Source organism: Anguilla anguilla, chromosome 6, assembly GCF_013347855.1.
Source record: "Anguilla anguilla isolate fAngAng1 chromosome 6, fAngAng1.pri, whole genome shotgun sequence".
NCBI lineage: Eukaryota > Metazoa > Chordata > Actinopteri > Anguilliformes > Anguillidae > Anguilla > Anguilla anguilla.
In genome coordinates, this window is record NC_049206.1 from 26,498,110 (window position 1) to 26,777,773 (window position 279,664).

General features: G+C 39.7%; 7 protein-coding genes, 2 long non-coding RNA genes and 2 pseudogenes across 20 annotated transcripts; 6 read left to right on the plus strand and 5 right to left on the minus strand.

The window, feature by feature from the left end:
* The first annotated feature begins 2,233 nt into the window (after positions 1-2,233).
* On the plus strand, positions 2,234-22,121 carry LOC118229930 (mitofusin-1-like). 5 transcript variants are annotated; one of them, XM_035422472.1, is made up of 19 exons: positions 2,234-2,402; positions 3,390-3,547; positions 4,157-4,280; positions 5,318-5,453; positions 5,985-6,147; positions 6,824-6,948; positions 7,566-7,674; positions 8,984-9,091; positions 9,723-9,876; positions 10,199-10,266; positions 11,720-11,841; positions 12,562-12,688; positions 12,947-13,051; positions 14,374-14,476; positions 14,614-14,840; positions 15,643-15,798; positions 16,557-16,753; positions 18,002-18,136; positions 20,100-22,121. In XM_035422472.1, the coding sequence occupies exons 2-19, from the start codon at positions 3,536-3,538 to the stop codon at positions 20,167-20,169; spliced, it is 2,241 nt and encodes a 746-aa protein (XP_035278363.1). In that variant the 5' UTR covers positions 2,234-2,402; positions 3,390-3,535; the 3' UTR covers positions 20,170-22,121. The 5 variants fall into 5 exon arrangements, with proteins under 5 accessions (XP_035278363.1, XP_035278364.1, XP_035278362.1 ...); XM_035422473.1 differs by having other exon boundaries at positions 3,429-3,547; XM_035422471.1 differs by having other exon boundaries at positions 3,443-3,547.
* A 2,069-nt stretch (positions 22,122-24,190) lies between these two features.
* LOC118229279 (ubiquitin carboxyl-terminal hydrolase 13-like) lies at positions 24,191-63,650 on the plus strand. 2 transcript variants are annotated; one of them, XM_035421125.1, is made up of 21 exons: positions 24,191-24,351; positions 30,118-30,243; positions 35,556-35,616; positions 39,355-39,470; positions 41,046-41,188; positions 41,579-41,763; positions 42,126-42,220; positions 43,696-43,883; positions 44,705-44,776; positions 45,262-45,367; positions 47,693-47,818; positions 51,177-51,330; positions 52,529-52,703; positions 53,149-53,237; positions 54,440-54,562; positions 56,139-56,165; positions 56,367-56,510; positions 58,671-58,831; positions 60,286-60,478; positions 60,600-60,684; positions 63,258-63,650. In XM_035421125.1, the coding sequence occupies exons 1-21, from the start codon at positions 24,232-24,234 to the stop codon at positions 63,352-63,354; spliced, it is 2,586 nt and encodes an 861-aa protein (XP_035277016.1). In that variant the 5' UTR covers positions 24,191-24,231; the 3' UTR covers positions 63,355-63,650. The 2 variants fall into 2 exon arrangements, with proteins under 2 accessions (XP_035277016.1, XP_035277017.1); XM_035421126.1 differs by lacking the exon at positions 56,139-56,165.
* A 9,089-nt stretch (positions 63,651-72,739) lies between these two features.
* LOC118229223 (PEX5-related protein-like) lies at positions 72,740-123,827 on the minus strand. 4 transcript variants are annotated; one of them, XM_035421014.1, is made up of 14 exons: positions 123,315-123,827; positions 107,691-107,795; positions 101,392-101,503; positions 97,844-98,038; positions 96,932-97,055; positions 95,866-95,953; positions 92,796-92,891; positions 83,433-83,552; positions 83,027-83,170; positions 80,450-80,520; positions 78,162-78,371; positions 77,193-77,358; positions 75,719-75,876; positions 72,740-74,769 (listed from the first exon to the last, which is right to left on the minus strand). In XM_035421014.1, the coding sequence occupies exons 1-14, from the start codon at positions 123,333-123,335 to the stop codon at positions 74,580-74,582; spliced, it is 1,800 nt and encodes a 599-aa protein (XP_035276905.1). In that variant the 5' UTR covers positions 123,336-123,827; the 3' UTR covers positions 72,740-74,579. The 4 variants fall into 4 exon arrangements, with proteins under 4 accessions (XP_035276905.1, XP_035276904.1, XP_035276907.1 ...); XM_035421013.1 differs by having other exon boundaries at positions 97,844-98,050; XM_035421016.1 differs by lacking the exon at positions 107,691-107,795.
* A 2,164-nt stretch (positions 123,828-125,991) lies between these two features.
* Positions 125,992-127,901, plus strand: LOC118229658 (annotated as a pseudogene).
* A 4,276-nt stretch (positions 127,902-132,177) lies between these two features.
* Positions 132,178-135,391, plus strand: LOC118229345 (potassium voltage-gated channel subfamily F member 1-like). Its single transcript, XM_035421240.1, has one exon. The coding sequence runs from the start codon at positions 132,789-132,791 to the stop codon at positions 134,250-134,252; it is 1,464 nt and encodes a 487-aa protein (XP_035277131.1). The 5' UTR covers positions 132,178-132,788; the 3' UTR covers positions 134,253-135,391.
* Positions 135,392-156,332: 20,941 nt separating this feature from the next.
* On the minus strand, positions 156,333-190,868 carry LOC118229659 (annotated as a pseudogene).
* On the minus strand, positions 157,621-158,641 carry LOC118228778. The gene is made up of 3 exons (XR_004765534.1): positions 158,528-158,641; positions 157,742-157,821; positions 157,621-157,631 (listed from the first exon to the last, which is right to left on the minus strand). It is a non-coding gene; the product is annotated as an uncharacterized LOC118228778 (long non-coding RNA).
* Positions 190,869-200,238: 9,370 nt separating the features above from the next.
* Positions 200,239-203,272, plus strand: LOC118228981. The gene is made up of 2 exons (XR_004765590.1): positions 200,239-201,725; positions 202,752-203,272. It is a non-coding gene; the product is annotated as an uncharacterized LOC118228981 (long non-coding RNA).
* A 1,905-nt stretch (positions 203,273-205,177) lies between these two features.
* Positions 205,178-207,893, minus strand: LOC118228980 (leucine-rich alpha-2-glycoprotein-like). Of its 2 annotated transcripts, none has more exons than XM_035420577.1 (2): positions 207,737-207,893; positions 205,178-206,904 (listed from the first exon to the last, which is right to left on the minus strand). In XM_035420577.1, the coding sequence occupies exon 2, from the start codon at positions 206,884-206,886 to the stop codon at positions 205,867-205,869; it is 1,020 nt and encodes a 339-aa protein (XP_035276468.1). In that variant the 5' UTR covers positions 206,887-206,904; positions 207,737-207,893; the 3' UTR covers positions 205,178-205,866. The 2 variants fall into 2 exon arrangements, with proteins under 2 accessions (XP_035276468.1, XP_035276469.1); XM_035420578.1 differs by having other exon boundaries at positions 205,178-206,888; positions 207,737-207,883.
* A 1,587-nt stretch (positions 207,894-209,480) lies between these two features.
* Positions 209,481-221,031, plus strand: LOC118229470 (solute carrier family 66 member 3-like). The gene is made up of 7 exons (XM_035421439.1): positions 209,481-209,804; positions 212,275-212,357; positions 214,624-214,693; positions 215,664-215,721; positions 217,351-217,471; positions 217,841-217,882; positions 219,560-221,031. The coding sequence occupies exons 1-7, from the start codon at positions 209,662-209,664 to the stop codon at positions 219,649-219,651; spliced, it is 609 nt and encodes a 202-aa protein (XP_035277330.1). The 5' UTR covers positions 209,481-209,661; the 3' UTR covers positions 219,652-221,031.
* A 348-nt stretch (positions 221,032-221,379) lies between these two features.
* On the minus strand, positions 221,380-256,573 carry LOC118230628 (rho-associated protein kinase 2-like). Of its 3 annotated transcripts, XM_035423796.1 has the most exons (35): positions 255,997-256,573; positions 255,645-255,777; positions 250,921-251,002; positions 250,456-250,556; positions 250,222-250,359; positions 249,176-249,436; positions 248,150-248,294; positions 245,417-245,555; positions 244,655-244,746; positions 242,372-242,531; positions 241,051-241,114; positions 240,840-240,916; positions 240,691-240,739; positions 239,601-239,736; positions 238,600-238,691; positions 237,917-238,163; positions 237,370-237,476; positions 236,998-237,142; positions 236,458-236,618; positions 235,438-235,622; positions 235,040-235,109; positions 234,070-234,173; positions 233,596-233,782; positions 233,242-233,335; positions 231,836-231,921; positions 230,345-230,536; positions 229,717-229,885; positions 227,527-227,703; positions 226,863-226,936; positions 225,774-225,862; positions 225,526-225,604; positions 224,609-224,876; positions 224,132-224,417; positions 223,718-223,805; positions 221,380-222,550 (listed from the first exon to the last, which is right to left on the minus strand). In XM_035423796.1, the coding sequence occupies exons 2-34, from the start codon at positions 255,741-255,743 to the stop codon at positions 223,730-223,732; spliced, it is 4,431 nt and encodes a 1,476-aa protein (XP_035279687.1). In that variant the 5' UTR covers positions 255,744-255,777; positions 255,997-256,573; the 3' UTR covers positions 221,380-222,550; positions 223,718-223,729. The 3 variants fall into 3 exon arrangements, with proteins under 3 accessions (XP_035279687.1, XP_035279690.1, XP_035279689.1); XM_035423799.1 differs by lacking the exon at positions 227,527-227,703 and having other exon boundaries at positions 255,997-256,572; XM_035423798.1 differs by lacking the exon at positions 223,718-223,805 and having other exon boundaries at positions 255,997-256,572.
* Positions 256,574-279,664: the final 23,091 nt, after the last annotated feature.

Genomic DNA, 279,664 nt, shown 5'->3' on the forward strand with positions numbered 1-279,664 from the left:
TGAAGCTAACATGGCATACACATTCTTACTAAAAGCTAATTAAAAATGAGCAAACCTGTCCAATCTATGTACAATCATTCATTCTCATGGCTGTGAACAAATGCCGTCATCTGATCTACAAATGGAAGTTAACATTAATATCAACATATTATTTCAACATTTCAAAAAAAAAAACAAACAAAAAAAAAACTGCTAGCTTCAAAACTGTATGTTCATTTCAATTACCCTTAAATGGAATACAAATACATGGTAAAGTGAATAAAGCCAGCTTTAATAAAGATCACGATTGCACCATTACCACAATCAAAAGGCACAAGCTGGATGGCCTTGAGCTGTATGCAAAATAAGCTTTTATATGTTTGTTTCCTGCTGACAATTTGCAAATCAAAATAATTACTACTAAGCTTTCAGACAAACCGTGTGATCAAAATCACATGATTTCATTGATGTGATGTCATTGTGGGGGCTGGGGGAAGCTTTTTTTGAGTCCTCTTTAATTTTTTTTTTTTTTACTTGAGAATGAAATAAAAGATAAAGCTATATGTATTTAAACTATGATACACGTTGGGTATAGAGAGGGTAGATTGCAATAGTGATTGTTGATATATACATATTTTGATTCATTAGACAAAAACAAATGAAAAAATGAATTATGATTTGCAACTACCTTATTAAAAAGAAATACGCAGTGAATGGTACTAAAGTGACAGGCAGAGAGATGAGAAAGCATGCTAGAGGAAGACAACTCAACCAGAAGAGTGATGGGAGCGACACACGAGTATAGAGAGCAAGCTGAGGCAGGCCAGGTTCTTCAGCAGAAGTTGTTGCCAAGGTCATGGAATGTGTCAAAGTCCACACTACAAAGATGGGTCAAGGGCATAATAAAGGAATATACATACACGCATATTAAGCCTCTCATTTCACAACATGATGAGACTATTTTAATGGAATAAATTAAAAGTCTTTCAAACTGGCAGCTTCTGATAAGGAAGTCGGGGATTCATTACTGACTGTTCAATTTGCAAAAGCCAATGGCATCAATGGCTTTTCCAAAGCAACATACAAAGCTGGCCACTATTGGTTTTAAGGATTCTTGACTTTGAATCTGTGTCTGCATGTGAAAACCTGAGGCCCTTTCTGCAGCAAGAGGAGACAGCCTTAATCTGGCTGTGGTTAAAAGGTGATTGTCTCCTATGAGGAGACTGTGCACATTGTGGGAATTAAGGGTGTTCTACCACGCATAAATCTCCTTTATTGTGGTCACTGAGACAAGGTCTCTGTGCTATGAGATCACAGCAAGAGCAAGAAGAGAAACCACCACTCTTCTTGCAAGCTTTAACCCCTCAGTATGGCCCAGTACAGCAGAGTGGCTGTTTGTGGCTCTGACAAAGACCATGGTTTCAGTTAATGGATGAGCGCACTCTGACCTCTTCCTTGCGTGGAGAAAACGGTTTGTCTCCAATCTCTCCATGTTACCTAAAGATAATCCACATGTATGTGCAATTTATGGATGACCACAACAAAATGGAATCTGGATAATCTGGAAGTCCTCACCACCAGACCCATATTGTGCATGTGATGTGTTTCCTCCCTGCACCACACGTTGTTCAGATGGCAGACGGGTCTACATTTCAAAAGTGTAAAACACCATTGCAACCTTGAGGGTTGAGCTGTAACCAGACAGAATGGTGGAAAGAAGCTACAGACCGTTTTTTTTTTTTTTTTTTTCCCTATGTGCAATAAAGCATGGACAAACACAGAGTATGGATAGTCTAAGCAAGGTTTAAAAACAGGCTTCTGGTGATACACATTTTTTTTCTGGTGCTTAAATGCCACCACTCCAGCCAGCACCGGTAATACTTGCATATTAGGCAATACAAATTCTGCTCCTAGAAAATTATTCATTACAAATGAGATGGAATTGATACATCTGTATGTTGTCTGTAGCACTGAAGTTAATTCACTCCAGCTGAAAACATTTGTTTTTAAATCTCAAGTTTTTAGGCTACATACAATGTGCTTTACAGAACCTACTAGCATTTAATTAAACAAACTGAATTATGAATAAGAATGAATCTTGTAAAATAATTCAGCAATATGTAGTGTATTTAAGTGAGGGTATTCATTTTGGCAAGCCCATAACATAGTTGGCGTCTGTAGGATGTGCAAATCTCGTTTTATATTTCTCAACTTTGTTTCCCAGTGTCTCATGACCTACAGTAACCCCTCTCTTTTCACGTGTATCGGCATTGAGCAGTCTGGCACATCCAATGTGTCGGACCTTCAAGAACACTAAGCTAACTACAATATAAAACTGGGTAATTCCAGTAAAACTATCGGTAATGTAACTGCACATAGCATTTGGTATGAAAATCCGCAAATAAACAAGGCAGTGCATCGAGGTAAGAATGAATTAAACTAGTCTAACGACAACTGGACGTAAACTAGCTGGCTAGTAGGCAGTGGTAGTAGGAGTACAGCTGTGAGCTCTCTGCGATGCCATGGATACGCACAGAAGATGAGCCCTGCGAGTTAATGTGTTGTTAGCTGTTGGGTTAGTAAGCAATCCCGCTACTAAACTAACACTGCTAAGCTTGGATGTTTATCTTTAAATACGAACCGCAAAATACCAAAGTTAGCTGTTGATACTAGCTAATTAAAATCGGCATCATAACAAACACTGCATTCAAACGGAAACAACGAGCATTCAAAAATGAAATTATTGACTAGTCTAGATTGATAGCAGCAAGCTAGCTGGACACTATTACTTGACGTCCAGTGCATAACGTTACACAAATAAAAATCAACCATCTAGCGATAGCTGGTTTGCCTTTGCTGTGTTTCGTCCATATCGTTGGTCACATTCGATTATTAAACCTAAATATTAGCTAGCTAACATGTTTGGATTATCTGCAAGTCTAAACCAGAAATTTAGTTGACTTCGTTGATATTAACGTATTTAGCTAGCTAACGTCAACGTACATTGCAGTACGAATCTAGACTACTGGTGGCTTCTTGCTAGCTGGAAGAATCTCAGTTATCTAACTGTAGACTAGCTAGGCTATCTCTGTGTGTCAAGAGATAATACATTTATGTTACTTAGCGTTTTAATTATTTTGATGTGTAGTACTAGCTGTATAGGTCTAGCTTTCTGTAAGTGCATGCCTTGGAATGCAATGTTTTGAATAGCCATTTTCCCACACTGCATAGAATTCAGTGCCTCCTGTCTTGCTAGAAAGCTAACGCTAATTTGCTATCTCAATACAGATAAACATTCGAGATTTTCTGCTGTTGGTATCCATGCTAACATTACGTCCTAACTTGGGTGAACGCTTTCTTATTGTGTTGTGATAACTAGCTAACCAGCCTAACCGTGTGTTCGCCCGCAGCTTTGAACATTATGGCAAACATTGCTAGCAAGATCACAGTGTTCTACTCTTAGGTTGGCCTGATTCCAGTGACCATTATCCAAAAGTTTTTGCTAAAGACGGAACAACAAACGCAACGAACGATAACTGTCAAGGCCAATGCAGAAATGAATAGCAAGGTATGTTTCATAGGCAGATGCTTATTAACAGCAAGTTTGATATTAGCTGGAGATAGTCGTAACCTTGTCAAAAGATGTACCAGCGCAATTGGCATTGCTTAATGAAGTAGGCTACAACACTGCTCGTCCGAAATAAAGCCCCAAAAAATGTTGCAACGTTACGGAAACACAGTTAGCTGAAGTCCGCAGGCGGTTGAGTATGGGCAATGAAATGTACAACTGACAAGGTTTGCAGTTTCAGCGTGTTGGTCTCAGCCATGGACTGTGACTATTAACCAGAGAAGACCCTCTGCATATGTACACCATGTTAGTTTTAGTGACTTCAGAATTCACCAAACTGTTTGTGTAGAAACGTGCTTCTAATTGTTAGCCCAAGCGAAGGACAAGTGCTGATTAAGTCCCTGCCACTGTCTGTGAAACTCCTTAATCTGCCCTTTTCACCTAGAAGGCAAGACATGTAATGTTTTAACTGAGTTTAATGCACCATTCATGTTCTCTTAAACAGTTAGAACAGGTGGGGTGCAATATTATCATCATTATAAAGGTAAGAAATGAGCCTTGAATCCGGAGTGTAATGCATGAAATCACTGGCATTTCCTCTCTTTTTAGACGTTTGTCATGGATCACAGGGACTCGTCACCACTCAAACACTTTGTGCTGGCAAAGAAGAAGATCAGCGCAGTATTTGAGCAGTTGCTGGAGTATGTCCAGGAAGGCTCTGAATTTGTAGAAGGTGAGCGCTGAGGTCATCCTGTACATCAGTGGTGTCAAACTCGTTGCCATGGAGGGCCGTGTGTATGCAGGTTTTCATTCCAGCCTCAGATCTTGATTATATAATTAGTTAAATTATTTGCTGAATTAGGGATGCAGGTTTGTGCACAATGGTGACCCGACATCTATGGTCACCCGCATTGTCTAAATAAAAATTTTCTTATATTCTGTGCTTCAATGCAGTTAAACGCATATGGCTGAATGAGTAATTGGACTCAATTAAGGCAGCATTAATTGGTTGGAATGAAAACCTGCATACACACGGCCCTCCATGGCAAAGAGTTTGACACCACTGCTGTACATCATAGACTACCTCTCCAACAGAAGTGCCAATAACAGAGGGTAAAGGGCACCAGACTTTTTACTGTAATTTAGTTGCTTCATGGCACACATCCTTGTCTGGATTGACCTGCCTAGGTCACAGTTTGCTTTCTATTGATTTCAGAATCTGTGTATGTCCTGTATATTGAAGCTGTTTAGTATAATTTTCTATATGCTTATCTTATTTTATCTTATTTTATCTTACTTTATCCTATCTTATTTTATGTTCACTGTTACGCACCACCTGACCAAAACAAATTCCTTGTATGTGTAAACCTACTTGGCAATAAACCCGATTCTTATTCTTATTATTATTATTCTTATTATTATAGCTGTAGCCTATCTAGGGATGCAGATTGCCCCCACATGTCTGCCATAGAACTGTTACAATGGCTCCATTGCTGTGTCTTTATTAAAGGTAGTTGACTTTGTTGATTGGTAACATAATATATGAAAATATATGAAAACTAATTTGCCCTGGATTAAAGTATTTGCTTCACCATAGTGAATACGGTTTGTAACCACGATTTTAAGCGTAATAGTAATATTTCAACCAGGTCACAGTTGTTCATTTTTACAAGTCCCTCTGTTGGTCTGCACCTTGTTACTAAAGCAGTGACATTGCTGATTCACGGTGCTGGATTTCTTGTGGCCTTTGCATTTGGCATTTATTGTCAGAAACATGCCAAAACGAGGACCTGGAATGCATTGCTGAGAAGGAGCAGCAGGCCCAGATACAGGCCTATGCCAGGAAGCTGTCTGTGATCAGAGAGGTGCTGGCCCGCAGACACATGAAGGTGGCCTTTTTTGGCAGGTGAGGAAAGTAAGAAAATCTTTTCCCATGAGGGCTTCCTTGAATGATTGCCTTAACATTGAAGTAATGCCAACTGGAGTTCTGCTGGAATCAGCGCCACCTTTGCCCTGCTTATAATGACACGCATGATTAGTCATACAATTTATATCCATACATTTGCCTGTTGGGCAAGAGACAGCCCCTTTATAACCTGTATGATAAGAATGTTAATACAGTTGTAAATAGAGTTGAATTATTTGAATGTAGCGCTCTGTTGCCAATAACATGGTACTTGTAAAAAGAGTTTTAGGAATTGTGTGTGTGTGTGCATTTTGTTTTGTTTTTTAACATATTTGTATGTGAGTAACTTGGCTTTTTTGTTGAAAGAATTTTTATTGAGATCTAATATAAATGTAAAAAAGTACACAACAGTATATATTTTCAGTACACACACACACAAGATGAGCAATATTGCAGAAATGCGGTAAGCTGGCTACATGCTATACGCAGAACTTTGGCCCAGGTTTTATTTTTGCTTCCTGCCCCTTGCAGGACGAGCAACGGTAAGAGCACAGTGATCAACGCCATGCTACGGGACCGGGTTCTGCCCAGCGGCATCGGCCACACCACCAACTGCTTCCTGAGCGTGGAGGGCACCGACCAGGAGAAGGCCTACCTCATGACCCAGGGCTCGGAGGAGGAAAAGAGCATCAAGGTACAGCGTTCCCATCTACGAGCTTTCCCCTCCGGAGCCTGGTGCACAGAAGGCATGGGCTGATTTCTGGTTTCAAGGTCTACTCTAGTTTCTTCAAACCATTTTGATGCTATGAGGTGTTTTATAAAATGAAACCGATACTCATAAGTAGCTGGCCTGTAGTTATCCACTAGTACTGTTTACTTGTACAGTTCCTTATTTAACACACATGGGAGCTGGTGCCCATATCTTTTTACAGGAACACATTTCTGCAACATGTCAGTAGTAAATAGATAGGGTAGAGAGGGTGCAGGTAGAGATGTGATCGCAGCACAGAACATGCCATAGCTGGGAATCAAACCCTAAATCACTTAGGGGATTTCTACTTGGGTTGATATTCGGCTGTCCTACAGACTGACCCTCACGGTCTCGGCCTGTTTTACATTTTTACAAGCTCAGGATAACGACACACCATGTTATTTATTATTTTTGAACACTTTCCCCCTTGTTCTCCCCAGTTTGCAATGGCTAATCATTTATTTATACATCAGCGCTCGTTGCTGCAACTTCCGTTATCAATTAGTGAGAAAGCAGCTGCTTGGCTTTGGTCTTCAGGGGCATTCTGGGCCAGTGGGGTAAGGAGGTCACGGTCAGGCTGCGGTAGACCGCCCTGACCCTCCCCTGCTCTTTTTTGCAGACGGTCAACCAGCTGGCCCACGCGCTGCATATGGACGAGAGCCTGGACGCAGGCTGTCTAGTCAAGGTGTTCTGGCCAAAGAGCAAGTGCGCCCTGCTGAGGGATGACCTGGTTCTCATGGACAGGTAGAGAACAGCCGCTACAGACGAACTCTCCCCATCTCTTCCCAGCCTATGATGCAGAAATAGCAACTGTATCGGTACTGTTGATAATGTTATTGCTGTTTTGCTTTTCTTATTTACTCTCTTGATAGTGACATCTCTGCTCATTTAGCACCTTCACAGCGTATGACCATAACCCATTACAAATACATTATGTCTAATTGTATTTAAGGTCCTAGGGCTAATTCTTCAGTAAGCGCTGACTCGCGGTGCATTTTGTACCATCCGATTTGGTATCTCTGAGAAAGTCATTTTAGGCTGTAAATTTACTGGGAGTTCCGGGGTTATCTGACACCTGCGGCTGAGTATAGCAGCATAGCAGTGGAAAGAAATGGTATGATTGCGAATAAGATGCCCAGTGCGAGCTAATGGAGATCATTGCCCCTAAAATGGTAGATGTAGCAGCAGAGGACACGTATTCACCAAAGGACAATGTATGTTGTCATAAATACTGACAGTAGGCTGGCGATACTCATTTAAAGCTCTCCCACCTCTTAGCACTTGTTTGAGTGAATGGTAATGAGATACAGGGCAGAATTGAATTAAAGGCTTATGCTATAACACTGATCTTCTTCCTTGAGCCCGGGGACTGATGTCACCTCAGAGCTGGACACTTGGATTGACAAGTTCTGCCTGGACGCGGATGTCTTTGTGCTGGTAGCCAACTCAGAGTCCACACTGATGAACACGGTAAGCCCAGTAAATCGTCAGTAAGCCGTTCTGTATCTTTAAAAAAATAATCAAAATATTTAAACTTGGGAAGAAACCATGTTTGACAATGTGTAGTTGACTCAACTGACCAAGATATGAACTAATAGTCTTCTTTGGATCCCGTTTAAGTCTTCTGGATTGTTTTTCCTGTATCTTGGAGTGCCAGTCATGTCCAGATATACTGCATTGTAGTATTCTTGAGTGGAGTACTTGACATACTGCAGCATGAAACGCACTGTACTTTTGTGTCATTTAATCTGGAATTAGATCTGTGCTGACATTGCGTCTTTTGAATGTATATTGTATTTCAGAATTGGCTGAATATGCAAAAACTGGAAACTATTTAAGGATTGAGGCCTTGTCTATAAAGAAGCAGAAGGGTTTTCAAAGCAGATTTCAACTCATGACCCAGATAACACAAGCCTACTGGGGCTGCATTGAATGTGCCAACATTGTATGGCATGCCCAGGGCTTGCAGCCAATCACAGAACTGCTCATTCACACTAGACTTCTGAAAGTGACGGGCAGTTTGAGGTTCGGCTGGTTAGGTCTGTTGCTTACGCTAGTTTGTGTTATTTATAGCATAGTGTCTTGTGCACTGTGTTCTATAAATATGTGCAACTGCTGCTTTGGACTGTAGAGTATTAGCCAGGGGTAAACAGCAGTGTGAAGACAGGTTTTTTTAACATTTTCTCACAGAGGCCTGACCTATCTGTTCAATTAATTCAATTAATACAGAATGGATATGGAAATGTAGATTCCTGGTTATGATGTCACCAGGTGGTGACAACTCGTATTCTTTTGTAATTCTATGTGTTGATAATGGAGGGAGATTTTACGCTTGGACTGGGTGATACGCCATTATGATAATATTTCTTGTGTGCAATAACAGTCCTCAGTGCCACGTGGCCTCTGGGCTGTCTTTCATTTTTATTTCCTTAATCATACCCGCCCAGTCTTAAGCTACATCTACGAGAAAATAAAAGTAAGAAGAGGCTATTAAAATAAACAGAAACACAGTGTTGATGCAATGGTTAGTTTTACGTATGATTGATTTAACAATTGAACATTTTTCAGGCTACTTATTGACCTTAACTTACCTGTCACCTACATTGATCATACATGTTTGCACGCATCTCTTATGTAATGAGCTATGCATCGGTCACCAAGCATTTGAGTTCAGTTATACATTGTTCATCGACCTAAAGAGGCCCACAGCATGAACAGCATCTGCAATATAATCCGTTGCTACATCATTAATTTGTATGCCTTTGTATTTGGTTGAAAGGAGAAACATTTTTTCCACAAAGTGAACGAGCGTCTTTCGAAGCCAAATATTTTCATCCTGAACAACCGGTGGGATGCGTCTGCCTCGGAGCCAGAGTATATGGAGGACGTAAGTTCAGAAGATTAAAAATAGCAAATATGGCACATCTCTAAGGTGATATGTATATGGTTAATCCAACAATTTTTGTCCGAAAATACATATAAATTGAATTTGGTAGGAATTGCGGCGTTGATGGGTAGGTGGAATGAGTGTTTGTGTGTGTGTGCGTGTGTGAGAGAGTGAGAGTGTGAGAGAGAGTGTGTGACAGAGTGCGTGTGCATGAGTGTGTGTGTGCTCATATCCTCACTTGTTAGGTTCTGGATGCATTCAAACCTGTGTGACCTTTCAAAGCTTGTTGTCTGTTCCACCCTTAGAACACGAGTAATCACAGTCAAGCACCTCCAACTTTATTCTTGCAATATCCAAAAAATAGCTGATCAAAAATCATACGGTTGCTCTTTAAAGAAGGAATTTTTGGCATTACTCTTCAGAAAGCAGAGATAAAGAAAAGCTACCCATTGACAGGGTCAAGCCTCTGAAACTCCAGAGCTGTATGCCAAGTAATTGAGCCAATTATGTTGACCGGGGTTTAGACTAAAGGCTTTAGCCTGCGGTGTTGCACTGTCCCAACTGTTGCTGAGTGCTTCTCTGAGACTTTAATAACTAAAAGCCTGGTGTTAGAATCATGCTGTTTTTACAGGTGCGCAGACAGCACACAGACCGCTGTGTCAGCTTCCTTGTGGAGGAGCTCAAGGTGATTGACAGGGAGAAGGCGCCCAATCGCATTTTCTTTGTGTCTGCCAAAGAGGTGCTGAACTCCAGAATGCAGCGTGCCCAGGGCATGCCCGAGGCGGGTAAGGGATCAACGTTAATGACCAATGGGCATGCCAATCATGGGCGTGCAGGATTGGCACGTTTAAAGACAAGTACTGCTACATTTTCGGTTGAAATTAAAGCCATTTCTACCAGTAGTCAGATGTGTCATCTCTAGAATTTTCTGTCACATAACTTATTCAGACAAGTGTAACTATACTTCATACCAGCTGCCACCAACAGGTCTGTTGTCATTTTTGTGTTTATTTGGCTTAGAATCCTGATTTTTGCTTCTGAAAGGGCCAATGAGTGCTAGATGACGTGTTGCTAGTTCATGAATTTAAGTGAGTTTAATAATTGCAGGTGGTGCTTTAGCTGAAGGGTTCCTGGACCGATTGCAGGAGTTCCAGAGATTTGAGAGAACCTTTGAGGCAAGTGCAGAGAGCACGAGATGCCTGTGATGTCATTTTCCTGCTTTCACACATTTTACTCCCTTTAAAAGACTAACAACTTCAGCCATAAACACATATCGCTTTCCAACGTAATATTTATAGAATGAGAAAATTGTCATGTGATAATTGAACAACAAGCTTTTAGGACAAACTCAGTTAGTCCAGTAGCAATGTCTTGTTAATATATACTCACCCAATGACTTTTTAGAGGAGGAGACTTTATAGGAATAAAACATCTTTATTGGAAAAAACGTCTTTAAAACTGGTGGCTTCTGATGCGGAAGTCAGCCAGGGATTCAAACACTGGCTGTAAAATTCACAAATATCTTATTTAGTGTATGGTGTGTAATTCAAGAATTCCCCATCAGTCCCTGCCTCCCTCTCTCTCTTCCTCTAACTGGGTGTCAGTCTATGTGTTTCTCGGTGTCAGCACTGCAGTGGGGTCTGAAAGCTTTGCGATGTGATTCGGTGACGTGTGCATCTCCCCTGGAGACAGTCTAATGTTGCTGTTGTCTCCCAGTCTCTCGTGGCTTTTCAAGCCAGCCGTGTCACTAACTGCAGGCCCAATCAGTGCACACTTTCTATCAACCTATGTCTTCATTGCTGAAGTCTAGATTTACTTTGGCGAAGGCACACCCCCCCCCCCCCCCCCCCATTCATATTATCTTTCTTTCTTCTCTTTTGTTGTGTATCTTCTGTTTTTCTCCTTTTTTTTTGTTCTGTTCGGTTCTGTTGATATTTTCAACTGGTTGAATGTCAATTGAGAAAAACATTTCACTTTTTGAAGCTGAATTCATCCAGAATTTATTGTCTTTGTTCAGATTGACTATTTCAAATAGTAATGGGTTTATAATTACTTTCTTCCATACCAAAACTGTGCGGCTCACCTATTTCTCTTATCAGTTTTTTGTTCTTTCGAAGAAATTGTTTTGTGGGCCAAAAATACAGATTGGGGACTATAAGAAGACCTATAATGAGAAAAATGAGAAAATAATTAATCATATGTTATTGTAAAATGAGTACTGTTCAAAATATTATCAAAGACATTGCCGTTGACACTCTTATGTTCAATTTTTGGTTGCATATTTTTTCAGTTAACTGCATGCCCGGTTTATGTGAATTGGAGTATGGAAGTTAACTTTCAGATTTGTGCATGAGACCTTATACTGTAACATGAAGGTTATATGTTCAAAAATTGATTATTTTTGGTTTGCATTAATTTATCCTTTTCTGTTATTTTCCTTACTCCTGAATGAGCACACAACTCTGAGATAAACATGGGCCCTCGGATACAAGGTGCAGACCTGCTGCTTCCGTCGGCGCTTCTGTTGTTCGTTTTGCGTTTTCGTCCTGATTTCGCGGCAGCAGGTCGGCACCTCGTCCGCGGTTTGGCGGGGCAGACGTGTCACAGTAATGTGTTGCGGCCTCGCAGGAGTGTATCTCGCAGTCAGCAGTGAAAACAAAGTTTGAGCAGCACACGATCAGGGCTAAGCAGATCATTGAGACTGTCAGAGCCATCATGGACTCCATCAATATCGCTTCTGCTGAAAAGAGGTGAGTCCTGCTCTCTTTTTCTTTTCTTTTTTTTCTCTCTGGGTATTCCTGCGTTAAATATATATATATTTTTTTTTCTTATTGACCTGCCTTTCGGACAAGGCAACCTTCACTGCATCGTCAGACACACGTTAAACGTAGGTCATGTATGAAGAAAGAATGCTGCTCTCATTGTGTTGGATCTTTGGCAGGAATTAAACCTAGAGGGCAAAGGTTTATTGTGTTGTATTAATATACCCAGGTAAAATCACTGCTTTCAGAGCATACGCTAGAATATCACAGCCAGGTTCTTATGACTAGCACCACAGTGCTCTGACAGCTAAACCCTAGGAGCAGCTGCCTGCAGGTTTTCTGACCTGGCCCATAACCGCCTCATTAAACTAATTGTTTGGAATTAACTTTATGCTTGCCTCCTGTTCAGCGGTTATGCTGCTGAAAAAACCTGTTGGTTTTGGGCCCTCCTCAAAGGTAGCTGAACAGTGCTGGCTTACATTCAATGACATTGGATAGCCCAAGTTGTTTTTTGTAAAATAGGGTGTGCATGGAGGACTTTAAGCGAGGATGTCCGTTTGAATAGGCTTTAACTACGTCACGGTCCTGCTATAATGTCCCGGCCATCGTATGGTCTCGTTTGTTAGAGCCCTGATGTTGCAAATTAGCAAGAAGCAGGGCGAGACCACTGTGTGTCATCGAAGGTCTGACCGGATTTGACCACTGCAGGGTCTTTTCACTGGAAGAGAGGGAGTCCCAGATGGACCTTCTGGACTTTATTCGCAACCAGCTTAACCTCCTGACTGAGGACATCAAGAGAAGGATAAAGGCGGTCACTGAAGAAGTCGCAGCCAAGGTAGCACCACCTCAGCAAAACGCCTCAGCAGCATCATAATTCTAATCATCGGGCGCTTGGAAACTGAACGACAAATGCACGTTACTATCACTTTAATGCTGGAAAGCGGTCAGGTGGTTGAGGCGGAAACCACAGTGGTAATCCCTTGCAAGGCCTTGGGATGCTTATTTTTTCTCCTAAAACCATCTTATGTCCATGTTGGTAACATTAGTTTTGTTATTTTTTTCTGTCACTGGTCTTTGGCGTTTGGGTGTGCAGGTGTCCGTGGCCATGTCCGAGGAGATCTGCCGTCTCTCGACGCTAATCGACGAGTTTCACTCGGATTTCCATCCTTCCCCTCACATGCTGAAACTTTACAAGACCGTGAGTGCTCCGGAACTTTCCGTCAGCCCGTCCTGCTCAAGCTGCTTTCTCACAGATATTCATGGCCGCTGTCATGTTTTATTCTGGAGATACAGTCAGATGTCTGGGTCACTGAGCTCCAAGGTCATTAGTAATGGAAAAAGAGGGGCCAAAACATAGAATTCTGTCATTGATGTGAGGGTGCCTGAATTGAATTGAACAGAGAAAATTCATTTCCACAGGACCTAGCTTGCTAGGTAGTTAACCTCGTAGAATGCTTGATATCTCCAGTTGTTGACATATAATATAAAAACAATCCAATGTTTGGGCTCATTTGGTGGTAAGGCTGTAACTTTGTTAATGGGTGTCGAGCAAGCCTAAATAATGTCTTGTTTTGCCACTGTAACATGACAATGACTCTTTTGAATAACATTCTAGGAAAGTTTATTTGTAGCATTGGCTCCCATCCAAGGAAAGTTAATGTTGTGTACTATCTACCATCCTCTGATGATTCATGTGAATTACTGTCTACCTCAGAGCTGGGACCTCTATTCATTATTCAGTTTTGCTTTGATTGGTAGCTCTATATTATTGGAAACATGCATTTGAAATAAAGGTTTCCTGAGAAGGAACTGCCGAAATTTAGATGTAGTTGGATATTGAATATTCTGTAGCAAATGCTTCAGTTAGTGGCCAAGTCACAACACATTATTTTTTAGTTTTTTTTTTCCAATTGAGATTGAGGTTTTTCAGGTTGTCCACTCTTCTTCATCTCATGGTAATCTATGAGCAAAAGCCTTTGCTTTTTTATCATAATGGGTTTGTTTGTGGCTGCTGATTTGGTAATCCCACCAAGACAATCACCCTGTGCATGCTTCCTATAGCTATAAGGCCTCTAGGGCAGCGAGTGATTAGCTGTAGCTTCAGTAGCGAGGAAGGCGTCGTCCTCGTTTCATCGAACAGCGTTGATTGGTTGATCAGGTGCCTCAGTCTCAGTCTGCCTGCACCAGCAGCAGCATGTGCTCCTCTTGGTGAGGAGGTGAGAGGTGGTAGGTGAAGAGGACTGGCTTGGGAGGGGAGCGCGTGCTTGTCTGTGTCTCCCCCTGAAATAGATGGAGGATGTTACTATAATGGGGTGGGGAACTACGTATATAACTGGATAAATATTAAAAGCTGGGAACCCACAAAAATGTATGTATAATATATATTAGCCCATGCCAATAACTGAATAAACCTTAAAGGAGCATGAATTAACACCATGTCTTGATCAAATGCATGTCATGTATGTTTCCATCCATTAGCTGACTGTCTCTGTGCACTTCCTGTCATATTGTGTCACTTAGGAGCTGCTCACGCATGTAGAGGAGGGACTGGGGAAGAACCTGGCTTTCCAGTGCTCCAGTACAGTCGACACCATCGTACAGTCATCTCAGAAAGACATGATAGGTACGCTGAGACCACTGCAATATGAACAGCCCTGAGAAAGTTGGTACAGCCTTGTTATGCCAGTGCTTAATACATTTTGCACTAAAAGGACTTTTTTGTGCTGTCATGCAAATGTTTATTTGGTGTTGCTCTGCCAGACAGAATCCGGCCGTTGCTGCCCTCTAGTGTCCAGAGCCAGCTCTACATGCACGTCCCTTGCAGGAAGTTTGATCTCAGCTATGATCTCAACTGTGCGACCCTCTGCTCCGACTTCCAGGAGAACATTGAATTCCAGTTCTCCCTGGGCTGGACCGCCCTGGTCAACCGCTTCCTGGGTCCTGCCAATGCAAAGCGGGCTCTCAGGATAGTGGATCAGAACTTTCAGGTGACCTCACGTTTCAGTGCATGTCAATCAAGATAACCCAAGCGCTTTTTTCAAGAACGTAGCTGACAGACCGACGTTCAGTTGTTGAGGTTTCATTTTAAACGTAAACATTTCCTGTGCATTTTGCACATTTCTTGTTTTGTCTATGAACGGAACTTGTTCTGCTTTCTCAAGAGAGCCGTTTATGTATCAAATCTCCCAGAACATAGGCTCTCAAACCTTGGTCTCAGGTGGAGCCGTTCTCCCCCGTATTTTAACCTGTTATTCAAATAAGCGACATTGTGTGTCCGATTAAATCGCATACAAAGGAAGCAATAGCAGACCAGAGGTGCAATTTACATTTTGTCAAGTTAAATGGCTCACAAATGGGGGGGAAACTGAATGGTAGACCAAGCTAATTTATGTGCCCTGGCACAGACTTACAGGTGTGGTCCCTACCATGCCATCTTAACCTGCTAGATACCAAACAGTTCTTTTTCTATTTTCTATTTTGTTAACCAGATTTATATCGTGGTGCGAATGTCGTGTGCTTACACGCCTTTAATTTATTATGAATCTCTAGCATATTATGAATCTCTAGCATGGTTTCATTTTAGCATCTCCTCTCACATTCTTTGAATCCCTAAGCCAGGAGGGATTAGGGATTCTACCTCCTGGTGCAGTTTTCAAAGCACTACTTCAAAATGTTGACTTGAGGCTACAAGCTAATGGCTCTCCACTGGAGCCGGTGCTTTGTTTGTGTGCATGAATTTTATACAGTGGATTAAAGTGATAAATCTCTCATAACCCATGACCTCTGCAGATTCCCCGGCCTGTAGACAGCACTGCATCGACCCACGCCGGGCCCCTGGCTCAGGAGGCCAGAGCTTCCCCCGAGCAGCTCATGATGTCCGTGGCATCTGGCATGGCCTCGCTGATGTCACGAGCCTCCATGGGCGTGATCATCGTTGGGGGCGTGGTAAGATCCAGCCCCGAGCCCCACCCTTTCTCATTCAGGCTGATGAGCACGTCAGTGTTTTCCAAAAGCACAATTCTGGATAGCTGGGATTATGGGCAGGGAGACAATACTGTAATACAATATGTTTTCATTCCATTAGCACGATAAGGTTGAAGGGATGGACATGTGTAAAGACATACGGTGAATCCTGGAGTACATGCTTGGAAGTACCACACAATTATTTAGCGCTTTCATGTTTGTGACCTGACTAGGTTACATACAAGTTAAGTAGTTTTGTAGTCTGCATAACAGGGTTCTTCAACAAATTAGATGCCTTCTTAAAATATGCATAGCTATTACTATTCTGTGAACAGCCAGCAGGGTTCAGGTCTATTCAGTTTAGCCAGTTCAGGAAATGATTTGAAAATCAATACAGCGAAATTGACTCCTGAAACAAAATTTTTTTTTCTCATGCTGACACTGCTAAGGTGCAGAACTGGACATAGCCAGAACATTTGATGCATCTGAATGATATGTATTTTTAATAAGTATATTTTTCCTTCAGTAATCAAAGGCCCAAGTGTCTATGGACTGCATTTGGCTGCAAATTCCCGTATAGATATCTCAACATCTGATTATTTTTCATGGAAATAGTTGACTGTTTTTACTCTTAAGTACTACATTCCAAGTGTTATTTTAGAAAAGTGTTCAAGTGAAACTTGAATACAGGTAGGTTTTTTGCTTGGACGTTCTTCTGAATAGCTGTGTCCCTGCGACAGGTGTGGCGTTCAATGGGGTGGAGGATCATTGGGCTGTCCTTCGGGATGTACGGGTTACTCTACCTTTACGAGAGAATGATGTGGACCACCAAAGCCATGGAGAGGGCCTTAAAGCGGCAGTTTGTGGACTATTCCAGCGAGAAGCTGCGAATGATCGTCAGCCTCACCAGCAGCAACTGCAGCCAGCAGGTCCAGCAGTAAGTGGCTCCATCCAGGTGAACTCAGTGAACCTGGTTAGGAGGGCGTAATGTGTGCATGTGTGCATGTGTGGATTCACGTGTGTTCATGCTAATCGCTGTGACCCCGTTTTGGAGCATTGAGCAATAACTCCACAGACTGGTAGTGACCCTGCAAATACCACACAGCTGGTTTTCAGAGTTTGAGTAGTTTTATTTGTTCTACCGTGGGGTTCCTGTGACTGCTGACCCACACTATCCCATCATTGTATTGTTTACCATATTCCTGGAAAGGGTGGTTGACCGGTGTTTTCTGTTGTTTTGAAGTTCTGCCCATGTCAACAGTTCCTGTATTGACCATGTTACCTTCGCCTGTGTGTGATTTGAAAATTCTGTGTCATCACCAGTACAGTTTCATCCATGATGTGCGTTTTCATGCAGTGGTGATTTCCTTTGACATTTCTGAAAAGCTAGGATTTCTAACTATCTATCTAACACACCAGTGTTGTTGCTTTGTTGTCAATGTATTGAAGTAGAACCGTAGTAAAACCACATACAGTAGTATTTTTTCAGTGTTATATTGTTTTGTCTCTGATGGCTACTGTCTGCTAGTAATTAGTGAGTCACCTAAATGCACTGAAAATAATTGATAAATGTATATAATGTAAACATGCATGGAACATTGCCTTCTAAATCACATGCCCCAATATTTCCTGATTATAAAGAAGTGCATTAATGTTACTTAGAGACCCTGGCCGTCTTCAAACGTAGACTGAAGACTCACCTCTTCAAGCTACATCTCACCTCATCACCCCCCACTACCCTCTAACATTTTTTTCTAAAAAAAAAAAAAAAAAAAAAATAGGGTGTACAATTCACACTTATACCTAAGCAAAGTTATACCTATTGTAGCTCTCTTGCAGGAATGTTGTAAAGCGCTTGTCTCTGAGTTTTGTAATGCACTTGTTGTAAGTCGCTCTGGATAAGAGCGTCTGCTAAGAACCTATAATGTAATGTAATGTAATGTAGGATAAGGGCTCCTCAATACATTTTGAGAAGGTCAAAACAAAACTTGCTAAAAACATTGTTCATTAATCATGTTATCATTGCCCGTTAATCTAGAAAAACAATATGATTTTTGGGGATGTCGCTCATACAGTACGTTTCTGCAGACTGCTTTTTTAGCTGAGCATGTACGTGTGGTTCTGCTTTGAGCTGATTTGGATGCAGAGGTGTGTGCGTGGATGATGATGGGGCTGTTCCATGCAGGGAGATGGCCACTAGCTTCGCTCGGCTATGCCGGCAGGTTGACCTGAGCCAGAAGGAGCTGGAAGGAGAGATCCAGAGGCTGACTGCCCGGATCCAGCAGCTGGAGACCGTACAGAGCCGCTCAAAGGCTCTCAGGTAGGGCCTGCTTGTGTTTCACAGGGGCTAATATGCACCCCCAGGTATTCCATGGGGTAAACATTACACCCCTGGTAGTAGGGATGTAACAGTACACACAGCTAACGATACGATTCATATCACGATAAAGAGTTCACGGTACAGTACGTACTGGGTAGGGTTTTTTTAAACAGCATGCTGTTTATTTACAATGAAATAAGACTTTTTATTAACGAGACATATCTCAAAGTATTTCTATTTTTTATTTATATTCTTTACTCTTTTTTTATGGACTATTTTCTCCACTAAATGTATTGGGAGAAAACAGTGCATCCATCCATCCTTTATCAGAAGTATCTATCCTCAGATCCCTTCCAGGTGGCTGTTAGAACCAGTCACGGTAAAGCGTGTTCTAAACAAATCAGCATGTCGAATGAATGAGCTTGTGAATATTTTGGTCACATGGCACTCAGGAGTTTTCTTCTGTCAATGCCAGGTGCTTTGGGGTTCTCCTGCAGGTTTTTAAAATTGTTTGTTAGAAAATTATCTGTCTACACCTTTTAAATTCACTTAAAATAAATAATGGTCACGTTAACACAGGATTCTGTTTTTTTTACGCTGAAAAAAGCCGAAACACAGGAAGAACATACACTGTGTTCTGTGATATTCTGAGGTCTTTTAAAAAGATTTTTTAAAGAACCCAATGGACGATGACCCATACTTGAACCACAGAAAAATAATTACTCCTGTTTCTTTGAGCCTATTGTCTTTCGTTGTCTGACATTTGTGCTGTTTATTGATCATAATGCTTGCACAGCTGTAGCATTATGAGAATCAAAGAGAAAGCACTCAATTTGAATGAAAAGTCGAAAATGAGATGTCACGCTATCTTAATTACTCAACATGATTAAATTAAAACTGACATAGCTCCTAGGGTTTTTCATTATTATTAGCCTGTGTGGCAATAATTTGTTTTGATCAGAACTCCAAAGCCTTAATTGTAAGTGTCGTAATAAAATTCTGAACGACATAATGCGAGTTGGCATCAGAACACAAATGAATTGGTGTAAAACACCGATTTTGAAATGCCTGCCAAAGTGATTTTTAGTGTCAATTGATTTTCATCTATATATACAGGATTTTTTTTCTCCTACCCCTACCAAGTAGGGATGTGTATGAATTCAGAATTGTAATCATCAGACCTGATATAGCTTATACCTGTTGTGAGGTATGGATGGATGGCTTAGTTTGACTTTAAGAGGGTAAATCGTCCTTCACTAGACTATAATGGTGCCTAATTCAGAACTATTAGCAGCTCATTACAATACAGAGCTTGTTATTATGGTTGGAACAAAAACCAGCACGCACAGTGGTTCCCAGGAATCCTAGGAATTTAGGTCAGTCGGAACTACTTATGCTTCCATTTACTGTGCTGTGTGTGCTATTTATCGGATATTTCCAATTGAAAGATATTCAATTTTTAATTGTTTTAATTGCGAACTGACAGGTGAAATCAGTTATATCCTATTTGCTGAGAGTATGAAAATTTAAAACCATCTGTGCGAAATGAATGGAGTTTACTCGGCAGCAGGATTTGGAATAAGTAAGCCTGATCCTGGATGTCCTGTTAGGATCGAAATTGTCCTTTTGTACAAGTGCAGTGCTATTTCCACTTACCCAGCAGCTATGTGATGGACCCTGCTCTAGATGTCTCACATTTCCTTGTAATTAAATAAATCAATAAGATATCGCGAGAAGAAGATACTGTTTCAAATCCTGGCCAGGGCCTTTCTGTGTGGAGTTTGCACGCAGCGTTCCTGAGTGAATGGTGTGTGTGCCCTGCAATGGATTTGTGATTTTATGAGCATGTTTATGTGGAGGCTCCCTCCTTTGTCTGTTTATTGTAACGTGTCAGTCAAAGTTTGATCAGTCAAAGTTGGATGGGTGCAGAAATAACGAATGCCTTTTTTTTTTGTTTTTACAGACACAAAGCAACTGATCTGGAGTCTCAGCTGGACAGTTTCACAGCAGAGTATCTGCACCCTCATCAGTGAGCTTTGGGAAATCCACTTTGTTTGGTGCTCAGTGTCAGACGATCTTTTTGTCTGGACTCTTTCGTTTTACTGCCTCGTTACACAGAGTTAAATGGACACTGCTGTTCTCCTCTGGTTTACCTCCTACACTAGACTCTTGTGCCCTCCAGCGGACGTGAGAATACAGTTGTAACTTACCCAGGAAAAAAACTACTCCTTCACTCCAAGCCAAGCACTTTTTAACCCTACCAAGCCCTATATATTCGGAACAAGCAACCTTAACATTAATGACACGACTAATAAATTACATTGCACTCACCAATAATATAAATACCTAGGTATAGCACATGTATATACTACAGTATAATAGCATAGACATTTGTTAGCATTATATTAGTGATCTAATTAACGTTAAAACAGAACCAATTATTTAAAAAATATTAGTGTGATTAACAAAATTAATTGAAATGATCACTATTGGCAGTGTTGGCAGATGCGACTGCAAAGACAATTTGGAGAGGAAGGTAACACTGGTGGCAGTATTACTTGAATGCAAAGTAAGTATTCTGTGAGGATGCTGCTAATGAAGTAAACTCTTGAAGGATGGCTCTGTATGTGAGACCAATTTGTAAAAATGGAAGAAGCAGCAGATCAAATGTTTTACGTGAATGCGTTTTCTGTTGATAAATGATAGATATCACAGGTTGCATGGGTTATGGATAGCTTTGATGGCGTGATTTATTACATGATACAAGTAATTGTGTACTTGCATACCCCATGATACGAGTTATCTTTTAATCTGTTCAGTTGTAGTAGCATAATAACTGGCTGATTCAGTGGTCACTGTCAAATAAATGTAATGGACAGGAGCACACTGTAAACTGTCTGAATGCCAAGTGAACGGATAAGTCAAGCGGAAGGACTGCACACTAAAAGGGGTGGTTTGAGAAATGATCTAATATGGACGCAAATTAGCATGCTGACATTAGGCAATTACAGAGTTATTATTCCTTATCCCTGATTTTACATGAAAGCTTTCTACTGTCCTCAGCAGAGCCTAATGGCTTGAAATGTACTTAACATATTTTTAAGGGATATGTACCTAAAATGTGTAGGCTATGTAATACCGAAATTGTAAATTGAATGTCCTGTAAATGTTATGACTTCAAATTCATGCTGTAAATCCAGACAATACGAACTTGACGCACTGTACTATATTTAAATGAAATGCTTTACAACTGTGAATATGCTTTCAGCAGGGATCTCAAACTCGAACCCTGGATGGCCACAGTGTCTGCTGAGGTTTGGTGCCTTGCTGCACTGTTTCAGTGCCAAGTCCCTGATTGGCTGAAGGGTCCAGTCACCATGCTTTTTAATAAGGCCTTAATTGGCTGCTGATTGGAAGGAAACCACAAAAACATGGAGACATCACAGCCCCCCAAGACTGGAGTTTGAGATCCTTTACAGTGTCTGTAGATGAACTATGAAGTTTTTTTTCCTAAGTGAACAACTTTATTGTCACTAGTGAATATTATTGTAAATTACGTGGTCAGATCAGTTTAAGATCTCTGTCAGTATTTTGACTGTTACCTCAAATTAAGTATTTTGAGAACACTATTTTCTGCATTTGCAAATAATACCCATGAAACAAAGCTATGTTTTTGGTGACAGGCTAGTTGCAACATTGTTGCATTGCCCAGGATAATAAATTCTTGTGGATAGCCTTTTCTGTATCCATTTTGTACTTTTCATCAGTTTTAAGTTTCTACAAATATGACCTGGAAGGTTGAAAAATTGAACTTTGTCTATTTTACCAGGTAGAGGTTGCATTTTATTGTGTGTCTTGTTTATGTGTGTGCAAGAGGAAATCACACTGATAACTGAATTATTTCTTATCTGGGTTTTATTAAGTCCAAGTTCTGAAAAGTGAAGAAACAATATAGACAATAAACTACACCCTTGGTTTAAACTAAGCTGCTTTTTATTGGTCGCAATATTCAGTGATGTGTGATGTAATATCATAATCACAGAACCACAGTAAGAATACCTATCTGGTGTGAAAAAATACAATAAAATATTACAAAATGTTAACTTGACTAGTGCAACATCACTGTAAATAGCTCATGCCACTCAGTTTTGACTGAATAAAAAATGCATTATTATTATGAATAATAATAAATATACAAAATAAGACTGCTGGAATACATATGAGGCAAAAGGTGGTGTGCCATTACAAAACTAATTTTTGCAGGTATAGCAGTACATAAATTGTCACAAAGCTTAATACTGCATGGCTGTACACTTGAATGGTTGTTTACTGCATCAGATTTTTAATTCAATTTTTTCCCCCTCTCTCTCTCTTTTCTCTCTCTAAGCTCATGAGTATTGACAAAATTCAGTTGCTCATGAACAGAAAAATGGCTCTGACCTGGTTTAAATCAATCCCTGTCCTCAACCTTGACCAGAAAACAAGTGGCACTTGGCAAGTCTGGGATCTCCAAAATTAACACTTGAAACTTCTCTAAATAAAAATCAAGGGCAAAATAGAGTTATCTCCATTTACATTCACAGAGGAAAGAATTACATAAATAAATAAATAAATAAAAGCAGTCACCTTTTGTCTTCCTTCTGTTGATGCTGGTTGTAGGTTTGTAGGTAGTTACTTTAGGTTTGGAATGCACAAGGTCATTACATAACATTATAGGCATTTAGCAGATGCTCTTATCCAGAGCAACTTGCACTGCTTTTTACATAGAATTTACATTGTATCCAATTTATTTATTTATTTGTTTTTTTTTGGTTAATGAAGCCTTGATCTATTATCCTCATGATGTCATGGTTCTGTCTTTTTGTTTCTATTTTTCCTTTTTGGGCCGCCAGCTGGCGGCACTTCTCAGTTTTTGTATTTCTGTTCATTCCCTCATTGGTTTCCCGTGTTAATTGTATTATTGTTTTCCATTATTTGTCTCGTTATTTAATCATCGTCCCCACCTGCCTCTCGTTATCCCTTCCCTCTCGTTTGATTATGTATTGAGTTCACCTGTGTCTTGTCTATTTAAGTTCTTTGTCCGGCTTGACTCGGGTGCTGGTTCCTTGTGTTTGTATCCGTTTATATGTACCTGCTTGCTTTTGTCCTGCTTGCGTTTCATGTGTTTCGCTTGTATGCATCTGCTTGCTTGTGCTTGTGTTTGTGTTTGTGACTGTTTCTGCTTGTGAGTTTCTGCCTGTTTGTGTGTGTTCCGCCTGCCCGTATTTCTGACCTGCCTGTGTTCCGCCCGCCTGTGTTCTGTTCTGTTTTTGTTTTTTTTTGGTTGTGGTTTTGCCCCTCGTAGCCCCTTTGTTTGTTCCTGAGTATTAAATTCTTTGTGTATATTTACCCTTTTAGTTTAGTTTAATCCATTCATTCCCCAACTTGCATGCCTTGATTGCTGCTGGAGGAAAGAGTGACCTCTTCTGGCACTCCAACGAATTAAAGTTGGTGCACTGTCGAGACGCACGGGGATGACAATCAGATGCGCATTTCTGTTATGTCGAATGGGTCAAATTTGCACTGATTAAAATAGGAACGAGGACATTAAGGGAACGCCCGCTGGTGAAATCTTTATACAATGAAAAGCATCAAATCTGAACGTGGGCCTAATATAAACGATTAACTTATGCTGTTTCATAGATGTTTTTGTTTCTGCTAGTTTGTTTGTTTAAAGCGAATAGCCCATAAGTTAGTTTGCATCGATAAAGGAGTTCGTTTAAGGCTTTTGGGCAACGAAATGTTGGGAAGTAAGCTCCCACGTTTTAAAAACAACAGCTGCACTTTTTTTTTTTTTAACCAACAGTTAGACGGGAAACGGCAAAATAAGATTCCTCTGCTCATCTAATATGGTATTCTAGCAATAATACCAACGGGTACTTCATGAAACATAATGTAAATTGCCCTTCTCAGTCTTGTTTTCAAGGCCCTCTTTCCTGGGGTCCAGTTGGAATGTCTGGGCAGTATGATTTATAAATAGCATCATATGCTTTACTTTCCGCTCCAACAGTCCCTGTTGCGCACTGTGGCTGTAGCAGTGTGGGGCTGGAAGTAGGATGGCGAAGATGGCTGCAGACCTAGGAGAGCTGCTGGTCCCTTACATGCCCACCATCAGAGTTCCCAGATCGGGAGACAGGGTTTTCAAGAGTGAATGTGCCTTTTCCTACGATTCTCCTGTAAGTCCTTTGCCGCGCGAGTCTCATGCCCATCAGTGACCTAACACGCATGATATAACAACCTTGAATAAATTTGAACTGAGGTATAAAACCGTTTTTATTGAATAATTTTAGGTTAATGGGCTGACTCAACTTTAATGTGTAAGCGCATGCTTATATCAACTTCTGAACTTCGGAAACGGACGTCGTCGTGGAATCTTACTTTGAAGTTGTCTTGCTTTTACTTCATGATCTATTTTTTTCAAAAAACATACAGTAGGGTGCCTAGTGTTAATGGCAATATTTAACACGACGTGCTTGCAGAGGGATAGCTGTGTAATTCCATGAATAAAAAAGCAAACGATGCACATGTAGCTCGGTCTATTTACACCTGCACTCAGTGTCAGTCGTAGGTGAAGTGTGCTATTCATTCGTGCTATTTGAATTTAAATTCGTACTAACAGTGCAGACTTATCTTTCAATTAATAGGGTAGGTCCTTTCATCATTCACTTCAATTGTAAAACGGACCGAAATGTATCTTTAATCAATTTGAAACAAATATAAAAGTGACTCAGCTATGTTAAACTCGTGTCAGACTGAGGACTGGCTATTTTTATCCCCTTGCTGGTAGGCTACAGCTCGTGTGTCGAACTAGCCTACTTGTTGGTTCCCAGATTTGATGACGGCTGCACCAAATCATGTTGAGGTGTTATTTTCTTTTCGTAATTGTGTTGTTTGAATATGACGCAAAAGCATGTTATAGTCATGTTATGGTCATTATCTATGAATGACTGCATCTGGGCATATGTGGATGGCCTTTAGGCTACTACACTTTATGTCGGCATATCTGCTACGTTGATACTGTTTCGTTGTTATGGGGTGTATTTTGTTCAGACACTAAAGAAACTAGGCTGTATGCTAACTCTTAAAAGTACACCTATTGGCATATTCATAACATAACATAATGACGAGAACAGGCCATTCAGCCCAACAATGCTCCCCATTTTCCTGACTGAATTGGTGCTGTGATTAGGCTACCTACAGACTACATTCGTCCAAAGACGTTTTCCAGATGAACTAATTTGAAACTTATTTTGGATAGCTATCCCTCTGTCTAGGGCAATTTTAAAATGAGTAGGCTACATTAAAATACTTAAAATACAATTATCTGTTCAAAAGGATCCTTTTGAGGCACAGCGAGTTCAAATTAAAATCTCGAGCAAAATAATGCATATGCATGCTTGATTAATGTCAAAGATTAAGTAGGTCTACGCGTTGAAAAGGTACCTTAGCATAGTTATAAAACGCAATTAAAATTTGTTTTATTTGTATTCTATTTTACAAAACGTTCATTTATGCAGAATAATTACATCGTTATTCAAGTTATAGCGACGTAATTTTACCCGTGTTAACCCTCATCTGCAGCAAAGGTGTAGCAGCCACGTGCTAACGATACTAGAGTGGTTTGGCCAAACAGGGTTTGGGTAAAATAATGGAAACTCGATGTGGAAAAGGACTTTCAATTTGAAGTAAACAGGCTAGTTGCAACAGTTTACTAAATCACAATTACAAAGGGAGCTTCACATGTGAGTAGCTGTCCATTAACTGTTTGTGTCAGCTTTAAAACAGGCCTGAAAATCGGCACTTCCAAAACAAAATGAGGGAACTGAATGAATTACAACGAGGCTAAATAGTCTATGTCCAAACTGAATGTGTATCAGTCGCAATAAATAAATACAATAAACATTTAAACAATCACTGTGACAAGGGGAACAGTGTTGAAAATTCAGTTGCAATGCAGCGGATGGAACATACTTTAATAAAACTTCTGCCTAAAAATGATCCCAGAATTGAATCAAGACCTGTGTGTCCCAGTCTCAGCAAACAGTGCACATTATGAGCTTCATAAAGGTGGCATTTAAGCTCAGGCCACCATTTGGAAACCACTTGTAGCTAATGCTCAAAGGTACAATCTGGTGTTATCAGCACAAAACCTGGAGTCATGGGCAATGGATAAAAGTGATATGATTTTCTCAGATTGTGAGGACAGCAACTCCCAAGAACATTCTTGTGGTAAAAAAAATGGTATTTGGATTATCATTTTTTTTTGCAAGCACTCCTATCCCAAGGAAAGCCAGATTGTTTGTGTCAGCATATCACTAATAAAGAAGTAATATGGGTTACATGACTTGATGAACTTTCACTATTTTTCCTACATTAGAATGAGTTTATGTTTGGAGAAAGCCGTAGGAAGCTTTGTCTTGAAAACTGTTAAACGTGGTGGACCTGTAATGGTATGGGTAGCTATCTCCTGGGAGTACTTTGATCATTATTCAACCATGCATGGGTATTCTGCATGGTCAAATAATGGCCAAGAAATACAAAGTCAATTTAAAGTACCAGGTGACTTCTCAGGTGCAAACACTGTTCTCTCATGATGTCCCCATATTCCAAGATTATAACGCCCCATTGACATTGCTAAACAATTTTATGACTATCTTCATGAACACCAGGATAACATCAAACTACCATGGCCTCCACAATCAGCATATCTAAACATTATTGAACCTTTATGGGAAGATCTGGTAGAAGAATAGCCCCCCCCAACACCCCATTACATGCAGCTTATAACTTGTATGATAGAATTCCAAGAAGAATTGAAGCTGTTCTGAAGGTGAAGCGTAGCCTTACTCCTTATTAGTTACTTTATATTATAATATTGTTAAGTGTTTTTTGTCCATCTCCTATATATTTAAATTTTGGTGCCAGGATGTGATTGGCAGGAGCATTTCTCTCTCCTCCTGATATCTGGTGTCTGTCCATTCAGTGCCTCAGGTGTTTCAGTGGCCTGGGAGAGGTGTAGGAACCTGGCCAGCATCAGCCCCACTCACAGACAAGGTAGCAGCTTTGCCTCTTTGCTAATAAGATCAGCTGATACCAGTTGCCTAATTGTTGGTTTCTATAAAAGGCCTAGAGCTCAGGTCTGGAGAGAGACCTTTTCCCGACACAATGACAAGCCTTCTGGAATTTTTTATATCTGCTTCCTGATGCTGGTACCTTTTTTGTTTCGATCTTATTTTAGTAATTTATTTATTTTATTTAAAATAAATAGTGAATTGAAAGCAGTCACCCAGCTGTTTCTCTGCTTCTATCACTGTGACACAGTGACTACCCCCAGCAGTGTTCTACATGTAGTGGAGAATGCAGACATAATGTCCCCTGGAAAACAGAAAATATTTTTTATCTTACACTTTTTTGAGTATTTTCTATGTGTATTTTATTTTCTGTGAGAAGGACCATGTGTAAGCATTGTAACAAGTTAAAGGAAGGAGGAGGGCCATGACCCCAGCCATGGGTCTTCAGAGATTAACAAGCCTAGATTGAGTTAAAGTCCTTCTTATGGAGTGAGGAATATAGCCACCCCTGGCGCAGTGCCATACCCCTCAGCATTGCCCTGCACCAGTTCCTGCTGAGGATGACTGAGGATGGAAGGCAAGTGCGTGGACCAGGCTGTGTATCATTACCCACAAAGGCTCCCCACCCACAGCCATCTCATCTAGGCCCCTAGCATTCTCCAGCCCAAGTTCTCCAGGTCCTCAGCTCCTTACTGCCCAAAACCATGGGTTTTCCAGAGGGCCCACCACTGTGGGCCTGCCAGAGAGCCCTTTGTCTCGGATTACTGCAGGCTTCCCAGATGGTCCTCCTCTACCCACCCATTAGACCTTTCACAGGGTCCCATGCTGCCTGCTGCTGTGAATTTTCCAAATGGTCTCCTGCTGCCTTATTCCATTAGGCCAGCCCCAATGTCACAATTCCAACTGCCACTATGGGGCTTACTGAGGCTGGTGCCACCATATGCCCTCCAGAGGTGGCACTGCCCTATCCTGAGGGATGGCTAGTCGCTGCCATTCCACCACCCCCTCCCGAGGACCTGACAGAGGCTGCCACTCTTCCACCCATTCCTGGGGCCTTGCTGGAGGTCATCTCTCCAATCCCCTGCCCCTGGGCCCTAACAGAGGGTTCCTTGCTGCTGCAGACCTTCTGGAGGCTCCCTTGTTGCCTTCCATGGCAGACGTTCCGGAGGGCCCCTTGCTGTTTACCTCCATGGACCTTCTAGCAGTGGGCCCCTTCCCCTGCCACTACAGGGCTCCTTCGGGTTGGTTTTCTTGCCTCCCATGAGGGTTTCTACTTGCCTGGCCTGGAGGGCCCTCCAAAGGGAACTGCTGTGCACTAAAAGGATGATCCTTTAACACTGTGCCCAGGGGGTCTTACCAAGTCCACATCTGTACCTGCAACAGGGGTTAAACCCCTCAACGTCACACCCTCATGTGTTTCTAAAAGGGAGATCTGGCCTACCCACAATTTCCACCTAGCCCCGGGTTACAAGGGCTATTGGCGGTGTTTGATTCTGTGAGCTGTGGACTCCCTGGCTCTCCTCTTCATCACTTCCTCCCCTGGCTTGAAGCTAAGGGGCAGCTGTGTGGCACTAGGAAGGGTGTGGCAGGATTAGCTCTCTGCTTCCTGTGTATGGTGCGCTGGCCCTTCAGCACTTCAGGTGTTTTGGAGAGCTGTAGGACTCCTGGCAATATCAGCCACACTCACATGATAGCAGCCTTGGCTCATTGTTAAGCAGAGCAGCTGACACCAATTTCCAACTTGTTGGGCTCCATAAAAAGTCTAGCTTGAGACACCTTTTTCCCTATGTGGCAGCTGCAAGAGTTTTCTTCTTTGTTCATCTGGACCCTTTCCATTCTACTTTGTGATACTGGTGCCTTTTTGTTGTTTCTGATATTATTTTTGCCTTTGTTTATTTGTATTTTATTTTAAATAGTGAGTAAATACCACTCTGCTAACTGATCCTGGTCAAAATCTGAATCCATCATTTTTATATCCACAATTATTGACACCCCTGTTTTTAATACTTTATGCACCCTCCGTTTATCAAGATAACAGCTCCGAGTGTTTGAGGTGGGGGAACACACACACAGCAAGGTAGCTGAGAACGTTTCTCCATGCAGAATCTCCAGATTTTTCGAAGTCCTTGGACTTGGTGTTTAAACTCTCCTCTTCAGCCCACCCCGCACGTTTTCAGTGGGGTTCAGGCAAGGTGCCCAGGATGGCCATTGCAAAAGTTTGATTCTGTGGTCAGTTAGCTTTTTATTTATTTACTTACTTTTTGTGGATTTGGAGGAATGCTTTGGATCATTGCCCTTCTGGAACATCCAGCCATGACCCAGTTTAGCCTTCTGTCAGAAGCAGGTAGATTTTGGTTTTGGTCTAACATTTAGTACCTGTTACGTGACTGAATACAATCTTAACAGGGTTCCCAGGGCCTTTGAAAATAAAATGCATATGCTTAAAAAATGCATAAAATACATTAGTAAATTTATATATATATATATATATATATTTGGGCTTTTTCAGCTTTATTGGACAGTACAGTGTAGAGAGACAGGAAGAACAGGGGAAGAGAGAGGGAGAGACGTGCGACAAAGGTCGCGCGGTCGGACTCGAGAAGCTGACATCACGGCTCGTAATGAGCATGTTGACAGTGTTCTACAGGCTACGCCACGAGACACCCCAATAATAAATCTTAAAAGCAAGAATTTAATATACAAAAAAAAATGTATATCTTCAAATACTTATATGAAAAACACATAATTCTGGACCCTACTCTGTATTTGATTTATATGTTCCATCAGATTTCATCTTTCCTTCAGAGGCTTCCAAAACACAAATCACTATGCATGCTTGTGTGATCATTTCCATTTTCTTTCTTTTCCCAGGAGTCTGAGGGTGGCCTGTATGTGTGTATGAGCACGTTCCTTGGCTTTGGAAGGGAACATGTGGAGAGACATTTCCGCAAAACTGGACAGAGTGTGTACATGCACTTGAAACGTACAGTTAAAGAGGTAGGGGCCCCACATTTTATTTTTCATTTTCTCTCTATTCTGGGCTTCTCAACTTTGAAAAACTTATAAAACTTGTTTTATGAACAGCTGACCAGCATGACCTTTCAAGTAATTGATTGCTGTGCTCAGTCTTGTCTATTGTCTTGGAAAAAATATAACCAGCATCTTCAAACTGGTATGTCTTGTTAAGGCAGTTGTTCATTCTTTGGCAATGTGCCCTAGGAAAGTCTCACAGAGTGACACATAATTGACCTAAGCATATCCTGAGGAGGGGTGATTTCACTTGGTGGGGTATTTTTAGAAGAGACCAGGATTATGTCTATAGTGAACAATTTTCAAGAATAGTAACCATTTTATTTTGGGTATGTCATTTTCAGGCTTGTGTTAAAAAGGGGCAATACAGAAGGGTTTAAAACGTTACTTTTTAAATGTTTTTCGCAATAAATTTTATGTAGGCTAGTAATGAATAAGAAATTCAGATATTTCAGGTGGGAATTTCAGATTGATATTTCTGAGTAAAAGCTTTATTTGCTAGATATACAGCAAACATATTGGGACAATGGCACAATTTCTGTTTTGGCTCTATACTCTAGAACATTTAGATTTGAAATAAAACAATGAATATGAGGTTAAAGTACAGACTGCCAGCTTTAATCTGTGGGTATTTACATCCATATGAGATGATCTGTGTATGAATTATAACCCTTTTAAATGTAGTCACCCCATTTTAGGTGAAAAATCATGGGACAATTGACTGCTTAGTTGTTTTCTGGCCAACTGCACGTCATTGCCTTTTCATCGTTAGCTCATGCCAAGAAAACTAACAAAAGGTATTCATTCTAAGTGTGTAATTTGCATTTCAAGTCTGTTGCTGCTGTCTCTCAAAATGAGGACCAAAAAGTGTCAATGCCAGTAAAGCAGGCATTGACCTGAAAAAGTAGCATTGGCTAATTTGGCACTCATTGTTTAAGTAAATTCATGGAGCCTATGAATCTCTAGTGAGAATATTGGTTGAGACAATGAACCTACGTTCCTATTAAAGTTTATGTCTGTGTGCAATAGGCCTAATAGTAAGTTAGCTAACATGTATTGAACAAGTTTCCAATTAGTTATATTCTATTTTAGCTGTTTCATTCGGAAGTATAATCCGTTTTGTCAGTCAGATGTTATCGATCGGGAGACGGGCAGGGGGCGGGGGGGGTTTGGGGGGGCGGGTGGGGGCAAGATGGTGACAAGGCAAAAGTACTAGTTTTCTGAAATACTGTAATGTTGCTCTGGTGGGTTCACAGAGACAGTACAGGAGGATGTTGTCAGAGAAGAAGGAACAAGTGAGGAAGGAAGGAAGGAGGATGGAATAGTCATGTAAAATTTCATGATTATTTCTTACCATGAAAGACCAAAAGAAACTGAAATGTGTGCTATAGACAGTAAAAACGGTAAACAAATTTGCCCTGCTTCTTGCAACAAATGCTATCCTTGAATTGCATGGTCAAACAATCTAAATTGGGTATAACATCATTTCACTGAGTCTGATTTTAAAAGGCAACACAGCCAAGGGAGTTACAGAGTCCCTTAGTTATTTTGACAAGTCACAATGATTTTTAATCAGTTTTTCTTTAAATGCTGTATAATGTACTGACATTTAATTAAATTAATAATTGAACCATTGGACTCAATATCTAGACTAGCCTTCATAATAAAATACATAGATTTCTCAGGTTAATATGGTTGGGATGTTCCTTTATTGCAGGATAGATAGTACAGAGCGGGCCCATAATTACCAGTAGGCTACCTATATTCTTGTTAATTCTATACTTAGTGTACTATTATTGAACCACTAATTGCTAAGGCTACCATCATATAGTTAACAGCTGAATGTTTTTAAATCTGAAAAAAAGCTTGGCAATAAGTATATATACAAATTAGTAGAAGTCCTGAAATAAGTATTTTTATAGAATTACTGTGGACATAAAATCAAATTAAGTAGCAGCAAAAGTTCGGTCATTTGACCTTCCACCAGCTGCATAAGATAAGGGCTGATATTCTCAATGTTATAAACAGTAGTTAGACTGCCTGACACAGGAGTAGTTCTTAAGTAGCAATTTATGTGTCAACCTGAAAAAAATTCAGGATCAATGAGTAACATGTTTTGTATTTCTAAACTTAAGTAGATAATAACATAATTGACAAATGACAGTTATTGTTTAAATCTCTGACATCTGCAACAATAGAAAAGGAAAAAGTAAAATAGATCCAGATGAATTATCTAGAATCTTCCAAAATGACATGAAACTTAATTGAACCAATTACATAATTATTAGCTCCATTCTTTCATCTTTCATCAAAATAGCAACTAAAATCATTATCCTCATTGAGACCATTATGGCCTTAACAAATTTAATGCATGTATTCAAAACATCTCCCCCAATAAGAGCGAAGTTTGTCGGTCACCACCCCTTGCTGAGCTGTGAACTTCTTCAGTTACCATAAATCTCAATATGGCAACAGTATGATTAGCTTGAAGAAAATGTTTGGCTATTGGTTATGTAATATCTGTCCATCTTATAGGACTCTTATGTTCTGAGATTTGTGTTTTGATTTGTCTAGTGGTTTCTCAAATATGAATTAAGCTGCAGGGGCACTTGATTGAATAGACAACAAAGTCAGAATTACAGGTAACAAAACCTTTCACTTAATAAAATGTTACCTGAAAATGGATGTGTAAAAGTGTCAGTGTCAATCATTTTATCCTGTTATTACAGTGTAGCCTACAAATTTTCCACAAATCCTCTTATCCCCAATTAATCTTGTCAGTTAATCAAGTAATTTTGCTTTCACGTTTAGTTCAGAAGGAGGAAGTATATCACCAAGATTTTTACTTTGCATTGACGCTGCAGTTCAAGAGTAACCTTTTTACAATTTTCATTCACGATTTTACAATTTGCAAATTGTACCCTGTCTATATTATTTAAAAGTCTGTTCACAATTGATGGGGCAAATATACAGTAAGTTTCTAGCTATGGGTAGTAAATATGACATGTGGAAGTTGTAATCTATATAATTTAACTTCTGTGTCTAACAAGGTGTAGAAAATTGTTAGGTGGTATAAGTCCAGTAGATCCCAGTGTTTTTAGAAGTTAGCATATTTCTATTACTGTGGCAAGTCTAATGGATTGTACCCCACTCTTGACCACCGTAAGAAATGACTGATACAAAGAAATGGGATAATTACAACAATATTCAGTCAACCTGCTGCAATAAGCAAAAGCAAGGTTGAAGTCAATTCAATTTATATTCATTGGATAATTCCAGTTCAAATCTTGAGAATCATGGAATTCATCAATTTGAATGAGAATGAGTCTTGTAATTCCACTTGTTCAATTGAAATACATTTTGTCTGGTGCCCACATACTGTACTTTTGGCCTTGTAGTGTATCTCAGAATTGAGGATAATAAATTCTGAAAATAAGGAAGTGTGGATTAGGGCCATTTAATTCTGTCAAATTAGGTAATAAACTGAAATACAATTAAGAAATTTAAAAATGACCATCACGTTCTAATATTATTATTATTTTTTTTATTAATTCAACTTCATTTCCTGAATTTACTGTATTTAAATGGAATTAACACCACCTCTGAAGTTAATTAAGGCAATATGAGTTGATTTAAGAAAATAATTGAATTGAAGGAATTTGTGTAGGAAGAATATTGAATTTTGAATTGATCTGAGATTAATTGAATTGAGAATGAATTCAGTGAATTGTTTTGGGAAATGAATTGATATCATTTGAAGGGATAAGTGTTTGAACTAGAATTGAATTACTAGAATTCACCCTAATAAATACTGTGTTGCAATGAATATATCCACTGCTCAGTTTTGAGAACTAGCTTGTGCTGTAAATGCACAAGCAGAATCTGAGAAAAATACTGCTGTATGTGAAATGGAGGACCACCTGGGAAGAGCTACCATGGAGAGATGCGTCAATCAAGAGCCGTGTAGAGCAGCTAAATAAGAAGTATCCCCAGAAGGAGCTCTCGAGCCTTGCACTGCTTTGATGGAATGATGCAGTACAGTTTTGATTTTGCTCAGCAACTGAATTTTCCCTCTGATCCCCTAAGGTCTGGTCCCATTTATTTTAAATGTTCTCAGAAATGTACACTCTTGTGGATAGCATGTGAGACTTTCCCAAAACAGATACATTTTCTTACTGATGAGATCTGTCAAACAGAGAAAGAAGCAAATGTGTTTTTGTTTTGTGTTATCCAAGCTTCACCTTTTTTTCACCGTAGCATTTGTATTTACATTAACACTTATGAGAACATTGCTTGATGTGGCTCTTCATAAGTTGAATTGGGATTGAATGGGACATGCATCACAATGTTCATATGCCTGACTCATTATACTAAGCTCAGCTGTGATTGGTGCCTTGGCCTGGTAAAAAGACTATTTTGAAAAACTAGGATAAACTGTAGGCCTATCATTCATTAACATTGCTGATTTAGTTGTCTTATGTTATTGTAGATCAAATGCAAAGAGAGAGAGAAAATGGAGAGTTTGTTGTTCCAACTTTTGTCTGGTTGAATTTCCTCAGCGCCAAATGGGGAACCTGATGGAAAATTGCCATTTTGAATTGAAGAAGGGAGTAAAGGGAAAACCTAAAGGATTTGAAGGAATTTGAATAATTCTGTATGGAGGAATGTTCAAAGACCCGCCAATATGTCCTCCAATCTTAAATCCAAATCCTAAAAAGCTTAAATAAACTTCAATAGTGTTATCCTTGTGGATATCCATGTGAATGTAGGGTGCACATAGTACTGAAGATGAGTGTTTGAGTATTTGTGATAGACATTTATTTTGGAAATAAATGCAGAGTTTTAGTGTCATTTTTGGTTTCAGTTGACTCATAAAATCAATTAAAGAATAGCTTAGTACTATTATTTGTACTATTAGCACTATGTGTGCTATTTTTTGTCTTTCATTTATCTTTGGGGTGAATAGCTTTGGTGGGCTCTCTTATGTTTCATATGGCTGGGTTATATTTTTTTGCAGAATTTTGATGACTGAAAATGAAGGATGTTTGAAACAGGTGTGCTATTTGTTAGGAAGCAGGATATATAATCTGCAGGCATCTATGTTGCAATCACTGAAAGGACAAATGTATTTTTGTCCTCCAGCAAGGCTCTAGTCTTACAGTGAAATATCCCCCATTGTATATACAATGAAACTCCAGAAACTTTGTGCTGTGTATTGCACTGTTGTTCTCAACTTCTCATCATCTCCTCTCGTGTTCGCTGTTTGTGTTTTATCACAGAAAGCAACGGGAGCTGCAGGGGGTGCTGTGGCCAGGAGAAGAAATGGGAAGGTTTTCTTAGGTAAGATCATATCAATAATTATGCCTTCGAGTTTTCCTTTTTCTGTGATTACAGGGGACAGTAAAAAGGTATGCTGGGATGCATTTGTGCAGTTTCTGATAATAATCATTTCATCGGAACGGTCCTTGGTGCCTGTTATGTTTCTTTATAGCCCAAACAAGGTCTCTATCTAACACAACCCCTATCAGCTTACACAGCATTATAAGTTCAGTGGTAACAAAATTTTGTGAAAATTGCAAAAGACACAAAATGCTGATGTATATATTCCACGTTTTCTTTTCTTTTTTACATTTTATGGGATCATGGAAGGGAGATTTAGAGGCGTGTTGTCCACCCCCTTTAATACTTTGATTGTAAATCTTAATTTGAATAAAAAAAGAACATTTGCTTTTATTTCAAGTAGTTTAGTACAGAAGCAATTCTAGTTCTATTTAAGAGACCAAGGGCCTCATTTATAGAATGGTCTTACGATCAAATTGTGTCTTAAATAGTGGCTTACGCAGATAACCATGACAAAATAGTTATTTATAAAATCCTACTTTGACATGGATATGATCGTAACTCTACGTGAAGTTTATATTTGACATATTTTAAGCACCTGCTGGTTTTGTGGACGTACTGCACGTTTGATGGCTGCTTGCAAATCCCTGTGGTGGGCAGTGTTCGTGCTCGTGAACAGTGCAAGAAATGTTGAAATGTAACCTTTAGAGGAAAATGGCTGTTATCGTCTGCATTCACAAGATGGAGTAATTGAGTTCAAATTGTTCAAGTTCATTTTAGATTTATAAATCACAGGTGCGTAAGACTCTTTAAACCAACGTAAGCAACTTATTTTCGGTCTGAGTTATTTTTATAAATCCAGCTTAAGCACAACTTTGCAAAATGATCTTAAGATAACATTAAAGTTTAAACCCCAGAACATTTTTATATTTGAAGTCCCAGAAGTTCAGCATGTTGCACCCATTGTTTATTCCTCTTTCTGTGGGATCTGTTGGCTCATTGCCATCCACTCTCACCTGGAAATAGGCTGATGTTCTTAGACAACAGCAATCTTGGTGTCACAGCACTGTTTGTACACAACAGGTGGACACTGGTCACATGGTAACCGCACTCTGTGGCCTGGCTCCCTGTTGCCATAGCGGTTTCCCAGGCCGAGTGGTCACCGTCCTGCCCCTGCCCTGCTAAATTTAGCCCATTTATTTGTATATTGAGTTCTAAATCCAAAGTACCACATGCTCCAGCCATGCTTTCTCCTCTACCGCCCCGGGTTAGCTTACAGTTGGTTAGCCTGTCGCCTCACTTCTGTCAGCTGCCCTGTTCAATCAACAGCCCCACCCCTCCCCCCTCCCCCAGACTGACACACATCTGCTGCTGGTGGGATGACATGTGAGGGCAGACCAGATGGAATTCACCTTTGCTGATGGCGGCTTGCTTGCTATCCCACCCCAGTAAACTAGGAGAAGTGGGGCTTCAGTATCAAGGCAGCTTGCCCCCCCCCCCCACCTCAGTCCTATGCATGCCACTCCATCACACACGTCTGGCCAATGACTTTGCCAGCCCAATGGAGACGGTAACGCAGCACTAAGCCATCAGGACTTGTTGATCCTAGAGGGTCTCTCATGATGGCAGCACCCTCTGCACACAATTCCATGGCTCAGTTCCCACCCGTTTATGATGTTGATGGCGTCCAAGGCTGAATGCTTCTGACAACTTAACATTTTGGCCAGGGTATAACGTTCCTTTGGTGTCATGGAAATGTTGAGCTTCATTTTATTTTACTAAACAAATATGTGCACCATTAGGGTAAAAGCATTAAAAAATGTGATCAGATTATTTGCCTGAATTCCTGCTTTTTTGAGGTCCTTGAAGCTCATTAAAATAGTCTTGCAATTGACAGGTTTTCTTCTACTGTTATTTAATACTTGTTTTGAGTGTCACTCCTGGCACATTACTGGTCAGTAATGTAATTGTGATGTGACTTCTGTTTGTAAGTGGTTTTATTTATATCTTTAAATAGTGTGAAATTCAAAGAACAAATTGACTAATTAATAACAGGTATGACTAGAAGTGAAAAATTAATTAAAATCATGTTATCCCTGCTCGTGTTGTCTTTTTGGCAGTTAAAATTGTAGAGAGAGAGAGAGAGAGAGAGAGCATATATAGGAAGATGGTGACAGGGCAAAAGGAGCAGGTATCAGGGAGTGTGTGTGTGTGTGTGTGTTTGTGTGTAGAAAGGTAATATGAAAAAAAATATATGACAGTAAACTAGGGCTGTCAAAAAATATTCGAGGTTCGAAAACTATTCTAAAATCTTTTTTTTTTTTTTAAGTTCGAACCTAAATTTGAGCATTCGAATATTAGTTTCTGATTCCGCGTTTTGTAATTAACATAAATATACAGGCTTTAATTTCATGCTGCGAATCATGTTCATGCAGGCAAAGTTCATTTCCTGTGCTAAGGTTACTGGCCAGCTAACAATTTAGGCTAAATAATGTTCCCATGGCAGGCTGTTGTCTTTCTGTTCTGAAGATTTTGATAAAATTGGATGATAAAAGAAGCTAAACAAACTAAACCGAGTAAGTAACTTAGGCTATGTTGTTTTAGGCTACATGTATTACCCGTTTGAATAGTTTTTGTGTTAAGAAATAAACAGGGATTTCCTATAAACAATCATTTCCCTATTATTGTGCCGAGTTGTGGCAAATTACATCCACGAGAAAGTGCTTCATTTGCACATTCATTTGCGCATTAGGCTATAGAAACTGCAGGGGGCTCATTTATAAAATGAACTTGCGTGCATACGTCAAGTGAAGTCCTGACGTAGAGTCACATCCATTTCCACGGTCAAATCGAGTCATGTTGAAATTTTATAAATCACTACTTTGACGTGATTTGCTACGTACGCGCCACACAGTTGATCTAAAATACGTTTTGTAAATGAGGCCCCAGATGTAGTAACCTAGTTTGAAAGTTCAACGATATCCTCTATTCTACTGCCCGCTTGTGGAAAATAACGCGCAGGCCAGTTTAGAGAGAGCGTCACGTGCATATTGCACCCGACTATAAGCAGCTTATTTTTTGTTAATTATAGGTAAATGATATTCGAATATATTCGAACGCTAACTAATTACAAAAGCTAATATTCGAACTCAATTTCATGGCACTTTTGACAGCCTTACAGTAAACTTGCAAATGTTGATATCATGAACCAGACCTGGGTCAAATACATATTTGTTTTGGATTCAAATACTTTTCTACGCTTTACTGATCTTGTCTGATGTATTGGAACCAATTGAATACTCTCAAAAAGTGCCAACCCTGCCTTCTGGTCATATTGGCAGGCTCAGTTACACCAGGAAAGATCAATAGAACACAGAAAAGTATTTGAATCCAAAACAAATACGTATTTGACCCAGGTCTGTTATGGACATATTGCTTTCTTACATTCGCAATTTTCTTTTCAAATTGTTCTGCACATACGGTTTATATTTACAAGTTTGATTTACCTGTACACATTGTTACTTGTGCATAAATTCTGAATTTGCTCTGTATGCATCATATACAGTGCATTTAGAGGTTCAGCACCAGGGACTGACTCCCTCAGAAGGTTTGAAATACACCCATGATCAAGTAATTGGTACTGAACCATATTTCCCAAGCCCCTGTTTGATTTCTGTATTGGAGCCTGTAACAGTGTTTTAGTAATGAAATGTCTGCCTTCTTCTTTTGAATATGTAGAGCTTAACCGTGATTTTAACGGAGATGATTATGAATGTGAAGATGAGGCCAAACTTGTCATATTCCCAGAGCACCATGAGATCCCCTTACCAAATATTGAGGAGTTGCCTGCACTGGTCAGTGAGTGTGCTGATGTTTCACGTTCATCATGCATGCTGCTCATTTGTTTGTGGGAATGTCTGTCTTGTGCAGTGCAGCATAGAAGCAGTAGTTACTTAAAAAATAATTTTTCTGTGATTGTTGCAGTGATTGATTTTTACATTTGCTGATACAGTGACACCTGTTTATAAGAGTAGCATCCATTCTGGAACACTAGTATATTCATAGAGGTGGACTGAATTCAGATGGATGGAAAGAGACTGAGCCAGCGCCAACTGCAAGAGCCAGCAGCTGCAAGTTGGAAAATATTTGGCTATAATATTACCTGGGGAGGGGTCTCTGTCAGCAGGATGTCCACGTCTCATTACAGAGTGATCACCGGAGTACTCATCACATACTCTGTGGAGCCCACTGTGTGCCTGCACAGGTCTCACATGAAGTGTCCTCCAGCTCTCTGTTATGTTTCTCTTAAGTGTGAGGGCTTAACTCAGTGGTGTCAAACTCGTTGCCACGGAGGGCCGTGTGTATGCAGGTTTTCATTCCAACCAATTAATGCTGCCTTAATTGAGTCCAATTACTCATTCAGCCATGTGCGTTTAACTGCATTGAAGCACAGAATATAATAAAATTTTTATTTAGACAATGCGGGTCACCATAGACGTCGGGTCACCATTGTGCACAAACCTGCATCCCTAATTCAGCAAATAATTTAACTAATTATATAATCAAGGCTGGAATGAAAACCTGCATACACACGGCCCTCCATGGCAACGAGTTTGACACCACTGGCTTAACTGGTCGGCTGCATGTGTAAAAAAGCAGTGGCTTGACATCATGTGTTTTGGACGTGATCTGTCTGAATTCTGTCAAATTGACCGAGGAGGTTGGAGTGATGAGCAAATTCGACATTCCATATTAGGGGTAATAGGGATAAAAATGTGCATATAAAGCATAGATAGCATTGACCATTTGAAAGTACTTCTATTTGTTTACATTGTAGCATAAAATTACAACATTCAAACTACAGCTTATATCAAATATGATGCATAAAAAGAATGTACCGGATTTGTAACCCTACTTCACAGAATTTACACACTTGTTACATAGAAACTAACAAACTAAAACTGTTCCAGTTATCTTACAAAAGCATTGTAGGTAGTGTTTGTGTTGTGTGTTGTGAGGAAATAAATATTTTCAGTTTTATTTTTATAGTATCCAGTATCCCAGTTTTAGTGTCTCATTTAGTAGACCCACTGACATTGATATGAACGTACCGAAAAGGCCATAGCAGTGAAAATTTAAATTATTGTAACTGCGCCAACTGCATAAAGGACTCATTGAGTTCACTGAAGCTGAAGCTGCACAGACTGTGGTACTCGCTAACTTTGATTAACTAGAAGTGGGCTTGCCAGTTGGCAGAAAGAGCTTGTTTTCCAACCATCACGAGTGCCCTGTTCATGCCCTGTTTGGCCTCTGTATGTGTTATCAGCAGTACTGCACTTGGTCTGTCAGACAACCAAGTGTGCTAGAAACAGGGTAGGTGACAGAAAGACCGTTCTAACATGTTTCTTGTCACCCCCTGCCCCCCTCAGGTGACAATAGCATGTGATGCCGTGCTCAATGCAGCATCTCCGTACAAAAAACAGGAGACCCTTGCCTGGGAAGACGAGATTCAGGTGTCACGACATGCCAGGAGTCTCCGACAGGAGGGTAATGGGGTGCAGATCCCTCCCAGGTAAAACAAATTGGTGCAGCTCACTCATAGTGCATATTTGTAGATCTGGAAATATAGATCCCTTCTATGTAATGCCAAATAGATGTAATGTAACCCAACATTTGCTCATCATTGCAATGGAAATTTATACCCTACTAAGCTATAGATCTAGTTTTAGAAATATTTAATATAAATGAAACATAAAATTCTAGTGTTTTAATCCGAAAGGGTACCAAAAGCGTGGAAATAATTGACATCACAGCAGCGCCTGTGTCCAGGGAAGCACTGGGCATGACGGTTGTTTCACTGAAGAGTAAACTCGAAAGCTCATCCTGTCATAATGTAGAATGTTGATTGGCTGTTCTATAGTGTTGCAAAGTAAGATTTTGTTTCGATGCTCACACTGCTCAGTGGCTGGAAGTGTTCCAAATGTGAGATGAGAGAGAACCTGTGGTTGAACCTGACGGACGGTGAAGTGCATTGTGGGAAGTGGTTCTGTGATGGTACTGGAGGCAATGGGCATGCACTGGAGCACTACCGGGAAACAAACTTCCCACTGGCAGTCAGACTGGATTCCATCACTGCAGATGGGGCTGGTCAGTATTCCAATTCACACAGTTGTAACAATTAAAGCTATAATAAGTGGTTAACACAGAAATACTTCAGTGTTAACCACTTATTAAAGACAATGACGTCATTTTTTGTACTACATAAAAATGCACCTATATGTAGAAATGATACTATATATATATATATATATATATATATATATATATATATATATATATATATATTCCATTCCTAAACCTTTGTCTATACTTTTCATCCTCAAAATATTTCATGTTTTCCACAAACCGGTACTTCTTTCTGCTCCATGTTGCACAGATTCCTGTATTATTGTTCCAGTTGCTCAGTGCTTTAGTCTCAAGTAACATAATTCTTGTACTTCTCTTTTCAGATGTATATTCATTTGATGAAGAGGAAGCAGTGTTGGACCCATATTTAGCAAATCACTTAGCACACTTTGGAATAGATATATTGCAGGTTCAAAAGGTGAATTTTATTTAAATCTTTCATAAAGACTGCGCTATGGTAAAATAACCCAGAGAAAGCCTTAACAAAATCTTTTCAAGAATTGAGAATTCAAAAGCAGATTGTGCCTTACTTTCTACAATATATTTCTATTGCTTTGGAAATCCACCTTGATCGTCTTGGATCACAAAAATACCAGCAGGCTTCTGATAATAATTGTCATAATTACATGTACGTTAATAATCCAGGGCCTCATTTTGAAATGAAGACCTATTTCTTGTGGTTTTACATTGGTATTTCAGCTATGAGACAAAATATACAAAATATACATTTCATGTACAAAACAAAATGAAAACGTTGCTATTCTGGTTTGTCAATGACACACGTAGGTTCACTAAATTAGCTAAAGTATGGCTACAGAGCCGAAGCCTCTTAGTATATTTCATTCATTAACCTTCAGGGGTTGCTATAGGTACTCGCAAGGCACAGTCAAGTAACAAATTGTACAGATGAGCGGATATTGTGGCCTTTCTAAAAGCAATTAGTTGAGCCAACATGGGCAAAGTAAAAGCAGGAAAGTGAACATGGTTGGAACATCAAACGCACACACTATGAAAAGCATGTCTTTTATTAACAATAAAGCATGCATAGGATATAACGATTGACTGCCAATTAAAAACAATCATGAATTAAGGTGTACACTTAGAGGGGGAATCATCTGTCAACGGGAAAACACTGCCTTCAGCAGAACTGATAATTGCATTTTATTCAGATTTCTTTTCCTTTCTGATGTTGACCAATAATATTCAGACATTTTTTCATTCATTGTCCTGGAAATCTGGTGTTACCAATGAAAATTACATTGCTGCTGAGCCTCACACACATGCACGCACACACAGGCACACACGTACACATGCACACACACAAACACACAAATTAGATGTTGATAAAACATGTTGAATCCAATTAAAGGTAGGTCTTCTGTCTGCGTCAGAGGTTAGCAATGGGTTATTAAGATTGTTGTTATCATATCTTCAGTTTAGAAACAATTGTGTTTTGGGAATTATTTTTGTAGCTCAAAGCTATGCATTTGAAATTGCCAGTAAAATTATAGTTGTGTCATATATAATGGCTAATCATTTAGAACATCAGGGTTAGCACTATTTGTAAAACACAGCTTTAAAAATAGATCATTTATTATGATATTTCAGAATTCATGATATGTCAGTGTTAAATCACAAGTTTGATGCTTTGAAAGCGCGGCCATTGCCCTGCCAATGTACATTTTCTCCAACATCCTGCCTAAACCATGCCCACTTCCATTTTTTTTTACCCCAATACATATCGATGCATTTTGTTGGTTACAGATGCATACACCGACTGATACAGGAACAGGTCCTCCATTTCAAATTCGTAGTGAAATCCACACAAATTCTATAAATGAGCCCCTGGTGAGGAAATGTTGTATTTTGTAAATGAGAGGCATGTTGGTACAGATGCAGAACGGGCACACGGACAAAGAGATGCGGCTGCGCGCCAGGGAGTGGGAGGTGATCCAGGAGTCCGGCCACAAGCTGAAGCCCGTGTATGGCTCCGGCTACACCGGCGTTAAGAACCTGGGAAACAGCTGCTACCTGGGAACCATCATGCAGGTCCTCTTCAGTATCCCACAATTCCAGAGGACGTGAGTATGCGCGTGTCCATGTGCCCTCTGATCGCACTAAAGCACGAAGCGGCACACTCGCGATTTAACTGGCCCAAACTCTGCTCTGTGTATCCTGAATCCAGTCAGTGGGCTCTGTTATGAGCATATATGCAAAATTGTTTTGAACTATTCATTACAATTGCAAGTGTAGGTTTATCCCTTGTCCTCAATGACCCCTGTGCATGTACCCTGAAACGCTTTCAGCCAGCTGCTGCTTTTTTCCCACAATCCATCAGAGGACAACACTGCTGAGTGCTGACACAGCATGTGCAGGCAGACTGTAGGTACTTGATCATCAGAGGATTCTTTCAGAATAAAGACAGGGAATACCCTAGCAACCATTGTGTATTGTGCAGCGGCTTTCCTCCTATTTTATTTCAATTTCTAAGCCCTATGTAGTCTGTGTGCTTTTAATGTAGCTAACCGCATTTTCCTATGCATGTTATGCTCATTTGTTGCTCTATCTAGGCATATCATATGTGTCGAAAAATATAAACATTAAACAGAACATGTGAACTGGGATGGAATGAAAGAAGTCCCTGTATAGAAGTTTATGCATGAAATATATGGAAATACATATTAAATATGTAGGAATACATTGATATAAAAATATTTTAAAACTGTCTGGGGGATTCCAGGTGTTTTCATTTTGTGCTCATACATTTATGCCAAATGGATGAACAAGCACACATTCATATATGCATTTAATCTTAAATGTTTTTTTTGTTTTTTTTTCTCTAGGCTCAAAGCCCTTTTTAACTTGCTTCTGTGAATTTGCTATTTTATTCCTTTGTTCACAGCTATGTGGGGAATCTTCAGAGGATTTTTGATTACTCGCCCCTTGATCCCACAAAGGACTTTAGCACACAGATGTAAGTTCTTGCAAACCTGATAACCAAGGTGATAGAACATCCATATTAACAACCTGCTCCAAATTACTTTGATAAATACATTTTTATAGTGTATATGACCACTTACCAATGCCTCATATACAATTGCACCTACAAATTTACATAAAATTCACTACTGTGGAATAATTATTCCGCAAATGGCTCATTTGTTATCTGGGATCTTGAATTTTTTGTTTATGAAACCTGTGAAAAAAGAGTAAATGTTTTGGCTGTTTATGTAATGAATAACTGGAGCTGAAGCAAGGGATCGGTGCATAATTTGATGTTTCAGGATTCGAGTCTGGCTTGTTTATCTCATGGAAAATATCACATACATCAGAGGCTGTATACAGCAAGAGAGAAAGTATTATATGGTGCAAGTGTATAGGGAAGGGATTTCAGACTGTGTTTACTCAATTTTGGAAGGCTTATGTTTGTTTTTTTGTTGTTTGCTTGGTTCATTGTAGGGCAAAGCTTGGCCACGCATTACTCTCAGGCCAGCATTCCAAACCGCCAGTGAAATCCGAGCTCATAGAACAGGTGATGAAAGAAGAACGCAAAGTATTAGACTGGGTATGTCCAGCGTGAATGCCTGCGTATGTGCATGAAAACACTGGCTTCAAAGCTGACACTTTGACTACATTTACATTTACATTACATTTATTTGGCAGATGCTTTTATCCAAAGCGATGTACAAAAGTGCATTTCATGGTCATGGACAACTACAAAACACAGGTTCAGTAAGATACAATACTTAATTCGTACAGCTATTTCTAGCCAAGAACACAGTGTTCACAGTTCACACAGTGAACACTATTCTGACCTAACCTCTGCCAAGCCAACTAGGCAGAAGAACAAGCTACAATATTAGGACAAATACAAATTACCAAAAAAGTGCTGGAATGGGGGTACATGTAACGAGTGTCATGAAAGGGGGGGACTAAACTCTTTTATCTTCAGTTAGGTTCATTTGTCTTCACTACACAGTTTGATATGCCCTTTCTGATTTAATGATGCTGCCCATTTTGAAGTTATACATTTTTATTCTGAATCCAAAAAAGAGGGTGTATGTATGTTTAATATGTGTGCTACATCCAACTATTTTTCATAAATAATGTCAATTTTTTTATGTTTGCCTACTGCTAGTATTACATATATTTTTAATATAGAAATATTAAGAAACCTAAAATAAACTAATTCACAAAAAATACCGTGGAACCTCTGGAACTTACTACAGAAAAAATTTTATGTGGGGAATGTAGATTGTTCAAAACATGGAAATGTTTGTAACTGTTTGTAAAGTGAAGTTAAAATAGACCCATTTTAATTTCAGTCATTGATTTGAATGGTTAATTTATTCAATTATACAGGCTACTTTCCTTTTGTAACCTTAATATGTTGGTTTTCTGAATGATAGTCTGCATTTCCTTTTTAGTAGATGTGATAAAGTTAACATACACACTTAACAATGGAATAATCTGCGTGTTGACAGACAGATACAAACAAAAAGAACAGTTGAAATGTCCATTACAGAAAAATTATCTTACGGAGAAATTTGATGACCAAGAAAAACATTAGGTAGAAGGATTCTCAGGCCAGATTGTGAGTTCAAAGCAAGCTTGAGATAATTCTTGCAATGTTGCTAAGACACAGCATCAGTGAGGGAACATTGAAGGGAGGGCAGCTTTTGTTTACTTAGCTCAACTTAAATGGCCTCTAGTTTTGCCTATGAATTATTAGACATGTCAGTATGTAAAATGATGCATTTAAAATGCCATGTTTTATTGCCCACAACAAAATACTGTCTTGTTTATTTTATGCTGCTACTTCATAAATGTTCTATCCTTGAAACCAATTTGGGTTTTATGGAGGTTTGATGCGCAGCTTATGCAGTGGAAGATTTCTAGTTTTTTATCAATGGAAAGTGTGACTTTTTTCTATTTAATGCTCGCCTTTTTGCATCAGTGATAGTAGCAAAGTAGCAAAGTGAATTTGTGAATTGGTGCTTTAAAGGTGTTTAAAGTTCTACTGTATGTTTTGTTGTATTTGTTTGAGGTTGCAGACATAGTTATACTAACAGGGTTTTTTTCATTTATTATTTCAGAAATGCCTGTACGATGTCTAGCTGCATACATTTATAACAGTATGTCTGAATGTTGATCATGTATAAATTAGAAATCAGTCAGTGAAATACCATTTAAATGCCCCCCAATCATCATTATTACATTTTTGGCTAGCTGCACCTGCTGCAAGCATGCAGACATTCTCAATTTCTGATTGCATGGGAATGGTTCATCGGAAAGTTTTTCATTCATTATGCAGAATGCCTCTATGCTTGGTGTTGTATGTAAAGCATATCAAAGATTCTTTGGACCGCATGCACCAAACCACATTTTAGATTGAGAAGATGGGCATGTAAGACATTCGAAAATAAATGTTTTTTTCAATTGTTGATCTGTGAAAGTAGTTGTAATTGAGGATACCATTTGCTAGTGTTACTGAGAAAATACTGGCAAAAGTGACTCATAACAGCTGCTGTTGGTCTAGCTGTGTGTCCTAGACATAAAGGTCCTTTTTTTGCCAGAATGGGCTATTTATTTTTGACTGACTGTCTTGCCCAGAGCAACATACAAGGTCATCATGGCAAGTACTGAAAATGCATTTCACAGGTCAACAGTAACAACAAGGACATAAGGTAGAACAGCCAATAGAACAGTCGTTGGTCATGAAGCTGAAAATGTAATTATAATCGTGCTGAAGTAATTATAGAAAGAGCTAAACAACTGTGCTTGACAGCAACACAGAAGTGACACAAGCATTATTGCCTCCTACAGTGGTGCCTTTAATTATGTCTGTGTTTATGTGTTCAGAGTGTTTGATGCCTTCTTGTCATTCCAGCAACAACAGAGAGGGGTCTCCCCCAGGATGCTCAAGGCCTTGATTAGTAAAGACCACCCCGAGTTCTCCTCTATCAGACAACAGGATGCACACGAGTTCTTCCTACACTTACTGAACTTTGTTGAGGTTTGTACACTCATATATGAGAAGTTGTTCAACATTATTCAAGTAAATGACCCTCCTTTGAACTTGGAGAACAATGCAATGCCTTGCAATGCTTGTTTTTAAATTAAGGTCAAAGAAATTGGTGAAAATACAAAATCACACTTTCCAAATTATATCTGTGAAATAAATGCTTACTTGTAAGGCAAACTTAAGGACAGATGTTGATTACATATATGAGGTTTTGCAGAAGCACTACAGGAGGGACTTTTTAGCAATCAAAGAACTGCAGGTACTCAAGCCATATTTTTTCTCCCCTTTTCCCTTAGATAACTTTTGACTGGTCTGTGCCATTGTTTACCAAACTTTCTTGGCTTGTTTGGATGGCTGGACTCTTTCCTCGGTTAAAATACGACACAGATTTGGCACCTATATTGGTACTATACTGCACATTACAGTCATTTGACACATGAGTCCAACCAGGGTGCAGACCCTGTTTCACAGAGAGTTACACATTTTGGTTCATAGGACCTTCTCCTGAGGGGAAGAATTTCAAACTGAGAGTTGGGGGATGGGAAAAATCACCAATGATAACATATACCCCATGACAGATGCAAATTTTAAACGGGTTAAGGAGATGGCTTGTTGTCTGCATATTAACTTTCCGGCAGTTAAAACAGGGCATTCTGCCAATTATATCTGCCGGAACTACTTTCCGGCGGTTATATCAGGTTATATCAGGTTATATCAGGTACCCAGTGCACCCACACAGCACCTACCACTTTATTTATCACGGGTAGGTCTCCACAAAATAGTGGATTAACTTCAGCATTACCTGACTTACAAATAATGGCTCTGGTTGGGTCCCATCAAGTGCTGGAGAGTTTGAAGTGTGAATGGAAAGTCTGTTCTGCCTGTCCATTATGAAAGAAAACAATTTTATTGGATTTAGGAATGCATTGTTTAATCAGTATCTGAGTTTTTATTTGTTTTTGAAAAATTCAAAGAATGTAAAAAAAAAAGACTTATTCATTGTTACAGGCCTCTGTATGATGTCTTTATGTTAATGATTCCTGAAGAAAATTTGTAGGAACATTTCTGCACACTGCACCATGAGGTAGCTATAAATATATTGTGTGCACCATGACCCCTGGAATTTAAAAAAAGTTTTAAAAGTGAATGTGGTCTGAGGCGAAAGTGAACATGGTCTGAATCTGAAGCAGGTTCTCTGAAGCAGCTTTTCCCCATGGGTTAAATTTAGCACCGCCTATCTGTTACCCATGGCACTTAATGTTTCATCGTCACCCTGTCCTCTAAAACATGTCCAGACTGGAAACTGCTGTTGCCTTTGCTGATTGCCCCTGGAATGAGCTAGCACTGCATACGCATAATTGCAGTTTAAATTAGTTTCTTTTGTATGATGGCTTTAATCCTATAAACAACATATTTGATTTCAGGCTCATGTATCCCTCAAGACTATGTGCCCTTGGTTTTGGCCAGCTCATTACTTGCTTTTACAATCAGAATCAAGACAGTGCATAACAGTTCTCCCGAATTTTGTGTGGTCAGTTTGTGAATGCAGAGAAACAATATCTAAATTAACTGGGATGGGTGAAGGCATGAGGTTACCTTGAAGGAATAAAAGCTTAACTGGATTAAACCTATACTTTTAATTTCTTACTGGTCCAATACGTCAATTTAATCAGAGTTGGCAGCGCCATATTCTTATCTGCATTCATTCAACTTACTTGTGTAACTCACATTCTTATTACTGGTATTATCAGTTCACTCACTGCTTTTCAGTTTATGTGTCGGAGGGGAAGGGGAGGGGTGGAAGTGTGGGAAGGGGTGTAATAATTTCGATTTGGTACCATAGAAGTGTGATGCTCCTGTAGTGGAAACGTACCAACATGACGAGGTCCCGGAGAGCCTGCCTGCAGGAAGTCTGTATGGTGGGCTCTAGGCAGAGGTGGTCTGTGTGTCTATGGTTCCTCCTTGGTCTTTGCCAGTTGATTGTTGAATCTTGCTCATGAGTTTGAGTTGATTTTACTCTGTTACTGATGTCATCTTTTTGCTCTAAAGGTCAGGAATGGTAAAACAGCTTAAGATATTAAACATAGGTGCCTGGGAGCAAGATTCCCGGCACAATTTTTTCACTCCTCTTAGGGGATCTTTAGACTGTGATAAATATGGCTAAAGGCACATCCCGCAGAAGATTTTTATGATCTACCCGGGGTCCTCATTCTTCAAACGAGCGATCTGGGACCCTTACACGCAGGCGGTGTTTGACAATAACGTAACAAAAAATCTCTCTTGAAATCTGGCTTCTTGTCATCTGATCTGATGGGGTAGGAGGTTGCATGGGTGTTCCTGACAGCTGGCATTGCTAACATTCTGGTGTTTACTTTACATCACAATTTTGTGCGCCATTTTTTATATCTACAGATTATTTTCAACTTGTCTGAATCTAAAAGTTTATAACTTTTGGACTTGGCTGCTCTTCAGTACCTGTGACGAAATTCAAAGTACAGTGTGCTAGCGCTGTTATACCATCAACCTCATCTACTGCCAGCAATACTTGATGTAAAAACATCCTCTCATACTAGGGAACAATAGTATTTCTATTGAAAGCTCTCTGTCATGGAAAAATGTATGCAAAGGCAATTCATTTCTTTTTTAATTCCTTGTCCTGTAAAGTAAATATTTTCCAAATTGTAATCTGCCCAGTCCTGATAGTCTTCCCAGATGGATCCACCAATTGACAATCAGCCCACAATGTCTAGACACCAGATTATTTATTTTTTCTCTAAAAAATTGTTGCCTGGTGACAATTTTCATCAGGGGGATAGTAAATGTTATGGGACAAACAGTAAAGATTATCAAATGTATTTGTAAATCACAGGGATGGTGAATTGTTGGAAATGCAAGATTTGATTCTGCATAAACATAGAGAAGTACATCTTTCATATTCCTTAAATCCTAAAATATTCATTAAATTCCTAAAATAGAGAAACGCAGTACTTCATGCTGCAAAGTCAAGAGGCAGTAGGGTTGGCGTGGGCACAGGGTACAGAGTGGAATATCGAGAGCAAACAGTGGTTGGAGGGAAGTTATAGCTGTTTACACCTTTGACTATTATAGCTTCTCAAATTGTATTTTAATCAAAAATAATTGCATCTTTTTTGAACCCATAACAATCCATCAATGGGATACATTTCTGAATTTTTTTAGTTTGAGATATTGTTTGGTTTGAGATAATGTAGTGGCTTTTCCAGAGTGCACTGTCTTTGTAAATTCACAGCTGTAGAAGGGAAAACCCACATGCATGGCAGACCACCGTGTGCAGCCAATTCCATCCTGACAGACTTGTGTATGTCTACAGAGGAGCAGCCCGGGATCAGAGAATCCTAGCGACGTGTTCCGCTTCCTGGTGGAGGAGAGGGTCCAATGTTGCCAGTCCCGGAAGGTGCGCTACAGTCAGAGATTGGACTACTGCATGCGGCTTCCAGCCCCCATAGAGGCTGCCACAAACAAAGGTGAATGAAGCTTAGGGGGACAGTTAGAGTGAACTCTCTGATTTCTGCCCAGTATTCAGGTATAAAAGGCATGTGCATTATTATATTATGGCCCTTATTAGTTCAGTTATTAAATATGACTAAATTATGTGATTTTAGAGGTGGTGAAAGTGCTTTGGGAATTGAGGTCGTCTGGTACTCTGACATGTTCATAACGTAAAAAGTAACTGAAAAATACTCTAATTGTTCTTGCATATATTCTGCTACATTAGACTTTTTATATAGGCTACTCACATATTCAGCTATTAAAACAGTTTATATTAATAATCAGTGATAAAACCAATGGTAATTGGGATCTCAATAGATCATAATTTTTTCCGCATCAACTCTTCAAATGACATACCTCTTTTCCACTCTGCATTGCTTTGTATCTTCCATTGACCTGGTGGCTTTTGTACCCATAATTGTTTATATTTTTTTGACCCTTCTTTGTCAAGTACAGTTCTACGTTGTATTATTTAGCAATAATACTAAGGTATGCTTCAATATAATATTTCCAATTTTCCATCAATATAAAGTGTGACTCATTTAATGTGCATCTTTTTTCCTTCAGTGATTGTAAGGAGTAATTGTGTATGCCTTATTGAGTTTCATATCCTGTTCTGTTCACTTGTCTATAGATCACTCTGAGGTTCTGTGACATTGATACATCAAATTATATAGGTAACATTGTACACAGCAATTTTAGCTGACTTATGCATACTTTCCACAACTTAATATTCAAAATCATTTAAAAAAGTTCAATGTTAATGCAATTTTGTAAAATGTACAAAACACCTTAGTCTTTTTTCAAAATTCATAGGCTAACCATTTTGTGTGCTGTTGATCAATTCTGAAATAAATTGTTAAAACTGAAAATATTTCATTTTTTAGGAGATGTATAAAGTAGAATAAAACCAAATAGAACCAAAAATTTCCATAGATGCTGGATTTATAAATTCCTGGAAATGTCCAGTTAGGTTTTGCTTGTTCCCTAGACCATATAGGCCTATAAACAAACACATTTCCTAGTATTATAACACATAACACCCACTTACACTTGTCCTCTTTTTTGACATCCAGTATATGGTCACCCCAGTATAACGGAATGAACTGAACACAAATTATTGATCAGGAATACACAATGCTGGGATGCTGAAGTCTTGTGTTTTGATTGCAGAGGAGTTGATAGCCTATGAAACCCAGAGAAGGGAGGCAGAGGAGAACTTGACACCACCGCCGGTGCCAGTGAGGGCAAGAATCCCCTTTACCGCCTGTTTACAGGCCTTCACCGAACCTGATAATGTGCCTGACTTCTGGAGCTCTGAGCTGCAGGCCAAGTCAGCCGGAGTCAAGTAAGTAAGACCCTGGTCTGAGGTCTGCTAAGGGACTTGGGTTAGTGAAGGAGTATTGTGGCATCGAGTGCTTTTCTACTAGCTAAATGTATATGTAAATATAAATTTCAGTGTAGTACACTCCTTGTCCAACATTTTTGTTACAGAAATTCTCCTCTCTCAGAAGGGGATATCATTTGTATTCTTCTGATTATCTCATCTTTCACACTAAGCCCAGTATTCACATTCAGATATCAAACAATTAAAATGCTGATTGATTGCTTGATTGCTGAATCATGTAATTATAACAGGAGTAGTAGCCTCTCAGATGGAATGTGGTTGTTTATTTTTCAATGATGCCTCCATCCTTGAATGTAAAAGAGTTTTTTGCTCAGAACAAGTGATGTACAACCCAACTGGGGGAAAAAATGGAATAGTGATTTCATCATTTATCATTATTTCCCAGGACGTGTCGATTTGCTTCTTTCCCTGAGTATATGGTCGTGCAAATTAAGAAATTCACTTTTGGAATGGATTGGATCCCCAAGAAATTAGGTAAGTGCTATTAATCCATATATTACTTTAATCTGTTTAAATCAGTAATTGTGGTAAATCCAAACTTATTATTTATTCATATAAAATTTCATCGAGACAGCACAATTTGACTAGCAAAAGGCTATCTAACAGGGTAAAACTTCAGCTGAGATTCTGATAAGCACTATTTTTATACTATGTGTGCAATTTGCCTCAACTGAACAGATGCCAAAGTGGTGCCTTGATATAAAATAAGGAAAGTTCATTCTTGAGAATGAGTAAAGTGATAAAAGTTTCAAAATTTGGATTGGTTTGCCTTTTAATCTCTTAAAGGGTAGTTAAAGGGTAGCTTTTTCAACAACAAAAAATAAAGTTATACCCTACAACATTTGGGCAGCACAGAGCTGCCCCTTGTTGCTATAGTGTTGCCTAGGGAGAACAGGCCTTTGTACAAATAAATGCTCACTAGAAAAGTTAAACTAGTTAAAAACGTATTTTCTTTGCTTACGTTGACAGTGTATTTCATATGATCAGGTAAATGCCTGCTTTAATGTTTACTGGTGCATCATAGCTACTGCACTCCATGAGAGGGTGCCGATTCTGCCTAATTAATTTGTGTATTTGTCAAACAACATAAGATAACGTGAAGCCTGCTTAACGGCTTTAGCGAATCATCGCAATCTAGTCTTTTGGTGCTTTTCATCAAAAGATCTGTACCATTATTGAAATGTTGGCTGTAATAAAATATAAACAGAATAAAGAAATATTAGCATTAGAACGTTTCCCTTTGGTAAATGGATAAGTAGCTGATATGTCCCTTCAAAAAGAGACTTACTGATGATGACTGTAATAAGAAGAAATGTTTAATCTTTCAGTTTTCTGTCTGGCTGCTTTGAGCACTTTATCCATACTATGCTTCATTGATAAAGCTTTAAATTCTGTTAATTTGACTATGCTTTCTGTGATTAATTGCCTGTTAATTGCAGAAATTTTTTCCTTTCATTTAGCTTTTAGGTATTACAAACGTGGCCACTGTCAGCAGTTTAACAATTAATTGTCAAATATTTTTTATTAATAAACATGAAATCAGTTAGGGTTCCAAAAAGCATGGATTTATATCTTTGGGTAATCGCTGAAAAAGTTTGTGTGCCCCTGTTTTAGACATCGGGTTCTGTTTCCAGAGGCCTTTCTTTCAGTTGATGGCTGTTTATTTTTATCTGCAGATGTCTCCATAGACATGCCAGACTTTCTGGATCTTTCTCGGCTGAGAGCCACAGGGCTACAGGCGGGAGAGATGGAGCTGCCTGACCTCACGCCACCCATTGTCATTCCTGAGAACAGCAGAGGTACGATTCTGTTCTGGCTCCACCATCGCAGTCTCAGCTGCAGTACACCTGTCCCACTCAATTATGCATTATGTTAACTAGACCTAGACCTAGAGTGGGGCCTCTTTCTCAGCCTATCTCTGGCAAACTGCTGTCCTCAATGAAGAAAATGAGGCTGATAATGGACTTATTCAAGTATTAGAGGAATACGAAAATGCAGAATTCCTCGTCTACCCTGGACTTGGCTGTTATAATACATATGTTTGGAATAACGATGACTCAGCGTTGTTGTTATTTGTTATCAGAGGCTGCCAAAGACTGCTTAGACCATTACCCTTATGAGGAGTAATGGTATAAGCAGTGATGGTCGAATAGTCTAATTTCTGAGGCAGTATATTGCTCAATAAAATGTGATAAAAAGCTTGAACTCTTAAAAAAATTAATGAATTAGTTCATAGGTACACCGTTAAAAAAATCTACAGTATCTACAATAGATTCACTTGTCTTTTCTGTCAGGTTTTGCTTTTGATTAATTATAAAGCTGCTTTCTATTTTACCCACATCATATTTATTTAGGATTATAGTCATAAATAAAAAACATAATTAACTTATTCAAATTCCTATTAACCAAGTTAAACTATCCTTTTACTGAACATAATCGATATGTAGCAGTGAAGGCAATCGATCATTTCTGCACCATTAACTCATATTTTTTCCTGGAACTTACAGAGAGTTTGGTGCACTGTGTTAAAACTGATGACGTGTACCCTTTCAGGTCCCTATTATAGACCACTGCGGTCAGGGTGTGCAGGGAAGATGCATTCTTTTGTAACATGACCACCGAAACAGTACCTGACTGACCCTTAGCCCATTTCATTGCTAGCACACACAATTTCACCCATTATCATGCACTGTTAGTGCTGCTTGAATATAATAATAATATATTGTTAGAATGAATTCTTTTTTCGAAACAAGTGGGCGCTTGCTCGTTTTTCCGTCCCTTTCCCTCGCGTGTCGTGCAAGGCGGTGCACCGGTGATTGATCGCCCTGTCGAGGAGATCACTGTCAAAGTGACACAGTGCACTGGAAACCAAGTAAACAGAGAAAGCAAGGGGCCAGATGCCACTTAAAATCAGGACTGTTTAATTCTGTAAACAGATGGCAAATGATTTATGCATAAGTTTTGTACTCTTTTTTGTGATGTCTGAAAATATAGTGCTAATATCATTAGTTTTGTCTTGTCAGAAAAGAGGGTGCATACAGTAAATATACTTTGCTAGCCTTTGCAGATGTGGTAATCCTTTGCCAAATAAATGAAAATGCTTTTTGCGCTGTAAGTTATTATTCTTTTGCTACAGATGTGTTTAACGACATGCATTTTGTACACTTTTACAACATTCTCAGTTATCAAAATCATGATATTCTGTAACTATTAAAAAGAAATGCTTGATTTGAATGTGTTCATTAACAATTGTTTAAATGTATTATTTAAATGGACATTGAGTGAAATGCTTTTCAAAGCAGTTACTGAAGATAATAATCAAGGCCCTACAGTATGTGTAGGTTTAATCTCTTTCCATGTATGTTTTGTTCACAGGTAACTCGCTGAATAGCTTTCTGGATTGTAAGTAAACTATTTTTCTTTTGTAGTTCTGCACCAAGTCACTTTTAGAGAAATCTTTCTATTGAGTTAGCAGGAGAGAGAAAACCTCCATTATGCACAATACATGTGGACTAATTGAATGTAGTATCATGTCTTTGTGTAGTTCTTGGGTCACATGCCTGAGCCTCACGTGATCCGTTTGTGCTTTGCCATACCTTTCAGCTTCAGATATAGATGAGTCCTCAGTGCTGCAGTTGGCAGAGATGGGCTTCCCCATGGAGGCCTGTCGGAAGGCAGTATACTACACAGGAAATATGGGGGCAGAGATGGCTTTCAGCTGGATTATAGCCCACATGGAGGAGCCTGGTAAGATGGCAGTACAACTTTATGTGACTGTACAAAGCACAGCAAGTTCAGCCCTCCTTCAGGAAAGACTGAGATGACTGTATGTGTGTGTGTGTGTGTGTGTGTGTGTGTGTGTGTGAATTGAATTATAAATATGGGTGAAAAATATTATTTTGTCATATACAAACCAAGGTCCAAATGTCATAAATTATTTTGAAGAAATTAGGAAAGTGCCATTGATTTCTCCCATAGGCTGTCTATTTTTTTGATCCGCAAGTCTCGAAAATGTTAACAAATCTGAAAGGAATGAAAACACGACGTCTGAGGGAAATACGATCTAAAGAATCCTAGTTTTCTCTATGATGAAACTGAGAAAAACATTTTCTTTACAATTTGGTGATTTAGCTTGTTAGCTTTATTCAAACTTGGTAGTTAGCTCGCTTGATTGCTTTTTCCTTTGTTCTGCAGGTATTTGTACAGGTCACAGCCTTGCAGGCACTGCATGTGTCTGTACAGAATTTGTTCAGCCAGCTGATTTAAGCCTGCGTGAGGGAAATAACAACATGAAAAGCTAAAGGCACCTCCCAATGTGCTGACAGCCTGCACTCATGCAGGGTCTGACATCACTAACACATCAACATATCGATGTGAAGGTTGCTTTCTCCAGTTTGAAAGATTTTCTGACTGCTAATATTCACAAATTGCCCACTCCCCCCCCCCCCCCCCAAAGAAAGAAATAATTTAAAAATGTTGATAACTGTACTGTAATGAAATTTGGACTGTAAAGGTCAGCTTTGACCCTAAATTGACACTTTTGAAGTTTAAATGTCAGCTGTATCATCATCTTGGCCTCATGGTCTTTGGGTTGACGTCTGACCATAGAGATGCAAGGGAATGAGACCAGGTTGCGCTTTTGTACTCCAGTGTGGTCAGCTACCATAACAAAAACAGGATGGTTGTGTGCCTGTTTGTTCGCTGCAGTCAGTTACATTGGCATGGCTCCTAACTGGACAGTGTAATAAGGAGTCACATTGGCTTGAGGAACCAAGGAATTGGCCTTGCAAACACTGGCTTTTCCCATTAGGAAGGAGCCACTCTCGGGTGCATAGACTGCTGTAGTATCCCTCTGTTCGACCTTCTTCATGCATGGCAAGAGTCTCATTTCAGACTCCTGCCACTCTGGGTTTGTGGTCACATCAATATCTCTCTTACAACTGCCATTTTAAGCTCTACATATAAAAAAGGCAGCCCAGCTTCCTTATATGACAGGCTGAGGAGCTTATATAACCTTATCATGGAAATATAAGATACAATTTACCCCTGAAATTGTTTTTTGTTTGTTGCTCTAACAAAAATGTGGTGCCACGTGATGGGAGAATATAAGGTTTCAGCCTTTACTGAATAAAGGTGTTAGTTTAACACCTACTGGACTAAGGCTGAAGTGAGGATTGTCACTGGCAATTTAGACAATACCATACTGGTAGTCCTGCATTCATGTTAAGAACTGTTATCAAGGTAAATATCTAAATATATTTGTAATAAAACTAGAAAAATAGAAAATGTATGGGATCAATGTGTAATAGCATGGTAAAGGTATGGACACAAGTTGTAATGACCCTGTGCATGTAAAATATATTTTCTAAAATAAGGGGCCCCACTAAACATGAGCATCTACAAATATGTTTTAGATGTGTTTTTATAATTGTAACTAAATGGAGTTTAATAGTTTTATTCTTTAGTTAAAAAAAGCAGAAAGTATGGGGCTGTGGCTAGAATCACCCCTGACCTTTGGTAGTGATCTTCAGAGAAATTTGGTAACCCATTAGCCTATGCTACTGGGTCGTTCACATTTCACCCACAACCACTGGTAAAATTGTTGATGACTGAGCAATAAATGAATGGTTAAAATCAATACAAGTAAAACCACAGGGTTCTAACACCTATGATGTGAGGCCCCCTAAATATAGCTAGATATAGCTAGAAGTTTCTTCATGCCATGATCTCTTGCACCCCCTATTGACAAAGATTTGTTTGACAGGGTCTTCTTGTCCAATCTTAAAATCCTTCCCTCCCTGCCTGTCTGTATTGGCCCCGTTGCAGTAAAAAGCAATTTTAGAAATACCATTAAAAGTTATGCTATGCTATGTGCTTCTAATGTGCAGTTTTACTCTCTTTCCCCAGACTTTGCGGAGCCCCTGGCTGTGCATTCCTTTGCCGAGGCTGGTCCTTCCTTTCCAACCTTGTCGTCCTTCATGGGCAGCCAGCCACCGGAGGAGAGTGTGGCTATCCTCACCTCGATGGGTTTCCCCAGGCACCAGTCCATCCATGCTCTTAAAGTCTCAGTGAGTTTTCAGAATCCCATAGGGCTGCACCATAATGGGCAAAATGTGTGACAAGTGATGATATGAAATGCGATGAGACACATATTTAAGTATACCATTTCAATGTGCCACAAATATAAACTCGGATAATATAACTCAAATATTCATGTCTGATATCGCAGCCCTTTGCGATGTGTTTATTGTGGAATTCACATTGCAATGAAAATGCAAAAATGTTACATTGTGGACCCCTACCTACCTACTCTCAGTGCCGTGTAGTGGGTCTGGGTGGTCCGGGTGCTATGTAAACCAACAACTATTTTAAACTATAATGCAGCATGTTTAGTCCCACGTAGACCAAATTATCGATAAAAATTATTGATTTAACACTATTACTGTGTTTGACTGTTCTTCTGCTCTGTTAATGTACTTGCACTTGCAAAAGGTGACATCACAAGGATTGAGCTTGGCAGCAGCCAGCCACTGCCTGCTGAATGGTTATGGAGGTTTTATTTACATGTTATTTACCTTTGTTTCCTCCATAGCAAACAGAAAGGGTTAGCCCTGGTTCCGCTTGCACCTTGTTGATTACCTTGGGGATAGGAGTGGGTTCTTTACATGTATCTTATAAATTACTGTAATACCTACTGCATCCTCTTTTCATAGACTTTCTGTCATTTGTTTTACTCTGGACAATAGTGTCTGTGAGCGAAGTCGGAGTCCTCACCAATGACTGTGTGTGTAATATAAAATCTCACGTGCTGTGCTGGCTGTCTGTAGTCATGCTTCAGTGTTCAGCCCACCTGTACTATAAATAGCTTGGTTGACCTATAGGTATGCCTGATTTACTGCTGTGTGGATAGTCCCTCCATACATTTCAGTGGCTAGAAACTGTTGTTTACTTTTGGCTTAGATGAACATTATTTGATATTACTCAGCATCTTACGTGCGTTCACCCCAGTGGCAATAGATGCAAATTGCTTCTACATCCAAATGAGAAACAGAACTGATGTTTTGAAAAAAACGCACACAGAGCAGGTCCTGGTAGAGAAACTGAGTAATAGCGCAGTAACCTCACAGCCTGCATCTTGTACATGACAAGATTAGGTGGTGAATGTCTTCCACCAAATCTCATTTTCCATTAGATTTACTGATTTTATCATGGTTATTTAGCTATATTTGATTGATCTTTAAGGACATGTTGGTCCAATGCAGTCATGAATTGTTCCTTTACAGTAATTTGAAAACTAAATTATTTCTCTACCGCATTCTCAGAAAAAAAGGTTATTTGGCTTGTCTCAATAGGAAACCCTCTTTAGTTCTTTATGGTAACTAACTGGTATGGATTGGTAGGTGTGAAAGTGTGGAAGCTTCCAGATTGAACCATTTTGCCCGACAAGGAACCCTTGAACATGACTAGGTTCCCAGCAGGGAAACTTGAAAGAAATCAATGTTCATTCTGGACTGTCTTTCAGAACAACAATCTTGAGCATGCTCTGGACTGGATATTTACCCACCCAGACTACGAGGAAGAGAGTGAGGCTGCGTCTGACACGGCCGACGAGGAGGTTGACGAGGGCGCCCTCTCCGGCGCCAATGGACACGGCGACGCATCTCCGCCCCCAAACCAGGAGCGCTTGAGCCCCATGGTCAGAGATGGCCCAGGCCGTGAGTGTCCCGGTCGTACATTTTAAGAATCAGACGTGTGCATGTCAAGAAAGCGGTTGCTACAATCAAAGAGATCATTAAAAGAGATATCTTTTCATTAAATGTTCTTGTCTTTGTTCAGGATACGAGCTCTTTGCCTTTATCAGCCACATGGGGTCATCGGTAAAGTCCGGCCACTACGTATGTCACATTAAAAAGGAGGGAAGGTGGGTATTATATATTTATAATATTTTATATGTACATTGGCAAACTGTTTATTGCAGGAGTGGGCAAGGAGGGTCATGTCTGTTTTTATTACTGTTTATTACTGTTTTTGTGCCCGTATATGTTGTTTTACTGTAGTATAATTTACAGGTGAATCAATGTGGGTTTATGGAGTTAGCTGGCCAAATAAGCCAGGGTTAGTGATAGAAACAAGAACCTGTGAAATTAGAACAAGAATGAAATGTAACTTTATTATTTGTATTTTTTACAATTGTAATGTGTAGTACTAAATCTTACTTACAGACTGTATTGTTTTTATTTATTTATTTATTTATTTATTTTATTTAACAGATTATTTCAGCAACATAATACATATTATACACTTAAATTATGTTTCATTAATGCACTTATCATGCCTGACAGCAAACTGGTCCATCCCAGTCAACTGAACCTGTAAGAAACTTGAAATAGCATGTGCAGTTATGCAGTATCAAACTCTGACAAAAAAGCCCTAGCATTAAACTAAAACAAATCACTCTCTGTTGATAATAAATATAATTACTATGGAAATTTAATTAAAAAAAACAAAAAAACATAGTATCAACACTATTGCTAAAGAATACAATTTAGAACAATGAAGTGTTTGATTGGGAATATCTCAATTATTGAGTTGTAATGAACCGGATGATGCATTCAAAAAAGCCAGAAAGAAAGAAAATATGTGCTCAGAAAGAATATGTGAACATGGTTACACAACCTAATGCCGGCAACAGAAAAAAAACATGTATTTCTGCAGATTCTTATGAATACAAAAATAGAACAGAGGAAATGTGTTTTGACCATTGCAGGTTTTCTGGAGGGTGGGTCAGTTATGGTCAAAACTCTGTTTTACTGTATGTGATTGCATGTTTGATAATTGGTTGATAAGGTTTATGGATACAAAGTGAAAGTAGTGTTACAAGTACATTAGACATTCACACACATACACACACCTATAATCTTTCCATTTCTTTCATGATTGGTTGCTGGCGTGAAGTGATGTGAACCAGGTGGTCCTGGGGGTGGGGCTATGCCCATGTGATTTTTTTATGAGCAGGGAAATGCACATGGACGTGTGGAAGACAGGTGTAATGGTGGGCCAATGCGAAAGGGTACTCAAAACTTGTGCAAGATCTGCTGGAAGTGTGAGTGAGGAATTTCGGAGACCAAACGCAACTGAGCAGGGATTCTTTAAGATTCTAATAACCACTAAGTCTCTTGAGAGACAAACGGATAGGGGAAAAATAAACGAAAAGAAAAAACAATACTCCTAGGGGAGACTGTCCCAACAGGGACAGGGTGAAGAAACTAAGGCTTAAGGAGTAGTGAGAAATGACAACCAAAACAAGTCTGCATAGTTTGGTGAAGGTGAGAACTTTAAGAGAGCAGCCCTCGCACAGAGGATGGAAAAGAAGTGGTGTAAGCACCCAAAACCATGACAGGAAGATGCAGTGTCGGTGGCGTTTTGTTGGGTTTGCCTCGTTTAGAGGATTCCCGGAGTCAAGCAGAGCACCGTGGGCTGAAGAGGGAAACGGCCGTTTTTGAGTCACAGTATCGTCATGCCCGTAACCACGCCACATAGCCTCCTGCCGAAACGCCTGCAGCCATCCGTGGGATTTTTCGGGATCTTTTGGATGTTGGGACTGACTTGGTCTTATAAAAATAAAAATAAAAAAGAGAAACAAAACCGAACTAATCCGTACCAGGTTTGACGCCAGCACCAGTTATTCATTTTCTTTCCAGCTAAAACCCTGCAGCATACATCGTTTTACGTTGCAACCGTTTCTCACACGTTAATCCTAGCATACATAATGGACCAGTGGGGAGATATAGTTTGTTTAACAAATAAGGCACAGCAATTTAAGAAACTATTCCAGTAAAATGTGAAATTACCATAGAAACATTTCAGTTCTGAACAACATTCTTTCCCTTTGCTTATAGATTCTACTGTACATGCATACATATATTCATCAAACACAATACGACCTGTATCGAAATGGTCTCTGTCAACACCCACCCCACAGTCTTGTGTGATGGGTTGTCTACCCCATATATTCTGTTCATATGTTTGGATTGGTAAGCCACCAGTATACAGTAGCACAAATCATGTGAGTTCAAAGGTGGTCTCGGTGGTTTAAAATGCTAATTATCTGCCATCGAATTTGCACACCTCCAGTGTTTTTCATTTACACATACTCTCAATTTCACCAGCCAACCCATGCTGATGCAGTCACCTTGCAAACCACAAAACTACCAAACCAGACGGAGGCTAAGGAGATGCTTCTTTGCACACTACAAAATTAGGGCACAATATGTTTACTGTATATTATTATTATTGTCAAACCTTAATGTAGAAATTGTGGTCACATTTAAAGGTAAAAGGTCTATGTAGTGTTTGGCTTGAAAAATAAAACCTCAATTATTCTTCAGTGTTAATATTGTTAATTAAGACAAGTAACTTTGAGCAATGGATTTCATGGCCATTTTGTCTTTTATGTCCTGGCCTTCCCACCCTCCCCCCCCCCCCCCCCCCCAGATGGATTATCTACAATGACCACAAAGTCTGCCTGTCAGAGAAGCCTCCAAAGGACTGGGGCTACCTGTACTTTTACCATCGACTCTCTGGGAGCTAAGCTGAACCATCACATATGGACCTAGGGATACCACAGGAGTTGAAACGCGAAGAAAGCAGAGGTGTCAGTTTTAATACAAGTGCCCACACCAGACATGATAATGGAGCCTGAAGTGGTGGATCAAGAAAGACACGGAAATAACAAAACAACCCCCCCCACACACACACACACAAAAGATAAGCATTGAAATACGGTTTAAACACTGGCGTGGCCAAGCAGATAGAAGTGTTTCTGTTCACTGCTTTGTTCAATTATTTTGATGTTTTTTTTTTTCCTCAGGGGAGGTGGGTCCTGAGCCTGGTAGCTTAACATCACATATCAAGTTTAGTCTCGATCACATACTTTGGTATTAGATAGTTTTATTATGGGAAAGAGAAGAAAATGTCCAACAAGGCCAAATAGTAAAACCTTACCCAGCACATTATTTCACTTATTCTCTGAGTTTGAAATATATTCCTCAGACATACCACCAGGGGCAAAGTATTGTTTTTGAATGAGATATGATATTAGGGTGATGTTGAAACGTACACAAATGCAATCAGGGATGATCAAGAATACACTGTCATGCCACATTTTACAAAATACAAAAACACCTCCCATAATACGTATTTAGAAATTGCAATCAAAAGCAGGGGCCTCATTTATTAAAATGTTCTTAGATTTATACTTTTTTTTCTTAAGATCATTGCCGACGGTGTGCTTACGTTCGATTCATAAAAGATACTGAGCAAAAAAAAGTTTACTTACGCAGGTTCTAAGAAGCCCATTTGTAACTTACGCACCTGTGATCTATAAATCTCAAATTAACTTAAAATTTACAGCACCTGAACTGCCTTACAATCAGCGATTTCCCCTTATATAATGCTAGCACAAATGAGGGTTTAGTCAGGAATAACCATGGACCAAAAGAGAAAAGCAAACTTTTTGGAAGATCATCATGCGCAAAAAAGTCATTCCGGTCTCTGAAAACTCTCTCCCTTCTAAAAGCAAGGTTTTCAATGTCTTCCAATTACGCAAGAACAGCCATGGTTACTTTTTTCTAATTTGACACATTATATATAGAACATCGCATCCTGTTTTTAATTCAAAACACATTGCGTCTGGCAATTAATTCCTCACACCTTTAATTGATAATTCCTATCAAATTGTTCATAAAGCTAATGCAAAGTTCACCACAGGCTTGGACGCATATGCGTCCCAAACTGCAATACCCCTACATAACCAGCAGGAAAATCACTTGCGTCAAGTCTAGACTTTGCATAGAGATAAGATCGTTTCCAACTCAAAGTAAGGTTTTATAAATAACTACTTATACGTGGTTTTCTGCGTAAGTCATACTTAAGATCAAAATTGATCGTAAGTACGTTTTATAAATGAGGCCCCAGGTGAGCAACCCATATTACGCAAGAAAGATATACTGAATCAAAGAGATGGGAATTTTCTGGACACTTAAATGGCTTGGATTTAAATATGAATTACATTGATCTTTGAAGGAAAACTTTATAAATCGTTAGTTATGCAATATGTGACATCAACCAGTCTGATTTAAGGACTGAGGATTAAAGTTAGATTAATATTTTGAGATTAATGTCTCCTTGAAGCTATGATTCTGGTGTTTTCATTTTTAGACAAAAGCACTTTATAACAAGATCTTTGGTACGAGATAAAAATTGACAATGTATTTTGTTCTTGAAAGATATTTAGTAGTTTATTGCCACAGCTTTTTTCATTTGCCTGGATGGAACTGTATAATTTCTATATGCATTGCATTACATTGCGTTTATTTAAGCAATCTTTTTAATTCCCAGTTTGTAAGCAATTATTTACGCCCCTTTGTTACCTAAACCTTCATCTACAGTGACAAAGTGAAGTAGAATTACTTCTAGAACATATTCTCACATATTACAATGTGGCATTTTCATTATTTTTCTTTTGCTGAAAGTGATATTGGAGATTTCAGAGTCATTTCTGCATATTTCAGTATTTTACAGTTGACTGCAATAATGTACATCTCTTTCACTTTCTGTAACCTAGAGTCAGCAGGTAGCACAATGCTACTATGTGCAATTCTCCACATTTCTGGTAGACAGCCAAGGAATGTCAGAAAACTGAAAACTTGAATACTTGCAGAAACAAAGTGGAAAAATTTACATGAACATATCATTTATTTAGCACATTAAAAAAAAAAACTTACAGCCTTTTCTGTGTTCACGGCTTTGTGTTGGTGAAAAACCATCAGCTGCATACGCACACACACTTGCGTGCGTGTGTGTGTGGGTGCGTGTGTGAGTCCCCCCAGTTACCCAAAGTAATTGAGCAGTTGGCTGATCAACTGTATCTTGGCCTACTGTGTGTTGTTACCTCATTAGTTCATGCACAAGAAAGCTAACAAGAAGTCTTGAGGTTGTGTGCATTTGCATTTGGAGACTGTTGCTGCCGGATCTCAACATAAGGATCCAATGTCCAATCCAAAGTGCCAATGCCACTGAGATCTGAGACATACCCGAAACACTGTGTGTGTGTGTGTGTGTGTGTGTGTGTGAGAAAATCAACTGTTTGATTCATTTTTAGGAAGCAAGAATGCACTGGTGAGCTCCCCAGTAGTAAACAACCTAGTAGACCACAGAAGACCATTGTAGTAGATGACAGAAGAATACTTTCAATTGTGAAGAAAAACTCCTTTTCAACTGTTGAACAGAGAAAGAACACTCTCCCGGATGTAGGAATGGAGGCGTCAAGGACTACTGCCAGGGAATGTTCAGCCATCTGATAACCGAACACAAGTTCATCAGCAGTTAAAACCCCTCATTTATCCAACACGTAAAACGAATTTGATTTAATTTGTAACATTTTGATAAAGGTTGCTCTGCCCATCAATGAATTTTGCAATTAAATTATCAAAGATGTTAATTATTAATTCAATTGCAAAATTAATTGATAGGCGGAGCAACCTTTTTCAAAATGTACAACTCACAACCTGTTTAAAATTAGGAGATTTCTTAAATTACAGTAATCAACGTCTAATCTAATGATGAAGGTCGAACTACCTTAAACAATGAATGTAACTGACATAGAAAAAATAAATTACTTAAAAAACCACTCAGCTTGTCTCTCCGAAGATAAACCCAAGAATGTGCCAAGATCAAAGTTAAATTACCAAAAGACCAGAATATTCAGAAAAGACCAGGGATGAAAAGTAGTATGCCTGACCTACAAGAGATGCAAGATTCAGATGGAAACTTCAAACTTAAAAACTATAAGAAAAGCCCTCATTTTTAAGGTTATAGGGAAATGAATCTCCTAGTGGCCATTATGATGGCATTTAATATGAGATATTAATATTTAATATTAAGATTTTCAGATCTTTTTGGGAACCTTTGGGGAAGGTTTTGCTATTATGGAAATGTTTGTGAGCTACTGGAGAGAGACTAGATGAAGCAATAATTAAACTAAGTTGCCAAGTCAGCAGTAAAGCCTGATTTATACTTCACCACAAAGACAAGGCTAGACCAGCATAACCTCAGAGGGTTCACCACAAGATGCAAACTATGGTTAACTTAAAGGCTAGAATGGCCAGATCAGAGATTGCTAAAAAAAAAAAAAAGTTAATTAAAAAAACTGTGGAGTTCTGGAATAAAAATGATGGAAAGAGGAAAGTGTGGATAAAGAAAGATACTGCTCATGATCCAAAGCACCCCCTCTGATCTGTGAAACATGATGGAGGTAGTGTTATGGCTTGGGCATGTATGGCTGCCACTGAAATCATGAGGATTTGGTAAAATAGTTTGCCTAGCCATTTATTTGTACTGCTTGCACATGCACTGAAAGTCCACATTTGAATATTTAGAATGTACGATTAAACAGTATTTTTTTTTTATAACAGAATTCAGAAGGGTAAATTCATCTGTTTTCATTGTCCTTGTCCCAAATTTTTACTTACATACCTTATTTTTTCTTCAGCAAATATTTACTGTTGACTTTTTTAGTAAGTTTTCTCCTGATATACCTGGTAAACGCAACTACTGCATGTACTTTCATATCCTTTCATATCCTAAGTGTGCTGTAATCTGCAGCCATTCCTGTATGCTTCTGTTCAATAAAATGGGAATACCTTGAAACATTCACGACACATATTGTATCCATTTGTACTGCTAACTATCATGTAGGTGGTTTAACAGCAAACCTTGTTGATATTTTATTGTTCAATTTCTGCGGTCCTGTCAGAATTCTGATCAGTGGATTTCATAGCTAGGAACTCATGCCTACAAATCTAATGAATGGAGAACTTCACAGAAGTTCACTCCACCAAAAATGATTAGTAATCTCAGGAAATCAGATCCCAGTATGTGTTATTAATTTTTAATGAAATAATTATTTGTAATATCAGTTCTGTGTTTATTCAGACAACACAATGTGCCAGCATCCTGACTACCAATTTCTCAATCCCCCTGAATACTGTTCTTCTTTGCCTATGTACAGTAGTAATAATGTGACAATATGGTGTTCAGATATAATAATCCAGTTGACTTTTTAACACATAGCTTTGAACAAACATTTTGTATTCCTTGACAGTACTTACTGCTGCTACAAATAATACTTTCAATATTTCTAAAGTACTTACTACATTTACTGTAAGTTGTTATATGCTAGTTTTATGTATACCACTTCAGCAAGCAGAATTTCCTGAAACTCAGTATCCAGGTTCTTCTGTAGTCCACGTATATATTGAAAGTATAATGAAAGCATTTGATAGGCTTCAACTAAAATACTTAAATATTTAGTTGAAAATACTTAAATTACTTCAACTAAACATGTGTTATTATTTACCTCATGTATTATGTAGTTTTGCATATTACCACATGTACCTTATGTATTGTTTACCGCAGAGAAAGCAACATTTAGTAGGGGAGAGCAGGGAAATATCTAATGATTTTTGTATTTGGCTCAATTCTGAAAATATTACTAGAGATAGATTAACCATTTTAAATACAAACAACCTATATCCATTGGCTATAATTACACACCACAGTGAAATTTTGGGGACACACCTTTCACTAGCAATCTGACCAAAAGTACAGAGGGTGAAATGTTACCTGTAACCCTGAGGTTGGGGTAAAAAATATTGTGTACACCTAACAGTCTTAATAGCTTTAAAAGTTGACACAAAGTTAGGCAATTCAATACAATTCTATGTTATATGATACAGTCTTTCATTTATTTTTTGATTACATGTATATGTTTTTCGTGGCCTACCTATATTGGTGAAAATATATCACAAGACTGTACATTATTCTCCGCTTCCTGTCTAATGTCTCCTTGATCCAAACAGTTGTATCAGTTGGTGTCACATGTCACCACGTAGCCTAAAGTTAAAGTTGAGTTAAATATATTTATGAAGATCCGGTCTGAGTTGAACAAATCCAATCAATTGGTTAATAAATAGTCTTTTGACAGCAGGCTAACAACCCCGTTTGCTTTAACCCCACAGGATGGGGTTTCTGTACTTTTGCCAGGCTAGCTATCCCACCAAGTTAGCATGCTATGTGCAAGTCGCTAAAGAGACTGTTTATGACTACATACATTTGGATTCCTTGACGTGCACACACAATACAGTAGACAAAAACATTTCCAATTCACTTGAATATAGCCAAAACAGACTTTTGGCAATATCTCTTCAAATATTTATTGAACTCTCCCACCGTTCATTGGAGATGAAGAAAGGATAATGCGTGTTTAACCTGAAATATATTGTTCAAACTTGATGCATCTACCTAAAAAGTTTGTGTTACATTTTACCCCATGTTATATTTTGCCCCGCTCTCCCCTAAATACCATGTCAGCTATACCAGTTTTAATCTTCACACCCACTACCATGTGCAAATTCTTTTTCTGAATGATGGATTGAATTGCCAGTACAGAAGTTCATTGCAGTGCTAGGATGATCAAGCAGGATACAAGAATAAACAAACTGAGACTGTCTGGATGTATAACAACCTTTATTTTAAAATAATTCTTTCATAGATGCCTGAAACCTTTATATATTGATTCCACTTTGCAAATGGCTTCATAACTGTATAATTACATTGCATTTACATTGGCACTGTGTAATTCCACAGATATACACATGCTTTCAGAATTACTACTAGGGCTCAATTGTTACATTATTTCCTGCTTTTCCAATAGAATTATGATTATTTAATAGTTCAAGAATATATGGTACTTTAAAGCTATGAGGATCTGTAATTAGTGTATTTACAGTGTACATTGTATGGGGCTGCCTGTTTATGTAAAATGTGAGTCAACAGTATGCATTTAATACAGTCTAAGTGTATGATATTGTTACGTAGTTACTACTGTATATTAAGACCAATCTATTATCCTCTAATTGTTTTCAAGTATAATATACTTTTATTTGTAAATAAAGGTCAGAAAGTGCTATGAGATATGTTTGCTTAATTATATTTTTCTTGTATTCAAGTAGAAATTAAATAAAGTTAGCTTAGTAATCTTGTGCATACAAAATTACATCGACTTTCAAAAATAAATGTGCATGCAGCATCACTTTCAGGTTATTATTTAAAAACATTAGGAAACATGCATTAAACTTATTCACCTGAGATGGTAAAAAAGTTTCTCCTAAAAAAATTTGACATCCCAGATCAACTCATTGCTTTGTATTCTACTCTACAATGTCCTGTACATTCTAACAGAATAGATATGCAATTGGTTGAACATATAATCTTGTTTTATCTGCCTATTTTGATATTGACTAAGCTGTGGTTTCAGCTTGATACAGGGAAATGGAAACACATGATGTGGCACTGATCTCAACAGTGTAAACATCTACACGGTTTGACAACAAATTTACAGAAGGACTTAGTACAATGTAGCACATTATGAATTTTTGTCCTTGTATCTGGTGCCATGGCAGCTACTGATCAGAGCAAAGGATAGGCAGGTAACTGATTTTTACATTTATTCTGAACCTGATTTAGATTTTTTTTTTTCTTCAGATATAGAAAAACACTCATTTAAATACGTGTTGAAAGAAACCTCTTTACTTGGCTGCATCTGTGATGGCATTACCTTGTTGCTGTTCACAAGAAATTATTTTGGCTATGACATAAAAGTATAACCTGATTTAACCTATCATAAAATTATCTTATATAACACGATCCACTTCATTATATTTTTAACAGTTTCACGTGGTATATAAAGATACTTTTTATAATCCATTATGTTTTGTTACAAATAGCTTTATGATAGCCAATGCTAGAGCATCAGTCCGGCTTCCACTGGTCACATTCCAGTTGCTATACTCATAGTTCATAGCGATCTAACATCCCATAGACCTGCACAGAAAGGCTGCAGTTTATAAACATGCTGCGTGCAGCTATTCGGCGGTGTCCTAAACTCAAGTCAAGTGGAAACTTTTCAAGATGGCTGTTATTCAAGAGGAAAAAAATCACCTTTTTGGTATCATTTTTTACATACATTTGACTTACAAGATAAGTGGAATGCATACATATAAGTCACTGATTTGTAAATTAATCCACAAACCATATTCACACTTTCTGACCTCAGTGGCTGAATATGATTTAGGTTCCAGTATACAAACATTGTTGACCAGCGAGCACCACCAATATCCAAACCAATGCAGTCAGACATATGTGCTTTATTACACTGTTTTAAACAGTATATGAATGAATATTAGGTGTGCTTTATTTTTGTTAATACATGGATAGGCTGATAAACTTGTAAGGGAAATTTTCTTTTTCATTTATACTGTTTAGAATAAATAAAAACAAATAATAATCACATATTTGCTACCGGCTAACACCTTTAGGTCCATGTCTTCATGAATGTAGTGTCTTATGAATTATTAAGTATTCAGAATCGGCCCCAGAGTACAAGAAACACTGAAGTCAAAGAATCATGACTTCTCTGGTGTTTAAAACCTAGTATAAGGGCTGCAGAAAATGTTTTTTTTTTTTTTACATAAATAAATAAATAAATAAATTAATAAATAAATACATTTATTAATTACTTAATAATAAAAACTGTGCTTTTGGTCTTTTGTCTAAAATAGGAAAAAAATAAAAGACATCTATTACATTTGACTAGAATAAACTAATTGCCAACATCATCTGTGCTAAACAAGAAAAGTATGTGAATGTGAGCATTGGGCATTTCATTGTAACGGTAGGGTGTCCCAGGGTGATTTCACACTGACTTTGTGCCAGAGCTCTTCCAGTGGCACTGTTTTACAGCAGTGAACTGTCACTGAGAACTGGGGAGTTCGTGTTAATTATATCCATATCCTCAGGGCTGTTGAGCCAATTTAAAGGTGTGCTAGTTCCTGTAAATAATTACTTTAAGTTTTTAAGCATACAGAGAGGTATGTTCTACATCATTCATGAGGGTTGAATATTTAAAATGCTCACTGTTCACTCAACAGACTGCAGACGGTCTATGGTCTTTCACAGAATATATTTCACCTTTATGTTTTAAAACTGCCACTTTCTGAGTAACTTTCTTGGAATTTATTCCACATTGATTGTGTGCTTTAAGTGAGCTTTGAAAAACACAGAATTAAGAGATGTATTTAACTGAACAAAAATAAACCAGTTATTGGTTAATAAACCAGAATTATTATTATTCTTTTTTTAAACAAATACCGAGGACTAGGTATTTATTGGGAGCCTCCAATGGATTATGAACTCACTGAGAATTATTACATAAGCCAACACATCTAATGGAATGTTTACTACCAGCTTCATCTTTCTTTTAAAGAAAGAACTACTGATGCAGGGCACTACTTAGATATGCCCTTCATGTGATACAAATATGAATATGCTCATGCAAATCAGTGACTGTTAGCAATACAGCCCTAGATACAAAGAACCAAAGGAGAGATCCCAGAGTGAGACTAATTATTCCAAAGGGCATTTATTCACTGTATTTGTAAACAAAGATGTCAGCTTTTTAAAATGCAGATATCAAAAAAGTTAGGTTTGATCTGGAAACCAAATTAAAGATATTCTTAATTACCTTGCATTTTAAGCTTGCTTTTTTTCTCCAGTGGAGGTTCCCTTTACGGAAGTTTTTAAGTGCAATACTGCATATATTAAAGGCCAGTTTGTAGTCCAGCGACAGTGTTGCTGCGACCGACGACATATGGTGGATTTCACTGGTTTTAGCGACATTTGGTTTATACTTTGGGCGACTGTGGCCCTTTGGTTGCTGCGAAGGTCACTGAGAATGTTGCCCAGACAGAAAACACATTGAACTCTGACCCCTTTGTTGCCTCTGGGGCTAGCTAGCACATTAGCTAACTAATACACTGGATGCTGACAGACTATTGTGAAAAAAATGTCTAAGAGTGGGCAAAACCTCATACACAGAGCAACCTCCTGATTGGTCAACAGGAATTGAAACACAGAATCGGCTCGCATGACCACTCACACCTGATGAATTCAAGCCGACTGTCCCCAAATTTTTTTGACATCTAAAAAAACAATGGGCCCGTAAACCAGTTGAATCCCAATTAGAAAAATCAGGAGCCCGCAACTTGTATAATGTAGGGCAGCCCCTTAGCAGACTATCAGGTTAGATAACTGTCCTGCATAGCAAGCATGTGAATAGCATTACAAATTGGCACAATTTACAATTATTATTGATAACAATGTAATTTCAATGATTGATGCTTAGCTAGACTGTTGATAATGAGATGCTCGGCTACAATCCAACACAGGAAGCAGCTGCAGCCATGTTACAGTACAAATTACCAATGTTAATATTTGGTGTTGTGAATAGGCTAGTTACAATGACACATTTGTGGTGAGCAATCTAGATAGCAAGCGTTTATGTAGGCTACTCCTGTGAATGTACTGAAGTTATTTGCTTTAACAGCAACTTATGTTATTAACAAATCCAATGTTATTAACAGTAGCCTACGTACATTATCGTATAGGGTTAAGGTTAATCTTTCAGTGGGCGATATTGGCTTGTGAGTTAGCCTGTGTTGCAGATTTGTTACAACAAGTGACAGAATCTGATCAAATAAGCTCAGTGGCATTCTGGTGAAATCCACATCTTTGAACCTCAAGCATTCTCTAACTAGAGAATTGTACTCCTCCGAATGCTCCCTTGTACTTAGGCTATATCACAAAAATATGCCTTCAGTGTATGCTTTCTCCTTTTGAGGAGCAACAGACATAATCACATGTATTAAAGCTGCTTCTTCCTCCATTATCCTCTCAGTGTCAGCTGTTGCTGGAATGTTGCTGTAGTGTGTTTATACTTTTTACCAACGACAACAGCCTCTGTCAATGTAGGGCGATGATAGAACATTCATGAATATTCCACTAATTAATTTGAGCGACACTGTTGCTAGACTATAAACTGGCCTTAAGTGGGTTACAGAGGGAGAGCAACCAAAATAAAAAATAAATTCATAAATAAAAAACCTGAGTCATTATTGAACATTGAGAACACTCTTGTAGAGACTTACGTAGGAGCAGTCACGTGTAAAGGTGGACATGGCTTTCAGTATTAAATTAAATGTGCCAGAGGGGTCTCATGTTCAGTGGTTAGCGTAGCTTGTAAAAAAGGAAAATCTGAATGATTGGCATGCATTTTAAGTAAGGCTTTCTGCTTGTAGATCCCTGGAAGGTAGAATGAAATGATTAATTGAATTATCATTTGGAAATAGTTTCCATGCAGTCTATTTTCCTTCATAACTTATTGAAGAGAAACAGTAATATAAAGTCAATGAATACAATAATCTCCAAAGAAAATTCCCATGAATTGAAACAGGTAATCTGTTGCTGCACAGAAGCTGAGCTTTGCATTCAATCGATTCAGTGTCTGGACCACTCTGACCATCATGAAATATATGACCTGGGAAGCCCATGTGGGCCTTAGTGGCATTAGCCTCAGTTTTCTACATTCCACTGAATATGTACACAACCATTTAGGTGGAACTGCTGTAAGGCATACTTGTACTATCTTCATAAATCCTTATGCTCTTCAGGGAAGTCCCTAATCGCAGTGCAAAAACATCGCAATAGTGTCTTCAAGCACTCAACCTATGCTTGCAAATGTGCTTTTCAAAATGGCTACTTCTGTACCATGTAAAGGAAAGGGGAAAAGGCAGTTAGATTTCTTTGAATATGTACACAACTTTGGATTCTTGGCTTATTACATGTGACAGGCGCTCAAGGTCATATGTCCACATTGAAGGCCTTCATGAGTAGGTCCAAGTCCCCAATGTTGGCAGCCTGGAAGAGTTCCGGTCGGTCTATCATGGAGAGTGCAATCCTCAGGGCTGCCCAGATGTTGCTGGACATGACCTGGTGACTCCTGCTCCTTCTCTGTTGGTTCAGGGCTGTCAGGAAGTTGCTCACTGCCTCCCTGTCATGTTGGAAGAGATTATCAGTTATTCACACTTAATTCTTTCTTCAATAGATTCACACTTCAGCCCATAATCACAAAACTCACATTGTACAGCAAACTTCTGGGGCCTCATTTATAAAACTGTCCTTGGATTTAAACTTAAATGCAATCTTGAGATTGTGCTTTTGCTTGATTTATAAAAATAACCAAAAAAAAAAAGGTTGCTTACGCTGGTTTAAAGTGACATATTAAACCTGTGGATTATAAATGTCAAATGAACTTCAATTCGAACAATAATGTGACTGCACCAACAGGGTATTATATTTTTATCATGATATCTTTATCATGTAATACATTGTACCGTAAGACATTCTATCACATTTTAAATACAACTCATCTGGAGCCTCATTCATAAAATGGTCTTACACTCAAATTGTATCTTAAACTGTGCTGTAGGAGATGCCGTCTGTTAGATGAGATGATAAACTGAGGTCCTGATTCACTGTGATCACTAAAGACCCCAGAACAATTTTCACAAAGAGTAGGGGTTCACCGGTGTCCTGGCTAAAATCCCAACCTAGCTCTCTCAGCATGCCACCTAATCATCCCACAGTTTAATTGGCTAAAATCGTTCTCTCCCTCTCCACCTCAGCTGATGTGTGGTGAGCATTCAAGCACAAAATGGTTGCCATGCATCACCCAGGTGGGGGCCACGCATTGGTGGTAGCTGAGGAGAGTTCTCCCCTCATCACTGTAGAGTACTTTTAGTATACAAAAAGCACTGTATAAATGCAAGTCATTATTATTATTATTATCAGTGAATGTACCAGTGCTGTATACGGTAGGTTAGCACTCAAAGGGTACCCTTCAGAGCAACAGCACCGTGGGAATTAACACAAAGTGTCGTCACATTGGGAGACAGATGACAGGTGTCGGCCCTGCTGAGTCACAGTGCTTTGGCCCTGACCTGTGAGCGCCCAGGTTGATGCAGCTGATGCCCAGGTTGTAGCGGGACCTGATGAAGCCAGGCTGCAACTCCAGTGCCTTGGTGTAGGCCTCCACCGCCTCCTCGCTGCGATCCCCATTCGCCAGTGTCGCCCCGAGGCGGTTCCACAGCAGGTAGTCCTAGAGACAAAATCACAGCTCGAGATACAGCATGTAGTAACCCAACGACTGGGTTAAAGGTATTGAGTAATTCTGTTGGGTTTTTGGTTTTTAACCCAACAGTGGGTAGTTCCACACATTTAGCCACTGAGTGAAATTAATAACTTTTCATCATGCTATATTGTCAGGGAAAATTAACTCCAAATTAAAAGGTGGGAAGCATATTTTTAATTGATGTAACATGAATTCCATACAAAATATTTTTTTTACAGTGTGTATTGGGCTGTTCCATTCGCAAAATGAGCTAATTATATCAGTATACTATACATTAGGCCAAATAAGACTGGAATATCTAAGACCACTGCTGCTTTAAATGGAACAAGGCTATACTTAAGTATATTATTGAATTCAGTGCTGTCCCATTATATAAGCTATCCTCACCCATATTGCAAAGTCTCTTCTGGATTTGACTTGGTAATTATTCCACCTGCTGGGGAGTGGAACACACAGTACTCACAGTACTTTTTGACCTTTTGATGACTACAGGTAATAATTCATCATTTGTAATTAGGTTGCATCTACTGCTTCTAAACAACCTTTTTAGGTTTTAAAATTTAAATACTCTATTCACCAAATGGGAAAAAAAGACATGACAACAATACATATTGCTGAAGTGTTACCATGATGATTAAATATGGATAAGGCAGCCATCATGCTACTGTAGTGGTTAAAAACACAGGAGCTCCACCAATCACATATCATGTTGGTAACACTACAAAGAAGAGTGTGGGCAGTGATTGGTAAATACTTTTTAGCAACATGTTTATACGCATAGTAGGGATTCTAGATGGTTGAATGTGCAGCAAGTTGAAGGGTGTGACAGCCCACTCAGTTTTGTGCGATGAATTGATACCAACAGATGAAATTTTGTTGATTTTAGTTAATCTTGTCAGTTTATTTGTGCACTATCTGCACTGAAGGAAAAGGCACTAAGCTTCACTAATTACAGAGTGACCAAATCACGGTCCAGTAAAATTATATCAATAATTTATAGATATTATGTAATCTATAAGTCTATGTCTAAAAATACAACAGTCACTTTTCTATAAAACTGTTTTTTGTCAAATTACTGGTTTCTTCTAATAAAACTCAGGGTGTGGCTATGTTGTACAGGTTTGTAGACACTACAGCATAGACTTCACACTAACATCCACTTTTCCAAAAGTTTTTAATTGTCATGATGAATAAAATTAACAATGTTCATTTTGTGCACTCAGTAGTACATTTAAAATGGATTTGCTGGGTGATGTGTGTGTCCATAGGCCTGAGTGTATTACCTCTGGTCGCACGGAAAGGGCTGCATTAAAGGCTTCCACAGCTTTGTTGAACTCAGAGCTGAGGTTGAAGAGCACACCAAGGCCTGTCTGCAGGTCAGGATCGATTACATCTGGGTTCAGCTGAGCAGCCTCTAGGAATACTTCTTTCACCTCCACCAAAAGGGAGCTGAGTCACAACAGAGGCAGAAACAGGACTCAGAACCATATTACTCTACATTATGACTCTCAGTCATCTTACTCCACATATGATGACCATCTCAACCATCTAACTCCTTATAATTCCTTATGGTGAGTGGTACTTGGGAGGCCATCAGGGGGTCCATATTTAAGAGGTCCACACCAGTCATGTGGCAAGGGGCTACTGTAGATCAATTAACAGTCCAGCTCAGGTGCAGTACCTCTTGACCATCAGTTCCCCACAGGTGATTGTGGTGAGATGAATGCCTAATCAGGAATCATGTGGCATGTGAGTAATTGAGCTTAGTTCTCCCACATTCTGTTTTTTGCCAAAATAATATAATGCAATTTAACATGTAAGTTTATAATTTTCTTTGGGGTAAAGCCTACCTTCTAAGAACAGCAGGGAGATGTGTAAGAACCTGAATTTTAAAAGCTGGAATGAGTAGTCTTTTTACAATCAAAAGTTTATTTAATTCTATGAAGCACATTTCATCTGTGGTTTGGGACCTTTAAATAATACACAATATGATTTTTTTTTTCTGTTTCACAGGCTGATTTCCTCTATATTGAATGACATAGGGTGCTCAAATAACCAGATATAAGATGACCATGCCATGTCAGCAGTACACAAATGAAACTGGAGGAATGATTACAAAATGCTTCTCTGCAGTATTCATATTTTGGTTGTATTAAATGATCAGGAGCTCAGGAGATGAATCAGCACAATTCACATCTTAAATAAAATATCATTAAAGGTCATAAGAGAAGATAAGGAAGGGAGGGGCATACCTTCCCTGGGCAGAGGTATGGGGCATCCTTTGTTGGTTTGTGGGTGAGCTGCTTAGTTGGTTGTTGGTCTTGAGCAGGTGCTTGTAACAGGGGTTATGTTGGATCCAGGAATGCAGGGCTTCACAAGCGGTCTGCTGCATGCCTATATTGGTCAGGCTCACGGCCAGAGCCATTAGAGCCTGCAGGTTATTTGGATTGAGCTCCAGACACCTGCATGCGGAAAAAACGGAGAAGGAGGGAGAGAGGGAGGGAGGACAGTGAGAAATATCGCTATCCTGTCATTAGACAAAGCATCACAAGCAACTACTGTAGTTACCTGCTGCCGAGTACATGAGTGTGCATCGTTTTACTTCAAAAATATTACCTAGCATTACTCGTATTGTATTGGTTTCCATGGGAATGGCAAACCAATACAATCAAATACATACAAAACTGTGTACATTGTTTAAAGTGAAGATCATATCCAGAGTGACTTAGATTGGACAAAAACATAAATACACACATTGTGAGCTATCAATATTCCCAGACCAGTGAGTGAAAATGCATCATCACTAAAGCATGAATTCAAGTTAAATATGCCAAACAAGAACCAAAATTAGAGACAGCAAGAGTGAAGGAGAGAAATAGAGTGGGGGAGGGGAGGGAGGCAAGGGAAGGGGAGAAAGAGAGAGAAGGGAAAAGAGTGAGGAAGGACAGGGGAGAACAGAATGCGAGACAAATGGGGAGACATGTCTGTTCTGTAGGACCTATGAACTGCTGTTCCAGGTAATCTTCTATCTAATTCAATATTTTTATTCAATTAGATTACTATTTCAATATTACTTTTATTCACAGTTTTGATGGGTTTTTCCCCCAGCCACTTCTAAATTATAATACAGTCTCTATTTAAATTAGTATTTCCTGATGTCAACTGTTTCCTTCCATTCACAATTACAATAGCTAAGCCAATTCTCTGGAGAGGAGTAGACGCATTTTCAGAGTTAATAATGTTGGAGTGTTGGTCTTCTCTCTTGCTGTATTCCACTCCAGAACTTCAGCTGTACATGAATAGCACATGCTCTGCTGGGCCAGCAAATGCCAATGGTGGGTCACCATGGTGCTAAACAGACATATCTGCGTAGCCTGTTTTAAAATAGAGCTGGGCAAATATTTTCACAAATGACCAACATTGCATGTATTTGGTAAAAGTTGATAATGGAGGGGGAGATGGAGATGTGTGGGAGATCACAACAATCACAATTTTTCAGTCATAAATGTGAAGAAATTATGTTAGTAAACTAAAATTTTTACACGAGAGACAAATGCCACAGTACATCCTCGTGTAAATTTCTCAAACACCCTTTAATTGCAAATGTCGATCATGCATGACATCATCCCATCTCTATTCATGTAATAATTCATTCACTTGTTTCCTTTGGGAATTCCAGCATGTGGCAGTGGCCAATCGGAAGCGCTATTTTCAGGGAGGTTTAAGTGCTTTTCATTTCGTTCAAATGTGTTAGCGACAACAAACCTGTGCTGCAAGTGGGACAGCAGCTTTGCTGCTTGTGGCAACAATACACCATGAGACATGGGACTGATTCCCAGCATTGGTAAAACTATGAGGGGAAAGCCGTTACAGCGCATCAATCTTCATGAAAATCACTCAAACACTGTTTCAGTGGCAAAAGCCTACTTTAGATGCTTGCAAGACAGCAAGCGCCACAGAATAAAATAAGGATCCTTGCAGGACAGTAACCTACTAGAAATCCATTGAGATTCAGTTTGGGTAGCCAAGCATTTTAACCCCCCTGCCCCTCAAGCAATCCAGTGCTTGAGTGATCTATTTGAAATTCCCCTGGATACTCGAGCACAGAAGATCATCCAAATGCTCATATTAAGCTAAATTTATTTACAGTAAAGTAAATAAAACAGAACTAAATAAAACTGAATTTTATTTTGACTAAATTCAGGTTGTGCCCTGCTTGGTAAATATAGACAGATGATTTATTGCATGCGAAGGTGGTTTTGGGTTAATTTTACCACCCATAAATGCTGATCAAAGGCATTTTCAATAAGATATTTTCACAGCATCTAGCTAAAATCCCAGAATTCCAACATCACATTAAAAAAAGCTTGTCAGAGGCAAACATTACAGCCATACAAGTGGCAATAAAGTTGACTTGTCTTTCTATCCCTGATCTTATTACGATGATAAAACCAGAATTCAGACAGCTGTTCAAAAAACCACAGCTATACTGACATGAAAAAATTCCCATCATAGAATCCCCTGTGTTCCCATTCCTTACCGCTGGAGAGACACAATGGCTGCTTGTTCATTCTCATTCTCCGCTTGTGTGGTCCCCAGCACTAACCAGGCCTGGGGAGACAGGGACATGTAAGACATAACAAAAGGTACATTCTCCAGACTGAAAAAGAGTACAAATTGATGATGATTTTCACACACTGACATAGGGCACTGCACAGTATAGCATGATGGGATGATGAGCGGAGATAATTACAAGTCTTGGGTTCTTTAAAGGATATGAATATAGAAGACAGTATGAATGCTCTTACTTTTATGTTTTTTATGACCTTCCGTACCTATGTGACCTTCTATATCTGGGTGCCACTCAAGAGTCACAAGAGCTAGCAATTTTGAATCTCTCAGACCTTGTTTTATGTTTGTGACGTCCTTGGACTGTGGGAGAAAACAGTAGTACCTGGAGGAAACCCAAGTGGACGTGGGAACAACATGCAAACTCCACACAGAAAGCCCCTGGCCAGGATTCAAACCTTGGACATTCTTGCTGTGAGGCAACAGTGCTACCCACCACCATGCCACCATTTGCTTAACTTGCTTGATTTTTTTGAACACATACAGTATGTTGAGGAATCCACTATGGAAGAACAGTTGATTTAATGATGTACCTGCTAATGATCTTAATGTCCGCCATCTCGGTGTGACTAACCGCAGGAACCAACAGGAATCTTTTCTTTGCATTACCTCCCATTTACAGTGGCTTAAGCTTCTATGAATTGGTTGATCTCTAAAATGACAGTCTTGGGTCTAATCTGAAAATATGTGCCCCTGAAAACCATGTCATGTGATCTTCCAGAAATTAATTGATGGTTCACAGAAACGCTGCACTGTACAAAGGCTCTTGGCTCTGAGACTGTGTGACCTGCTCTAAAAGAAAGCCAAGACCCCCCCCCCCCTTAGGGTAGGTAGGTGTAAATTATACAAGTAATAGGCTCCCAATTGTTTTTGTTTTTTGTTTTTTTCCAGATCGGGACCAAATTGTTGAAAATATATTCGGTCTTAATGTTGCAACTGACAAGGTATGAGATATCCTTCTGAACCAATCCGACTGGTCTGTGGGTTCCCAATTTTTTTTTGCAAGGCAAAACAATTTGGGCACTGTCGACTTGAACTTGTCAGGTGCGAGAGGTCATGCATGGGGAGTCTGTGTTACTTCCCATTCACCAATCAAGAGGAGGCTACAAGTATGCCATTTCGCTCGTGGTGCTTTGCCAATTGTATTTGACCTGTAATATTACTGTACAAATATGGCTTCAAAACATTTATGTAAAAAAGAGAAACAAGACAAACTTGTTGAGTTGTGGCAAAGAATTAGAAATACATTTCTTTTGCTGTTCTTAATCTGTGTGGTGACCAAACCTTTGACTTCAGTAAAGCACAGTGAAATTACCATTCATCCCTTTTAACTGTCCATTTTTAATTCAATTTACCCTCACAGCATGGTGCAGTTATGAAATGTCTGGCACTATGATCTTTACTTCACTCTAGTGTGTTTTTCTGCACCTCTGCACTTTGAACTGATGCACTTGTTGTACGTCGCTCTGGATAAGAGCGTCTGCTAAATGCCTGTAATGTAATGTAATGTAATGTAATGTAACACAATGTTACAATTGATGGTGAATATCCCCCAGCTAGTTGGAAGGACTGATCTGGACTGGGGCCCGTATAATCTATGCCATCATCAATTGGGAGCCCATAAACTAATCGCATTGTTACAGTCTGACTTTGCTCAGCGTGAGAGGGCATCCATACTCCCAACGTCATGACCTATGGGAAAAACTTTAATTAAAGTTTTTAAATAATTTACACCTGCCTTTACTGTCGCTGCCCGCGACTGTCCTCAGTATTCTACTCATTGTGAAGCACCTTGACATCGCCATATGATGAGAAGTGCTATGTTAATAAAGTGTATGGCTATTTGAAAATATTGTCATGTTGTAAATCGGATGTCTTTTGAAGATTCTGGCAGAGTCCCAAATTCATTCCGAAGGCAAACTTGTCTGTCTTAATTAAAAGTGAGCATAAATCTGTCATTTGTGATGGATATTGATGTATTTGAATTTTGTCACTAGCTCATTCAGGAGACATACATTATTTGTTTGGCACTACTGAACTTCACAAGAGATGCAGACATAATAATAAATTATAATTTCATAATAACTTGCTACCATGTTGACAGTATACAGTTCAGGGATATGTTCGTTTGTCATTCAGTCTTACTTGATTGATCTGTCCATGTAGATGGGAATGGTATTTGCATTTACATGTGTAATAATGTGGAAAGATTTTTGTCCGCAGTAAGATAGTGTAGGCTAAGAATTGTTGTGTTACATGTAAGATGAAGTATGGTTCGGCAAAAAAAAAAAAAAAAAAAACAGCCCCCAATTTTCACACCTCTTCCTGCTTCTTGGATTTTCAGGTTTTATGAGTTTATCTTCATGAGCATGATGCAGATCTTTAGGAATATGAGGATGGCTTGATTGAATGTGAAAACTCTGATCTTGGTTGAAGGAATTGCATTTGACTAACCACAGCTGATTACATCTACGGGAGAGCCTCTCACCTCAGAATCTTGTGGGTCCTGCAGGACAGCCGCCTCCAGCAGCAGGACAGCATTTAGTAGATCCCCCTCTCGGGATTTCTGTTGGCCCTCTTCAAAGGCATTGGGCCAGTCTTTATATGGATTTTCCGTGTGAAAGTAGTAACCCTAAAGAAAATGGAAGGGGAGAGATAGTGCCTTCTACAATGCACAGTATGACTAAATCAGATTTCCCTTACTATGAAACAATGATAAAAAATAACAAACTTAAAAGATGTCTATAAAGCACAAATTTTGAAGCACTATTGGTCCAAATTTGTGAACAAATATCATGTTTTCACCCTGGTCTTGTAGTTACTTCATGCTATGACCATGTACAAGCACAGTACTCCACAGCACATTTCACACATGCAAAACAGTGGTCTGATACCTTCTCATGTGGCGAGATGTTGGGTAGATTCTGGCCTTCCGCCTCCATGTCTTCAAGCCAGTTTCTTTTTGCAAGCTCCTCCCACTCAGACTGCATTTTATCCCAAAATTCAGTATCGGACTGGTGAAGACAGACAGTAGAAACAGCACAAAATTTGACATACCTTTCTGATTTAGTAATATGCTTAGTCTTTTGACTTTTAATTTAATTTTGAATTTTATTATGCTTTGTCACAAAATTCTGCTGAGTTAAAATAAATCAGCAAACTCAACCAATAAATTAATCCTTGCTATTGTATAATGGCTTTTAAAATCAAGTGACAAAGTTTCAGTTGGCTTAGTGATTATAGTAGTTTTCAGGCAGTAACTGGAAACAATGCAAGCAATCCAACTCTAGTACTTATGGTACACATATTGATTATAAAAAGAAAATTTAGTCTGTATTTAAATATGTATGATCTGTCTAAGTTAATTTCGAAGTTCGCAAGCCCTGAAGCTAAAAGCTCTTCCAGCAGTTTTAAACATTGAAAATATGGGCCCAGTGAGACAATCAGCTTTCTGCAATTTAAGTTCCACATTTTAATTCACATTTTGGGCATGTAAAACAAAAGAAGCTATATTTAACAAATCAAGGACATACAGATCATTGAACAACACATTAGATAATATAAAATGGTACATTAATCATTGTAAAGATTAATGGTAATTAATAATATTCAAATATGAACACTATCAGCTAAGGTAATCATTGGTAAAACTCATTACTGAAAAGAGTAGGTTAATCCCACATTGAGTAAAAGTTTTTTGATGTTCATAACATAAACAGTAAAGTGCAATTACACAGCCAACTGTGAAAACACAAGCAGCTTATTAAATAGTTGCAGGTAAATGTGGTTCTCTATCATATCATCACTATCTCTCCACCCAGACACATATTTCATGATTATGCGATTAAATAGTCATTTTTGAAATGAGCAAGAGCATGTTGATGTCATTTCGGTAATATTCATAAAATAGACAAATTTCATTGCTTCATGGCAACCATGTTTCTTATCATAGAATCTTGAAATTTGGATACATTTGAATGTGCATTGCCAACATACCCAACAGCGACCACTTTTTAACCTAATTTGCATATTGTGGGAGAACTGTCAGTTGCAGTGGGAGGGAGGCTGCTTTTCACACTCCAATCTGACTTTAGGTTCTAAATAGAAGTTGCTCAGGGGGAGACGCTGGTGGCCTTTTGGCATGCATAATCCAAACGCTGTGCCGTGCCCCTCTACCTGTGAAATTAATGCCCATGTGTGACAGTTATTCAAATGGCTTCCCAAAGCCAAGATCTGGCTGTGCACAACAGCAGTGTCCATTAAACCTGACCTTGCTGAATTTATAGAAGTCCTCTGGCCTCTTTCATGCATGAGTGTGGATTACTGATGGACTAATTGCAGAGCAGCGAAAAAAGCTCCCAGTTTCAAAGTAAAAACATTAGTCAAGATCTGGAGATGTGCTCATTCACGAAGGAAATACAACACTTTATTATGAGGTCAAAATAGGTAATAGGTTTTATGAGAAACACATCATAAGTTATTATTGTGGATAAATGAATTTTGTGTAATTTCATCAAGTGTGACCTCATTTCCAGGGACAATTTACAGGAAAATGCATTGAGTGTGGCATAGAATCAGCACAGGTAATGGAAAAGCCCTGGGCAGCTCCACACGCAACCAGCTCTGGAGATTAATTTCTCAAACCAGGGAAGTTGAATAATGTCGTGAAGGAGTCTTGCAACAGTAATTAAATGAAAACAGTACATACTGTATGTCAAATCATACAGAATCCCTTGAGTTCTGTTATTTTGGAGAAACAAACTGATACAGTCATGTAATTGCAACAAATGAACTGTACAATCAGCCAGCATGTCCAAAACTGTGGTAGATGGGTTTGTATGTAAATGTAAACTATACACACATCTTATTTTGGATTTCATTTTATTTAACCCGTGTTCTGCTTACTGATTAGCACATATGCAACTGTTAGCCTGGGGTAAACTGTTATCCTTTTTGCAAAAATACTGAATATATACCACATATCTTTTTCTCAATTCTAAACAATATAAACTATATACAGTGAACTCCATAATGATTGGGACATATTTTCTTTTTTAATTGGCTGTATACCCAATTTCGGATTTGTAATCTAACAATCCACGTGGTTAAAGTGCAGATGTTCAGCTTTTATTTAAGGGTATTCTTTTAATTCTATAAATTTTGGTTTCATCATATAGAAATTACAGTACTTTTTTCACATATGCCCTCATTTCAGGTTAATGGCTGCCATTTACCTCTGCAAAAAAATATAAAAAATGGCTGTGCTCAGACTTAAACTGGGTGCATAAATGCCAGAAAAGTAATGAATCAAAGAAGAAAGAATGGTGTGCAGACCTTTGTTACTTCTCTGCCATTTACCTCTGCAAGAATAACTCAACATTCAACAATGAAAGTGTCATTCGTTTGTGATAAATGTGAATTATATATTTTTAAATCCACTATAATTAAGCCATGGGTGCACGGATTACAGGCATTTAGTGGATGGTCTAATCCACAGCAATTTACAAAAATATTTTTAAACATTGCATCCATTTATACAACTAGATATATACTGAAGCAATGGAGGTTAAGTACCTTGCTCAAGGGTACAACAGCTACCTACGGTGTCCTACCTGAGAATAGAACCTCTGACATTTAAATTACCCATTATACTACACTGCGGCCAAATAAATCATGTTTATCTGTGAAAAAATGAAATAAAACAAGGTTTCCATGCAGTAGAATACTGATATTCATTGTTTTGACATTCTCTAATATTTTTCATCTTTTCTTATTATATGTAAAGAAACCACAAAGGCAAAAAGACATAAAGTAAATCCAGATGATGAACAACAAATAGAAACACAAAACAAGAACCAAATTCTGAATTGGTTCAGACACTGGTCATGAAGTTTTCGTTTTTTATTCTACCTACTGTATAGAACAATTTTGAAAAGCAGTGTGTGGTTGTTAAGCAATTATATCTTCAGTATCCACAGCATCTAATTATAAAGGGGGAAATAAACTCATGATGTTGACACTGATGTTGTCGTCACTGTGAGGTCATCCACGAAGGCCCTTGAAGGTTGTCCTTTGCAAGTCTTGCCCAGAGGGTCTCTGCACTCTGTTTCAGACGACTCGGCTGACATGTGCATGGCAAGTGTGAAGAGGATCACTGAGATTGTAATAGCAGTGATAATTCCTTTTCTCCAAATGAAACCAATCACGTTCTGTTGTCCCAGATGTGGCTCTAAAAATGAAATTGCTGTAATAGTCCAGGATGAGATCCTTGATCTTCTCTGGGACATGAGGTCGAATACAGTCTTCACAAGCTGGTGTGGTATCAGTCCATATTAATTAGCAATGCATAACACAACCAGATGTGCCCCCGTGTGCTTCTCTGACCAGCTGTGTGACCACTCTCCTGTGTGCTCCAAGTACCCTGGCGATTTCAGCTTTCTGCAATGAGGTTAGTTCTTGTGGAGAAATGGTCAGTCATTGGGCTAAGATACTGAAGGATATCTTTCCATCATCTAAGAGCAGTGAAATGGTGCTGATCGGCACAGTGTTTTTCCTCTTTGGAAATCCAGACCCCCTGTGCAGCCCTCTACTGAAATGCAACCTTACCCCTTTGCCAGATCACCTTCAAGATCTTTCAGAAATGATGGAGGAGTTCTGGGCAGTGTTTGTATACCTTATAAGAGACTCCATTTAGCTGAGCTAGCTTAGGCACCCTTCACAACCTCCTGGACCTCACACCACCTGGCTCCCTCACATAAATTGCCACTGAGGCATCTGACAGATTCACCAAAGCCTCGTACACTCCCAGTACTTGTTCCCTTGCTGCATCAATACAGGTCTTGTGGAGGTAGCCTCTTTCGAACAGAAAAGATTTCCACTACACTTCTGATCAAACAGCTTTTTTATTAAACTCAAGGGGTAGCTTTGAAGGCAGCTCACTAATTGGCTCTCTCCCTCCCCTGTTGCCTGTGCCATTCTGATTTTTGCTGTGACAAATGTTTATTCTTGAGGATTTTCTTTGAAGCTGAGCTAACAGTGGTCTTTCTTCATTGCTGTTTATTTGAACTGCAACCTCAGGATTCTCATCCTTTGTCTCAGATATACTGTATCTTGGTGGTTCAGAGTATATGGTGTCTTGCACACTCTTATTTTGACTGTGGTAAACCTCTTGGCAGCAAAGCTGACAATGATTGCTGATGTTGTCTATAGCTATCAGTTATGTCGAGGATCCTGAACACATCCCCCTCAAACTGGAGCCAATCCGTTTGTTCGCGTTTGTTCGTTCAGCTGGTGGCCACTTGACCGATCCATCTATGTTCTATTACTCTGATAGAAGCTGAAGCTTCTAGTGCTTGGAGGCTCTGGGCACTGTCGGGTAACTCAGAGCCAGGTTCCTCCTCCATATAACCAGGTATAGTTCCTGTGTTCTACATTGTTCTCTCCAGCTCCAAGAATTTAATTCTGCCCTGGTGGATCTGAATGTTCTGAAGTTCTTGCAGACCTTGCCACAAACACAACTAATACTCGTAATTTGTTTGGTACAGCCATCAACATTTAGTCTGTCTGACTGAGGTGTTGATTCTCATCCTGTTTTGGGTTTTTCTGGGGATATATCTCTCTACGATAATCTGTAGCTTATTTAAATATCTTCCTCTAGAAAGTTGCAGGTTAGGCTGCTACCCCTTACTGACCCAGTTGCTGTCTCTCAGAGCTGTCTCCTGTCTTTCTCATTATCAGTCCATTTCTGGATGCCCATTGGCAAGGCCATAAATAATATTTGTACAAAAACATCTAGAGATGCATTTGGACTCTATGACAGCCCCTAAAACCACTAGGTGGATTTTTGTGAAATTTGGCACACTGCTAAAGGACAGTCCAAGGTATTACCACAACATAATAATTTGTGGTCATTACATTAGCCACTCTAGTGCCACCAACAGGCCTAATTTTGACTTAAACTTTTGTCTGTAACTTTTTAACCGTTTGGCCTAGAGTCATGACATTGTTTCTCTGGATTCCTTTTGTCCTGCTGAGTTCAACATATGCATCTTAATGTGTATATATATATATATATATATATATATATATATTGTAAAAAAGGCTTAAAAACAACTGAGTAAAACAAGACTTGTAAAAAGGACTAATAATTTATTTTAAAAACACCAACAGTACAAATGTTAATGGCTCACCGTCCTTCCCCCGTCCCTACTGACACTCTTAAATAGTTGAGCCAATCAGTTGCACCTGGTTACAATCACAAATTAAATTAAACAATTCAATAATCAATTAAACAATGAATACAAAATCCATTAAAATTAAATTGAATCAATTAAACAATTAACAAACTAGTGAAGGGCCACTCCTTCACAATATATATATATATATATATATATATATATATATATATATATAAGGGTGTGATGCCAGATAGTTGAAATCTCCATTTTTAGAACCAATTCCAGTTTCAAGCGGAAACCAATGTGGTACGGTTTGGTTTTGTTATATGGAAAACATTTTGACAGAAAGTGGAGGTTACAACTGGCTGGTCTTATAACATAAAGATCATAATTTCGATTCCCAGATAGGACACTGCCATTGTAGCCTTGAGCAAGGTCCTTAACGTGCATTGCTTCAGTATATATCCAGGTGTATAAATGGATACAAAAAAAAAAAAAAAAAGTTGTGTAAGTTGCTCTGGATAAGAGCGTCTGCTAAATGCCTGTAATGTAATGTAATCTTTGATTATCATTGTGTGACACTTAACAAGTATACTGTCTACAGGGCAAGACTACATATACTGTGGTTGTTAAATTTTAATGCATTATATTTGCATACATTGTTGGATAATAGGTCATTAGTGTAATATTCATTCCTCACTGTTCCTCACTGAATGTCGAACAGGAGACATAAATGTATAATGTTTCTTAACTAAGATAATGTTCCATCATTTTGTTCTCTTTATCACTTTATCAGTGTGTTGACCAAGGAAATTGCTTCTGCATTCATTTTTTTTCTCAGAATGTGAATGTAATTCAGACTCACAGTATGTAATTCCACTCCCTCTGTGATTAGTCCATATATAGCATTTGCATTTCAGACATTTCTAAAATGATGTTTAACCAGTCTTTCTTCTAAAAAAAAAAGACTCATTTTGACACAGCAGTGTCCTTTCACCTTATGTGTTAGCAATCAGTTTGAGTGTTGCATTAAATTATGAATGTACCAATTTCTGAGAAAGTATAATAAGTTTTACTATTTGACTCAATACCCCCAGTTCAGTTTAGAACATCACATTCAGCATTACATTCAACTTCCAACTGATGACTGAATCCTGTGCATTAAACTAAGCACAAAATAAGCTGGATTGCATCACTGGTAGTAAAGCTTATATAGAGCTTTTACAAACTCTCAAAAATTGAACCAACAGCCAGGGCCGGCCCAAGGTTTTTGGGGGCCCTAAACAAAAAGTCTATATGGGGCCGTCTGTTTCGGTCGAAAACCACCCCCCAAGCCCAAGCCAGCAAGATTTGGCACCAATAGAAATATATTTAGATTAATAAAAAAACCATTGTTTTAGGGAACACAATTATTTATTAAAAATATACTGTATATTTACATATATCTTGGAGGGAGGGGGCCCTGAACCAATTGCGGGACCCTAAACAAATGTTTACTTTGTTTATTAGGTCGGGCCGGCCCTGCCAACAACTGCTGTTCAGTTATCTTGTCCTCTTTACATTCCATTCCATTATACATACTTATTAGAATAATTCTTCCTGGGCATGTCAGAATTTCCCAACAGACACATTTGCTATTTGTACAGCTAAAGAAGTACATTTAAGATGAACAAATATGCAGAATCACAAATTCAGTGTACAGTTTCCAAATCCTCAACCATTCGACTTATCATTGACTGCAGCACCAGTAAAAAAGAGATGCCAAATTATGTCTAAAACCTCACATCTGGCATCACCTTTCTGCATTCTCAAATATACAATGTTTTAACTATAAATCCACAGGAAATGCAGAGTGCCTTTTTTGGCTTAAAATTAGTTTTTTTTAGATGGATGAGTCCAATCTAAATGCGCAGAGCCTTGCTGGGTCAGCAGAATCCAATTAGTCTTAAAACTGTACAATGTCAAAGTGGCTTTGGGAGCTTTTGTGGCGTTGCATTGAGATCGCAGTCATTGGGGGTCCTCGATGTGTTGCTCTCCATAGACCCACATGGTCAGCTCATAGCTGCAACAGTTACTGGAACCTCTGCATGCTAACCATAGTGCACTTGAAATTCTCTCACAGGCTGTATTTAAAGGTTTGCTGTGCAAGTCTATGCTTCTAATGAATTGGTCATGTAGTTGTTCTTCCAGTGTGTTGCCAGATGGTGGCTAATGCTTTCAATGCAGCAATGTACTCTACAAGCATTTTGCCCACTAGATATGGTTTTTGAAAGTATCCCATTCAGCCAGTACATTGGAGGAATTCAATCTCACACAGTTTTTAAGTTTAAGTTAAGTTTTTACCAAGTCTTATAGTAAAGCAAAAGTCATTGATCAGACTACTGAGAGAAAAAACTGATAATTTATTTTTTTCTTCAATGCTGTTTGATTATAAAAAACGCCGTTCTTCATAGGTTTCAAAATCCTTTACCATTTCGTTAAAAACTAGGCCTGGCTATACAGTGCCATTTTTGATATTGGTCATTAGCTTGTTAGCAAGTGACTTGCCCTCGCTAGCAACAGGAGCTACCCATTGGTGATTCATAAAAATAGGGATTTTATGAATCCATGTCACCAATTGTCATGTGATCTTATTTTTTTAAATAAGAAAAATGGCAAAGTAAATGTTTTTTTCATTTATTTAGCACAGTTAGCAAGGAAATATAGCTTTTGCGCCGTTATTCACTGGGAACAGTGGCTGGCTGTCTGCCATTATGTGTTACATGCACTCAGGTGCATTTATGCAATTTATATTAACCAATCAGGTGTATTTGCATGACATTACTTGTATATAACAGAAAAACCAACTGTCTGTCAAGCTGACCTCCAATAAAAATGTGCATTATAGCAATAAATGTATAACTACACACTATGCAGTGTAAGTGTTTTTTATTGGTTTGCTGTGGGATCACTCAGTAAGAACCTCCTCTTGTGTCTTGGAGTTATTTGATTTTACTTTATCAGAGTTTGGCAGTATTCTAAATCTAGCCCATCTTTAGCACTTTGGTTTGAAAATGCTGCTCTCAATTTGAGATGTTCTGGCTTACCTGCTAATGAGATTCTAGCAAGAAATGACCAATTCAGATGGGCCGAAAATGCAATCATGTTCATATGTTATACGTTATTATCAATCATGAAAGTCAACTGAAGTATTTGAATGCAAATAGAGTGCCTGTCAGGTTTTATTGGAATGCGTGTTGACAAAGTAAATTTTTTTAAACTAAATGTTACAAGGAGAAATGTTTTACATCAGAAACTACACCTTGACCCTCCAATAATCCTTCTCAGTAAGACACTCCTGGCAACCAAGCTCTGACATCATAACATTCCAATCATGGTTGTTCATATTGAGTTCATGACAAAACATGTTTTTTTTTTACAGCCAGGTGTTATATGTAAGGACATAAATAGCTTGGCTTGCAAATCTAAATACAATAAAATAATTCAGCATCATCGTCTCCCCCAACATTGAATGCTTTCATATAAAATAAACTTTAGTCATAACTGTTTGTGACTGCTCCGTTTATACATTATGGATGAGAAATGCACTTACACCTTTAAATGCATACATGCACTTGGCTATCACAAACTCATCTCTGAATGTGCAGTCCTAACAGTATCTCCAATAGCCTGTCCATCAAACTAAAGATACTGACTGATGGACACATGCTGGACCCCAGTCTTGAGGCTAGGGCGTGTGATCTCTGCATCTGTAATTGCAGTCCAGCAAACTTTCTTTTAAGTTTCAAATGCATTGATGATAACTCACCCAAACAGAAACTTTTTTAATTGACCAAATATTGTATTAGTACACACAAATTATGTTGTGATATGGTTGAAGAGCATAATGTCCTCATAAAGAAACAGGAATCTTATTTCATGTTATTACCTTAATTCCCAAACATTTTAACATCACGAATCATAACCACAAAATCTTTGATTAGTCTAAAAGCACCATGTACCACATCAGAGGAGTCATAAATAGTGTGAATTTTGCACAAATCAGATTTTTTCAGCGCTAAGCTGTAGTTTTTTACTCACCTCAACTGCTGCCTTAGCTCGCTCAAACTCCTCCTCCAAGGAGTGGTTTCGGGATAGGAAGGGACCCCGCCACCTTGGCTCCTTTGTCATGTGACACTGGCACATACAGATACAAGGTCAGCTAACTATCCATCCCCTGGTGACCACAGTCCCTGACTGTTCCACGCTGTGACACCACAAGGACACTGAGGGCTGCGAGTACAGTCACAACACATTTTCAGCTGTGCAAAAGTAAGTCAAGAGATGAACTCTATAGTCAATCAAATAAAGTATAATATTTGGTTGCATAGCCCTTAAATGCAAAAAACTACATGACGTCGTCTACCCATTGACATCACCAATAATTTGGCATTTTCTATGGAAATGGCTTTCCAGGCCTGCACTGCAGCTGCTATCAGTTGAATTTTTGTTTCAGGGAATTTCTGTCTTCATTCTCCTCTTCAGAAAGTGATATGCATGCTCAGTTAGATTTAAATTAGGCAATTGACTCAGCCAGTCCATAAGCTTCCATTGCATAGGCAGCGTGTTTTTTCCATTGTGTTGCTGCAGGGTGAAGTCCTGGCCAATGCGGTTAGATTAATTTCTTTGCACATCAAAATCTGTCTGCACACTTCTGATTTCATCCTACCACTGCCATCCCCCATTATATCATCAATAAAAATGAGTAAGCCTGTTCCAGAAGCAGGCATGTATTCCCAAGACATGGCACTGCCTCCTCCATATTTCACAGATGAGGGGCTTCGGATCATGGGCTGGCTGTTCCTTCCTTTCCACACACTTTCAGTTTCCATAGATTTGGTAAAGGTTTATTTTGGCCTCATCTGTTCATAAAACTTTGTTCCAGAACTTTTCTGACTAATTTCTGTATTTTTAGGTGAATTTGAATCAGGCCCTATGATCCTTGCTGCTGCTGTGAGGTTTGCATCTGGCAGTGTAGCCTCAATAATTCTGCTTTCTAGGTTTTCAGTGTGATGTTTTCACATCTTCCCTCTATTGATTGTTGCTGTTGTTTCAGGGTTTTTCTTCACATCTCCTCAAATTTGTCATCAACTGCAGTTGTCTTTCTTGTCCAACCTGTACAGTGTTTATTTCTGAATCCACCTGTGCTTTCATTCTTTTGAAAGACTTTCCAAACTGCTGTATTTGATATAACCATTTTCTGTGCTATTCTTCTTAATACATTTTTTAAGTCCTCTCAGCTTACAAATGTTCAGCCATACTTAGTTCTCTGGTCTTCATGATGGTGTATGCCTGCTGACTCTAAATGCACAGATGAATACAAAGCCAAGACTTGAAACTTACTGCTCTTTTATGTGTGAACAATTCATGCAAAAGGAAACACCTTAACACTAGTCAGTCATTCGTTAACTTACTTTTGCACAGCTAGCGATGGGAGAAATGGTAACACGTATATGCATGAAAATATCATGAAATAAAATCTGTATATTTGTATCATTATTCATCTTTTCATGTCAAATCCAAATGTCTACAGTATATAGCAAACATAACAAATTTCACTCAACCATTCCCATACTTTTGGAGGACACTGTATGTCCTTACATGGTATACAATGTCTTGGTGAGCTATTATTGACATTTTCGTGGCATTGTATATTGTTCATTAAAAGCTTTATTAAATATGTGACATTTAAAAATGTTTTTTGTCTTGCATCATAAGAACTAAGCAAAAGAACTAAGCATGTGGTACAAACACTTAATTTTGGTTTACATTCAAAATTTAAATAATATTAAAATGATAAAAACAAGGCACATATGACTAAAAGACAAAAGAGACCGCCCAACTTCATTCTCCCATGTTCCTTGCATTTAGTGTTTTTTGTACTTACCTGAAAGCCCAGTATTAAAAGACATGCATATTATGATATGTTATTACCATCTGAAAAGCAGATATATAGTGTTCTTATTTTCAGACATTATTCTACCCCTAATCTCAAAATTCCACCACAAGACACCTAGTCTTGCAGATGCAACCATACAAGAATGACTGATAGGGGCCATTATGAGAAAAATATAGCTTTGTTCATAATGTGGTTAAGGTATTCACACATACTGTAGTTTCTACTGCAGTAAGAGTATCCTATTTAAATCCATCATAGCAAAATACATAACATTTAATCTATAAACATTTTTCATATTACATTTGCAAAGAAAATGTATATTGCTAAACGTGATTCAAAATACAGGATACTAACAATGAATCAAGTATATGTTACATATCATCCATTCAATCATGTCTATGCAGTCCAGAAGGTCATGCAAGAACATTATTTATTGTATATATGCAGAGCATGCCCCATTAGGTAAAATTCTGAAATATTCGGTATGGTCACATGAAAGTAAATTATTCTGTAATATTTGCAAATTCTTCACTCTTAATAAACCAGGTAACCACATCCTCCACAAGCGTTAGTGTTGTTAAAATACCAAAACTGATTTGGAGATTCAATCTTGTAATCTCATGCAATAATATAGAATATAACATATAATATTGTTGCTGTAGTAGTTTGAAGATTTCTCCATACTATGGTAAATACATTTTTAAATATATTAAAAAAAAATTATTCTGACATTTATTATTGTGGCTTAGTAGAAGAGAGGAACTTTACAAAATGTTGGAATCCTTGCAAAGAGTGGGTGCACAATGTACTGAAAACAGCAGTGAGAATAATTTTGACACAACTCTTGAATTAAAAATATTTTTAAAATCAACTTTTTCACTGAGCAACTGTATCATTTAAATTTCCCCATTTTTTAGCATGCAATATAGTTCTTTTTTATTTTATACAACCTTCTTTGCTCATCTTTATAAAATAAGTGAATAATTTTGGATGGCACCGAACATGCATTATAGGTTATATCATTGCATTATGCATTGTAATGTATGAATATGTATAATGAATGTGTCAAAATGCTGAGAGGCACCATAAAGTTTGTTTCTATTGCAGATATGCTTTGGTCAATGTTAGCCCACGTGCTATGGAGCTAACATTTCATTAGTGGAACACCATTTTGCAGGAATTATAACATCAAGGAGTTCAAAGATATTTTACCTGAGACACAGGACTGGTTTCCACTTCTCCATGTGTAATGACTTCCAAAGAGTTTTTTGAGACTGAATCAGACTTGTACTCTGTGGACCTAAAGAAAGTGAGAAAACGTACAAATAAAAATGAGTGTTAGATTTCACAACATGAATCCCAAAGAAGCCATTTGAAAATAAATATGAATTTGTGTCACTGTACTTTTATTTATTTATTTATTCATTTTTGTTCTTGGCACACTTTTAATACTTTTCTTAAAATAACCTTTAAAAAATTATAAGAGGTTTAATATCTAAAATGCATCAGCATCACCATTCTAGTACATTCTAGAAAGCAATAGGACTTTTGTCAGTTTATCGATATGTGACCATTGAACCACTCGATTCAATCACACACACTTGAAGGGCATATGAAATTCACACAAAATATATATTGATGCTCATAAGGATCTGCCCTCACAGAGTTATTATCATACTCCTTGTTTACACAGACTGATTGTCTGCAGTCTTGTAATGTTGTAATGGTTCATTTACATATATCTTGATGGATATCTACAGTAGTTTTTAGATTATTCTCTTTGAGAGACAGGTATATAATTTCATCTGGTTTCTTATAGTCCACACAGTCATCTGGGATTGAGTAGCGTGCTCTGTTTGACCATAGGGATGCTTTCTCTCCATCTATACCCCATCCCCTACTCAAACATCAAAGCAACATCCTTGGGGCAATTAAGAGTCTCACTGAGAGCCTGCTTGTGTCCCCATGCCCTGAACAGGCATAAAAACGTGTCATGGTTTCTCATTTCTCTGAGCATCTAAACTGTTGATGAGACCCAGAACACAAAGCAATTACAAATATTCACTGTAAACAGCACATTAAATGGGTGAAAGTTTATCTGAGACATGTGAAACGTTGACACGGAATGGATTACTACCTTTGATAGAAGCATCTCTCACTGTACCATGGTGTGACACCTTAAGGGACAGGCATTTTAGGAAGAGAATGGTGTCTTTTCATGGCAGGATGTTCACAATATCTTATTCAGACATGAACAGCAGGAAGGGAAATTACACACCAGAGGAATTCGCTAGAAGAATGTTTTGAGGAACACTTTCTCTCCCACTTCCACTTCCTGCTGCCACTTCTCTCGGGATGAAGGTTCAATTCTTCCCATTTCTCCAAGGAGGTAGGGATACTGGCTGAAGAAAATAGGGGAGGGGTAATGGAAGGTTTGTTTATTTCTCAGTGCTGAACTGGTAGCAGGTACATGAAAAGTCATTGACTCAAGATGAAAAATTAGGCCTTGTGGGAACTCAGCAGAGCAAGGCTTCGGATACAAAGCAACTGGCACAAGTAATTGGCTTTGCGTCGTTTCTGTAAAGAATTAGTCAAATGCAAATACCTATGGGAAAAATATAATAATGGGTTGTAATGCATAATGTACTTGTTTTCAAACTTTAAATGAAGTTGTCCTTTATTGAAATCCTTTACGAGTGGAACATAATAAAGGAATTATTGTACGAAGAAACACTTGGTATCATGTAACAAGATCCCATACATTAAGAGGCAAAATATACCAAAACTTATCTTAAAATCTTTTTATAGCTTATGGTTTCAGTTATCAGGTTGAATGACCACAAGGTGACCCCATGTTTTATATCCAGTGATTAATGAATAACACACCTGGGGAAGTATATTCCTATTTACTGAGCATAACACTATCTACAGATTTCACATGTAGTACCACATCCAAATGAGTAATAAAGTTGAGACAGTCATATTACAGAAACAGCATTACACAAATAAATGACTCTGATATAAAACACAGGCTTTGGTTAAAAAAAAAAAAAAACTTTCAAAGATAAATGATTACATTTGTAATCACTCAAAGATTTTTTAAAATCTTCCCCAATGGTCCTTAGTTCATATATACATTTTGTCTGTTGCTTTTTATGGATATAACCTCTGCAAGCAGCTTCTCTCTTACCTGTATCCACTGATATCTGGAGGGGCTGCAAGTTGGGAGTGGCATGCTTGACGTCCACCTGGACTCGATCCGTCTCCTCTGATTTGTTCTTGTGGTGTGTGCACTTCGGGCTCTCCCCTCGGGACATCAGTGGACTCTTTTTACCCTTGCTTTTCCTCTTCTCGCTTGGCTCACTGAGATCCACCAAATCCAGGGCTGTGGACAAAACTACACGGGAAACAATGCCTTCTCTAGTGTTTCCCAGAATTCTGATTCTGTTCCCTTCTCAATCCTTCCTTTAAACACTGAATGTGTCCTGTCTGCATGATTAATGAATCTGGCGACCTTCTCAGAAATAATTTGTCGAAGGATTAAATACGACGACCTTATTATCGCCACGCACTTACACTTCAACACCTCTATACTTGTATTTACTGTCTGGCAGGGCAGGAATTGTGTGTTGGCTCATTACGTCATAAGCCACAAGAGAGCTGGAGAGTCAGAGGATGTCCATGTGTCCACTTCAAGCCTAGAGATGAATTGTTGCTGAAATTAACTAATGATCTGTGTGCAGGCATCCATCTTTTTTGCAATGGTTTTTTAGAAGGTTCAAGTTCACATCTACCACCAAAATACTGTGTATCACCTTCATAGTTTTTGTTTATTATCAGTTTTAATCTCATATGAAAAAGGTCTGTAGTTTAGGCTATGGGTTGTATGGACAACTCTAAATATTGCAGCTCATGGTGCTATGGGACTGTCCCCTTTGTTCTGTATTCATGAGGGATGAGGTCCATCCTACCCCTGCATAAAGGACACAGAAAAAAGTCCTTCCAATGGGCTATTAATGGAAAGGTCTTTGCACCTCATCCCTCATCTGAGAGAATACATAGACATGTTGCTCCCAGTCAATTTAATTTATGCTACTGATGACAAACAATAACCAGGAACAATTGTTTTAACAGCATGTACAGATATCTGAATAAATTACAACATCAATCTTCAGTTCTCTATGATGCATGCATGGTGTTTCTGAAACAATACTGACAACTCCAAAGGGGCTATGTCTTTAATATACGCTACATGGCCAACAGTATGTGGACATAGCTTCTAATTAGTGTGTTTGGCTACTTCAGCCACACCCACTGCTAACAGATGCATAAAATGAAGCATACAGCCATGCAATCTCCATAGACATATATTAGCAGTAGAATGTGTCGTACTGAAGCGCTCAGTGACTTTCAATATGGCATTGTCATAGGATGCCACCTTTCTAACAAGTCGGTTAGTCAAATTTCTAACCTGCTAGAGCTGCCCTGATCAACAGTAAGTGCTGTTATTGTGAAGTGGAAATGTCTAGGAGCAACAACAGCTCAGCTGCGAAGCAAAAGGCCACACAAGCTCACAGAATGGGATAGCTAAATGCTGAAGCAGTCCCATTCTGTGGAAAAGCATTTGTCCACAGTTGCAACAAGACCTGTTCATCGGGAGCTTCATGAAATGGATTTCCATGGCCAAGCAGCCACACAAAAGCCTAAGATCACCATGCGCACTGCCAAGCATCGGCTGGTGTGGTTTAAAGCAGACCGCCATTGGACTCTGGAGCACTGGACGTGTGCTCTCAGGAGTGATGAATCACTATCTGGCAGTCTGATTAATGAATCTGGGTTTAGCGAATGCCAGGAGAACATGTACAAACAGTTGTAGTGTGTTCTAGTAAAATTGTAAACAGAAAAAATGCTGCTTCAGTAAGGGGCTAAGAAACTAAATATTGCTCAAACAGTAGCAAAATCTCCATTTGCTACACGTATGGTAAAATGAAAACAGTGCTTGTAAAGAAACTGTCAGTGAACTACCAAGCCCTTTTCAGTGGCATCTGTTTGCACTTATTGACAATCCTACTGACTCCTACCTAGGAGGCTAAGGTCCTGCACCTGAGCATTTTAAAATGCAGACATCTGTGAAGTTCCCATCATTCTTGATTAACATTTCCCAGGAGGATACAGTGCTGACTAAAGAAGATATTTTTTGGTGTTGCCCTTCATAGTGGTCTAGGTGCGTGATATGGGATTTTCCCTTTTGAAAAATAAGATGACTGAGCAAAGCATCTGGTTGAACTCTCCCTGTGATATGTGCTTTGCCCTCTCATCCTGAGGACCACACACTGCTAGAGCCAAGCAGACTCATCTGTCACATTAAGTGAGTGAATGTGGTGCACAGCCATCTGTGGAGAGGGGAGCTCAGGACATGACTCAGCCCCCACAGAGGCAGAGAGAACACAAAAGCACTGAAAGGCAAGCTGGCTCAAAGTTGTTTTCCAGATTGAAAGTTAATTGTTTTATTTATTATTTTAGTTTATGGTAAGTCAAGGACTGTAATCTCCACTTCATTAAATTAACTGTGGTCTGGAGACTACAGTTTAAGAGACTCCTTTAAATTCACACTGGTCTGTAAATTGGAGAACTACCCATCCTGCCTCCACCCAAGATGCTATACATCAGTGTTATTCCAACCATACTAACAAGCTCTGCATTGTAATAAGCTGTAAATTGTTCTTAATCACTTTTACAGTCTATTGAAGGATTATTAACCTCTTAGAGCTACATTGTGCCAGTTGCAAACTGAAAGGTGAAATCAGTTGGATCCTATTTGCAGAGAGTGTGGAAAAGCATCTAAAATTATTGGAGTTTACTGGCAGCAAATGGCAACAAGATAAACCTACATTGTGTTAAAACACGTTTAACCTCACAAATATGATAGAGGGTGGCACGGTGGGGCAGTGGGTAGCACTGTCGCCTCACAGCAAGGTCCTGGGTGCAAATCCAGCCTTCCAGTACTCTGGTTTGCTACCGCGGTCCAAAAACATTCAGGTAGGTTAACTGAAGACTCTAAATTAGGTATAGGTATGAGTGAGTGAGTGAATGGTGTGTGTCCCCTGTGATAGATTGGTGGTCTGTCCAGGGTATATTCCGGCCTCTCACCCAATGCATGCTGGACCCTGCCCCAATCATAATTGATAATGAAAAAACCAGCACACACAGTGCTTCGCCAGGACCGAGGTTGAGAACCACTGGATTAAACCGTCCACGCAACCACAGAGAAATATACATGGACCATCTTTTAGAATTTAACCAATGTGGTTTAAAGAGTATAATGTATCTGTTAATGCACCTTGTGTATTGAAGATGATACTGTTGTACTGTTACATTGACTGTCTTAAGAGAGCAAGTAAGGTCTTAAGAGAGCAAGTATTGTAGCCTCCTCACTACATGCCCATAAAAGCTAACTAGGCTAGCTAGGGTTGTCAATCAATATAATATTTGGCTGCAATATGCACTGACTATTAACCTGTGTCAAAAATACCTAAATGGGATAGTTTCCAAGAGCTCATAATATTATTTCCTTCAACTATGGTACCAGGTCGCACCCAGATGGCTGCCCTGTCAGTTCTGTGATTGTGTCAAGTTCACCCTTATTGTGTTCAGTGACACCAGTCTGCAGAAAACTATTAAACCTGGAGGGATGGATACAGTAATAACAGTAAATGAAGCTGGGAACAGAAGAGGTACCTGCTGTGTTGGAGGTCACTGGGTGGGCGGTGGCATCACACCTGCTTTCTGACAGGAAGTCATCGATGGAGGGGCTCAGGAGGGGGCGACTTTCTTGCTGCTCACTCACCAGCTGAAATAATAATAATAATAATAACAACAACAACAACAACAACAACAACAACAACAACAACAACAACAATAATACAAAATAGGCTGTTGGGTGGTTCATCCTTTTAAGGAACTGTTCCCATGTGAGAATGGGCCCCATGGCAATCAGGTATCAAATCTGGACCATGCCAGTGATGACTGTGGCTGGTACCCCAGCACCAGCATAACAGTATTGGCCAGTGAGAAAGGGATTCAGTTGGCAGGGAAGTCCTTGAATCATCACACACTAGTGAACCTTGCTCATCTAGTGGATGCCTACAGTCTGCTTTCCCAAGTTCAACATTATGTGTCTTCCACTGACTCACGACGGTGCAAGATCAAATGGACTGCAGTGTGAAAGAAGCCGTTGCTGACGTCATGTGTTTTATAGAAGAGCAAATGTCTTCTGTGCTCTCCCGAATGGTTAATGGAGATTACAGTGATGAGTACAGCTAATGAATATATGCATTGCAAACTGGGAGAAAAAATGGAAACGTATTTCAAGATAACAACAGCTGCAGGAAATGATTAAGGGGGGCAAGCATAGTAACAATAAGGAAAAAATAAGGATCCACCGAGAAATTTCAGAACTGTAATTACATGGAAATTTTAACAGTTACATTGTTGATATTATCATGCCATGTGCCTCAAGTCATTTTATATGAGCACATGCAGGCACAATTTGTCCTGACAAACCCCGGTGTGGGTGGAAATGTTGAACATGCTGTTTGTGGTGAGTAATAACTAAATCAATATGTTGTTTTTCTGTCCTACACCGGCATAAACAATTGGAAGTTAAAGGGATAGTTCACATTTATTTTCAGGCTCAAGCCCCCCTGCCTTGAGTACGTGTAACTCACTCTCTGTTAGCCATTAGCTCTGTAAGCCAATATCCAGTAGCAGACCATGGGGTTACAGAGAGTGCCTTAAACAACCCCCCACCAACCGACCCATGCATGCACACACAACCAACTTCATCTATTGTCTGCCTATTACACACACACACTTTGCACAATGAGTAATCAGGGTAGATCCCCATACAAGAAGGCTTATTCGTATGGCATGCCAAAACACTACAGTGGTCATGCTAGTCCTTGGAATTCTGCATCTTTGGAATGCAGGACATTTCAAAATATGCATTTTTACACTAATTCACTTGCCATGGTTTGCCTATTCAAAATGATATCACAATAAATGTATGTTGTTATTTATTTTATTATGACACGTAACAGAAGTGGGATGAAATAGCGGCATTAGTGGGATGAAATAAGCTACAAATAATGCTTGGGCATTCTGATCAAAACAAATTTTTGCTACACAGGCTAATAATATAAAAACACCCTAGGAAAATTTCCTCATGATGAGCAAGCTAGCTATCTCATTTTAGACTTTTCATTCAAATGAAGGCCTTTCTCTTTGTATCTCGCGAAACTACCATTGGCTGTAAAAATATTTATGATCAATAGGCTAAACAACACAAATGTTAGACACTGAAAGCTCAAAGAAACATAATTATTTTGTTGTGGTTCATGTCTGGGTCATTGCCCAAGTTTACCTTCCTTTGCTGTCATCATCTTTGAGAACTGTGACCACACAGACACCTGTCTGAACAACAGTTACTGGTGCAAATGTAATGGCATCAAACAGTGGCAGCTGGCTGACACAGCAGGTGACTCCACATTCAAATTTGATTGGCTGGTACTTTGTCACTCATTGTCTGAATCCATTATGAAATTATAGAGCAGAATCCAGCAGTCAAACAATTGCTAGCCCTCAAGGGGTGGGAACAGCAGGAATCACTGCATTGGACTCGGAAATCACTGGGTCATGATTGAGTTCACCATCTTTATATATCAACATTGTGGTTCACAGAATACATGTAGGCTCTTCCTGGATGATTAGTACAATGCTGCCCCTGACTGCTTGGGCCTGCCAATAACAAAGGTGCAGGTCACCTGTGAGTCATATATTGTAACATCTCCCTTCAAATAACAACACAAATGACACACAGCTAAACAGATGCTCAGTGCCAAATGACATAACTTGACTGAGTGTAAAATAACATACACTTGACTGTGACAAGTAGAAAGGTCTGTTAAGTGTATGAGATAACAGGTTCAAGTGACATAGTCAGTCCTGTAACAAATAGGGGAGTTCATGTTAGCCCTTGTTCTGGTATGCTGTGGAAACATTCCTCCTGGAAACAGGGCATTTCCTGTGTGGTCAGTTTCCTGAAATGCTGTATCCATTGGGACCATATCAGAGATGTCCAGTGGTCCCCAATCATCATCCTGACACAATGTTTCAACTGGTAAGGAAAGTCTGATCTGTTCATTGACTGGACGGATGTCTATCTTTCTGTACTTTTTCCTTCCACCAGCACTTTATATGATCTGTTGTCCGTCAGTGCAGATTCCAAGGCTGGTTATTGGGGTTGAGAAGCACGTGGACAGTCTGGCCCTGAATGGTGTCTGGCAAGGTCCATGTCCATATGTTGTAGTGATGTTTCGACAGAAGAGTCATTGATTTTTTGTAATCCCTGACATTCTTGACCACGCGTGGATGAAGAAGATGCTTTATGATGGGCAGTGTTGTGTCTAGTCATCTGGACATCAGCCGCTGTGTTGGTGAGCTGTGTAGCCCTTCTCTCTGTGTGTTACTCCATGCTAGAACAGCTTTCCAGGGGTCTTCACCATCTATCTTTGCTTTTTTTCAGGAGTGTTCTAGCTATCTTGTCTGCAGATTCTGCTTTGCCATTATTCTGGCTGTGATATGGCAATGAGGTAATATGTTTTAAGTCCCAATCCTAGGCGAATGGTTGAAAATCAATGTTTGAAAATCAATTGTCAGTTATGACAGTGATAGACAGGCCCTTTGTTAAGCCTAACAATTAGATAATGGGCCACAGCTGTGGTGATTACAATGCCTCACAGCTGTGGCCATACCTATATATATATATATATATATATATATATATATATATATATATATATATATATATATAGGACCAGTGCTGCCCCATGGTGGGCAGCACCACAACTCACTTCCTGGCACACTGTAAATTGGGTTTTGGTCAGTATATTGTATTTATTCACCATTGTTTAAAGTTTTATAAACCTGTGGGTCAGATCAATATTGTAGTTGTTTTGTTTAGCCTTATTTTAAGTTTACAACAAACAAGTAACACCTCTCCCCCATGCCTTGTGACCAAAGGTTGGCAAGATGTACACATGCAAATGACCTGTAACAGCTTATATAAACATGCCAGAAGTCTTAAAGAATTCACACACATCCATGTGCATACTAATACAGAGGTATTATATGCACATGACCACACATTCACTTGCATTACATTACAAAATTCACAGTATACCCAGATGTGTATTTCCTATATGGCAACAAAGTAGTGTTGCAGAATAAAATATAATCTTCCTATAGCAGCATGGTTAAACCACACAACATCTGTCTACGAACATTCACCCAGAGTTGATTGTCCTTTGTCATAACACTCAATGTAAGTCCAAAATATGGCAACAAGTCATGTGTTTGTGTGTGTGTTTCCTACCAACCGAAAATCATATTTAACACTCAGTCACACTTTACCAAATTAAATTTTGTGTAGTGACAGTCTGTTTTTTAAGCAGCTTTATTTTATCAGGCTTTCATCAATGAAGTGTATTCAGCTCCCTTGATGTTCCCTTCAGTATGAAAATGAAATTGGTTTTTCATCACATCATGTAATCCACACTTAGCAATGTTCAAGAAAAAAAAAAAAAAAAAGACCTGTCAGATTACTATTTTTTTTTTTATATTGCAGCATATGAAGAAGAACTGGTATATCAGAAATATTTGTTCATGGTCCATATAGTATTGCACAGGATAACCAGTTAGCATTGTACATGCAGTACATCATAAAGCAAATCGGCATCTTAGGAAACAAACCTAGATTTGCAGTTTAGTGCTGAAACACTATATATAATAATATGTAATATAAATAATATTTATATTACAGATGATAGAAAAATTATAACTTTTTTTCCCTTAAATGTGCAGTTATACAGTATATTGTCTGAAGCTACCTTTTTGGCCAGCTAAAATTTCATGATTGTCCTTTTAAATTTGACAATTAAAGTTTTATTCTGCTAAGACTGTGTAGTGTGGTGTCATATTCTAAAGCTGCATCATTTTGGAGGGGGTTTTGGTTATTTTTCAGTACATCAGAACTCAGTACATGTTCCTTATAACATCTCAGTAAGTTTTCTGCTCGCACATAATTGGACATTGAAGAAAGAGATGGAGTGTTGAAGTGTTTTGAGTTAAATTGAACTTCTGGTACCAATACAATTCCCACAAAAGATTTTGAACTTTACAATGTTGTCCATTTTCCATAGCAAAAAGAGAAAGAGGTGGATTCTTTTCTGACTTGGTGGCGCAACAGATGTAAAACTAAGTCAGTGCTGTGAGAGTTGTTTTAGTCTGGAATCCATCATTATGTGATCACACAAACTCCAGTCAGTGATGGAAATCGCTGTCTAATCACTGCGTGCCATTAGCTCTTAGTGTGCAATATTCATCTGCAAAACACTAGTGCTCATAGATTAATGTCACACTCAAAATTGCAATGCATAATTAAATAATGAATTCATAAAAAATAAAAATGAATTGATGTCGATGTGAATGAAATTAGACATGAGCTATGTTTCCCCGTGTTCTCTCTCATCAGTTGAATGTCAGCAGGAAGCTTCTTTGCTGATCAGTTGTAAGCTTCATTTGATATGTTTCCATAAATGATGCTGAAAGAGAAAACCTATTTAGTCTAATTATAATTTTATGGCTCTAATAGCCAAGATACTTTTTGACAGGGGAACAAATTGCAAATTTTTTTTTCAATTAACCTAGAGTATAGGTTAACTTAACCTTCTTATCTATATTATTGGTAGTAATTAGAATTAGCTAATGAGGTGACATCAGCCATCTTTCTTGTCTCCATCAATTAATTAGGTCTTATTTTCCATTCATTTAATTAAAAGACTTCTGAGCTTTTAGCACAATTATAAAAGGTTTTCTGACATTCATGGTAGTTATTATATGAAGGTCACCGGCCTGTTAATTAGAAAATGAGTTCTCTAAGTAAGACCACATGAAGGCTCTCATTACTGAGAACAGAGTGAAAGAAAACAAGATTTGTTTTTATTTATTCACTGCAGTGACCGTCTGCTTAAATATGAAAATAATCTTTAGACAGTTAACTTGAAATTCATTGGAAGTATTTGCCAGTGTTTTTTTGGAAACACAATTCCCCCAAGCACAACCCCAGCCTCCTCAACCACTGAATGTAGCTAGTGTAAATACAACACGTAACACTGGACTCTCCAATGGCGAACGTTACTAAACTGTTATGTAGAGACAGTAGATGTTATCATGATACGCACATACAACTAAACTGAAAACCAGCATTCCTGTTTGTGAATTGGCTGAAATTGTTACAACTAAACACAGGTATGAATTTAATGGTTAAAGTAAGCTGGTTACAATTGCAGACTTAAAACCAAGCACACTTTTAATTATTTTGAATTTTCAAGTCACTGACATTTTAAGTCGCAGAACAAGCAGTTTGCCTGAACGTATGCAAATCAACCCCTTAGAGAGAGGAAATTGTAGTGCACTGCACAGTAAGCCTACAGCTTAAGAAACACACCTATATTTTCATCGTATTGCTAATAAGCAATCAAACATATAAATACATAATATGTGACTTACATCTGTAAGGTGCAAGAGGTTATTGGATGAATTTACAATGTAATTCCATTCGGTAAGGAAAAATAAAGGAGTTTAGTTGTTTGTGATGCATAAAAGTACTCAGGAATTTCTGTTCTTCTTTTATAATGTCATAGGGGTGGTGCAGGCCAGTGGGCCTGCAGAGTGACAGAAAAAACTTGCGATGCCACAAATGTGTTTCAAAATTGCACTCATAGCACACATCAATATTTTATACCCCATGAAGTAGCCTGCAAAAAAAAGGCCTAAAATATTTTAAAGCGTTTCATTGAATGTGGTGTTAATGGAAAGAAAATCATAGGTATTGAATGTTCATAGTCTTTTTTAAACTTGATCTTTTTGGCACCAACGAGGAAGTACTTCCTGTTGGGTCCAGCAGTGGTTCTGCCCACCTTGGTTGTCACGGTGAGGAGGGGGTTTCCTTCAGAAGACGCTTTACTGGGAATCTCCTTCAGCACCATGGCAACAGTCTTATCTGCAGCCCTAGAGTCTTTCCCCTACAACAGGGAGATCAACAATGACTGATGTCAGGACAATTTGTTCAATTATTTAAAATGCTCTTCCCCAAGGCCAACCTTAAAAGCCTTAATTTAATTTAGAATTATTACTATGGTTATAGTGGTATACAGAAAAAATAAACCAATCAATCTTTATATTTTTAAATCACCATTTACAAACAGGTTGGCATACTTCACCATGGACATTCTCCAGAAGGAAACAAAACTTTAGAAAAAACCCAATTGAGCCAATCTTGAAAAACAAGAAAATTATAATCTGGCTGAACTCCCTGAAAATGGAAGGGTGTAGAAAAGAATAACTCAATTAACACAAACATATTGGAGAAAGATATCAGCACTTTTATAGGTGACAAGTCAACTCAGGTCCTGTGACGGCCATGATGCGTATGAAGCTATGAATAATTATTCTATTTGAGGATCTGTTGGGGCTCCCAAAAATAGTACAGGCATCAAATATTTTTTCTTTTTTTCTGGCTGCCATGGACAGCACAGTAATCCAATGTCAGTGCTTGTGTGTACAACGTGAGTCATAAAAACTATGAGAATTCATCAAAGCTGAAAAACCGGAATAACACATTTATAATGATATAACTTGAGTGTGTTAAAATGATTGATGGTTAAAGGCAGACTAGACCGTTATATACAAGTCAAGGGTGCATGGAGTCATTTAGTCAGAACCAACCAAAGTTTTTACATTAGCATGACAAGAGCATGACTGTGAAGACGCTATAAAGATGCTTGTTCAAAAGCAAAATGCATGAGCCTTATGACTGGGTATTCAAGCCCTGGTCACACCACTGTCAGGTATGGCCTCGCTGTGGAATGAAAAAGTATAAAACGGCTAGTTCTGTTGGTCAGACCAGGCACTTTCCAGACCAGGCGTTATTCCACCGAAGACATGGGCAGTATATGGTTGGTGGTATGTCTGCAGTGTAGAAAATAGCGAGAATAGGTGTCACGTGAATAGGAGGAGTCACGTATCTGCCATCTCTCCTAACTTTAGCAGGAAGGGTTGCTGGTGGGAGATCAACAAGTTCGGTTGAGTTTGGGGTTGGGAAAAATGTATTCACAATCTGGGATAAGATATAAATTTTAAAAGAAAAGCAAGAGCACTTGAGGGTTATTGTATTGTTCTCGGGTTTCTTTAGGGTCAGAGAATGTGCTGCCAAAGGGGGATTATTACTAAAACCTCAAAGAGAATCGCTGGATTTAAATGTTTCAAAAAGGACTTCTAGGATTTTACACCACTGGAGTTAAACACTTCAGATGGCTGACTGGATTACAGGACATCTACAGCAGTCAAACTTTTAAGCTTGTGTTCTAACCCTCAATATATTTTCCATTCAATGCTCAGGCCCCCATATAATTTTTTACTCCCACGACTATTATAGGGAACACAAGGAAAGTTTTGGCTCTCTGGATACATGAGACAGGAGATAATGTATTTTCACTTTACAGTGACTAGTGCTTGGATTAATCATTTCATTATTCAGTGAATTCATTCTGACTGGATTTTGTTCCTAATTATAAACCTTCTGTGAACGTGCACCCTACCAGAGCATGGATGGCCATGTCATGTGATCAGAAGGCACATTAAAGAAGGTCACTATAGTAACTCCCTTGATTATGCTAAAAGCACCTTTCAACATTGCTATTGATGTAGCAATTTGGAAAATGGGAAATTGGATAGTTATTAAACACAAGCTAAGGACCGCTTCAGCTGAATAAGCATTAAGTAATGCTGCTCATTAACTGTGAACATATAATGTAGTTTTAACTTAATCAAGAAATCTGTATTGTATTTAACAATTAGTGAGTTTGTTTGCAGAATATATCATGCATTAAAAAAGTGTTCTCCCCCTTCCAAACATGTACCTTCTGTTGAATATTTGTGAATGAAAACTTTCGTGCAGCGGTTTCCATGTATTTTGGTCATTTTGCTTTGCAGAAACCAGCGTAACATCAGCTTGAGCTGACTTCATAAGTAACGTTTGCTAATTTTATCCTAGTCTTTCATTTTCTTGGTTACCTGCCATTTATTTTGCCGTACAGTGTTACTGTGAAAAAGTGATCACAAATATGGATAATGAGGAGACCTCTACTGTATCTCAGCAAGATGATGCCACTCATGGTCTCGCCAAGATCATTACCTATCACTGCGGGACTATGTATAACTGTACTATATTCAGTACCACCAGCCGGAAGGAAGGTACTGTTAATGCGACAGTCAAAGTTACTTCGGTATGTCATGGCCAGTAAATGTCATTAAATGAATTAAATTGGTGGCAGAAATGTTTTATTAATATCCAAAACTGGAATACTTTTTTGTGTTTTGCCATAGTTTTTATATGCTTCACTGTCTACTCATTGCCAACTCAACCTTATATGGAATTTTGTGTATCACAGTCTTGATCAGGACATGAGCCAACCTGACAGTTTCAGTGGACATATTTATAAACTGTGATGCGATGCTGTTCAGGGCTCACATGGCCAGGATGCTCTATTATTAGATCAGATGTGTTGAGCATTCTGGGTGAATACCCTCCCTCAACCCGTTCTTTCTCAGCTCATGGGTTGAGCGGAGTCATACCTCTTCCTTCCTTTTGATTTTAGAAGTGCCTTTCTCTTCTCTTTGCTATCTTTATTTCTCCCTCTCTCTGTAAAGGTTGTTAGTGATATCTTAAAGACTTTAAATACTTTTTAAATACCTTTATCAGGCCATGTACTGCAGTATGTCAGCATGGCAAACTGTTAGGCATACTTCATGCTAGAGAAATTCAGAATTAGAGAATATCTCAGTTGAAGGATATGATATTTTATTTATTTTGTGTTAGGTAGAGACAAGTTTTAAAATATTTTCCCCATCACCAGGGTACAGCCAACATTGTGACCAAGCAGTGACATCTGAGAAACCCAAAATATCATGAACCTACAGGGCATTGTGCCGAAGGTGATCACAAAGGTTAAGCAGTGTCCCGTTAATGTCTGTCAAGCTAAAGCTGACTGATTGTTATGATTCTGCCGGCTAACCTTTATGGCAAGCAGAAAATGGCTGTGTCATTCCCCAAGGCTGTAGGCCCAGGCTAGCAGTGCTTTTAACAGTCTGCACACACAGAGTAGTTCAGTACTGAGGGGTGGTGTGTCTATCATCGAGAGACCTGCAATAAAAATATCTCAGATGAAAGCAATTCACAGATCACCGCTGATATTGCAAGTCAAACCAAACAAAAGCTGCTGTACTGTGTTGCACATGAACAATAAATATATGAATAAATAACCCTTACTATGTTTTAGATATGCTAAACCTTTAATTTAGTTATTTTTATTTACTGATGTTATGCTGCCAAAGGGGGATGATTACCAAAATGTTATGTTATTATTAATGAAAATTAACAAAGGTTTTACTGTAGAAAAAAAAAAAAAAACTTTTTTCCACTCTAAATTATTTAATTTATTTAGGTAAACATGTGCTGTCAGTAGCAAACTAAAATGTCAAATAATGGAAATGATGGTGATACATTTACATGGTCTGACATTTTAGTTCGCAACGCATGTTTTTGTTTTATTTATATTTTTGTTATGAATGTTTTACTATGATCTAATCTATGAGCGACCCATCAGTGCATGCAACTAATTAGCTCATTGAATCAGGGTGATTACAGGAACAAAAACCAGCATAAACACTGGCTCTTTTCTTCTTGGATAGAAACTTGAAAGTTAATCTTCTGAAAAGCAAATTATTTTCAATAATTTCATCTTAACCATCATCCCTTGTCATAAGACCACATTCCAGATCTCTGGCTGATACATTTCCCATATTACTTTTATTCATTTTATTAAATTAGATTTTACATCTTTTTTCAAATTTATTCATTTGATGTGCGTAATATCATATGATTAAAATTTGGTTTTATGTTCACTAACCAGCTGAAACGTTTAAGAAATAATCCAAGCAAAGTTTTTCAGAATAGCTTTCTTTACTATCAGACTCTAGTATTGGCTAATAATTGACTTTTTTCATGATCAGGAAATCATACATTTGCAGAGGCTCAAATACACTGACAGTAATGGAAAAATTACAGCTTACAACAGGCTATGGAAAGCGAGCTGTGGTTTTAAGGGATTCAAATATTTAATAATCCATTCATCCTTTTTTTTCAAAATACTAGGTCAAAATACTAAATTGATTTTATGTAACATTATATGTTCTTTACTGGCTTACAAGCTTTATTGTTTAAGGTACATACTGGGAAAGGCAGCTAAACCCTAGCTGTTTTACCATTTGTCTTATTGTATCTTTTTAAAAATTGCATGAGATTCAACACCTTAAGTCAATTTAAGGGAAAATGCAATTTGATCAAAATTTGATTGACTCAGATTTCACCAACCTTTTCACCAGGACTAAAAATCCAGAACAAGGAAAATGTGACTAAATTGCGTTGTGATGCGGCTAAACTTGAGAAAAATTATTATTTTTTAAAGATCAAGTGTGTTTTGTCCAAATAATCTTTTTGTGTTTACAAACTTCATAATTCCCACTGTTTTAATAAAAATGCTAACATATAACATTTTCAAAGAAAAGACTCTATGAAAGTTAATGATTTATTTTCATATTTTATTTATTCAATATTAAAGGGATCAAACAGTTCAGTAATGGGTTCCTGGGTTTGCATTATATTTAGGTGTTATGATATGTAAAACTTATATCACATATCATTGTTCTTGGATGCCAAGACTACCAGGCTACACCACCCACTGCTAGATGGTAGCTTGAATGAATTAAGAAGGTATTCTCTGACTTGTCAAGTGGATATGACAAGGAGACAAAAGGCGGATGTACTGCATAGTAACTCAGTCCTTCCGGGATCCTCCTGAAACAGACCCTCAGGGCCACATTCCACATGATCTTCCAGTTGTCCGGTGGTCAAGAGACCTACATCAGGAAGGGACACTGCACCCAGTTACTGCTCCTCTACCTCTTCCTCTTCAGATCAGGAAAAAGCCTTCTGCAGGTCCAGTTTTCCTGGGTGAGCCACTCATACAATAAACCTGGATCTTTCGATGTTCAGGTGGAGCTCGTATATCAATGGGCTCATTTTCTGGTCTTACGTAGCCCCTGTCTTCTCAGTTGGTGGCTATACTGATGGTTGAAATCTGAATGACCCATTTAGACTCATGGAACTTCTCTGTAGGCAAAAAGGAGACTGGGGAGCCATAGTTCTCAATCCTGTTCTGAATTATTTTTTTATTTTTTTTAAATCTAACAAGGAAAACTTTTTTTTTTTAAATGTCTAAGCTTAAAATAATTCCACAGTATTCCATTAAATACATCAAAGCAAACTTACTGTAGAAATAAACACAAGTGTATATTAAATGCTGCATTCACTATAAACATGCATTCACTTTAAATATTTGTAAAAATGCTCATTAGTGGGTGAATTTTCACTCTTGTTCTGCTGTTGTAACTTTGGAATACAGATGCTAGGCAGTAAGAATTAATGTTACCATAAATTAATAATGCATAGACAGAGTTTGAATTAAAATGCTGAATGAAATGTCTTGTTTAATATAAATAAATATGATAAATACTACACACACACCTGCCTTGGTGCTATAACTTTGGAATGCAAAGCACCATAGTTACCATTCAAAGACAATAATAATCACCATGAATGAAAGACTCAGGGGCACTTTGAAAAAAAAAGTTAGCTTGTGGCAATGCAGAGATATAGAATATATCAGGCTGACCATGTGGTGACTATATAATTTTAGTGTTAAGCCTTAACTTTTTAATTGGTTTTACAGGCTTTTCCAAATATGGATACAAAACAATTATTAATACACCAAGTACATGAGAAAACATAAAATAGAAGAAGAAAATTGCACCCAAGAAATAATTTTTAAAAATGTATGAAAAGAGAGGTATAACAAAAACACTTTTAGACCATCCACACCACCCCACCTCTCCTCGCCCCAAAACTCCCAAGTCATCACCCTCAATAACACCAGATCACGGGCCAACCATTAAAAACCGCATAGCTTATGTCATCATACCTCCTGCCCTAACCAATATCAGTCTGAGCATAGCCAATGTCCCTCCCCCGAAGTGTTTCCATTCTGTGCTTTTAACAATGTGTCATAAATCTCTGCTGGAAGATTGTTCAGAAGCACCCTGTCAAGCTTCAAAAATGATTGTTTCTTACTGTAAATCTTTCATGTGGAAGTACATTAAAAATCTCTCTATACCACAATGTAACAGTAGGATCTCCTTGATTCATTTTACACATTTCCTTGCCTGAAGCAGTAATTTATTTAACAACATATATCAGAGAGGGAAGTGACACATCTTCGGAAGGCAGAGCCAGCACGAACCACCCAGGATCTTTCTGAATCATAACTTTTAAAATGCGGCTGAACTCTAATAACTTTAAAAATGCTGCAAGGCAGTTCCAAAATCGTAGGATGTACCTACATTCCCCCAAAAAGATGAAAATAGTTCCCTTGTTCTTCAAGACATTTTATACACAATGCTGAAATGCTACAGTCCATCTAGGCTTCTTGCCATGCCAAAAAAAAACCTAGTGAACACCCTTTTCAATGCCCATAGCGACCTTCCCAGATACCCAAAGGAGACGCATCTGCAGGAAATCCAGAAGCCGTGGAGCGCATTCATTTTAATTAAACTGATCCTGCCCATAGGAGACAGGGGCAGATCATAGCAAGTTTTTTTAATAACTATAATTACTGCAGGAAGGTTCAACTTCCAAAGGTCTTTCAAATTAGAACACATCTTAATCCACAGGTGGATGAATCCAGAATTAGTCCACATAAATGGGAAGCCTTCTACAGAATCAAAATTACCAAAGCTGCCTAACAGCATGGCCTCAGATTTACCTAAATTTATTTTATGTCTAGATATGAGATTAAATTCTTCCAAAACTGATAAAGTAACTTGGAAGGATAATACAGGGATGACATAAGCAAAAGGTTGTCACCTGCATAAAGGACAATTTTATGCACAATGTCCCCTATTGTAATTCCTTTAACATCCATGTGAAGTTTAATAGCCACTGCCAGTGGCTCCAGAGCAATCCCAAAGAGCAATGGACTGAGCAGGCAGCCCTGTTTAGTGCCCCTAGGGAGATGGAAGGGCTCAGAGCTAAAGTCATTGCTGGGAACAGTGGCCATAGGGGAATGGTAAATAGTTTGCATTCACCCCAGGCCAAACCTCTTTAATACCTCAAACCAATAACACCAGTAAAACTTATCAAAAGCCTTCTCCACATCCAAGGGCATGACAAGAATCCTACAAACAAACTGGTTCACATTCTGAAAGATATTTAAAAGCCTTCTGACATTGGATTCTGAGACACGGTCCCAAATAAAGCTAGTCTAGTCTGAGTTTGTAAGATTTGATAAGAATCCGTCTAGTCTCCTTGCCAGTAATTTAGAAAGCAACTTACTTTCAACCACAATCAAGCTAATAGGGTGATATGATCCACAATCATCAGGTGGTTTGTCCTTCTTTGGAATGAGAGATATATCCCTTACAAAAAATGATATGTGGAATTTACCTTTTCAAAAGTTGAAATCATAATTTAACATGTGAAAAGAAAAAAGTACCACACAGTTGCCAGAATCTTTAGCATTATAGTAATTTTTTTAACCTTGGTTGATATTCAGGTTCTTAGACCTCCACCCAAAAAACCAGAACTAATGTCCCTTGGAAACAGTAAGAAAGATGCCCCTATTGACTACCTCTTTCTGGTTCTTATGTTATTTCTTCTGGTTTACTGTTTGTATGACTAAGGATAACCTCAACATCCACAATGAATTGGTAAATTACGTATTTCTTGAGGCAGAATACAAATCTAGCATTTTCCTATTCATTGTTTCTACCTTTGATAATGAATATAATGCAATGAAGGTAACAGTTACAATAGATACTCCAGTCTAATCAATGGACATATCCAACTAATATCATGTGGAGGTTCCAAGCTGCTAAAGTATGAAATGTGGTACCGTGTTGCAGTGAGAACCTGTTTAGCTGTCATTTAGCTATTAAATATGAAGTGCAGTATGCCCAAGGGGTGCAATGCATGTTGAGCAGGAGTGACTTTATCTCTGCAGATGGACCCTCACTCTGAGGTAGATACAATTTAATAAATCACCTAAGAGGAAAAGAGAGGAAAACTTGAGATACATGTAGACATATTCCTACAAAAAGGGAACTCTACTGAAAATCTACCGAAACCTGCTGAAAATCAGGCTAGATGTTACTGGGAAGAATCAAGTGTACATTTCCATACGTATAGCAACCTCTTTAAAATGTTACACTTTAAAGCAAAGTAATCATGGGAGAAAATAATCCATCCATCCATCCATTATCTATACCCGCTTATCCTGAGCAGGGTCGCGGGGGGTGCTGGAGCCTATCGCAGTGTGTATTGGGTGAGAGGCTGGAATACACCCTGGACAGGCCGCCAATCTATCGCAGGGCACATTCACTCACACACTGGCGAAAATAATAAAATGCCAAATTACATTACATTACATTACAGGAATTTGGCAGACACTCTTATCCAGAGCGACGTACAACAAAGTGTATAACCATAACCAGGAACAAGTATGACGAAAACCCTAGAGAGAAGTACCGGTCCAAGTGCAGGGAACAACCGCATAGTTCAACTCGGACCCTGAAGGTTAAACTGATTAACACTAACACAACGAGAACGGCAACAACGCAGTCTATGGAAAAAATACAAGCAGTATTAATTTGCAGTAGCAAATTAAGCAGGGAAAACATATTCTTGGAGTGCTCTCCATTTAAGTATTTTCTGACCCAGAAAAATAAATGTGCCCAAGGATGTTTCAAGCAGATGAATGACTAATCATTATTACATTCATTGCTTTCTCAATCAGATGACCCTTTTTAAAACATGGAATCCTGGTGGAAATTTGCTGTGGTATGTAACTTGCTGTTTTTTTTGTTGCACTAGAAAGGCCCTCTAATTTGTATACCTATCAACATGGTTCATACTGTATGTTGCACATCATAAAAGACACTTTTGAATGGATTTGATTATTTCTCTTTCATATCTTTTAAGATTTCATCCATGAAAGAAAGCTCATTGCTGGAAGCTCATTCAGAGTGTCTAAATATGGACACACATGTATTTGTTTTAATTCGGTGTTACAGACCAGTGCGACCTTACTAGACAGTGCTCGGAATCACAACCTTTAGGAGACATAAGCGCAGCATTTCCCCTGTAATATTTTTTTCCTGTGTATGTTTTGAGGGGAAAGTCACAGGGAAACCGGAAAGCACATTATAGCTCTTCTGGGCCGTCATGGTGTAGTGTAGAGGTATAAGCACTCGCCTACCACTGCAGAGACCCTGGTTCAATCCCCAGCAGCGGTACTTCCGGCTTGGTCAGACGTTCCTACGAACATAATTGGCAGTGTTCGCGGGTGGGAAGCTGGTGAGGGTATGAGTCCTGAGCGTTGCATTAGCGACTCCTACTGTTCTGTTCTGTACTGCTCCCCTCCGCCTGTTCAGCAGCGAGGGGATCTGGGGGAGATAGCGTGAACCTCTGCACGCGTTACGCTCTCCCAGTGAAACTCCTCGCTGTCAGGTGAAAAGAAACAGCTGGCGACTCCACATCGGAGGCTGGCATGTGGTAGTCTACACCCTCCCCAGACCGACAGAGGATAGCGCATCAACCAGGACTGTGATACATACGGGGAATTGGTATAATGACGAAAATGGCCCCCCAAAGTGCCCTATATTGATGGTGTTCAGGGTATTGCTTTAGTGGAAACAGAGTTATCAACAAGCTAAATGGCAGGGAAACTGTCCACAGGGAGTGCAATCCGAGTTATTGAAGCTCAACTTCTGTGACAGTCGCTAGAGAAGTTATTGATGGCGCTATTAGAGAGTCTCAAAAAATATATGAATGAATGCACAAATAAATAAATAAATAAATAAATAAATACCAGCTAAGACTACATTTGTATCCTTGGAATACTACCACTGTGACCTCCTAAGTGCTGAGCATCTGAAAGGAAGCCACATGCAGCATAGCACCATTTTGAAAAGCAGCGTGCGTTGGAGAACACTTGCATGGCATACAGGTGAAATAAGAATTCAGTGGTGCGCTCTGTAGATTCTCCCAATGTTTTCAGCATTGCATGCACAGTAATTACAGCAAAATGTCTCTGCATTAAAAATAAATGTTGTTTGCAGAAACAATCAGCGAATTAAAGAGTTCATGAAAATATTCTCATTACCCTTCAGATAAATTCTTTTCTCCTTTTGTTTATTACTGTGGAAGTGATGTGAATGCATTTTCACAAGACCATTATCATGCTTATTTTCTATTATTTTCTGACATGCTTATTTTCATGCCCAAGTCCTGGGCACAATAAATAACAAGCACATATATTACAGAATGGCCACTCATTATAAAACATGTAATCAATTTTCTTCTGTTGTGTTTGGCAAATATGATCCACTATGTGAAAGAAACATGGACCCTATTAGATTTCCACATAATTGAAAATAGTAAGTGTTACAGGTTAATTTGGGCAGTGTATGTTGAGTTCTTTCAGTAAATGACATTGCAGGGAATCCTTAGCCTCAGCATTATATCTGAATAAAGAATTGATTCTCTGTCTACTGTTCTTGTTTATTTCTCTACTTCTTGGTCATACCAACCAACACGATGGCCTTGTCACGGTTCCTGGAGCTGTTTGCAGTTGAGCTTTTTTTTCTGCTTGTCAGTTATCCTTCGTTGTCACTGTTAAGTGGTTCATTATATTGTTATTGTCTGTTAGTGGGCCATGTTTAACAGGCCATTTCAACTGTCTCTAATCATTATTGTATTAGTGTCTTCTTTACCGTGTTCACTATAGAGTTTTGGTTTGTTCATTCATTACACCTGTGTCTTTGCGCATTTAGGTTACGTGTGTATTTTCTATTTACTGAGGTGGGGGTGGAGATACAATTTTGTGAGGGACGTACTATAACTACCAAATTCCTTGCCATAATAGACTGCACGTCCAACCAGCATTTAAAATAATGGATTCTATTGAGTAGTAAATACAAGACCAGACCTGCACAAGAGGATGGGGGTGGGGGTGGGGGTGGTGGTGGTGAGTGGGGGTTGGGAAAGCTTTCAGGGGCCCTGTCACTAGATAGGACAACAACAGTGCTGCCTCATCCTATACAGTACTAGGGATGTCAACAGTGGCCAAAAATTCAGTTTGAATATTCCTTCAAAAAAACAAATACATACGAATATATTGAAATATATATTACGATTTTACATGTTGAATTACATGCTAGAATTTGACCAACCCTAGAGCTGTATTAATTGTGTGTTATGTCCACGAGACAGCAAACCAATACAAAGACAGACATACAGTATCAAGCATAGATACATTTTATCTGAACATAAATATGAATGCAGTCAAGTTGAGAAAAGACATTAACAAACATTTGAGATGGCTTTTACGATCAAGTTACATACAGTAAACTTGTATAATCATTTTGTTTAAATAAATTTAAGGTGCATAATTTTGAGAAATGTTACTGATCAGGGGTCGTCGTAAGTAGCATGCAAGTATGCATGCAAGGCAAAAATACTTAAATGCGAGGCAATTTTGTCTTCACGAAAAGTGTACATTAAAAGAGATAGATGCCATGTCTGTCCATCAAGTCACAGTATAGCAACTACCCATATGACCCAGCTACTTCCGTTTTCAAGAGAGGAGAAACTAAAATGCAAGATTTATTTCTGGTTTAACACAACCCAAATTGAGAGGAAGAGAGCTGCAATAAAGACACTCTGCATTTTTTTTCTTTCAGATTCTAATGTTAAATTTCACGTTCAAATGTCATTTTTTTAACTGTTTGAATAGCATTCAAATACCGTACTGTCAAACAGTTTAGCCTTTAGTAAAGGCTAACACCTCTGCTGGCTGTGCAAGGGCCACTTAATGTACTGGGAGGACAGATATGGTCCTAGTTCACAACTCATTTTCAACAGAACAACACACATCTTTATGACTTTTCAGAAGTGCTATAGACAAAATCAGCCTTTTGAAAAAGTTCAGGGAGATGTCTCTGGTGTCTTTGGAAATTACACCTACAATCAAAAAAAGGTTCATATATTAATGGTAGGTACCCCAATGGCAATCCATTAAATATTTCATGTTTCCAGGATGCACCATGCATGTATCACAGAAATAGGAAATAATTCTTGCTCATCATTCAGCAGGTTTTATGGTGGCAAGGTCTTTTCAAATGACACTCAGAGAAACACGTGATTAAGGTTTTCAGGATCTGACAAACACAAATGCTCTTTCTACAACCTGCACTTTATCATACTGTATCTCTACAATAAGGGAAAGGAACCTTGACATCACTACCAGGAGTTCTGCCTGACATCCCTTTACTGTGGAGTGTGGTAGCACACACGGAACCATACTATTAGTAGCAATGTTTCAATATAGAACTGGAACCAGGCTGACAAAATACGTTGATGTATTTTTCCACAATGTTTCTCATTGAGTCTGACAACAAATAACTGTTTCAAATGAATTTAACAAGTGATCTTGCACTGGCCTGACTGCAGGCTGTCCAGGGAGGGGTGTTAGTGTCAGACATTGATTTACATTTGTCACACAAAGCTTTGCTAGCTTATATAAATCATATCTTATATAAATCAAGAACTTAAATAGAAAATAGATGATGATGCTGATGAATCTGTGCTTGACAACTCTATAAACATACATTTTCAGGGGCATGTTTGGCATACCCTGTATTTATAAGGATAGTGTACAGTACACCTTCCTAATGTACAATTTCACTTTATTCCGACAGTGGAGCAGAGAGGGTTTCATAGGTCACTCAAGCATCAATACACAGGAGAGCACTAACACATGCACACCGACACTACCTAACAAATCACTGAGAACGTCCGCTTCGTTACAAGGACAAATCAGAAATCTTATCAGCAGGATGTTATGATATAAGAATGTGAAAGGCACAGTCGTGGGGAAGTATTCCTTAAAAATGAGAACGAGTTTGAATAATGGCTGCAGGTTTTATTTGATCGCCAATGATACCAATAAACTGATAGCTGATACTGTGAAGGCAATGCACAGAACATCACAGGGACTGTTGGCTTTCACAGATGTAGCAGAATTGAACCTGGCTAGGTCTACAGGCACTGTCTGAATATCAATAGAAGTAACGCACACCAAATCCATAGGGATTCCAAATGTACAGTTCAAGGATGATCACAAAAGGAGGGTAAAGTAGCTTAATGTAAGGGTTATGTAAGACTAGTCACACACATATTGTAAATACACTTAAATGTAAGTGTACACACAGTCACACAAATGGATATACTTTTTGCTTAGCATAGGGACTAGTTATAGTCTCAGAACTAGAAAAACAGTACTGCATAAAGAATATATCAAAATCAAAGATTGCATACTGTAAATGATGCGCTCACATTGTAAGGTATATGTTAATTTATCTAGAATTTAATTTGAATGTAATATCTGTATAAATTGTACAGATGCATTGCTCTACAATACAAGTGAACTTTGGGGCTTTTGGTGAGTTTACAACACTTTGTCCTTCATTAGAACTCAATGAACTTGAACTGGTGTCAAAAAAATGGCATAATTAGTTGGTTCTAAGAAAATATTTGAGTCAAACATTCTTCCATTCTGTTATAGTTTTACATATTTAGTGACATCCCAGTTTTCCAACCCATAAACAGACTCTAAAGGTGCAATAACACGGTGCTGTGGTAGAGTGGGTTGGTGCGAGGTTACAGTTGGACGGGTACAGAGCATATTTCGGGGGGGGGGGGGGGGGGTTGGTATTTGACTTTGGGGCAGCTTCACCTTGTAAATGCATTGTGGATGCATTATATTTGAAGTGCAAGTAAGGTAAATAGATACAATTTTACTGCACAGATACTATTTTATCTAGCTTTTCACGCCATTTAAATTGTATGCGTCACATATCGCTTAACAAATATACTGCCTTGATACCATTTCATGTTTGTAACAGTCAATGGAAGCATTAAACACAATATGTGACGATATCCAGAGATAAGATTTAATCTTGAACAAAACACACATGGTTAGTTTTTTGAAGGAGAGAGAACTAAGTTTCTCTTTATATTTCCAAAGAAAACATATCAAGCTTTTTCCCAAACAAGCTACCCATTTAGGAAGTGTTGGCTCATTGTATTTGATATAATTTCAGACTGTTGATGAATCACTCAAAACTGTCCAAACAAGCTGTTTTGTGCTTCTTCTACTATTAGACTAATGCAAATGGACCCACATCTGCAATTCAAACACCTATAAGTGAACACAGCAGACCTTTTTTCCACCAAAACAACATATGACAATACTTGGCACAGAAGAAACTACCTCTGTTGGCTTTATCACTGACATCTGCCTGAAGACCTAATTTGATCCCTACATTAAGAATATTTTGCTTCTGTTCTTATCAGGTTATATGTGATACAGTCAGTTACATATCATAGGCTACTTTCTATGCACTACGTGTAGAGCTCTCTCATAATTATTGTAATATATAATATGATAATGTAATTATAATAAATCGAATATTGAATCACGTCAGTCACCTACGACATGTAGGCTGAGCTGATATGGATCGACAGTTTGTCTTTGTGAAGAAACAGAACTGGTGTAGGATAGACTATTTGAGGGTATAATCGTGGTTACGGCGAACTATTATAAAATGTTCAGTTTCAGATAACATTTGCCATTTTTGATCATACTTTTCACTGCTGGTGGCGGCGCTGCTAGCTTTTAGATATTAAAGTAACCAATCAATTGTATTATTATCATGTTGAAGAGTTAGGCTAAACGTGATAACAAATTAGGGTGCGTAGGCGACTGAATTTTGGAGATAGACAGAATGAATTCCCTAAAAATGTAATTGCATTTCCGGACTCCCGCAACTCAATAAAGACCGCACGTTTATTTCTTGCCTTGATTGGTCTTCAAGGTTGAACTGCATGCTGTGCTGTTCACATTCAGTAACATGGATTTGATGTCCTGGTGCAATACGAAAAATGTCAGTTTTATTTATCTCCTTCATATTTTGATGCAGCACACCACACTTCCCTCACCAAAATGTAAACATGTAAAATACACTATCAATAGAGATCCGTATTCACTGCTGGAGTAACGCAGAATAGCCCAACTACTATTTTATTTTACTGTAGGCTATTACTGCTTGCTGGTCATTCAGTTTGTTTGAACAGGATAGTTTCCATCAGAATGCAATTACTTTCACACAGAAATGTCCTGTAGCGCACATCATTTCAATCATTTGGACATATAATGTATATTCTAGGTAATCCCTGCAACCAACAGCCCACTTTAAAGTAAACAGCTACTATAATTGATTTTTTGAGTAAGAGAAAACGGAGACTTTACCTGCGAATGCCCCTGGTACATGTCGAGAAGAAAGTACGATCGCGGCTTTCTCAACGGTAGTCTCTTATTCTTCTTCCTCTTCTTCTTCTTCTTCTTCTTCTTCAATAAAAATGAAAATGAATTTCTGATGAACGCTGGTCAGAGCTGTTCCATAAGAACGTCCGTCGTACACATTTACAAGCCAGTCTGCGGTGTGTGCGGAGCTGTCCTTGCACCGAGTGCTGAAAGTACTACTTTTATGTTTTATAGCTGTATTCCATACGATGGAGATGCAAGCACACGACGGACGAAAGCCGAAAACATTGGTCCTCAGACGCAGAGCTATAGAAATTTTCAGATATTCTCCGGTATAACTTCTGATTACTTCGAGTGCAGAGGCCCGCCCAGATCACGTATTTGACGTTGTTGTATGTCGTTCCTGCTTTTGAGAGCTTGCAATGATCCTCGCCTTTTTTATTTTTCCCCGACTTTTCCCTGACTGGCCTCTTTCTCTCACTTTCATCCCAGCGCAGAACCACTGGGGCCGCCCCTTAACTCACGTGTTCTCTCACAGAGCACACCTTAAGGGAGAGCCGTGGTGTATAAAAAACTGCAGCATTTCAACAAAAGCATTTTCAGTATAAAAATTCCAGGTTACTCATATATGAAAAGCATGTTGCCTAATCTATACACCTGTAAATATTATTATTATTATTATTATTATTATTATTATTATCAATAATAATAATAATAATAGAAAATGCTATTTGATATATTTATTGCAATTGATAAATGCATTTGCTTTAAAGTCATCAGAAACAAAAATAAATAAAATGTATCCTCTAATCCACTTCTGAGCTGATCTAAGGGCTACTTTTTGATCTTAGGGCCATTGGAAATGTAACAAAGTAGGCTACATCCCCAAAGTTGGGAAGTTATGTCAAATTATTCTGAGAAAGTTAGTCGGGCTCATATATTGTCCTACGAGCTAGGCCAAGGGTGAAGTTACCCCTTGGCAAGGCAGCATGCCCCATACCGATATAACACCGATAGAGAAAAAAAAAAAAGAAAAGAGACTCAAAAGGTATATAAAACAAAGACTTCACTACTTATAACAATAAACAAAACAGGGAGCCAAAAAGAGGCCACGACTGGCAAAATCAAAAAACTCAAACACTAGAAAAAACTTGGAACAAGAAAACAAACGACGAGGACAGAAACAGTGAACAGAAACAGGCAGGCAGAATACAAGCAGGTCAGAACACAGGCAGGCAGAAACACAAGCAGAACACACAGGCAGAAATACAAAGGCAGAAAGACATCAAGAAACACAGGCAGGAACAAAGTCATAAACACCAACCAAACGCAGGCAGAAACAAAGTCAGAAACACAAGGAACCAGCACCCGAGTCAGGGAGACAAAGGACTTAAATAGACTCAAAACCAACAAGACACAGGAGGGCACAATTAATAATCAAACCAGGACAGGGTGGGAACAACGAGACACAATCAGAAACAATAATAAAATGAAAGCAATAATACAATTAACAGGGGAATGAGCAGGACACAAAACAGAAGTGCCGCCATCTGGCGGCCCAACAAGGAAAAACAGAGACAGAAACACAGAACCATGACAGATAGTTTGGCATTTCCTGCCTGTTTTCATCATCACAAATGCTCCAAGCCCAATATGTCTCCCCATTGGACATTTAAAGTACATCAGCCAATAAAAACATTGGATGCACATGCAAAATGACATATATAGAAGTGTACTTGTTTAAAAGAGCAATACTTTGAAATTCATATGTCTCCTGCACAAGTAGCTCACTGGATAGTGTGTCTGTCTGTGACACTTTTGGATGACTGACAGGCTAGGTTTGTGCCCCCCTCAGACTCATGAAAACCTCTTTCTCATTAAACTGCCTTCCTAGGTAACTAAAAATAAAACATTTAAACTATTAGTTTTGCATCTGTATAATCTTTGTGGGGAAACCCATTTATTTTTCCATATTTATACAACTACAAATAAAATATACACAGTTCCGAGATTAACGTTAGCGAGCTTGCTAACCAGATGACAGACCGACTGTATGACAGTACAGACGGCTGTAAAATTAAACTCAATAATCAGCGTTGCCCTTCGGTTCAGTAGATAATGTTACCGGTCATATAGAAACTGATGCAAGATAATGACTTCTTCACAGCATGTATATCCATTTTCTTAAAAAGTGTCAAATACACTGCTCTGCCATTTCTACTTTTCAGTACTTTTTATCTAGGCTACCATGGCTATACAGTGCAATGTCACATTTCCACATTTTCATGTTAGCTAGCCCTATCCTCTGCCAACTTACAAACAATTCGTAGGTCTGCCCTGTACAATCGTCCATTAAAACGCTTACATTTAAAAATATGAAATACACTTTCATTTATTTGTCATTCATGGTAAAGGAAAAATGATTATATCAATGTGTTTTTTTTTCAGCAAGAATGTGTGTTTGCATGTATGTATGTGTATGCATGTCTCTCAGCCTACATTTATATGAATTACTATTATCACTAACTCATTACAAACAAAAAGAAAGGATATCTGATGATATCTGATGTTTCATGTAACAACAATATTGTTGTTACATGAAACAATATTGCCTATCTTAGCTCAGACAAATTAAAGCTGTATTCCAAAGCAATGCTACTGAATGTTTCCTAAATTCTTTCAAGTCACCTCTGGAACTACAACATCAGCATGGCACCGGTTGGAGAAGGGGATAATCACTGGATGTACCATTTCAGTGATCCTGTTTGCCTTAGCTATGAACATGCTGGTTAAGTCGGCAGAAGTGGAGTGTAGAGTCCCCCTGACTAAGTCTGGTGTCTGACAGTCCCCCATTAGAACTTTCATGGATGACCTGATGGTGACAACTACATCGGTGCCTGGATACAGGATGAGGCCTTGAGGGACTCATTACCTGGGCACGGATTAGCATCAAGTCAGCAAAGTCCAGGTCACTGGTTGTAAAGTGAGGGAAGGTAACAGACAAGTTCCGCTTCTCCCTAGGTATCCAGATCCCATCTGTCATGAGAAGCCAGTCAAGAGCCTAGGCAAGGTATTTGACTGCACCCTGAAGGACACCACATCACCTCAGACAACCAGCAAGGAGTTGGATTCATGGCTGATGGCAGTGGACAAATCAGGGCTGCCAGGGAGATCAATGCCTGGATATACCAGCAAGGCATCCTCACTTGTCTCCTGTAGCCCTTGCTAGTTTATGAGCTCCCACTGACAACTGTCAAGAGCTTTGTAAGGAACGTCAGCCAATTCCTCCACAGATGGCTGGGCCTGCCACGAAGCCTGAGCAGCATCACCTTGTATGAGCAGAAGAACAAGCTACGGCTCCCATTCAGCAGCCTGACTGAGAAGGTCATGGTCACCCATGCAAGAGAGGTGCTGCAATACAGAGACTCCACCGACACCAGAGTCTCTACAGCCGGCATTGAAGTGAGGACTGGGAGGAAGTGGAGGGCGCAGGAGGCAGTGGAACAGGCTGAGTCACGACTGCGGCACAGCGTGCTGGTGGGATCAGTGGCCTCTGGATATGCAGGGCTTTGTAGTGTCCCAAGACCTTGTTATGACAAGGCCCAAGGCAAAGAGAGGCGTCATCTGGTTCAGGAAGGGGTGCAAGCATGGGTGGAGGACATTCGATCCAGTAGGATGGCGGAGATACGGCAGCAGGGCGCATGGACCATATGGGAGCAAGTGACAGAGCGGAAGATCTTTTGGTAGGAGCTTTGGAAGGCTGAGCCACTCTGGATCAAGTTCATGATCCAGTCGGTCTATGACGTTCTCCCCAGCCCAGCTAACCTTTACTGCTTAGGTATGGTTGAGACACCAACATGCACACTATGCCAGAGAAGAGGATCACTTGAACACATCCTCAGCTGTTGCCTGAAGGCCCTGTGAGAGGGACGTTGTCGCTGGCATCACGACCAGGTCCTGAAGGTGATAGCAGATACCATCTGCACTGGCTTCAGCCAGGCCAAGCGACACCGCCCAGAAAAATGGGCCATTATGTTTGTTAAGGCAGGGGAGAAGCCCCAGGCTCAGTCAAGAGTACAGGGTGGGCTCCTTGTCACAGCAATGGACTGGCAGCTGAAAGTTGATCTGGGGAACCAGCTCAAGTTCTCAGACACCATCGCAATGACCACGCTCAGGCCAGACATGGTCCTGATGTCTGAAATATCAAGACAGATGGTCCTGCTGGAGCTGACTGTTCCCTGGGAAGACCGAATGGGGGAGGCCTTTGAGAGGAAGAGGGCCAAGTATGAGGACCTGGTTAGCGAGTGCCGGAGGCAGGGATGAAGGGCACAATGTCTTCCTACGGAGGTGGGCTGCAGAGGCTTTACAGGCCAGTCTTTCCACAGGGCCCTCAAGCTCCTTGGCATTATAGGACTGCACAGCAGAAAAGCCATGAAGAACACCACTGAGGCCATAGAGAGGGTGTCAAGATGGCTGTGGATCAAGAGGAGGGATCCGTGGACAACACATGCTACATGGACACAAGCTAGGGCCTGTAAACCCTGGCTGGGTTGCCTGGGTGATGGTGTATGATTGTTGAAAGACCCGAAACACTCCATGGCCCCAGGTTACATCACTGATGATGTGTCCAAGTGGAACGCAAGATGTGTGAAATAAATATCAACAGTTAAAACACCTCACTTGTAAAATATGTAAAATATATTTATCTGATTTAATTTGGTAATTATTATCAAATGCATCAATTATCAATTAAATCAGCAAATTCATTAATAGGAAGAGTAAACTGTTGGATCAAAGTGTACAGCTTTTAATGAACATATTAAGTTACAACAAATATTCACATCTAATCTAAAGACAAGGTTGAACTAGCTTAAAACAATTAACAAAGGTTACAGACATGGATAGTCAAACAAGAATGAAAGAAGATATCAATCCACAGCTTATGACCCATAATCACCCTAGAATGTGCAAAGATGAAAATTCAAATACCAAAAGACAGCAGAGTATTCCAAAAGACCAGAGATGAAGTGTACAATAGAATGCCAGACAAACGTGTAGGACTCAGATGGCCACTTCTAACCTACAAACCTACAGTTATCCCAAAAACTGACTGCAAACTAAATGGAGGCCGCATATTTTATGTAGACATACACTGGCACACATCCTCTGCTGTGACACACACACACACACACACACAGACCCACACTCACATACAGACACGCACATTCACACCTCCAGTGGTAACCCCCCCCCCCCCCCCCCCCCCCCGCCGCCAAATCGCCAGGCTATGCTGGCTGAGCACTTTGAAGTTCACTATGGCTGAGAACAGCCAAATGTAGAATTAGATGTCAGACAATATTTATTGTTTTAAACTGACATTCTCAATTTTTTTTTTCATTTTTATCTTATTAAATTCAAAGAAACCACATAGAAAAAAGCAGAAAGCAAATACAGATGACCAATAACAAACAGAAACAAAACAAAAACCAAATGTACACTGGCGTAATCACTGGTTACAAAATACATCTCTCAAAAGTGTCATTCCTCTTTCATTAAAAGTTAAAAGTGGGTAAATTTGACCCAAACTGAACACAAAGGTTAAACAAAAATGAATATGATAATTACTGAAAAGGACAGAATGAGACCATTCTAGATGTTCAGATGTGCAGAAAGTGTGTTGACTTTATCTGTACTAGCATAAAGAAAACAACAATGGCATCAATGACAATTCTGAAATATAAATTGAAAAATTTCTTTCAAAGTACTTTGAAAGACTCTGCTTATACTGAGTCACATTAGAAAGCCACTTTTGCTAAAAACGTGTGTCATATGATTAATTTGTAAACTGTAAGATTGCTTAACTTTGTTACAAGCAAGGGAAGGGCGGTTAAGAGCTTCAGAATTAATGACCAGTTCCCAAAGGAAATCTGTGAAAGATGTAAAAAGCATTTCCCTGTGCTCAAAGAAAACAGACACTTGGCAAATGCATCTCGTTGTTCTGTATATTGGCAGGCAAACTTTGATAATGAATAAATGATAATAAAAATGTTATACCATGCCCATCCTAGAAATGCTGCTATTATTTTGTAAAACCTTTTATATACAGCATTTGAATGGAAGATAAGTAGTATGTCACCTTACAGATATTTGCTCGCTTTGCGTGTGTTGTCAACCACTGTTCTTTTCAAGAGTTTTTATAAAACAATGCAATGCTACTCTCTCCTGTCAGAGGTCTGCTTGTATTACAGTACTGGGAATTTACTATCTGGTCATATGACCATGCGTTTGGCTATTTTTAGCCTTTCTTCATGCTAAATGAGTAATCAGGTGGTGTTGGCTTGCCAGTGTACTTAAAATATGTATTTCTTTGTGTTTTATTGACTTCTTTTTTATGATCTTACCATAAAAGAAGACCTATTAGGCTAATTATTACTACATCTGCAATTATTTATTAACAAACTATTCCTTGTGTTCAGATCTCCCTCCTGTTCTTGGCATTCACTGAGGAAGTGATGTGGTCAATCACCCATCAGGGGGCGCAACAGCATTATATGCAAACTTGAACTCCACTCCTGCATTAACACTCAACAAAATGGTACAACTTTTTTCTTTCTCATCTTTTGTCAGATCTGGTCTGTGGTCACCAGGGTTGGTCATATGCTACACTTCTAAAGATGTCTCTGCTGGAATGATTATGCAACTGGCAGCCACTTTAGTCATATAATAACTTTAGTTAGCCAGCCATTTCAAATGTGCATTTTTGTGCCTACAGCAGATACCATCAGGAAAGTGACATTCTGTACATATTTTGTGTATTTCTGCATAGAAGAATTTACATTTTGCCAGTACATCAAGTAATTGTAATTCTAAGCCAAGTTCAGATCAAAATGAGAATGTGGGGAAGTTTCCTATTGGATGCCCCTCCAGTGAAGAAAATGTGATGTGGTGCCAAATAGGTGCCCTTACAATGGGATAAACTTGAGGTTCCCTACAGGTGCCTTTCTGATGAAAAAAAAACTCATGAAGTGCCCTGCCAAGTGAGAAAACATGTTGCATCATAATCATATTTTTTGTGGCTTTTTCAGCTTTATTTGGATAGAACAGTGTAGAGAGACAGGAAGAATTAGGAAGAGAGAGGCGTGCGACAAAGGTTGGCGGTCGGATTTGAACCACCGACGCCATGGCTCGCATTGAGCATATGAATAGAGCTCTATGGACTGGGCCTCTAGAGGCCCAGTCCATAGCTTTTTGCTTGTTGGGGAGGCCCCAGTTTATGCATTAGATGCCTTTTTATGTTTTCGCCCCTGCCCTTCAAACAGCCTGAGTCCGCTACTGCCTGGGTTATATCAATCAAGAATAAAAATAAATTGTATGCTAAATTTTAGGCTTCAGAATTGGTCAGGGCGCATAAGTCAATTGAACACTTCTCCAAAATTTGAATATGTCTTTACCAGCCGATTTACAAGCAGGTCCTTAAGGAGTCTATTACCTCAAAGAGAGGAAGGAGGGAACCATTTTGACTAAAAATGTAGAATAGGCTTCTTCCTCACATTTGAAAATTTTAATATAGCTTATTACAATTACTTTATTTTATTTATTTATTTTTTGAATAAAGAGAGTGAATCATTCTGGAGAACACTGCACAAGTGTACAGAAACAGATTATCATGCTCTATAATCCTTTGAGAAGTGTTCAAATGTTGTTTAACCCATTCATACAGCTTAAAATGTATCATTTAGATTACTGATATTGGCCAATTGGATTAATGACTTTCAGTTCATTAAGCCCTTTGTATCATCTGTCTTTTATTCTTTTTTTTCTCTCTTTCAAACTTTCTTGATCTCCAGACTGAAATCCTAAACTAAGTTATGCTAAGTGTGGGACCAGTTATGTTTATATGTACACATTTAATATTACACAAGTGCTGGTCTAATCTAATCTTCACCCTGTGCTTGGTTCCCCCACTTAAATTAAAAAGTGGCATTGCTTACAGGTAATAGAATAAACTACACTGAGGGTGTTGATTGCAATCCTTGAGTTCAGTGATAGCTGTGTGTTGCAAAAAGTGAAACTTTCACTATGCTTTTCTTTGACTTACCCTTATGTAAGTGTACACGGGTATCTGTCACTTTATAAATGTAGCTACCTTGGTGAAAAGGCTTTTACTACTGTTCAGGTCAATGTAAAGAATACAGGGGCGTCCAGTCCAGACTCTGATTATTGCCATACCTACTGAGTGCCTGTAGAGGGAGTCAGCTCCTAAGTGTACTGAACTGCTGTGTCTATGTTGCGCAAATACTCACGGCTTTTACTCGTATATAGCGACAGTATACAGTACACCCCACAAAAGACAGCATACAGTTATGCATTATAAACAAGTGCAGCTTAGCGGAAAATATTTTCGGCAGAGATGCTTTACGTTATGGCGTATTCATCAATTTATTGTTTTAGCGTGCTTCGTTATTAGATTTTAAAGTGAACAGTGTTATACATAACAGTAATGAAATCCTTGTGATTGATAATAAATAATAACACATTCATTTATTCAGTGCAGTAGGCAAATACAATTCAGAAAAAAAGAATGAATTGCATTAAAAAGTAAAAATCCATAAACTACATTTTTTTACAATAAATATTAAATCAAACGCATGCATTTTGCTGTTAATCGCTTTAAGAATATCCAATAACCGTGTGAAATATAATAGCAGTAAATTATCAATAGGTAATATTGAATTTGATAGCGCCGATGAAACAGTTTGAATGGTTATGCCTTATTATATTCCCTCAGCCTTTAGTATTTCGCCTTGTATATAGGCTACAGTACGCGCGACCTTTAATAGGAGAAGCACAGATCAGAACAAAGGGTGTTATAATTAGTCTAATGTAATATGATTCCATGTTTCACTTACACGATAATTATGCATCACATTCTACACTGTATCAAGATGTTATCTGATTTCCAAATGATCCCCATCTCTTCTGATCCCGCCCACCCGCCTTCCGTCGTCTTTCCAACTACATCGGGCCCTCACATCACTTTTAGTCGGACGAATTTCAGCTGCGAAGCATACTTCGAAGTTGGATATCCCACGGGTGGGTAGAGGAGTGCTTGACTTAACTTTCCTTGCTTGCATAGAAGTGAGCGCTGCTCTGAGATAGGATATATTGACAGTGAACGGTCACATTCTCTAGGTGGCATTCTATGAGCGCACCGTTTTCATCAACATTTGCAAAATGTAATATCTGATGTTCTTCACAGCTGCGCACTTTTATTTAGTGGTGGACTAAGGACTCTTGGTGTGTTTTCTACTTCTCTCTGCAACAATAGGGTGGATTTACAGCGAACAACCTGTATAGCAACACAGACTGACAACAAACAACTGTAATGTAATTTCACACAATCTATCTTAGGAACATTTCACATTTTCGGAAATAGCTGCTAACTGTACATAGTGGAAGATGTGGGGATTACCCAGAACGCGATATGCCGACAGCAATATCTCGGAATCCAGCGAAGAAACCGAAATTGCGGTGAACATTGGAGGTGTGAAACACGTTCTGACCGGGGACTTGTTGAACCGCTACCCTGAGACTTTCCTGGCGGAGCTGGTGAATAATTCATCGGAATGTTTCGATACAGTAGCCTCACTTTGCGACGATTACGACACTGGAAAAGGAGAGATATATTTTGACAGAGACCCAGATATGTTTAAATGTATCATGGAATTGTATTACTATGGAGAGATCCATATCAAACGAGGAATCTGTCCCATTTGTTTCTTGAAAGAGATGGAGTTCTGGAAAATCGACCCAGATTTCCTGGACGAGTGCTGTAAGGGATGTCTGAAAGAGGCAGAGGAAGAATTGTCTGAAATCGCCGACAAAGTGAAATTGATTCTGGACGATATGGAAAGGGAGCCTGACGCCCGCCGCTGGCAAAGGTGCCAAACGTTCTTGTGGAAGTTGATGGAGAAGCCAGAGTGCTCACTACCTGCCCGCATCATCGCAATCTTGTCTTTCATCTTCATCCTCCTCTCCTCCGTGGTGATGTGCGTGGGGACCATCCCTGACCTGCAGATGCAGGATGCCGAGGGGAATAATGTGGAACACCCTACCTTAGAGGCCATTGAGACTGCCTGCATTGTTTGGTTTACTGTTGAGTACATTTTACGCCTGGTCTCCTCCCCTAATAAAGTGGACTTTCTCTTCTCCATCATGAATATGATTGACTTCCTGGCCATTATACCCTTCTACGTGGTGCTAACCCTGACCTACCTGGGCAATGTAGTAATGGGACTGTCAAACGTTCAACAGGCTGTACAGGCGCTGCGCATCATGCGCATTGCCCGCATCTTCAAGCTGGCACGCCACTCCTCAGGGCTACAGACGCTCACCTACGCGCTCAAGCAGAGCTTAAAAGAGCTGGGACTCTTGCTTATGTACATGGGCATAGGGATATTCCTTTTCTCGGCGATGGGCTACACTTTGGAGCAAAGTCACCCGGAAACCATGTTCTCGAGTATCCCTCAGTCGTTCTGGTGGGCCATTATCACAATGACAACTGTGGGTTACGGCGACATATACCCGAAGACAACACTAGGCCGTTGCAACGCTGCCGTTAGTTTCCTTTGTGGTGTGATCGCTATCGCGCTGCCGATCCACCCCATCATCAACAACTTTGTCATTTTTTACAATAAGCAAAGGATGCTGGAAAATGCTGCTAAACACGAACTAGAGCTTATGGCGCTGCAATCCGGGGTGGGCCGTCTAGAGGAGACGTCTCCGAAGTCGCTGAAATCTCATGGTGCAGTGAATTTGTGGGACAGCACCATGCGCACCTGTCAGAGCGATGCTTACATCCCGCTCCTGGAGGACTCTTCACAAAGAACGCCACTGTCGACCAGTAAAGATAAAGATGATTAGACTCAGACGAAAAATTAGACTATGGCGACTTTCAAGCAGACCATTGACCTCACGAGGGAAACAGCGATTGGTTTACGTTAAATTGTATTTTATGATTTATAGACGCATCTTGAATGAGAAACCGGAGAGCTTAATCTATACACTACTGTGCTTCTTTGGCCAAAGAAAACGCGTGTCCAGCTGAGGAAAAGGGCTGTGGCAAGTCGTTACTTTCTTACCAGGTATTCATTACATGTTTTATCAAAAAAATGAAATGACATCGTGATTAATACTCAGACTGCGTGAAATAGATGGAAAACGTTATTAAGATATTGGTTATTAAGTTATTCAATGCGAAAGGTTATCCATGTATATATTTATGTATTTATTAATTTTGCAACAACACGTATTAATTAGGACATTCAATAATCGCAGTGCTACTATGTCCATTTTACACGCTTGGCGTCTACTGGATTACTATTTAGAAACGTATCTTATTGCGTAAGAAAGGGTTCCCTTGTGATGAGCATCTTACAAATCATGATAGTAAACAAGATGAAAGGCGTCCTCATTTTTTGTCTAAAAGCCGGTGAATTCTGTCGATAATTACAGTTTAGAAAATACATAAATTAAGATTTAAAATAAATGCTAAATGCACATTTGATCATTTCGGCAGAGATGTCTGGGTGTCCTATTACTATTACTGTATGTGCGCTGGTTGACCATATGAGTAATTCGTCTTGAATAAGGTGTGCGCAAAATCCTACCAATGGGGCTATATATTGTGTAGGCCTATCTACAGGTTGGTGATATTAGTTTTAATTTAAGGACTGTTAATAAATTCTAGAAGCAAACGTAAAATACTTTATAAAGGATCTGCTTGCGTTAAGAAGAGTTTTACGTGTATTTTACTCTTTGAAAAGTGTTCCCATATCTTTTAATTTCTATTGAATCGGATGTCGACAAATGTATTCAAGGCCTTATATGTTTTAGTTTGCTATATGACTCTTCCTTGAATTAAAGTAAAATTGTCTTCTACTGTTGTTATTTTTTAAGCATGGACTCATCCTTCAAACTTGTAAAGTTTAATCTATTTTATAAATCATTTGTAAAATAATAATAATCGCTTAGAAGACATATTTGTCTATTTTATAATCATATCACAAATACATATGTGCCACTTTGCTGTTTGGTGATACCTTCATTTATTTTATTTAGATTTTCCATTGTACTTTCCATTACATATACATGTAAGTAAACTTTGTCAAAGCTTAAGGACGGGTAATGTGTAAATAATGTAGTTGACCTTGAGAATTTTTATGATTTGGTTTGTACTATGTTTCCAGCATTGTAGACTGAATTTAAAAAGAGTTCATAAATAAATATTATTGTTATCAAATTAGAAGCCTTACACTATTTTGCAAAGGAAATGTATAGATCAGAACATTCATTTTCTTAAAATATTAAGTCAAAAACACAAATGAGGTCATGCTGATATATTATTCAAGGTGAAATATATATACATATATATATATATATATATATATATATATATATATATTTTTTTTTTTTTTTTTTTTTTTTACATATATCTTTTTTTACTGTGTCTGTCTACATTACCACTGAGAAACACAAATAAGTGAATGTGTCATTCCAGGTCTTATGTAGGCTATTTGGTTTAGCAGCTTTTTCATATTAAATGGATAAATATATTCTTTCACATGTATTCCTGACCTTATATTTTTTATAGAAAATAAAATACTGTCCTATTGCAGAGTTTGGTTAGTATCTTGGGAGGGACTGGATGCAAACTCAATTTATTGCATTTAAATTGCGCAGAAAAAACGACGACAGTGACAAAAGTGACATTTAGATCTATGGGAAACACATCAGTAAATAGTCAAAAGTGCACATTCAATAACCATGGTGCTCATGCATTAGTACCATATGTAAGGGATTACAGAAGAGCAACTCTTCCTCAGGTGACTGAGAATGTCAATGCAAGACATGATCAGACTGTCAGGAAGAACGGTCTGTCGACAACTACACAAAGAGGGATATTATAGTTGGGTTGCAGTGCATGAACCCCTCATTACAAATACAAAAGCACATTTGAGTTCAGTGGTGCAAAACCCATATGCATTGGTCTACAGAGATGTGGAAAAAGTGATATGGTGAGGGGAGTCATCCTTCATCATATTCTCGGCAAGATAATGTGTGGCATACACCAAGAGAACCGTACAGGCCTGAATGCCTGACCCCTACAATGAGGGGGTCTGGTGGGTCTGTTATGCTGTGGGGGGGGGGGGGGGGGGGGGGGGTTATTGTAGTTAAACAACACCAAGTAATTGTCTGATAATGTAGCAAGTTAATAAAAAATGTTATAAATGTTTATATTATTTCTTAATGCGCATACAAATTAGGTCTAAATAACACCATACTTACTGCTTCTAGAAAATGTTTAATCCCCACAATCAAGGTTTTGACCTGCACTCGGTCTTCAACAGGACAAAAGTGTGTTTGACTGAACATGTACAACTTGTGGATGAACTGGGAGATGTACTTGTACTTATGATAAAAATACATCAAACACCTCTCATAAGCCTCACATAAAGTAGAAGTTTGTCCTGGGAGGCAGACACCCTAAACACCCTGACTGGCCTTCAAGTCAACTAGGAACCTCATAAACAGACATGTCTCCAGTGTTGAGTGCATCTGCCCATTGACATGTGAGGTATTTCCAGGGCTTGGCGTCCTGGAGATTAATGGTATGCTGGCCTTTGTTATACACCCATACAACTATAGCTTTGCAGCATCTAAAGATTTCCGGACACTAGCGCCCGTCATTGCACCTGTGTGGGTTTTTATATTCCCTGACAGATTGACTGATTTACAGTTTTCATATTATGAGATTGCTCAATGCCTCAGCCATGGCCTCTCAGAACAAACAGATGTACATTCAACCGGCTTCTAGTTTATAAATGACTGAGTTTAACAACACTCAGAATTGACAGTTCAGAGTTGGCTCTCAGTCAGTGTGGAAAAGCAGTGTGACAATCTCAGTGCAAAAATGGTCTAGTGAGCACTGAACTCAGAGAAGGAGATTCACTAAAACAGAATTGGTACCCCTAGCTACCAATTTTTCATGGGTAAAATGCAGTTACTGTCTGCAAATCTGCAAAAGCATTATGAGCAAGGCCATAAGTTTCATCCATATATGTCTGTGTGTGTATATTTTTAATTATAATTGAGGGGGATGCTAACTGTGACCGTCCATTCAATTAAAAAAACCCTTTGTGTTTATGCTAAATTGCCATGAACAACCTCCCTCTTGACACAATCTGATTGACTGGCTAGTAATGTATCATTTTGATATACCGCATTTGTTGGCACATCACAATGCCCTCGCTTTGTTGATCAAAAATAACTGTGCTTATCTGACAGGCATTTCTTCCCACAACTCTCTTTTCCTATCTCTTGTTGTTTTTCCCTGCCTGGTTCCTTCAACCAAAAAAAAAATAAAAATTAAAAATTAATAAAACTGTTGAAAAGCATGTAGTGATAATTTCATATACAATTTTAAAATCAATAGTAAATCTATGTGCCTCAAAGCACCTCCTGGAGCTTTTCAATGTAATTTGAGGTGCTATAAGGTCCTGTCTAAATTAATGATTTAATAAAATTTGCAAAAATATTCATTCGAGCAGGACCTCACAGCCCCTCAAATTCCTTTAAAAAACTACATGAGACACAAAGATTTGCTATTTTTTCCAAATTGCAGTTGAGGATACTGGAAGACCAAATGATCTTGCAACTTCTAGATGTCTGAGAGAGTCACAGTTTTGTGAACTACTTGATGGAGGACTTGCAAATCAATTTTGCGAGAAAACATGGAGCTACATGATGAATCATATTTGTTTTAAAAGGTTAAACCTGTCCTCAGTCTTGATTGATTCTCAGTCTTGGTGAAAACGCTAAAAACCAGGCAAACAACCAGAGATTTTTAAAAAATGCATGGGAAACCGGACCTTGATTTCATGAAACAAGGGAAAATCTGATCCAAGACACTTTGCTGTTATGGAAAAGTTGATAGACTGCCATTGATATCCAAAGCATTTGAATTCCATACAGCCTTTTTAATAACATGAACAGGCTAGCATGGTTTGTTATGCTGGTTAGAAAGAAAAGAAAGACAATGTCATTAGGAGGTGCTAACTATGAAATTCCAATAAGAAAGATGAGTGTTTTTGTTTTAACGAACTATTGGGTTTTTAAAGTTTGGTGTGACGGAAATTGATGTCTTTTTATTGCATATGTAAACTGGAAGGTTTGATTACACACATGTATACACTATATATAACGGGTCCCCAGGACCAATTTTGGGAATCGCATACATACATATTCCATTCTTAATAAATAAAATGAAAGCCAATGTACCAAAAAATCCTCGTCTCTCCTAAGAAATTATCATAGTTGCACTTCCTATTGATAACATGCAGACATGTAAGCTGATTTAATAAGACTTTATTTAGAATTGCAGGCTATAATTTTCTCTGATCGTGTTAAACTTAGTTTTACTTTAACTGCATGACACAATCTGCTATGCCTGGAATCCAACCCATAACCATATTGTTATTGGCACAGTGGACTTACATTGCTTGCAACACCGGGTGCTTAGCAACAGAGTCTAAATGACTTACAAGGACTAGATTTTGAGCATGGCAACAATACTGCAGATGAACAATACAGATAAAACAATTCAACATTAAATATGTTATATGTCAGTGAGAACTCATATTTAACACTTGTGAGAAATTTGCGCTTCATTAGAAGATGGCTAGCTGAAATGGGACACAGTGCTGACCTTTCAAATTAATTGAATTAATTTGGTTGGTATCGTGCTACCATGTATCTGAAAGAGATCATGTCCATTTGGTTTGTCCGATACATTTTTTTTTTTTTCAGTTTTGTTCGATACATCATTTCTGGACTGCATGTCTTCGTGAGATTTCATAGTACAGCCTAGAACGTATACAATTTAAAAAAAGGAAAAAATCTAAAAAAAGAAACACTACAAAAGCAAAACGCTTGAAGTAGCTTTGGCTAGGTTTGGGAGGCTATGGAAAATAGGTATCCTTGTATGTAAAAGCTTCTCAGGATCAGTGTAATTCACATATTGCCCAGCCCCATGGGACCCCCTTCATGTTCCCCATGGGTTTTGAGCAGGTGTTCACTGCTATCATGACCTTAGATTACACTCCTCCTGTCTATTTGACATCCACAATTGATCTATAATTCCCCACTGCGTAGTTTCTCAGTAAACTATTGATTATTGAATTTCTTAATTGGAACACACAGACATGCACACACACACATACAAACACACACACGCAAACACAGTACATTTTTGGTAAGGCTAATTATCCTTAATGGTCAAGTAGGAAAAGTAGTTTACAGGTCAGGCCGTTCTGTAGAAAATATAACTGTCCCAGAAGAAGAGCATGCATTGTACTGGCATGGAGAACATTATATTACTGGAAGATGCATTCAGGTTAAATAGGTCAGTGAATTCTGGTTTGAAATACGTTATTTCTTTCTTATTTATTGCGATCAGATCTTTTCAATGTGTATCCTTCCGAGCGGCCATGATACACAGAGTAGATCTGAGAATGTCGGGGCGTCTGCATGACTCACTGGAACAGAATGTTTCCTTGTGACTCAATTACATGCAGAGTGTTGGATTACACACAAAACAGAACCCCCCACCACCTGCCTTTCCCCTCTTTGACTGAGCATTTGATCCTTGCGATTAACTGTAAATAGAAGCACCTCCCTCTTGTCCCGGCATCTTGGAAAGAAAGAGCTTGGGTAAACACTGGACCTTTCCCAACGCTTGTAAAACATTTTTATTGTGTTCTACTGTAACCCAACAAGCCGCAAGTGGCCAGGACTAGCCATCCCTTAGGGTTAATTATCATTTTTCACTCTAAAAGATGCAAAGGGCACACAGTATAATAGTTCTTTCCTGAATGTTCTGAAGGCGAGCACTCAGGGTGAGAAATCATCACAACCAAGGGTAAATAAGAAAGTGAATTTAATAAAACAAAATTAAATAAACTAAATTTCATCTACTTCATACTCTAAAACCAAGTGATTAGAGGAAATAGAATAGGCTTCGGACAAAGTGATTCTAGAGATATTTTCACATTTAGCACCGCTAGAAGTCCATTTAAGTGCATCATTTTAAATACCAACCCAGAGATCTCTACCATTTCTTATATTTAAGCCCCTGCAAAGTTTTAATATTCCCCTGTATGCTGTGAATAGAGTCCTCTTCCTTTTCTTTTAATAATACCTTTCCTATAGAAACCAAGACAGTTCATGGATTCCACCTCTGATCTGAAGCAGTATTTCACCACCAAACAGAGTAAAATCCACAACTGACACACTGCCACAGACTGCCAGTTTAAGACCAACTGGCATAGCAGACTGGGTGAATTTCTGAGCTGACTTGCCTATAGAATCCTGTAAAATTCAGCAAAATTACATAATTTCAGACTAGACAGAAATGTCAAATGATTGTTTCCATGAATAAAACAAGGCATCTTTAGTAAGACATTTTTAGTATGCTTTTTATTTCTTTTATAATGTACGTAATGTTTTGATGGCAGTTCTGCCGACAGGCTTCCTATTGCACAATGGAATAAAACTATTACAGGTGCCATTTGCAATGTCTAACTATCACTATGTCCCTACCAGCTGTGCTACAGTTTGAACTGCACATTTGTAAGTCACTATGACTACAAGCGTCTGCCAGATGACTGAATTATAATTTCTGAGGTTAAATATCACTCTTGCTTCAGTGCAGTCTGTCACATACCCAGCCACACTAATTGATCATTTGATTGTTATCATTTAATGACTGCATATAGGCTATTAAAAGTCTAATCAGACTTACAGTAGTAAGGAAATTAATTCAATTATTTATCAGTCAGTTACCAAAGCTTTAAAGCCAATCCCAGGGCTGGCCCATGGCATAAACGCTCTATGTGGGTGTTTAGGGCCACAACCGCTGGGGGGCCCACACGACCACGAGGGGGGCCACACAATCCAATATTGATCTAATGTTATTTTCGTAATTACGTTATTCATCCCCTATTGCGGAACTAGCGGTATAAATCTTACATGGAATGGCAACAGAACATTTCATAACAATGTAATGTAAGAAGAATTTTACCAAGTGACCCCCCCCCCCCCCCCCCCCAGCTTGGCAGAATCCAACAGCACCCCCCACGCTCAAACAAATTTGTTTAGAGCCACCAAGATCCTAGGGCCGGCCCTGACCATCTAACTGGTAAAACATTTTCTACTGCCTTTCTCCCTTCTTGAAAAGACATAGGGGTCTGTGACATTAGCCATCAAATGTCTCATTGAGCAGACTCATGAGAATGCAAAGGCGAATATTACTAAAATGGCCGTGGCACTTATCCTGTTGTCAGTAGGCACTCAGCCACCAAGCAGCTGATATGATTTATCATACATTTCTGGGATATATGTAGGTGACTCTGAATACGGGGAGCTTGGATGCCAAAGAAAAAGCCATCCATCAGTGGTTTCAGTGTTGGTATTCAGCTGAAAACTGTCATGGTTCTGTGTTCCGGTCTGTGTTTCCCTTGTTGGGCCGCCAGATGGCGGCACTTCTGTTTTGTGTCCTGCTCCCCCTGTCTAATTGTATTATTGGTTTCAATTGTTCAATTATTGATTTTAGGTTGTCTCGTTTTCCCTTCCCTCTCTGTGGCCTGATTGTGCATTGTGCCCTGCTGTGTCTCGTCAGTGTCTTGTCTATTTAAGTCTTCTTCTTCCCTGACTCGGGTGCTGGTTCCTTGTGTTTTCGCTTGTGTTTCCACGTGTGTCTTGCCTAAGTGTTTGCCCGTGTTTCCCCGTGCCTGTTTTTGTCCATCTGTTTCTGCCCTGCCCGTTTAGCTTCTCTTTGGATTTTCTATTTTCTGTTTTTGAGTTTTTGTCATTAAAGTCTGTATTCCCCTTTTGGAGTTCTTGGGTTTTTTTTAAACTCTGCATTTGGGTCCATTCCCTCGACAACTCGTGACAAAAACACTTCCCACTCCATTTGCACTGAAGTTTAAATTAAAGGGACAAGCCTACTTTCACACATGGCAATATCAAAGTTTCCTTCCTGATAATATATCCTGGTTTCATTAAAATGTCATGGTTTTAAATCTTCACTCACTCCGCCTCCTGCATATATTATCTTTGTTTTTGGATTGAGTTGGTCCATGCCCTTCCCTGACATGTGTTAAAGTAGAATGGTTTACTGAAGTCGTATTTTTCTCTGCCTGTTATTTGCTATTTGCTCTCTTGGAAGAGAGATAATAAATCTTGTGGAGTTTAATTAACAAAATTGGTCTTGAGACACTAACTACATAGAGGTTGTATGGTGAATATGTAAGCATTCTGAATATGTACATATGAAATTCAAAATAAGTAGTTTATTTAATACACAAAAGAATCCATTGATGATAAACAATAATCTACTCACACATAGGTAGGTGTAATTTATGAAAACATGAGTGGATGTGCAGACTCAAGTTTTTGGGCATTCTAGTAGTCATTTATGGAGACAATGATATCAGATTTTATGTTGAATTATGAGTCATTTCAATTTCAGTAGTTCAGTAATTTAAGTATCTTGACCATGTTAATCATATTAACACCAATAATAATAAGAGATTTACATTTGTGGTTAGAATGACACACTGCACACCATAAGACTCTTAAGGTATTAGTTCTATATCAGTGTTTCTCAATGCCTGGGGACCCATTGAGTATGCTTGATTTGGTTCCAACCATAATCATAAACTTTGTATTGTAATGGGCTGCTAATTGTTCATAATTAGACACTTTAATGGTCTGTTGAAGGATTATTTACCCTCCTTAAGTCACATTATGTTAGACATTGGTATGCATGCCCTTTATTAATTCATGACACTGTAGCCAATAAGGCATCATCTAGAGGAAGGCATGGCACTGGCTTGCATGCCCTAAAAATAAGTGTTCACATCCCAGGAATTTCAATTGGTCAGACCAACTTATAAGTTAATTTACTGAAAAAACTGATTTATTCACATCCTTCTGTTCTGGGAAAACTTTGATCAGCTCATACTGGCACTCATTGTATGAAACATGCAATGCAGGTGAAAATATTTGCGTGATGCAACCATTATCTGTTTTATAGAATAACACATAATTTCATGAATGCTTTTAAATAAAACCGGTGCTCAGAACTTGCTAGAGAAATCTGCCACTCACAAATCATGGTCATTCTCCTGCCTCTCATTTTTCATTGACAACATGTGTGCTAATGGACACTTGAAAAGTCTGTGTATAGAGCAATTTCTGGTGAAAATACAGTCAAGTCGAGAATTGTTGCCACCGTTGTAAAAGATAACTGAAGGCCATGTAAAATAAAGAAAGCAGGTAATTTGTTATTCCTCAAAAATGGGAAAACAATATTCTTGATACAATTACTTAGAGAAAAAAGTAGCATTTTTAGCAAGTAAAAACTGTTTTCAATACTTTGGTGCCACATTCTATCACAAAGATAACACGACTGAGTAATTTTCAATAATATTCTGGCTTTTTAAAAATTATTACATGCATTGTGAAATTTGAATTATTACTGGTCCATAATGTATTGCTCCTTCTCCATGCAAGCAATGTGGCATGTGTGTGAGGGAAGGTGGATTTATGTTGACGTTGTAGCTGACTCAACAAAAGCAACAAAATTTCAATAGATTTGGAAATAATAATTTCTAAAAATTTGCCAATCACTTTAGTGAAACAAGGCCCAGGTTACTTTGCTTCCTAACCCAGAATCACTATTCCATTCACCTTATCAATCATGCTGTTATTACCACCCCTCCAATATCAGTGCAAACATTCATTTTAGAATGGAAACCTACCAAATATGGGGCTAGAATGAAACTACTGTATTTTAGGAAGCCAAACAAAATTATTAATAAAACTGAGGTTTGCTTTGCCTCGCTTCACCCAATAGCCTGACTGGTTTGAAAAGATGGTGAGGTGAGGATTTTCTGTGGTTTCTGCTACAACTCTTTAGTCTTTAGCCTAAGAAAAATACCCTCTAAGAAGGCAGCTAGTGTGACCCCATTACTGTGGTACATGCTTAGAGAGTGGTCATATACCAGGCATGCTGCTAATGGCATAACATGAGCACATTTGAAGAGTCAGACCGGGAAACTCAAATCTTGGAGGGCTGCTGTATCTGCTTGTTTTTGATGTGTTTCTGCTCTTACAGTAAGTGCTTCATTTAAGTCACTGATTGACTAAAGAGTCTGAACATCTTGTTTTCAAGGCCTAAAGTGGAGGCTGATTGAAAGGAAAGCACAAAAACTGGCCTTGCAGTACTGCAGTTTGAGACCTCTGAGTTAGAACTTGGTCACTGCACATGTTTCATTCTGTTGGGCAGAGAAAATTCCATCCGTTGAATAACCAGGCACGACGAGATGTATCATACAAGAAATAAGATTTATTGCACCTACACACAACATGATAAGGCCAAACTCCCCAGTTTGGGTTTCTAGAATGGCATAAAAAGGCAGAGAGAAGCACATGCACATGCATAGACTCACTTACAGGCTATAGGCTTATAGGCTATATTTCAAACTTGTTGTTGTCCTTGCGAGGTTCGTGGCCTGGAGACAGAGGGGCCCTGCTGCAAGGCTTAGGAATTTAGAGTGCCGCTTAAAGTAGTACCATACTTTTAGTTATGCTAGAGAAAACTCTCCTCCCTTCAATTCATGTGACTGAAGCAGGACAGGAGGCTAAGCTCTGGGCGATATGTGTTTCAAAGCAGTTTGACTTAAAACTGTTCACAGCTACAGTTGTCAGTAATTCTCTCATTTTTAAAACCAGAATTTTTTTTTACATTTCACAGTGCTGAAAGCTGCAGCTCTACGGTCTTTACATGCAGATAAGATGTCCCTAATGGTGACAGCATGCCCTTATCCTTTTTGCATTGGCCTTTGTCAATTTGGGTGGGTGCATTACAACACATGCATCGTCAGAAAGGATCACAGAACTTACAGTGTGAGCTGCAGCTGAACATGTGGCCCAGTGGCTGCTTTCAAATGCAGGCACACTGTATCTTAGAGAAACTGCACAGAGCCATGCTCTTCTGAAAATCAGATCAGGGTTGTAGATGAGATATGCATTAATGGGATATGGGATATGAGAAGGGAAATTGTTTGTACTCCCTGAGAGACACTCTGCAGGGAGTGGTGGGGGAGTGTGCCCTGACATGAAGGAGGGCTTGACGGTGTGTGGGCAGGGTCTCACACACACCGCTGTTAAACACACAGCAGCAGGCAAATTATTCCACTGTGGAATTACAGGAAGCACCATTTCACCATGGTGACTTGTGTACAATGCTGAATGCTGTTCCTTCTAAATTGTTTGTGTAACCGATTCGAGCAAGCCTGGGGGAAACCAGAGACCCTGACGCAGGCAGCATCAGTGAGTAGCGTATTAAACAGCAGCAACTGAGAGCCAGTCCCAGGACCCAGAATGGATCCCAATGGGACTGACAGAGCCAGCTAACAGCTAGCAGCTAACAGAAGTGGCCTTCTAGCCTTTCAGCTGCCATCTACTCACAAATATTCCAAGTGGGATTTCTCACCCAGTGTAATGTGTTTCTGCATTCCGCTGTTCACAGAGAATACATTGCTAGGCAGATGCAGGAACAGACATATCCAATCACTGCAGCAACCTTCCCTCCCCTATTTTAACCCTCTGTAGGCAGCATGCTCCAAACAACGTGAGAACCTTTTGAAAAACAAACCACCGCCTAACACGTCCGCGTACACCATGTTCAATGTACTCAAAACAAATTTTGTGTACAGTACTTTGTTTTATGTCACTCCAAGCCGCTTACTTCCTTACTGTACAGCATCGATTTCGGCACCCACAATGACCAAATTTAATTATACTATGAAATCAAATGTTGCAAAACTATTTTGTTGAAATTTGTTGAACGACACAACTGAATCAAATTCAACAGACGTATTTCTGCATTATAGTGGTTGAGAGAGGCTCTCTGTGAAATTGAGAACATGCTTCCTAGAACTCAGCATATCACCTACAAGTTCAGAGGAAATGCAGAGGAGATGGCAGCCAGGAGTCTTGAATACAGCTCAGGCAGATGCTAGTGCAAACCTACAATCATTCATCCGCTCTCATCAGCTGATAGTTTTGGCTCAGCTTAGCTCTGAAAGGACATTTCACTGGAGGTCAGACAGACTGCACTGTCATCAACACTTCTCCAAAATGGAACCAGGCTGCAATAAATCTTCTCTGACATTTCTACGCCTACCCCACTGGTCCATATCAATGTCGTCAAGCTCAGAAGGCAATGGCGGCCACTATGTTAGTCCTTCTCATATTTCATTCTGTTTTTTATTGATTTGCTTTGTGTCTTTGCCAAAGGGACCAACAGGTGTTGTTGGGGAAGGTTGAATGTTCAAAATGCCCCACTCCATTTGAGGCTGATCCATGCATAAGTGGGCTCAACAGTGGGGTTACCGAGTAGTGAACCACGACAACAGCAGTCACAAAAGTGCGCAATGCTGGTGAATGTCCTGAAGGGTTCAGTCCTGAAATAATCTATTCTTAGAAAGCACAAAGTAGTTCTGAGTGTTGCTGGCAAGTGGAGAGTTCCGCAATATTTACATTACCGCCAACTGTGGGCAAACAATATGCTACATTGCCACAGCACAGAGGAATTAACTGATTCTGTAGACCATACTGACTGTACATACTGTAAGCAGCCCTACAGTTATAAATAATTTCTCTACATGGAAAAACAAGTGAAGCAAAAATAAACGATAATTTGAACAATATACTGTTTGAACAATATGTACACAGTGCATTATGTAAGTTTCTGGAGAGTGAACCATTTTTTGTTGTCTTGGCTCTGTTTGTTATTATTTGGAATGAAATAATGATTACAAATATTAAAGAGCAGACTGTAATTTGAAGGTATTTACATCTGAATCGAGTGGTCCACGTAGCATTTACAATCCTTTTTATGCATATGTTTTTTATTTTTATATTTTTTTATTTTTACATTTCTGCAAGTGTTTCAGATCTTAAGCAGTGCACGGATAAAATTATGCATTTTTGGTGATTTTCTATTTGTCTGTCTGCTGTTTGCACACAGTTACAAAAATGCAAATAATTCTTAAATTGATTTTAATCTTAATTTTCTAATTGGCTACAATATCATATGAGAAATGTTGAGTTCAGCATAGAATTGTTAAACTGTATATAGGATCCTGTATTTCTCTTTAGCCATGAGCTTTTTTTCAGAAAGAGGGAGTTTTTGTCTTTAGGGAATATCATTGTTTTAGATCAGAAAATAAGACTCACACACATGCGTGATGCTTAAACAAATAATATTATTTCTTTTACAATGCGGACATTTAAAATAAAACATTATCATAGGTATTCCTTCATATTATTACGGTGGTGTTGAAGCGGCAAACACTTTCTGTCTGCTGTTTTGCTTGCTGCAGCCGCCATTGTTAAAGCTTCTCCCAACCATCATATCGTCATATGGTCAGTTAATCCCCCATAGTGAATTCTGAAAATTATCAAGAAATGATCTTAAGAAAAACAAACAAAAAAAAAAACAAACAATGGTGGCTCAGAACCCTATGAAATTACATTACATCAGTGTTTCCATTGAAAATGAATTGATTATCTTGAATCCTTTTTAGTGCTAAAGCTGTGTAGAATGTGTTTGGGGGAGGGTGGGGAGTTGTGCTTCAGCAACACAGATATCCCTAATTCATTTTAATCAGCCCATTTTTCCTTTTTAATTCAGGCCTTCTTCCTTTGTGTGGCTTTTAATGTTCTCTGCTGTTGGTTCATTTTTTTAAGCTTCTGTTTTGTTTTACTCTGTAGCACTTTGGGATTTATTTCTAATGAAACGTGCATTACAAATTAAATGCATTATTATTATTTATTATTATTAATTTCACAAGATGATGGAAGGAGCAATGGGAAAGTCCATGCTAACTCGCTAAGGATGACACATGGAAAACTCTGCCCCCTGCTGGATTATTGACCACTGGCACCTTGAAAACATTGTAAGCTTACTGTATTGAGTCAGTCTATTGACCTGATCTCTTTGTTAAGGGACTTGGCTGGAATAAAATCTACTGTCCACCTCTGATCCTGCCCATCGTTCATTATCTTTGGTCATGGAGCGGGAAATTCCATTAATCTGTACCCTAAGAACACAGCTGCTTTAAACTTCCTCCGTTCCACATCCCTGCTGCTTCCTAACCTACACACAAGATTTTTGGTGTTCATAACATCATGTTCATTTCTTTCTTTAACTGATTTTTCACTGTGTTCATCTCAAACTTTTGATCTTGGTTTATACACTATGCAGTTGCTTGGTTACGGACCAGACTAGCAAAGGCACTCATGCACTCTGAGCTGATGTAAAATAAAGGTTATGTAATAGTACAGTAAATGCTGCTATATTTTTTCCTCTGCTGCTCGTGTGCTGTTTGCAGCATTGCTTGTATTCTATTAGTGTCCATTAAACAGCATGAGCTAATAAAACATACAATAAATTAAAATGTACAATTGTAAAAATGTAGATTGGCATAAAATGTAAATTGACAAAAAGAAGCAATATTGCTATTTGAAGGACATTGCATTTGATAAAATGTAATTTAATTAGGCCAAATACAAAATTAATGCTTTCTCAAATTGATGGCATAAGGAGGCATGGCATGGGCCAAGATCATGCTAACAATAAGCACAAAAAAAGAAAATTCTGACTGGACTGTTGGTCTTGTAACATGGTACCCTTATCGGCTCGCCTAGCCTCCCAACGCAGTAGTATAGTCAGAATTTAATTAATAACTAACCTGTCACTCCCAAACCCCCAACCTAGTAATGTTTGGAGAGGATTATTTCTACCATGACCTTGAAAAGCCAAACCCAAAATATAAAAACTCTGAACCTCCTCTAACAATTAATTAATAATAAATTATACATTAATTGAACAGGAATAAAAAGAGATCCTCCCCCCTTTGAACACATAAAATATTGGTGTGCTGAGCATATTGTCTGTTGTCTTGACTCTGAGTCACACTTCAGTCTTTTTTTATATCAGTCTTGGATCGCTTGGATTTTGTCTGGCTTGTTGGCGCATCTTGTGCAACAGTGGGAGAGAAAAGCTGTGGTAGAGTTCTCTCTTATATCTTGTTTAACCCTTTTGTAATTTTCATGGCAGTAGAATTCAGTGTTTAAGTAGTTAAATGTTATCAGATCCTGAGTTTTACTAAAGATTGATCAAGCAGATTGCTCTATCAAATACATTTGCTAATGGTTACCAAAAGTTAACTGAATAAAACATTCCTGCCCTTCTGCGGGGAGGTGAAAAAGCCATATGCAACATACAAAAGTAAGACCTTGTTGTTTTACTCCCGCTAAATCTGTCATGTTCCTGTGTTCCTGTCTGCGTTTTCCCTGTTGGGCCGCCAGATGGCGGCACTTCTGTTTTGTGTCCTGCTCCCCCTGTGTTAATTGTATGATTGTTTTCAATTGTCCTATTATTGGTTGATGCTTGTCTCGTTTTCCCTTCCCTCTCTGTGGCCTGATTGTTCATGGTGCCCTCCTGTGTCTCGTCAGTGTCTGTTCTATTTAAGTTTCCCCCTCGCTTGACTCAGGTGCTGGATTCTTGTGGTTATGTCTGATTGTTTGTTCGTAAGCCATGTGTTCCTGCCTATGCCCTGGTTTTCTGGTGTTTTTGGATTTTTGCATTTTCTTGTTCCTGTGTTTGTAGTTTCCCTTGGTTGTTTGAAGGTCGCCCTGCGAGGCTTTGTGTTCCCTTTTGTTCCCCCCTATCAAGTAAAGTCTTTTTGTTCTTTTAATTGGAGTTGTATTTTTTTTCCACCCTCTGCGTTTGGGTCCCAACCCCCCATGCAATCGCAACAAAATCAGCCACAAAACTCCTTTTTCTACATGCTATTCCTGTATTTATATATCAATTCCATAACAATAAGATATCAATTATTTATCAGTTTATACATTTTCTCTACTGACACAGTAGGTTCCTGACACCACCTGGACATAATAAGCTGGTGGTTAACGCCTCATTGAATGTTCCTTTAGTCATACTGCTCTGATATGGCCCTATTCACGTGTGGAATATTTATGTACCTACTTACATGTAAGGGTTTTTGTATAAGCTAACGTTGTTCTAAGAAGGCATTCAGATCCACCTTGCATACCTGCTATTCTTTTCCATTTGGAGACATTTCCAGTATGCACCAGAAAATGTCAATTTGCCAGGTTATGCACACACCCACGGGTGGACAAAAATACAAACAGTGGAATTTCACTTACACTGCCTTCCTAGTATCTCCGACTCCTCTAAATGCTGATGGGACTTTCATTATGAAAAGCTATGAAATTAAAGCAATCATGAAATCACACAATTGTGTACAAATTTCTGCACATTCACAGGAAAATATCACCATACGTATTTACGGTGAAGCCCCAGCTATTGATTTACAGCCAATATTTTCTTTCTGTTTGCCCAAGGTGATGAGAAGGTGTCCTTATTACATTTCTTGGGGAAGGCTTGTGTATTGGAATTAGGGGAAAACTCATCAATTAAATTAAGGTGTTTATCTTTTGAATACACAAATGGGTGAGATAGGTCTTAATAGGCCCCATGTAGCATTACTGTTAGGCAGGCTCCACACACCTGCCTTCCCCAGGTAGATAAACTGGATCTTCCACATGGAAGTTGCAGAATATGTTTTGGAAAAGTGTCTGTATGAATAACTTGTCTGAAAGCATTTGAAAGAAACAAGTTTCTCTAGACCAGGTTCCACGTATACCACGATCCTGACAGAAACTTACTGGCGCTATTTCCTGTATTAAAATACCAATAGTAGTTTCTTCTGGCTTATCTGCAGTATAATACATAGCCAGAGTCTGCAAGTAATCACAATATGCAGACCAGCAAAGTGATATTTAAGTGCATGAAAAGCCTAGTCAATGTTCTTTTTGTCAAAATCCGTTCATATTTTGAGCAAGCAATGGATCCAGGACTATCACACAATGCTGTGCATTCTGAGAAGAGATGTTTAAAGCTGAGGTGGGTGGGTTGGACTCAGGGTGCAGGAATGCAGCTTGGGCTGTTGTACAGTTTGAGCATTTGACTATCCTTATCTTCGCTGAAAGCATTATTAATGAGGTGTAATTTTCTATCCTACCTATCCGTGGTTATGAACCTACATTATGTGAAATGACAGAAAGCAATTGCCAAAGCAATTGTTTTAAGCAGTTATTAGTTAGCAAACAAGCTTGCATAACGAGTTAGAGGACATTTCTGTAGGAAACCCTGAAAAGTGGCAAACTCTCAGTGCTGTGATAGGTATGGGGCAAGGTGTAACTTGGTGGGATGGCATACCTGACAGTTTATATAGCCGGGCACTGATTGGGCGATCAGGCCTGGCTTGCAGTTGGTTTTCCATTTCATCTCAAAGGTGTTGGATGGGGTTGAGATCAAGGCTCTGTGCAGGCCAGTCAAGTTGTTCCATACCATTCTTGACAAAACCATTTCCATTTGGACCTTGCTGTGTACCCAGGTCATGCTGAAACAGGAAAGAGCCTTTCACAAACTGTTATGGAAGCACAGATCCCCTCTAGAATGTGATTGTATGCTGTAGCATTAAGATTTGCCTTCAGTGGAACTAAGGGGCCCAGTCCAAACAATGAACAATAGCCCCAGATCAAGGAGTTTACAGACACTTTTAGTTATATGGTGTATATAATTTGACATCTCCAAATTTGTTGGTAAATTTGTCAATATAGTTCATAAACTGGCAGAGTTGACCCAGACTGCATATTGGATTGGTTGCTACAGAATTAACCTTACAACTTCAGTGCCACCTAAATAAAAATAATAAAAAGGTGGAAAATCAATAATGGATCAAGCACGCAACTGGGGTACCAGGAAAAAAAAAAAAATAGAAAAATGAAAGTGATGCTCCAAAATGTTACTCAAAGGGTAAACTAAGACCAAACTAATCTTCTATTAAGTCATAAATGCTTATATATACTCAGCTAGGACTGAAAATACTGACCCTGTTCGGGTGATACCAAGCTGAAGCTTGGAAATGGGGGGTTAGCATAATTCATGGCAGGGACTTTGTTAAAGTCTAAAAACTGACAAAATTACTATTCATACAAGCAGCAGACAATATTATCAAAAGATTAATTGTTTGAGCTTCCTTTTTAAGGAGACCAAACAAATAGTTATGAGATAATTTAGCATGCTATTGCATCCTTCAATCAAAATGGCAAATGTATTCCTTCATTGACAATAAAGGTGATATTTGTAACTAATAATGCTAATTGGGGTACCATGGATCTCGGATGAGCATGATGCATCTTCTGAGAATTACAATGCAGTTTCAAGGGACATTCAGAAGCACCAGAAAGTTCTGCAATGACCACGGTCTCCTGTAGTTAACCCTTCCTCTCAAAGCATTTATAATAATAATACATTTATTTTATATAGCGCTTTTCATAGTCTCAAAGACGCTTTACAATACATGAATACATACAATTAATTTAAAGAAGCAATTTTCACCTGGGTGCACTACTCTTAAATAAAACCTTACAACTTTGTGGCTTACAAACAACCGAGAGCTTATGACGTGTGCCATCAAGACTATGTATCACAATTTAGGGAATACGTGAAGGACTATTCATCGCATACACAAAATGTAAATGAAAATACAACATTAGTTTCACAAAATTCGAATAAGCTAGATTCAAAATTGTAGAAAAAATTAACCCCCAACCTCTATTACACAACTGCAAAAACAATTGTATAGATAACTAAAACCAGTTAAATTTTGTAAGGGTTTTTCCAAGATTTCCCAAAACCAAAATTCACAATTTGAATGTGTGATGTTCTGTGCAAGGACCCAAAGGCAGACCAGGGAAATCCGTTGTCTTTATTCAGTCCGAGGTTAGAAGCCAAGTAATCAGAGAAAGGACGGTGCCAAATCGAGTTTCCAAAAGAATAGTGAAAAACAGGCAAAAAATCAAAAACCAGGAGATCAGAGTGGCGAAGGTACAAAGGGACAGGCAAAAGAGAAGTCAAAGCAAAGCAAAGGTCAAACCAGAAGCAAACAAACCAAAAGGGGCAGGCAAACTCGAAGTCGTACAGAAGGGGTGTCTCAGGAATCTCGATAAACAAAGGCTTACGAAATATCAGCACAATGAATTCAATCAACGTTCTGACCGTGAGCTGGTGGAAAAGACTGACATTTATACACTGGGGAAGGTAACAATCAAGGAGGGGTTAAGTGAGTGAGGGAGGAGTAACAAACAACATCCAGGTGAAGAACATTAGGATAACTAATTAAATGACAGGAGACTGACAAAACGCGGACTGGAATCACATAGACAACAATGATAATAGACGACCTGGGTTAAGCAGGTAAAAACGCGTGCAGAGAGAGAGAGGTGCAGTCAGAGCAAGAGACAGGTGCAGGCAATTGCAGAACTCAGCATTAGAGCAGGCTAGAAAGAAAAGGGGCGGAGCTACAGCGCAGCATGGGAAAGGGGAGACTGGTTAATGTATTAGTATAGTGATCTAAACTATCAAAAACCCAAAACTAGTGTGTGTTAGTCCATTAGTAATATTCACATGTTAGTATATTAATGAGGTTAGTACTTTACAATCTATAAGTTAGTAAGGATTAGTAGAAATTAGTAAAACTAGAAATAAGTAGGAAGTAAGTAAAAACGAGACTGGAAGGAAGGGGGGGAAACCACGAAAACCCGGAACCACCCGAATAGTGAAATCACACAAATGCAGGGGAGTGAAGCAGCTCAGGGAACACAGACACAGAGACGGTACTGGGGAGACAAGTGACCGGGAGATACAGACTACAACAGAATGATGCTTTGAACACATAATGCGTTTCTGTGTTGTAGATTTTCTTGACTGAAAACCAGATAATTTGAACAGATAAGAGAGGAGAATCAATTCTAACAGGTTTTAAGTGCCAATATCTTACAGTAATTAGCATTATATTCAATATTGAAATATATGCATTAGCTGGCAGGAATTATGAATGAAAACTAATATTAAGTTCAGGTTGAATGCACTTTGCTGTTGCTAATATTACTGCTGCGAACATCGCCCACCTATTGACAGATAATTTATCAGAAGCTTTGCAAGAGAGAGAGAGAGAGAGAAACGGTCTGTACCTATGGCAGCAGCTGCGACTGACTGTAGCTTGTATCTGCAAGTGTGTTGATCACATTCTGAATGTGTTAATCAATGGAAAATTATCCAATGTTAAATTGTAAATATCTTTAAAAAATATCTACGCTATTTTCGCAAAAAGCACAAGCAACTGGCTGAACTCTAGCCAAACTTGGTTGATCTTGCTGAACAGCTGTAGGAGAAGTGGTGTACAGAATGTTGATGTGGAATAAGGAGAAATAATAAGGAGAACACTAAACTTTCTTTTCTGGTGAACTTAAATGCCCTCCAGTGGGACCATAACTTTGTCTACGACCCCATCTTTGAACAAAGCATCACTTTATAAGCATGAATATGCTCATCAAATATTCAAATACTGTCACAGCTCAAAATCTTTTTCTCTGATCCGTCATAATTATAAATTCATTTTATATCACAATGGCGAGTCGTTAGGAGAATAGCTGGCTTTTTGGCAGTGCACATTCACTCAGTATCAGTACGATCTTCATGATGCAGAGCCCCCCTGGCAGTATGCAGTTAGATTACTTAGGAATGGCTGGCCACAATGGTTACAATTTAGTTAAATTAATTTGGTAACTTGATCGACTTGAAAGTAAATCTATCACTGTTCAGGTAAGCAAACATATGCTATACAAAATATTATGGTACAAAAGAGAGCATGGGGTGGTCAGATAAACCAGCTATGTTTTACATGGATTCTTCTTGGATTGAGTTTAAAATGGTGAGCAAACAGCGTTACCTTGAATACGAGCAGAACAATTTTGGATAACAGACACATGTACATTACATTACATTACAGGCATTTGGCAGACGCTCTTATCCAGAGCGACGTACAACAAAGTGTATAACCATAACCAGGAACAAGTATAACGAAACCCCTAGAAAGAAGTACCGGTCCAAGTGCAGGGAACAACCGCATAGTTCAACTTGGACCCTGATGGTTAAACTGATTAACACTAACAACGAGAACTGCAACAACGTAATCTATGAAAAAAATACAAGTAGTCGTTAAGACAGTTAATGCCCCCAAGTCACCTACGAAACAGCTGCCTAGTTACAACCCTAGGCTTAGTCATTTACAGGGGGGAAGGGAGGGATGGGGAGAGGTGCAGCCTGAAGAGGTTAGTCTTCAGTCATTGTTTGAAAAAGACAAAGGGGCCAGTATTGTATATACTGAAAGTGAATGCAATATTTTTTCTGAATTGTTTATTTGGCGATCTGAGGTACTTTTCTGAAAGCTGAAAGAGTATATGATTTTTTAATGTAAAAATAAATGAGACTGGGTAACCATAGAAAGTACAAAAAAAGAGAAGTTTTCATGATGTGGGTTATTGTATAATAGGTGGTCGGGGGATAGGGAGGCTCCTTTTATTTTACTGCCATTTATTGGCCTGAGTAGTGATAAGAGAATAAGTGGCGTTTTTGGCGAGAAAGGAGTCTGCTGCAGGCGCTGACCTAAAATTTTCAGCATGTTTGCGGCCCATTTTAAAATAATCTGTGGATATTTTCTTCATTAACATTCTGTGGGCACCGGTGCCCATACCACTAGGGTGTAGGTGGCTTACAAAAAAGGAAGGATGGAAGAAGCAGGTCTGCAGTGCTTTCTATGATTAGATTAGAAGCACTATATTTTTCCATTTCAGTGCTGGTCACATCATACTGCAAAAAATACCTTGATGTGTGACATCATGGGTACCTCACAACTTTCAGTTTCATGTTATTAAAATGAAATCCTATGGTTGGACTTTTACTGGCAAAGGTGTGGTTTGAATGGAGAGGCTCTGTGATGTTGCTTTAATGTCTTTTGGAAATAATATGGAAGATCTGAATGCATGTAGAGCGCACTGAGAGGGAATTAAAGGGAACCTTCCCCCTTTAGCAGTTGTGTGTATTAGTTTTGTAGAAGGACAGGGGAGTGATTAAGTATTATATTTGTATTGTTTGGTTGCAATCTTGAAAATCAGTTCACAGCCCTTTTTGATCGCAAAGTCACATAGAGCATATTGTATACAACCAGCATACATGGGAATCTTGATATACAAATGATATGTGCTTGATTCAGATTCTAAAACAGACAAAATATTAATTATGGAGTACATGTATTTTTTACGGACTTGTGATAGTTCAGCATTTTCTATTATACAGTACATTCTCTTGAAGATACTATAATTTGAAAGTATGTTGAAAACAGACAGAACATTGAGCCTTGAGAGGCGCTTTCTTAAAGAGAAACATTAGGTTTAGGTTGACGGAGCATTAACCTACCCATCATATTACATAGCACTTTGGTAAATTCATTTTAATTCTTATAACAAATTTAAAATAATACATTTGAATAGTCCAAAAGAGCAGTGTGCCCTAGGTCTCATGAAGGTAAACATCTCAAGCAACCCACAAATGTATATTATGTAAATGTAATCATGTGTGCAATCAACAGGGTACATTCGTAGATTTAAAAATGATTATAATAAATTTGTGTCCTTTAAATAAAAAATACAATTTATATTTCAAAAACTGCATTTTTTGGTGTTTTGTTTTCACCTAATAGCACAGAAACTGGACTAAATTACTGGATGGATTACTCCTATAACCGTGATACGGTTAGGGTCCCAGACGCAGTCTTCTTCAAGGTTGCTCTCCACCATGCCACAGTTAGGAGGGCACCAGGCCGTGTCATAACCATAGCGTGTGTGCCAGGTCTTCTGCATGGGGTGCCCTTGATAGTCAATTTTCTTCACTTTGCCAACTTTAACCCAGAGCTTCAGCACGACTCGTTCACGCTCATGGAGCTTCAAGGGGTACCTGCTGGCCTTCTGTAGGTCACGGCTGACATAAACACCTGGTCCTAACATGCCATCTTTAGACTGACGAAACCCAGTGGCCTTAATTTGTGCAGCAGCCTCCTTAGATGTTCCATGGTACATGATGTATGTCTGACCATCTCTGGGTTCTGCGTAGCTTTGCAGACATGGGACCGCTGAAGGCCCAGAATCCTCTTCTGCCCACATGGTACAGTTGGGTTTCTGAAAAATGACTGGAGTGAGTTCAAATCTTTAGTACATGCCCCAATATAAAAGTGATATACATTGTCAATATTTAACAGGACATTATAGATATATTCTAAATTACTAACTTGATTTTTTTTTTAATTCTGTGAAAATGACGGTGACACCCCTGGGAGGGAGATGCGGAAGTTCCGGGAAACACAATTTACTGCATGGAGAGAGAGAGAGCACACCCACACAAACACAAAATCAAACACCCCTTCACCCTTCCCCCTCACGAGTTTCGGGCAAAAGCAATTATCTAAAACAACAAATTGAAATAACAAATACAAAATAAAGTAAAACAGAGCGACACCTATCAGTTCCCTGCTCATAGCCGGCCTGCTTTCCAGCGGACCAGTTCCTCCTACTTTTCAGTGGTGGTTCACTTTCTTTGGCTCAGATAAACGAAAGTGAAACCAAAATATAATGAAAATCATAAACTCTCTCTCTCCACCAGCCGAGACCAAGACCAATCCTCTACTCAGGCAAACATAATGCTGCAGACTGATTCCTGCAATGCTCCACTACTTAAATAGAGTTGTTGCAGGGTAACTGTGTTTTAATTTGCATTTGCATTTACATTAGCACATTGTCTTTAAAAAACAAAATCACTACACCAAACAAACCATACCAAATGTGTTTGTAACAGCTCAATGCTAGATTGCAATACACAAAGAGACATGCTTAATTATTTTAAAAATCTGGTGCTAAATCCTCAATTAAAATATATATTTTCAGCCAGGTAACACGCACACACACACCTCTATTATTATCTAAACCCTTGTGTCAAAAGTTACAAAAAATGCAAAAAATGAGATTCCTTTACATATTTACCTACATAACATCCATATACAATTAAGCATAATTCTCACCTTGAGAAAAGAGAGAGAGTTGGCTTCTGCAGATCTGTCAACAGAAAGCAGTTTTCACCTTATTTTGTTCCAGGCAAACAGAGAACACATTTCATAGGAGTCTGTGTTTTATAAACTGTGGGACCACACCCTCATAATGAGGAAGAGGGCTGTCTTTATGTTTTATTGACTTGTTTGTCTGTGTAAGTTTCAGGAGAACTGAGAAATGCAGTTATAAGATTTAAGAAATTGGAAAGTTAGTTATATAAGCCTCAATGTGAAGCCATATTTGATATTTCTTTTTTTTTTTCTATGCACAGATACAGCAGCTACCCTGTCACACATTTTTATTGTTCTGCTAGTTTCTTATGTTGATTACAATGTGCAAATTACAATGTGACATAGGCCATAAGGAACTGGAAGCAGTTGTCTATGTTAAAACAAATTTTAATCCACATGCTGATTCACAATGTACTGTATCACTTACAAACTTTCTGAAAAAGTAGTCTCAGATTTTTTTTGTGTGCAATATAACTTCTACCTAAAAAGTAAACTCTTCTTTTCATCATTTTTTGATATTTGAGATCAGTGTGTAGCAAATATTTTTTATTAAAAGGTAGTCTCACTGGTTAGCAAGAGGGGGAAATTGAAACTAATCTTAAGTTTCATTTTCCTGTAACTCCGCTTACAATGTCTCCACCCTATGCTCCTCTTTTCAAAGGTAATGTATTTTATGGGTGTGTGCAAGTGTGTGTTTGTGTGTGTGCGCATGCATGCGAAAAAATGGGAATTTCCTGTTCTTACTTCAGGAATTTCCAAACATGGTAGTGTCGGCTAGTAAAATTTAAGATGAACGTTATTTTACAATCCTTATAAGTTAAACAAACAAGGACATGCCGAGAGAGCAGTCTGATGGGGAATTGTCTGACATAATCTTTTATGTTGACTACAAAACAATGACCTGTGAAAAGTTTTTTAGATGACCAGTGTGACAAAAAACTATGTACAGTGCAGTGTGTAAGTATTTGGACAGTGACACACAGCTTTTGTTGTTTTGGCTCTGTGCTCCAGCAATGAGCATGTGGTCATAGTGCAGACTGTTAACTTTAATTTGTGGGTATTTGCATCCATATTGGGTGAACTTTGTGTGAATGACAGCCCTTTTTTATAGATGATTTCTGTGTACATTTATGTGTATATGTGTTTCTTTAGCATATAAGAACCCCATCTTACAAATAGCTCACTCGTCTCTTCCATCTCTTCATGAGACTATATCACTGTATCCCAGAGAGCTTTCTTCCAGATCAACAGACTGAATATGTTCCAGGTCCTGAAGCTTCCCAGTGTTCAGAAACCCACCACAAGATCTCCTCAGTTCTGTGTCTCAATGAGGTGCACCTTTCAAACTACATTTGGAGGCATTTTCAGATGAAATATGTTGTTTTATATTTCTTGTCAAAACAAAAAGATGTAGCTTCTTTAAATTTTGAGTAAGCATGATAGAAATGTCTTGTGTAAAAAATGTTCCTTTACATTTTGACCTACAAAATATGCATATACAGTAAAGCATAAATCTCACCTTGAGAAAAATGCAGGTTAGCTTCTGCAGATCTGTCAATAGAAAGTAGTTTTATCCTCATTTTGTCCCAGGTAAACATAGAACAAATTCCCTAGGAGTCCGTGTTTTAAAAACTGTGAGGCCATTCTCCCATAATGATGAAGAGGGTTGTCTTTATGTTTTATTGACTTGTTTCACTTTGTAAGTTTCAGGAGAACTGAGAAATACAATTATAAGATCTAAGAAATTCTCCTAGTCTCTTATGTTGGTTATAATGTGCAACTTACAATGTGACATAGGCCATAAGGAACTGGAAGCAGTTGTCTATGTTAAAATTAAATTTACGAAAAAGTAGTCTCAGATTTTTTTTTTGTACAATATTACTCCTACCTAAAAAGTACACTCTTCTTTTCATCATGTTTTGATACTTGAGATCAGTCTGTAGCAAAGATTTCTTTTATTAAAATGTAGTCTGACTGGGTAACAAGAGGTGGAAAGGGAAACTAATCGGGAGTTTAATTTTCCTGTAACTCCACTTACAATGTCTCCACCCCATGCTAACAATACTCTTTTCAAAGGAAATGCATTTTATGGGTGTGTGCGTTCGTGTGCATGCATGCGAAAAAATGGGAATTTCCTGTTCTTACTGCAGGAATTTACAAACATGGTAGTGTCAGCTAGTATATTTTAAGATGAACGTTATTTTACAATCCTTATAAGTTAGACAAACAAGGACATGCCGAGAGAGCAGTCTGATGGGGAATTATCTGACATAATCTTTTATGTTGACTGCAAAGCAATGGCCTGTGAAAAGATTTTTAAATGACCAGTGTGACACAGAAAAACATGTACAGTGCAGTGTGTAAGTATTTGGACAGCGACACAGTTTTTGTTGTTTTGGCTCTGTTCTCCAGCAATGAACATTAGATCAACATGCAGACTGTCAGCTTTAATTTGAGGGTATTTACATCAATATTGGGTGAACTTTGTATGAATGACAGCCCCTTTTATAGCTTATTTATGTGTACATGTATGTGTATGTGTGTTTTTTAACATATAAGAACACCGTCTTACAAATAGTTCACTCATCTCTTCCATCTCTTTATGAGACTATATCACTGTATCCCAGATAGCTTTCCTCCAGATCAACAGACTGAATAGGTTCCAGGTCCTGAAGCTTCCCAGTGTTCAGAAACCCACCACAAGATCTCCTCAGTTCTGTGTCTCAATGAGGTGCACCTTTCAAACTACATTTGGAGGCATTTTCAAATGAAATATGTTGTTTTATATTTCTTGTCAAAACAAAAAGATGTAGCTTCTTTACATTTTGAGTAAGCATGATAGAAATGTCTTGTGTAAAAAATGTTCCTTTACATTTTGACCTACAAAATATGCATATACAATAAAGCATAAATCTCACCTTGAGAAAAATGCAGGTTAGCTTCTGCAGATCTGTCAATAGAAAGTAGTTTTATCCTCATTTTGTCCCAGGTAAACATAGAACAAATTCCCTAGGAGTCCGTGTTTTAAAAACTGTGAGGCCATTCTCCCATAATGATGAAGAGGGTTGTCTTTATGTTTTATTGACTTGTTTCACTTTGTAAGTTTCAGGAGAACTGAGAAATACAATTATAAGATCTAAGAAATTGTAAAGTTAGTTATTCAAGCCTTAATGTGAAGTCATATTTGATATTTCATTGTTTTTTTTCTATGCCCAGATACAGCAGCAACCCTGTCACACATGTTTTTGTTCTGCTAGTTTCTTATGTTGATTACAATGACCAAATTATAATGTGACATTGGCCATAAGGAACTGGAATCAGTTGTCTATGTCAGTATAAACATTTAGCACAATATTACTCAGTGTGCAGAACAACATCAGGTCATTTCTAATAAAGGCTTCCGGCCTGAAAGGCCAAAAATAGAAAACACCATGTAAAAAGATTCTCCTTACAACACACAAGGCCTCCCCTGGTTTCGCCACTAGATGAAGCGCCAGCCCCATTATTCGATTTGGCCTCACCCAGCCAAATTTCTCCACGGTCCTCCACTGCAACAGGGGCATTCAGGAGCCACATCGTAGCCTGGCAGGCTGCATCAGCCCCAGAATGGATTCTGAGCACAATAGCCAAAGGCTACAGACTCCAGTTCAGAGTGAAACCACCTTGTTTCAACTGAGTCATTTATTCTCAAACCAAAGAGAGTATAGCCCATGTTTTAGAGGAGGAAATCTCTTCCCTCTCACACAAAGGGGTGATCTGTTTGGTTCCAAGAGATCTAGCCCAACACGGCTTTTATTCTCATTACTTCCTGGTTCCAAAGAAGGACAGCTTACTACATCCAATCTTGGATCTCAGGGTGCTGAACAAACATTTGAGGCAATAGAACTTCAAAATGTTAACGTATAGCACTCTTTAACGTTCAATATGTCAGAACGATTGGTTCACATCAAGCAATCTGAAAGATGCCTTTTTCCACATAGACATCTGTCCTCCACACACAAAATTTCTCCGCTTTACGAATACACAGTTCTACCCTTTGGCCTTTCCCTGAGCCTACAGGTTTTCTGTCTTTGTGTAGAGGCGGCTCTGGCCCCGTTGAGACTAATGGGAGTCAGAATTATGACTTATATAGACGATTGGCTTATCATCACTAATTCGGAAGTGAGAGTTGTGCAGGACACTCAGCTAGTTCTGACACATCTGTTGTCTCTTGGTTTCAGAGTAAACGTCCCCAAGAGCAATCTCTCTCCATCCCAGAATGTAACGTTCTTGGGACTGGACTTAAACTCTGTGTCGAAGTCAGCTCAGCTATCAGCAGACCGTATCTTATCACTCAGAGTCCATCTCCCTCAGTTCAAACCGGGCTCAAGAGTACAGTATCGCACGTGCCTCAGTCTGCAAGGACTGATGGTGTCAGCCTCTCAGGTCCTACCACTGGGGCTAATGAGGGGCTTTATGTGGTGGATTTCATACTTCCACCTCAGCCCTGTGGGCGGTCTCCATTGCCTCCTCTCGGTGACACGCGAGTGCTACGAAACTCTGCATCACTGGGAAAGCACAGACTTTTACACTCAGGGAACCCCCCTCAGGATTGTTCTCATGAGGAAAGTCGTGACGACTGATGCGTCCCTCTCTGGATGGGGTGCCACTCAGGAGGGACGTATTGTGAATGGAATGCAGTCAATCCCGCTCTGCTCAGCTCACATCAATTATATGGAGCTACTAAGCATTTGGATAGTTCTCAGATATTTTCTCCCCCATCTAAGGGGACATCATGTGCTAGCCCGCTGTGACAACACGACTGCGGTAGCATATGTCAGTCAGTAAGGTGGCATGTGCTCCCTCCAGCTCCACTGTCTAGCCCACAGACTGCTGGTCTGGGGCAGCCGTCACTTCCTGTTGATCCTGTTCCTGTTGTTCCTGTGTGACCCATCTTCCAGGCATTCTGAACATAGGCGTGGATCTGTTGTCAAGAGGAAACCCACTTTCCGGGGAATAGTGGTTACATCCCCAGATTGTGGAAATTCTGTAGCAGAAATTTTGCCGAGCAGCCATAGATCCCTTCACCTCGCACGCAAACGCCCATTGTCCTATGTTTTTCTCGCTATGGGACGAGAACGCGCGTCTCGGCGTGGACGAACTGGCCCACCCATAGCCCAGTGGGCTCCTTTATGTGTTTCCCCCCCTCACTCTCATCTTTCCCACTCTATCCAGAGTGAGAGAACAGAGCTTGACACTGATGCTAACAGCACCCAGGTGGCCAAAATCGCCATAGTTGGCAGAGATTATCCCTCTCCTTTATGCACATCCATGCGCACTCCCGTTACGCATAGATCTCCTGTCACAGGTGAACGGGGAAATACACCACCCCTGCCTGAGGCAAATAGCTCTTTGGAGAGGCATAACCTCTCGTGTGGTCGCTACCATCCAATGCACGAGAGCGCCCTTTACCAGGTCACTTTATGAAAATAAGTGGCAGGTATCTGAAGGATGGTGTACCTCTCGTCAGTGAGTACCTTACCAGTGCTCTGTTATTGACGTAGTGTGCTTTTTACAGAACCTTATGGATAAAGGGAAATCCTTTTCAACCATTAAGGTCTACCTGGCAGCTATCACTGCTTGTCATGTTGGTTTCAAAGACTATGCAGTGGGGCAACATGCCCTCATTTGCAGGTTTATGAAAGGGGCTCACCGTTCTCTGCCTGTTACTAAAAAGCACATCCCTTCTTGGGATTTATCACTGGTGCTGGAGGCTCTGTCTCTACAGTCATTCAAGCCTATAAATGAGAGAATTAAAATTGCTGTCTCTCAAGACAGCATTGCTGCTCGCTCTAGCTTCAACTAAGCGAGTCAGTGACCTCCATGCCCTCTCAGTGCATCCCTTGTGTGCAATATTCTCCCGTAATATGGATAGGGTTTTTCTTAAGCCCAATCCAGCCTTATTATGCCTAAAAGCTTTCCAGCTTTCACATGTGAGGTGTTGGAGTTTGCTGCTTTTCACCCACCACCTTCTCCTCTCAAGAGGATCAAAGGCTGCATATGCTATGTCCTGTGCGTGTTCTCCACATGCGTATGACAAGGACTATGGCTTTCAGAAAGAGCAACCAGCTCTTTGTCGCCTGGGGCCCGACCTGCAAAAGGAAAGCCATCTCTAAGCAGTGGCTGTCTCATTAGCTTGTGGAAACTATTGCTATAGCATATGATTCAAAGGGGATAACACCCCCTTCAGGCCTGAGGGCTCATTCTACGAGGGGTATGGCTGCATCATGGACCCTATTCCGTGGGGTCTCCTTGCAGTAGATTTGTTCAGCTGCAGGCTGGGCTTCTCCACATAGCTTTGCTAGGTTCTACCGCCTGAACGTTACCAGGACTCCAGTAGTCCACACAGTTCTGGGGGTGATCTCTCTGTGAAGCTCATGCATCTCCCCTCACCTGCTATGTGTTTAGTACTTCCTTACATGGGATGTGCTAGACATGGGATGCGCTCAAGGGGGAGAGGCTGCTCTTGCAGGCCTAACAGTGTCTCAGCTGTGAGCATAGGGCTATCTGGGAGTCCTCCATATCTCCCCATAGGTGGATCTGTGGTGTTCTGTGTAAGGACCCACACGCAGACCAGGGAAATCCAAAAAACGTTGTCTTTATTCAGTCCGAGGTTCGAAGCCAGGTAATCAGAGAGAGTACGGTGCCGAATCGAGTTTCCAAAAGAATAGTGAAAAAACAGGCAAAAAGTCAAAAACCAGGAGATCAGAATGGCGAAGGTACAAAGGGACAGGCAAAAGAGAAGTCAAGGCAAAGCGAAGGTCAAACCAGAAGCAAACAAAACCAAAAGGGGCAGGCAAACTCGAAGTCGTACAAAGGGGTGTCGCAGGAATCTCGATAGACAAAGGCTTACTAACAATCGGCACAATGAATTCGATCAACGTTCGGACACTGAACAGGTGGAAAAGACTGACATTTATACACTGGGGAAGATAACAATCAAGGAGGAGTTAAGTGAGTGAGGGAGGAGTAACAAACAACATCCAGGTGAAGAACATTAGGAAAACTAATTCAATGACAGGGGACTGACAAAACGCGGACTGGAATCACATAGACAACAATGATGATAGACGGCCTGGGTGAAGCAGGTAAAACACGTGCAGAGAGAGAGAGGTGCAGTCAGAGCAAGAGACAGGTGCAGACAATTGCAGAACTCAGCATTAGAGCAGGCTAGAAAGAAAAGGGGCGGAGCTACAGTGCAGCATGGAAAAGGGGAGACTGGTTAATGTATTAGTATAGTGATCTAAACTATAAAAAACCCAAAACTAGTGTGTGTTAGTCCATTAGTAATATTCACATGTTAGTATATTAGTGAGGTTAGTACTTTACAATCTATAAATTAGTAGGGATTAGTAGAAATTATTAAAACTAGAAATAAGCAGGAAGTAAGTAAAGCGAGACTGGAAAGAAGGGGGGAAACCACAAAAACCCGGAACCACCCGAATAGTGAAATCACACAAGTACAGGGGAGTGAAGCAGCTCAGGGAACACAGACACAGAGACAGTACTGGGGATACAAGTGACCGGGAATACAGACTACAACATATGTGTGACAGTCTTCAGCAACAGAGGTATATATTTCATTTGCAAAAGTTTGTAATGCAATTGTTTCAATATGGAGAGCTCCATAGTGTTTTGGACAAAGGCATTTTTTCTTTATTTGGATGTGTACTACACAATTTTAGATTTTCAATCAAACAATGCACATTCTGTTAAAGCAGACTCTCAGCTTTTATTAAAGCATATTTGGTCTAACCATGTGGAGATAACAGTACTTCCTATGCATAGCCTCCCCAACTGTAGAGGTCTTCTTTGGCCTACCAGGCCCTTAACAATTACTGAGCTCACCAGTGCTCTCTTTCTTCTTAATAATGTTCTAAACTGTTGATTTTAGTGAGCCTAAGTTTTAGCCCTATTTTTCAGCCCCATAATGACTTCCTTGACTTTCATAGCCACAACTCTGATCCTTTTGCTGGTAAATGCTAATAGCAGACTCCAAAGGCAATCAAAAGTCTAGCATCAAAACAAAATACTAAAAGACCTTTTACACTTGCATAAAAAAGCAACTAAACACACCTGACTAATCAGAGCCCCCTTGTGAAACCATTTGTCCACAACATTACGGTGCCCTGAAATTGAGGGGTATGAGAATCTGCACTTTATCCACTTGCTTGATTACAAATCTAAAATTATGTACAGAGCCAAATGACGAAGAAAAAAAACATGCCTTTGCCCCAAACATTATAGAGCCCTCTGTGTGTGTTTGTTTGTATAATGATCTGAAATTTGTTGATGGTTAGTTCATAAACTGGCAGAATCAACCAACAATTCTACCCAGACTATATGTTGGATTGGACCCTAACTTTAGTGCCACAGGATAAAAATTACAAGGTGGAAAAAGCCAGAAAAGCAATAATGGATCAAACACACAACTATGGAACCAGGAAAATAAATAAAAAAATAAATAAAAAAATAAATAAATAAATAGAAAAAAGTGATACTTGTCTGTGCCAAAATGTTACTCAAAAGCTAAACTTTGAAAGTTTAGCTTTTTTGTAACATTAGTTACTCAAATGTCAAACTTCAAATACAGTACAAAAGCTATTAGTATTTCAAATAATGGTATTTGTGGTCACAAGGATCACTTTACAAGGACGAGCTCGATGTTTCTTCTGAGAATTACAATGCAGTTTCAATGGACATTCAGAAGCACCAGGAACTTCTGCAATGACCACAGTTTCCTGTAGTTAACCCTTTCTCCCAAAGTATTTATAAAAGATTAATTTAAAAATGTTACCTGTGTGTACTACTCTTAAATAAAACCTTACAGTTTTACGGCAACACACAGTAGAGAACTTACGGCATTATTTGAAGGGCATGTGTGGCATCAAGACTATGTATCAAAATTTAGGAAATACGTGAAGAATTATTCACGGTATACACAATTTGTACATAAAAATGCAACTGCACTGTTTATTTCACATAATTCACATGAGTTAGGGTCAAAATAATTATACAAATTTCACCACAACATCTATTCCACCACTGCAAAAACAATTGTGTCGATAACTAAAAGCAGTGAAATTTTCTAAGGTTTCTTTCCAAGATGTCCCCAAACCACTTCAAATTGTTCATTTTGGACGATGCTCTGAACACATAATCTACACCACAAAAACACATTTTCTTCACTCAAAACCAGATATTTTGAACAAATAAGAGAAGAGATTCAATTTTAACATGGTTTTAGCATCAGTATCTTAAAATAATTAACATTATATTCAATATTGAAATGTGTGCATTAGCTGGTAGGAATTATGACTGAAAAACTAATATTAAGTCCGGGTTGAATGCACTTTGCTGTTGCTGACGTTACTGGTGTGAACATCACCCACCTATTGACAGATAATTTATCAGAAGCTTTGCAAAAGAAAGAGAGAAGATCCGCACCTATGGCAGCAGCTGCGACCGACTGTAGCTTGTATCTGCAAGTGTGTTGTTCACATTCCGAACGTGTTAATCAATGGAAAATTACCGAATGTGAAATTGTAAATATCTTTTAAAAATATCGGCACTATTTTCACAAAAAGCACAAGCAACTAGCTGAACTCTAGCCTAACTTGGTAGATCTTGCTGAAAAGCTGTAGAAGTGGTGTACAGAATTTTAATGTGGAATAAGAAGAAATATTAAGGAAAACACTAAACTCGCTTTTTTGGTGAAATTAAATGCACTCCAGTGGGGCCATAACTTCGTCTACGACCCCATCTTTGAGCAAACCTTCACTGTATAAACATGAATATGAAGCCTCTAATTGAGATCTCCTTTTTCCGGCTCTTCAAAGATTTCTATCGCAACTTAAAACCTTTTTTCTTTGAACCGCTATAATTATAAATACATTTTATAGCACAATCTTCATGACACAAAACCCCCCAAAAGTGAATGAAATGTATGTATATTACATATGGACATTTAAAACATAAAAATTGTTGGCCTGAAAGTGGTATGCTGCAGGTGCTGACCTCAATATTGTGGCAGGTTAGTGGCCCATTTTTGTGGTTATGAAAAAGGGAAGAGCAAGTCAGCAGTGGTTTGTATGATTAGATTAGAAGCACTATATGTTTCCAGGAAGAAACGTCCATTGCAGTGCTGGTTGCATCATACTGTACAATCATTGCAAAAAATACCTTGATGTGTGACATCATGGGTACCTTACAACTTTCAGTTTCATGTTATTAAAATGAAATCCTATGGCCAGACTTTTACTGACAAAGGTGTGATTAACTCTCATTTGAATGGAGAGGCTCTGTGATGTTGTTCTAATGTCTGTATGGAAGTAATATGGAAAATTTGAATGCATGAGGAGAGCACTGAGGTGGAATTAAAGGGAACCTCCCCCTTGCATTTTGTGTATGTTAGTTCTGTAAAAGGACATGGGAGTGATTAAGTATTATATTTTTATTGTTTTGTTGGAATCTTGAAAATCAGTTCTCAGCCCTTTCTCACAGCAAAGTCACATAGAGGATATTGTATACAAACAAGATATGGGAATCTTGATATACGTGTGATACATGTGCTTGATTCAGATTCTAAAACAGACAACATAATTCTAGAGTAAATAAATTTTTACGGACTTGTGATAGTTCAGCATATTCTATTATACAGTACATTCTCTTGAAGATACTGTAATTTGAAAGTATGTTGAAAACAGACAGAACATTGAGCCTTGAGAGGAATCTTAAAGAGAAACATTTGTTTAGGTTGACGGAGCATTAACCTACCCATTATTACATAGCACTTTGGTAAATTCATTTTAATTCTTATGACATTTTTAAAATAATACATTTGAATAGTTCAAAAGAGCAGTGTGGCCTAGGTCTCATGAAGGTAAACATCTCAAGCAACCCACAAACCTATGTTATGTAAATGGAATCATGTGTGCAATCAACAGGGTACATTCGTAGATTTAAAAATGAGTATAATAAATTTGTGTCCTTTAAATAAAAAATACAATTTATATTTCAAAAACTGCATTTTTTGGTGTTTTGTTTTCACCTAATAGCACACTAACTGGACTTAATTACTGGATGGATTACTTCTATAACCGTGATACTGTTAGGGTCCCAGACGCAGTCTTCTTCAAGGCCGCTCTCCACCATCCTACAGTTAGGAGGGCACCAGGCCGTGTCATAACCATAGAGTGTGTGCCAGGTCTTCTGCATGGGGTGCCCTTGATAGTCAATTTTCTTCACTTTGCCAACTTTAACCCAGAGCTTCAGCATGACTTGTTCATGCTTAGGGAGCTTCAAGGGGTACCTGCTGGCCTTCTGTAGGTCACGGCTGACATAAACACCCCGTCCTAACATGCCATCTTCAGACTGACGAAACCCAGTGGCCATAATTTGTTTAGCAGCCTCCTTAGATGTTCCATGGTACATGATGTATGTCTGACCATCTCTGGGTTCTGCGTAGCTTTGCAGACATGGGAACACTGAAGGCCCAGAATCCTTTTCTGCCCACATGGTACAGTTGGGTTTCTGAAATATGATGGAGTGAGTTAAACTCTTTAGTACATGCCATAATATAACAGTTTAATAACATTTACCTTGTCCATTATTAACAGGACACTATAGATATGTTCTAAATTTCGAACTTAATCTTTTTATAATTCCGTGAAACTGACTGTGACACCCATGGGAGGGAGACGCGGCAGTTCTGGGAAACACAATTTACCACATGGAGAGAGAGAGAGAGACACAAACACAAAATCAAACAAATATACCTTCACCTTTTCACTTCAAGGGTTCCAGGCAAAAACAATCATCTACTTTCTTTGTCTTGCGTGCTCAGACAAAGAAAACTGAAACCAAAATTAAGTGAAAATGATTGACGTGCTCCTGGTCTCGGCGAACCAAACCGTGGAGAGAAACACACCTTTAAGCATCTGGACTGATTGGTTAATGCAACCCAGGTGCGTGTGCTCCCTCTACCACCCGGGGTGAGCGAGACCAAATGCCACAGATTGATTCCTACAATACTCCACTGGTTAAATACGGTCATTGCAGGGTACTGTATATTAATTTGTAGTTGAAACTTGCATTTGCATTTACATTAGCACGTTGTCTTTAAAAAACAAAATCATCATACAAAACAAACCATACCAAATGTTCTTGCAACAGCTCAATGCTAGATTTAAATGTATTAAGAGACATTCTGTATACATATATATATATATATATATATATATATATATATATATATATAATATATATACATACTCATGGGCAAAAAAAGAAAAATGGGCCAAACCCAAAATGGCAAAATATTAAGCTTTCAATGGTCTTAACAACACATCATTGGTCAGAAAATGAGCAAGAATTAAACAAATGCACTCCTGAAACCTCTTGTGCCACCATTTGCTCGTTTACTAATGTGAACTGTTTGGGAAAAAGCTAGAAACAGGGAGATTCACTTATACAGTTGACAAATTAACATAATGTCAAATAAAAGAGTCATGTTTTGTATTTGGTTGCATATCATTTGCATGCAAGCTAGAAACAGGAACATTCACTTATACAGTTGACAAATTAACATAATGTCAAATAAATGAGTCATGTTTTGTATTTGGTTGCATATCATTTGCACCCCCCAATTCACATAGAGATCCATTCAAGTGCATAGAGTTTTTGTATCGCTTGTAGGACAACCTAAAAATAAGATACCCAGACTCTGATGATGTTGATAGGTCACAGACATCAGGAAGTCATGGCATGCAAATGATATGCAACCAAATACAAAACATGACTTTTTTATTTGACATTATGTTAATTTGTTTACTGTATAAGTGAATTTCCCTGTTTCTAGCTTTTCCCCAAACAGCTCACTGCAGCAAAAGTAAATGAGCAAATGGTGGCACAGGAGGTCTCAGGAGTGCATTTGTTTAATTCTTGCTAATTATCAATGATTTGTTGTTAAGACCATTAAAAGCTTATTATTTTGCTATTTTGGGCTTGGCCCATTTTTTTTTTTTTTTTTTTTTTTTTGCCCAGGAGTGTGTGTATATAAATATATCCATCCATCCATCCATTATCTATACCCACTAACCCAGTGTGCATTGTGCAAGAGGCAGGAATACACCCTGGACAAGCCGTCAATCTATCACAGGACACACACACACACTCACACACACACATACACACACACACACATAAATATACATATACTTACAAAACATTCATATACAATAAAGCATTAATCTCACCTTGTGAAAAATGCAAGTTGGTTTCTGCAGATCTGTCTATAGAGAGCAAATTTTCAAGGCGTCTGTGTTTTATAAACTGTGAGACCACACCCCTGTAATGAGAAAGAGGGTTGTCTTTGTCTCATTGACACGTTTCTCTGTGTACGTTTCAGGAGAACTGACAAATAAAGTTATAAGATCTAAGAAATTGGAAAGTTAGTTATTTAAGGCTCAATGTAAAGTCATATTTTATATTTCTTTATTTTCTATGCACAGATACAGCAGCAACCCTGCCACACATTTTTATTGTTCTCCTAGTTTCTTATGTTTATTACAATGTGCAAATTACAATATGACATATGCCATAAGGAACTGGAAGCAGTTGTCTATGTTAAAATAAAATTTATGAAAAAGTAGTTTCAGATATTTTTTAGTACAATATTACTCATACGTAAAAAGTGAACTCTTCGTTTCATCATGTTTTGATATTTGAGATCAGTGTGTACCAAAGATTTTTTATTAAAATGTAGTCTGACTGGGTAACAAGAGGAAACTAATCTTAAGTTTAATTTTTCTGTAACTCCGCTTACAATGTCTCCACCCTATGCTAACAATACTCTTTTCAAAGGTAATGCATTTTATGGCTGTGTGCGCATGTGCGTTCGTGTGCAAAAGAATGGGAATTTTCTGTTCTTCTCGTTTTCATATTTGAGATCAGTGTGTAGCAAAATTTTTTTTATTAAATGTGAAATTTTATGAATTGTATATTTATGAATTTTTTACATTTCTCCCTCTTGTTACCCAGTGAGACATTTTACTTTTTAATAAAAAATCATTGCTACACACTGATCTCAAATATCAAAACATACTAGCCAACACTACCATGTTTGGAAATTTCTGCAGCAAGAACAGCAGTGATATCAGTAATTCCTGCAGTGATATCAGCACTTGCTGATATAAATGAAACCTGACCATACTAGCCGACATTACCATGTTTGGAAAATCTTGCAGTAAGAACAGGAAATATCCTTTTTTTTTTCACATGCAAGCGCACACACAAACACACACAAGCACACACCCATTAAATACATTACCTTTGAAAAGAGTAATGTATTTAATGGGTGTGTGTTTGTGTGCGTTTGTGTGTGCGCTTGCATGTGAATACAATGGGAATTTCCTGTTCTTACTGCAGGAATTTCCAAAAATGGTAGCGTCGACTAGTATAATTTAAGGTGAACATCATTTAACAATCCTTATAAGTAAAAATAACAAGGACATGCCAAGAGAGCAGTCTGAGGGAAATTATCTGACACAATCTTTTATGTTGACTACAAAGCAATGGCCTGTGAAAAGATTTTTAAATGATCAGTGTGACAAAGAAAAATATGTGCAAGTACAATGTGTAAGTATTTTTTTACAGTAACATCGTTTTGTTTGTTTTGTGCTTCATCTATGAACATGAGGTCAAAGTGCAGACTGTCAGCTTTAATTTGAGGGCATTTACATCCATATTGGGCATTTTTTGTATGAATGACAGCACTTTTCATAGATGATTTATGTGTATACGTATGTGTATATGTGTGTTTTTAGCATATAAGAACCCCATCTTACAAATAGTTCACTCATCTCTTCATAAGACTATATCACTGTATCCCAGAGAGCTTTCTTCCAGATCAAGAGACTGAATATGTTCCAGGTCCTGAAGCTTCCCAGTGTTCAGAAACCCACCACAAGATCTCTTCAGTTCTGTTTCTCAATGAGATGCACATTTCAAACAGCATTCGCAGGCATTTTCAAATGAAATATGTTGTTTTATATTTAGATTTTTTAAATTTAGAGTAAGCATGATAGAAATTGCTTGTGTTAAAAGATACAAAAAATGTTCCTTTACATTTTGACCTACAAAGCATGCATATACAATAAAGCATAAATCTCACCTTAAGAAAAATGCAAGTTAGCTTCTGCAGATCTGTCAATAGAAAACAATTTTATCCTCATTTTGTCCCAGGTAAACAGAGAACAAATTTGCTAGGAGTTTGTGTTTTAAAAACTGAGAGAGCATACCCCCAGATATAAGATTAAAGAAATTGGAAAGTCATATTTGATATTTTTTTCTATCCACAGATACAGCAGCAACCATGTCACACAGTTTCATTGTTCTCCTAGTTTGTTGATTACAATGTGACATAGGACATAAGAAACTGGAAGCAGCTGTCTAACTTTAATTTTTAACATGCTGATTCACAATGTACTGTGTCACTTACAACATTTATGATAAAGTAGTCTCAGATTATTTTTTAGTACAATATTACTCCTACCTAAAAAGTAAATTCTTCTTTTCATCATGTTTTGACATTTGAGATCAGTGTGTAGCAAAGATTTTTTTATTACAATATAGTCTGACTGGGTAACAAGAGGGAGAAAGCGAAACTAATCTTAGGTTTCATTTCCCTTTAACTCCGCTTACAATGTCTCCACCCTGTGCTAACAAAACTGTTTTTAAAGGTAGTGTATTTTATGGGTGTGAGAGTGTGTGTGTCTTCAGTTCAGTGTCTCAAATGATGAAACTTTCAAACTACATTCACAGCCTTTTTCTTTTTTCTTTTTTTTGAAATATGTTGTTTTATATTTTATGTCAAGGCAGAAAGATCACCTTTAAACTTTAGCTTCTTTCAATTTAGGGCAAGCATTTAGAAATCGCTTTTGTGTGCTTGCTGATATAAATGAGCCCTGACCAACAAAATAATGTCATTTTATAAAAATACTGTATGTGTGACAGTCTTCAGCAACAGAGATATATATTTCATTTGAAAAAGCTGGTAATGCAATTGTTTCAATATGGAGAGCTCCATAGTGTTTTGGACAAAGGTACTTTGGTTATTTGGATGTGTACTACAGAATTTTAGATTTTCAATCAAACAATGCACATTCTGTTAAAGCAGACTCTCAGCTTTTATTAAAGCATATTTGGTCTCACCATGTGAGGATAACAGTACTTCCTATGCATAGCCTCCCCAACTGTAGAGGTCTTCTTTGGCCTACCAGGCCCTTAGCAATTACTGAGCTCACCAGTGCTCTCTTTCTTCTTAATAATGTTCTAAACTGTTGATTTTAGTGAGCCTAAGGTTTAGCCCTATTTTTCAGCCCCATAATGACTTCCTTGACTTTCATAGCCACAACTCTGATCCTTTTGCTGGTAAATGCTAATAGCAGACTCCAAAGGCAATCAAAAGTCTAGCATCAAAACGAAATACTAAAAGACCTTTTACACTTGCATAAAAAAGCAACTGAACACACCTGACTAATCAGAGCCCCCTTGTGAAACCATTTGTCCACAACATTACGGTGCCCTGAAATTGAGGGGTATGAGAATCTGCACTTTATCCACTTGCTTGATTACAAATCTAAAATTATGTACAGAGTCAAATAACAAAGAAAACATGCCTTTGTCCCAAACATTATCGAGCCCTCTGTGTGTGTTTGTGTGTATAATGATCTGAAATTTGTTGATGGTTAGTTCATAAACTGGCAGAATCAACCAACAATTCTACCCAGACTATATGTTGGATTGGACCCTAACTTTAGTGCCACAGGATAAAAATTACAAGGTGGAAAAAGCCAGAAAAGCAATAATGGATCAAACACACAACCATGGAACCAGGAAAATAAATAAATAAATAGAAAAAAGTGATACTTGAATGTGCCAAAATGTTACTCAAAAGCTAAACTTTGAAAGTTTAGCTTTTTTGTAACATTAGTTACTCAAATGTCAAACTTCAAATACAGTACAAAAGCTATTAGTATTTCAAATAATTCTATTTGGGGTCACAAGGTTCACTTTACAAGGACATGCTTGATGTATCTTCTGAGAATTACAATGCAGTTTCAAGGGACATTCAGAAGCACCAGGAACTTTTTCAATTACCACAGTTTCCTGTAGTTAACCATTTCTCCCGAAGCATTTATAAAAGATTTAGTAAAAAATATCACCTGTGTGTACTACTCTTAAACAAAACCTTACAGCTTTGTGGCAACACACAGTAGAGAGCTTACGGCATTATTTGAAGGGCATGTGTGGTATCAAGACTATGTATGAAATTTAGGAAATACGTGAAGAATTATTCATGGTATGCACAAAATGTACATAAAATGCAACTGCACTGTTTATTTCACATAATTCACATGAGCTTGTGTCAAAGTGATTATAGAAAATCCACCCTAACCTATATTCCACCACTGCAAAAACAATTGTATAGAAAACTAAAAGCAGTGAAATTTTGTAAGGGTTTTTCCAAGTCTCCAAATCTCTCCAAATTGTTCATTTTGGGTGATGCTTTGAACACATAATCTATGCCACAAAAACACATTTTCTTCACTGAAAACCACAAATTTTGAACAGATAAGAGAAGAGAATCAATTCTAACATGTTTTAAGTGTCAATATCTTACAAGAATTAACATTATATTCAATATTGAAATTTGTGCATAAGATGGCAGGAATTATAACTGAAAACTAATTAGGTCAGGTTGAACACACTTTGCTATTGCTAACATTACTGCTGCGAGCATCACCCACCTATTGACATAATTTATCCGTTAGAAGCCTTGAGAGAGAGAAGGTCTGCATTTATGGCAGCGGCAGCGACCAATTGTAGCTTGCATCTGCAAGTGTGTTGTTCACATTCTGAATGTGTTTTTCAATGGGAAATTATCCGATGTGAAATGGTAAACTTCAAAAAATATGTCCACGCTGTTTTTGCAAAAAGCAAAAAATGAAGTGAATTACTAGCAAAACTTGGTAGGTCTTGCTGAAAAGCTGTAGGAGAACTGGTGTACAGAATGTTGATGTGTAATAAGAAGAAATAATAAGGAGAACACTAAACTTGTTTTTTTTTTGGTGAACTTAAATGCCCTCCAGTGGGGCCATAACTTTGGTTACAACCCCATCTTTGAGCCAACCTTCACTGAATATGAAGCCTCTAATCGAGATCTGCTTTTTCCAGCTCTTCAAATACTTCAGTCACAGCTTAAAACCTTTTTTCTCTGATCCGCCATAATTATAAATACATTTTATAGCACAATGGCAAGTCGTTATGAGAACTCGCTGGCTTTTCGGCTGCGTGCATTCACTCACCATTAGCACAATCATCATGATGACAAATCCAGTAGCAGCAGGACACATTTTTCCATTCATACATGAGTGTTCACTAAAACTAAACTACTATGTTAGCCTGTTGACATGAGTCTTGTTAACATTAAGCAGGGGCTAATCTTACAGCTGGCCCTCCTCATACAACAATAAAGTGAAGCTGTTTGCCTAGAGCTATGGCATTGATAAGCCAATTTAGATTTTTTTTGATGTTAATGCCAAGACTAGGTAGGTTAATTCTTCATCAGTTGTTGCATAAAACATAACCATACATGTGTACAAAAGCAATATGAAATTGAACAATGAAACCTTTATTTTACATAATAATACCCAGTAGCTCTTTGTTGAGTGGTTAACTGAAAAAAAGAAAACGAATAGGGTGTTTTGTGTCAGGCACTGTCAAGAACATAGAGGAACAGAAAAATAAAGAAAAAATGATAATAAAAAATCTAAGAAAAAAAGTTGTGTAAAATTAATCTTTGGCGATGAAAAGTTAGGGGGCAGTACCAATATTCTTTCAGGGGCCCAGAATTCCTAGCAACGGCCCTGCTTGGGAATGGCTGCCCCCAGTGACACCAACGCTCATTTGAATGGTTATAGTTTAGTTTAATTCATTCAGCATTATTCTGCCAGTACTGTACTGCATATATCAAACAAAAGTGAATGCAATGTAAGTGCATTACATATGGACATACAAACTATTTCAGAATGATTTATTTGGTGATCTGAGGTACTTTTCTGAAAGCTAAAAGGTTATACGATTGTTTCATGCAAAAATAAAAAAGACCGGGTAACTGTAGAAAGTACAAAAAAATGTGTTCAATGATGTGGATCACTGTGTAACAAGTGACTGTGGGATGGGGAGGCTCCTTATATTTTACTGCTATTTATTGCTCTGAGCTGATAAGGGAGATGTTGGCCAGAAAGGAGTCTGTTGCAGGCACTGACTTCGATATTGCGGAATGTTTGTGGCCCATTTTTTTTAATAAATTGTGTATATTTGCATTATTACCATCCTGTGGGCACTGGTGCCCATACCACTAGGGGGAAGGATGGATAGGCCTACAAAAAGGAAGGACAGAATAAGCAAGTCTGCAGTGGTTTCTATGATGAGATGATTAGAAGCACTATATTTTTCCAGGTAGAAAATTCCTTTGCAGTGCTGGTTACATCATGTACAATCATTGCAAAAAAGACATTGATGTGTGACATCATGGGTAACTCACAACTTTTAGTTTCATGTTATTAAAATGAAATACTTTGGTCGGACTGGCAAAGGTGTGGTTAAATCTCATTTGAATTGAGAGGCTCTAGTGTCTGTAGGGAGGTAATATGAAAGATCCGAATGCATGTAGAGAGCACTGAGAGGGAATTATAGGGAATCTTCCCTCTTTGGCATTTGTGTATATTAGTTTTGTAGAAGGACAGGGGAGTGATTATGTATTATATTTTTATTGTTTTGTTGGAATCTTGAAAATCAGTTCTCAGCCCTTACTGACAGCAAAGTCACAGGGGATATTGTATACAACTGAGATATAAGGGAATCTTGATATACATGTGATACATGTGCTTGATTCAGATTCTAAAACCGACAAAAAATAATTCTAGAATAAATGTATTTTTACAGACTTGTGATAGTTCAGCATAGTCTATTATACAGTACATTCTCTTGAAGATACTATTTGAAAGTATGTTGAAAAAACACATAACATTGAGCCTTGAGAGGAACATTTGTGTACCTTGACGGAGCATTACCAGTAATAAAGGTCATTATGATAGAAAATCATAACAAGAAAAATCAGTGTGTTGGCTAGTCAATGCAACACAAACATCATGCTAAATAAAGATCATTTTATGGTTTTATGAGTTAAAAGAGCAGGTCATTTGTTTGAGATACCGTTGTCTCTTCCCTAAATGATTTTGGTCCTTTTTCATTGTGTTGTCAAATAAAAACCCTGGGTTTTCCAACCAACATATTACATATCAATTCTGTTAATTAATTAGATTTTTGATGACATTTTAAAAATAATAAATTTGAATAGTTCAAAGGAGGTAAACATCTCCAGCAACCCACAAATGTATGTTATGTAAATGTGTGCAATCAACTGGGTACAGTCGGAAATTTAAAAAATAGTAAAATAAAAAGGAACAAATGTGTGTCCTTTAAATAAAAAATACAGTTTACATTTCAAAAACTTTTTTTTTTTTTTTGGTGGTTTGTTTTCACATAATGGCACACCATTTGACCCAGCCCAAATTCATTTTGGATAGATTGCTTTTATAACTGTGATACGTTTAGGGTCCCAGACGCAGTCTTCTTCAAGGCCGCTCTTCACCATCCCGCAGTTCGGAGGGCACCAGGCCGTGTCATAACCGTGGACTGTGTGCCAGGTCTTCTGCATGGGGTGCCCTTGATAGTCGATTTTCTTCACTTTGCCAACTCTAACCTTGAGCTTCAGCACGACTCGTTCATGCTCAAGGAGCTCCAAGGGGTACCTGCTGGCCTTCTGAAGGTCGCGGCTGACATAAACACCCTGTCCAAACATGCCAACATTGGACTGACGAAACCCAGTGGCCATAATTTGTGCAGCAGCCTCTTTGGATGTTCCATGGTACATGATGTATGTCTGACCATCTCTGGGTTCTGTGTAGCTCCGCAGACATGGGTTCGTTGAAGGCTCAAAATCCTCTTCTGCCCACATGGTAGAGTTGGGTTTCTGAAATATGACTGGAGTGAGTTCAAATCTTTAGTACATGCCCCAATATAAAAGTGATATACATTGTCAATTTTTAACAGGACATTATAGATATATTATAAATTACTAAGTTGATTTTTTTAAAATTCTGTGAAAATGACGGTGACACCCCTGGGAGGGAGATGCGGAAGTTCCGGGAAACACAATTTACCGCATGGAGAGAGAGAGGGCACACCCACACAAACACAAAATCAAACAAACACCCCTTCACCCTTCCCCCTCACGAGTTTCGGGCAAAAGCATATATCTAAAACAACAAATTGAAATAACAATTACAAAATAAAGTAAAACAGAGTGACACCTATCAGTTCCCTGCTCATAGCCAGCCTGCTTTCCAGCGAACCAGCTCTTCCTACTTTTCAGTGGCGTTTCACTTTCTTTGGCTCAGATAAACGAAAGTGGAACCAAAATAAAATCATTACATTACAGGCATTTAGCAGACGCTCTTATCCAGAGCGACTTACACAACTTTTTTTTTTTTTTTTACATAGCATTTTACATTGTATCCATTTATACAGCTGGATATATACTGAAGCAATTTCGGTTAAGTACCTTGCTCAAGGGTACAACGGCAGTGTCCTACCCGGGAATCGAACCTGCGACCTTTCGGTTACAAGTCCAGTTCCTTACCCACTGTGCTACACTCCGTCCTACAAAATCAAAATCATAAACACGCTCTCGGTGTGAGCTCCCGGTCTCAGCCCCGAACCGTGGAGAGAAACACACCTTCAAGCACCTGGGCTGATTAGTTAACGCAACCCAGGTGCGTGCGCTCTCTCCACCAGCTGAGACCAAGACCAATCCTCTACTCAGGCAAACATAATGCTGCAGACTGATTCCTGCAATACTCCACTACTTAAATAGAGTTGTTGCAGGTTAACTGTGTTTTAATTTGCATTTGCATTTACATTATTTTGGGGGCGCCTTCTCAGTTGCCGCCCCCAAACTCTGGAATGCCCTCCCCCCTGACATCCGTACCTCTGACTCACTCACCTCCTTCAAATCACGCCTTAAAACCCACCTCTTTTCCCTAGCTTTCCCTTGATGTTTGTCTTCCCCCCAATTTTTTTTTTCGTCTCTGAATTGTATGTTTCATTGTATGTATGTATATATGTATGTACCACTTATTGTAAAGCGTCTTTAAGTTCATGAAAATGTTTTTTTTTTAAATAAATGTATTATTATTATTAAATTTATTATTATTATTACATTAGCACATTGTCTTTAAAAAACAAAATCACCACACCAAACAAACCATACCAAATGTGTTTGCAACAGCTCAATGCTAGATTTCAATACACAAAGAGACATGTATAATTGTTTTTAAAATCTGGTGTTATATATATTTTCAGCCAGGTAACACACACACACACACCTCTATTTTCTAAACCCTTGTGTTAAAAGATACAAAAAAAAGTAAAAAAAAAAAAAAAAAGATTCCTTTACATTTTAACCTACAGAACATTCATATACAATTAAGCATAATTCTCACCTTGAGAAAAGAGAGAGAGTTGACTTTTGCGGATCTGTCAATAGAAAGCAGTTTTCACCTTATTTTGTCCCAGGTAAACAGAGAACAAATTTCATAGGAGTCTGTGTTTTATAAACTGTGAGACCACACCCCCGTAATGAGGAAGAGGGTTGTCTTTATGTTTTATTGACTTTTCTGTCTGTGTAAGTTTCAGGAGAACTGAGAAATACAGTTATAAGATTTAAGAAATTGGAAAGTTAGTTATTTAAGCCTCAACGTAAAGCCATATTTGATTTTTTTTTTTTCTATGCACAGATACAGCAGCAACCCTGTCATACATTTGTCTTGTTCTGCTAGTTTCTTATGTTTATTACAATGTGCAAATTACAATGTGACATTGGCCATAAGGAACTGGAAGCAGATGTCTGATGTTAAAACAAACTTTAATCCACATGCTAATTCACAATGTACTGTATCACCTACAAAATTTATGAAAAAGTAGTCTCTTTTTTTTGTGTACAATATTACTCCTAACTAAAAAGTTAACTCTTCTTTTCATCATGTTTTGATATTTGAGTCAGTCTGTAGCAAATATTTTTATTACAATTTAGACTAACTTTGGTAACAAGAGGGGGAAAGGGAAACTAATCTTAAGTTTCATTTTCTTGTAACTCCGCTTACAATGTCTCCACCCTATGCTAACCCTATGCTCTTTCCTTATTGCAGGAATTTCCGAACATGGTAGTGTTGGCTAGTATAATTTAAGGTGAACGTCATTTTACAATCCTTGTAAGTTAAACAAACAAGGACATGCCAAGAGAGCAGTCTGAGGGGAATTATCTGACAATCTTTTATGTTGACTACAAAGCAATGGCCTGTGAAAAGATTTTTAAATGACCAATGTGACACAGAAACATATGTGCAAGTACAATGTGTAAGTATTTGACAGTGACACAGTTTTTGTTGTTTTGGCTCTGTGCTCCAGTAATGAACATTATGTCAACATGCAGACTGTCAGCTTTAATTTGAGGGTATTTACATCCATATTGGGTAAACTGTGTATGAATGACAGCCCTTATATAGATAATTTATGTGTACATGTATGTGTATATGTGTGTTTTTCAGCATATAATAACCCCATCTTACTAATAGTTCACTCATCTCTTCATAAGACTTTATCACTGTATCCCTGTATCCCACTGTATCTTCCAGATCAACAGACTGAATATGTTCCAGGTCCTGAAGCTTCCCAGTGTTCAGAAACCCAGCACAAGATCTCTTCAGTTCTGTCTCAATGAGGTGCACCTTTCAAAGTACATTTGCAGGCATTTTCAAATGAAATATGTTGTTTTATATTTCTTGTCAAAACAAAAGGTTGTAGCTCCTTTAAATTTAGAGTAAGCATGACAGAAATTGCTTGTGTTAAAAAATACAAAAAATGTAAAAAAATGTTCCTTTACATTTTGACCTACAAAGCATGCATATACAATAAAGCATAAATCTCACCTTGAGAAAAATGCAAATTAGCTGCAGATCTGTCAATAGAAAGCAGTTTTATCCTCATTTTGACCCAGGTAAACAGAGAACAAATTTCCTAGGAGTCTGTGTTTTAAAAACTGTGAGAGCATACCCCATAATGAGGAAGAGGGTTGTCTTTCAATCAATCAATCAATCAATCAATCAATTTTTATTTATATAGCACTTTTAACAAAGGAGATTTGTCACGAAGCAGCTGTACAGAGAACTGGCCCCCAGAGAGTAAGCCTAGGTGCTACAGTGGCAAGGAAAAACTCCCTGACTGATAACTGGAAGAAACCTTGAGCAGAACCGGACTCAGAGGGGGAACCCATCTGCCGCGGGCAGGCACCGGTTTGTTATGGAAAATCAATAGTGGCAGGAGGTGGGGGTGCACAGCTGGTCTAGTTGGTCTAGGGCTGGAGCTCCGGGCCAGGGGGTGGGTGCTCAGCAAACTTGGGCTACAGCTCCGGGCAGGTGGCCAGAGCCAAGGTAAACGAGAAAAAAAAAACCTTGTTAGGGGGTTCAAAATGTAGATTAGCAAGCAGAGCAGAAGAGACAGAGGTGCCTGCGTGCAATAAAGAAAACCCCAGCAGAATAAGGCTATGGCAGCATAACTAAGGGAAACAGAGGCAGGGGCCAACGCAGCCATGAGGGCAGGCTTGAGATAGTCATCACCAGACCATGACCGGTTCAGCTTAACAAAGCACTACCAATGATGATCCAGTGACAGCACTAGCCGCTCAGTCCACCAGAGACTCTATAGCTATGCCCGCCACCCACTCGTGCCCTTCAAATATAAGAGAGACTAAAAAGATATGTTTTGAGCCTAGCTTTAAATAAGGTGATAGTGTCTGTGCCCCGAACATGGGCAGGCAACTTGTTCCACAGGAGGGGAGCACAATAGGAGAAGGCTCTACCACCTATAGATTTGAATTATATAACACCACCGACATGACCCGTCAGACGGGGAACGTGAGTATAGCTGTAGCTAGGAGAGGTGGATTCATTTAAGGCGATATATTCATTAGTTTTAAGCCAAGTTTAAGTTACACATAAGATTTCAACTTGGTGATCATTAATTAATTTACAAGAGTTGCCTTAGGGGCTAGTGATCTAATATTAATGAATCCGATTTTTAGCTGGGTTTTTAGCTGAGTTTGGTCAGCCGCATTATTAGTAGAATAACAAGGTCTTTATAGCAGATTAGCTATACAAACACCCTTAATGGGCTTCTTAGCAAGGCTTAATTTTGGTCGAGGGACAGACACTATCTCAATAGCATGTAACCTGGGCAGCAGTTTTTGGGAACAAGCGGAAATCTGTGTAAGACAGTAGGTCTGCTGCCTGGCCTTGGTTCTGGTGTGTCAGGAATTTCTAAGACTATATTAAAATTAAAATTAAAATAAATTACTAGAGATAAGAGCGGCACCCTCCCATGAGGGGTGAATACCATCTGTTTTCAAAAGACCAGGCCTCCCACAGAAAATATTCCAGTGGTCTATAAAGCCAACACCATTCACAGGGCACAAAACAGACAACCAGCGATTTAGTGATGTCAATCTGCTGTAGATTTCGTCACCACGTCGAGAGGGAATGGGAATGGGGCCAGGAGCAAATAACTGACCCAGACATAGGCTATGTTTCACCAATTCACACACCGATTTAAAATTATCTTTGGTGATTTCCGATTGCTTCAACCAAATATCGTTAGCACCGACATGAATAACAATTTTAGAAAACTTACGTGTAGCCTTAGCCAGCACTTTTAAATTCACCTCGATATCGGTCGCTCTAGCCCCGGGAATGCATTGTACCTACTATAGTCGCTGGAGTCGCTAAATTCACGTTTCTTAAAATAGAGTCGCCAATTACCAGAGTTTTGTCAACAGGTTTCACAACTGGTGTGTTGCTGAGGGGGGAGAACCTGTTTGAAACGTGAATAGGACGTTGGAGCACTGGTGGCTTAAATTTTCGACTGCGTTCCCGAACTGTAATCCACCCGCCTTGCTGCAAAGGCTCAGCCGGGATGCTAACTGTAGACAGACTAGCTGGTGCATCCGAAGTCGAGAAGGATTCTAAACTTCTCACTATCTCGAATTTCATGTAAGGTACGGATGCGAGTTTCCAATTCAGCAATCTTCTCCGTCAGCCTAGCATTTAACCTACACTTATCACAGGTAAAGCTATCGTTAACAGCGGAGAAAGAGTAACTAAACATATCACACACAGAGCAGGAGACAGCCCAAGAGGGAGAGAGAGGTTGAGAAAGAGGGGATACCGGAGGGCATAAAACAGCCATTAGACCTCGTAAATTACTCACGTTTTATCTGGCTGATTAGGTGGAATTAGCCGAATAAACACGGTGCTCACGGATGTGTCCTCTTCACCTTTCAATTTACTTATAATACGGGGGTTTTGTTTGAACAAAAATCCCAAAATATCAAACATAGCCTACACTTGAAAGCAATACAATCCTGTAACAAACTTTTTTAAACACTCGTCACTCTTTCCACCACAAGGCATGTTTTATTGACTTGTTTCTCTGTGTAAGTTTCAGGAGAACTGAGAAATACATTTATAAGATTTAAGAAAGTAGAAAGTTAGTTATTTAAGCCTCAATGTAAAGTCATATTTGATATTTCTTTTTTTATGCACAGATACAGCAGCAACCCTGTCACACATTTTTATTGTTCTGCTAGTTCCTTATGTTGATTACAATGTGCAAATTACTATGTGACATTGGTCATAAGGAACCACATGCTGATTCACAATGCACTGCATCACTTACAAAATTTATGAAAAAGTAGATTTTTTTAGTACAATATTACTGCTACCTAAAACGTAAACTCATGTTTTGATATTTGAGATCAGTGAGTAGCAAAGATTTTTATTAAAATGTAGTCTGACTGGGTAACAAGAGGGGGAAAGGGAAACTAATCTTAAATTTAATTTCCCTGTAACTCTGCTTACAATGTCTCCACCCTATGCTAACAATACTCTTTTAAAAGGTAATGTATTTAATGTGTGTGTGTGTCTTCAGTTCACAGGCTTTTTCAAATGAAATGATTGTTTTTTTTGTTATATTTTATATCTAGACAAAAAGATCACCTTTAAACTTTAGCTTCTTTCAATTTAGGGCAATCATTTATAAATTGCTTTTGTGCGCTTACTGATATAAATGAAACCTGACCAACAAAATAATTAGTTGTAGTTTAACATACTGTATGTGTGACAGTATGTATCACGGTTTGGCGAGGGAATGGACCCAAATGCAGAGTAAAGAAAACCCCAAGAGCTCCAAAACGGAAATACAGACTTTAATTACAAAAAAACTAAAAAAACAGAAAACAGAAAATCCAAAGAGAAGCTAAACGGGCAGGGCAGAAACAGGTGGACAAAAACAGGCACGGGGAAAACACGGGCAAACGCTCATGCAAGACACAAGGAAACACAAGCGAAAACACAAGGAACCAGCACCCGAGTCAGGGAAGAAGACTTAAATAGACTAGACCCTAACGAGACACAGGAGGGCACAATGCACAATCAGACCACAGAGGGAAGGGATAACCAGACACAACTGAAAAACAATAATAGAATAATTGGAACCAATAAAACAATTAAATAGGGAAAAGGAACAAAACTACCGCCATCTGGCGGCCCAAAAAAGGAAAAAGAGAAACAAAAAGACAGAACCATGACAGTGTGTGTCTTCAGCAACAGAGATATATATCTAGTTTGAAAAAGTTGGGATTGTAATTGTTTCAACACGGAGAGCTTCGTATAGGCATATTCTTCTTGATTTGGATGTGTACTCCACAATTTTATGTTTTCATTAAAACACACATTCTACTCAAGCACAGATTCACAGCTTTCATTATAGCATATTTGGTATCACCATGTAGAGATAACGTCCTAGAAATTTAGGAAATACGTGAATAATTATTCATGGTATGCACAAAATGTACATAAAATGCAACTCCACTGTTTATTTCACATAATTCACATGAGCTTGTGTTAAAATGATACAAAATTCACCCCAACCTCCATTCCACCACTGCAAAAACAATTGTGTCGATAACTAAAAGCAGTGCAATTTTGTAAGGGTTTTTTCCAAGATGTCCCCAAACCAATCCAAATTGTTCATTTTGGACAATGCTTTGAACACAATCTACACCACAAAAACACATTTCCTTCACTCAAAACCACACATTTTGAACAAATAAGAGAAGTGATTCAATTTTAACATGGTTTTAGCATCAATATCTTAAGAGTTAACATTATATTCAGTATTGAAATATGTGCATTAGCTTGCAGGAATTATGACTGAAAACGAATTAGTTTGTGAGGGTGGGGAAGTGTTAACGACCACACGCAACTACAGTGAATTCAAAAGGGGGTATCATTAAGTTAACCACCAAAGTGGAAACCACTAGGTCTCAGTAAGAGACTTAAGGAGGGGGTAACAAAAAGAAATGACTCAACTCCTTAGGGAGAATATCCCAACACAAAGTAAATGTCTCAGCAGGAGAACCAATCTAAGGTGCAAGGAGTGAGTAGAATTTACTGCAGTGCAGTCTGGAGAAAAGAAAAAGAAAAGGCGCCTCGTAAAGAGGAAGGCAAAAAAAGGCGTATTAAGGAAAAATAAGGAATAAAGCTAAGTGACTAGTAGGACCAAAGTCTTACTACTAGTCAAAACAAAAAGCTATATTCAAAATCCTATACCTTTTTCCTTACCACACTTTTCTCTAAGAGAGCTCTTCACTGTTAGCGGCTTTCGTGTAACACGAGTAGACATTAAAGCGAAGAACAGATCTCACATGAGCGTATATAAGCTCTCTCAATCAGGTGTAAACAATTAGTAGCAATCAAAGGGAATGTCGGAGGGCCCTCAGGCGGCTCTGAAGATTACCATACTCAGTTCCCTGAATAAGCACTCAGTTTCCTCTACAGGGATACTGAGTAGCCGATTAGCATGAAAAGGCGTCGATTAGCACAAACCACGACGCCGAGTAGCAAACGGAATATGGAACCATGACAAGTTTGGGTTGAATGCACTTTACTGTTGCTAACATTACTGCTGTGAACATCACACACCTATTGACAAATAATTTATCCATTAAAAGCCTCACAAAACAGAGAGAGAGATGGTCTGAACCTATGGCAGCAGCGGCGACTGACTGTAGATTGCATCTGCAAGTGTGTTTTCACATTCTGAATGTGTTGATCAATGGGAAATCATTGGATGTGAAATTGTAAACATCTAAAAATATTTCAGCGCTGTTTTTGCAAGGTGAACTATTAGGCAAACTTGGTAAGTTTTGCTGAAAAGCTGCGGGAGGAGTGGTATCCAGAATTTTGATATGTGATACGAAGTAAAAAATAAGGGAACAAGTGGCGTTTTTGGCCAGAAAGGTGTCTACTGCAGGCACCGACCTCACATTTTCAGCGTGCTTGCGGCCCATTTTAAAATAAATTGTGGATATTTGCTTAATTACCATTCTGTGGGTACCGGAGCCCGTACCACTAGGGTGTAGGAGGGATAGCACTACTAAAAAGGGAGGATGGAAGAAGCAGGTCTGCAGTGCTTTCTATGATTAGATTAGAAGCACTATTTTTTTAAGTAGGACTTTCCATTGCAGTACTGGTTACATCATACTGTATAATCATTGCAAAACAGACCTTGATGTGTGACATCATGGGTACCTCACAACTTTCAGATAAAATTAAATCCTATGGCCAGACTTTTACTGGCAAAGGTGTGGTTAACTCTCATTTGTATGGAGAGGCTCTGTGATGTTATTCTAATGTTTGTATGGAAGTAATATGGAAAATCTGAATGCATGTAGAGAGCACTGAGAGTGAATTATAGGGAATCTTCCCCCTTTGACATTTGTGTATATTAGTTTTGTAGAAGGACAGGGGAGTGATTAAGTATTATATTTGTATTGTTTTCTTGCAATCTTGAAGATTAGTTCACAGCCCTTTTTGACTGCAAAGTCACATAGAGGAGATAGTATACAACCAGGATATATAGGATATATCTTGATTCATATGTGATATCTGCTTGATTCATATTCTAAAACAGACAAAATGATAATTCTAGAGTAAATTTATTTTTACAGACTTGTGATAGTTCAGCATATTTTATTATACAGTACATTCTCTTGAAGATACTAGAATTTGAAAGTATGTCAAAAACAGGCAGAACATTGAGCCTTGAGTGGAATCTTAAAGAGAAATATTTGTGTAGGTTGATGGAGCATTACCAGTCATTATGATACAAAATCATAACAGGAACAATCAATGGCTAGTCAATGCAACACAAACATCATGCTAAATAAAGATAATTTTATGGTTTTGTGAGAGAAAAGAGCAGGTCATTTGTTCCAGATAATGTTGTCTCTTCCCTAAATGATTTTGGTGCTTTTTCATTGTGTTGTCAAATAAAAACCCTGGGTTTTCCAACCAACATATTACATATCAATTCTGTAAATTAATTTGATTTTTGATGACATTTTAAAAATAATAAAAAGTAAAATAAATGCGAATAAATGTGTGTCCTTTAAATAAAATATACAGTTTACAGTTCAAAAACTGTATTTTTTGGTGGTGTGTTTTCACATAATGGCACACCAACTTGACTCAGCGCTACTTGTGTCACTTGACTCAGCATATCCACTTGACCCAGCACTACTTGGTTTTGGATAGATTGCTTTTATAACTGTGACACGTTTAGGGTCCCAGACGCAGTCTTCTTCAAGGCCGCTCTTCACCATCCCACAGTTAGGAGGGCACCAGGCCGTGTCATAACCATGTTCTGTGTGCCAGGTCTTCTGCATGGGGTGCCCTTGATAGTCGATTTTCTTCACTTTGCCAACTCTAACCTTGAGCTTCAGCACGACTCGTTCATGCTCAGGGAGCTCCAAGGGGTACCGGCTGGCCTTCTGGAGGTCACGGCTGACATAAACACCCCGTCCAAACATGCCAAATTTGGACTGACGAAACCCATTGGCCATAATTTGTTTAGCAGCCTCCTTAGATGTTCCATGGTACATGATGTATGTCTGACCATCTTTAGGTTCTGAGAAGCTTCGCAGACAAGGGTCCGTTGAAGGCTCAAAATCGTCTTCTCCCCACATGGTACAGTTTGGTTTCTGAAATATGACTGGAGTGAGTTCAAATCTTTAGTACATGCCCCAATATAAAAGTGATATACATTGTCAATTTTTAACAGGACATTATAGATATATTATAAATTACTAAGTAGATTTTTTTTTAATTCTGTGAAAATGACGGTGACACCCGTGGGAGGGAGATGCGGAAGTTCCGGGAAACACAATTTACCGCATGGAGAGAGAGAGAGCACACCCACACAAACACAAAATCAAACAAACACCCCCTCACCCTTCCCCCTCACGAGTTTTGGGCAAAAGCAATTATCTAAAACAACAAATTGAAATAACAATCACAAAATAAAGTAAAACAGAGCAACACCTATCAGTTCCCTGCTCATAGCCAGCCTGCTTTCCAGCGAACCAGCTCCTCCTACTTTTCAGTGGCGGTTCACTTTCTTTGGCTCAGACAAACAGAAGTGGAACCAAAATAAAATCAAAATCATAAGCGCGCTCTCGGTGGGAGCTCCCGGTCTCAGCCCCGAACCGTGGAGAGAAACACACCTTCAAGCACCTGGGCTGATTAGTTAACGCAACCCAGGTGCGTGTGCTCTCTCCACCAGCCGAGACCGAGACCAATCCTCTACTCAGGCAAACATAATGCTGCAGACTGATTCCTGCAATACTCCACTACTTAAATAGAGTTGTTGCAGGGTAACTGTGTTTTAATTTGCATTTGCATTTACATTAGCACATTGTCTTTAAAAAACAAAATCACCACACCAAACAAACCATACCAAATGTGTTTGTAACAGCTCAATGCTAGATTTCAATACACATTTCAAGAGACATGTATAATTGTTTTAAAAATCTGGTGTTAAATATATATTTTCAGCCAGGTAGCACACACAAACACACACACGCCTCTATTTTCTAAACCCTTGTGTTAAAAGATACAAAAAATGCAAAAAAAAAAGAAAAGATTCCTTTACATTTTGACCTACAAAACATTCATATACAATTAAGCATAAGTCTCACCTTGAGAAAAATGCAAGTTGGCTTCTGCTGATATGTCAGTAGAAAGCAGTTTTAACGTTATTTTGTTCCAGTTAAACAGAGGCAAATTTCCTAGGTGTCTGTGTTTTATAAACTGTGAGACCACACCCCCGTAATGAGGAAGAGGGTTGTCTTTATGTTTTATTGACTTGTTTGTCTGTATCAGTTTCAGGAGAACTGGGAAATACGGTTATAAGATTTAAGAAATTGGAAAGTTAGTTATTTAAGCCACAATGTAAAGCCATATTTGATATTTCTTTTTTTTCTATGCACAGATACAGCAGCAACCCTGTCATACATGTTTATTGTTCTGCTAGTTTCTTATGTTGATTACAATGTGCAAATTACAATGTGACATAGGCCATAAGGATATATTTTTATTTTTTGTACAATTTTAGTCCTACCTAAAAAGTGAATTGTTATTTTCTTCATGTTTTGCAGTTTGAGATCAGTGTGTAGCAAAGATTTTTTTTATTAAAGGGAGGGAGAAAGAGAAACTAATCTTAAGTTTCATTTTCATGTAACTCCGCTTAATGTTAATAACACCATATGCTAAAAATACTCTTTTCAAAGGTAATGCATTTTATGGGTGTGCCCATGTGTGTGTGCGTTTGTGCGTGTGTGAATGCATGGGAAACAAATGGGAATTTCCTGTTCTTACTGTGCAAATTACAATGTGACATAGGCCATAAGGAACTGGAAGCAGTTGTCTGATGTTAAAACAAACTTTAATCTGCATGCTGATTCACAATGTACTGTGTATCACTTACAAAATTTATGAAAAAGTAGTCTCAGATTTTTTTTTGTGTACAATATTACTCCTACCTAAAAAGTAAACTCTTCTTTTCATCATGTTTTGATATTTGAGATCAGTCTGTAGTAAATATTTTTTATTAATATTTAGACTGACTGGGTAACAAGAGGGGGAAAGGGAAACTAATCTTAAGTTTCATTTTCCTGTAACTCCGCTTACAATGTCTCCACCCTATGCTCCACCCTCTTTTCAAACGTAATGCATTTTATGGGTGTGTGCATGTGTGCGTTTGTGTGTGTGTGCTTGCATGTGAAAAAATGGGAATTTCCTGTTCTTACTCCAGGGATTTCCAAACATGGTAGTGCCGGCTAGTATAATTTTGTCAGGGTCTGGGGGAGGACTCAAAAGCAGACCAGATGTCCAGTGAAAAAACGTGGAGATTTATTTCCAGACACAGGGTACAGGATAAGCAACAGTCTCGTAGTCAGAATACAGGCGCAGGTCAAAAATCCAGAAATCCAAACACAAACAGGCAAAGGCACAGAATCAGGAGCAGAGACTAGGTCGAAGGAAACAGGCGGAAGTCAATAATCAGAAGCTAGAATAACAAAGTCGGCAGGCTAGAAACGTAGTCGAAAAACAAGCAAAGTTCAAAAACCGGGAATACACAAGGATACAGAGATAAGGCTTGAACGGCACTGACAAAAACAGAGGCACGATCTGGCAAAGAAAAAAGGTGCACACAGAAACTAAATAGCAACGCCAATGAGTGAAGATGGGATGCAGGTGAGGAAGGTAAGTGGAGGCTTGATTGCAGATGCGGAAACCGGTGGAACAGGGGCGGGGCGTGGGCGTGGACAGGAACCAGGAACCTAAGGGGGAAAAATAATAACAAACGCACACCCAAGCACACGAACACAGAAAACACAACCGCAAGCGAAAACAAGTAAACTGAAAATAAAAATAAATACACACTAGACAATAAATAAAAAAATAAAAAATAAACAAAACTAAAACGGAACACAAGGAGAATCAGGCAGGATTCCTGACAGTACCCCCCCCCCCCGACGGACACCTCCTGGTGTCTCCACAAGGGGATGCCGGCGTTGGAAGTCCTGGATGAGGGACGGGTCCAGAATGTCTCGAGTGGGAACCCAGCTCCTCTCCTCCGGACCGTACCCCTCCCAGTCAACAAGGTACTGGAAACCACGCCCTCGGCGACGCACCTCGAGCAGACGTCTGACAGTGTAGGTGGGCGTGCCATCGATGAGCCGTGGGGGGGGTGGGGCTGGGGCTGGGGCTGGGGCTGGGGCGGGGGGCACGCGGGGATCCTGGTGAACAGGCTTGATCCGGGAGACGTGGAAGGAGGGATGAACCCGGCGCAGAGAACCTGGTAGCTTGAGGCGGACCACCGACGGGTTGATGACCCGGGAGATCAGGTAAGGCCCGATAAACCGAGGTGCTAGCTTCCGGGAGCTCTCCTTCAGTGGAATGTCCCTGGTAGACAGCCATACCCTCTGTCCGCGACGGTAACGGGGAGCCGTGGTCCTGCGCCGGTCTGCTGCTCTCCTCATCCGATCCCCAGACCGGAGCAAGGCAGCCCGAGCCTGCCTCCAGGTACGCCGACACCGTTGTATAAAAGCCTGGACAGATGGGACGCTGGCCTCCTCCTCCTGAGAGGGGAACAGAGGGGGTTGGTAACCCAAACAACATTGAAATGGGGATAAACCCGAGGCGGCCACTGGAAGGGAGTTGTGGGCATATTCTGCCCAAGCCAGCCTCTCACTCCAGGAGGACGGGTTGTGGGAGGCGATGCAGCGCAACATGCGCTCCAGGTCTTGATTGGCCCGCTCTGTTTGGCCATTGGTTTGGGGATGGTAACCCGAAGAAAGGCTGGCGGATGCCCCGATGAGGCGGCAAAACTCCCTCCAGAAGCAGGAAATGAACTGGGGGCCTCTGTCCGAGACGATATCAGTGGGTAGGCCGTGAATCTTAAAAACATAATTAGTCTTTAGTTCAGCAGTCTCTTTAGCAGACGGGAGCTTGACCAAAGGGATAAAATGAACGGCCTTAGAAAAACGGTCTACCACTGTGAGGATAGTGGTGTTACCCTGGGAAGGGGGAAGCCCCGTCACGAAATCCAGGGCTAGGTGAGACCATGGGCGTCTCGGCACTGGCAGGGGGCGAAGCAGTCCAGCGGGGGGGGTGTTGGCGGACTTATTGCGAGCACAGACCTGACAGGCTGCGACGAAGCGCTTAATCTCCTCCTCCATGGCTGGCCACCAGAAACGCTGCAGGATGAAGGCCCGGGTTCTCCTGACCCCGGGGTGACAGGTCAGCTGGGAGGAGTGGCCCCACTGGAGAACCTGGGAACGAACAGACTTGGGGACAAACAGCAAGTTAGGAGGTACGTTACTCGGGGGGGACTCCCTCTGCAGAGCGCGGCGCACCGCGCTCTCCACCTCCCACCCCACTGCCGCCACTAGGCAGTTAGCAGGCAAGATGGTCTCCTGCTCGGGGCCCTCCTCAGTGAGGCTGAACTGGCGGGAGAGAGCGTCAGGCTTGGTGTTCTTGGAGCCCGGCCTGTACGAGAGGGTGAAGTTAAAACGGCCAAAGAATAAGGCCCAGCGAGCCTGGCGAGAGTTGAGACGCTTGGCCCCCCTGATATACTCCAGGTTCTTGTGATCGGTCCACACTAGAAAGGGAATCTGGGTGCCCTCCAGCCAGTGGCGCCACTCCTCCAAGGCCAACTTCACAGCCAACAGTTCACGGTCTCCAATACTGTACTTTTTTTCTGTAGGGTTGAGACGGTGGGGAAAAAAAGCACAGGGGTGAAGCTTGTTATCACGGCTAGCACGTTGAGACAAAACCGCCCCCACTCCCACGTCGGAGGCGTCCACTTCGACAATAAACTGGCGGGTAGGGTCAGCAGAAATCAGGATGGGAGCCTTCGTAAATCGTCTCTTGAGCTCGTTGAAGGCCTGATCTGCGGTGTCTGACCAAAGGAACTTAACTGCCGGAGATGTAAGGGCAGTGAGGGGGGCCGCAACCCTGCTGTAGTCACGCACGAATCTGCGATAAAAATTAGCGAATCCCAGAAACCTCTGAAGATCCTTACCCGTCTTAGGATTGGGCCACTCTGCCACGGCCCGGACCTTGACCTCGTCCATCTGGACGCCTCGGGAGGACACGATGAACCCCAGGAAGGACACTGACTCCTGGTGGAAGACACACTTCTCTGCCTTAACGTATAATTGGTTCTCCAGTAGCCGTTGTAGCACCCGCCGGACATGCTGCACGTGCTCCTGGCTGGACTTGGAAAAAATCAAAATGTCATCAATGTACACAAACACAAAACGATTGACCATGTCCCGCAGTAGGTCATTGACCAGGGCCTGAAAAACGGCAGGAGCGTTGGTGAGGCCAAATGGCATGACAAGATATTCGTAGTGCCCGGTGGGTGTATTAAAAGCGGTCTTCCACTCGTCCCCCTCCCGAATGCGGACCAGATGGTAGGCGCTGCGGAGATCCAATTTGGTAAAAACGGTGGCCCCCTGCAGGAGCTCAAAGGCGGAGGACATCAGAGGAAGCGGATAACGATTTTTAACTGTGATCTCGTTAAGACCCCGGTAGTCAATGCAGGGTCGGAGAGAGCCGTCCTTTTTGCCCACAAAAAAGAACCCCGCGCCCGCCGGGGAGGAGGAGGGACGAATAATGCCAGCGGCCAGTGACTCACCAATGTATTTGTTCATCGCCTCGACCTCAGGGGGAGACAACGAGTAGAGGTGGCCCCGGGGAGGAGAAGTGCCAGGTAGCAGCTCGATGGGGCAGTCATACGGGCGATGCGGGGGCAGCGCAGTAGCTCGGGCCTTACTGAATACGGCCCGCAGGTCCTGATATTCAGAGGGAACGGAAGACAGGTCAGGGCTATCCTCCTGAGGCACAGGAGCAGAGGGCAGCAGACACAGAGCAGACCGGAGACAATGGGTGTGACAGTAGGTGCTCCAGCCCATAACAGAGTTCTCTGACCAGTTAATGTGTGGGTTGTGTTTAACTAGCCAGGGGTGACCCAGCACCACCGGAACCAGGGGTGAGTCGAACAGGTATAGGACGATTTCCTCACCATGGTTGCCAGAAATGAGAAGACTCGCCGGGGCTGTGACGTGGGTAACGGTGGCTAACCTCTCCCCGTTGAGGGCATTGGCCCTCAATGGGGTACGCAGGGCGACGACGGGCAAATTTTGAGCCTGGTCCGCTGGAAAACCGGGCTATTTATAACGATAGTATGTGAAAGGATCACACCAGCCGTAGCGTCAACACAACGTCTGTTTACTTCCGCATTCACGACACCCACAGACAGAGCAACACAATTCAATAGTATTATAGTTTGACACAAATTTAGAACCGACCAACCAGGAGACCTAATCAAACTCATCCTGATGTGCCAATGCCGCAAAGCTGTGACTGAGCGAACCTCTGACAAGACAAGGTCGACTGAGCTGAGGTAAGGAAGTTTGATAAATTAGTGAACGAATAAGACAAGAAACTCAAGATATAATGTTATGCATTGCTCGTATATCACTACAACAACGTTGACTTAGCTGACCCAGTGGCCCAAGAAGTGTTACGTACCTGTGGGGAGTCAGGAGCAGCCCCGCGCTGCCTCCCGCCACCTAACAATGTTTTTCTTTTTTTTTTTTGCAGGAACCCACCCACCACCAGGAGATCAGGACAAGGCAGGTAAAAGGGAAACTTTTATTTAATGGTTAACTCATAAAAAAAACAGAGCACGCCACAATCTCGCACCAACCCCGCCCTTCCTTCTTCCCCCCGGCTTCCTCTAGCACTCTCCCACTCTGGCCCTCCCCTTCCCTTCCACGGAGCCCCGACGCAGGTAGGAGTGACACCCATCACACGCCACACACTTTTAGGCCGCTGGGGTCCCCCTCACACGTGCCCACACTCAGCAGAAAAACAGTGTACCCACTCTGGCCCCCCTGCGCCTCAGCCCCGCTCCCGGAGGGGGGAGACCTCACCCTGCCGTCTCACAGGGGGAGCCACTAACACAAAGTTTTCAACACAGGAGCACGTGTGCCCCTTGGAAAGAATTGTTAGCGTAGAGCCCGGCCCAATAGTCCGTCTTGTCAAATATTATATAGCCTATATATATATATATATATATATATATATATATATATATATATATATATATATATATATATACACACACACAAATATATAAGTACACTAATATAGGATACTTTCTTAACATAAGAAAGTGTACTCGGTTCACCTTTGGACATGTATACACATCAGGATAATATACTTAAAAATACTCTTTTCAAAGGTAATGCATTTTATGGGTGTGCCCATGTGTGTGTACGTTTGTGTGTGTGTGCATGCATGGGAAACAAATCGGAATTTCCTGTTCTTACTGCAGGAATTTTCAGACATGGCAGTGTCTGCGAGACATCCACGGTACGCCTCCAAAATACGTGATGTACCAGATGCTTCTTTTCACATTGTAGACTACAGCTAACCTTGCATAAAATGGAGTCAGAGGAAGACCTTCCATGTAGTCATGGATATGCAGCCCACAGGAACCCAAATGACCAGCAGAAGTCGCTGGACGGCAATGAAATGACCTCTGACTGAGGGAACCCTCCTATACCCTGGGCGATGCAATCGGCAGTGGGCCATTAGCAAAATATTCAGAAGTTGCATGTTGAAAACAGAAGAGTTAAGTGCATTTTCCTCCTTAGCGACTGTTGCTCTTGTTGTTATGTACAACAAAAGGAAATAGAGACAGCTAGCAGAATATGCTGGAAGGTATTCCTACAAAAAATTAGTTTTTGTAAGTGTAATCTTTTAAATTATCTTCGGAAAGTAGTTTGGGTCAATACAATCGTAAATAATATATAAAATAGGAAAAACATCAAACTGTGAAAATGATGAAAAATGATTATGCCTCTTCTTGTACAGGGGTAAGTTTGTTTTATGGTGAGGCAATCTTACACCTTACTTCCACAGAGTTGGAGAAGGTAATAGATAATTCACATTTCCTTTGGACTTCAGACTCCATTTATAAAGTGCTGGAAAAGCTAGCCATTAGCTACCAAATAGTGGTTGGAATAACACTACTATGGCAAGGTTTGAAAAAAGTATCCCAAGAAGCACTCACTAATGTCACCTATGTTTATAAAACTAGTTTGACCTAATGTTGGTCAAACTTTTACTACCTGTAGGGCTCTGTCACATTTACATAACACGCTAGTTTGTTTGATTCCATCCAAGACAGTGGGGTTCATCCTAACACCACAGCCTTAAACAAGTTAGCCACACATCAGCTCTTATGCCAGTTTAGACTTGTTTTACTGTAGAGGGTATTAGCCCCTCCTAAAATCAAATGGTTTCTGTTTAATTTGAGATTAGGGCAATTGTGGCTAACGTTAATAGTTAAATCAGGGCCAGAAGAATAAGGGTGTTGTAGGAAAAGGTTTAATTTACCAACTACACATGCAGACTCCCTCCCCATGAGTGTCCCATATGGGTTCTATGATTTAATAGTCATATGAATTGGGGTCTTGTTGTTTCAACAGTCGTTTCTGTCCCCAGATTGAACTGCCCATTTATGTTTATCAGAGCAGTATTGTCTACTTGCTTATTTTTATTTACCTTTGGCATGGAACACATCTGCCGATCCAAGAATGGTAACTTTGTTCCTCCAGCACGCTGTTCAGCACCTGAATGACCGGCGCCCAATGAAGTGCTATTAAAAGTATTGTCGGACCTAGAACCACACGAATTTAATTCACTGCAATTGTGTGATGGAGATTATAAAGCCTTTAGCGTGTGGATGAATAATTGTGGATGCTGTAGTTATTGAAATGATGGCTTTGACAAAGAAATCGGCAACAACGTATTTTCAGGTTTTCATAGAAACTGAGACTTTGTATAAACTGAATGGAGCAGCTACATGGCAACTGCATGAAATGTAACTCATTTGTGCGTGTGTGGTCCCCACAACCACCAAAGCTGCATCTTCTTTGTGGAATTGATAAGAGGAGAGTGATGGTGTGTAGGCACTGGAAAAAAGTGCACTTCAAGGAGAAGGGAGGGAGAAATGTGCTGAATTATTTTTGACTGAAGAAATAACTATTTTAAAAAAATTTCACTACTTTTTCCATTTTGTGTTTTGTCATTTTTGCACTTTTCTCAGCGATCCTGCAGCATGCCTCGATTCCTTTTGCCTTGGCCTTTATAACAAAGCTGCTATAATTTAAAAATACACTTTTTTAAATAATTAAAACATACACTGAATTTGATTCAGTCATGTCCTTTATTTCAAGAAAACAGTTTTGTAATATGTGGTTTCGTAAACTTTATGAAATAAGGTCATTGCCGGTGCAGAAATCAATGCTGTAATTCAGGACATCAGCGTGGCAGTAGTAGGTAGCAAAACAGGTTGTTGGCTAATTACACACCCAGCACTGGCTTAAGTTGTCATGGTTCTGTATTTTCTGTTTCTGTTTTTCCCCTTTTGGCAGCCAGATGGCGACACTTCAGTTTTGTGTTTCAGTTCGTTCTCCCTCGCTGTGTTAATTGTATTATTGGTTTTAACATTACATTACATTTATTTGGCAGACTTTTTTATCCAAAGCGACATACAAAAAGTGCATTTCATGGTCATAGACAACTACTAAACACAGGTTCAATAAGATACAATACTTATTTTGTACAACTATTTCTAACCAAGTACACAGTTTAGTTCATACAGTGAACACTATTCTGACCTAACCTCTGCAAAGCCAACTAGGCTAGAAGAATAAGCTACAGTATTAGGACAAATGCAAATTACCAAAAAGTGCTAGGGTGGGGCAACATGTAACAAGTGTCATAAAAGGGGGGGGGGGGGGTGAATTTAGAGTGAAATATACAGCGTGGTGGTAGTTAGTCTAGGTATAGTCTGAAGAGATGAGTCTTCAGGCCATGGCGGAAGATGGGTAGTGAGGGGGAGGTTCGGAGAGGGACGGGGAGTTCGTTCCACCACTGGGGAGCTAGGGTGGAGAAGCTCTGTGATCCCTTTGGTCAGGGGGGAGGGGTTACAAGGCGCCCTGCTGCCGCAGAGCGGAGTGGTCGAGCAGGCACATAGGATCGAATTATGTCCTGCAAGTAGATGGGGGCTGTCCTGTTGGCTGCAGTGTAGGCAAGGGTCAGGGCTTTGAACCAGATCCTGGCAGCGACCGGTAGCCAGTGGAGTGATCGCAGCAGAGGAGTGACGTGGGAGAATTTGGGAAGGTTTTTAATTATTCTATCATTGTTCCCACCTGTGTCTTGTTATCCCCTCCTTTTCTGGTTTGATTGTTCTTTGAGTTCACTTGTGTCTTGTTACCCTTGTCTATTTAAGTTCTTTGTTTCCTGACTCGGGTGCTGGTTCCTTGCATTTCATGTGTGTTTCTGCCTGCCTGTGGTTTGGACCTGCTTGTGTTTCTGCCTGCTTGTTTTCTGCCCTGCCTGTATTCGGCCTGCCTGTTTCTGTTCACTGTTTCTGTCCTTGTCATTTGTTTTGTTCCAAGTTTTTTTTTTTTTCTAGTGTTTGAGTTTTTGGTTTTGCATGTAGTGGCCTCTTTTTGGTTCCCTGTTTTGTTTATTGTTAATAGTAAAGTCTTTGTTTAAACTTTCCTTTTGTTTTTTCCACTCCGCGCCTGGGTCCTACCCTCCCGTACGTGACAAAATTGTCTCTAAAATATCTGACCTGCCCCCCAACAAGTGTTTCCCCCAAGCACATTTTTAGCATAGTAGGCGATGTTGTACCTTCCCATCACTCTAGACTGATCCTAGCTCATGTGCAGGAGCATGCCTTTACAAAACACAACTTGGGGAAGTTTGAGTAAGTAAAATCATAGCTGAAAATGCATTCCACTCAGGGAAGCCTTTTGGTTGTTTTCTTTAATTTATCTGAGCTTATGCAAATCAAACATACAGGTAATGTGGTGCTTCAATAGAGAGGGGAGAAAAAGTATTAACAAACCAAAAACAAAATATTTTAGCCTTACATTCTGTAGTTCATTTCATTAGGAGCTCATAGTATACAGTTGTTCATAATGAAGATAAGGAACTATGTTTTGAATTATATAAGCATTTTCAGTTTATAATTGACTTTGTTGTCCCTCAGGTAGGGGTGGTGGTTTGCTTCATGCAGTATTTACTGTTAATTTCAGGGTAGGGATGAGTAACTGTTTTGATTTATTAGAACATTTGCCTATGTTTGAAAATTGATTTGACTGTTTATCTCTGTTATCTTTTAGTGTAATAAAAGTGAACATCAAACATATATGTCATTGTTAAGCACAGCTTTAAAAAGCAAATTACCTGTTGATGAACTGATGTATTATTGATGTCATTGTAAAACCCTGCTTAATGCTTTAATATCTCAACAATAGCAATGCAAGTAATTGTAAAACATGGATTTTTGGCATTTTATACAGCTTTGGGTTAAACTCTGCAAACTCCAAGTTTTAGCCTCCCCACTTCTGTTTTTCTTTTACCCAGATATAAATACAAATAATTTTGTTGGTTGAACAAATACAGATACAAATACAAACAGTGGCATCTCCCTTCACCCCTAGAAAAGCAATAGGCCCACTTTATAATGTCAAGTTATCGAGTGGTGGGCCATCGGCTTTCCAACTCAGTTCTGAAGCTGTAAGCAACTATCTCACAAAATTTGGATGCTGCAATCCAACTGGGAAAAACTGATGGAAATGCAAAGAGAAAGCTATTGCAAATGGAATGCCATTAGCCGATACATTTCCAGAGCATTTCTCAGTGAGGGAGATATGATTGACTATTTATTGTCTTTCTCAGAAAGTGCTAAATTAAACGCAATTCTAAAAACCACCACATCTCACCACATATATAGGCCATTTTCGTTTCATCTCCAACACCAGGGAGACGAAAGCCATACATCCTGTTCCTCTCTTCAGCACAGAGCGGAGAGAAAGGAATCCAGCCCTCCTCATTGCAGAGGAGAGGAGTCCCATGTTTCAATTTTGTCCACTCATCGCCAGGTAAGAGTCCGGTGCTGAGCGCCATATACCCCATCACCAGGAGAAATGCAGTATGCTTCACAGATGACCCTGGCCGAAACCCTCTGTTTCCACAGGCATATTGCACTTCACATAGATAGTACCCCATCTCATACGCTGACTTCATGCTTCATAAGTAGGACGGAGTGTGGCACAGTGGGTAAGGAACTGCGCTTGTAACCGAAAGGTCGCAGGTTCGATTCCCGGGTAAGGACACTGCCGTTGTACCCTTGAGCAAGGTACTTAACCTGCATTGCTTCAGTATATATCCTGCTGTATAAATGGATACAATGTAAAGTGCTATGTAAAAAGTTGTGTAAGTCGCTCTGGATAAGAGCGTCTGCTAAATGCCTGTAATGTAATGTAATGTAATGTAATAAATGTCATAATGTCATGCTTCGTAAAAGGCAACTTAACAACTTATGCATATGTTATGCCAAATGTGATATCCCCAACAATGTCACCAGGCTAATGGAAATGTGAAGGAAAGTACAACTCTGGTAGGGGTGGAAAGTCACAACCTGTTTAAACCATTATACTGTATATATTTCCCATTTTTGAGCATACAATATATCTCAATACCTGGGTTTATGAAGGTTTTTTACTTTTAATTATCAAGGGTGCAAATACTTTTGGAGGACACTGTATATTCTACCAATTAAAACTCAGACTTAAATAGTTACCATTGAAAACAACACAGCAAATTTGACATTCCTGATAACGACCCATTATCTGTCACGTCGCCTGTCGCGCCTTCACCTCGTAGATCTTTTATTTTTGTACGATCTTTGGGATCAGCAGGAATTTGCACGCCCTCACTCATTGCTGTAATTGTGTGCATCTGTTTCCACTGTTTATATTCCCTGTTCACCAGTCACTCAGTGCGAGATTGTTGCCCGAGTTTACTGAGCCAGTCAAGAGGTTGTTCCTGCTAGTCTGATTGTCTGTTCGTTTTGATCCTTGCCTGTATCCTGAACACCGATTTCTGCCTGCCCGTTTCCGGACCAGCCTGTCTCGTTTTGACCCTGATTCTTCGCCTGCCGTTTATATACCTTTGCCTCGTTCTGCCCTGTACACCGACCTTCGCCTGTTACTGGACTACGGACCTGCTGCTGCCCCTTTCGTACTGTTGCTCCGCTGCTTGATTTCCTGGTTTACGAACTTAACCTGGATTTTGATTACGAGACCTATTATTCCCTTTTGTACTGTGCGTCGCCGATTGATTTCCTGGATCACGAACTGTTGCCCGTTAAACTGGGTGTGCTTATAATGAATCGGATATTTATTTCGGGGATAACTTCAGTTTCCGTCTGCATTTGGGTCCTGTACTCTCCAGTTCACCTCAGCTACCTTTCCTGCAGTTTCAATTAGGCTACTTCATGGAAAATTTTATATAAATATTAGCAGAATGTGTTCACTACCCAGATCCATTTCCTCATAACTTTTTATGATTTGTAATACTAAATTCTATTATTACCTATACTGTCTTAATTTGTCAATACAAGAATTAAATAAAATATTATTAGATATATTATGATATATTTACAGTGCCTTTGGGAAGTATTCAGACCCCTTCACTTTTTTTTTCTCATTTTGTTAGTCTTATTCTATAATTGAGAATAAAAATGAATTTAATCCATCTACACACAATACTCCATAATGATACATTGAAAACAGGTTTTCAGAGGTTTTTGCTAATTTATTGAAAATAAAAAATTTAAATAATTTACATTACATACAGTATTCAGACCCTTTGCTATGACACTCAAAATTGAGCTCAGGTGCATCCTGTTTCCATTGATCATAATTGAGATGTTTATACAATGTGATGGGAGTCCACCTGTGATAAATTAATTTGATTGGGCATGATTTGGAAAGGCAAACACCTGTCTATACAAGGTCCCACAGTTGACAGTACATGTCAGAGCAAAAACCAAGCCATGAAGTCGAAGAAATTGTCCATAGACCTCTGAGACAGGATTGTTTGGAGGTACAGATCTGGGGAAAAAATCTGCAGCATTGAAGGTCCTTAAGAACACAGTAGCCTCCATCATTCTTAAATGGAAGAAGTTTAGAACCACCAGGACTCTTCCTAGAGCTGGTTGCCCAGACAAACTGAGCAATCAGGGTATGAAGAGCCTTGGTCTGGGAGACTAAGAACCCGATGGCCACTCTGCCATGATGGTGGCAGCATCATGCTGAGGGGATGTTTTTCGGTGGCAGGAACTTGGAATCTAGTCAGGATCAATGGAAAGATGAATGGAGCAAAGTACAGAGAGATGCTTCATGAAAACCTGCGCCACAGTGCTCAAGACTCAGACTGGGGCAAAGGTTCACCTTCCAACAGGACAACAACCCTAAGCACACAAAGTCTGTGAATGTCCTTGAGTGGCCCAGCCAAAGCCCAGATTTGAACCCAATCGAACATCTCTGGAGAGATCTGAAAATAGCTGTGCAGCAATGCTCCCCATCCAACCTGACAGAGCTTGAGAGGATCTGCAGAGAAGAATGGGAGAAATACCCCAAATACAGGTGCGCCAAGCTTGTAGCGTCATACCCAAGAAGACTCGAGGCAGTAATCACTTCCAAAGGTGCCTCAACAAAGTACTGAGTAAAGGGTATGAATACTTATGTAAATGTGATCTTTCAGTTTTTTATTTTTTAATAAATTTGCAAAATTTTCTAAGCCTGTTTTTGCTTTGTCATTATGGAATATTGGGTGTAGATTGATGAGAATAAAAATGAACTTAATCTATTGTTATAAGTATGTAAAGTAACACATGTGGAAAAAGTAAAGGGGTCTGAATACTTTCTGATGGCACTATACATACTAATAAAATTAAACCCATTCCTCCTGTGTTTTGGGCTTGTGAAACCTGTGATTTTTCTCTCTTTGGCTGCCTAAAATCAGCACAGCTTCCTCTTTTGAAAAATGTTTCATCAATATTGACTCAAGATCTCGGTGGTAAGTCTGTTTGCGTCCATGATTCAGCTTGTGCTGTGTTTTACTAAGTAAACATTGATATAGATAACACACTTTCTTTACTGATAAGAAGAAATCATAAACATACACTATTATACAACTATTTATTTGCTGAATTCAAAAGTTTAAAATAAAAATTAAACAGTAGATGTGCCAGGTGCAAAAATGTAGGCACCCTTCCATTTGATGAATTAATACACTAATAGGAATACTGTAAAATTTACAGTAACTTGCTGGAAACTGTTAACTTGGAAGTTGCTGTAATATACAGTACTGTGCAAAAGTCTTAGGCACCCTAGATTTTTAAATATAATATATATTTGGTCTTAGATGTTTATTTTTTGTTTTCTGCATTAGTGTGTCAGTAGAAAAGAGCAAATTTGAGATTTCCAAACATGAATTTTCCAAAAAATGAAATTTTACAGATACATTTTTGTATTTTGTTAAATAGAGTAATATTTTAAGTAATAGACTACTTTTCAGATAAAAAGGGTCTCTGGAATTACCTGGAGAGCCAGGAGCAAGCTAAACAGCCAACATCTGCAGAAGAATTGTGGCAAGTTCTCCAAAATGCTTGGAACGACCTACCAGTCGATTTTCTTACAAAACTGCAGGACAGTGTACCTAAGAGAATTGATGTAGTTTTAAACGTAAAGGGTGGTCACACAAAACATTGATTTTAGTTTGTCTTTAACTATTTACTGCTCTTCATATTATTTTTTGATATTTATAACCTTTCATTTCATTATTTTTGAAAGCATCTTAGCTGTACAGCATTTTTTTTACAGGTGCCTATGACTTTTGCACAGTACTGTATTTCCTGATATGTTTACTGTAATAATACTACTTAAAGTAGATGGGTATTAAAGCAACTTACAAGCTAATTTCATCTAGAAAGTTACTATACATTTTACAGTACTGCTATTAGAGATGCACAATTATTTTAAATTTACTTAAATACATCAATTATCTTATCCACTTACTCCTAGTCAGGGTCACAGGACCTGGAGCCTATCCCACAATGCATTAGGTGACAGGGACAGGTCACCAATCCATTGCAGAGCACATATAGTAGTACAAGTTCAAAGCGATCTAGAGACATTTGAAGAAGCAGAGTTCAACCATTGTTCAGAATCTGCTTCAGTCTCTGCTGGTTGCCCCCCACTCCTCTTTTGTCAAAGATGAGATTACTCTGCCCTTCAGGGCTTCAGGTGTGGCACACTGAATTTCATCCAAAATGGTTTTGTCTTGGTGGCTGCGGAGCCACGTCCACAAGTAGGCCATGTCGCTGTCACAGTGCCAGGGGTTAAGGGAGAGGTCCAGGCCCTGGCCGCTGCTAGCACCCAGTGCAGGCAGGTCATCCAGAAAGTCGGGGGGCAGGTTGCGCAAGCGGTTCTGGCTCAGGTTCAGGACGTCAAGGCGAGAGAGACCCTGAAAAATGTTGGAGGAAAGCTTCTCCAGTCTGTTCTCCTGGAGGAACAAGTGGGTGAGGTTTAAGGTGTGCTGGAAGGAGGAGGGGTGCAGCCAGCTCAGTTTGTTCCCCTCCAGATGAAGTCGTTCCAGGTGAGTAAGTGGGTGCAGGGTGGCAGCAGGGATTTTCTCCAGCTGGTTGTTGCTCAGATGAAGCGTTTTCAACTGGGGCAGGTTATGCAGCAGGGCAGTGGGCAGGACCATCAGGCGGTTTGATGCCAGGTCCAGCCAGGTAAGGCTGCTGTTAGGCAGGAGCCAGTGGGCATCAGCCGTGGAAAGCTTGTTATCTCTGAGCACCAGGTTGAGCAGTGGGGCGTGGCTGAACACGCCTGGAGGCAGCTGCTGCAACTGGTTGCCCGTGAGGTCCAGGGTGTGCAGGTGGGGAAGGCCACTCAGCAGATCAGCTGGCAGCTCATACAGCTTGTTTCCTGATAGGTGGAGCTCCTGCAGGAGGGGTATGGCCTGCAGGTGCTGGGCTGAAATAGAGCTCATGTTGGTGAACTCAATGGACAGGGAAGTGGTATTGGCTGGGAGACCACTATCAGGAAAATGTGAAAGGGAGGGGCTGGTGCAGACCACCTGAGTGGTATTGGTAGAAAAGTAGCAGGTGCACAGATCTGGACAGGATAGGACACCATGGCAACAACAGCTGACCAGCACTGTCAAGGTGAATAGGTACCAGGTGCCCATTGCTGAAGAGTGGGAGGACTGAAATGAGACAACATCATATACAATAACATCATATACTCTCTTAATGTCCATCCAAAATCTAAAATTAATTAAAAACATTTTTTTAAACATTTTTTTTTAAATGCAGCGAATCAAAAATTGTAATTAAAACAGTTACATAAAAACAAGAAATACTGAATGGAAATACTTTGTTCTCAGTATTCTTCATCCATCCATTATCTATGCCCGCTTATTCCTGGCCATGTTCAACGGAGGTGACAGTTTGCAAGTTAATTGTCAGGTACGCACACCATTCACTCATACTTAGTGGCAATTTAGAATCTCCAAATAATCTAGCCTGCATGTCTTTGGACTGTGTTAAGGAACTGGAGTACTCAGAAGAACCCCACGCAGACATGGGGAGAACGTAAAGTTCACGGCCAGGATTTGAACCAGGCTACCTACTGTACCACCATGCCGCCCCAATGTTCTTCATAACTGACGTTTTGCAAACAAATAATTTTTATACATGCTTATGGAAGCATCTGCATTTGTTATGTTTCTTCATTTATTCAGGTTTTCACTCTCATTTGTGATCCATGTGCGTATATATATATATATATATATATATATATATATATCAACAAAACTTGTTCACTACAATGGCCATTACAACCCAGCTCATTTCCTCACATTTTGCATGTGATTTTTAATATTAAATTGTAAATTGTTTCTGGTTTCTGTTAATTGTGCACAACATTAAAAGTGTATTATTATTATTATTATTATTATTATTATTATTAGTAGTAGTAGTAGTAGTATACCATAGATATTGCATATGTATGCATATTGATAAAATAAAATCCCATACCTTCTGTCTTTTGAACTTCTGGAAATCTGTACTTTTTTCCTCTCTTTGGTTGCTTTATATCTGTGCAAGAAGAGCTTCTTTCAAAACTGTTTAAACACTATCGACGGGAAATCTGGCTGCTCAGCCTGTGTTTTCCCATGATTCAGTGCAGTGATACACTAAATAAACAGTGCCTCGGGTACAGAGAACACACAGTCCCCATTACTTTATTGATAAGAATAACCCATTCTGCAATGTACTGTTGCAAAAGCAAATACAAAAAGAAGTTAATAAAAATATACTTGAAGCAGGTTGGTGATACACAGTGTCTGTTAATATTAGCATGTCTGATTACATTCTGTTGATGAGTTATTAATAAATGTCTAGATAATACATACACTGTCTAGATTCAAAGACACATATGAGTAGATGTATTACTGATGTTTCAGTACAGCCAACATCATACTTCTCCACAGTGCTGAGTACTTGAAACTTTATATTCTGGTTGCTCATTCTGTCTGAAAATATTTCTGAAGAGATAGAGAGGTAATCATGACTTCAATATTACAAATTTTGTTGAATCTCTACATGAAAAAAGTCAACAGAACCTTTGTAGGGTACAAACTTAAAAGTTATGTGTCTGCCATTTCTAAAGTAGGCTATAATTACTATGTATTTACTGAAAATAAACAGTTTAAAAAAAGAAAACAGTAAATGTGGTATGAGCAAAAGTTTAGGCACCCTCTAGTTGATGCATTAATCATTTTTTAAAGGTCTTGTTTGACTTGTTCGGCAAATAAATAAATATACCGGAGGAGTACTGTCCGGAGTAGTAAGCACAATATGAACATGGGACTTTTATTCTTTACAAATCGGACACATACAAATAATTTGAAACCATTTGGCAACTCTATTTGCTAACAATGTTGAGGCGGGAGTAGGCCTACGTCTCCACTAAAATTTTAAAGAAAAAGTTTCATTTCAGGGGGTGATACTGGGGAGATTCTGACAACGTTATCATTTTCTTTGTTGTCAACGATCATGAAATTTATCTAAGCTAGTGTTACCCAATCCCAACTAACAGTTATAGTCTACAGTTTCACTTGTATGTATGTGTGCACATCTCTCTCCAGATTTATTTACCTGGTTCTTACATTTATATGCATTATTATTATCAGTTACTCATAACAAACACAGTACAACAATAAATGATATCTCAGCAAAAACACCTCTTCATTCAGATGGTAAAATAAAAAAAAAACACAGGGCCAAGTTATAAGAAATTATTTAGGAAGCATTAATTTTGGAATAGAGTTTGTTTAATTTGTGCAAGCTAAGATAGCCAATATTGTTTGTAGTAACTTAGCCTCATTATGATGTCAAAACTTTTAACAGAATCACTTATAGACAATGTTTTATATGTGTGAGTAACTAGGCTGATGAACATGGCGAACCTTTTTTATACGGTACAATTTATGGGGGGGTGGGGGTTACAAGCTTAACTGTTTCCTATCTTCTGATAGGCTACATGTCACAATTGTGTCGGCTAAAAATGGTTGTAAGTTCCTGTTTGTCCTGTATGGCCTCGAAATTGTAATGGCCTATCTTTTTTTTTTATTTTTTTTATTAAATTATTTTATTTATTCAAGTGAGAAAAAAAAAATAAAATCCAAGCTCCAACATTATATCCATGAATGCCTTTACCCTTGAATTTAAACTGGTGTGACCACGCGCAAATGTTGGGTAGTCGGGTTGCTTCGACGAGCCGCCGAGAGGTCCACAATATACCGAGTTCATGCCTGTACAAGAGAATCTGGGATCAGATTGCACTTTACTTACTGTCTTGGTATCGGCTACATACTGAAGGACGCTGCCAACAGTCTGGGACTGCCAAGAGAGTCAGTGAATCCGGGACGATATCTTATCCTTTCCTGTATCATTCAGAAATGGGGGATGCGATGCTGCATGTCGCTAACCTGAGCACAATGTTGTCGTGCATGGTGCTCAAACTTCCTCAAATATTTTTGCTTACGAAGCTTAAATCCACCAAAGGCGTCAGTCTGAGAGCCTTGCTTTTGGAGCTTACTGGGTAAGATTGTATGCAGTGTCCCTGCTCCGCCTGCACACAATGACATCTAGTGCGTGATTTATCCTGATTTATAAAACTGAAACTCTATATTGCTGAGCTAATAACTGAAGCTGTAATCCATATTAAAACGAGATACGATTGTATTATACATTTTATAAATGGAATATTTTTTGATGCAGAGACAAATGTGTTACAGAACCTTTTTTTATTTATGGTGACTTCATCTCTTTCTTCAGGGTTCGGTATCTAAATGTAAAAAAAATAAAATAAATGTAGGTCATCTCATGCAAAAAAGCTGGAAAAGTAGAGTAAACGGATCCATTCACAGCTAATTTAACACATTATTATTATTATTATTATTAGTATTATTAGTATTATTATTATTATTCGTAGTAGCCTACTGCAAGAACAATTATGCCAGGCTACTGGAACTTGGGAGCTTGATGTCTATATATTGAATATGCATATATCAGTAGGATGACAGTAGGATCTCTTGTACTTTCAGACAGAGCAAGGATGGCTTATTCATTCAATCATATTTCAAAGGTAGTGCATGATGTACTGCATAATTGTGCGGTATCCCCCCTGGTGACCTGGACAAAATAAACATGTGCCATCTTCAAACTGAATACGAGTCATGCCAGATCATATTTTTTTTAAATAAATATTTACTTCATCACACATAATGCCATCATTTAATTTTTTACATAAATAAATAAGTATTTCCTCTTTCGCAGTTTTACTTCTGCACATTCATTTCAAGAAAGTATTTTGCTTTTTGATTCTAGTTATCCTGTTGCAAGAGTACAATATGTACAGTGTGCACTTACTGATTCTATCAAAGACCTTTACAAAGACTTTTACATTAAAGGTAATACCAGTGTCAGCTATGCAGAAACATGAAGGAGGATGAAGTAGGAACAAGTTCAGTGATAGTCACTGTCAGCTTTTCAATGCGATTGGCACAGCAGGCATATCGGACTTGAATGCCTTGTCCTGATGTTTCTGTACTGTTACCAATATACCATATGGGTTTCTTATGATACTCATGTGGAATATCTTGTTGCATCTTTGATCTGCAAAAAGTTTTTTGTTTATTTTTTTAATCCAAACTGGAGTCAGTTTAACAATTTGAAGTGGTTCTCTGTACTGTTCCACTTCCAAGTGAATTTAGTTTTTCCAAAAATGTGATGTGGCATTTCTGTCAAAATTGTGATTTTGTAAATAGAAATGTAATGGTTTTAGTACATTTTGGTTCTTGCAATGTCACATGCTACAGTGTTACCACAGTTACCAAAAAATACTGGCTAAATACTAAAAGGAAAACCATGGAAGCTTAATGGACCCACATAGTGTTATATTATCTGTATCAATTTGTGACCGAATTCTCTGTTTACATGTTTGCAAGGGCTGAGAGTCACTGTGATTTTATATTTTGAAAATTCCAAGGATCCACACTTAATGTGCTGTATAGGAATGCTTGGTAGATGGCATACTTGTCATTCCAGTATGATTTGTATCCCATACAATGCACAGACACAGATTAAACATTTCTTTTGAAGTTCTACTAAAGTAATTTGCTCTTTGATTCTGCCATCACTGATACAATATTCATGTCATAATTTTTTAAATTTATTTTAACCACAATGTGTTTGTTTTGTACTTCAGTATTCTACTTTTTTTTCTTCTTTCCTTATTGCGAAACACTGACCCTTGGGAGTCGGTGGTGGTTTGCATTGCTGTAGCTGCCTATTTTATGCTCAGTATAGCTCTGCAGCTGTGGCTGCCGTAGCAACTGTCATTCAAAACTGCAGTAGCATTCTGAGGGACCTCACATGGGCAATGGTTGGGGGAAGGGGCTGGGTCATTCTGAGGAGAAAGGCAGACAGAGAGAGAGAGAGAGAGAGAGAGAGAGAGAGAGCAGCAAGTGTTGCACAAAATGTAAAAACAAAAAAAACAATTAACCAATTTCCACACACAGCATCAGGTTGACTGACTCTAATGTAGTAAAGTACGGATTAATTAAATCCAAAAGATTATTTTGCATATAGAAATTGGATATAATCTGCTGTTCACTCGGAACAGTTTGTTCTGCTGGTTTATTAGAATGTAGGTAACCATTGAAAACTCGTGAAAATATGTCAGGATTCTTTCATTGTAATTAATGAAATACTCTTAATGTGTATATACTCTTAATTGTATAATTACTTAATGTGACTTAAAAAACATGTATGATCAAATTGTCAAAGACTCCAATTGAACACACAACCAGTCGTCAGGTTTTAGAGGGCCATGCAAGATGGAATCCAATGAGAAGCTAACAGACTTGCCAAAACTGAACAAACTCCCCATTTTGTGCATTCATATCACAAACACAGCTTTAATAAAGGAATCTCACTGGAAAATGTGAGCTATTGCTCCAGGCATTTGGGATGTCCAGAGCTAGTGGTTGTTCGTCTGTCTGTTTCAGGTACATTGTGTTTGTCACTTATCAGATGTCCTATGAATACCCGTTGCCCACCTACATGGAATACCCTGTTCTGATCTCCCAAGGTATGCCTCTGTTGAGTCAGGCATCGTATCAGTTATCCAGGAGTGTAGAGGAATGTGGAAGCAGGGTGGCAGTAGCCTACAGTGTCATACTGTACAAAACCACAGCTTTGTCCAAAACAATTCAATATGTTGCACTATAATTTTGCTCAGTACAATATTGAATTATTTTGGACAAAGCTGTGGTTTATAAATACAGCTTGTTATGAAAGTCAAGTACTTACTTTCTCTAAGCCCATTTTGAAACTAGCACTCTTTCCCGGGACCCTGATGTCCTTCCTACTTCTGCCCTTCCTCTTCTCTTGGCGATAACGTCAGCCAATCAGTGGGCATGTGCAACTTGCCTGGATATAGCCTGTTACAGTATAGAACTAACAAAATAAATTTTCTTGAATACTTCATGGTTCAGCTATGATGTTGGTGTTTATCCGTAGGTTCAATTTAGAGATTTTTAAAAGCTGGGCATGCTGTGTGCCAGGTTTCTTGCATGTTGTTCAAACTGTTTTGGAAGGGATTTTTTTTTTACAATTTTTTAAAATCCAGTAATCAGATACGTTCACTAAGCATTTAATAGACATAAATGATATGTATGGAAGGATTTAGATATATAGATGAGGGACAAATTAAAGGAAAAACCTGAATAAATGAGTGGAGAAGCATAACGAATGCAGATGTTTCTATACAGGTGTACTGCACGACACAATTAAGCAATTAACATTCTATCATGCTCTGTGGCATGTATACAAATGCTGAGCAGGCCCAGTTGACCTCGATTTTGGATCAAGGTGGCAAGAGGAAAATATCTGAGTGACTTTGAAAGACGGTTTATTATTGGGACACAGATTGCAGGAGCTTTAGTCATGAAGACTGCTCAACTGGCAGGAGTTTCAATACTAACACTGATTAAAGTGACATCTGCATTTAGATCGAAGGCAAAGACATCAGTAAATAGGGTCAGACATTGTGATCAAAAGCACACATTCAATGACCATGATGCTCATGCATTAGTGTGATATGTAAAGAAAAACAAGAGAAACTCTTCCTCAGGTGAATGAAAATGTCAATGCAGGACGTGATCTGACTGTGTCAGCAAGAACAGTCCGTCGACAACTACATAGAGAGGGTTATTATAGCAGGGTTGCCATGAATAAACCCCTCATTACAAAGACAAATGCACATTTGAGAGTTAAGTGGTGCAAACATCATAGGAACTACAGAGATGTGGAAAAAAGTGAAATGGTCAGATGAGTCGTCCTTCATCATAATCTCAACAAATACATGTGTGGTGTACATCAAGAGAAACAGTACATACCTGAATGGTTGACACCTACAGTGAGGGGGTCCGATGGCTCTGTCATGCTGTGGGGAGCATTTTCCTAGCATGGTTTGGGTCCACTTGTCTCCTTAGAGGGAAGGATCCCTGCAAATCAATACAAAGTTATTCTGAGTGATCACCTTTATCTTATGGTGAAACTTTTCTATCCTGATGAGAGTGGTTTTTTCCAGGGTAACAATGCCCCCTTCTACAGGTCACGAGCGGACACTCAATGGCTTGATGAGTTTGAAAATGATGTTAATTATATGCTATAGCCTTCGCAGTTACCAGATCTCAACCCAATTGAACACTTACGGGAGATTTTGGACCGACGTGTTAGACAGCGCTCTCCTCCACCATCATTGAAATGTCAAATGAGGGAATATCTTTTGGAAGAAGGCTGTTCCATCCCTCCAGTAGAGTTCCAGAGACATGTAGAATCTTTTCCATGGTGCATTTAAGCTGTTATGCCAGCTTGTGGTGGTGCAACACCTTACTGAGACACTTCATGTTGGTTTTTCCTTTAATTTGTCTCCTGTCTGTCAATCAGCCTCTTCAACAAAACTGGTTTCCTGCACCATTTTCCTTTATTTATTATCTCTGCGTGAAAGTTTCATGGTTATACATAATTATAGAATAGACCAGGACTAGGAGACAGATAACTAAATAATTTGCATATTAATAAAAACTGTGGATGTGTACAATGACGTGGCTGTTTAACAACTGGCTAGAAATGAGACTGTAGCAATCCAGTAGTGCTGGGAGGAGGGAATTACTGGCTTAAAATGAAATCAAGATTCTGTAGTTTTGATAGTGTGGGCTGTTATGTGCCATGTTTGTGACAGTGCGTCGTTAAATGGGACGGGCTTGTGACAGTGTGTGTAAAAATAATTATAAAAATAATAATAATTTTATGACAGTGAGTTTTATTCTTTGTGTGCTGGTTTGTTTCAGACACCATACTTCTGTTTCTGATCCTGCACTACAACGGGAACCTGAGGCAGAGTGTGATCTACAGCACAATGTATCCTCTGAGAACAATGCTTCTGCAGCTACCACTCCAATCATTCGCACCTGCAGGCACTGCTCTGCCCAGTTAAAGCAGCACCACTTTAGGCACCACTTTAGCTTGGACCATATTTACACTATTGTTTAAATTTGTTTTTGGATCAGCCTTTGTAGCATGGAGATACGGGAACAACACGTGTCATGTTCTTTGGCTATGCATACAATTGCACAGTGGGTATGGGGGCATGATGTATGAGGACATGTAACAATGGTTTATTAAAATGTCATTTATCTTGTTTGGTAAGATTGTCAGTTGTATTGAATAATCCATTGACAGATAAGCTAATTTTTTTAAAATCTTCATTGTCTCATGGTGTTTTCTTCTGCTTTTCAGTTTTTCCAAATTTTGTTTTTCAATGACGTAAGATAGCTAAAACACAAAATAAATTCAAATTCAGTAAATCAATTCAATAATTTCAAAAGTAATGGTTACAGTTAAGAGGTATAATCCTCAATTGTCTGTATGTCATGATGCTCTCAAAGCTAGCTAACAAATATTGATACTTTATGATGCCAGAACAGATTAATGGATCTTTACATCATCAGTATACTTTGAATTTTGGCACAGACAATCAAGACTTGCCTACTTTTATCCACAATTCTAATATTTTTTTAAAGAACATTCTGCACAATTTTATGATGCAGAGAAAAATCACATCACTTGGATCACCCATCCAGACTGATCACATCTGCATCTCCTAATCTCAGACATGTTCCAGTGGTATGTTATGCTTGGTTACATTAAGTATGTGTGTACCGGTAACCATTTTAATAACAGAAAATGTTAGTTAAAAAAAGTTATTTAATAAATTAAAATATGCGTAACTCTTTTTAATAACAAAAAACGTTATTAAAAAAGTTATATAAAAAATGAAAATATGCTAGGAAATAATGAAACTGTTGAGGCCTTTGACGCATATGCCCAGGTTTGTAGGGGGATGGCAGCTACTCACACGTCAGAAGTGGATCCTTGATTTGGCAATGGTAAGTCTGCACATAGCCTTTGTCTTCATCCTACACTGTTTCGCACAGTTTCTGTAAATCTTTGTAAACCTAGCCTGCCCATGCAGGCCTCTCACGCTTTGTTATCAGCCTATTAGAGAAGTATATCGCCATATTTTGGGAGGTCTACGGAAATATCTGACTCTTGGATTAATGAATCACTGGAGAGTAGATAGTAAGTAGTAGTAATATCACTGACTGTACCATCTGAGGATCCTGTTTACTTTGGCAATGAGCATGGAGGTTAAATCCAGTGAACCGAAGCCTCGAAGCCCCATGTCCAAGTCAGGGATCTGCCAGCCACCTATCTGGGCCTTCATGGACAACCTGATAGTTACCTTGAGGTTGGTACCCAAAGGTAGATGGTTCCTGCAGGGGCTTGAGAGACTGATAGGGTGGGCTGTCGGCAACACGGAGGCTGCTGAGAAGGCCTGCAGATGGTTATGGTATCAGAAGATCAGATCCGTGCGAGGCTGCTACTAGGGTACAAGTCTAATCAACCTCGGCTGGGTCATTGGGTCATGGATGTCTGATGTTGAAAGACAAAGAACACTGGGTTTCCTCTGGTTACATCATAGGTTCCCCACCTCTAGGGCTACTGTTGCTCTTAACTCTGCACTTGTCTTCTCATTGTAAGTCACTCTGGATATGGGTGGCTGCTACATTGTTAGTCCCCACTTACATTGGACATACTGGACACGGGGTAAACCTGGTGGTGATTGCACGACTTAGATGTTGGCAGGTACTCGTTATTTTTACAGTACATGCAAAGTAGGTTGTATAAAAGTGTGAACTCCTAATTTACATGCTGTGGAACTAGGTCTTTTATAAAATAACTAAGGCAAAGCCAAGAAGAAAACTGTCTTTCAGACAAATACATTTATTCTCTTAATAATTTATTTGCTCAAAATAAAGATATATGATTGTCCAAATGCAATAATTCAAACAAAAAGAAAAAGGAAGCCTGGATTGTAATTACTATGGTTGCCACCCGTTCCTTATGATATGGAATCACCTGTATTAAAGAATAAAATGTTATTTATTAAATCCAGAGGTGGAAAGTCCAGGGGTCAGAAAGTAAAAGTCCTGCCATTTATTTCTTCCACCCATTAACTCAGCCAGCTGATTCTCCTAACTAGTTCTACCTCTTGGCTGAAGAATTGCGCTAATTAGCGAATCCAGATGGTTGGAGCAAAATACTGGGGAGGACGTTTACTTTCTGAACCTGGATTTTCCACCTCTGACTAAATCAAAAAGGGCTTTCTATTCATAATTTTTCAACTCAAAATTTTACACACAGAGTTTGTAACAATAGTGAGAATAACATAATCATTAATAAATTCAAGCCAGTTTCAAGCTGCAAGCACTGCTCCACTGTGTGTGTTCGTCAGAAGCATGGATGTTGTCATTTTTTTTCTATCCTTAGACAGCAACCTTTCAAACATGTTTGTCCAAATTGCGTGGCTGCTTCCTTATTTTTCTGCATTGAAGTTGACAACCCTAACTGGCCCCTGAAGATGTATCTTTCCATCTTCCACAGATTTTCCAATTTATCAGATAATGTTAGTTCTTGCAAAGTAGAGTCTTTATCCTGGATCCCTTCTTCTTCAGAGTCTGTGCACCTTTATCAGTGCCGGCAGCAAGTTTGTGCAGCTGCAGTGTCTGTGGGAGTCCAAGGACTCTTCGCGCATCAGCGCTCTGTCCTGGACCATGTCAACCTACACCTGCATGGGTGAGTCTGGCGTCACCACACCTGCATCTCCAGCAACATGTCCCAGTAAAACGACACCAGTCCCAGCAGGTCTGTACACCAGGACTAGCATACACGGGTCCTCCTACACACAAACACACGTGTACACCGACTGCATGTTAATACATTTCCATTGCCCAGTATGCTTTCACCTGTCCCACCACACCTGTACACCTGCCCTAGCACACCTGAATCTCCCAGGACTCCAATGTAGTTGTTTCAGCTCTGAGAGACCTGCACAGTCAGATGAAGTTGACCATATTTCTGTGTAGAGCACTCGTAAGTGCACCAAGCTAGCCACACAACTGCCCTGAATTGGGCCTGACCTGTAATTTATTTTGCTTGTTTCAGCAAGGATTTTCACCACAGTTATGACAACAGGGGACCTGCAGGGTGAGTGCTGTAGTTGTGTGAGAATAAATTGATGTGATAGACTTACAGAGACCTGACAATGAAATATAATGACAAAGAGGCTCAGATGACTGACAACTAAATATTCTGGCTCTTAAAAGATAATAATGAGTGTATGTATATTGAATAGTAATTGATTTGTACTTTGTAAGCTACGGGCCAGGGCTACTGTCGGACGGGGGGGCGGGCGGGGTACCAGGGACCAGGTACACTGTCCCAAGCTAATATACCGTCGAATTTAACCAGGCATCGTAAAGACAGATCTACCTCTGACGAAAAAGACCTGCTGGAAATTCACCATTAAAATTCTGAATTAATTGTGTCATGTGGTGCACATTTATTTTCGTTTCTGATTTTTAAAAGGTTTATTTTATTATATTTTTCACAATTAAATTTTTCTTAATTAGCCTTATAGTTTTCTAAATTACTTGGTTCAGTTGAGGTGAAATCAGCTGGGTTTTAATTGCTGAAAGTATGGAAACCTGACCACTGTAACTTTTTGTTAAAACATATTTGAATTAATCTTTATTGTTGGAATTGTGTCGAGATGTAAAAATACACAGTGAATCCTGTAGCCATATTTGAAAAGCACTGCAATGCATTAGGATTATTTAAAATGTCCAGATAAATGCAGTATTCTCTGGACAAAGTGTTGGACTTCAATCAAACCATTCTGTCAGCTGTAACTAGAAGCAGGAGTGCTTATTCAAAATTGGGGTGTAAACCTAGACAGATAAAATGTTCTGTTAGCACTGAAACTGTCGTGTTTCAGTGTTTAACCATACTGCAACAGGCACTACTTTATTTGATTAGCTGTGTGTGCGTGTGTGTGTCTGGCTGCATTTTCTCTTGAACTTTGCGCATGCATGTGTGTTTGTTCAGGATCTTTGTGCGTGTGGGTCGGGGGGCGGGTGGTGGGGGCGTCGGGGTGGGGAATTCAGGACCTGTATGCAGGCCTACCGTCGCATGACTTGTTTATAGCCTTCCCAAGCATGTGCACTTCACACCCCTCCTCATGTCACTTCATTGGCTGCCTGTTACTGCTTGCGTCAAGTTTAAAGCCCCAACCAGATCTCTCAGCTCTGCAACTTTAGGACGACTGGCTGTCCCCTCCCTCCATAGTCACCCCTCCCAGTGTCTATCTGTACTGGCCCCTCAGTGGTGGAACAAATTACCCTGTGGTCAGGACAGCAAAATTGTTGTCTACCTTCAGATGCAGAATGAACACCCACCTGTTCAGACTGCATCGTGGTTCCACTCCCATTCCTAGCCCCTCACATTCCTAGCTTTTGTATTAGGCATTTTTTTTTTACGGTTTTAGGTATTTCTTCTTAGGCCTTGTATGGAAATATTGTCTATGAAATCAGCCATTATATTTAGTTTCTTGCTTTTCATAACCTATGTGCATTAGCATTTTAGTGTTACTGCACATATATGTGTTGTTAGCCAGGTCTGGCACTACTATATAAATCAAGTGAATTCTCTTCTGTTCTTTCACCTACATTGTAAGTTGCCCTGTATAAGAGCATCTGCTAAATGAAAGGAAATGTATGTCTGTGTGGATTCAGGGTCTATGTGTGTGTCTGTGTAGACACTGTGTTTCAGGATCTCTCTGTATGCGTGCAGCATGTATTAAAACTGTGTTCTGGCTCCTCACAGTTATGGCCCGGTTCATCGTCATGACAGCACTGAATGTGTGGGTGACCGCAACGGTGCTGTACTACAAGCAGGGCGGCAAGAAGCTGGACTAAGTCTCACACTCCTTTCCTTTCTACACCAAATCTTGTACCCTTAAACCTTTTACATTGAGCCATAAAATCTTGGACTTTCTACTCTGAATGTCATACCTTAAACCAGGGCAACTGCAATAGCAAGTGGGCCAAATAGGAAAATCACTGGGGGTTCGTGGGCCACACAGAATACTTTGTCAATTAAGGAAGAAAACGAGCCATGATTTGACTTGTAGTGCCTCTTCACATTGTATTCTTTCATCACTGCAATGCATTCGTTGCACAATAAACACCGGTTTATTACTTGTTGCGGCTGGAAAAGTAAATAAATACTTGTCAGTCCATTCACTCTGGAATTCGCGATTTTCATAATCAACTTTACGTCTCTTTGACTATGAGAGAGACATTTTGAAGCTTGTTGTTAGCTTAGCTAACGTGAGTTTCTCCGTGGCCCGCCAGCCCAGAATGCAACGTGATGCTTGACTGAGCAGAGCGGGTGTAATCCTGTTGCAGCCACTCACAGCACATAGGTGCTTTAAAAAGACATAACCAATACCATATTGGTTCAGATGTACAGTACAGTCTATGGTTCAGATGTCTCAAAGTAGCTCAGAGATATGTACCTTAGTTTTATTTATCATATCACACACATGCCAGCCTGATTTGCAGGCAGCCTCTTGCGGGCCATAGAAAAATTCAAAATTGCCATATCCGGCCCGCAGGCTGCTAGTTGAATAGGCCTGCCTTTAACCTTCTACACTGAGTAATTAAAACCTGGACTTACTACTCTGAATGTCATACCTTAAACCTTCCACATTGAGTCATAAAACCTTGGACCTTCTACTCTGAATGTCATACCCTTAAACCTTCTACACTGAGTCTCATAGCCCCCACCTTTCAACAGACTCACTTAATTCAGCAGGGTCTCACGGCAAAGCTAGTCACTGACCATAATATGCCTGCCATGCACTGCTCCTTGAAAATACCCAAAATGTCCAGAGCATTTCTTGAAGTGACCTTTGTTCATTTGTGTTTGTGAAACAAGATGGACTGACATGGGTCTATAAGTGTCCTGTATTGTAACAGCCTTGTTCCAGAGATGTTTTACAGGCTGGTAGGCATTTTAGTGTAGATTAATATTTCTTAGTGAAACATTTTATCTGAAACTTAAGAATATGTTCATTTTATATCCTTGTTATCTGAACTCCCACATGCAGAAATACAGTGGCCTCCAAAATGATTGGCACAGCAGAGGATGTCAGACCATGGTCTGGTGGTCTGAGATACCAGGGTTGGAGGTTGGATGGGGGGTTGCATGGAGAGGGAGGGGTGCAGGTTTACCTCATTTGGATTTGATACAGCGTATGACTGTTTTTGTACATATCCACATCAATAAAGATACACAGCCTTGGATGACTCCTGTTGTACAGTGCTCTTTCCTTCCAACCAAAACACTGGAAATACACTATTTAAATTCATACAGACTGAACTGCTCCTCATGAGCTCATCATAAAAAGGAGCATGAAAAATTAGTGAAGAGAATATTTTAATCAGCTGAATGATTAAATAAAGGATTATCCAAATGTGTTAACAGAGGAAACAGCAATTTATTTAATTCCCCATGCCATGTGTGAATTAGTAGCTCTGCACTAAAAAAAAAAAAATAGTCCTTGAATTTACAAGTAAATCAGATGGACACATATTAATTCTGAATGAGAAATTCATTTTATTTTACTTAAAATGCATATTTTGCATACCTCCAAATGGTAATATTTCTCTTCACATCATGAAACTTCCTTAACATGAGGCTTTTCTGGAACTTTATAAAAGACACAATAGAAAGTCTTTGAAATCTCTTGAAATAATTGATAGATTAAAATATTGAACATTTCAGAATGTCACTATATGTATATAGCAAGTAATGTTTAATAATTTGTAACATAGCTATGACAACTTTACAAGTCAAAAGTAGGTTCCATATATTTTTCACATTTGAACTTCCCTTCTTTTTTTAAACAACCACTTTTCAGGAACACTTATATGACATATTCTTCATCTCAATCTAAGGCATGTATTATATACACAACCACACATAAACTATACAAAGAAAAGAAACACTCTCACACTTATCTCAGAGCCAGTGCTGGCCAGTCCAGCAATGTGGCATCCTGCTCATGAACACAAAATGCAAACTTGTCACATGCTGCTCTGTCTGTTTTCTGGGGCACATTGACAACAGGGCAGTGAATAAAATCAGTATTCTGCAGCAAAATTAAAGACTGAATATGAGCTCAGTCAACATCAACTTTCACTAAATAAATATCAAAATGTTTTGTGGCCATTGGTTCCTTCATGCTAATATCAACTCATTATGATACTCTATTTATTGACTAACGGGATTTCTCTCACTTTGGTAAGCAAATTGTAGCGGTGGTGAGGGACGTATGTAGCTGTGGCTATTAGAACAATGCGAATAAGTGCAGAGTAGATAGGATACACTCTGTGTGCGGAATACTCACAAACTCCCTCAAAGTAGTGGCTTCTGTGAAGTGCAGGCCAGTCCCTCATAGTAGTGTTCGCGTTTTTAAAAGCAGACTTTGCACATGGGGACCAGGTTTATCTTACGGTTCAAGGTGCCTCAGTTATATAATTTTGTGATCACTGTGGTCCTGGATCAGTTGAGTTGAGTCCCCCATTGGCTGCAGTCACCATGTGAGGGTGTCACTTGAATATTTCAGGGATATGGGGGCATGCAGAGGCTCTGATTCAGCGTGGGTTGAAAGAAAAAAATATATATTTGTATTCAAATGTCTTTAAATCTTTGTGTTTAGTACAGCCAAGGATTTTTTTCTTGTATGACTGGAAGAAAATCCATCACGGTCCAGGAGTTCCATCATTCCCTCAAGGCAAAGGAGGTCAACTGGAGGGAGGAAGAAAGAGTTATCATTCATAAACCCTGGGCTCACATACACTTACACACACACAGACACACGCGCACACACATGCAGTGAGAACAGATCAGATAAGTGGCGGGACTGAAGTAGGTCTATGACAACCAGCTGGAAGTACTCTTCAGCAGCAACTCTGTGGGCCAGACCCCACATTATCACCTCAAAATCTCACATCTAAACAAATACCAAGGAACAGTATGAATCCAGGCCTGTGGAGAGGCACATTCACGGAGGCAGATGTCCTGTGTGTAGTGAGGGCCCTACGTACTGACTGCACCTTTTCTTTCTGGGACCTAAACTGAGAGAGGAGTCATGGGATAGGCATTCCAAACTGGGAAAATGGGGAATAAAATATTTTTCAAAAAAAATACGCAAACTCTTTACAGGAGAGGAGACTGTAAGGCAAATGACCTTATACCAACGATTCCTGGTGCTGCAAATTCTGGCTTGCAATAGCTTGATGAATCACTGTGCTGCCACTTGAAGCAGCCATGGCTCTTTTGATTGGCTGATAAATTAATCACCATCTTATTTAAATCAACTGAATTTTTGGTAACTTTTAATGGGTCCATCAGAGCTGTTCATTTTGCAGCACTAAATAGTCTGCAGAAGAAACCTCAGCATCGTACAGAATACCGATCGAACCTCAATATGTCCAGATGGAACCTCAGCAATGTATGAAAGGAATTGCTGCATTATGCAGAGCTAATTGCTGCACAGCACTAAATACAGATTCACTGTATGGAGGCAATCTCTCCACTGTACATAATACGGACGAAACCTTAGCACCGTAAAGAATACAGCTTCTAATCTGTAGTCATATATATGTACATACACAATACTTCGTAGACTAGAATTATCGAGACTAACATTCACCTGAATTTGTTTGACAGTTGGCTTATGGCACCCTGACTTAAACCCATAGTACTGTTCACAGTTTCAACCGCATTTCACCTCCGAAATATAGTACATATCTAGAGTGCAATGTCTGATAGTCACAAAACATAAAATAAGATAAATTGTCTCCATTAGAAGTCGCAATGATAAAAAAATCAACCAAGCATGCGGAGCACAACACATGCAAACAACCTCCCTCCCCCCCCCGACCACTGCACTCATTCCCATTTCCAAATTACCCTCTCACTTCTTCAGAAATCAAACACATCATCATCATCATCATCATCCAATGACCAATTCCAGTCCTTCAGGCCAAAGTCTAGCAACCTGAAACAGAGGGTTTCCCTGGAGTTATCCTTACAAATAAACACTCGGCAGTACTGCCACAGTCCAGCAGGGGCAGCAGAGTTATGTGGTTGAGTCAATTTATTTACCCAAAGCAAACTTGAATATGTTTAGGAATATTTTCAGTTCATGGCAAGACATGGGTCATCATCAGTCTCGAGTAGATCTCATAACATTGTGATTAAACTTGGAGCTCTGAGGCCAGGGTCCACATTCACAACTCCGATACTCTTTCTAAATATGAGCCAGGATTCTAATGCCTCTTTGGGGGTGATGTATCACTTTCCCCCCCTCCCTTCTCCCCTCACCTGGCCTTGCTGGATTGGTCATAGCGGGCATGCCGCCTGGTGCGTGGGCTGAGCTGCGCTGTCATGGAGATGTGGGGAGAGGCACGGGGAGAGGCACGCGGAGAGGCACGCGGCGAGGCTCGGGGTGAAGCGCGAGGCGAAGAATGGGGCGAGGGGCCCGTAAGCTGCTGGCCAGCCAGGGGCTTCTTGGGAATCCTCTTGAGCAGCTGGCTGATCCACTTCTGCTGCTCTTCCTGAGACTCAGCCAAGAGCAGCAGGTCCTTGGCCAGGGACATGTCATAGTTCACTAAGGGGAGGAACATTATGTCATTATGCTGTATGTACCCAAACGTCACACATATATGCACACTGATCTCGGCAGAACAATATGAACTCTGCTCAACACACCAATTCCTGCAAGGACAGATGACCTCTTGCCCTGCATAGTTCAACAATCTGTCCTCAACAAACCAACAAATCTCTTTGGGACACACTGACCCCTGCATGGTATGATGGGCACGTCCTTCTTGTCCAGGTGTTCCTTGTGGCACTTGGTGTGGCAGCGGCGGCACTCCAGAGCGGGTGGGGGCTTGAACATGTTCCAGAGGGGTTTGGGGCAGGCTTCACAGGTGGAAGGGAAGTGGTAGAGAGTTGGGATAAACTCGTGGCCCTTGTGACAGATGCAGTTGGACTTGTCTACCATGAGGAGTGGCCCCAGGATGGACTCGTGGTCCTTCCTGCTCTCTCCCTCATTGGCGTACAGGATCTGTGCAGCAGGGACAGTGAGGGTGGTTAGGAGCGGTGTGGGGCAGTGTGGAGTGAGGTGGGGCAATGTGGAGACAGGTGTGAGGCAGTGAAGAGCGGTGTGGGGCAGTGAAGATGGGTGTGAGGCAGTAGACACAGGTGCGGGGCAGTGGCGTGGGGCAGTGAGGAGTGAGGTGGGGTAGTGTGAAGACAGGTGTGGGGCAGTAGAGATAGGTGTGGGGCAGTGGGGGGTGGTGTGAGACAGTGGAGACAGGTGTGAGGCAGTGAAGAGTGGTGTGGGGCAGTGAAGATGGGTGTGAGGCAGTAGACACAGGTGCGGGGCAGTGGCGTGGGGCAGTGAGGAGTGAGGTGGGGTAGTGTGAAGACAGGTGTGGGGCAGTAGAGATAGGTGTGGGGCAGTGGGGGGTGGTGTGAGACAGTGGAGACAGGTGAGGGGCAGTGGGGAGTGGTGTGACGCAGTGAATATGGGTGTGAGGCAGTGGACACAGGTGAGGGGCAGTGGAGACAGGTGTGGGGCAGTGGAGACAGGTGAGGGGCAGTGAGGAGTGATGTGGGACAGTAAGGAGCAGTGTGAGATTATTTCAGCATGTGTGTGTACAGTAATCACAGGGTGGGATTGGGCAGTCCTGAGAAAGGATGCTTAGTATCACCTGGAAGATCCGCGGGATCTCTTTGGCATCTGCACGGTACACATCTGTCTGGGTGACTGGCCGTACATGGAACAGTTTACTGCAGAGAAAGGAAAATAGCAAATGAATAAGAGAGGAGGAGGGAGGATGACAAAGGAATGGTAAAGGAGGAAATTTAGGACAGGAGGAGGAGCAGAGAGAGAGAAGGAAAGAGGGAAACGCAGGAAGGAGAAAGAGAGGCAGAGCACAGTAAAGAGGGCTTTACTCGCCTAATATCCAGGACCATAGACGGGTTTGACAGCTCTTTGTCCTGTTCACTGTTGTAGAACAAAATCTTCCTGCTGCTCACCACCACATACTGCAGGAGACATGGGCACACACGGTCAGATAATAATCAGCGACCAACCACCCTCCAGGAGAGAGAATATGCACAGCCACACAAACCAGTACACATTACGAGTTAGAGAGACCACACACATCACTCACACAAACCACTACACACTGTAGGAGAGACTGAAGACACCATTAATCACACAAACCACTACACACTGTAGGAGAGACTGAAGACACCATTAATCACACAAACCACTACACACTGTAGGAGAGACTGAAGACACCATTAATCACACAAACTACTACACACTGTAGGAGAGACTGAAGACACCATTAATCACACAAACCACTATACACTGTAGGAGAGATTGAAGACACCATTAATCACACCAACCACTACACACTGTAGGAGAGAGTGAACACACCATCGCTCACACAGACCACTACACACTGTAGGAGAGAGTGAACACACCATCACTCACACTAACCACTATACACTGTAGGAGAGAGTGAACACACCATCACTCACACTAACCACTATACACTCCAGGAGAGAGAACACCATCATTCACACACACAAACCACTGCACACTGCATGAGAGAGAGAACACACTCACTCACTCACACAAACCACTACACAATGCAGAAGAGTGAGAACACCATCATTCACACACACAAACCCTACACACTGTAGGAGTGAGGACACGTCATCACTCACACCAACCACTACAAACAGCAGGAGAGAGAGAACATACACTTGCACAAACCAGTACACACAATGGAAGAAAGGCATAACGCTGAGACAGTGAGTACTGAGCACATTTTGTCATACATGAAAGTACCAGCACTGTTCTGAAAAGCCAGCACTATCATGACTAAGGTCAAGCAGAAGTGTGATGGTGTTCTTATTAGACTAAGAGTCTTAAGCAGTACTCTTTAAACAGTATTGGAATGGAGTGTGTAGAGTGAGGTGAAAGCAGGGCACTGTCATGCATATAAGGGAGTCTCAGAGGGGCTCTGCATACCTTCCTGTCCCAGCCGAACCTCTTGATGCTGTTCCTCGTCGCTGGGAGAGATAGCCAGCCTTCCAATCGGGTCTCTGTGGTACAAACAGGAAACACACGGAGCATCACTGAAGTGGCTCATACACAGTCATTACACAGACAGATCAATGGCACACAAACACACATGCTGAAACACACACATTCATGCATGCACACAAATGCATCAAACACACACTCAAATGGTTCCTTAAGTGGATAACTCAAACCCAAAAATGGACAATTTCAATAACCAACCTGCCTCCTAGGTGGAGCCAGTCACCAAACATGTCTCAAGCTCTTTTTGGAGCTGAAATGCTATACAAGAGCAACAGCATGCGACATGATCCCTCATTCACAATAAAAAAATGTTCAATTCAAAGCCTGCATTTGGGACAATGAGATGAGAACATTCTCTTATCTTCTGCATTAGTCCACTACAGCAGGGTACGGGAGAAAGGGAAGGTCTGTATTAGTGCACTACGTCGGGGTATATGAGTGAGGAAGGTTCTGTATTAGTGCACTGTGGTAGGGTATGGGAGAGACAAAGGGTCTGAATTAGTGCACTACAACAGGGCATAGGAGAGAGGGACGGTCTGTGTTAGTGCACGACAGGGTAAGGGAGAGAGGGAAGGTCCACACAGGTCACCTTCGTTCTCTGGTTCTGAGGGACTGTAAGCGAGTGCTGGAGGAGGCTGCTCTGGCTCAGAATCTTCCTCCTCGGAGTCAGAGTGAAAGAAACGGGGGGCACGAGTGCGGACGGATTGGGAGGAGCGCTGGTACGTAAATGACATGGACTTGGAGGACTGGGAGTGGGTGATGCGCACTAGCGTCGTTCAGCAGAGAAAGAAACACAGAGGAAGAATTGAGAGGAATAGGCAGGGAAGAGACAGCGGGAAAAGAAAACATGGGGAAAAAGAGATGGGGAAGAAGGGAGAGCAGGGGATGAGGGGAAGGAGAGAACAAAGGAGAGAAACAGTGAAGAAAAAAATACAGTTTTTATCAGAAATGTAAGAAATTGGAAAAAAATAAAGAAAGCTTCAAACAGGAAGTAAGGAAAAGGCTTTGCATCAGTGCGCTGGGTGTCAGAGCACAGTCTGTTTCTGCGTTCAGACTGCAGCGTCCCGTCTTCAAAACGGACTGAGTGTACAGCGTGTGCACAGCATGTGTTCAGAGCACAGTGTATTTTCCATTTCAATGTTAAGCCGATAGCACGCAGAGTGTTTTCAGCACAGACGGAGAGCAATCTGTGAAATCAACCTGAAGAGCTATTTGGCAATGTGTGCAGTGTTACTGAGGTAGGTGCCCCATTTGAGCATGATGTTACCGAGGTAGCGACACTGTGTGAGAGCTGAGCATGGTGGTACCAGGATGGGTGCCCTTTGGGATTAGTGAATATGCTGTTACTGTAGAAGATGTGAGCAATACATTACCAGGGTATTTGCACTGTGTGACTGTGGTGTTACTGGGGCAGATTTCCTTTGTGAGTGAAGTGTTGCTAGGTAAATGCCCTGTATGAATGTAAAGCACAGTATTACTGGGGTAGGCACCCTGTGTGAGTAAAGTGTTGCTAGGTAAATGCCCTGTGTGAATGTAAAGCACAGTGTTACTGGGGTAGGCGCCCTGTGTGAGTAAAATGTTGCCAGGTAAATGCCCTGTGTGAATGTAATGCACAGTGTTACTGGGGTAGGCGCCCTGTGTGAGTAAAGTGTTGCTAGGTAAATGCCCTGTGTGAATGTAAAGCACAGTATTACTGGGGTAGGTACCCTGTGTGAGTAAAGTGTTGCTAGGTAAATGCCCTGTGTGAATGTAAAGCACAGTGTTACTGGGGTAGGCGCCCTGTGTGAGTAAAGTGTTGCTAGGTAAATGCCCTGTGTGAATGTAAAGCACAGTGTTACTGGGGTAGGCGCCCTGTGTGAGTAAAGTGTTGCCAGGTAAATGCCCTGTGTGAATGTAATGCACAGTGTTACTGGGGTAGGTGTCCTGTGTGAGTAAAGTGTTGCTAGGTAAATGCCTTGTATGAATGCAATGCACAGTGTTACTGGGGTAGGCACCCTATGTGAGTAAAGTGTTGCTAGGTAAATGCCCTGTGTGAATGTAAAGCACAGTGTTACTGGGGTAGGCACCCTATGTGAGTAAAGTGTTGCTAGGTAAATGCTCTGTGTGAATGTAAAGCACAGTATTACTGGGGTAGGTGTCCTGTGTGAGTAAAGTGTTGCTAGGTAAATGCCTTGTGTGAATGTAAAGCTCAGTGTTACTGGGGTAGGCGCCCTGTGTTACTGGGGCAGGTGCCCTGTGTGAGTGAAGTGTTGCTAGGTAAATGCCCTGTGTGAATGTAATGCACAGTGTTACTGGGGTAGGTGTCCTGTGTGAGTGAAGTGTTGCTAGGTAAATGCCCTGTGTGAATGTAAAGCACAGTGTTACTGGGGTAGGCGCCCTGTGTGAGTAAAGTGTTGCTAGGTAAATGCCCTGTGTGAATGTAAAGCACAGTGTTACTGGGGTAGGCGCCCTGTGTGAGTAAAGTGTTGCTAGGTAAATGCCCTGTGTGAATGTAAAGCACAGTGTTACTAGGGTAGGTGCCCTGTGTGAGTAAAGTGTTGCTAGGTAAATGCCCTGTGTGAATGTAAAGCACAGTATTACTGGGATAGGTGTCCTGTGTGAGTAAAGTGTTGCTAGGTAAATGCATTGTGTGAATGTAAAGCACAGTGTTACTGGGGTAGGCGCCCTGTGTTACTGGGGCAGGTGCCCTGTGTGAGTGAAGTGTTGCTAGGTAAATGCCCTGTGTGAATGTAAAGCGCAGTGTTACTGAGGTAGGTGGCCGTTGTTAGCGCAGTATTACCAGGGTAGCTCTCATCGGCCTCTGGGTCAGGCCCACTGCTGAAGCTGGTGGAGTCGAAGGAGTGTATGCTGAGGGAGGTCAGCTGGCAGCGGAGCTGCTCAATGTCACTGTCCTTGCTGTCCAGGGCCATCTGCAGCTCAACGCGCACCTGGCTTTCATCTGCTATCATCTGGAAACCGCGAACACAAACACATGCTAATCAAGACCCCGCGAAGGAAACAAACATCTATTTAATGACTGCAAAAGAGGATAAACGGGGCTTTATCCTTCAGTCACTGAACAAACAAGATACTATAGTGAGGTGTGGGGAAGCTACTGTGTGTGTGTGTGTGTGTGTGTGTGTGCGCGCACGCGTGTGTGTGTATGGTAGGCAGGTACAGGTATACTCTAAATGATTACACGTCATTGCTCTGCCTGCAGTGATTTGTGTTCTATGTTGGGTTACTTTGTGAATGTTGTGGTCTACGCTTGTGTGAATGGGGTGGTCTGTGGTTGTGTTGCCGTGAATGTGATGGGCTGTGGTAGTATTAATGTGAATTTGACGTTTGTACTACTGTGAACGTGGTCCAGTGGTTGCGTTACTATGAGGTTGCAGTCACGTTTGCAGGTGGACGCAGACGCCACTCACAGCCTGCATCTCGTTGATCTCTCTCTGATACTTTATGATGGTGCCGTTGAGCTTGTCCCTCTCCAGCTGGAGCTCCAGCTGAAGCTTTCTGTTCTCCTTCTGCTTCCGGCGCAAATCCATGTCGTTGCCATGGCGATGTCCACCACTGCTTACATTGTTACGGTTCATAATCTCTGCCAGTTTGTTGACTGCCTGCAGCATATCAAATGTGAAAGATTACATTAAGACATTCTGGTACTTTCTAACACTAAAACACATGCAGGTAAGGGATACAGAACTTAAGTCCAATGACCATGATATGCACTTTTGTACGTCGCTTTGGATAAAAGTGTCTGCTAAATAAAGGTAATGTAATGTAACTCTGACTGGATTTAGTCAGTCCAATTAACAAGGTTGGATTCTAGAACAGATCTTTGGCAACATTTACACCACCTGGTAAGTTGCCAAATTCCAATTTTTTGCTCACATGTTGCACAGATCAGATATGTATTTTGAACCTGTAAATAGGAAAAAAACATACGGAATTGGATATGTTCAGATCCGTTCTGGGCCATATTCATATTTGGAAATGAATCCAATAGGAATCTGACACCTGCTAATGCGAGTCATCTAAGCGCACAGATCGGAATTTCCCAGTCACTGCGATTTGCGCGTTATTCAAAATGTGATATTCTCATACTTTCTTCATATTTGAATGAGGTGTAATGTAATTATATGCATAACCACTCCCCACTGGTAATGTTACATGTTAAAAGAAGCTAAATGGAGGATGAAAGTTCAGGCCAGTGAACACTGAGGTATTGTGCCTTTTAAACCCATAGGGCGAAGAATCGGAATAGGCCAAAATACTGGGGATGTTCTTTGCGGACCCAAGATGCTTTGGAAAGAATAGCTTGAATTATTATTTCTGTCTTTGTGTCCTTTTGTGTCCATTGCAGATGGTGATATGGCTGTGGTTGTTTACTTTTGTATCGGAAACCAAACCCTTTGCATGTTTGCATGCTGGTTGTTTCAAGCTTAAACCGCGTTAACGCAGGTTTCAGATTCTGGTCACCTTCAAAAGTAAATGTAAACAGGCGGATAAAAAATAGGATGCAGGCAAAAAATTGGAACAAGTCATCAAGGTCAGTGGTGTAAATGTAGCCTTTGTGTCTTGAAGGCTAAGAACTCTTTCTGCAAATGGGTTGTGTCAGAGAGAGTTGTGTGATGATTGATTGATTTATTGTTTCCATGGGTAAGCACCTTTGGGTTAAACACAGATTATCTGAAATCAAGAGACACACTGTACATCCTGTATATTACACACACACTCATCATCATGAAAAAAACACACACACGCACACACACACACACAGACATTCTCTACCTGATCATATAGACACATTTGACCAGCCTAAAACCGTCAAGCTCATAAGACGTGCACATGAATACAGACAAACGCACAGAAATCCATTCAGACAGAAACAGATAACCAGACGGGTGAGTTCTAACCTGAGTTTTCAGTGTTCTCTCATACTGCACCTGCTTCTCAAAGTTGGCCTTCATATTACTCTGTTCATCCATGGACTGCTTCAGCTCTGTGAACACAGCTCAGTTAACACAGAATATTTCCACAAAGTTGCTAAACGTTTTAGCAACACAATGGTTCACGTGGAGACAGGCAATACAGGGGTTCAGTATCTAACCTGCATGGTGATTCTGCAGTTTAATGGGTGAGCAAGGAGAGGAAGTATGCAATTAAGGTCAGTAATGCCAAAGTGTCCGGTAACTACCATAATAATGTTCAAAAGAATATGTTTACAAACTCTTCTTTAGTTGTGTTGTTAAACTTAAAGGACAATTTTACCCATATTCAATTTTCTAGAATGTTATTCGTTGTCCTTTCTGTAGTATGAATGTTAAAGTATATATTTCTCCAGATGAAAGAATTACTGAAGGTGAAACAATTTTCTCAGCAAATTCATGTTTAGCTACTCAAACTACCATCTCCTTGAAAGGTCTGTTTATGGGGTGCTGAGGATGGGGTAGGCACATCTCACCAATGGTACCAATAACACATATTTCCTGAATATTTTAAATAAATATGGTGAAATGCTGTCAAAGTAAAAAAATAATAATAATAAATCAACAGATTAGAAATGAGAAAAATGTCTTTAGACTCTGGACTTGGAAGTATGTTGGGTCATTGGGTGCGCATGCATATTTGATTATTTCAAATTGAAAGAATCTTCCAGAACAGGATAACAGATACCATGACAGTACACAGAATACACTGCATTATTTTCTCAAGAGAAGTAATATGAGAGGACAGTGTGTGGGTAGAGTAAAGGAGGAGTAAAGAGAGGACAGTGTGTGGGTAGAGTGAAGGAGGAGTAAAGAGAGGATAGTGGGTGGGTAGAGTAAAGGAGGAGTAAAGAGAGGACAGTGGATGGGTAGAGTGAAGGAGGAGTAAAGAGAGGACAGTGGGTGGGTAGAGTGAAGGAGGAACAAAGAGAGGACAGTGGATGGGTAGAGTAAAGGAGGAGTAAAGAGAGGACGGTGGGTAGAGTAAAGGAAGAGTAGAGAGGCCAGTGGGTGGGTAGAGTAAAGGAGGAGTAAAGAGAGGACAGTGGATGGGTGTAGTAAAGGAGGAGTAAAGAGAGGACAGTGGATGGGTGGAGTAAAGGAGGAGTAAAGAGAGGACAGTGGGTGGGTAGAGTAAAGGAAGAGTAGAGAGGCCAGTGGGTGGGTAGAGTAAAGGAGGAGTAAAGAGAGGACAGTGGGTGGGTATAGTAAAGGAAGAGTAACGAGAGGACAGTGGGTGGGTAGAGTAAAGGAAGAGTAGAGAGGCCAGTGGGTGGGTAGAGTAAAGGGAGAGTAGAGAGGCCAGTGGGTGAGATGGGAATCAGGACACTCACGTTCCTGTGCCTCCCTCAGTGCATTATTCAGCTCCTCCTTCTCATTGGCTAGGTTGGCCACGTCACTTGTCAGGGTACGGTTAGACTCCTCCAGCTGCAGGGGGGCAAAAGAATACAGGTGACCCCCCAAGGCCGAAACCACAGCTACTGAGAATGGACCAGATCGATTTAACTCCTCAAAGCAGCTCTGGCATAAAATGTATTGTATCCAAAAAAATTAAAATTGTTAAAGACATGGCACCTTGTGAGGGTTTGTTTACTTCATCTCCTCCCCACACATACTGATGATTTTATACCCCCCACCCCCCCCCCCTTACTCAGGCAATAGTACTGTCCTCACCACACCCTACTCACAGAGGCGATGGTGTTGTCCTTCTCTTCGAGCTCCTGCTTGTGCTGGGCTTTCATCTCCTTGATCTCCAGCTCCTTCATGATCTTGTCTTTCTCCAGCTGGGAGTACTGCTCCTCGGCCACAGTGCGGGCCAGCTGCTCCGAGTCTGCCTTCGTCAGGCTCACCTCCAGGCGGCTCGCCAGAGAGTCCCTGCGGGGAGAGAACGGGGAGCCCAGCGTCACACGACACGCAACGCTGCAGAGAGTCATCACGAATAACACGCAACAGCGCAAACCAGTGACACAAGGCTCACAACAGTGCAGTATGGGAATTCTTGGGCCTGCAGTGTAGTTTTGTTTTTTGTTTTTTTTTAAATTAGGCTGATAAAAAATATAGGCTAATATAGTTGACAGTTTCCTGAAGTACAGTATAATGCACTTAAGCACGGTTCCATTCCCTTCAATTATAGTTCTTCTGAGGTTTTAGGTGCACCTGACCTCTCATCCTGCAGGTCCTGCAGTCTTTGCCGTACGTCTTTAATCAGCTTGTTCTTCTCCTCACACTCCTCCTTCATTTCATGCACCTGTGTCTTATACAGTGTCTGAAGAAAAATAAGAGACACACAGAGATCACCATACAGTACTGATAACCATGATGAGCCCATCTCACCATACAATTCTGATATGCTGATGCTACGATCCAATACAGACTTGGGTCCTGTGGGGAAGCAGAGCCACACATACAGACAATATATTGTAATAGTGCATTGAAAGATATCTGTCCATTCAACAGTGTCATCAGTGATAATTAGTACAAGATGACTATTAGTGTGTTAGATACAGTAATTAAATTTATCATTAAGGTCCATATGAGTAGTACAGTAGTTCCGTTGAGTAGTACTGTTGTAGTACTGTAGCAGTAATACTGTTGAGTAGTACTGCTGCAGTAGTATAGTAGTGATACAGTTGAGACAATGTGCTGTAACAGTAATAGTACTATTAAGCAGTAGTGCTGTAATACTGCTAATTAGCACTGTTTGAGAACATGAAATCAGTGGTATCCTTTGGGTTGAGTGTTACTGTAGTACAACTGAGTAGTTGTGTAGTACCACAGTATCTGTATTGCTGAGTAATAGCACTGCAGTACTGTAATAATCATACTGTAGTAATATCACTGTTGAGTAGAAGGTCTTGAACACCATGGTAAAATAGTGATAGAGCTGCTGATGAGATAGTAGTGCAGGTGAGAAATACCACTGTAATACCACAGAAGTAGTCACACTGTTGACCAGTTCTGTAGTAGCAGTACTGTAGCAATAGCAGTAGTAACAGTACTTGTAATTGTATTGTTGAGTAGTAGTAAATTAGAAATGGTAGTACTGTCAGTAGAACTGCAGTAGTACTTTTGTACTGTTGAATAGTTATTGTAGCACTGTTCAGCTGTAGCAGTGTAGTGGTAGTACTGTACCGAGAAATACTGCTCTGTCTGCAGCTGGTCTTGCAGTTCCTTCATCTGCCCAAATGCATCCTGCCTCTCTCTGTAAACAAACACACACACACAGTCAGACCCTCTGCCCTCCTGCTCACATACATACACACAAACAAACACACACACACACACACATACACACACACACACACACAGGCGCACACACACTTGAACACAAATCCTTCAGAAATGACATCATTCCTTCCGAACGTGGCGTGGATGTCACATAATGTGACAGGAGCTAGCACTTTGCACACAAACACACAGATGCTTGTCTCTGGCAGAGGGCTCTGTGGGTGTAGCCAGTGACAACAGGTCTCAGTGCTCGGTTACTCCTATAGCACCCAATTTACCCACTCACACGCAGGCATGCTTACTTCTGCAATTCCTGGTTCTTGTTTCCTAGGCTCTGTTTTAAGTCCAGCAGGTGGTTGACTTCCTGTTTCAGCTGTTTCTCAGACTTGCGTAGCGACGCCACTTCCTGGCCTTGATTGGCCAGCTCGCTCTGAATCAGGCTGCATTTCTGGGACTCCTGCTCCACCTTCACGCTCAGGGTCTTCACCTGCAAGAGGGAGGCAGGTGTGGGAGCCAAGTTACAGATAAAGGAAGGTGGAGATGGGAGAGGTGGAGGGGGACAGTCGCAGACACCCTCTTCCTCAAACGCACATGTGCACGCAGACACACGTACCAACAGGCACACACACAAACAGACACTTGCACAAACATACCCGCACAAACAGGCACCTGCACAAACAGACACTAACGCAAACAGGCACCCGTGCAAACAGGAATCCGCACAAACAGACAATCGAAGTGTCCTTGAGCAAGACACCTAATCCCTAACTGCTCTGGTGAATGAGAGGCATCAATTGTAAAGCGCTTTGGATAAAAGCGCTATATAAATGCAGTCCATTACCATCACAATAGCACAAACCGACATGCGCACAAACAGGCAACCACACAAACGGGCATCTGCACAAACAGGCACACACACAAACAGGCAACCACACGAACAGGCACTAACACAAACAGGCATCCGCACAAATAGGCACACACACAAACAGGCAACCACACAGAGCAGCAACCACAATAAGAGGCACCCGCACAAACAGGTACCCGCACAAACAGACACCTGCACAAACAGGCACCCACACAAACAGGCAACCACACGAACAGGCACTAACACAAACAGGCATCCGCACAAACAGGCACACACACAAACAGGCAACCACACAGAGCAGCAACCACAATAAGAGGCACCCGCACAAACAGGTACCCGCACAAACAGACACCTGCACAAACAGGCACCCACACAAACAGGCAACCACACAACAAGCACCGGCACAAACTGGCACCTGCATGAACAGACACCCACACAGAGCGGCACCCACACAAACCTCCTCAGCGAGTTTGTGCTTCTTCCTCTGCAGGTCCTCCAGTCCGCACTTGGCCTGCTTGTAATCAGAGCCCAGCAGGGAGTGCTCTTTCTCTAGCTCCAGCAGCCTGTTCTCCACCTGCAGCTTCACCGCACGCTCCTCCTGCAACTGTCGCTCCATCTCTGAGGGGCAGGGTGTGGAGTTGGTAAGAACGAGGGTGCAGCGAAGGAGATATTCTGAAATGTTTGAATCTTTTGGCCTCATCTTAACTAAAAACAATAATTGCGGGCCTTTCCTGAGTGTAGTTCGGAATTACAAGATCTATGCGCCTCTGTTTCTTAAACCAAAGGGCTGAAGTAAGAGGCAATCCATTTATTTTCATAACAACGGGAAACACCAATACCCGTTTACTGACAGTGGAAACGTATTGGAAAGGATGCAATCTGCTACATTTATCCATCATTACACAGTTAACTATGTGTATGGAGGTGTGCGGATGTGTGTGTGATCGGTAGCCTGTTCCCACTAAACTAAAGGTCAGGCTGAGCCTCTCCCTCTCACCCTTGGCCTCCTCAGTGACCTGGTTGATCTGGTTGTTGATGAGGAGGCGGGCCTTTGTAGCCTTGTGCTCCGCCTCTTCCTGCTCCAGACTCTGCTGCAGGACCTTCAGCTTGTATGTAAAATCAATCTCCTGGCTACTCTTCTCCTGCGGGCGAAGCAAATGGTCAGTAGTAGTGGGAGGTGTGTGTGTGTGTGTTTGTGTGTGTGTGTGTGAGTCTGCATGTGTGTCTGTGTGTTATAGAGTGTGTTTGGAAGCAACTAAGGGTGTTATTGTGCAAGTTGAACCGTATATTCTTCTGCAGTCTTTCCTCTTCAGTTTAGTGATTATGTGATTGTGAGTATATAAGTTTGTCAGTGTACGAGGATTTGTACCTTCTCCAGATCCAACAGTCTCCCCTGTAGCTGTGTCCTCTCTAGCTCACTGTTGGATAGGGCGGACTTCACCTGCCTTGCTTCGGCTTCCAGATCAGCCAGACTCCCTGGAGAGAGAGCACAAGTGAGACTCTATTACACACCAACTGAACCACAGCAAGAGGGAGTAACTTGGTATGGAGGGAGGGAGGGATGGAGGGACATAAGGAAGTGTGAACGTGAAAGAAACAGAGTAGGCACAAGAGAGAAAAACTTAAAGGAGTAGCTGTTTTTTAAGAGCAGTCTAGCTTTTAATACTAAAATTCAGTTGCCCGCCCATTCCTCTCTCAAACAGGACACAAAGGCTGACTGTGTTTGAGTAATAAGTCCATTTCCTGATTGGCAACAGTCACATACACTCCTGTACATTCATCCTTGTTTTCTTTCCAGTGTTTCAGAATAACTACTTAATGTTTATTTTTATGGTGACTGACTCCACCCGAATAGGAAACGATGGCTCAACACACATGGTATAAAAACCTAGGCTGCTAAACAGTCACCAGCGCACCCTGCAGGTCAGTGATGGTCTGGCAGGCCTGGCCGCGCTCTCTCTTCTCCGTCTCCAGTGACGCCTGCAGACCGGTGAGCTCAGTCTCCAGCGCCAGCTTGCTGGCCTCCAGCTGGCTGCTTCTGTCCTCCAGCTCCTCCAGACGCAGCTCCAGGTGCTGAAGCTGCTTCAGCGTCTCCGCCTGAGCTTTCTTCAGGTGCGCCGCGCTCTCTGACTCTGCCCGCAGCAGCTCGTTGGCTTCCTCCAGCTGGACCGAGAGACAGCCAACAGGTGCTCAGATACATATATACAGAACAGCCAGCATTTTTAAACAGATTCCCACATATGCAACAGTCATCAGGTATTCAAACAGATACATATATATGGAACAGACAACAGGCATTCAAATAGATATACACACGTAACTGCCAATAGGTATTCAAACAGACACACATATGGAATAGTCAACAGGTCTTCAGAGATAAGAATATATTGTAGAACACAGTAGCAAAAATTTCACACAGCCTAAATATCATACAAACACAGAAATGCTGAGACTAACAGATATAAATGCACCACCAGGGGTGATAGGCAGGTGTGTACACCCATTGCATTAAATTTATTCATTCAGCAGATAGTCTTACACTTAGAATGAAAGAGGAAATGAGAGCTTCCACTCGAGTTATGCGTAGCGACTCCCTTACATGTCTCTGAAGATGAACGGTCTGCTCGTTAGGGACCTGGGGGTTCTGCTGCCTCTTCTTCATGTCCTCCAGTTGTTCACGCAGAGTGTTGACTGGAAAGAACAGGAATCGTCACATGTGGTAGGTATGGAGGCGCACACGTGTCTGGTTCTGTACTGCTGAGCAGGTGTACAGCTGCTCTAACGCTGTCATGACTGCACCAATAGGTGTGCAACTGTGTGTGAACACAGGTTAGCAGTTACACAGGTGACCATGTGTGTGATTGTGTGAACACAGGTGAGCAGCTACACAGGTGACCATGTGTGTGATTGTGTGAACACAGGTGAGCAGCTACACAGGTGACCATGTGTGTGATTGTGTGAATACAGGTGAGCAGCTACACAGGTGAAGAGGTGTGGGATTGTGTGAATACATGTGAGCAGCTATGCAGGAGTACATGCGTACAACTGTGAACACAGATCTGTCGGCATGTAGGCATATGGGTATACAGGTATGTGATTACAGGGACAAGTGTACATATGCACGGACACATTAATACAGGTGCGTAGGCATGCAGGAGTGGTTGCTGTGTTTGATTATAGGAGTAGATGTACAGGTGTGTGATTGTGTGAGTACATGTGTGCATATGTACAGATTCAGATTTACAGCTCAAACATTTACACAGGAGCAACTGCGTGGCAGTTGGTACAAAGCTGTTTCCAATATGGTTCTGCAATTCGAATGGATGCACTTGCGCAGAGGTGTACAAAGCTCCGACTGAACTTTTCAACTTTAAAAGTGTTCAGAAGAAAAGATGTGCAGGTGCATGTAGGTGTACAGACATAGAGATATGTATGTGTTCAGGTGTGTACAGATGTGTGGGTTTACAGATGTGTAAATGTTCAGGTGTGTACAGATCTGTGGGTTCAGAGATGTGTTAAGTGTTCAGGTGTGTACATGTATGTAGGTTTAGAGATGTGTAAGTGTTCAGGTTGGTACAGTGTTCAGGTACACACACTCACCCTCTGTCTCCAGGCAGTGCTTTCTATTGGCCTCAGTGTCGGCCCTCCTCTGACTCTCTGCACTGCTGTGCTGAAGCAGAGCCTTCTCCTTCTCCAGCTCCAACAGAGCCTCCTCTACACTCCTCCTACTGTTTACCTGGAGAGACAGACATTATCATGCACACTCACACACACTATACCTCTACACTCCTCCTACTGTTTACCTGGAGAGAGAGACATTATCATGCACACTCACACACACTATACCTCTACACTCCTCCTACTGTTTACCTGGAGAGAGAGACATTATCATGCACACTCACACACACTATACCTCTACACTCCTCCTACTGTTTACCTGGAGAGAGCGACATTATCACGCACACTCACTCTACCTCTACACTCCTCCCACTGTTTACCTGGAGAGAGAGACATTATCACGCACACTCACTCTACCTCTACACTCCTCCCACTGTTTACCTGGAGAGAGAGACATTATCACACACACTCACACACAACCTCAACACTGCTCCTACTGTTAGCCTGAAGAGAGAAGAGTCATTTATGACACTCCTACTATTATTACACTACCGCTACATTCCTACTGTTAAACTGGAGAGACCCACACACATTCACACACACTACCTCTACCTCTGTTCTACTGATAACCAGGAGAGATAGATACACACACTCACGCACACTCACAAACCCTAACTCTACACTGCTCCTACTGTTAGCCTGAAGAAAGAAAAGTCATTTATAATACTCCTACTTTTATTAAACTACCGCTACATTTCTACTGTTAACCGGGAGAGAGACACTTATCCCACACACATTCACACACACTACCTCTGTACTACTACGGATAACCTGGAGAGATAGATACACACACACACACACACACTCACAGATCCTAACTCTACACTGCTCCTACTGTCAACCTGGAGGGACAGACACTTATAAGACACTCGCACACCCAATCACACACATTACCTCTACACTGCCCCTACTGTTAATCTGGAGAAAAAGAATATAACTGTACCTTTCCCTAACTCTCTCAGTTACACACAAACAAACATGCAAATCATCATGATCAGATGTAAAGATTCACCTCAGCATCAAGGTCCTTGGAGAGTTTCTCAAGATGACTACAGGCAGCTCTAGAAGACAGATCATGGATTAAAGTCAATACGACTGATGTGTCACCAACCCGTTCTGCCCAAATGAGGCTCACGCGCCTGTAGAGAACCCCTGCCTTACCTGAACTTCTGCTGGAGCTCCTGTTTGGCCTGCATCTCACTGCTGAGTCTCACTTCCCACTGCTTCAGTTCATCTGACTGGCAGAGGATTATGTCATTATTATATTACACTGCATTACACTGTCATTATTATATTACAATGCAGAGGCCAGATTATTCTACTATATTCCTGCGGTTGAATTGCTCAGATGCATCACACGGCGGATATGCACCTCTCTTTTGATGGCCGTGCTTCGATCCTCCTCCACGTCGGTTGGACTTAGGTCACTTAGCAACCTGCAGCGAAGATGGAGCAAATCCTTCACTAATATGATCCAGTCTTCAGCTCTACAGGTACTCAGTTCCAAACCCTTCTGTCGTGCCAGACAGAGTGTGTTAAACCAGAGCTGCAGCGCCCTTATACGCTATCTCAGCCTTCGGCATGTTATCACAAAGTGGGTCCTGTCCTTAACAGTGAAGTCAGAGCTGGGCGATGCAAAGCCCTTCTTACAGTGAACCTTTTTCAGCCAAAAGACACACATTCTTCAGTGAAAAAATATTAAGTCATGGAGGCCCTGTCTCACAAGGACTCAGGAGTGGAAGCAGGACAGCAGTGGAGGAATGCGAAACGTATGAAATGGTAACATGAATAAATTATTGATATGCAAATGATAATACTGCTAGAATGACAACCCAATAGTATTGGGTCTTCCATTTTCATAGTACAGTTAGTTCCCATGAACTTGCATTATTAAGGTCAGCACCAAAACCACACATTTAAACATTATAAAACCCTTTAAATAAATTAAGCCAATGTAACGCAACACTGAAATTGATGTAAAAGCTGTCAGCTAATTATGTTGGAGAGCTAGAGCAGGAGAACCTTTACCACATACACTCACCGGCCACTTTATTATGTACACCTGTTGAACTGCTCGTTAATACAAATATCTAATCAGCCAATCACGTGGCAGCAACTCAGTGCATTTAGTCATGTAGACATGGTCAAGACGATCTGCTGAAGTTCAAACCAAGCATCAGAATGGGGAAGAAAGGTGATTTAAGTGACTTTGAACATGGCATGTCTGTTTGTGCCAGATAGGCTGGTTTGAGTATTTCAGAAACTGCTGATCTACTGGGATTTTCATGCACAACCATCTCTAGGGTTTACAGAGAATGGTCCGAAGAAGAGAAAATATCCAGGGAGCGGTAGTTCTCTGGGCGAAAATGCCTTGTTGATGGCAGAGGTCAGAGGAGAATGGCCAGACTGGTTTGAGCTGATAGAAAGGCAACAGTAACACAACTTGTTACAACCGAGGTATTCAGAAAAGCATCTCTGAATGCACATGTCAAACCTTGAAGCAGATGGGCTACAGCAGCAGAAGCCAACCTGGTACTAGCAAGATGTACCTAATGGCCGGTGAGTGTATATGCACACACACGCACACACAGTTCTGGTTCATATACACACATGCTCATTCACAAAGTCACACTCACGCCAGCTGACACACCAGCTCACACATGCACATGAGCATGCGAACACACTGCTCTTACTGGTCCTCCTTGAAGTAGGTAAAGCCCACGAAGGGCAGCTGGTTCCCCATGAAGGCTTTCGGCTGAGGAAACGTCTCTTCATCTCCCTCTCCATCCTCAAACTCTTCAAAGTTACTGGTGTCAATGTCACTGCTCAACTCCGGCACCACAGGGGCGACCGCTGGGGGTCAGAGGGGGGGAGGGGAGGGGGAAGATGCATGAGGAAGAAGGATGGAATGAAGGGAGAATTGACAGAGGAAAGGGAAGAGAGGGAAAGAAGTAAAGAGGGAGAATGTGGATGAAAAATGGCAGGACCTTTCATTTCTGTGTAGAGCAACAGCAAGCAGGCATAATAGACTTTTGAGAGAGGCACACAAACTGTGCATGAGCTGGAAGAGACCAATACAGATTTACATTTTTAGTATGTGCATACGTGCAAGAGTGTGTCTGTTTACGTGTATGTATATGCACGTGTATGCCTGTGTGTGCATGCACGTGTGTTTGTGCACGTGCATGCGTGCGTGTGTGTGTGTGTGTGTGTGTGTGTGTGTGTAGGCGTGTAAGTACTTCTGGCACTATTGCAGAAACTGAGTGCTGAGACCTGTTACCAGGCCAATATCACTGGCTACACCCACAGAGCCCTCTGCTGGAGCCATGCCTCTCCTCTCTCCTACAGTACGGGCTTTGTGCCTCCCACACACTGGGCCTTTTACACATACTCCTCTAGCAGGAAAAACTGCGCCTTTCTTCCCTGATCCTTCCACAGACAGGAAGAGGTCCAGGCTGAAGCACATCCCACAAACACAAACACAGGCATGCACGCACACACGCGTACAAGCACACACACGCAAAGACATACCACACACACACATGCACTCCACAACACACACATACAAATAAAAAAACATGTAAACACACACACACACAAACACAAGCACAAACAGATGTGCGCGCGCACACACACATAAATGTGCATACATAGACACACAAACACAATTACAAACACACATCCAAATGAACACATGCACATGCATGCCACACATACACACACGCACACACACACACAGACACAATCACAGACACAAAGACATACATGCTTACAAGAAATGCCAATACCAGTGAGATAAAGTTAAAGAAATAGAAAATATAAAGAAGAAGAACAGTGCCTGAGAGAGAGGTTAAGGGACAGGGTGGCTGCTCGTGTAACAACAGCCAGCTGTTGCCACAGTGAGAGTGACTGTACCCCTCAATCCAGCCTGCAGGCCTTGGATGTCCCTGTCATTAGCCACGCTCAGGCGACCACACCACAGGCCCCGCCCCCACGGCAGGGCTTGAAGCACTCGCCTGTGGGCCCCAGAGCATTCCCAAAATGCCCCCACAGTCGCCAGAGAGACCCAAGCCTGGCCTCCACATCCATGCAGATTAGAGAGGTGCAGGATATTTCAGGAGCAAATGGGCAAACGTGCAGAGAGAGAGAGAATCGGCATTCTCCAGAGCTTAATGTGCGTGTGACAGCCATCTACCCTCCCCACCACACTGTGCTAGAAATGCTTTCTGGCAACGACCATCAGGACAGAATGGGAAATGATGGCCATTTTGAGCCAACACGAACCATATCAAATGAAATCCGTTTCAAGTACAGAACATCAGTACATGAGAGCATGCACCGTGACAGTGCAAAGTGTCCACACACACATGTTCGTCTATTTATACTTACACTGCATACACACACACACAAAGGCATACAAATATGCAGACATGTACATAAACAGCATACATGTGACTTTTCTGGCTTAACTCATACATATTAAGTCACAATTTTAAAGTGCCTTGATTAACTGAATGCTGAAAGCTTAAATTGTCTTCTTTTCCACAAGACGTTTTGGAAGCAGCCAAAAACCACATGCCATGCTTACTAATCTGAAAGAATGAAACAGCTGGCCTGATGTTACATAAAACTTTTTTTTTTTCCCGTTCTGTTGTCCCAAGTTGTTCAGTTTAGGGGTAACTATATATATATATATATATATATATATAGTTAAGCATTTTCAAAGCATGCTCTATAAGCAGATATATGTTGATAAGATGTAAGTACAATACATCTGCACACATTTTTCGAAAAAAAAATCCTCATACATTCTCAAAACATTTACAAACACACACACACACACACACGCGGCCACATACACAAGAACACACACATATATAAAAAAACACACATCATTCTTTTAACTGCAAAATAGCAGTAATGTTTAACCTTCTGGAGGAGAAAAATCTTCCCATTTTCTGAGTGCGGAATCTTACTTTCTCGAATGGTGTCAAAAGTCCACTGTTCGTTCCTGAAGAAAGGGTGTCGTTTGATGTCTTCCACAGAATTCCGCCCCAGCCGAACCTCCCTGCGCATGCCAGTGAACCACAATCAGAGCAATCAGAGGTGTGATCCAATCACTGACGTTTTCTTCAAACCATATTCCACTCCAGCATTCCTCCCTATTGACCTCAACCTAATGACCAAATGACGGCAACCTGCAAAAATGACTGCCCCTAAAAAGATTGTAAATGTCCAGTCCTGAACATCAACACCCTCCCTACTTGTGGCCAACACTCAGGGTTCAGCCTAAGGAGTACTGAATAAGAACCAGAGAGAACAGAGAGAGTATTAAGCATGAAGCTGACACAGAGAGTGGAGTGCAACTCCTCCTCTCTTTACTTGTGCCCTCCTTCTTTCTCACTCCTCCCATAGTTCCGCTGGGGTGGGGTGGGGGCTTTGGGCAACAGGGGTAACTTTTTGAGGGAGGGAAGGAAAAAGTGACAGAGACAGTGAAAAACTGCACTCTCTTTTGTATCTATCTCTATTGCTCTCCTTCATTTTAATATTCAATATTTCATCTCATCTCGGTGGCCAGCTGGACCCACATATACTGTACAGGGGACGACATCTTAACCAATCACAGGAAAATGAAACAGATTTTTGTCTGAAGTGCTGGATGGTATAAACATGAACAAAATGAGTGTGACAAAAATGTTTGCAGCACAAGGTCACTGAAGCAGGAAAATTAAACTCACCTGTCTGCCAAGAAGGCACATATGAGATCTTTGGCTTCCTTGGAGATATTTGCGCCATCTGGGAAGTTGAGGGAGTTTTTATGATCCATGATCTTGCTGTATGTCCCCACCAGAGAGTCGTCATAAAATGGAGTGTCACCTGAGAAAGAAACCTGGGCTTTAGAGAAAGGTGTGTGCATGGTGACGGGACCTCAACACCACAGACAAAGAGGGCCTGTGAGCTCTTTCTCATACTCATCCACAGTCCAGGGCTAAAATCACATGACACACTTTTGTTTATTTTATGTATGTATGCAGCCATCCACAGTGCGTGGAAATAAATGGGGGGATTTAGAAATTGATGTCATTTGCAGGTCAGTGCTGATGTGGTTGCATGCGGTCACTTGGGCAGTCCCTGGTAAATGATGCAGTTGCATGCGGTCACTTGGGCGGTCATGTGCGGTCCCTGGTAAATGATGTGGTTGTGTGTTGTGTGAGGTCAGCAGTGATGTAGGCAAGTGAGACCAGCAGTGACTGGGAAGCTCAAGTGAAATCTCCATGACTGATGTGGATGAGATACATACATATGGATGAGATATGATATGATATGGTAGACATTGGTAGCGATTAATGCATTCAAGAGGTATCAATAGTGATAAGTGCCATAGAAAGATATCAGCAGCTGGTAGATATCGGTAGTAATTAATGCGGTCACGAGATATCAGTAGTGATTAGTGTAGTAGAAAGCTATCTGTGGCTGGTAGACATCGGTTGTGATTAATGTGGTCAAGAGGTATCAGTAGTGATTAGTGTCATAAAAAGATATCAGCGGCTGGTAGACATCGGTAGTGATTAATGTGGCCAAGAGGTATCAGTAGTGATTAGTGTCGTAGAAAGATATCAGCAACTGATGCAGTCAGGGGGACTCAGTACAGCACAAATGAACATGGTGACAATAGAGACAGTGTGGTTGCAGGGTGACAGTAGAGTCGTGGGTTGCTGGGGTCATTGCTGCTGACCACTACATGGAAAATAGCAGATGTGTGTTATATAAGTCTGCATTCTAAGATGGCAGTTATAGCCTGATAAATATGAGCTGCAGCAATGGGTTTACACAGAGTGAGTTTTGTTACATTAGACAGATACCATAGCACAATATTTTCCTATTTGGTTGCTTTGAGCACCAAAATAAAGCCCAAAATCTTCATTCACAATTTACAGCCAGATGTAGGTTGAAAAAGAAAAATACATAACTCAGATCAATATGACCAGAAGTCCTGTGAAGTTCACAGTTTCCCGTTTCTTTGACCCTCTCACATAATTTTTCCCCATCTACACCATAGAATTCACAAAACATCGGTTTCCTCTACAACACACTCATCACATAATCCTGTCTTGTGACTCCCAATCAGTTTCAAAGAAGCATTTAGCCCTGTATGCCCAAATCGCAATCTACCCCATATAACTTCCTCTTTCCTACAATTCCACTGCCCCACCTTTTCATTCACTGATTTGTGTATTTGGTAGTTTCGACTCCCTTTATTACTACTGTTCCATTGAGTATGACAATTTTCTCTCCCACATGACCTGATCATTGATTTGACTTCCCTTCGGCTTAGTGCTACTTGTATATCAATCCTCTGTCCCCTCCCAGCAATCTTAGCCACAGCATCCACATTTTCACTGAAGATGAAAATGACCTTTCACTCAGCATGAACAGGTACCCAGCAGAAACAAACCATCACTCCCATCCTCTCTCACCCCATCAACATCACCATTACCTCCACAAGCAAATCTCCCCTAGTTTGCTGGTTTCTGCCAAAACCATTCTCTTTATCAATTAAGGTTGTTGAAGCTGTATTTAGGTTTTACTATAATTCTGTGATTAAACTTATTTTAACACAATGCAGGTTTGGCTGTTTGCCATTTGCTCTCACTTTTTCACACAGTTGCTTTGATGTTTCTATACTCACAGCAAATGGTACCTAACTGATTTCACCCAGCAGCTTGTAACAGCGTCAATTAACAATTGAACTTTTTCCAATTGAAATAATTTTCCATATAGTACATACAGCACAGTAAATAATATGTTGGTCATGTGTTGGTCTGGCCAATTTAAATTCCTGGGATTCAAATATAGGATATTTAATTTTGTAGGGCATGATAGCTATTTAATGCCTAATATGGCAATAAATAACTTGTTGATTAAGCAACTCGTGTTAAGTTGCAATATAATGAGCAGCACTGAATTTATATAACAGCATGCTAGTTAGCTACATGGTTAGCCTGCTCAACTAGTTTGTAGAGACCAGTATGGAAGTGGTACAATTTTACCTAACCACATAGCCTGCTCGCTTTTCTAACTAAATAACCAGCTTGAACACAAGTTACATTTTGAGCCCCCTCTAAATCATTCAATATCCAAATTAACACATAACATTACAATAGGGCCATCAACCATTCCAATTCACTTTATGACACAATGCATTAGTCATTAGTGCAAGTAGCCTATTAAAATTCACCAATGCCAGCTGTGCTAAGTAGGAAGAGCAATATAGACAGACAAGAGAAAGTATAAGTAGGGGAAGGGCACATCGTATAGGGTATGTGTTTGAAATGATAAACTGCCCCAGCCAACCACATCTATTGTGAGAAATCTGCAGCTACCGATCAGATTTCAGGAGGCCCAGGCCAGAAAAGTTTTCCAGACATTCTACCAGAGATTGAGAATCTGTAACTGTGACTGGGACTCACCGAGTAGCATCTCGTAGAGGAAGACTCCCACAGACCACCAGTCACATTCAGGCCCATAGTAAGCCTCACTCCCCTGTGACTGTAACACCTCGGGCGAGATGTAGTCAGGAGTTCCCACTGCTGTGTCACAACGTACTTTGCCTGTCTGCAAAAGGACAAACAGATAAGCATATTCAACACTTACTGTGTTGTGTCAAATCATCATTCTGCCAGAACACTACCAGTGTCGCCAGAGGCAATTTATAAGTGTGATTCTTGCTGTCATTCTTTTTATGGAATGGGACATTTTTGAGGTCTCGGAAAAGATTTATGGGATATCCTACCTAAAACAAAAGACATCAAATGATTCTTTCAAATTCATTTTAAACACAGCACCATTAAAGGATTAATTATTGAGAAGATATCTGGGGCATACTTTGATAAAACAGATGGGAAAAGTATGCTTTAAAATGCTGCATTCACAGGAAGCTGCCTAGTAATTCGGGGAAAAACCATAGATATAAAGCAGACTGTTCAATGTCAGTTTGGTAAATAAAAAACTATTTATAGAGTGCTCAGGGATCAGAAGAGTCACAACACACTCTGTCCACCAGGTGGTGCATGCAGTGTGATGGGATTTCATGCAGGTCTGCAGTATGATAGTCCTGTATGTGGGTCTACAGTGTGATGGTCTGTTACATTGGTTTATGGGGTGATGGTCTGTTATGTGAGTCTACGGTGTTGATGGTTATCCATTAACCTCTGGTGTGTAATAGTACTGGCACATGTTTAAAGGAAAAACTATGTCACAGCAGGTTCACCAAAATTAAGCATAAACTAATGCTACGTTAGCCTGGCCAGGAGTGTGTGTTATTATGGACTGCAGTGTGTGTTATCAAGGGCTGGAATGTGTGTTTTCCAGGCCTTGAGTGTGTGTTATTAAAAGTTGGAGTGTGTTATTAAGAGCTGGAGTGTGTGTTATAGCAAGGAGAGGAAGAGAGGCCTCCTTCTAATATTGACAACTAGTGTATGAGACCTAGCCCTCACAGAGTCCATTTTCATGCAGGTGCCAAAATCAGCTAGCTTCAGGTGTCCACGTTGGTCCAGCAGCATGTTGTCGGGCTTGATGTCACGGTGGATGAAGCCCAGTGAGTGGATGGTGTCGAGAGCCAGCACCACCTCTGCGGTGTAGAACTGCGCCCACGTCTCCACAATGTCATACGTGCTGATGAGCGTGACTAGGTCTCCGCCTGGCATGTACTCCATTACCATGTACAGGTGCAGGTCATCTTGGAAGGCGCAGCACAACTATAAAGGAGGAAGGGAATGTGACTTCACTACTATAATTACATTACATTCCATTACATCACAATACCTTTCTTATCCAGGTTCTTATCCAGAGTGACTTGCAAAAGTGGAGAACACTGATGTTAGTCTCAGTAGTACAAAAGTGCAATATCACAACCGAACCACAGAAGGCCCATTTATAATCAATGAGAGCAACGTTAGTTGAACAAGCATTAGGTAAATACGAAAAATAAATACCACTACACAGCTAACCTATCTTTACACAGATATGCCCATGACATTACTATCCAGGAAGTACAGGCAAAAAAGGAAAAGCAGATAACTAAAGAGGGTTAGGGGAGCCATTGCATAGTTTCAAAAGGAGGGGTTTAAGTCTGTGTTGGAAGATAGATAGGGTTTCTTCAGTCCTGACCACAGTGGGAAGCTAATTCTACCACCAGGGGGCCAAAACAGACAGGAGACATGACCAGGAAGTACAGACATGCAGAAGGCAGGGACCGGGTGCCCAGAGGTTGTAGAAGAATATAACAATGCAACTACATAGCACACATATCCAAGATTCCACACAGTTCTGGGCTGTGCAGACATGTACTGCAGGACAGAGTAAAAATATAGCACAGCTACTGTACATGCAGTGGTTTTACAGACAGCTACATACACAATTGTTATGTTAAATATTTCTCTACACCTGGTTACTGAAAAAGGAGAACTGCAGCTTTTGTCCAAACCCACCAAACTCAGTGACGAGCAGCATGGTCCCTTCGTGAGTAAGTGTGAGTTTTTACCTGAACAATCCAGGGGCTTTCACTGAATGCCATGATATCTCTCTCTTCCCAATAGAAGGCCGACTCTGAGCGCTTGATCATCTCAAATTTACTGAGCTGCTTCATGGCATAGACCCTCTGAGAGGCTCTGTGACGCACCTGCACAAAAAAACACAATACAAAAAAAACAGTCACTCTGCAGATGGGAAATGGAGTTTTCACTTTAAATCAGGGGAGATTTAAGACGTTTCTCACCAGCTGCACCTCGCCAAAGGCCCCCCTGCCAATCACCTTCACCCGGTCAAAGTCTTCCAGGCCCACCTGCAGCTCTTTCATGTTTCCCATAACTTTCTCATCTACAGGAACACACATTGTCACTCATCTACAGAAACACACACTCTATACTGTAGGTCTACAGGTCATACTCTCATCTACAAGAAACACAGGGTCATGATCTCATTTACAGAAACACTTGCAAGGTTTTACTCTCATCTACAGAAAGACACGCAGGGTCACACTGATCAACAGGAACACATAGGATCATACCCTCATCTACAGGAGATCTCACAGGGTCACAAAGTGGCATACGGGGATACAGAGGGTCAGACAGGCAGAGAGAGATCATTAATTACATGGCGGAGTATAAAAAAATTTAGAAATACTAGAAAATAGCAGTATGTTCAACTTTGGACCTGCCAGATTCTTCCATATATCACTTACATCTGTTTAAAAAGGCTGCAATGTTTTTGTTTTTCCGTAGCACAGGGTAGTTCAAATCTAAAACCAAAGCATTCATGGAATCCTGAAAATGGAGAAGAAACTTACTTCAGAAAAACAGCATGAATAAAAACAGAAACATTCCATAAAGAAATTCCATAGAGACATGCTATGGATCACATTATAAAGACATGATATGTTCCACACTAGAGACATGATATGAATCACACTATAGAGACATAATATGGACTACACCACAGAGACATGATATGGACCAAACTAGAGACATGATATGTACCACACAGGAGACATGATATGAATCACACTACAGAGACATGATATGGACCACACTAGAGACATGACATGTACCACACTAGAGACATAATATGGACCACACTACAGAGACATAATATGGACTACACCACAGAGACATGATATGTACCACACTCGAGACATGATATGTACCACACTATAGAGACAAAATATGGACCACACTATAGAGACATAATATGGACCACACTATAGAGACATGATATGTACCACACAAGAGACATGATATGGACCACACTATAGAGACATAATATGGACCACACCATAGAGACATGATATGGACCACACCACAGAGACATGACATGGACCACACTATAAACACATGATATGGAACACACCACAGAGACATGATATGGACCACACCATAGAGACATGATTTGGACCAGACCACAGAGACATGATACGGATCGCACCATAGAGACAAGATATGAATCATACTAGAGAGACATGATATGGATCACACCATAGTGACAAGATAGGGATCAAACTGTAGAGGCAAGATATGGATCACACAGTAGAGACGAGATACGGATCACACCATAGAGACAAGATAGGGCTCACATCGTAGAGACATGATATGGATCACACTGTAGAGACACGGTATGCATCACATAGACACAGCATGGCCCATGTTATATCTAGACACAGTATGGACCACAGCAACATGGCATGGACCACAGCTTCATGGTAACATCAATAATTTCTCATAACCCTATCCTAATGCCACCACGGTGCATGAATGATAAGCCCATATCTGCTACACAGGAGAGGCACAGGGGACATCCAGGATCAATAGAACCCCGCCACCCCCCACCCCCCATCCCATAAACAAAAGCCCAGAATCACAGTTATCTTGAATCGTGTCATGAAATGCATAACTCTGTTGTGAATGATATGGATCTTTTTTTTGTATTGGTGTATCGGATTATATTCATTTATAAGATGCTTATCCAGAGCGGTTTACAATATAGGAAAAACATAAGCGCATTCACCTGAACTCCCACTCCCCTGGAGGCAGGGTCATATCCAGATCATGTGATGGGGTGTGAAATCATCATCATACAGGTTTCTCTACCTCCATGGCTCAGGCCTCAAAAAGAGAGATAAATCCAGGCCCAGTTCTACTCCCTCAAACTGTACTGAAATTTGCCTAATAAACCACTTTAGAAAATGCGTACACTTCTTTGTATTTGGTTCCTGTTTCATGAAATATACAGACAGAAAACATAGCCAAAACAAACTGATCTACTATATAGCCTTTACAAATATAACTTACCAATCATGGGTTTTAAATATAAAAATAAATATATAATAAATACATAACAGGGTTCAAGGCACAGTGGGACAGTGTTCAGTATTAGGGCTGGGAGATTCAGAGAGTAGCCTGGGGCCATGTCCAGTCACCAAACTGTGCTGTCATTATACTGAGGAGTGGCAAGGCTGGTGGGACCAGGTATAAAAGGGGTAATTTGACTACAGTACTGAGGGAGGTGATCTCATTGTGGGTGAAAATGCTATTCCTCTTAGCAATTCAGGTACAGAACAGTCCTAATGCTTTGAATATGCAAAAGCTGTCTTCCCTGATGCAGACGTGTGGAAATAGCAGCACAGTTCAGGAGCTATATCAGGACAGACGCGTCACTGCACATCAACCTTTCTGGACTCGGAGAGGGGTAATACGAGCCCCTCCATGGGACCCAGACACAAGCAGGTTTCGAAACAGCACTGAGCTGTGCTAGCAGTGTTACTGAGGGGGTAGGGGGGAGGGGAGAGTATTAGGAACCTCTCTATTGGATCCAGGCAAACAGGTTTCGAAACAGCACTGAGTTTGTGTTAGCTACTGAGCTGTGTTCATTGCGGGTGGGGTACAGTCACACAGGGTAATAGGAACCCCTCTATTGGATCCAGGCAAACAGCTTTCGAAACAGTACGTTTGTGTTAGCCACTGTGCTGTGTTCATTGGGGGTGGGGTACAGACACACAAGGTAAAAGGAACCCCTTTATTGGATCCAGGCAAACAGTTTTCGAAACAGTACGTTTGTGTTAGCCAAACAGGAAATGAGATGAGTATGTGGAGATGAGCCTCAGTCAAAAGCCACAATTAAACATTAAAATCAGCTTGGAGTCAGTAAATTCTCTTCATGAGTGTGCATGTGCAAGTGCATGTATGTCTGAGTGTTTGCAAGTTTGGTTGTGTTTGTATGCATGTGCACGTGTAGGCGCTTGCCTGTGCATTATATGGGGATGTGTGATGTTGGCTTAAAATATGTGTATATCGGTTCATTTGATTTCATGAGTAAGTACATCCAGTAACATTTCACCAATGAAGAATAGGCTTATATGCTGGAGATGGAATGTTTGCCTTTTCTCTAAAATATTTCTGCAGACTTTAAAATGCATGAATGGAGGAAAGTGGGGTGGGGTTAACCAAAGGTCAAACAAATGAGTCAAGATCATGTGGGAGGAGAAATACATACCACTGCCATCTATCTACACCCCCCCCGCGCTCCATAAAGACATTCATATCTATAAATACAGGCTGACTCTGCCTTCAAAGACACAAGCACATGCACACTTTACACATAATGCGCTATGAATATAAAAAAGACACTTGCCATGGAATAGCACAAGTTCTAAGCTACATGTCCTCAAAGAGAGACTTGCCCACAGATACACTCAAATCTATAAAACTGTTTTGTGTGTGAGAGTGTATGTGTGAGTGTGTGTCTGTGTGTACGCATGAGTGCGTGTTTTCAGTCAGCTTGAAACTAAAAAAGAAACATTGAAAACTTGAATGGACACTACAATTCAAGTGGGACAGAAAGCAAGTCAGATATCCAAAACCACAGCTGTTCAGAGACATTATCAAACCACTAAAATAAGATGCATCACAGTCCTCCAATAAACCAGCTGTTAGTGTATTTGAAACTAAGTTCAGTGATTCAATGGCAGTGTCTTTCAATTTTGGGGGTTGAAAATAATGTTTTTCATAGCATAACTATCAAAAACTTTTACAAACTAAAGCATTTGCTTGTATTGATCCACTTCTTGTAACAGTTAAATGTTCAGGTTGTGTTTAAATAACTGTCTTCCAAGATGTTCACCCAATCACGCATTCACAAAAGGGCAGGAGCAGGTGCAGGGTAGCCTCAGAGTGGGGGAGCAGTGGAGCCAGGTTCTTACACCAAAAAGGCCAGCTCTGCGAATTACAAACTAAAGATGGGGTGCTTAACAACAGGACATCTAAAGCACCATTAAATATGTCATATTACCTTTAACATAATGAAGATATGCTTCATATGGAAATGCGTCTTCACATTTTACTAACATTTAGTGTTGTTTACTTGGATGTTATATACATGTAACATTTTTTTTTTGTTTATTTATGTTTATGCACTTGTCTGTTGAATGTGTTTTAGGTGTGTTTTTACATGTGCATGCAGGTCTCTCTTGAAAAAGAGATCTCGATCTCAATGAGACTAATCGTTTAAATAAAGGAAAATTAATGAACAAAATGCTTCAAATTTTACTAAAGCATAAACATGTATATACCAGTTGGTAAATTTTATAAAATAAAATTATAAATTTATAAAAATAAATTTATAGCAATAAAATAAGTGTATGGAAACTTACATATTTTAAAAATATTTTATACCTGACCCCAGTCTGCATATTACATAAGTGAATATTTTTTCCCCCGTCATTGGAGGCATGTTAAACCATCGTTTCAGAGCTTTCTGAAAGTCCCTTCGATCTACTTGAATAAGGGTGACTCAGATTTTTCAGCACAGGTCCCCAAATTGCATAAGGACCTCTCCTAACACATAATAGTATAATAGTTATTTTGAAAACACTAAATTGAAATGATCTAAACTTGTTGTGTGATTATACGCAAACATGTTTGAGGCAAGCTGTTTAATATATTTAATAATTACACTCATGTGCATGTATAGCATCTATGTTGCATACATTTATCTGGGCCATTCTAGGAGGGGTTCGTTTTGAGTTAGTTTGGGGGGAGGGAGATTTAATGTACAGATATAGTAAAATATGCCCTTGGATGTCCAGTTTTAGATGTAGACAGACTGTTAATCATCCCAGTGTCTCATTCACGGAGAATGAATGACTTGCCTCGAAACTATTCCAAGCTGTGAATAATAAACTAAATAACTTAGAATAACAATGTAGCAAAACGACCAATTGAATGCTAGTCGCATTGAATGTAAACCTTGACACGGCCAATGTATTTCAAGATATTCCTACTTACTCATAAGAGGGCAAGTGAGTCAATGTCCACTTTTAGTAGGCTGCCGGATCATACAGACTCGGCAGCCTTTTCAGCCTGTCCATCAGACAGAATGCCAAGCCGAGAGATATTTACAAATACGCGAACTTACAAGTAAACTTTCCATGTTCATCGCGGATCGTGGATCCTTGATCATGGCTTCCAGTTTTTCCAGCCGGCTCTCAAGCCTCCTCTCCGCTCCGGACGGCATTTTTACCTCTTGAGTCTCGTCCACCGATACAATCCTAATCAAAAGAATCACAATGGCATTCAGGAAGTGTGAGGTTTTTTTTTTTGTATTTTGACAATACAAAAAATCTGTCACCGCACTCCAAAATTTCCTGGAACGTGGTGGCTATATATTTAACTGTGGACAGATTTAAAATGGGCTATAGCCTATATCTAGAATGTAGCCCAAAAGATGAGGCTTAGACACGATGGCTGTTCGTTAGCCTATAAGTGACCTTTCGCAGGTAGACTGTTTAGTATTGAAGAGGACAGGCTGGGTGTTTATGTCCTCCCTCTCTTCTCCCTCCTTTTGAACGCTCCGGTGTCCTGTACTTGATTTCAAATCTTCATGTTCCAACAAACGCACACACTTCAATATTAAGTCTTCTATTTTATCCCAAACGAACAGCCGGTAATTCCAAAGGTACCCAGAAAAAGGAGGAAGCGTGACAGTTCATGTTTTTTTTCCAACACCTGTCTTTCAGCGTCGTCTTTCCAATAGGCTACCTGTTGCTTATTGCCAAAATTTTATTCCTCAGCGCTATGCGTAGCCTGTCTAGCAAACGACTTCCTGAAGTCAACCCTCGTTACTGCTTTCAATGCGCCTCATCAAGCATGCCGTATCCACAAATAGTTTTTTTTTTTCTTTTCCTGATTGCCTTATCTCATTCATCTCTTCGTCGTCACTTCCCTGCAACCAACAGTGGACAACTTTCAAAGAGTTACGTCTGGATATAAATAACCAATGACACGTAACTCCCAGTTAAAACCAACACCAGAGCTTACAATACTCATTGTCCAAACGCGCAGCCTGCGACGGCAGCAGTGTAATTGACTGTAGTAGCCTGCTCACAGTGATTGAAGATGTCAGAAATATTTTACTTGAATAATTTCAGAATTGCATTATAACCCGCAAACTATTATGCGGGATTCCAGCTTGTGTGGTGAGCTGTATAATTTCGTAAGACGTGGGCCAATAGACTATTCGTTCAAAGCGAATAGGCTACTTTCCGCATCAGCTCAACCTGAACAACATACTATAACGGGTTGTGCTCATTATTGAGTTAGCTTATGTTGTCATGAAGTAACTGAATGCTCGTTTTCGGATTTCTTAAAGTGTAAACGTAGTATTATTTTGGGGTGCCAATAGCGCAAAGCTCCTTCATGAGTCAAATAGAAAACAATGGAGTATGAAGCAACGCGGTGGGGTGGGGGGTGGGGGCTTGGGGCTTTGTTTGTAGAATACCTTAAGACAACAACATTGTAGAGTGCATTGAGATATTTACTGTATTCATCTATAAATGTATTTTATCCTGGAAACGCTTTTCTTCATCTGACCTTTTTTAAATCTGAAAAAATATAGATTTCTTATTTTATCATTTTACTTTCTGTATGATGCAACCACTTCATACCCTGGCAGTTTGCAACAACATTCATATAGTACAGTGGTGTCAAACTCGTTGCCATGGAGGGCCGTGTGTATGCAGGTTTTCATTCCAGCCTCAGATCTTGATTATATAATTAGTTAAATTATTTGCTGAATTAGGGATGCAGGTTTGTGCACAATGGTGACCCGACGTCTATGGTGACCCGCATTGTCTAAATAAAAATTTTCTTATATTCTGTGCTTCAATGCAGTTAAACGCATATGGCTGAATGAGTAATTGGACTCAATTAAGGCAGCATTAATTGGTTGGAATGAAAACCTGCATACACACGGCCCTCCATGGCAACAAGTTTGACACCACTGATATAGTAGGTGCATGTGCCATTGTAGTCCTGATTTTCAGCCAGTTCTGGAGCTGGATTTAAGTGGCTAATCAGCAATAGACACATCTTAAGAGTAAATGACAAAGTCATTTAAATGTAAATTTTAGATTTACATTTTTAAAATAATCAAAACCTGATTAGCAATTTTAATTTTAGACCGCACAATTAGGGCTACCAGTTTGTCTCCCCTTGTTTTCTTACATTGCACTTCAATCTTCCACCAGCTAGAGGTGATGATCACCTCTTTATCAACCCCTTCTCAAACAATTATTCCATTTGCGCCACCTCAATTATCTAAGTTGATAAAGTAATTGGCAATAATTAAACACAGATTATGATTGACAGCAATGTTGCCTAGTTACATTAGATATATTTAGCCTAGTAACACTCACATTAACTTCAGTTAATTTGCTCACTACCATGGACATGCTGCAGTATTTTTAAATGTTTTACAGGGCAGGGGCATAGGAGTGAGTTTGAAATTGGGGGGACACATTTGCTCCCCAGCCCCTACCCCTGTAATAAATATAATTGTTGGTGGAATAGTTTATTGGGGTCAACTATGGGTATTAATGATGCATACTAGCCTCATCCATTCTCACCTGCAAGAGCTGGCTTTGTGGTTTCCTTGTTGTTCTGTATGTATGTGAGATATCTCCTAGTCAGTAATAGGCTAACAGGGGGTCATGAGAATGAAATAGTCCCATTAAATCAACTTAAACCGTATTTTACCCTCTTATATTGAAATGCATAAATTAAATACATCACAAATGTTATACTTTTAGACACAGAATACATGTGTCTTACACATAGTGTGTGGTGACGATGAGGCATTAGCCAACTGAACAAGTTTTAAGAGCTATATACAAAACATATGTGAAGCAATGAAAACAATCAAGACTTTAAGTAGAATCAGGTGTCTTAGTGCTGGGCTGAAAAAAAAAACATGCTGCCCTTCTCAGATAAGATTGGACACCCCTGCTTTATATGGATGTTTTTTTTTTCTTTTCTTCTAACTGCAGTGATACTTAATCCTGGTGCTGGGAGAGCCATGGAGTTTGTTGGTTTTTGCTTTTTCCCAAGATCAGCGACCAATTCATACCCAAGGAGAAACCAGGAGACCTGTGTTAACTGTGTAATCAACTGCTTTGCAGTAATTGATAAGTCACGGTGCTACTGAAATTCTGAGAAACAATGAAAGCCAGCAGACCCTGTGGCTCTCTATGACCAGGGGTGGGGACCACTGGCTGAAAGATGTGCTATTTTTTAGCATTTGAACTTCCATACATGTTCACTTTCCTTCCTGACTTTCCCCATATTAGATCTCCTAATTGTATTTATAAGTATCTCACTTAGAAAATAAATGGTACAATTAGTCGCTTGACTGTGCCATTTGAGTGCCTATGGGGACACCTGGAGGATAACCACCAAAATATTATTTAAAATCCCTGCAGGTCACATAAAAACTGGTGGGCCTACTCATTAGTTCTAAAATATGATTCTGCTCAGCATTTAAGCTAATGTCTTTGAATTTCTAAGATTTAAGAACTTAGTGTGTTTACACATCTAAAAGGAAATTTACATTAGATACATATATTTGGTGATTTAGATTTCTAAATGTGCACAAAGAAAACACGATCTGTAAAAAAAAAAAAATTATTTCCCAAAACTTTATTGGCATACCAAATTATTGGTATCAAAAAGATGCCAAGTTGCAAGTAAACTCATGAATATTTTTTCATAGAATCTGAACAAGCCATGTTTCAAAGCAATGGTACCCATGTTTTCCTACATCTGTATATGTAACTTTGTGCTATGTTTGTAAATTATGCCATATAACCTTTCATTTGGTTTCTTAAAATGTTCTGTAGCTTCAAAGGCACAAAACCCTAAGTCTAAGTGTGCTTGAAATGGCAGACTCCATGAAAAGATCCCAAGTCACACTTTTCAAAGTATCAAAGTCTTGCGGTGCATGCCCTGCAAAGGTGTGACTTGACAGGTGGCATTCCTGCCTTCCCAATATTTTTGTTTGTTTGTTTGTTTGCTTTCTGCCAAAGCTATGGGAACTAAGCACCTCCCCTAATTTGTTGCTATAAAAAGTATTTTGGCTGTTGCAATCTGTCAAACCTGACAGTAAAATTGAAACCATGGGTATGGTTTACATAAAAGACATGGGCTGAATTAAAGAGAATGGGCGAAACAGCTACACTGTGTTTATATACAGTTACAAAACTTACTGCAATGTATACTTCCTGGGGTGTTACAAAACAGGATTACTGAGTCACCTGGATAACTGCACCTGGATAACTGAATATAACCCAGGAGAACAGCTCTTTTTGCTTCAGTCCATGTTCCAGATTTGGGAGGGTTCTGGTTTTTACTGAGTGCAGTTACCCAGCTGACTCAGTAATCTTGTATTGTGATACAGGCCCCTGGATAAGGGTTACCAAGCACTCTAGGCATTTTAAGCTCTAGATTATTTTTTCCCTAAAACAGCTGATCTAGGATCAGCTAACACATACATAATTCTGAAGTCAGCCGCCATGCGAAGACTCTGAATTTATCTACTGTAGGTGCTTCAGAGTAGGATCCCTTTGCCAAATAATGCTTCCATATGGGGTCACTCGTTAGAGGGTTGATTTAAGTCCCAATGTGTCACACTGTTAAGAATGTGTTTGTTATTGTGGAAGAACAGATATGTGCTGCAATTATTCCGTTAAATAAAAGCAACATGTATAGAAGAAGCATTCTTCTGAAGACATGCATCAGCTCAATGAGGTAAAAAAAACCAACAATAGCTAAAGTGCTAATTTCAATATTGAAATATGTAAGCAAATTGAATCTATCCAAATATATGTAGGTTGCATTGATGAGTAAGTTTCTTCAGACAAATAACCAATTAAGATTGAGAAATATGAGAGCTGCCTGTATGTCTGGACCTTTTGATCCGCTGGGAGGGTCACCAGTTTGTTCTGCTTGTTTTTCCAAATGTATATCAGTTCTGCAACAGCAAGAGGTCAATAGACTTTTTGTCAAGGTAGGTGTCTAACAATTATCCCAACTGCACCACCACAATCATCTATGTTAATAAATTAATTACCAATAATTAAGTGCAGATGATAATTGCCAGATGATTACAAGAGATGCTAAGATGTTAATGCATTTGGATTATTTAGGACCATTGATGTGCAGCAGTATTCTGTGAAATAAGAAAGATTATACAACATCTTTCTCTGATTTTTCCATTAGAGAACAACGGTGTCAATTTTTTTCCCCCAGCACTACAACACCTTATTTAACTAATCATGGTCTTCAATCAACATCTTGATAAGAAGAATCAGGTGCCTTAGTGCTGGACTAAAACAACAACCTGCACTTTTCAGATAAGATTGGACATCACTGGCATAGGATAACATAACAGATTGACACTACTTGTTTTCTATTCCATAAAACAGTGATAGCCAACCGTGTTCCAGGAGCTCTATCCTCCTGTAGGTATTAACTCTAACACTAACAAGGCACACCTCAGTCAACAGCTACAGATCTTTTTGAGTTGCTAATTAATAGAGTCAGCAACTTATGGCTGAATTATGGCTGAAATGAAAACCAACAGGATGGTAGATCTCCAGGAACAGGGTTGGTTACCACTGCCATACAATAGTTTATTTGTAAATTCAAACAAAGCCTAGACCGGTTTTATTCTCCTCTAGTGGCAATGGTGTGTGAGTATGCTTGTACAGTGTGGCACATTGCAGACACTATAAATCATGAAAATTATTGTTATAAATCATAAGATTTACATCCATGTCAAATGTGAGGAGTAACTTCATTTTCTATAGTGCAGATGAAGTGCCCATGGAGACACCAGGAGCATAACAATTGAAATACATGTTTAAATTCCTGCAGGTCACATCATAGATACAAACTGGTGGTCCTATGCATTACTTGCCAATGCAAGGGTGGACTGTGCCTCTTCCCCAAGGGGGAGAAGAGAAAACTGCTCCGTGAAACTTTCCTGTTTTTTCAGTTCTGTCAAGGACTGCTAGTGGCAAGTGTTGAGCTTCAAGTTTTCAGTTTGCCCTGGAGCCTGCAGATTGGTTCTCAGGAGAATATCAGGCATGAAGCCTCTTAAAACATTTTTCATTGTGCTCTCTCCACAAGGTGTCATAAAAATTCAAATGCAGTCAGATATTATTGCAGAATTCTGACTTCATGTTCTGACATGCAATGCTGACATTTCCTGGTTGCATCGGCCCTGGTTAAATGAATGTCTAACTCAACTTTCAAATGCTGCTTTAATGCAGAATCATGTGTGATGTGTGGTAGCGGCTAAACTCATGACTACTGTGCCTTCCAGTACGATTTGCCTGCCATCTTATGTCCTTCTACCAGCTACCCACCGGAACACCTGAACTACACTGACACCAAGTTTTTGGAGTTTTTATGAATAGGGCCTGGAGAAACTCTTGCATTGTTATCCTTCACTACGTGCAGTCCACCACCAAGGCATTGATTGGGTCTATTTAAAGCCACATGTGAAACAATCAACTAATAGCAGCAATCATCTGTCATTCGCTGAGTTATCACTTGATCAGACATACAGAAAGGCTGACATTGCAACATTTTTGTCAGTGGGCATTTATCATGTGCAAATCTGATTTCTTAAGAAAATGTGAGCAACCTGCTCTATTGTGCTGCTAAACATATTCTAACATTCTAAAATTCTGTTTGCAGAGGAGGAATATATCTAAACAGGGATACCTGGGAATGGCACACGTTTAAACAAAGGTAAATAGTACAGTCCTCTTAATTATGTAGTAAAATATATACCTCTTTCTACATCGAAAGAATTCTGCGATCTAAACTGCAAAATGTGCAAAATAAATTAAATTTGGTAGTATGCAATGTGTCAGTAGGTGACTGGTTTATTCTGTTATCCACTGGTCGCGTAACATTTGTGTGTCCAGGGGGCATAAGAGGCAGTGGGGACAGGCGGAATATGCTCAATTACAAGGACTATTTTAGCACCAAAATTAAAGGCTGTTTTACAAAAACAGAATTAGTCCCTATATGTAAAATTAGCCACATGTACGATTCCCACAAGGGAGTAGCTACTGGAACACCTGAAGGCTAACTGCTGAAATTCAGGTTGACAGCCCACATGGTCACATGCTTGGGAATAACTCCAGACACTGATTAATTTGTAATGAAGAACTTTTTTTGAGTAGGCATGAGCTGCTTTTTGAGTAGTTCACTAGTTTCATGAAAAACTGAATTTTGGGCCTGCTTGGCAGCTCATCCTGTTAAAGCACTGTTCAGTATGTATGAATGACGGAGGTAGCACAGTGGGTAAGGAACTAGACTTGTAACCGAAAGATCGCAGGTTCGATTCCCGGGTAAGGACACTGCCGTTGTACCCTTGAGCAAGGTACTTAACCGAAATTGCTTCAGTATATATCCAGCTGTATAAATGGATACAATGTAAAAATGCTATGTAAAAGTTGTGTAAGTCGCTCTGGATAAGAGCGTCTGCTAAATGCCTGTAATGTAATGTAATGAATGAGTTTTCATTGTCTTGTATAGAACCCGGACTCTTCCAGTGCTAACTGTGGCCAGCAGCCCAAATGGTTCACAGTTGGCTGTCTTCATGGCATCTCACCATACACCAGCAACCCCTGCTGATCAATTGGGTGCCCACAACTTTGCCTGCTGAGCTACGTGATCTGTATGCCTAAAACTTGTTTTGGAAAAAAGGAAACATGATGCAATAATAACTTTAGCTATCGGCCCATCAATATCCCAGAGGTGCCTGCGAGTGTAGTTTTAAGTTAGTTTTCTTGCTCTCTGTTTTGACAGTTGCACATCACCAGTTGCCCATACAACTTTCTACCATAAGTTAAAAATGGTTAAATTTAACATTAAAAAAAAATATATATTTCCCAAATCTATGTATAGTCATTACATATCAAGTCTGGCCAGAGACTCCTTACAGTACGTTAAAGGATCCCCAGGGGTCTGTGCACCCCTGTTGAAAACCCAGGCCTTAGATGGTCATCTTCAAAAATAGAGAAGGTTCTCGGAGGAAAGGAGTGGCAATCCCTCCTTTCCTCAATCCCTCAATGCAAAAACATCCATTCTGCATTTCCATCAGGGATGCACATCAGCATGTCCGTCATTTGCTGGTGCTCTGTCTGCAACTAGTTATTAACTCGCACTAGTCCACACTTTACCAGGTTAGTACATTATCACATTACGTTTTGGGTTTGTTCCATTCTGACAAGGCATTGAAAGAATCTTGCATTACACACATTTACGCATGTGAAATCCAAGTATAAGAGTTTAGCAAAAATATAGATTCAATGACCAATACAAGTGACTTGGAATTTCTATCCCACATATATACTAATCAGGAATTTTGTAAATTCAGGTAACCTATGACCTCATATTTTTTAATATTTTTAATAATAAAAACAGAAGCTAACAGAACAGTAGCTAACAAAAAGGAATGTATATTTATTATGTTATAGCAAATAAAAAGTTAACATATCTTTTAAAAGGAAATCTTAATTTAAAATAGGTTGAGTGGTAGCAGCCTCAGTTCAAGGGTCTTTATTCATGTATTTTAAATAAAACATCATTGTTACATTCTGGCCACATAAAGATAATGGGAAGGAGAGCCAAATTAGGTTGTATTAGGGATTTTGATTCAGCCTGAACAAAATGTGACCATATTAATTGCAACAAATTGTATTTATTTATTTATTTAGTCAGTATGATTGACCTCAGGATGTCTAGCTAAATCAAACAACCTAGTAGCTGGCTAATGCTAGCTAGCTAGGCATCAATGCTAATTCTTGCTAATTAGTGACATTATGACGAACAATAAATAATATTCTCACCTAACCATTAATTTCAGTTTATTTACATAATTTCGTGTTATTAAATAAATAATTCACTGACTATTTACAGATTTATTTGTCTCCCAGGGGCTTCTTGCTCCAAACGATGTAACTTTACATTTTTACCTGTTATTTCTTATTTTGTTGTTGTTCTCAACACCAAATAATTGCTTTCCCCATAAATTCTAGGAACATATATAGGCTATAACATATATACAGGATTATGTACCTCTTAATGCACATACATAAATAACAATTTCCCAGTGCCAAAAATGGATCAATTTTCCTCTACAAGATTCCAGGGGAATTAATCTCACATATTTGTTGAGGCAGTGTTGAGCGCTACATTTATTGGTCAAAATAAATAAATAAATAATTTTTGTAGGAAGGTTGGACGTATTACCGAGCGGGACGCGGCGCCTTCCCTTATTTCACCCTGGTAATCTGATGTCTAAATTTGTTAAAATTCCGGTTTCTCGATAAACAGAAACATTGTCGTTTAAGAGTATGCACGCGTCAGAAGCATTTTAGAACGTTAGAGGTCGCTGTAAGGCAGAACATGCTTTCGTCGTCATTTGCACAACGGTAGTTGTCTTAATTGGTTTGGATTTATCTTTTTTTATTTCAGATTTTTAAGCGCTGCGCGGATGATTCATGCATGGAATAAATTGTTATCCGACCGTCTCCACTCCACTGCATGCATCTGAACTCTTGTTCTTTAAGCGCACAAACAGCTAGCCTATAAACTGAATGAAACTCATTAAAATTTGAGTTGACTGAATTTTAAGTCACTGCAGAAATCCCTTTCTGAGAAGAAATAAAAGCCAGGTAGCCTAGGTGTTAATTTTTGGTTACAAGTTTACAAGTAGCCTAAATGAAAAAAAGCCAACGTTTTAAAATAAATATAGAAATTACCCTCGCGACTCATATTTGAATGATTTAGGCCATTTCAGAATAAATATTTTTTATGTCGTGTCTCCACGGTGCAATCGTCTTGTGGAAGTTCATGATGTGATTGGGAGTTACCTTGATAATATTTGCTGATTTCGGAGGCAGGTGTTTAGAGTGACGCGATTCTGAGCTACGTCAGAACTGTCGGTCATTGATGCTGGTATAAAATCCGTCCAGACTCCAGTCCGACTTTACCTGATCAGAAGGAGCGACGTGTGCAACGCAGTAACTGGGTTTTAAAGGTGGATTAGCTGTGCTTTAGCCAAAACAAGAAGAAAAAAAATGAATAAATTTGCAGCTGCTTGCTTCGGAGTGATGGTGCTCGCCATTTGTTTACGGACCCAGGTATGAATAAGATACTTGCTAGCGCTATTTTGGTAAATTTATTTTGCAATATGAGCTTGATAGTTACCTGAATCATTTCTCCTAATAGCATTAAACGAATTTATTTAACGATTTTCTGTTCCACTATCACTTCCAGAGGTGATGCAGCACATTATTTTGTACTGGTTTTTACTTTTTTTTTTTTTTTTTTTTTTTTTTTTTTTTAAAACTAAGTTGTTACCTGACTTCGCCGACCGTTTCCGTCCCTTTTAGATAACTAGCTCAAGTAGGAAACGTGATTAAATTAGGCGAAATCAATGTTCATTCATTTCGCACTGACCGCCTATATTTTGCGTGGTATTCTAATCACTTGGGCAGAACAGGCACATGAGTAACTTTGCCTCCAGCCTGCTGGTGTCAATCATTGGCGAATTCACGACGCAAGTGGTAGGAATCATTTCAAAGCCGTTCAACAGCTATGCGTCTCGCTATTATCACTTCGGGCGTCGTTAAATAAGTTTGACCAAATATTGCGCTGTTCTGTTTATTACTCTTTCGCTAATGCGCACAGCCCGCAAATGAATTATTCACACTCCGTATACCTTACTGTCTTCCCCAGCTATACAGTTACTTTCTATACGACTCTTTGGGGAAACCCGAGACGTACGTTTGGAACTTCATCCATTTCTGTTCCCATTCTGAGTCTAGGATATCATCATTCTGGGGCGGGGTTCGTAGCACATGCATTCAAGCAATTGTACTAAATGTGCCTAACCAATTTATCTGGATTCTTGGGGGGAAACTGATTGCATTCCGTTTTCCGAATACCCAGCGAAGTCTGCATATGATGTATACTTTTTTTTTTTTTTTTTTTTTTTTTGGGAGCACGTTCCGTAAATGATCCGAATTGGTAAGTCGTGCATTTAAGAGCGTTGACAGCAAGCGCATCTGGCCTGCCACACCCATTGCGCTCGTTCTATTGCATGTGAATATTGGGATAATGTTGGCTCCACCCCAGACATCTCTTGGGCTGCGGTTGGTGGCGAATTGGATTTATTTATTGATGGGCCCGTTTCGATTTTGTTTTCATAAATGGGTTAAGCTCAAGTCAAATTAAGTGTTTGACCAGATAAAATGGTCAGTCTACTTTTTGGATTCACACAGCATAATTTACTTGCTGCCAGGTGGTGGTTTAATACATTTTCAGAATATTTGGGAGCACTCTGGCTCTAGGGTTGATCAACACTTGCAAGTTGTATTCCATGTTTGTACTTTGAAGCCAAGCTGTCTATGCTTTGACTCCTGGCTGCTTCAATGTTGAAGCAATTTAAAAATGAAGGTACCACTAAAGGCTGAATCCTTAATCAGGTGTGGGTTCCCACCCAGCTAGATTCCGATTTAGAAATTTTGGCTTCTGGATCTTACCTTGGTTAGTGCCATTGTCCTTTTTTTTTTTTTTTTTTTTTTCTTTTTTTTTTTTTCTATGATTTAAGGTACATAGCATTGCATGTTTGTGAATGGCAGTGTCCTTTCTAAGGCACGACTTTCATTTTACAGGCCTGTCATGTACTGCAAGGGAGACGTTAAGCTTATGTACCTACATACCACCACCTTACTGGTACAACCTTTGTGTTCAAATGAAATGACGCACACTGCATTGGTATTATGCACCCTTGTGCTGTCCTGGAATAGTTTGTTATCCACACTCAATTAGCATGTGTTCTGCCTAGCTTCACACTTTTTCTCTTTGGCTGACACCCAGGTGGACTCTCAGAATACTACAGCTGCCACCCCAGCTGCCACTCCAGCGGCCAACCAGACCACCGCCAGCACGAGTGTCAATGTAACCACAATGGCCACCAACACCTTTAGCAGCGCAGCGAATGTCACCACTCCGAGCAGGGCAGACCCCGCCCTACAGCCTGCCATCTATTTCATCCTCATTGCCATGGCAACCTCCCTCCTCCAGTGCTGCTGAGTCCTCCCCAATGTTGCGCCTCCCATCCTGCACTGAAGAGACTGTAATCAAGACTACCCTCCAGCAGCCAAGATGGAAACCATGTAATGCAAAGAGCATGTTGTTCCTCATGAGGTGCTGTAGGTTGTCTTGAATGGGTAAAGGGGTCCTTTTTCTACCAGGGGTGCAAACTGAAGCTCCTTTGCAGAGGATGTTTGTGTCCATGCTAAACCATCTGAATTTCTCTTCTCCCATGTGCCCTTCCCTCAACAAGGCTGTTTCCATAGGCAATGCCAACTCAAATCCTCCATTCAGCATATACTAGAATTCAAGAGACTGGGGATATAAAACTGCTTTGTTCTATAATTACAATTAAGGGCAACTGCTGTACAGAGTATGTATGATTGGTGTAACAAAGGAAGTTCAATTTTTAGCTACCTAGATTTCGCTGTACAAGCAAAGGTTAATTTTTAATAACTCAACCCCAGACTAAAAGATTTACTGTGGTATGGTTTCTAATTTTTCCTCCATTTTCATGGAATGTTTAACTTAGAATTTTGTAATGTTTGTAAACTTTCTTTTACTGCATGTCTGTTGCAAATTGGATACTGGATTTATTCAATATTTTATGGTCATTTAGGGGTTGCACCTAGCATTGTGCCGTTGGCATACCTGGAACAATTCAAACCATACTACAGTGAAGTGGTTGTTTTGTAATTTCAATTTTGCCCATAGTTTTTGTATAAATTGTTTAATAAATGTGTGTTAGTTAAAATGAGATCAGGGAGTAAATCTCAATGTACAATAAACAATGGAAACTACACTGCTGTACCGCTTCTAATTCTCAAATACCCATGGCACTTTATAGAATCCAATTTGTATTTTCTTTGGTCAGACTAGAACAGTTTTCATAAGCATTTGTGCACCAACTGCCAGACAATGGATTCCTTGGACATGCTTGCAACAGGTGTGCTTAATGTATGTTCTTTGTAGCATTCAAGTCCCTGTAGGTATTTTGGGAATTGTTTCAGGTTTCCTGATTAATTTCTCTCCAGATAAGATCAAGAGAATGGCATTAATGTCTTGTTGGTTAACCACCTAAACATTTCTGTGTTGTGATTTGGACCAGAATAAGTTATGCTTTCATCCCTAGCACTGCTATAGGTGCAATTGAGAGAACCACTCTACTTTCATCAATGGAGTGATCAGAGTAGGCGGCATGGGAGTTTGTAATTGCTAAAACTAAATTTAATATTGCGTAAAACCGCATTGTAAGTTTGAGTCAGTTGTTGGCTGCTGTCAGGCTTTGTAACACAGCCAGGATTTTTCCTGCATCTGAAATGTTCAGTTGGGCCATCAAAATATAGGATGCCTGAGGGTGGACGGAAACAAAATGGGGAACTACCTGTGAGACTAAATGGTTTGAAATGATTTGGTATAACTTGTAAATGTTGCTGCATGTCGAGTAAAGTAAACCGCTTTCAAGTTTAGTGCCATGCTACACTTATGCTTCAGCTCATGGACAAATTTTGGCTGGCTGCCATTTGTGAAAAGACTCCACTGTTCCAAGTGATCTGCATTTGGAGATAATGGCTCTTGCTGTTTGGAGGCCCAGAGCCTTGGAAATGGTTTTGTAACCCTTTCCAGACACTTTTTTTTCTTTTTTTTTTTTCTTTTTTTTTTTCTTTATCTCTTCTAGAATTTGACAGTGTTTGTAGAAACTGTGGTGACTCACTCTGGCAAGGGTCAGTATGAGAGGTTTAGATTCAACAGGGCTGGCTGCAATCGAGCTCAGCTGTGTTCAATCAGCCAAATCTATTTAATTGGTTGAGTAACAAAGGGGGAAATTATTTTTTCACGTGAGTGTTTCTCGTCAAATGAAATGGGCTTTAAGTGTTTTTTTTTTTTTTCTCAGTTTCCCTTTTTCTAATACATTTTGTCTAAAGATCTGAAACCATTCAGTGTGACAAATGCAACAACAGAGGAAATTGGGAAGAGAAATGTTCACGGCACTGTACATGCAACCTTAGACATGTTAAATGAACTACAGTAAAATCCACTTAATTGCATAAAAGGATGAAACCGAGTGCTGAGAACCAAAAAGTGGCACTCAGATTTTCAACCAAAACCACCTACCATCATAAATGTCTATTGTTTTCTGTCTTTATAGGGTAATTGTTGGTATTTATGCCACATCTGCTGACAATGTAAATTTATAGATCATAATGCAATGTTATTAGACATAATTCCACAAAAATATCCGAAATATGCACTAATGGTTTTTGCAGATATGCAATCTCTATAATGGAGTGAATGGGAAACGGTTTGGTATTTGGCAGTTCTATTCTGTTTTTGCCTATCTGTTCAGATTGAACAGAGAAATAAAATTCTGGAAAGCCTTTAATGTTGTGTAGGGTACAAGAAACAGTGAATGTATAAAATAATTTAACTACAGTAAGCTGGCATGTGTGTGGATTCATTAAGTTAAAAATGAATTAATATTGTCCCCTAAATTTTGAGTGACAAAAGTGAAACGCATTTCAAGACAACTCCAAATGCCTCTTGCTTTCAATGTGTAAATCCTTCAGTATAGGCTACAATTCCTCCCTTCCAATTCTGGCACTATATGTAACCCCTAAATACATTTTAAATAGTTCCTTTTTTGACATGATTTTTTTATGGCCTACATCTCAGTGGTTGTGGTGGTCTCTTGAAGTCCAGAACTTTACATTCTATAGTAAACAAAATAGAGGGAGATGATGCGTCAAGTTGATGATGGCTTCATTGACTTTCATTGGCAGTACTCTGGTCCTTATGCTGACAAACACCAATAACACTCCAAAGGCAATCAAAAGCCTAGAATGAAGATTACAGTAGATACTGAAAGTTCTCTTATACTTGCACTAAAAAGCAACTGAACACACCTGACCAATAATCAGAAACACCTGTGAAACCATTTGTACCAAAAATACCTGGGCAATCAGAAAAATGGGACATTGGTTATTTTTAGAACCACATTTCTTTAATACCATGCAATTCTGTTTTAAATTGAGAACAGAATGAGACTTACTGGCTGAAGTGCGAGCCTACCTGCATCACTTATGAATGAATAAAATTAATAACAGGACAAATTATTTGTGTTATGTATGAACCATCCATACAGTAATAACATAATTAATTCATCCTCTTTTAACATGTAGACCTCATGACTTCTGTGCAGCTGTTACATAGATACTTGAATTAAGTGAATTGTTCATGGCATGGATCGTTCAACATGGTGCTAGACGCATTCCTCAGTGATTTTGGTCCATGCTGACTTGATAGCATCATGTAGCTCCGGCAGATTTTTAGAATGCATTAATACTGCAAACCTTATGTTCCACCTCATCCCAAAGGTGCTTAATTAGTCCAACCCACCTTATCCAGCTATACCTTACTGTTTGTATTTTTTTAATGAACCCTTTTCTCCCTTTATTTTGCAGGTCTTGAGGCATGCATCTTGACAGCTGCACTTTTATTATTCTAACTTTGCATATATCTCACTCTAGTGCTGCTTGCTTACCATGTGAAATGCACTTGGTAAGTGACTTTGAAAAAAGAAAAAAGAAATTTCCCAACCCCTTAAATGGTGATCAGGCTGAATGGGAAAAGTTAATTATTATCATTATCCTGGAACAGAACATTACTCTCAATTGTACTTGGTGATAGCATTTTCTTTACTTCGCAAAACCTTACCAAAATTCAAGGAACATGTATACATTGATAAGGAGATCATAAGAAGCTGATGACTTAAAGAAGCTTAAAGAAACTCCTAAAGTTTAATCCCAAAGCTTCACTGAAATGCTGTTCTTGTTATGTTCAAAAATAGTACTGAATTCAATTTATTAATATCAATCTAATAAGGTAAGATGTATGCCTAGATGTAAATTCCTTTGTCCTTGTATTTGATTGATGAGTGATGAGTTTTGTGATCATGGGATGTGCGACAGAAAATGTTTTAGTTTTGCTGTGAAGAAATTCCTCATTCCCAATCCATCTGCCTAACTCCTCCATTTCGTTCTTTTGTTCTTGGTATTAAAATCCCCCCCCCCCCCCCACACCCCACCTTCTCCTTGGCCCCAAGGCTCATTCCAGCAGGTGCCTTGCTATGGCAAAACCTTCAAGGCAAATGAAACACTTGTTAAAATACTTTTGAAATCCATTAAGCCAGTTTTTCAACTATTCTAAACTCACAATGTGGGAATTGTCCAGTGGTTATGTGCTGTCTTGCCATTTATTCATTATTCAAGAAAATGTCTGCAGTTCTATGAGTAATTACTGTTGACAGGGATCCTTAAACCAAAAACTGGCTGGCATATATCCCTGATGTAGAACCTGACAGCAGGGAAAATACAAATGTTCCCATGCAAGGCAAAAAACATAAACAAATGTGAATGCATTGTGTCACTATGAGAGGATTTGGACAATGTGGAACTGTCTTTTCAGTATTGCTGAGGCAATTCAATGTTCAATTTACGTCTAATTGTTTCCTCTGACTTTCAATGGTTAACTCTTGATCTTTCAAACATTATAGGTTAATTGGAAAATTTAACTTGAATTTTTTATAAGTGCTGTTAACCGGGTCGTATCTAACTGATTCACATGTATATAATCTTGGATTTTAGTACATGCATTTTACCTTGAATGTGCTTCTAACTTACTGCATTACAGGCATTTTTACTGTGGTCACTCTGCCTCTATGCTCTGATGAGTTCATCTCAGTATGTGTCAAAATTTTGGGGTTCAATATATGTGTAAAGGGGGCTTTCTGTCCAAAAGCTTGCATCACCAACACTACTTGTTCAATTCTCTATCCCTCTATAATTCTCTAAACCATTATCATAGATTAAAATAAACATTCCTTATAGTCTGGAAGGAATCACCATGTATTGGCACATGACCTGCTGTTATTGATATGAATGTTTTTGAAAGCTAAGCACTTGTTAGAAGAAGATGGCAGTGTGTTTTTCCGTGGTGTCCAATAGCAAGTCCACTGTTCATGAATAATCCAGCACAGACCTTGTCCACTAACAGATATTTATGCCCCACCTGTGCAGCTGCCAGCCTGTTGCCTAGCGCCAGGAACAGAAGCAAACCCGTGCTCGTTAATATGGGACTGCGGCAGGGGTCAGCAACGGGGGAACGTGCGAGAGCTGAAACACTTGCTTGTTCCTCTGACAGCGCCGTCATTAAAAATCAAAGGATTTTTCAAGGACGAGTCAGCTCCGAAGGGAGGTCTCATCATCAAAGGCATGAGAAAGATAGCTGAGGGCTGGAGAACAAACAGCATCAGTTCCAGAAAGCGGCCGCATTCACTGCTATATAGAGATACTGGTAATTGTAGTTTTCCCAAACGTAAGCCCTAAACTGAGAGTCCTTTGAGAATAGAAGCAACTGGGCAAGCAAACTAGCGCTTCTTTATCATCCCCATCCCTCATCTGTCCACGGTGTGTTTGCTTAATAACAAAGCTTAACAGCTAAGCTTGGTAAGGCAGCACTCCATGGAGTCGCTCCATGCTGGTGTTTTCAGGAAAATGCACAGAACAATGGGCTATTTGATTAGTACTCTGAGGGCCATTCTGCAGCGCAAGGATCCACATACCGCAAGTTTTTGTAAAGATAAGAGGGCAAGAGCACAGTCCATATCTGGTTTCAAAGACCCCACTGCAATGTGGAAACAGAATCATAGAAGACCAAAATGTGCACCACCGATCCTGAAAATGCGTCCATTTCATAAAACCCCACAGATTCCAATAACGTCTTTGATTTTTGTGTATTTTTCTGCAAGTCATTTCTGCTTACTTTTCAATCAGTTTTGTCAGGGACATCAGTGGAAGTATGAGAAGTTGTGCTCAGTCAAGATAAAACTTAATTTCAGTGTGTGTTTTGAGATTTTATGATGGATGAGCTACAGTTATCTGAATATTAGAGGAGCCTAAAGACAACAGTAAAAGGGTGTGCTTGAGCCACACTCTGATATGTCTGGAGCCACTGGAGCCAAATCCACTGACCTCTGGATTGACCGCTGTCAACCATGAAGAGATCCAAGCCCATAGTGATCAAAAATTATATTCTGAAATCTAAAAAATACACAATAATTCTAAAAAATATATAAAAACGTATAACATATTGTATATGTATTTTTTCAGTATATGTATATATTTATATTTATATTTTAAATCTTGCTGTATATTGGTATCAGTATGTAATGGGTTTGAAAAAAAGCTGAGCGTTGAAACCACATTAACGACTTACCTGGTTTCAGCATTCCACATCTGTAAAATTGTGGTGACAGCATGCATGTTTCCACAAGTCAGTCAGACATGTCCTGTACACTTAATTACTAACTGTTCCCCCACCTAAGCAGAATGTCGTTGTCTATTGTGCTCGGGTTAAAAAAAGGAAAAAAAAAAACTGACATATCAACTAACTGAGCAATTGTGAATGGCATGTCTACTGTATATCACTCAAAATGGTGCCCCAGGAAAAAAAAACATCACATTATTACCTCGGGATAGTAGAGGATCGCAGACACCACATGATCAGTCTTGTGAAGAAGCACTTGGTGTTATTGAAAATTTGTTGATGGAATTTTTTTTTTTTTTCAACCATAACTGAGTTTTAATTTTTAACTGTCTTTTGATGTTTTTTCAAAGGGTGCCGCTAGACAGAACAAACAGATTTTTTAGGTTGCTTTATGGTATTAAATTGTCATCTATGCATACAACTCATGACAATTAATGAAGTTTATTATGAGGTGCACTCTAACTGTAAAACAATAAATGTGATTTTCTCTCAGCTTTTTAAATGGAAGGACCAGATCTCAAACCACTGGTGAGAAATCTATCAGCCAGCCAGGTTGGTTGATTACCTTTTAGAGTCACATGAATGACACTCATAGACATGAATGATACATAGGCCGTAGGGATACCATATTTGGCAACACTCAAATAATGTGTTCCCTTCAAATGTTTACTCCGCCCAAATTTGGCTAATATTATTCAGATTGGAATCTTTTCTTCCCACAGCTTTAATGAGAATCGCTCAGACGTGAGCACCAAGTTTCTCAAGTAGACACACGCACACACACACACACCTGCAGAGAGACGGCGAGCAGAGGTGGACAATCCAGGGGTCAGAAAGTAAAAGTCCTGCCATGTATTGAACTCAGCCAGCTGATTTAGCTCTACCTCCTGGCTGAAGAATGGTGCTTATTAGCAAATCCAGGTGACTGGACCAAAATCCTGGGACTTTCTGAACCTGAATTATCCACCTTTGATGGCAAGTAGCAGTTTCCCTTAACACTAGATAGAGTAGGCCAGAGCATCTCCATGGGCCTTAGGGGTTTTTAAAATTGAAATTACTCCATAATTAACGCCATAAATGCAAGACTTTCGAGACTTTCCTAAGTATTTGGGCTTAAAATAACTGCATTTTTAAAGTGAGAAAAATAAATTGACTCATTCACTCAATTTGTGCCATTTTCTTCACAAAACCCTCTGCCAGACAATAGACCACTTGGTGCGAATGTGCCACTGTCTACTTCGGCACGCTATTTAACAATTGAATGACCTTTGATAGGAATTTCCCAAGAAGGTGCAACAAAAACTGATGCAGATACAGATACAAATAGTGGAATCTCTCTCCACCACTAACAGGCAGTTCATGATTTCAGTATTAAATGTTCGTGAGGTTGAGGAACCAAATAGGTTTCAAATACAGACTCAGAGATTTTGGGCACATCTGGTCCTAATTAAGCCATACACAACCTGCAATAGTCCTGTCATTTTCTGTTCCAGGTAATGAATAATTTTCACGAGATAAATATAAAGTTGTATTATATTAATTAATTTGAAAGCCACACAGTCTTAACTGTCATTCAGGCAATGTATGGCCATGGATAGCCTAGCTCAGTGCAGTGTGTTTGATGTGTATTCAGGTTTTTTTTTTTTTTCATTAATCACTCTAGCTCAGTAACCAAACACTGATTCACTCATAAAATAGGCAACAGTAAAATAATTAAAAGCAAAACTTCATATGAAATCCAGAACATATAGGGCCACCTCAAGTCCAAGTCCCCCATTTCTGTTCCTGGCCATGTTTTTTCATGGACAGGAATCATTCTGCTGCACACAGAGGTTTGTGGGCCCTAGGGAGACCTTGATATCACCATGGTGGCAGCCCAAGGCACCATGGTGATATCAAGGAGATAGTGGTGTCCTTCTCAGCTATGTGGCCAGACATGACATCCTCCCTGGACTGGGGCCTTACCAGTAAGAGACATTCACCACTCCTCAAACAATATTTTCTTCCATTGTCCCGGTCATAAAAATGTAAATGTTTTGAAATCTGCATATTTATAGGAAGAAGGAAGGATATTTAACATGTCCCAAGCATTTGTGGAATTAAAAATAATTAAATTGGAGACATTCTATCAGTACATTGTAATGATCGAAAACACAGTTCAGATAAATCTAGACATTTAATTTGCTGAGAATTTGTCCAGGTGGGAGTGGCCTATGACATAATGGCTTTTAAGTCAGGTGTGGCCAAAACCTGCAAAACTGAATAGGATTATCTGACTGTCCATTTGGAACGTATACATCATATTTCAATACAAATCCTTCCAAGACTGGTTGAATGGTGGATGAATGAGTTGCTGCATACTGAGGAAAATAAATCCCCCTATCAGTGTCATTGACTCCTTTGTGCTCTGAAAACTATCTTGAGCACAGTGCTGCACTAACCACACACAGCTGTAGTTCACTGAAATGTCAAAATGCTTTAAGCTTGCAAAGGTACTGTCTGCAAAAGATTCATAAAATCTTAGTGCTAGGGAGTACCAATCAACAGCCCACTTCACCTCTTTATTCTTAAAAAAAAGCCAACAACAATGTTGCTTTAAAGTGTAAAAAGTTTTTTGTTTTTACAACACATTGATTTGAATATTCCCTTCAATACATTGTTTTCAGAAAGGACAGCCTTAAAAGTGTTAGGAATTATTTTTGCACCTATTCATTTGCATGTCTTTCTATCTTTTTGCATGGTTATCATTTTAAAATGATTTATTGACTGAAAAAGAAGGCTGTGGAACATCAATGTTCTGTCTTAAAATCATGTGTAGTTACATTAGCTGAAGGCATTTAGGCATTTGCTTAAAGATGTATTTTAGAAATTTAGAAATTAATATATAAAATAAATACATTGTTGGTCAAGCTCCTTGAGATGAATCTTGCTTACCTTATTAGATGTACAGCTGATTTAAATCACAAGAATTCAGGTGTTCTTCAACACTGTATTGACTAAAATGATTCTCTGCCACACTACTATTTAGCCCATGTAATGACGTGGATTGACTTGGGATAGGACGCTGATTAATTACATGCATGAACCCAGTATGTTATGGGAAACATGGCCACCGAAGAAGGCACAGGTAAGTGGAGATCTGAACATATGATAAAGAATCTATCCCATGATCCAGGTGCGAACATAATGACAGCTCATGTTGCCACTGCTTCGACTGCCCTGTGTGTTTGCTAAGAGCTCAGTGACCCAGCTTTATAATGTTCAGCATTGTATACAGGATCTGGGAGATCCTGACAAAACCCACCCAAATTTATGTTACACAGCAAAAGCACCTCAGCCAAGTTAATCCAAACTGAACCATTTTTTCAGTGTTTCACAGGATTTGTCCCGAAAGGATGCACTGAGTGTGCTGGATTTTGTATACCAACGTCTGTGTCTGTGGATGTGGTGTGCATCTATTGGCTGGGGGAAGATGGAAGAGTTTGGGGGGGGGGGGGGGGGGGGGGTAAAGAGTGGAGTAGAGGTAAGCATTTCTGTCATACTGCATAAACCCGATACTCATTGTTGATGAATTGACTCAGATTCAAATTACTCCCTGATAAGCCAAATCTCAAATTTCAGATCACAAAGAACATTTACTCTGGATGAGACTAAACAACTGATGATGTTCGTATCTGTAGCTAGAGGAAAGGTTTGAAATGGGGGAGAGAAATGTTTTATTATAGCATACAGAACTATTAGGATAAAAATTATAAACAGTGAAAATTATATACAGTAATATATATATATATATTTGTTGTATTAGCTCTGTACTTTAGCATATTGGATTTAAAATGAAACAATGAATCAGGTTAAGTGCAGACTGTCAGCTTTAATTTTATGGTATTTACATCCATATTGGGTGATCTAATTAAAGCTCTTTCTATACATACTGTATAAAAAGTAATTGGACAGATTGACATAATATTGAAATAAAATCATGTTTAGTACTTGGTTGCAAATTCTTTGCATTAGATGACTGGCTATGAAACCCATAGACATCACCATGCAATGAGTGTCTTCCCTGGTGGTGCTCTGCCAGGCCTGGTTTATTTAAGGGTCTTTTAGCCTTCAGTCTTATTGCCAGCAAGTGAACCATTTGTCCAGTGGGATTCAGGTTGCGTGATCGACTTAGCCAGTCAAGAACATTACACTCTTTGGCCCTGAAAAACCCATTGGTTGCTCTGTCAGTATGTTTTGGGTCGTTGTTCTGCTGCTAGGTGAAGCACAGTCCGGTTCATTTTGTGGTCAGATCTGAGCAAATAAGATGTTTCTGTACACTTCAGAATGAATCCTACTGCTGTTATCAGCAGTCACGTTATCAATAAAGGCAAGCAAGCCAGTTCCAGTGGCATTCATACATGTCCAAGCCATAACATTACTTCCACCATGTTTCATAGATGATGTAGTATATAGTTCTTTTCTTTCTCCGCAGTTTCCTCTTACTCTTCTTAACTGTCCATAAGACTTTGCTCCAGAACCATATAGTTTAGGTACTTATCTATCCTGGCCGTTCTTTTATTGAGGCTTGCCAGTGGTTTTCATCTTGTAGTGAACCCTGTGATGCTATGTAGGTGTAGTTTTCTCTTCATGGTGGTCTGGTAATCTTTGACACGTCTGTGTCTACATCCTGGGGAGTTCTCTTGATCTGTTCGACAGTGAAAATGGGTTTTTCTTCGCAATCAAAAGTATTCTTTGGTCATCCACTACAGTAGTCTTCCAGGTCGTTTGATATTGCTGAGCATGCTGGTGCATTCTTGCTTCTCAACAAGGTACTAAACAGTTGATTTTGACACACCCAATAATTTGGCTGTGTCTCTGATTGATTTACTATGATTTTTCAAGAATGGTCTGCTGTACTGCCATTGGGACTTTTTTGGTCCTTTTGTTGAACAACAACAGCAACAACTCCAAATACAACTGCCACATTTAGATTCATCTTTACACTTTTTTTTTTGTTTTCTTTTGCATAATCTAATGATGCAATGACACACAGTTGGTCAAGAAATGGCTAAGAAATATAAAAAGGGCTGTAATTGCTACACAGATCACCCAATATGGATGTAAATACCTGCAATTAAAGCTATCCCTCTAAATTTTAACCACATTTTCATTTTTTTTTTTTCAAATCCAATGTGCTGAAATACAGAGCCAAAACAATGCAAATTGTGTCACTGTCTAAACTACATTACTGTAGAATAACCAGCGACAGTAGATCAGCATTTCTTTTAGCATTTCTTTCTCCTCTCCCTTTGCTCTGGTTTTGTCCTCCCTTAATCTCCTCCCTCTCATCCTCATTTCCAAACTTTAATATTGTTGACCTATGAGATAGCCAGCCTTGCAGCCCCTTGTCTTCCCCGTGTGGCATTTTGCAGTGAAGTGCAGATGAGAGAATCTCTTCTCTCCTGGGTGATGTACATCAAATCGTCTGTGCCCATGAAACCAGGGCTGGATCAAATGAGCAAACCTCTTCTCTTCTCAGCAAGCCACTTATCAAGTATCTGAACTTTCTGATGATCCACACTCAGTTTCTAAATATCACAATTTTTAAATGGAAAAGGGTATTCACTATATTTCTCAGGCTGTTCCTCTGAAAATAGACATATTTCTCAGGGTGTT

Excerpts from the sequence above, each read along its gene's own strand:
- LOC118229930 (XM_035422472.1), top strand. Across the intron at positions 6,949-7,565 it reads GACCTGGTTCTCATGGACAG|CCCGGGGACTGATGTCACCT; the intron begins GTAGAGAACAGC and ends TTCTTCCTTGAG. Across the intron at positions 11,842-12,561 it reads ATCGCTTCTGCTGAAAAGAG|GGTCTTTTCACTGGAAGAGA; the intron begins GTGAGTCCTGCT and ends TGACCACTGCAG.
- LOC118229279 (XM_035421125.1), top strand. The coding sequence starts at position 24,232 with ATGGCGAAGATGGCTGCAGACCTAGGAGAGCTGCTGGTCCCTTACATG. Across the intron at positions 39,471-41,045 it reads TTGAGGAGTTGCCTGCACTG|GTGACAATAGCATGTGATGC; the intron begins GTCAGTGAGTGT and ends TGCCCCCCTCAG. Across the intron at positions 42,221-43,695 it reads ATATATTGCAGGTTCAAAAG|ATGCAGAACGGGCACACGGA; the intron begins GTGAATTTTATT and ends ATGTTGGTACAG.
- LOC118229223 (XM_035421013.1), bottom strand. The coding sequence starts at position 123,335 with ATGTACCAGGGGCATTCGCAG. Across the intron at positions 107,796-123,314 it reads TGTACCAGGGGCATTCGCAG|GGGAAAGACTCTAGGGCTGC; the intron begins GTAAAGTCTCCG and ends TCCCTGTTGTAG. Across the intron at positions 98,051-101,391 it reads AGTGACCTCCAACACAGCAG|TTTTGTCCACAGCCCTGGAT; the intron begins GTACCTCTTCTG and ends TTTCCCGTGTAG.
- LOC118229345 (XM_035421240.1), top strand. The coding sequence starts at position 132,789 with ATGTGGGGATTACCCAGAACGCGATATGCCGACAGCAATATCTCGGAA.
- LOC118228980 (XM_035420577.1), bottom strand. The coding sequence starts at position 206,886 with ATGGGCACCTGGTACCTATTCACCTTGACAGTGCTGGTCAGCTGTTGT.
- LOC118229470 (XM_035421439.1), top strand. The coding sequence starts at position 209,662 with ATGGGGGATGCGATGCTGCATGTCGCTAACCTGAGCACAATGTTGTCG. Across the intron at positions 214,694-215,663 it reads AGTGTGATCTACAGCACAAT|GTTTGTAGGGGGATGGCAGC; the intron begins GTATCCTCTGAG and ends GCATATGCCCAG. Across the intron at positions 215,722-217,350 it reads GGATCCTTGATTTGGCAATG|AGTCTGTGCACCTTTATCAG; the intron begins GTAAGTCTGCAC and ends CTTCTTCTTCAG.
- LOC118230628 (XM_035423796.1), bottom strand. The coding sequence starts at position 255,743 with ATGCCGTCCGGAGCGGAGAGGAGGCTTGAGAGCCGGCTGGAAAAACTG. Across the intron at positions 242,532-244,654 it reads TTTTGACACCATTCGAGAAA|CGGTCGCCCCTGTGGTGCCG; the intron begins GTAAGATTCCGC and ends TCTGACCCCCAG. Across the intron at positions 225,605-225,773 it reads TCTATGGTCCTGGATATTAG|TAAACTGTTCCATGTACGGC; the intron begins GCGAGTAAAGCC and ends CTTTCTCTGCAG.